We start from the raw sequence: 288,358 nt of genomic DNA on the forward strand, positions 1-288,358 counted from the left end.
TAACAAAGCCGGGAGTTGAGTAACAGGCTGCAGATGCTGTTCCCCGAGCTCCGCGTCCGCCGCTACAGCTGTGACAACCCAAACAGTTTTTACTTCCCTGTCTCTCTTATTATATCTTTACCGTCGCTTTACACCGACGCTTTCAATGACTCGCCCCGGGGCAGATGTTGAGTCTCTCCATCCGCTGGAGTTTGAAGAGACGGTTACATAAGACGCTTGAGCGCCCAAAGAGAGAAAACATATAAACCTACTAAACTCCAAAGAAGGGGAACATTGGCACATTTTGCAGGTACAGATTGAAAATTCAACGTAATATATCCTATTTCGGAAATGATTCATGAATCACAAATATGTTTGCAGATTTGCTCCTTATTCTTTTAGATTCAATCTTCTAACGTAAATGATTCTGCTCACAACTTAAAAAGCCTTCACAAAAAAATGAAAATTGTGGCTTATCTGCACCTACAACTGCCAACACTTAACCATGTTGTGATTAAATCTTCTTTTTTGTTTTCTTTCTTAATTGAAAGTAAGTTTTGCATATGATTTTGCATCATATTGTACATGTATTTAAATGTAATTTCATTGCTTTTTAACATCATTGCCAAGGGACTGCAGATGGAAACTAGCTTTTTGGCTAATTCTGGCTTTTTTTTAACCATGTGTAATTGTTTGTTTTATGAATATTGCACTGCATAGAAAAATGCTAGGCAAAATTTATTTAAGATAGTTCTCACATGAAGCCAAGCAAAAAGTTGGGCAGCATCTAAAAATGATTATCTAACTTTCTGTTAACTGAGACCAGCTTCCATCTTTATATTATATTCCATCTGTTTTTTTATCCAGTAGATTTTTGTGGCTTTCCCAAGATGAACACAATCTCTCCATCATAAACCAGGTCTGGTCGAGAGTCTCCTACCAAGTGGAAAAACCTTGTAGATGCAAAAACTCCCTTCATCTGTCAACAATCTCAATAATTTGATCTCTTGATGAAGGTCAATCAGTAATTCTGTTACGTTTCTTCAGCAGAACAGAAAGTCGAAAGTTATTTGCACTTTTTATACCTCTGTTTTCTTGAATTTCTTCTCCCACCAAGCGAAGGCATTCCAGCGTCTTCCAAATAAGTACAAAGGTTTTGGAACCAATCTTTGACATTTGCTGCAAAACGTTTAAGAATTCAGTGTAAAATCTAACAGGAGTTGAATTGGTTAAATATCCAAAGCGTAATACTTACAATATGGCATCACTTATGGCATAAATATTAGCAAACAGACCAAAAAGTAACCCGTATGCATGTCTTTTTTTGGTTTAATTCTCTGTAATGCTTCAAAAAGATTAATTGAAACAAAAAAAAAGTCATTCTTACAAACATGGTTGATAAATTATTAAGATAAGTCTAGGTTGAAAGCCCCTCAAAAAACTCCATCAGATGCAAACACAATTCATTACAGTTCCTGAAATCTTCACAGCTTTGAAGCCCATTTTTAGAAACCATTTCAGAAGTGTTGTTGAGCCACACGTACCCTAATAAAACCTAAATTATACCCTATTACCAAGGAACCAATTAAATCAGTTGTTATGAAAGTGGACAGTGAGTCACGCCAAGTATTTTTAAGAGAAAATAAACAAAGAAATCAGTTAGTCAAAAACTTCTTTGTGAAGAAACACAATAGCTCATATGCACGTAAAGTTAGAATGCTGTCTCTTTCACTGTGTCCTTCAACACTCATCGATGGCACCTTCTAAAACTGGTTTCTATTTTGGTACCTTCTGGCACTCTGGTGTTCAACAAGCTGATGGTGATCCCCTGATCTTCTCCCACCACACCACCTTATTTATGGACTATAGCGTCTCTTGAACAATAACAACTCGCACAAGTTTAACCACATATCGTTGGGAACGTACGCTAGTAAATGGTTACACATTTTTTCTTATAATTGCTTCTTCATGTTACGTAATATTTAATGTCGTATTTTCCATTTATCGCAATTCAGCAGGAGAGAAAAAAATCTCAACACCAGATTCTAAACACACGATAGATTTCATTGTTGTTGGCTCATTCCGTTGCCTCGGGTTTCCCACAGGAGTGGACTATAGTATTAAATGTTCCCGGACCAGCACAGAGCATACATTGTACAGATACATATATTAACTGTCCGCATGATGACAGGCGCTGCTATCCCACCAGAGACGCCCTCACAGATCTGTCTTGTCAGAGCCAAGTCTCCGGCCCCTTTCCTACGTCCACAGCTGGGTTTCTGCATTCTCAGCTTCTGGGCCGGATGGCGGTATTCCATCTAACGTGGATCAGCTGTCTCGGTCCGGGGCCACCAGAGAGAGAGCAGGGGACACACATGCCACCCCCCCCCCCACCCTACATCCGAGGCATGATCGTCACAAAGGCCATTACATCAACCTCCCCAAACTGCTGAACAAGCGATATTTATCATGATAGCCAACTTGATGCTCATCGGTGCCAAACATATGCGCTTCGTTTATCCTAAAGCAGTTCAAGATGTGACTGGACCTGGACCCTGGACCGTTTTAAGATGACGCCAGGACAGTGTTCTGATGTTAAGAGAGTGATGACAGCGAAGAACCCAGGGACTGTAAGGATAACATAAGGAGGTTTGGGTGGAGTAAGAGGCGTAGCCGAGTGGATAAAGATCGAGCCGATGATGCACTTGGCGTGTAATAAGCTTGTCTCGTCCATATCTTAGATCAGAGATTAAAACTTTCAATTTAATAAAACACTTTAAAGAGGGGTCAACGAAAGTGTGCAACTGTCGGGTCTCAAGACTGGAGTGAGTCAGCAGGCATTTGAATCTCAGCATTCATGAAAGCAAACAAAGCACAATTAAGTCAATGAACCTGAGGTTGTGTTAAGGTTAGTATCAGTGGACATTTCAATGTTTCTATCTCGAGATTTAGGAGCTTGGAATGACTGGACTCGTGAAAAAAGACGACCCGGATCCCATTCATGTTGATTCCTAACAAGTACAGATGAACATCGGATGATATGAATTTGTGTTATTAAATATATCACACAATTTTCCAATAGTACAATGCTTGGACGTATATAATAAACTTATTTCCACACAGAGCTTGATACACAGCCAAGTACAATTCATTTAAAAAATAAAACTTTCTATATAAAAGTCAAAGTAAAACACCAAAGTGAAGGTGTCTATGCTAACTATACATGTTAATGTTAATTACTGGAATATTCTAATGTCTGTAAATTTCCGAATTAGACAACTGGGGTCATGGTAGTGCAAGAGGGTTGTTGGTTTGTTTAAAGCGACGGGTGGAAGCCAACTTGTGACCTTTCTGTGTGAAGTTCGTATGTTCTCCCCGTGTTGCGTGGGTTTACTCCGGGCACTCCAGTTTCCTCCCACAGTCTAAAAACATACCGAATTGATTGGAAACTTGGGGAGATTGTCCATAGGAGTGTGTGAGTGAATGGTTGTGTGTATTTGTGTGTCTTGCCTCAGACTGGCGTCCTGTCCAGGGTGTCCCCAGCCTCTCACCCAAAGAAACTGGGATAGGTTCCAGACCCTGCTAACTGTCCATGCTAACTGTCCGTGCTAACTGTCTAATGCGAAAACATTCTCTGTGAAGTTCTCAATTTCGTGTTTTACTAAATGACAATATAGGAGCATTTATTTTTGAAATCACAATAACATTTGGCCCCCACTTATATTCACGTCATCAAATGTGGCCCCCTTCTCTAAAAAGATTAGGATACCCCTGGTTTAAACTTTACACCAGCTGGACTGTTTTCATCAAATTTACAAACACTTTATCTACAATCTTAAACAAGACCAAAGTGTTTAAGAGAATTTAAATCAGAACAAATCAGATATAAAAAAACAACAACCCAAAGCCACACTGCTCTACAACATACAGCTAAAAATTGATATCTTTCACAATGCTCGATTCACGTAACAAAATACTGTGTTATTCTTTAGAATCATGTGTTAGGTATAAAAGTTAAATGTCACTCAATAATTTATCCTCATTGTAACTTATATCACTGGGACAAAAAGTTCACAGACATGAAATAGTCCAAGCGTGCAACAGACAAACTGTTCAGCACCTCATCTATGAAAAAAACAAGCATTTATGTTAATTATGCTATGTTCATGAATTATGCTCATGGAATATAGAAACTTTCTTTGATCTTTACATGATAAATAAAAACACAATTTCTATGAGATAGAACTTGATTAGTCAAATAAAAGGTAATAATATATTAATAAGCATTTTTCTATTAAAAAACAAAACATTTTAATTTAAATAATTCGAAATATACTTGCATTATTTATTTAAATATTTGTATTTTATCGTCTTCTCATGTTACATGTTCTTGTGAGTTGACGAACCCGATGCACTCAGATATACCCTGGTGTCTCGTGTCGGCCGTCAAGAGAGGGAAGGGGAGATAAAGTTATTTATGCAGTGGACGGTCAAGAGACACTAACGTATCCCAAGTGGATGTACTCTTCTTTCAGCCTGCTTAATTAAATGATCACACATACACAATTTTTGCCTTCACAAGACACAGACGCTTGTGTTGAGAGAAAGAAAATAGATCAAATATTTCTGTTGAGAAAGGATTGGCATGAAAACCCACCAGTGTTTGAATTTACAGTAAGGCGTGCTTGCAGCGGCTTTAATAGTCTTACTCACGGGTTTGGCACACAACATGCGCCTTAGCAGGACATGAGTCAGAGCTACACATTTCTGAGTCATCTTGTTAAATAAATAGTCCACGACTCTACCCGTACATGTTGATGGAGGACCAGCAACTCTGGGCAGGATTTAAGTTCTAAAGTCCCCAAAGATGATCTAACACGTTCTTGGTAGCCATAACACAGAGAGTAAACCGTGTAGATTTCCATGGTAAAGCTTAAGAGAAGAAACACAAATATATACATTGAGTGTGAGTCACACCCTGGAGGCCAGCAAGGGGGAAAATAAGTGAAGTGTGTGACGTTGTGTTCATTAAGGATTGATGGTTAATGTTCTTCTCGCATCAGCCCGAGTGAATAAGTCTTAAATAAAATGATGATGATGGATATTTTGCGATATGTTTTTTATTTGGTTCAGTGATCACTGTGGAGTGAAGGCAGTTAAATTGTTTTAGTAGGGATTTGTACCTTCTATAAAAAGTTGTTAAAGATTGACCTGCTCATAAACCTCGCAATTCCAGCATCGTGTAAGTCTTGTTGACCTCTCATCCTGTTGCTTAAGCTTTTCTGTGTTATTGGGAACCTCCATGTGGTTTCTGTTTATCCTATATTCGTTCCCTATTTTCGTACGCGTGTGTTGACCGCTGTGTTTTTTTCATTTGTATTATTTGACTGTGATTATTGCTGTGTGTTCTGTTCTTACTAAACCATGGGAAGAAATTGGAGTGCCATTGCGTAGTTTATCAATGTAATACATATATATACAGTATATTTATATATTTTAATCGTAATCGTCTTCAGTTTATGTAGTTATTTAATTATCTAACCTATAACACTTTAGCCTAATGTGTGTAACAAAGTCCAGAAAAAAGGCCAACTGACCCATAAACATGTATCACATTAACGATGTCATTTTCTCAAGGTGGACGTTTCCTATTCAGAAATTGCACACTGACTTCTGCTGCTTGCTGCTCAATAAAACCTTGAGGGGAAAAGGATTTTTTTTTTCCATTCACGGAAGGTAACCTTGTCTTTAACCGCCAAGTGATGCGCTCAAAAAAAGTAGGTTGACAAAGAATGTCACTATTGCCACTGTACACAATGAGAGTTAAACATTTAACTGAACCTTTTTTCCATCAGTGCAGTTCCACATCATTTTCTTAACAATATCAACCATTGTTTGATCTAAAACTGACAAACTGCAAAATCTGCGATCCATTAAAAGCAGGCTTCAAAATAAAACATCGCTGCTCATAATCAAGCTATGACCTCTGGAACTATTACAACAGAAGAAAACATTTTTATATGCAGATGTTCAGGGGTGTATCGTTGCCTCTGCCAAGGAGGTTATGTGACCAATAGAACTAAAGAATGGACAGGTTTAATGACATGTTGATAATGGGGCGAATAACAATAATAAATTACTATTAAATCTATTCCTATTAAGAATATTTAAAATGCTTACAAATATACGAAATCATACAAATAAAGTAAACTTTTGATGATATAAGAAGCACAACTTGATTGTCATTAAAAAAGGTTTGGTAGAGGTCTACACAAAGACATAAGAATAAAATACAGTACAAACTCCATCATAATGACAAATGAACAACTACAAAAACAAAAGGTATATTAATTAACCAATTGATCAATCTTAAGTTTCATTGTTGCCAAAATGGAATATGTGAAACATCCATAGATAAGGGACAGTGTTACGTGAACATGAAATAAAGCAGCTCATCATTTTAATATGCTAACAAGAATTGAAAAAAAACCAACACACAATCGTGTATTAAAGTCATGAACAATCTTCAAATATTATCACTGCACAGCACTGTTGAGCAACTGTAAACGGTTGGACTCCATCATAATGACAATTTAATTACACTTGTTAAATACACATTTCTTTAGGTTAGCTGTGGTCTTCTACGACCACACGGGCGCGGTGAGAGAGTTTACAGCCTTCGATGTAATGACCATGGAGAATAAATTACGGTAAACCAGACGGGGTTTTGTGTTTACGCCTCGTGCAAGTGTAAAGGGATCTACTCACAGACTTGTGGTGGTTTGTATAACAATCTGATATTTGACTCAAAGTTCAACATTTTTTAAATAATAATAATAATTTTGGTGAACATTTGGCTTTAACCTTTTTTTAATTTTTGAAGATACTGCCTATTAATTCATTTATATTTGTGAGTTCCATCGTAAAACTGTTGGCACCAAGAAGGTATTGTTTTATACACAGGTCCTGTGTCTTCATGAAAACAATGTCATTATTTAGTTTCCTTATATGTCAAATTCGCTCAAGAAAGAGTCTAAAACACCTTCCCATCTGTCGTCGGATTTAACTTCCAAAGAGATTTCTAATGAATTCCGAACCCGTTTGCTCATGAAGTGTCATAGAGGGAACAATTTTGACTTTTTGTGTCATGATATGAGCATTTTAGCTTCACTTAATGGTTATTTAGGATCAACTTTACTTATTATAAGTCCTTCTACACCATCAAAAATTACCCAGAAGGCTTGGTTTAGGCCTCCGGGGGCTCAAGTTTGAGACATTTGCTTTGGTCCCTCTTGTACGTGTTGATGCTCTTCTGTCAGTTTTTGCAAAAGCATTTCCACGCCACATAAAGATTTTACACATTGGAGTTTCAGATAGCCTTAGTAAAAGATGATTCTGTAATGACAAGGGTTAAAAAACCATATAAATTCTCGCTTTAGCAAATTGAAGCAGGGCGTCTGTTAGAAGACCATACTTTCTACATATATACTGTAAACAGTAATACTTATTTTGAATTCAATGCAAGAAGCTATTCGTGCCATTCCAGATCACGATACACCCACCACAAGAGTGCAAGTGTAAGTCAATAATACCGAGGATGAAGGGCAAACTGTCAAAAGTTACATAACCAGATCTTGGACTTGACCAGAATTGAAGTCAGATGTGACTTCAGATGTGACATTGATTGAAAGATCCGAAAACGTTTGTGTCTCGACGGCGGAATCAAACCAGGATACAGACGCCGGGATTTTGGATGAAAGAAAGACGAGATATTTACCTTTTCCTGTGAAAGTCAAAGCATTTCTAACCTTTTTTTATTAAAGTAAATCTTTTCGGTTGTGAGAAACGGGAGGACTAAGCAGCTGTTGAATGGAACCAGATGATGTTAGAACAGTAGAACGCTTCAACACTTGAAAGCGGCCAAACTACTTTAACTCTCGGTGGGATTTACTCACTCAAGTTTTATCTTTAATAAAATTGATGCCACACCTTACCACATGGCGGATATTGAGGGAGGAGAAAAGTAAAACTTGTCCGGACAAGACTTGTGAAATGTGAACGATATTTTCATCTACATCTGTCAAACTCAAGGCCTAAAGGGCTGATGCTTGCCCCACCAATTATTGTATCTGGCCAAATGGATAGATGCCTTAAAATAGCATGTAAATTAGTAATACCGTATTTCTCAAAAAACGACGTTTTATAATCCGGAGCGCCTAATATATGAACATAATCTGGTGGGTGACTTGTTTACAAACATTTTCCTGACTCTGCGCCGACACGCCGTGGGTGGAATTATATCATCGCGACATCACAGGGTAGCATTAACAGCAGTAACACACGTGACATCATGGCGGACGTCTATGGAGTGAGATTACTGTCACCGTTTTCAGCGAGTATGTCTTGGTTCTTGTACACTGTCAACATTTTTTATGCGCAAAATCACTCTGCTAAATGCTCAACCAGTCCTACAAGTGCGTTCAACATGCTGTCATACATGCGTTTCCCTTTCGCACAGCTTTATCTAGTGGATGCATAAACACAGTCAAACGTTTGACTGTATCTTTTATTGTATGTGCCTTATATCCGGTGCACCCTATTTATGAAAACAGTTCTAAAATAGGCCATTCATTGAAGGTGCGCCTTATAATCTGGGGCACCTAATATTGCGGAAAATACGGTAATTGAATATTGTTTCCTCTAAAAATGACCAGATAAAGAACACTTTGATAAAGTTTTTTAAGGTAAAACAAACATGATAACACTTTATTCATCCAAGAATAAAATTTCCCAGACAGGGTTTGGTTAAGATCTGTCCAAAATTCAATGTCCAAATAAAATTTCGCAAAAGGAAGAATCCAAAACGAAACAAAGGAGACAGGTGGCACAGCTGGAGACAGGACTCACACTGGCAAACCAAAAGGAGTAAAGAAGGAAACCAAGTGATCTTGCCGGAAAAAACCTGTGAGAAAACAGTTAATATCATCCGGAGCAAACAAGGAAGGAATGTTAAACTCGTGATACTGGGCCAGTACTTGTTCAAGAGACTCAACCATCTGGCAGTTTCTTCCTCATTGGGAGATTCGTAGGAGGAAGAGAAAACTGCCAAAGAACCGGTTGGAGACTCACAAAAAATAAGGTCCAACACACAGGAAACATGACAGTCGGAATCATACTTGTACCACCTGGTAAACAAACTAAATCAATATAAAAAGGAAAGCACTGAAATTAAAATTCTTGGCCATCACTTTCTAACAGATGCCTTAGAGGAGCCATCATTGTAGTGTGTTGCTCAAAAAAGGACAAAAAGAGAAAAAATAGTCTCTATTAAAAACCACTGTAAAAGCAAATGTCACATGGAGATTCTGCTTTTGCTTTAAAATCTTTAAATCCTCTCTTTCTTTGGCTGAAAATATTTGTTGGCGTAGTTCTTTTTTGCATCCTCTGTGAATATACATTTCGTTTAGCCCACGACCTTGACTTCCTTAAAGATGTTTGGCCGCATTGGAGATAAAGTTCGACACCACTGATATAGTATCGTTAAAGAAATTTAAAAAAAGAAAACACAATTGTAAATCTATTTTCTCGGAGACTCAAGACCTACCCAATAAAAACTAGCCCAGGGTCTGTCGCATAACTTAGGATAGTCTAATTGTATCTTTGATTTGTCATGAGGACCCATTGAAAGGGATCACTATGATCAAGTTAAATTTATTAAAATAAGTTTTTACCATCATCCCTGCAGGTGGTACCGATTACCCTCAACCGTGGATAAGGTCAACCATTTATAGGAAACGTTAAAAGTAAACGGCCTATAAAGCCACTATTAATACGTTTTGGCAAATGGCAGCCGATTATTACCTAGAGTACCATGACTTACGCAAACACCACCAAACATTGTTCTTCTTGGCGTTTCTTAGAGGTTCTCTCAATTAGATTAATGGAGAAAAACAACATACCGAAAAGGGGCAGATCCGGAAGACCACCCCAGTTTGCTCCTGAATTGACTTAAAGACCACCTCTTAATACCCAAATAAATTCAGTGCCATTCATCAGCTGCTCCTTTTTTTTTCCACTGAGGTCTCCAACATTAACACCAACTGGATAAACATGTGTTGTGCTGCTGGAACTTCAAAGTTTTCACTGAGTTTCGTGTGGTTTTTAAAGCACCTTTACGATCCTAGCAAGAATAACTGAGGGCGGTTGAAGAAGTTTGTTGTTGTAATGTGTTGTTCAGGATTCAACTAATCACTTTACATTTCCAGGATTAATCGAGTGTACCAAAGCAAGCAATGGGTTTCCTAAATATACAGTGATTTTCGTAAGTAATTGAGGCATCAATCATTTAAATTGGGTATATCCTTGTTTCCCATTTTAAACAGTATTATTCAACCAGTTTTATTTACACATTTGTATGAGGGGAACACATGACTGAAATGTAAGCAATACAAAACAAAGCTGCTAAATGTTCAATTCCAAATACTACATTTTTTTCTCCTTTTATATTGTTTGTTGAGGTTTTTATACTTCAAAGTTTTGAATGAGATCCCTGTTGGTTTGATTCGCTTTTCACATTCTCAAGTAGTCGCTTGTTTTCGGTTCCTCAAATTTGTCCGTCTTCCAAAAATGTGTGGACAAAAATATTATTTTCCCGCAAAAATGTAATTGTATCTAAAATGCTTTTCAGGATGTGACTTATTGAAACAATGCCACAAATATTTCCAAGTACCAATTGATGCCCTTTGAAAAATAACACAATACTTAGTAAAATTAAATCAATAGATAAATATTATTTCATGTATTACATTCAAATAGGAAAACTAAACAAATAGGAACAAATAGTTGCATTCATTGTTATACAGATAATCAAACAGATGAATAGGTTTTGACTCAGCATGACTAGCATACAGTATATTCTATTGCAGTTTGTTACATGACTGCACGAGTACATGAACTGTTCTTGGGTGAATCGAAGCAACATTTGGGACGAACAATGGATGATGAAATGTTGCGGTAATTTGGCCGCTGTTGAGAACATCTAATGCCTTCAATCTGAGGCCATTTCTTTCGCTTCGTTGAGCACAGGAATCAGTGTTTGGACCAGTTGGAGGAAGGGAAGTGGGATTGAGACTCAATTAAAGGGTTCAGGGGATTAACTGTTGTGTGATGAGGGCAGCGTCAGGTCAACACTCACTTTGAGGTAATAAAAAGTGAGCAGAAGAGTTTCGGAAGAGGTTTCTAGCTCAAAAGCTTTATCCAAATAAATTAAAGCATATCACCAAACACGTCGAGGATAACCATCCAGAATTTCAATGTAATTATATCGTCTGACACCCGCTTTGCTTGCAAGTTTCATCTTCAGCCAACAGTTCATTGGGTGTGACGACGTCGTTTTAGAGAGCTGTAAAAAAAAAAAAAAAAAAACCATAAAAAAATAACTGTTGTGTGGATTTATTATATGTAAATAATTATTGAAGTGAAGGTGAATGAATCAATGTTTAATTGTAGTTTCTGGATGAGCTTTTTTTTAACAAGGATGAACTTCTATAAAAACATCCAAGATGGTCAAGTCTTTTGAAAAACCTTTCTTTTAAATAACAATAGAACATTTGCTTATTTGTCACATCAATCAAAGTAACTTTGCCGCCCAATGTCATTGTTTTATTTAGAAAAACTTCCCCATATTTACTGTAAAACATCACATTTCTCGCATCTCTGTACATCTACCAAACCCAGAGTGTGTTCTGGATTTGGAGATGAATGAATGATTATCCGTCTATTGTCTGGATCATGAAGTTTATTTAATTAAACGTAACGTGTATTATTTTATTTGTATTTATTAGTTTTTACTTATTTGTCGTTTTACGTTAATATCTATTGTTTCATTTATTTTTTAATTATGTAAACATTCCTGTTTTGTCCTAACAACATTCGCGAATAAGTTCTTGATTCTGATTCATAATTGTTCAGTGAAATTCTCAATAAAATTGTTGCCTAAAAGTTGATCTCAACTGCAAGAACATCTGCCGAGCTGTGAAGATTGACTCTTTAATGATCCGTTAACTGCTCCAGAGGGGTTTGAGTGTGAGAGTCGACTTCCTGTTTAAGTCAACAAGAACGTTCACCAACTGGGTAATAAATTGACGGCCTGTCATCCCTTCAATCAAAGGAATTCATGGACATTAAGGAGATTAGAAATATTTATCTTGTGCAGCTGTAACCCTCCACGAAGAGGCAGAAATGGAAGGTCCGTCAGTCGTGTTCATTAACATGGACATTTGTTTTTTATTTGTGAGGAGGGGTGGAGGCTTGTTTAGAGTGGAGGGAGGTTCATTCATCTGTGTTTAATAATATTCCAGATGCTGGAGTACGTGTTCGAAACGTGGTACGACTCGTATAAAAAGAGACATAATAGTGAAGGGGATTTTGAGCAACTTTTAAATTACATTTTAAAACCTTTTGTTAATCTGTGATGTCTGAATTTGTGCTTATGACTTCTTGATAAATTACCTGCAGCACATACTGACGGTAAGAATGTCGTGTTATCATTCAATAAGAAAATAATGAGGGAAGTCACTCAGGTGTGAAGATCAACAAACGTAAAGTCACAGTGGGAAAGATCCGTCTCTCCAGAGCGGCTCTGAAATATAGAATATATATTGATTGTTGCTTCGAGTTAAAAGGGCCAGAGGGAGATTGTTTCACCGTTAAAAACACCCAAAAAACGTTCTAACCAAAAACATATCAGATACTCAGATTTATAATCTTTGGTTTCCTTTACTAATATTGTACTTTCTTTTTTTTTAATATGCTGAAGTTTAAGCTTTGAGGGTGTTTAAATGAGAGAGAACTGTGAGAAAATGGTAATGAATGTCTGAGAAAAGTGTATAAAAAATGTTTCCCGAAGGATACCTCCAGAGGGATCAATTAAGTTTTATCTATGTATCTTAAAGTGTGTGTTTAGGGGTTTTAAAAAATAAAGCCGATTACTTACCTGGATTTCGTCTATTGTGGGTTATTTGTAGAACGTATTTAGTTTACCATGTATGTCTCCTCCTATATTAAAAGCCTGAATTATGTTAATCATTAGTAATAGCAATAATAATAATAATGGTAATAATATAGTAATGGTAATAAATCCCTATATGTTTAAGTATTTGAATTGTTTCATTTCCTCTTATGATGCAAAGATATTTATTTCAAAATATTGAATCTATTATTTTCATAAAACTGTCCTCAGCTTGAAATAAGATTCAGCGTTACAAGGATGGCAAGACTGCAGCTTTTATGAGCTAACTAGGCTAAAAAATGTACCAATCACTTTTAACTTAATTCACTTTACATTGCAGTTATTTCAATCTTTCAATAGAAAATGTGTCTTACGATGACATCAATGAAGTAACATGTTGTTTTTTTTAAACATGTTTTTATTTTATTTTATTTTATTTTTATAAACATGCTCAGTATTTGTATTTGTTGAATATGACATGCTCTTAAAATGTTTTCTTGATAAAAATACAAAATATAAACTGAAGTAGTTCAAGCCTCAACTGAAAGAATGAAGACTTGGACCTAAAACGTTGTTTGAAAGTGTGTCCTGGCACTTTGGTAAACAACTAGAGAGACTCTGGTTGGTTAAATCAACATGGTCAAACAAGCACCGGGTGTCCGTTTCCTGTTCCGGGATTGCTGGGTGACCTTTTGGTTGATGGATACTTTGTTTATTTGTGGTGTCACTTCCTTGAGAACAAAAAAATAACCAACCTTCTACCCACATTGACTTAATGATGTGATACTGAAACGACACAACTTGTCGTTTTGGAAAAAAATGGTGAAATAACCCATGGTATCCAATATTTGCCTTTAACTCCAAAAAGGAACATATTCAAAAAAAATACCAACACTTAGTCGACATGAGGGTGAGTAGAAAATTAGTGAAGTTTGAATTTTTGGTGAACTATCACTTTAATCTTGTCAATTTGGTGAATTGCTTGTTTGACATGTAATCACGAGTCTCAAACTAAGCTGAGGTCAACCACAGTCCAGTTTTTTCAAGACTAGGCATTAGGTTCAGGGGCTTGTGACTTTCAAATTCTTGAGGGGTTTTCTCAAAATGTCTTGCAGCTATTTTTCAACAAGCCTTTGATCAAAAGTTAGTTTTGTGTTTTGTTTCTTAAAGTTTTGTGGATTTTTGTATCGTCTCACTTTGACTATCGGTCCACGGAATCTTTTCTTTTTTTTTTGTTTTTGTTTTCAATCACAATAGTTCTAGGATTCTGTTTTATTGGGTGAAATTGTTTCTTTTTGGAGCTAAATTAGTTTTCATCTGGCAATCTTTTTATTTATTTGCCACTTTCAACAAAGCAAACGTGTGAAAGCTGTTCATTTGCCAACAACCACTTCAAGACTGAAGGAGACGCATCACACTCACGGATGAGTCACTGTTTGGATTTGTGTTGCTAGCCTGTTAAAAGCGGTGTGAGAGTAGATTTAATTTCTGCTACTAAGTCAATAAACTGTATAGGTATTATTTTCAATTCTGGCTGGGCTGATTTTCTTGCAACACGAAGTTTCTCCTCAGAACGAATAACAGTCCGTGGACCAAATCCATCCAACCAAGTCATTTAAAGTTTATATCGGATGGTTGAACAGAGAATATGGTTTGTATTGATACGGTAAGTAAGCAAGTAAGTCATTATTTTTTAAGCGCCTTTTCTCAGACCAGGGTCACAAAGCGCTTTAACAATTCAAAACAATGCACAGTTAAAATATATACTTTAAAAGATCAAGATAACATAGAGACAAACTCAGCAGCCGCAATACAATTTAGAGACAGTCTTCACAAATAAAAGCATCTTAAGATGTTTCTTGAAGGAGTCAGTGGATCATCAAACACAGAGGGAGAGGAAGATCGTTCCAAAATTTAGGAGCAACAGTCTGGAAGGATTTCTCTCCTCTGGTCCTGAAGCGTGTTCAGGAACCATCAGTAGATTCTGATCCACAGACCTCAGAGCCCGAGCTGGGGTGTAAGGCTGGATCAGATCACTGATGTAAGGAAGAGTCTGACCATGAATAGATGTAAAAGTAAGAACCATCATTTTAAAATTTATCCTGAAAGAAACTGGCAGCCAGTGAAGACTTTTAAGGATATGAGAAATGTGAGTTCTTCTACTAGAGCAGGTCAGAATTCTTGCTGAGTTTTGTATTAACTGCAGGCGACACAGCTCCTTATGTTTAGACAGGAAAATAAACTATTACAATAGTATAAACAAGAAGATACAAACGCATGGTGAAGTATGATAAGGGAAGAGTTTAAGGTAAGATCAGTCAGAGATGATGGGTGTCAAATATACCAGTGGAATTTTTTTGGTGACAGAGAACAAACACAAAGGTAATTAAAATAAATTGAGCTTCAAACAATGAAAAAAATTTGACTCATACTTCCTGCTACATTTCGTTTGACCCCCGGTTTAGACTATGTATGATTTAAATTGACGCCATGAGAACATCAACCATTTCATGCAGCGCATAGATATGAAATCTAAGCAAACTTTTTTCATCTTAAAACCGTGGATGTGTACATGAAGGTCGAGACTCTACAACGTGACGTCTAAAATATTTGCTGAGTTTGCTCTCATTCCAAAGTAAGCACGTTTCCATATGATGTCCATTAAGCAATATAGAAGGTGATGGAGCAACAATCCACGAGGGGAATAAAGCGCCTCAAACTATTATGGGAGCTGAAATGATGTCAAATCTAATTGCTTTTATTCCTCAACACATCTAACTGATTCATTTCGGTGTTTAAACCAATTTCCTCTTCATTAAATCTCAGCAGGAATCTTCCAGGTCGGACTAAGTAACAAGGCCTTAAATCTTCCTTCATGTTTGTATCAGCCATATGTCTCACGAAGAAGCCTCCTGCCGTCTTCTACCATTCAAAGCAACTCTTTCTGATGACTTGTCACAGGGAATCTAAAGAGCAACAGCGTCTTCTCGGCTTTATTTCCCCTCCTAGAGCCCTATATGTGCACGTAAATCACTGGGACGTGTGATAGATGACGTCTTAAACTCAACAAGAAGGCTCTCTGGCTGGAAAGTCTCAAGGTTAGGGAGGATCCAGCTCTTTTCTGTGTCCTGAGAGGACGATCCTCGCGGAGATCAACGGGTTTATGATAGCGGCGCTCGTCTTCTCATGCGTTCTGTCGGATGAGACGCTTATGACTTTCATATGGTGGGGGAATAAATGCAAACGCATCAGAAATTTGAACGATCAATACAGAGGAACGACGAACGCTTTGTCTCTTCCGACTTGATGCTTTCATGTTTTGGGGGGAAAAACAGTCAACAAACACATGCATTGTTTTAGCAAGTCGGACATGTGTTTTCAACCACTTTAACGGGTCTTTTCGAGGGTTGTGTGGGCACGCTTTTGTTTTCTTTTAATATTCATTGGCTTCAAGACAACCATGACACGGCTGAAGAGCTGTGAAGGATTTAGACACTGACCGATTGTTTCTAAAAGGGAAAAAAAAACAGGGTAAACATTTGGAAGCACTTATTCTGAGGAGTTCCACATGGTTGCCCAGGCGTCTCAGGCCGTGCAGACGACCTTAGATTTGCCTTTATTAGGAATATTTGAGCTGAATTGTCTGGACGTCCAAAAAAGTAAAAGCAAAATAAATGGGAGAAAAAAAAAGCTAGTTAGTTCTAGAAAACTCCAGCAAGAAAAGAAACATCTGCTTATAAATGCAATTGTTTTGGATGCAGATCCAGTTCACAGGGTTCCTTATAAAACATCATGCCGACCGAAACAACTGGAAACTTTCGAGGTAAACAGAAAACAAAACAACAAAGCAGTGGATACCCTTGAGGTCCTTAAACTCACCTTGAAAAAAGAAAAAGGCAAATTCATGTTCTTCTCCGTCGTTCTGGTAGAAAATAGGTTCAAATTGTTTTTTCCCCTTAAAAGTAATTTAAATGCTCTGGCGTCAAAATGAAAGGCATTTGACTAAAGGTGTCTCGTATCAATATCGACTTGCCAAAGTGCTCAAACTATTATAGAGAGAAAGAAGCAAGAACTCACTGCTGGACAGATGTTGGTGTTGATCTCAAGCCACCGTTGCCAGGCCAAGCCACTTAAGAACGAGGAAAAAACGTTTAACCAGGTCCCAGATGTAAACCAGGCTTGATCAAGAATGATCTCAAAACTACAAATTCATCAGTTACTCAGCCATATTTCTAAATAAATTTGATTAATATATGACTTTAAATGTGTCTTTAGGGAGAGTGGTTGTCCCACTGGTGCTATATCAGTATAAATGATAATCATTTTATTTATTTCTGTGAAATCTCTGTTGCGTTGCTGTTGGATCCAGCTTGTACTTTTCTTTACAAAGCGAGATAAAGGTCATCGTTTGCGGTTTCGTCTTCTTAGCAACTTCAAAAAGTATTTTTCTATTTTAGACCATTGCGAGAAAGGTTAGTTTTATCCGACTGACGCTGAAAACACTGTCTCTGACCCACTGCTGTATAGCACTTTGGTGGTCACATGACACTCAGACTCTATGGGCGGGTTATTCAGACCAAATTGGCCTTTAAGGGCAACTAATGTGTTGAGTGTGTCTTAAATATATCTTAAACATCTATTGTACTCATCAGTATGTGTGTGTTTGTAAAAAAACTCTTTTCATTTAAATATTTAGATTAGAAAATGGGATTAAGCCCTGCCAACTGAAAAAATGTTTTTTCCGGAGATGAAATTGTGTTTACCATAACCACACCCACTCTGCTGTGATTGGTCAAGAATCTAGGTTTCTCACCGCACATCATCAATCTTGGAAGTCTCCACCTCCAAGGGACTCGTTTTAAAAACAAAGCTGGGCGTGATAACTACTGGCTGGAGGAGGAGTGAAGCCATTATTAGGTCATAATGGACTAAACAATCGTAACCTTTCTTTCGCTGGGATTTCAGATGGGAAAGAACTTTATAAACTACTAACTTCAAAACATGGTCATGATGAAGGATTTACTGCATCTTGTGAGCGATTTAGGAGAGTTGAAGTTTGATAGATAGATAAATAAAACTTTATTGATCCCTCTGGAGGTTTCCTTTGTGAAATTGTTTGAAAGTATACGAAAAAAAAAGTTTGATTACGAAAGTTTGCCTTTATAAACAGGCCAAAACCATTTTTCTGAGCCTCCATTGTGAAGAGCAGCAGGAGTCAAACCTATTCAAATGACATCTCAATGTGTTGCAATCTGATATTAACAATGTTCTTTCCCAGCACATCCACCGCTTAAGGAACTGCTGAGATAAACGTCTTCTTAATGTGAAAATTACTGACCGTATAGGAACATTTGGGTTATTTGGGTTTTCATGCAGCTCCAATTTTCAGCTGTTTGACATATTCCATGTGTTCGCCTGTTCAACGCAGCTTCAACTGAAACGACCTCTACAGAAAAAAAAAGTACGGATCAGTCAGTTGACTGAGTAACGGCGACAAGGAATGATAAACGATAAAATGTCGGCATTATTAAAGTACTTGATCCCTTTAATTGTCAACTAATACCTGTCATGACAGTAAATTATTCATTGAATTCGGTCATTGAAGATGCTTCTTCTTCTTGAGATGAACATATTAATGTGTCCGGGGCCGCGGCTGGTCCTAAAATAGGTGGGCGTTTAATTCGTTTACCCAAATCCCCACTTGAATTAACACGATCGCCATCATCCACAGATAATAAATTATCTTCACACCGAGGATGACATTTGAGCTCAACTTCATTACGGCCTGGAGGAGATGACTTTTATTAATTTCCCAGCATTAGCGGCGAGTTGATGGATTATTTGGCGGGGAGCGTAAAAAAAAAAAAAGTTGCCTCCCCCCCCCAGCTCTCTACGTATTGCGGGTTGTAATAATGAGAATTCCAAGAATTATAAAAGCATTCCCGGGCGCACGTAAAACTTGAAAAAGTGGGCTCGTTCGTTAACTCCTGGAGAAAGGGCGAGAAAGAATAATGCTGGTAATAAAACCTCTCAGCTAGCTTAGCGGGAGTTATTAGCTAGTTTTATTTGATGACATTAAGAATCCGGAAGAGAATCGGGTAAAAAAGTAAGGCTGGATTAACGTTCACAGATAAAGTGTTGCTAGGATTATACGAAGGGAAATTCAGTCTACACTGTATAATCTTTTGTCGCATGGTACAGGGCTATTTTTATTTCACGGCTCTGTCACTCACCTCATGCAGTAAACCTGCCCTGAATGTGCAGCAAATGGGCTCTAAAATGACACGCAGAAGAGCGTCTGGCTCGGCAGAGATCGGGTGTTGCGACGCCGTCAAGGAGACTCCTCGGAGGGTTTTCTCATGCATAGTTCAGAGCCTCTGGTGGGTAATTGTCTTCTGAATATTTTATCGCGCATCATGACTGTATATACCGCGAGTCCTCTAAATGGATGATTTCTGGTTCCATCTGGAGGTCGAATAAAGAGTCCCCACACGGTCCTCGTAGTTCATCAATCATGAGGCTAAACAATCCGGTGGAAACTCGACAGACTGCTGGCTTTTAATTAAAAATTAAAGGAAATGTCATTTATTGATCAAATAAATCAAATAAAAAATGACAAAATCAACTAAGAAAACGTGTTTTTGCATTTAAACTAATTATTGTTGCAGATTACAAGATTGATAAATAATGACAATTAAAAAAAATCATAAACTTATTAATTGTATTATAAAGAATTTTATTCAGATGCTTTTGTATTTGAGTCTCAAAGGTTGCCTGCAGTCTTTTGTTCCACCAGCAGGGGTGAATATTGCTATTTTCTATTGTTAAAATTATAGGTGCAAGCACAGCACAGCACCAGATGCTTCTTAATCCTGCAACGCTGTGTTTTTGGTGTCTGCGTGTATATTAATGTATTGCTTTTTTTAAAATATATTTTTGCAAAAATTTTACACACTTTAGATTAGATTAGATTGACTTTATTAATCCTTCTGGAGATCTACTTTGGGAAATTAGGTTTCCAATTCACAGGAGACAATAGAAGATACAGAAATTTAATAAACAAACAAACAAGTACAAGGCGCAAATAAAAAGAACAAAGTGCAAAGAGATAACAAAGTGCAAAGAGCAAAGGAGAAAAACACAAAGATTTGAAAAGGATTCAAAGATTAACTTAGAATAGAATAACATCATCCTTTCACTCCACTCCTGCCCACAAACTCAGAATTAAACAATCTAATAGCACAAGGAATGAATGAGTCCCTGAGTCTATTAGTGTTGCATCATGGGAGGAGCATTGGTGCACTTCATCTGCTTCTCTGCTCACTGATGACAGTGTTCAGATGACTGTCATCATCCATGATGGACAGTAGTTTGTCAAGTGATTTCCTCTCAGCAACTGTCACCAGTTCTCAATTTCAATTTTGCAAACTCACACGAGATTGTGACAATAAAATTAATTAAATACTTAAATAATACAACAAAAATAACACCAAACATATTGTATTTTTCATTAATATAGATGAGAAAATATTTGGAAAAAGTTTATTGATGCTCTCTAGTTGCGCCCCTGGTGGTGGAAGGGGCTCTAAGTGGTCATTTAGTAGGCAGCTCTGAGGAGGGGCCACATACGATAGTTAATCCCAAATCAGAAACTTTTATTGCCATTGTTGTAAACACAGCATATGATTTTTTTTTGTGGTAGCAGTACAGAATAAAATAATGAAATAGGGTGATGCACAAAATAAGCCATAGAAAATGAGCAGGGGAACAATAGTTATTTAACTCAGATGTGCAATGATCAGTAAGAGCTCCAATATCTTAATCCACAATATAAAAAACTTCTCTATAAATATACAATAATAATATTTTCAGTGATAAGGAAAAAATCATATAATTTTTTAGCTTCAAGCTTTGGTGTTTTTATATAACGCATGTGATCTTTTCGGGAAGAAAAAAAAAAAAGTATTATTACTTTTTTAAATGAAATATAATGTGTACTGTTAATTCACTGCTGAAATAATACAGTTTTTAACAGATACTATGGGCCACATTGGATCTGCTTAAGGGCAACAAATGGCTGCACTTTGGACATGTCTGGTCTTAATAATTAAGTACATAATAAAACAAATAATAATAAAAACAATAAATACAACTCAAATCAAACCAAACACCAGGTCTATATGAAGTACTGTAAGAAAATAAAAGGGTTTTCTATGATTCAACAAACCGATGAATATCCACTTCAGGGTGTGACTTTCCACAACTTAATAAGATCAACAGCAATTAATAAAGAACTTGTCATGACTGAATTAACATTAATCACGTAATTTGGTCAGCATTTATTATGACCCAGCTGTTCGGTGAGAGTTCTTGAAACGTAGTAATTGGTGTATCCATTGACTCTTCACATTATCACCGCTGATAAGAAAAACGCCCTCATTACCACTTTAAAATGTACATTACACACTCATGCTGCTGCGCTGTGTAATTACCAACTTTTATTCAGTCTAGCGAGATAACAGCGCGAGCGAGAGCACCGACGACGACATTAAAACCTCAACTCCTCACAAAAAAAGAAGAAAAAGAAAAGATTTACAGCACACAATGTTCTATGTCAGTGTAATGCAGTGTATAATGGAAGAGTGGGGCTCTTGCATAATCCCACAGTGAATAAGCATCATATAGTTGGCAGCATTGTACTCGCAGCTGTGCTCTGTATAAGAGTCTGTGTCGGTGCCAGCGCCGTAACTCACACAGTGGCTTTTCTCTACGTTTCCTCTCCTGCAGAACAAATGTAAATTAAATAAACATCGGTGACAGGACGCTTGTGTGAATCACTCGTTAACCTGGAATCGTCATTTTATTGGAGGGACACAAAGTTATTGATAAACCACAAGAAACGTTGGTGCAATACTAAAACTGATCACAATGTTCTGTGTGGCATGAGTGTTGTCATTGATGTTTCCTTACATTTCCAATGATGGTACCGCTCAATACTAAAGGACCAAATCTGGCATGCAAAGTCATTTTAATGAAGGCCGCCAGATATTTTGCTCAAAATCAAAGTACTGTATTTTCCGCACTATTAGGCGCATCGGATAATAAAGCGCACCTTCAATAAATGGCCTATTTTAGAACTGTTTTCATACATAGGGCGCACTGGATTATAAGGCGCATAGAATAAAAGATACACTTCCATGGTAACGATGTTCAAATGATGTTTAAAAGGCTTAAAGGAGCTGCACGTGACCCTGGTGTGAGAACACAACTGTTGAGCAAGCAGCTGTGATGTTGAGCGCGTGTATGACAGCTAGAGCTCGCGTGTATGACATGTTAAACATGTCTGATTGGTTGAGCGCGCAGCAGAGTGATTTTGAGTGTACAACAACCAAGACACACTCGCTCAAAACGGTGGCAGTAATATGACTCCATAGACATCCGCCATGATGTGACGTGCGTCGTTAAACCCACCCCGTGATGACACATGACAAGATTCCACCCACGCTGTGTCGGCTCAGTCGGCCAAGAGTCATGAAAGTGTTTGTGGATTATAAAGCGCACTGTCATTTTTTGAGAAATTTAAAGGCTTTTAAGTGCGTCTTATAGTGTGGGAAATACGGTAGATAAATGCTGATATGGTCACCTATAAATTTAATTTAATTTAATTTAAAGTGTCAAAACATTACAAAGTTGTCTTAAGATACTTTACGTATTAAGTAAGACTATATTTGACAAAAGAAAAACAGACCCCAGCGAAACAACAGTGAGTGAATCACAGTGTGAAAGTGCAGAAGGAAAACTTCCTTTAACCTCGATCAGAACCAGACTCGGTGTTAACTGCCTCCTGCTGTGATCGGCTGGGAAGGCGCCATTGGTGAATGTACATATTGTTCCGTCCGCAACCAGGAGAGCTAAAAGATTTTTGCCCCCTTGTGTGATCGGTTTTGACTCCCCTGCAGTAGAACATGCGTCACCAACTATTTTGAAAGCTACACCAGGGTTCACCGAGTGATCCGAAAGCATTACTACAAGTTTGATATATATTCCAGAGGAAAAAATTGTCGCTTTCAAATATATTACTAATGCTAGTTCAAATAAATCAAAGAATTAATTGGTTCTTTACAATTAACAATCATTTAATTAAAGAAGAAAACATGAAATCATAGACTAGGTTGGATTCAAAATATTGTATTAACGAAAGAGGCACAGGTGTTACTAGTTTGATGACCTGTCAAACTGAAGTACAATTTAACATATAGAACTCATGTGTGTAGATGCAGTGTGGTCCCTCAACCCCCACCTTTCTAGAAGCAAAGAAGCCTAGATTTCCCTCTTTGGTGCCACTTCCTTCAGCTCTTCCAAGGGGATCCAGAAGGCATCACCGTTTCTTCCACCATCACCAGTGAGGTATCCTGATAACAAGACTAATTGACCTGAGATGGGCTTATACTACAGTGACAAATATTGTAGTGAGGATGGGTTACATTTTTATTATTTTTTACTTGATGATGATCAATAATTTTCTAAAGTGTTGACTTTAAACATATAGAAATACTGTATATGGACTGACATAAGGGTTTAGGAAGGACAATAAGAATAAAATTCACTCTATTTTGAGAATTCCTGACGTGGTGAAAATTGACTGTGACTTAAACGATTTGAATCTTCCCCACAGACAAAAAAACCCACTCATATCGGATTTAGATTAATCATAATATTGTTTTTCTAAACTAATCCAATTTTAATTCATGAGACATGCATGCAGAGAGCACACATCACATGTGGATTCAGCTGTGCAGCCCCACTGAGGTGCACTGAGTTCACTTTTATTAGGCAATGAGGGGATCCCCCTGAACATGTGTACATCCCGGACCAGATGAAGATCCAAGTACAATCAAAGGTGATGAGAACCTAACCTTTGTTGCATGGGTTTACTCCGGGCACTTCGATTTACTCTCACGGTCCAAAAACATGCAGAGGTTGATTTGGAACTTGGGGGAATTGTCTGTAGGTATGAGTGTGTGTGTGAATGGTTGTGTCTTTGTGTGTCCTGCGACAGACTGGCGTCCTGCCCAGGGTGTCCCCCGCCTCTCGCCCCAAAGAAACTGAGATAGGCTCCAGCCCTCCTGTGACCCTCATAAGGAAATAAGCTGCTCAGAAAATTAATGAATGAATATATGAATGAACCTAACCTTAATGTAACGTAATGTAAATGTAGATACATTTCATTAACCATTTCAGGTCCTCTAAATCTGAGACCATGGTCATCGGGAGGAGAAGTGTGGGTAATGATGATTGACCCAGGACCATTTGGAGATACTTTATCTACCCCTACGTCTTGGCATCTTTGCCTTGCTGTGAAGAAACCTTGTTTAAGCAGTGACATCACTTAAGTTATATATTAGTTTTAAATGATCTCACTCTTTAGCTTTCTAAAGGAAATATTGATTTTTGCGATGAGCTGTTGAAGTGTTAATAGACCATTCAAACACACAAAGTGAGAAAATTAAGCATGTTACAAAAGCGAATGATAACTTCCAAATTGTAATGCGTTATTAATATATTATAAACATTTTAAACATGTTGTTCGTTTTATATCTTCTTTTATTTTTCACCATTTAACGATATAGATCTTTTATACTTATATTTAAATAATTGTTAAAATAATACATTCATTTATTACATATTTATGATTTAAATCATTATTATTAGAAGATTTATACCTTTTTTTTTTACATTATTTATTAAACAAAATCAAACTATTTTTAATTCTCTCCTTTAGTTCAAGGGTCCCCAGCCTTTTTTTTTGGACAATTTTATTCATTTTATTCTTGGACTGACGTTAAAAACTGTAAAAATAAATCATATAGAGTTTCTGTTCATCAAATTTGTACTAGTTTACAGATCACATTTTCCATTAATGTGACTTCAGAGAAAAAAATTCTGGTATAGCTTCAAAAATAAAGATATTAATAATCATAACAACAGAGATTAGATTTAACTTTTTTTTCTGGACTGGAGGTTGGAACCACTGCTTAGGTTGGCTTGAACTTGTGTTGATAATAAAGGCAAAAACATGTTTCTGCTGATGTTAACAGCCTAAAGAGCTTGTTTATATTCTATAGGAGGAGACGTTCTGCTCTTGGAGGTCTGTTCCAAGTTAAGTCCTGCGATTACAGTGAATTAAAGTACAGTTGGGGACACATATCTTAATCCTATTGTTTGCAAAGAAGACACCAATTGATGCAGGGATTTCAACCCACAACTTCAACCGCTGCTTCAGTACGTCACTGTTTCATAATGTTCTCCACGGTGGAGCAAACAGATGCAGGGAACAAACGGCCTTGAAAGGAGTGTGTGACATGTTCGCATTATAAACCAAATGTTCCCCCGAGGAAGTGACTTGGCCATGATAATTGGAAGCAAACTTCAAAACAAATGCACAGAGTTCAAACCAGACCCTCCCTCCGCTTCCTCTGTGGCAGTAATGACCTTCCCCAACACTGGCGGGCACACAGTCACATCCCTGTGAGTGTGTGGACACACAGAGCTGCTTTCTGTTTCAAATTATATAGAATTAGTTTGTTAATGATGATGGCGGTTCAATCAAAGTGCGGCGAGTCGTCAATGAGTCGTAAAAAAACGGTCGGTAAATGAGATCAAACTTTCTATTTAGTCGCTGCCTTGCCCTTGTTTTCGCACCGACATTTTTGTTTGGTTTCAACTGGGTTGTGCAAGCGAGTTACCGGAACGGTGCTGCCACCTGCTGGCCTTTTGACAGAGATATTTTAAATATATATAACAAATGTAAGATATGTGCTGGAATGAGCTGCTTGGCAGAGGTCTGCACTTGTAACTTTTTTCTTATTATAAAACATTTAAACACAGAGTAGCAATCCAGAGAAATGTTAGAAAAAATGATGCATACATTTCTAATTGTTTTGCATTATTTATATATAATATATGAATTCAACAGGTTGTTAATTTTATCCATTCTTTGGTTGTTTGTTATTTTGCTATATTAAGATATTTTATATATATTTATGATTTACTAATTATACTGTTTAAATTATACATTAACTTTCATATCTATACTTTTCATTTTTTGACAGAGATATTTTAAATATATACAACATTAATGTAGGATATAGGTTATATGGCTGCTTGGCAGAGGTCTGCACTCATTAAGGTAAGGTAAAACTTTATTGAAATTGTTTTTTTCCAATAGCCACAGAAAGTACAGGAATTTTTCATAAAAAATAAATCAAAATAACATAAGAACAAGAACATAAAGAGGAATAACAAGATGACTCAATCTAAGTCTAAAGATAAAGATAAGGAACATAGATCAAAGAAAATCAACAAAGATAAAGTATACAAAGACTAACATAGAGCAGAACATCCAGATACTTTCACTCCACTCCTGCCCCGGAACTCAGAATTGTACCATCTAATAGCCCGAGGAATGAATGAGTCCTTGAGTCTATTTGTTTTGCACCTGGGTAGGAGCATTCGTGCACTCATTCTGCTTCTCTGCTCACTGATGACAGTGTTCAGAGGATGACTGTCATCATCCATGATGGACATTAGTTTGTTCAATGATCTCCTCTCAGCAACTGTCACCAGTGAGTCCAGCTTCATTCCAACCACAGAGCCAGCCCTCCTGATCAACCTGTCCAACCTGTTGACACTCCTCTTGGACACATTTCCACCCCAACACACCACAGCATAGAACAGGACATTGGCCACCACAGACTGGTAGAACATGCAGAGGAGCTTCCTGCAGATGTTAAATGATAAGACTGTGAATTGTGAATAACTTTCCAATTGCAATGCATTATTTATATATAATATATATTTTTAAAAAGTCGTTCATTAAATCCAATTTTTTTGTATGCTGTTATTTTGCTATATTTAGAGATTTTTTTATACTTGTGTTTTAATAATCATACTTCTTTTTCTTTTTTTATTTAAATATATTTAGATATGATATTATTTTTTTAATAATGATACCATTTTAATGCTTTACAGTATTAAATATTTATTATTCAAATCTTTTGACAGTGATATTTTAGATATATATGACAGAAATATAGGATACAGGCTGTATGAGCTGCTTGGCAGAGGTCTGCATTCACTACTGTTATTCTTACAAAAAAAATGCTTTTGTAATGTGCCAAAGATTTATCAGTGAATAAAAAAAATAAAGTGTCTAAATCTCTGTATTGTTTTTCTACTCAAAACACCTCATTCTTCTCAACTCCTTCTATTGCTCCGTTGTTGACGCACGACTCGATATATTGTATTTCCTCTCCAGTTAAAAAACACTTGAATTTAAAAACTGTCCGTGGTTCATCCCCGAAATAAAAAGAATCACCTGGAAGAGAAGTAAAAGTCTCTGAGATTCTTACTCAGCGTGACAGCCCCAAAAAACTCAATACCAAGTTTACAGCGCCGCACAAAACATCTCCGGGAAGTGGTGTGTGCGGCGCTGAGTGGAGTCATGACAAATGAGCGGACACAGAGTGGAATCCAGGTGACACTCCTTGGCTGAATGCCTTTTCTCTGCCCACCCAGGGGAGTAATTTCACAGCGTTCAGACACTCCTGCACACATTTTTCAGCCCGAGTGAGGAAGCAGTCAGGATGGATGGGGGTATTTGATTTCCCATGTGTGGCTCTGATGATAGGTCCGCTTTAAGGAGCTTCATGGATTATAGAACTCTGGAGCTTTCTACGATGACTGTGTGGTTGCGTTATCGCATGTTAAGTAAAAAAAAAATTGGACATTCACAAGTGTTGAGCCAGAGGTTTCCTCAAGACTTGCACCAGGTTGCTGTATTTGCTTAAGCCGGATCATGTGTTTATATTTAGATGGTCTTGGGTGGTGCGGAAGGCGGTTTAATATCTTTATGTTCAACTATTTATTTAACCTTTAAAGATGTTTTTGGAAATGAATGATTTTCAAATTCAACACAATCATGAAAACATTGTGAATGTTTCAAGCTCAACATGTTGCAGAGGTGGACAAATCAAGCTAACCATCTGTCTCTTTGAGACGTGTGGAAAGTAAATAGTTTTAAATTCGACACAATTATAGGAAAGAGTGGATTATTCAGGCTCAACATGTTGCTGAGTTGGACAAATGAAGCTCACTATCTGTCTTTTTAAGATGTGTAGAAAATAAATGGTTTTAATTCCACACAATTGTGGGAAAAAAAATCGATTATTCAAGATCAACATGTTGCTGTGGTGGACAAATCAAGCTCCCCATCAGTCTTTTTAAGATCTGTGGTAAATAAATGTTTTTTAATCGAACACAATTGTGAAAAAGAGTGGATTATTCAAGCTCAACATGCTGCTGTGGTGGACAAATCAAGCTCACCCCTGTGTCCGTTAAAGATGTTTGGAAAATAAATGATTTTAAATTCAACACAACTGTGAAAACCATGTGAAATATCCAAGCTCAACATGTTGCTGTGTTGGACAAATCAAGGTCTCCCCTCTGTCTTTTGAGGATGTTTAGAAAAAAAAGATTTTAAATTCAATGCAATTGAATCAGTCTCAAGGAGAGTGGATGACTCAAGCTCAAAATGCTAACACAGTGCTGCGCTAAACTCAGCAACGTAAAAGTAAAGTGAATAAATTAAAAGAGCCGTTATTTTCTAAAGTTTCTTGATAGAAATTCAAATGTAAAATCAATGCTGTATGCAAGTACGGTGACATCTCCTTGTCAGATGGTCGTCACTAAGGAGTTAAATGCCAACATTAAAACACGACTTTCATGAAGTGCTAATGTTTCCCACATTCAGGAATTTTCATTGAGTTTCACTGTTGTGTAGATATAGCTTTATTTCTAGTTCATTTAACACGTAGCAATCACTTTACCTCACCAACCTCCCCATATTTTTATTATTATTATTATCATTATTAGAATATACCTCCTCACACAGATGCAACACAAACTCCAAATATAGATTTCTGAAAATAACCTACTTGGGTTTCTCTCTTGTTTAGGATAATAGTGGAAACTGGAAACCACTATGATAAAATTGAAAAAGCCTTTATTTTGGCAGAGAAATTATATATATTGTGTTTTATTTATTAGATTTAATGGTTATTTAAAACGTAATATTGATTCTTTTTTGTCATGTTATTTGGCACTCGACACACAATCCTTTAAAATGTATTAAGAATTGTAACAGGAATATTCCATTTTATTTTTTTAAATAATGATTGTGGTTTCAAAACTTAACTTGTCTTAAACCATGTAAGTTAGAAAACTTTTTTTTTAATAAGACTAATGCAAATAAAATCATTTTTATGTTTAAAAAAGTATATAAGAATAAGCTTATATGATTAAACTATTACAATTTTAAAACAAATGAACATTATAACGAGTATATTTTTAGAGCCAAGAGGTATTTATAGTTAAAAAGCCTAAAATGTTTTGTTGGACATCGATGTATTCTTCAAAAATAATGACTGAGATAAGTCTTAGTCAAGCAGGAATAATCCTTATTTACTGAAAATAATCAGAATTGAATGCGAGAAAAATGAAAGTATGAATTGAACCCGAAAACCACACGTTTGAAATGACTCTAAGAAATCAACAAACGTTAAAGTTTCGTGCTACCACACCGGTTCTGACAACAGGAAAAAAAAAGTGGGGCAGAAATGTGTCGACAAAGGTCAGAAATCTCTGGCTAAAAAGAAATCATCTCCGAGACGCTGGACTGCTGTTTGCAGCTCTTTGTTTCTCGCTCTCTCAGAAGAGCCTGTGAAGTTGACAGAAAGCTCCACAGATTCCCGAGACTGTGATGTCAGGACAACACTAACTCCATCTGTTTTCTGGGCGAATCCTCCAAAGGATTATCTATGGCTTGGGTTTTTTTTGACAGGTGGATTGAAACACACTACCTTGTTTCCCCGCTTAAGATAGGAGGAGCCAGCAGAGTAGAAACTTGTTCCACTATCATCAAAGGCCACAGTAATCCCCGGTGCAGTAATACATGGAAGTATTGTCTGTCGGAAGAAACGAGCGAGTGGGCACCGGAGGAAAACAAGGAAAACATTGAAAACTCTCCAACTCCAGGTGCAAATAACAACGGGAGAAAAATTCCAGTAGGACTCCGTGTTGGCGCTTGATCGCGTTGGCAAATATGTTTCCTTTTACACAATACAGCTGCTTTGTTGAGCAATTAATTGATGAAGCTGATGCATCGATTAATAAAGAATTGCTCAAAATTGCTCAAATTAGCAGAAATATTGAGACTAAATTATCAAAGTAAAACTTACAGTTTAAAAAATAAATGAATTTACAAAATTACATATTTATCATTTACATCTTTTCATAGTAAATGTAAATATGTATAAATGTTGGATACAAGCTGTAATGAGCTGCTTGGCAGAGGTCTGCACTCATTTCTTTTTGGCTTATAACAATGCTTTTGTGATGTGTCAATAGACATTTTTTTTCTCGTAAAAATGTTCTTGTGATGGATATTTTATTTATCAGTTCATAAAAAAAAGAAAGTTTTTGTATCTCTGTACAGTATTTCTTTGCCACTCAAAATACCTAATATTTCTCAACTCCTTCTATTGCTCTGTTGTTGACGCACAACTTAATATATACAATACAATATATTTAATATGTGCTCAATACGACTCAATATATGGGGGAGGTCACAAGTTTTTACACTTTTTATTTAAAATAATCTGATCTATTCAATGTAATATATAAACTAATACCACATGAACATAGGGAGACAAAATTACACTGTAATGCTTAGGCATGTTTTTAGTAATACTCCTGGAAGAAGATTCTCTGGGCAACAAGACCAAGGATACATTAAAATATCTCAGTATCCCCGACAATGGTTCATGAGGGGAGGAAAGTCTGGGCCTCTTTTCCTCGACTGCTGCCCCCTAGCACGACTCCAGATAAACATTTGAAAATTGATGGATAGAAGGATGGATTGATGGATTGATACTGTAACTTTAACTCAGCTGTACGATGGATGCATGGGTGGAGGGGTATAGGATGGATGGACAGATGAAGAGATTTATAGATGGACATGTGCAAAGATTGATGGATGAACGGATGGTTGGATTGCTTGATTGATAGATGGTCGGATGAATGGATAGAAGGACGTTGGAAAGAGGGTTGGAGAGACAGGGAATGGATTTGATGGTTGGATGGATGGACAGATGGATAGTTTAACTGATAGATAGACATGTGGATAAATGGATGGATGGATTGCTTGAGTGATAGATGGATATATTGCTTGATTGATCGATGGTCGGATGGATGGTCGGATGGTCGGATGGATGGATGGATGGATGGAAGTTGGTCAGAGGGTTGGGCAGACAGGTGATGGATTTGATGGTTGGATGGATGGAAGGATGGATGTTGTAAATTAAATTCAGATGTTAGAACATCCATGAATGGTTGGAGGGATATAGGGATATCTAATGGATGGATGGGTGGATGGATTGACAGATGAATGTGGGGTGATGGATAAAAGGAAGGTTAGAAAAAGGGTGATGATGGATAGATGCATACATGATTTGGATGGATGAATGGGTGGATTTATAGATGGCCGAATGTCTGAATGGATGAGTGGATACAGGAATGTATTGATGGAGAGACGGAAGGTCTAATGGAAATTTTAAAAATCAAAAAATGTTTTCCAAATACCAGAGTCAGTCAAAAGAAAGTATTTTAATCAAAGAAAATGTGACAGAGAGGAAGAACTGACCAGAAATAATTCAATCACATGGAGGACAAGATTAACGAACACTTCCCTGTAATTCAGCATTTAAGACCATCCATAAATGTGTAAGGAAAGGTCACAGCGGGAGTGTTTGTGGAAGGTGACAAAGAGGATGCTGGTTCAAATATTGACTCTATCTGTGTGTGTGTGTGTGTGACCCCAACATTCCTGTGGCCTGGGAAGCGAGGGGTCGGACAATAAAACAGAGGATTATGGGATTAAGACGAACTATTGAAGGAAGTAAAAAAAAAACGTTATCTTCAAGATTTTTTTTTTTTGTTCAAGAGACAAAAATGTCAACCGAGGGGAAGATGCTCCTCTCAGCAAACATTAGCTTTCTCTCTTCCCCGCCGGCTGTGATTGGTGTGTTTGAACAGACAATTGACAGCAACAAATGACAGCGAGAGGAAATCACAGACACCCCGAGGGTTGCAAGACACACAGCAGCAGGAAACAAACAGCGGAATAGAGAAAAGTGTTTCATCCTTTTTTTTTCTTTTTTTTCTTTCTTTCTACAGGGATTACAACTCAACGTCGACTCAGAAAAAAAAAGAAAGGTGGGAGAAACATGGACGGTTCAAAGAGCGGAGAATCAAACCCGAGACGGTGTCTGCCCGTCGTGGCGTTATTGAGTTATGATTGGCTGCTCACGCTGACCTCATAACATCATCCATCATGGCCGCCTCCAGGTGCCAGCGTTCATCCAGGCCCTGATTAGTCTCTGATGGCCCGACGCCGCGATACGTCGCCGCCGTCGAGACGTCGTTTATCTCTTTAGGAGGCTGATGAACGGGGGGAGCCCACATCGTGTTGGGGTTTGACTCATCGCGGGCGCCCGTCGTGGGGGAAACGGCATCCATCACCAGAGGAACAGGAACCATATCTACATCATCCAGCAGAGAGATGTCAGCGCCGTCTTGACTCTGACGCCATTAATGTGGCCCCCGACACTTTCAAATGGACTATCAAACTGACCTTGTAGAACAGGGGTGTCCAGACTTTTTAAGATGAGGGGCCACATTTGATTATGGGGGCCAAATGTTTACAGTGACTTCTTGGAAGTTCAAAATAAAGCTTTGTATCCTAATTCATTTTGACACAAAATTGAGAACTCAGCATGGACATTTAGCATGAACAATAAGCCCGGACAGTTAGCATGAATAATTAGCACGGACAGTTAGCATGAATAATTAGCACGGACAGTTAGCATGAACAATTAGCCTGGACATTTAGCATGAACAATTAGCATGAACAATTAGCATGGACAGTTAGCATGAACAATTAGCATGGGAAGTAGGCATGAAAAATTAGCCCGTACAGTTAGAGCGGACAGTTAGACCGGACATTTAGCATGAATAATTAGCCCGGACAGTTAGCATGGATAATTAGCAAGGACAGTTAACATGAACAATTAGCATGAACAGTTAGTATGAACAGTTAGCAAGGACAGTTAGCACGAACAATTAGCATAGACAGTTACCGTAGAAATTTAGCACCGACACCGCACTCAGGACATGCTTGATGTAGAATATACCAACTATTGCTGATTAAAACAACAAAACAACAAAAACAAGTTATATGTAGAGTTAAAAACCTATTTGTAGTCTTTTCTTTCTCTTTTCTTTGGATTATACTTTTAATTTTTTGTTATAAAAATTGCTTTTTCATCACAATTTAAAGTGGAATTAATATTAAATTAATTATTATACAACTTACTTTATGGCAATTATATCACTTCAATCCAATGTATATTTTTATATTGATATATTCTATATGGAATATGCATATTTTCCCTGTACAATACATTTAAAAAAAAGTGAAATTAAATATAAAATGTACACACTTTAACCACAACATCAAATAAAATAAAATCTTAAAACCTAATAATTAAATTTTATAACCAAACAAAAAGCTATTTAAGAAAAACATATGCTGTTTAAAACAAGTATATGTGAGCAAACATGTAAGAAAATTCCAATGCATATTTATTCATTTGTTTTCAGGAAAAATAACACATTCAAAATTAATAAAATATCGAATTATTAAGTAGCATGATGAAATTTTAATTAAAGCAGAAGCAAAAACATCGTATTTAGTGCACTATTCAAAGTACTGTAGATGAACATGTAAAATAGGAATGTAGTGTTCTAGTCTGACCACTAGATGGGCTCATTGCACACAAGAATCCCCCCCACGCTCTTCCCGTGTTGCATAAATCCTGGCTGAGGTGGGCTGACGAGTAGGTGGTTCTTCTCTTTGCACGAACAGTAAAAGCAATCGCATCTCATGACCTTCGTTCCACATCCACATTAAACCATCGCTTGGAATGTTAGCGTTTATAAATATTGACACAAACCTCCAGCTTCACCTCAAAACACTAAATAAATCATTATTATTCACTTTTTTTTTTACTTCTAACAATTGTTAAAGAAATGTTTGCTTTAAGTATTTTCTTTACCCGTTTTGAATGGTATGTATATTCTATTGAATTGAGTTCATTTTTCATTAATTCTATCTGAACCTAAACATAACTATGACCTGAACCCTAACCTGAACTGTAACCATAACAAAGATTTCTCTCTTTTGTTGCATTTAACTTTTTCAAGAACTTTATATTTAAGTGACTTATATTTTTATATTTGTTTTTAATTGAATTGAATTTGACCTTATCATAAGCCTGATCTATACCCTAACAAATTGAATTATATTTTATTGCTTTATATATTTTTTAATAACCTTAGATCCTGGTATCTTTTTTAAATAAAAAACAACATTTATTTAAATAATTTATATCAAATTACCCACAAAACAAACCCTTATCCTAACTAGAACAAAACATATTTCGAACTTATGTTATATTTAAAGTTAAGGCTAAAATAAAAAGTATCAAAAGATAATTATTGAATTGAAAAAATTGAATATTTAAAAAATAATTAAAATAAATAAATGAAATACAGGGTACATCTTAAATTGTTAGCAATAAAAAAAGAAATAACTTAATTTCATATGAATTAGGGTTAGAGGTTAGGGTTATGAAAAAATGAATAAAAAAATATTTCAAACGTACATATTAAAAAAAAGAAGAAACAAACTTAAAACGTTCTTGAAATATTGTTAAGCAAAAAACTGGAAAATAGTTGAATTCGTTGTGATTTGGGGTTAGAGCTAGGTTCGTGTTAGTAGGCGAATACGCCCCCTGCTGGCGGGACTTAGTCATAACAACAAATGATTCACAGACAAATTCAAGAATCGTGTGCATGAAACGTGTGTTAATAATAATATTCTAATACTACAGTCCTTCCACACCACAACAGGGAAAACTTCGAAAAATAAATATTAATTATTATATTTTTATTGTTTTTAATATTATCCTTTTTAGTTTGCCATCACTTTTGAGACATCGTACAAACAACTTATACAAAATGTCCTTCTTTCTTTTACTCCTGTAAGCAGGTGAATATTTAAAATGTTCTGGCTATTACAAAGACACTGTTTCTTAACGCTTGAGACTTTGAATGTAACAGGTTGGTATGTAAATTCATATTTTTCACTTTGTAAGAAAATAGTATCATCATTTTAATCATCATTTTAAAGGATACGTGGTTAAAAGGAGATTTAATTTCTTGTGTGTCTTTGTGTACATGGGGGAAATTGTTTGTGCTTTGTGTTGTGACAAAAAAGTACAGTATAATAAACATAATACAGCATCAGGATTTTGAAATGGATTTCAATGAACGGTTTTGAGCTTTTTTTTTGTTTGTTTAAAGGTCTGCTCTTTGCTCACTGATGCTCCTCATTAGACAACATGTTCTTTTGTTTGAGCCCATTTAATCAAATACTGTCCCTGAACATCTTCGCCAAATCAAACCGTCCATCTGTGCTTCAACAAGCTCCGCATCCCATAATTGGCGGGATCAGGCTTTCCTTATTAGTCGGGTACCTGCAGCCGCGTGACCCCGAGCCGAGCCCAGGATTATTAGTAAACACACAAGCTGACCCGAGCAGCGACGCGTCGGTCTCATCACATTACATTCTCTTGCCAAGCCACCTCCAGCACCTCCTCTTTAGCGCTGCCAGCGTCCATTATCTCCTTCTTAACGTTGTACAAATCTAATTATTTCTGGCTCTCGGCCCGTTTCAATCTTCAGAGAGAACAGTGGAAACTAATATGAGCATCAAACACAAATAATGTGCAACTGAGATCTTTTTTTATTTATGTTTCTTGATCAGGATAATGCCAAGTGTTTTTGTACTTTAAGTAGCAGTACGTAACTTTTTTTTTTTTACATTTTCTGCAATGAAAAATTCTATTTTATTTAATTAACTAACTTAAAAATACTGTCATTGTGTGAATTCTGAAGGAACCTTTGCTCTTCTGACCTAACTTTTGTGTAGCACCTCATTCAAATTTTATCTGATCCCGATGTTCTAGCTTTCTTTTATCCCTTTTACACTTTCTTATTAATCCTACTACTGCTTTTACTAATTATGCTTAAACTACTACTTCTACTAGGTACTACTACTTATTCTACTTCTGCTCCCATTACGAGTTCTACTACTATTTATTCTACTTCAACTACTATTTCTACTACTTATTCTACTTCTACTCCGACTACTACTTCTACTACCATTTCTTCTACTTCTAATACAAATTTTTCTACTACTAATTGTACTACTTATTCTACTAGGTACTACTAATTCTACTTATTATTCTACTACTACTCCCACTACAACTTCTACAACTAATTCTTCTGCTACTACTTCTACTACTTATTCTACTTCTACTCCCACTACTACTTCTACTACTATTTCTTCTACTTCCAATACGACTTCCACTATTTATTCTACTTCTACTACTTATTATACTCCAACTACTACTTCTACTACTAATTATATGAATACTTCTACTGCATTTTATACTTCTACTACTTCTAAAACTACTTATACTTTTACTACGTTTACTACTTGTCAGTCACTACTTCTACTACTAACAATACTACTACTTTTTCTAATATCTCTACTACGTTTTTACATTAGTCTTTCAACTGTTTCCGCAGACTTTTTTATTTTAAATACTAATACTTTCTAGCATTTCAGTTTACAGGTTCAGTTTACAGATTCAGCATACATTTCATGCTGCATTTTCTTCTGGAAATGCACATTTTCTGGTCATTTTAATAATTCTCTATTCTCTATGTAACTGGTTGACCCGTGAGCATATACGTGACCAGCAATCTTTTAAGAAAGTGGGTCAGAGACGGTGGTTTCATATGAAGTACTGAGAGATTTATGAAGTTACCAGGAAATTAAAAAAGAGATACTGAAACAACAAGAGCCTTTATCTCGTTTCATAAAAATGAAATACGTGGCACCAGAGGATCCACAACACTATACATTGTACGGCTACTGGAACTTATACATTTCCTTTTACTTATTGCCGATTCAAGCAATATCTTTAGAATAGAATGGATATTATTATTTTCCATTATGACTCAATATGTATTGTATACTTTAGACACACACTTATTGGATCAGTGCACTCGAAAAATAAGAACTGCTCTTCGTTCGACTTCTTTTTGCTCTCTAATAAAATATGATTGACAGGTTGGAGAGATCGAGACAAATTTGACACTAGTTAGTTCAACTTTTCAATTAGTTTGGTTAATAACTTTATTTTAGTTAAGAACATACAGTAATATGTGGTATAATATTACTTAAATGGTAGTAAAATAAGTCGAAAAACAACACCTGCCACAAGAACTTTAAAACCATAGAGTTAAAGCTCAAAATTAACAATCACTTAAAGTGCATCAAAAACTAGTTGTAGATGCTTCAAGAAGAAAACAAGACTGAGGTACTTCATGCTAACATTAGCCTCCATTAGTCAACATGGGAGACTGATACTGATTCATGAAATTAATTTAAAAGCACTGTTCATTTATCAAGACGGAGAATATGAAAGCACTTACCCTTCATGAACGGTCGTAAGCTGCGTTATTATTTAAGACATTCCTCAAACTGTTGAAAAGTAGTTTAATAATTGATGAGAATTAATAGAAAAAAATGACATAAAATGTCAGTCAAATGTCCTAATAAATGCTCAATATTTCTAATCATCCGCTTCAATACATCCTCCTGAAAGTGTTGATCACTACTTGCTGCAGTGATACATGAAAAATAAAATACACGGTAAATAAAATACATTCCTGCCTAATGGTAGTGACGATGAAGCTTCGTGAAAATGTGTTTTCTTACTGACGGTCAGCAGGTGGTGCCCAAGTTTAAAAATTATGGGAGTAACTTTACTAAGTAAGAAACTATAGAGAAAAGAGTGCCATCTAGTGGGTTTTAGATTAAATTTGGACAATAATAATGAACCACAAAAAACGGCATCAGAATACCAGGCGATTATATATTCCATTAGCGCAGGGTTGACGGTGCAAATCTGGACTAATAGCAGTGATTAAAAGCGGTGGGTCTGGATTAAAAAAAACAACCATGGGCTTCAACAGAGAAGAGGTCAGTGAGCTCCGGCTTCACCTCACACGGGATCCTGACAGGAAATTACATTTCCCCCGAGGACGAGGTTATAGACGGTAGAGAGTTTGACGTTTTTTTTTTTAAAAGACAGATACCGCACATGTACTCCTGCTCGTACTCCCGTTGTTTCTGGGTGTACGCCTCGATAAGATGTTGAACCTGACCCCCCCATACCTACTCCGCCACCACCACCACCTCTCATTCTGTTTGCTGAGATAGAAAGTGATATTGAGGAGCAGCCTTTACTCCCGCCCTGCGCTGCATTATTGAAGATGCTGCCGCTGTGGCCGGAAGGCAAGACACCGGGTCAGATACTCGGAGAAGACGGATCAGATATAGCGGACAAGACGAATCGGGATGAGGGTCAGCCCTTTTTTCTTTCTTTTTTCCCTATGCTGGAATCCTGCACATTAACATTTGTTAATGCCCTTTAAATGGATCTGGCTCGAGTTGAAACGTATCGATGCAGAGTTCGGGCGGGGGGGCTAATTCCCGTGAAGAAATGTTAATAGGGAAGTGAACACGGCACAACGGGATTTAATCATGACCTCTTTGCATTAGGAATACAGTGGAGGGTTTTTTTTTTTTTATCCGCCTCGTCTGCTGCGGTACTTATTGAAAGTTTCACACAAAAAAAGCTATAATTGAAGCCTTTTGTACCATCAAATGGTTTCTCAGAGGGACACAATCGATCAAGGGGTCCAGGTTTAAAAGGACCTTATGGACTTCTAAAGATTGACCACAAAAAGTACTGATATATGCCTAAACTATGGGTGATAGAAAATAGCAATATGACGATATATCGATAGTAACAATTTCCCGAAGGAGACCTCCAGAGGGATCAATAAAGTTGTATCTATATCGCGATATCATTTTTCAAGATACTGTATTGATACTCAACAGCAATGTATTGATTTCTTTTTTTTAATATCCGTTTTTGGTCTATTTTATACGTAATCATAACAACTAAATAACAACCAAAAAAATAAAGCGTGTGTAGAATATATATATATTTTTTTATTTTTAATTAACATTCGAATATTCACGCTGTGTTCATTTTTGTGTCACTTCTGGCCCCTAGATGGCAGTACTTATTACGTCCTTTTGCAGCTAAAGCAACATTGAAACCCTGCAAGATCCCAGCGATGACTGAGGACTAGAGGATACAGTCGACTCCAGCAGCTTTTAAAGCTGATGTTTGGTGTTTTTTGGTTTAGAAATAAACAAAAGTAGTTAAACTACAACGTTGTGCGGACTGTAAAGTACTCAGGCAATAGTACAAATATGTTATTGTTCCTACAGTATCCGTATTTATCGCAATACATCAAAATATATATTGTAATAAATCAGAATATATCGTATTCATTTTGAACAAGGCGGACAGTCAAAAAGCTTTTGAGACTCTAATAAAATCATTAATGATCAATCCGCACTAGTACTCATGACGTTCTTGTGAAGGACAGGTTTTCAAGTAGAATGTTCATTTATGAAAACAGTGTTTCAGCATCTCTGTGAAGGTGAAAATCGACTTTTACGACCTGAAGCAATTCAAACACTTTTCTTTTTTTTTTAGTTGAAGATCTTCTCTGGATCCTTTTTTAAGAATTTGCCAAATTTTGTCAGTTGAAGTTTTGTGAACAAAACACATGCTTCAATGTCATTTTAAATATTAATTTACACTTATTTTTGTCATTCTAACAAGTTAATTGACAATTTCCTCATGTCTGAAAAGTCCCATCTAAAATTCAATCCTTCTATTTGAGGTGTGTTTTGGAAAGAATCTGGTGTCACACGAATATAACGATAATGGGGTAACAACAGTATATATTAAGATACCGTAGTAACCAGGATATTTTTGAAGTATTGTCGAGAACTTGACTGCATTTACAGACCATGTGACTCTTTACAAAGTCGTAACTGCTTTAATTTGTCTTGTCCAGACAGCAAAAGCTGCCGATGTCGAAAGTATCCTCTCGTCCTTAGTCATTGCCGAGATCTTGCTGAATGAACTTAATGAAGTTGAATTACGACACGTAAAAACGAATTATTTTATGAGATACACACTCTATTGAGATAGAACTAAATGATGCTAATATAAAATATGATTTGAAGCCTCGAAAAATAAAATAAATAATCTTATTTAAAAAACAACATTCAGTGCTGTTGAATATCTGTACGGTATTTTGACAAAACAAAAGCAATATTTTAGTGTAATGATAGATTAGTAGTGTATACTAAATGGTCAAAGCTGTATGTTTTTTTACTGTTATTCAATTGAATTATCTTCTGTACTGAGCCGGCCAAGCTAATAAACAGGAACCATATTTTCAGTTGGGAAAATATTTATTTTCACGTGTCCTACATACTGATTTATCTAAACTGATGTTTTTACACAAAATGGTGTTATTCAGGCAAAACCACGTTCAAAGTACCTTTCGATCGAACCAGCTTCTACTCACACATTTCTTTTTATTTCCCTCCAGGCATCATGTTTCTGGCTTCTACCATTGACTTCCACGGATCCACAGCAAAGTGTTTATTTATTGTTTCCTGTTCTTCGTGCTGTGCCAATATCATTTGACCCCCGAGAAGACACACTCGGCTACAGTGTTCTGCCGAGCCAACCCGTCCGACTGAGACTCTGTGGATCATTGAGCATTTCCCCCCCCACCCCCCTTTAGGGGGCAAAGCCTCACTTTCACACACCGACGTTCAAACCCTTCCTCGACTCTCTTCTCCACGGGTCACCCCGGTGTCACACTTCAACCTTCCTGTTGTCTAATTTCTCTCGGATCCACCCTCAGTTGTGTGACGCCCTATACTTAAAGATCCTGGAGGTGAGGGAGGGATCGGGGGGCGACCCCCCCTCACCAGTGAGAGGTCACAAGGGACGAAAAGAAAGGAAGTGAAGCGATTTAACTTTCTCCACCAGAAGTCATACGAGCTCATCCCAGGGTTATTTTTTCATGAGTAAAAATATCCATTTTGGGTTCATTTCCATACGCGTCATTATCCAATTGCTGACCCACATGAATGAACAAGATGATGAGGAGCTTAAAGTGACGAAGACGCCAGATAAGTGTCCGATCATGTGTGCGTGAGAGCGAACCTCTCAGTCTCAAGCGTTCGGGTTTGATTTCTCTTTCAGCTCTTAATTGCAGCTGCGCTAATGAGAGCACTCTGGCATAAGAAGTGCTTCCAGATTGACAGGAAAAAAATAAAACAATATCATTTTTTTTTTTAGACAACAGTGGTTTTAATTACCTTTATTCTTTAGAGCGAGTTTTCGACTTTGCAAGAAGTCACAAAGTACACCGAGACACCGATTGTGTTCTTTGTTTTTTTGGCAGAGTACTTTTATTTTTTCTCCACAAAAAGAATTAATGGCTGGAAGAGTTTTTATCCAAGTGACTGTGGGAGGACAACGCTGTACACTTGGACCGCATTCACCACTTGGCTTCACTACAAAGAGCCCAAATCCAAAGACTGGCCGAGCCGGGGTCTGTCGGGGGTCCTAGCTAGAGGGCCAAAGTTCCCCGCAGGAGATCCGGCAACACCGACTCTGATGCAAAAATCAACCTTCGTCCATGTAGAAAATAGAACATTTCCCATAATTAATGCTTTAATTCTTTCTTAATTCAAATGTGTTAATTAATTGATCATTTTTGTATATATATTTGGTAATCTAAGACCAATTTATGGTAAATATAAAGAAATAAATGCATTTAGAGCAGTTATACAAGTGTTTACAACAAATTAAAGAAAATATGTACTAATATATATAAACTTTATGTATATCCGTGTCAATTAATATAGATTTTTACCCTGGAGCTTTAACAATTAATTTAGAATTGTATACACAGTAAGGTCAAGAAAGCTTAATTTTTACGATTTTTAGTAAGATATAACGATGTACTATTATTTCATTTTGTTTTTTTTGTTCATTCCTTCTCCATCCGTCGTTAGAATTACTAGACAAACTTTTCGGACAGAATTAAAACAATTGAAAAACCAAACCCTGATGAAAATCCTTTTTTTTAATGCAGGATGTATAAGATGCGATTTAATTTTTTTCTGAGATAACTTTTACGTTCTCTTTTCCTCAACACAGATTTTCTTTTTTAATCATTAAAAGTTTATTTTCTCTTAAAACAATAAATATTAATGTAAACATGTATATTATTATATATTTGGTGATTAAAAAACCTTAACAAAATAATTATGTAGTGTAATGACATGAAATCCATGTAAAAAAAAAAACATATATAATTTTTAAATGATGAGGGAAAATTACTTAATTTTCCATGATTTTACCACAAATATTTCAAGATAAAACGTTTTAATCGCCATCAGTGTCAGAGAGAAACTAATGTATATATGTCACGGTGGATACACGTGCGTGGTGGTCGTCACTGTGAACTCACAAGAGAGAAAAAAAAGGTTGAATCACAGATAAAAATCTTGAGGGATCCGACGTCTCTCCTTTAAGAAAAAGCATTTTATTGCCTCATTTACATCTTAACGACGTCTGCTGAACTGAATCTGATGGTTTTCTCTGAAAGAAGATTTTTTTTTTTTCTCCTCTTCTTTTTGTCACAGTCAGTTTACTTATCTCATTGCCCGTCTGTCCTTTTAATTTTGCCCGTTTAATTGCCTGCTTTCTATTTTCCTTTCCCATAACAAATCATTAAATATGCCGCTAAACTGGAGCCGCTCATAATTCACGGACGGACGAGGTTTTTTCCTGTGTGTCTCATTTTTAAAGTGCAGCCCTGGACGATGGAGTCTTTCAGGAGGCGAGTGATGGATGCTCGGAATAGTGACAGATATTGTGTTATGCATAATGCAGGTGAAAGGATGGAAAGGTTTGAGGGGCAGTTAAACAAATAGCTTCACAGGCAGGCTTTTTATGAATCAATAGACACTTGATGCATGATCCAGGAAAAACAGTGTTGCGATAAAACCTCTTTGAACGTATGTTTAGTGAAAGCAGGTCGTTAAACCCTTGTGTTTTTGCGCAAAAATGTGTTATTCAGGCACACCTGCGGGTCACCTTGACCCAGAGATAACCGGGTTAATGCATTGAAAACACAATTTAAAGCCTTATGTGAACAAATAGTGAAACAAATATCTGGTTCAATCAGTTTTTTTGTTTGAATAAATTATTATTCAATAACTAATAATTGTTTGTTTTTTTAAAAAACAAGTGGCTTGACATCAATTCAAGCAAATACATTCATTTCATATTAAAAAATAACCAACTATACTCATGTTTTACTTTGTGCTTGCTTGCCATCTCAAAGAAGGTGACAGGTGAAAAACAGGTTCCAAAATAGAATGTAGTATAAACACCTTCCGGTTTCAAACTGAATCACAAAAGTGGCCAAAATGTTTTACCAGTAAGTGTCACAGCAGAACAAAATATATATACCGTCTTATACAAAAATGTCTCTGTATAATTGTTGACTTTGAAATTCTGTGTTTACCTTAAACAGCTTAGTTAAATATTTCAACATTGAAATTAATCTTCTTTCATTTTGAGCCATCCATCCATCGGGCCTCATAAAATGACTGGGTGGGCTAGATTTGGCCCCCAAGCCTTGTGTTCTAGAGTCAATGACGACAAACGTTTCAATTTTGTACAAATTAAACTTGACAAGATCCTTTTGTCTTTGAACGTTGAAAACTTGAAACTCCTTATGCCTCAAACAGTGTCATATTTGAATCCCTAAAATACATATTTCAGATCCTCAATGTCACTCTTCATGTTTATAAATGTTTTCAAAGTTCTCTTCATCAAAAAACGTTTACTTCAGATGGATTAATGGAAGAGAAACATAATAAAAATGACCCTCATTTCAGAGTCTTTTGAGTCCCCAGGGATAAATCATTGGAGTATAGTTAATTATGTTTTACTTCTGGATACTTTCATTGTCCAAAATGTGAAATTTGAGAAAAAAAACTTTCTCTCCCTCAAACTATTTATTTCACATTAAAAGTATGAAAATTGCTTTAAACTTTTTTTCCTTTTAAGATTTCAATAAGGCTTTGAAGGTTGAATTTTCTATTATTTTCCTGGAAAGAATAGCCTGGTTGTCAACCGCTCACTCAATACATTGGTCTAAATTCAGAAGTTTTCAAACCGCCGTACAGAGTCATCCTCCTCCCTCGTCTCCCTCGCCTCCCTCGCCTCCCTCTGGCACTGAGGCTGCACTTTGGATCACTGTTCTCGGGCCAGTCGGCAACAGCCGCAGTAAAAACCGCTTCACTGATCAAAAATTAAAAACTCGGTGTCAGCAGCCCAGTCAGTACATTCAGCAGCTTCATGGCGGAGACTCTCCCAGAGAGCAGAGTCACTTTCGTCCCCCGTTCTCCCTCCACGACTGGAGACTTAATATATCCAAGAGCTGGTGTAGACGCTGCAATTTGGAGAGTTTATCCACGACGACTTCATTCGAGTTAGAAGGTTCTTATCGCGATTTTTTTTAAGTTGAGCTCATGCTATTGACATTAATGACATAAAAATCAAGTAAAACAGAAGCAAGATTCCAGTTGAGCAACAATAAAAGTGAATTTCTAACCAAGTTTTTCCATCTTTCTTTCTTCAATTCTGAGAATTCTGGGGTCAGGAGTTGAATTTATCCCTGTGAGCCTACATAAGACCAGCCTGCTGTGTCATTATAGGGATGCTAAAGATTCCCGATGAGAAAAAGCCACGTTAATGTTCCGGTTAAAGCGTCGTCCTTCCTTTGACGTCAAGCCTGCTGCTGGTTTTTTTTGTGCGTCTGTAAATGCAGTAGATCAGACTCTGCCACAGTGATGTATAACAGAATAACAGAATGAGCCGCTGCAAATCACCAGAGAACCAAAAACACGACCGGCTCCATTCTCTTTGATGTTAAACCATTTTTCAGTGTCACATTCAGTGTCCCTCTTTGACAAAGATCATTTCACTTGTGCACTCAGATGTGTCCGTGCTGAAGCTGTAGCAGGAAGCAATTACAAGTGGTTTGATGTCACTCGTCCCAATACATTTGATTTTTGAAAAGTTCTGTACGAGATCTTCCGTGGAACTTTCTCTGTCTGCCCCAAGGACAGTTTTTTTTAAGGCAAATTTCATGATCATTAAAGTTAAATGTAAAAACTCATTTTCACTGTGCTATTGGTTTACGATTACACAATTTAAATGTGTTAATTTGTAAAGACAAGTTGTCATCATCGTCATCAATGTTTGACGTCATGATGATGAGGTTGATGAAGATGTTGATGATGGCGAATTTTATGATGAGGGCAACGATGATGAAGATGCTGATGATGGCGATGAGGATGACGATGATGGTGACAATTATAATGAGGGCAACATTGATGATGACGTTGATGATGGCGATAACGATGATGAAGACTTTGATGATGGCGATGAAGATGATGAAGATGATGAAGATGTTGATGATGGCAATGATGATGATGAAGACGTTGAAGACGGCGATGATGCAGACGGTAATGAAGATGATGAAGACGCCGATAATGGCAATGATGATGATGCTGATGATGGCGATGAAGATGATGTTAATGATGGTGATAATGATGAAGACGTTGAAGACGGCGATGATGAAGATGGCGATGAAGATGATAAAGATGTTGATAATGGCAATGATGATGATGCTGATGATGGCAATGATGATGTTAATGATGATGAAGACGTTGAAGACGGCGATGATGAAGATGGCGATGAAGATGATGAAGAGGCTGATAATGGAAATGATGATGATGATGATGATGGCGATGAAGATGATGATGAAGATGTTGAAGACGGAGATGATGAAGACAGCGATGAAGATGATGTTAATGATGGTGATGATGATGAAGACGTTGAAGATGGCGATGAAGATGATGTTAATCATGGTGATGATGATTAAGACGTTGAAGACGGCGATGATGAAGACGGCGATGATGAAGATGGCGATGAAGATGATGAAGATGCTGATAATGCCAATGATGATGATGGCGATGAAGATGATGTTAATCATGGCGATGATGATTAAGACGTTGAAGACGGCGATGATGATGATGGCGATGAAGATGATGAAGATGCTGATAATGGCAATGATGATGATGCTGATGATGGCGATGAGGATGATGAAGATGCAGATAATGGCAATGATGTTGATGCTGATGATGGCGATGAAGATGATGATTAAGACGTTGAAGACGGCGATGATGAAGACGGCGATGATGAAGATGGCGATGAAGATGATGAAGATGCTGATAATGGCAATGATGATGATGCTGATGATGGCGATGAAGATGATGTTAATCATGGTGATGATGATTAAGACGTTGAAGACGGCGATGATGATGATGGCGATGATGATGATGGCGATGAAGATGATGAAGATGCTGATAATGGCAATGATGATGATGCTGATGATGGCGATGAGGATGATGAAGATGCAGATAATGGCAATGATGATGATGCTGATGATGGTGATGAAGATATTGTTAATGATGGTGAGGATGAAGACGTTGAAGACGGCGATGATGAAGATGGCGATGAAGATCAAGAAGATGATGTTAATGATGGTGATGATGATGAAGACGTTGAAGACGGCGATGATGAAGACGGTGATGATGAAGATGGCGATGAAGATGATGAAGATGTTGATAATGGCAATGATGATGATGCTGATGATGTCGATGAAGATGATGAAGATGCAGATAATGGCAATGATGATGATGCCGATGATGGCGATGAAGATGATGAAGATGCAGATAATGGCAATGATGATGATGCTGATGATGGTGATGAAGATATTGTTAATGATGGTGATGATGAAGACGTTGAAGACGGCGATGATGAAGATGGCGATGAAGATGTTGATAATGGCAATGATAATGATGCTGATGATGGCGATGAAGATGATGAAGATGCAGATAATGGCAATGATGATGATGCTGATGAAGATATTGTTAATGATGGTGATGATGAAGACGTTGAAGACGGCGATGATGAAGATGGCGATGAAGATGATGAAGATGCTGATAATGGCAATGATGATGATGCTGATGATGGCGATGAAGATGATGTTAATGATGGTGATGATGATGATGAAGATGAAGATGCTGATGATGGCAATGATGATGATGAAGATGATGATGAGGGCGACAATTATGATAACGGAAATGTTGATGGTGGTGGTGACATTGAAGAAATGTTGATGAAGATATTGATGAGGGCAATGTTGATGATGGCGATGAAGATGATGTTAATGATGGTGATGATGATGATGAAGATGCTGATGGTGGCAATGATGATGATGAAGATGTTGATGATGATGAGGGCGACAATTATGATAACGGAAATATTGATGGTGGTGGTGACATTGAAGAAATGTTGATGAAGATATTGATGAGGGCAATGTTGATGATGGCGATGAAGATGATGTTAATGATGGTGATGATGATGATGAAGATGCTGATGGTGGCAATGATGATGATGAAGATGTTGATGATGATGAGGGCGACAATTATGATAACGGAAATATTGATGGTGGTGGTGACATTGAAGAAATGTTGATGAAGATATTGATGAGGGCAATGTTGATGATGGCGATGAAGATGATGTTAATGATGGTGATGATGATGATGAAGATGCTGATGGTGGCAATGATGATGATGAAGATGTTGATGATGATGAGGGCGACAATTATGATAACGGAAATGTTGATGGTGGTGGTGACATTGAAGAAAATGTTGATGAAGATATTGATGAGGGCAATGTTGATGATGACGTTGATGATGGCGATGATGATGATGATGATGATGATGATGATGGCTGGGATGTGATGGGAAAATACTAAGTTAGCGTGTTTAGTCTTATCAAATTTGTTGAATCACAGGAAACTAAAAGTTAATCAGTGCTCTTGTTTCAATCACTGCTTGGTTCGTATCCGTTTGAAGGATGTCGTAAAAGACACATGACCGATTCAATCAGATGAGGAAACAGGAAGAAACAGTTCAAGCTTCAAAGCCAGAGCATGTTTTGGATTTCAACGACTCTCAATGGCGAAGCGTTAAGGGATTTATTTACCGTGTTTATGTGCCTCAGTGTGAGCTCCATCTCCTGTTTACTGTGTCGTAGGACTTTACGGTCAGAATAGGTGATTAAAGCATATGGCAATATTTAACGGTTTACTGCTCCATTCAAGCCCAGCAACTGAGCATTAGCATGATCGTTGATGGCAAACCACAGTTTCATATTTTTGTATCTATTACTGACAAAATGTTTTAATCGTAGTGTTTTTTATAGTCGTTTCAAAAGTGTTGCGTTTTTGGTCATTCATTCACCATTTTTCAAACATGATTTAATTTAATTTTGATGGATTTTGTGTTTGTATGGCCGCGTCTCGTACGATGATCACTGGTAACGTTTCCTCATATTAGATCAAACGCCGCCTCTGAAAGCTGACGTCTTGACAAGAGAACATCTCGGAGATGATGATGACTGGGAGCTAATAAGTCGTCCACTGCCGGCATTAGAGGATGAGAGGAGCTGAGCTGAGGAGGGGGGAAGAGCTGACACTTAAAACTTTTGAAGAAAAAAAAAGGGGGCTTAGCAATGACTCCAAACACTCAGCAGAAGAAGAAGAAGGAAAAATACAAACCAAGAAGGAGGGGTGGATGGATGGAGGGATTAACTGGTACAAACACAAATGGATCTGCTCCGGACTGCTCTGATGATTCTACGTTGGAGAAAGTTAACAGCTGTGCCTCATAATTAGTCTCTCGACTGGCTGGACATTGTTCACCCAAATCTTTCTCTTATCTTTGGTTCCAGATGAAGAATTGCTCGCCTTCACACTTCGCACTTTTCTCTTTCGTTCATTTCTGCTCATTACGATGGCAAATTGCTGCAGAGCTCAATTTGGCCACAATAAGACTGTTTGTCTTTTCTTTATAATTAGAGTCCCGCCGTTAACTCTGACACCAACATTTGGATCTCTGATCCATTCTGGACTCATGCAACAAGAAAGTATACATGGAAACACTTCAGTTATATTATATATATATGGACGGATTAATGCAGTGGAAAAATAGACTGACAGATGGTTGATTGAGATATAGATGCATTAGTGGGCGGATGGTGGGATAGATGGATAGATGGAAGGATAAATGGATGCGTAGTGGTTGTATGGATAGATGTACTGAAAAAATGATGGAGCTATAGATACATAAGTTGGAAGATGTTCCGGCAGATAGATGGATGAATGGATGGATGGATAGAGGGATCGATGAATGCATGATTAAAAAGATGGATGGATGTACAAATGCATTGATGGATGAATAGAAGGATGCACCAATAGAAAGGTGGATAGAGAGATAGAGGGCTGATGGATGGATGGGTGGATGGATAGATGTATGGATAGAATGATGGATGGAAGGAGGGGTGGATGTATGAATGTATGGATAGAATGAATGGGGAGAGACATGGAGGGAAATAAGGGGGATGAATAGAGGGATAGATGGATGCATGGAGAGAAAAGGGGATGGACAGATTAATTGATATAAGGATGGATAGAGAAGGGGGCGGATGGATAGATAGAAGCATGGTAAAAGAGAGGGATGGATAGATGGATGTATCGAAATAAGGAGGAAAGGAGAGAGGGGAGTATGGATAGAATGATAGATGGTTAGGAGGACAGATGGAGAGAAGGGTGGATGGATCAGAAGAGAGATGGATGGATAGAAAGAAGGATGGAGAGAGGGAAGAATGGATGAATTGTGGGATGGATGGAGAGAAGGTTGTACGGACAGAAGTAAGGATAAAGAGAGAGTTGGATGAGAGAAGAATGTATTAATAGAAGAATGGATTGACAGAAGGATGTTTGGATAGAAGAAAGGATGGACAGAAGGATGTATGGATAGAAGGTATTATGTAGAGAGCAAATGGTGGACAGAAGGATGTATGGATAGAAGGAAGGACGGATAGAAGTAAGGATGGATAGAGAAGTGGATAGGAAGAAAGATATATGGATAGAAGGAAGGATGGACAGAAGGATGTATAGATATAAGGGAGGGTAGGAAGGATGGAGAGAGGAATAGGCGGATGAAAGCCACCTCCACAGACGGGTGTGTAGATACACTGCAAACATACTGCAGTCTGAGCCAAAAACAAAGTGCTAAATAAGTCATGAAAAGTGAGTGCAGAGAAAACAGCTGCATTGAAAGAAGACAATGCACAAAGAAAAAAAAAAACAAGTTGTCGAGCGCTGCTGTATTTTATCCTCCCAACTGAAGACACAATCTGTCCTCCTCAAAGACGCATCTCTTCTCGACCGACGCCATCTGATTGTAATTCAGTTAATGCACGTTTTATGCAAATGGGCTTCTTTCTTTTTTTTTCAAGTCTTCATGCTCGAGAGTCGACACATTCGTCGTTCATGGCGTGAAGATGGAGGGAGAAAAAAAAGAGGTCAGGCGGTTGATAAAGTGGCAATTTCCTCTCGGCCCCGGATCAGGACATGAGAAGACTTTTTCATTTTTATTATTCAGGCGACTGATCTTGTGGGAGACGGATTAGAATTCTGATGTTTTTTTTTAAGAGGATAAACATTTAAAAACACACATTTTCCTTCAGGTTTTCTCGAACGATCGCTTGGTTAAACATAAAGTCCATCACTGGGTCACGAGCACAGCCTTTTTTTTTTTTATGATACTTTCACTCTCAACTATCTATTTGCTCATGTTATCTTGTAACTTCCACCGTCTACCTCTCCTCACCCACACATGAGCCGCCGACTAATTGAAGACTGTAGGACTTTGTTGCTCCCGTTATCTACGGCCATGAACTCCCGCAGCATTTGATCATAGTCGCGGCTCGGTTACGCTCCGCGAGCGCGTTAGATGTAGCGACGCCGCTTCCTCCGTGTTCGCCCGGGTTATCACCCCGAGAGTTTGCATGAGCTCGCGTGTGGAATATGTTCTCGCCGCGTGTGTTCGAAACTGATAAAAACACAAGTTATCTACGGAAGTGTGACTTTGAATTCGAAAAAAAAACCTAAACAATTATTAAATTTCAAGCTCCGGTAATTTTGTATTGCATGATTCAGTGTATTATTCAATGGGATAAAAGTTTCAATTAAAAATAATATTCAGTGTAAAAAAATTCAAGCTAAAATAATTAATCGCAAACGATTTTAATATGAATAAATTGGGTGCAAAACAAGTTTTTTCATCCCAAAAACAAAATGTTAATGATTAACAAGATTCCTGCCCTCATGTTACGCAAAGGACGACGTAACAGGAAGTAGGAGCGAGTCATCGACATCAGTGATTGATCAGTGAGGTTCATGGTTGGTGAGGCACCGACTCCTTTAGTGTCAGATTTACAAGTTTATTTACCCAAAAGTGAAGCTTATTCAATCATACATATGAAGTTTAAAAAATATGATTTGATTAATAATTACTCAACAAGTCTATATTGAATTGTTGTGATATTTTGTGGGATGTTAGTCTACATCCGCCAGATCTATGGCATTAATCGATTGTGGATAAATATTGATTTATAGCTTCATAATCGTCATCTTTGAGAGTCATATCTGAAATATTATGTTTTAGTAATCAATTATTAAAAGTTATGTATTCAAAATATTTAACCTGCTATATTAAATGATCTGAGACCTTTAATTTGGCTGAAAATCTAAATTTGTTTTAAACAATCAATGGATAGAATATGACCGTGATAGGAAAGGATTACAAGGAAGACGAAATTCATTCAATGCTTAATTTGAAAGCTGAGCATTTATTTCCTCCTAGTAAATGGCATTTTGGGAATTTACTGTAAAGTTTAGCGGGAACTCTCCAGATTTAAGTTTAGCTCAAGAGTGAAGAATCCCGAGCGACGGTGTTAAACAAGTGGTGCTGTAATGACAGATAGACCCGCTTTTTGTTGCTTCTGATTGGTTAATACTGCGTCAGCCCTTCTGTGATTGGCTAGATTTACACAAACCGGAACAATGTTTCTTATCGTGAAAAGGTAAGTATTGAATATTTAACGGACATAAGTGTGAGAAAAAACAATTAATATTTTATTTAAGGCCAAAATGTAATTTTTATATATTCAATTGTATTTTTTTTAAGTATTATCTCTTATTTATACGACCATTTCTAGTCTTAATTTTATCTGTCAATAAAGTCAATGCGCTTTTCCTTTCGCCACACAAACCTCCCTTACTTTGTCATAAAAGTCCACCTTATTTCCTTTAGTTTTAAAAGTCTGTGAGCATTATATTGGCGACATTAAGATATACGGCAACTGGCGCGAGTCAATTGCATGTATCAACGCAGTTTGTGATGGATTGCGCATTGAGAGGTGAGGCACTGCTTCACCTGCCTCCCCTGACTGCACGTCCCTGAGTCCCATAGATTAATCTTTTTTTTTTTTTTTTCGAGATTATCGTATCTCGTAATAGTATCTCTATCTCATGCAATTCATGTCTGCCGTTATTTTGATGTGCAAGTTCATGATACTTATCCTAAGAAGGACTAGAAATGTGTTGAAGTAGTTCTATTCAGTGACTTCGAAAAAAAAGTTAGTTTATTTTGGTAAAACAAAGAATTATTGAACGATGAACAAGAATGAGTTGTAGAACTGACTCAGTATCACAGGATACTTACAGGATCGAGCTGTGAAACTTACATTCTCCACACATGTACCTATAGTCAAAGCCTGTTCGCTACTCGTCAATAAAGATGACATTTATTGACTCAATTGACTTCTCCACTCTAGTGGCTAAAGTAAAGAACTACAGTTATAAACATTTACTACGCGATTAGAAAAAAAACCTTGTTTATTTTGGTAAAACGAAGTCACTAAACAGAACTACTTCGCCGTCATTACTGGAGAATATTTCTGGTCCTTTTAGTATCAAGTATCGTGAACTAGTGAGTTGAAAATCACACTTGACCTGATTTAACCAGTATCTCGAGATAAAAAACAAATATTCACCTCCGAGGGCTTTGGTGCAAATAAAGTAAACAGACTCACTGAATCCCTTTACTATTTTTTTTTTAGATTTAAGTTTACACTGAATTAATGTCCTTTTTTTTCTACATTTAATTTACACCTACTTTATTACACTGAATTTATTTACACTTTTTTAGATTTAACAAACAATGTTTTTACAATGAATTGTTTCAATGTAAATATTATACTGAATTTATCCATTTAAGAAGAAATTGAAAAAAAACAACAAATTGAATCCCAAATTCAATTTCTTCTTCTGATTTTGATGCTGTAAAATTGTGTTAAAAGTGTTAAAAAACTGATTGAAAGTGCAATGACGCACATTTACTATTATCGTAATCATGCGATAATAAAAGCACATGTTAACAACACCTCTTGTCAACACTGCTGCCACCGATAGATCCCGACAACAATGCTTTAGCTGACACGACACCCCCACGTCGTCGTCTGTCAGGAGGCAGCGCGGCTGTGAAGATAGGGAAGGGTCACTCTACGCTTCCGTCACTTTCACGGCCCCTCATTTGGAAACAAAGGTGGTGGATCTAAACGGGCCTGGTAATTAAAACGTCATTAGTTGTGAGGCGTGTTATCAGACGGCGCAGACAGCTCTTCATGCGCCTCTGTGGGGAAGATAGACGCATGTGGTCAGAGAGCAACGCATGCTGCAGCTGGAGCTCCTGCAATAATTAGATGTACAGTACGAGCGAGACAATTAGCCTGCGACGCTACGTCCCGGCTGATATTGGAATATTGGTTTGCAGAGATTTGTCCGACTGTATTACTATCCAATTAAAGGATGACATTTTTATTATTGATTTCAATCTTTAATGCGTTAAGTCTTCACATCTATGATTTTCTACAAACTCAGAGAGGTATCAGCATCTATTTTAACAGTTAAATCTTTTTGATAATAACTTGTTTTAAATGGGTTTTGTTGAGATTTGTCTCTAAACGCATTGTTAAGATCGTTTTCGTCTTTTACTTTCTTTATGAATGTAGCACACTCGTGTATCGGCAAGAATTTAGCGACGCGATACAGGGACAACGATTCCATATATTGCAATATAACACGATACTATAGTAACGAGGAAATATTCGTAGTATTGTCGACTCTGGTGTTGCAGAATTTAGAGACCACATGACTTTGGATTAAGTCTTAATTGCTTTCATTTGCTTTGATTTTCAACATCAGCTGTAAGAGCTGCTAGAGTTGACTGTATCCTCTTGTCCTCAGTCATCGCTCGGATCTCGTGGAAAAAGTAATGACTGCCACCATCTAGCGGCCATAAGTTTAATTGTACCAAAAAAACAAACAGTGCACATTATATTTAATGTTTATTGTTAATGTAAAAAAAAAAATATTGAAGTCTAAACCATTAAATAACAAAAATTTTAAAGTTGTGAAAAGAAAATGCAATATATCACTGTATCGTTATTTTCTAACACCCCCAGTAGGTAGCTAGCCACAAAGCTAGCTTTCTTTTCTCAAATGGCCACTTGAAATGAGATTGTAAGATTATTTTTTTGCAACAATAATAATAATAATAATAATAAATAAATAAATAATAAAACATGTACCTTTCTAAAAAATGTCTTAAACCAAAATGTAAAACCTATTGGAAAATAAAATATGTATTTTATTATTATTATTATATTTAACCATGTTATTACTTAGGGAATTGAGTTTCATATACTGTTAATGTAGGACCTTATTTACCACAAACAATTTTGATCTGAAAGTAATTTCGTCCACTGGGAGAAAAGGAGCGGCTCCTGATACGGCAGCATCGTAACTGTGATGAAAATGCGTTGTTGTTCTCGTTTAAACTGGGCGGGCCTGGGGCCCTAATCCAGTCAGGCAAGTAGTTTTATATGGCTCGGCCAGATCAATTTTTTTTAAGTAGATTATTGAGAATTTTGTGAGCTCTTAACTTAATCTGTAAGGTTGGGCATACTTATATACTATTACATAACATTTTTCGTCAACTGAATTGAGACAACTGCGATAGAAAATCCTTTGTGTATCTGGTTACGCGACAGTTAACAGATTCGGTTACACATTACCACAGCTTGCTCTACATATGCAATCAAAAATTCCCAAGTGTATTAATTATGAAGGAAACAAAAAAACATTATGTTTATGTATATTCAACAAGTCGGACAAACAACGCTATTTTTGTATCGCCCACATCCGCACCTTCGCCACTTTGTCTCGGCTTATTGGCGCTAATGAGGCCCGATCTGCTGCTCTCCAAACCAGACAGGTAGTTAAGACCTACAGATGGAACGGTGAGGTTTGAGCCTGGAGCCAACCCCGAGCAGGTCACTCTAGCCCTGACCCGAGCAGACGAGAGCAACACGACGACAGATGTGGGACTCTAGTTGATTACAGTCGTCTGCTTTCAACAGATGTTTGAGGACAATCCGCCAAAGGAACTCCAGGGGCCCGGCTGCTTTTGAGAGATACCGGTGCATCGCCTCTTCGCGGGAGGACGGATTTCAAGAAATATCGCATGAATAAATATTAACAGCAAGAAAGAACGAGAAATCTTGTCAAGGTGTGGAAACTAGACCGAGTATCCTGGTTTCATGAGGACAGATCGAGGGAGAAATGACAGACGTAAATATATGTTTCATGAATGTTCTGCAGGCAGCAGCAATTACATGCAATTGTAGATCTCTTTCTCGATATAAATATACCATTTTAATGCATGTTATTAACCCCTTGACGCCTGTTCAGCTGTTTCAAAGATGCAATTAAAAAAAAAGAAGATTTAATCGAATGCATCATTGAGGAAATACTTTCTCATCTTGGCCTGATTTGACGTAGAATTCTGTATCTTTTAAGACTCAATTATCTGCGTGACTGATGGATGAAGTGTTGAAAAAAATACTGTTGTAATGACACAACATAGTCGTCAATAGAGTTTGTTACCTTTAGATTTCCCACATTTAATCACACATCAGAGTCTTTTTAAGGAGATGTTGGTTTGTGAAACGCTACACATCCAGCTCACGCCGCACTGCATTAAAGTGTCATATCGCATCGGCGTCTGCGGCAGACGGACTGGATTCCTGCGCCGAAGCCGCTCATTAGAGCTCCGCCGCGCTTTGATTGCTGATTGACCACATTGAAATTGCAGGCATCAAAGCCGTTTCCTCTTGCCAGTCACATCTCGCCCTACATTTCCTTCTTCGCCGTCGAGAGAGCTTGAAACTTAAAAAAAAAGAAAATCAGCCTTGATTTCTCCTTTTTTTTTTTTTGCTTGGGGGTCAAAAGAAAGTTGAAAACTCTCTTCAAAAACTGAATATATACTTGTCTGTGTTTACAGAATTTTATTTACCATCCCAGTTGACATTTTTGATGCCCTTGAATGATTCTTCTGCTTCCCCTTAATAAATCCGCTCTCAATTTGAGGAGTGAATATATTTCCTGTAATAAAACATGTATAACTGCACTGATGAGATCAATGGATATTCCTTTTCATGTCTTTTTTTTTTTTCTCCTTCTTGCTGCCGGATTTTATGTCTCAGTTTTCCAACCGTTGACTTGCTTCTCAAGTTTTTATGACATGCGGTGTTCATTGAGGGGTATTTTGAAAGTCCTTTTAAAGTGGAAAACAGCGTGAAATGGATTTGAATTCCTTTAAAAAAAATCAGACTCACCGTGGTTAGCAGCAGCAGTTTCTGATAGCAGATTGTACGTTAGAAAAATGAAAACGAGCCGGGAGCAAAAGTAAATGCGTGTTTTAAAGTCGCTTTTAAAAAAAATTATTCACCGGAAATCCCAGTTTTAATAGTTTTCTACTCACTTTTATCTCGACTAAATATAGCAAAAGCTTCTAGTCTATGCTGGGAACTCTTGTGATATTTACCCGGAGTGTTTCCTGTCTGTATAGCATGTTAGCCTTTTAGCTTCTGCTACAAATTATCTTAAAATATTTAAACAATAAACAATTTCGCTTGTTGACGCTTCAATACAAAATGGATGTCGCAGACGAGCAGTATGGAGGTATTTGGATGTTTTTAAGTTTGTCTTTTGGACAAAGAAAGGTGAGCTCAAATCGCTAAGCTAAAATAGACATTTTTACCAAAATTGACGGATTATTCTGAAAATAATCCCAACCTTTAGTCGACATAAGGGTGAGTAGAAGATGAGTGAAGTTTACTTTTGATGCCAAATGTATGATAAGGATTTCTACACGTCATGAACAGCTAAAGTGGAAAACAAATTGTCAACTGCAAATGTTTCATACACACACACACACACACACACACACAAACACACACACACACATACAGTTTCATTTGTGCTACTATTCTAAATGCATTTTAGGGATCATTTAAAAACAATTCTCTGTTAAAATACTGGAACAGCAAAACCACGACTAATTATTTGTCGTGTTCGTATCTACCTTTGTAGGTCAGTGACACAGCAACTAATGTATTTGCTGCACAGATGTAAGAGTCAAATGTTAACCATATTAATTGTGATCTGGATTTGTCTGGTCATCAGGAACTTAATAAGGGTTGCTTCACTTTTAGTGTCGACAACTATTATTTTTTACTGACCTTAAGGGGTGGGGGGTGGGGGGGGCTATAGTCTATCCCAACTACTTAGGGTGAGAGGTGAGGGACACCCTAAATGTTTCACCGCCCAATCCCAGGGCACACACACAACAAAAAAAAAACACACCTAAGAATAAATAGTATTACATTTTTGGTCTGTGGGAGGAAAACCTGAGTGGCCAGGACTAAGCCCATGGAAGCACACAAGTCCCCTCATACTGGAACCAGCAACCTTCAAGCTATTACACATTATTTGTAATTTGATCCGCATTTGAAATGGGGGGGGTTACCAAAGCAATTCAGCCTCCATCACAGCCTTAGCCTTCTTTTTTTTTTGCCTCTTCTTCTTACCATCTTCATTAACATCTACATAACTCGTCATTCAACGTGTCCTCCGCCTCTCCTTTCAAACACATCTGGCCTTCAACACTCTCTTCACCTTCGCATCAAGAGGTGGAAAGGGTTGCATAAATGGTTGCTGAAAATAACTTGTGAATCTGCTGTGAAGATAAGTTTGATTGAAAGTACACTTGAGGTATTGATGTATTACATGGGTCGACTCATTGGCTGCATCATATCTGTGACATAACATTACATCACTGACGAAAAAAGAGAAAAAGCCACAGGAAATCTACATCATTGAACACAAATAATTCATCCTGCTTCAATTGGGAATAAATCTTTTGAATTGTACCGTTTGCACACACCGCGCCGATTATCGGGCGTCTGGCGCTCAAAGGTCAATCTGATTGGTCGAGTGCTAGGTTTAGCTAGCGAATCGGCGCAGGACAATGAGACGGAAGTGAGTAATGTTAACACTAGATAACTGCGATGGATTAAACTACACTTTTATCGAAAACTTCACACCAATATCATCATGTGAATGAAGCAGATCAATGCAGTCTAGACATGGTAATCTGGTTCTTTCACAGGCATCCAGCGAACATTATCATAACATTGGAACACATCTCATCACCTCCTGCCCCATGAACTCATTTATTTACATTAATAGCTTGACTTATTGTCCTATTCACATACAACCTTTCATGAGAGTCACATTCATCTCAACATTTGTACATTATGCTAATAATGATACAGAAGGACAATATCGTTAACATGTCTTGAATGATCATTCTAGATCATCACAATTATTTCCCTATATCTTGCTCGACACAAACGGAAAAGCCCTTGGAGCTGTCGCTGTGAGATCTAGGAGCTCTTTCTGCGACGTTTTTCTTCCACAACAAGAAGACCAAGGGCTGACAATGCCAGTCGCTTCATTTTCGTATTCGTATTTTAATTTTACCCTACGTTCAATGGGGGAGAACACCGACCGTTCTTGACTAGTGTCAGAGTACTTCCGGTTTTTACTTCTCACTGACGTCACATGCTGTAGGCCCAGGCCTTAACAGTTTTCAGCAACCTTTAGTCAACCATTGGTAACAGTGGGTGTGTTGCAGACGACCGAGGCGGACATGCATCTTCACCGCCGATACGGTCCAAATTACGAGAGAGCCCACGGAGCATAGCGGTATGCCAGCCTGGATCCAAGGGAATGCTGGTGGGGGAGGAGTGGACAGCAGGACCGAATTAACCTGGTCTGTCAAGGTTAAAATATTTGGATGAATAAGGGGAATTATCCATTGTATTGTGATTCATGTTTATTGGTCAGTTGGGTGAACCTCAGAAATCCCTACATCCATCCATCCATCCATCTAAATAATAACACATTTTTAATTGCAAAGTGACAAATGAGAACGAATGTCCTCCTATATCATAGTACCACAGCTTGTAGACCACACTAAGGAGCACCCTAGTCCCCTAAGCTCTTGCAAATCTTCAAGGCGTACCCAGGAGTAGGAGGGGGGCGACGTACCACTCAAGCCCACCAAGAACAATTAGGGGTTGGATGTTTTCGAAAACCAGAACACAACAACTCATGCACACCTGGAATCAACAGTCTGACCACTCTACCATCTGAGCTATGCTGCCTACAGGTCTTCTTTCCTTTATTGATTCCTGGATTATGAAAGCAAGAAAACCGTCTGGAGGTCATTAATGTGTCTCTTAACCCCACTGACCCCTGAAGATAAAACGTCCCGTCGGATCTTTTGAAATCCAAGTGCTTTATCTCACAAAACTATTTATCAGCCGATGTGGATCTATAGAGAATATTCACCGTGTTTTGGTCTTTGACCACTGAAAGCTCTGGTAGATCAGAAAGGTCATTGAGCAGCAGAGGAAAAAAAAAGACTTGTTAGTCCATGAACCAGCCTCAAGTCAGAGACGGTTAATGCATCTTTTAATTCATTGAGAGAGTTCACCGACTTCAGCTCAAGCAAAGGGCTTACAAAGATGAGGCCGAAACTAAAGCGCGTTCAAGGGGGCAACCCGTATTATCGGGCGGATTGGAAAACAACATAGAGCCACAATTACAATGAGATTCAATTTCTGTCCGGTTAAAATGTCCTTGAGGTTCTGATCCCGGATCAGATAGCAAGTTTACCCTTGAGATAACAATCTCACACATCAGATATCGCCCTCCGAGTGGCACCGGATTGTGTTGTTGGAGGACATCACACGACGCTCAGATTTTTGTGTTATCTGCCATATTTCTATGGGCCGACCAACACATCGCCACAAACAATATGAAAGCGTTTGAGTTTGTTTGGTGTCTAAAAAAGCCTTTATATCTTAATTTAGAGAGAGCCACTATTAAAAATCGGTACTAAGTACTAAGGAGTCATTACTGAAGTTATGTTTTTCGTTTAGATCAAGAGCTTATCTTACCCAAGGCAGGTCCAGCTGCTTCAATAACTGATTTGTTTTTTTTTTCAGAATCAGCCCTTTGACTCCAGGGATGAAAGGTCCAAATACATAATGGATGGAAAGAAAATCTAGCAAGTGGGGAAGAAGACTTATGGAGAAGTCCTCTCATTTCGATCCTGACCTACGGTGAAGCACTCTCGGTCAAGGATGCGAGCAAATTAAACTGTTTCCTTCAAAGTGCGTTTTACTTACCCTTAGCTAAAGGGCAACTGCCACCCGCTAGGAAATCGGTGAACTTCTGCCTCTCGGTGGAGACGAGGGTGTTAGCTAAAGGATAGCTCGGGAACACTCCCGGAGGGTTGTGGGTTTTGATGAGGTAACAAGTGTAGGCCTTTAGAAAAGGTCTGTGGCTCTGACTCTTTAGAAATGGCTTCTGATGAAGTCATTAGTGAAAGTAACCTTTTCTCAGACAGGGTGAGTGAACACCTTCTTCAGCACACACACATATTCATCTAAACAAATATAGATACACATATATAGATATGGAAAGATGGTACTTTAGTATTTCGCTGTAGAAGTAGTCTACTGCTTACGAAGTCTACTGACTCCTTCAAGAAACATCTTAAGACTTTCTTATTCGTGCAGGCTTTTCCCTGATTTTCTGGGACTCTTGTGTTGTTCTTAGTCTTATCTTGATCTTTTTAGTATATTGTTTTGATTGTTTAAGTGCTTTGTGACCCTGGTCTACAAAAGCACTCTATAAATATAGATTACTTTCTTACTTACTTACTGGGAAGTTTCCTTTTGGAAATCAAAACTACTTAGGCAACTGGTACTAAAGTGGTTTCGATTGATGAGAATCTAAAATGAGGTTTCAGATAAATTTGCTCGGATACACAAACCTCTATAAGCACCACCCAAAGGGATCTATTAAACACAATTAACAACAATTTGATGTGTATTCTTCAACAATTTTACATTTAGTTTCAGTGAGCACCTCCTATTCAATATTTTAGGACATTTTTGCATTTGCATTTAGCAAAATACACAACTTTTTAGGTAAGTTTATTTCATTGTTTAATTGCAGTGCTTAAAGTATTTAGCGGTTCGTTTGCCCTCGAAACTCGCCAGTTCCTAAACCTGTCAATGTTGTTTATGCTCTTCTTTAAGGCTACACTTGCCTTGACCTTAAAAAGTTTAAATTCAAAGCCTGAAGAAGTAGTTTTAAACTTGCGGGCGGGGGAAAAAAAAAGTTCTTACATATACCAATAGATCTTATTGATGCAAGTCTGACATATTGTTTCAGAATGTGTTCAGTGAAACGCATTAGTCTTTGACGGCTACAGATACAAAATTTATAAACCTCAGTCGTACCTAAAGGGACTTTTGTTTGTAAGTTTGGAATTTAATTGGGCCCACAGAGGCTTTAAAAAAAACCGGCATGAATATTTATAGTCACAGTTAGACGGGTAATTTACGCATGTTGGCTTCTATTTTACAAGCCGGGTCGTCAAAACAAAAGAGACATGATGGATTTAAAAAGAGAGAAGCTGGAACAAACCAGTGATTGCGTAAGAAAAAAAAGACACATGGTGTGTGTGTTTGTTTGTGTGGCTGTATGGAGTGCTGTTTTAGAAGGACACCTTTGTTCTTTTATCCAGTTGAACTCGATCAGATATTTTAATTGGTGACTAAACAAGAATGGATTGTATCCAATTTCCCTCCGAGACGAATAACTGGAAAATTCCCCAGACAGCGCAGATCTCCACAAAGCTGAGTATGTTCACTTAACTTCATTTAATATATGATCAGATAACAGTTTTTACCATTTCACATGTTTTTACCGTCATTAAGAGTTAAATTTAAATATTCTCAATGTGACCTGCAGGTGGCAGTGTTCCGGGAAACCCTCTCTTGACGAAACAGAAGAAATTCTAGTGTCGAGTCTAAAGGATCCAGACTCCAGTATAGATAAGGAGATTGTCCCATGTATTGTGTCAGTACACGATCTGAGAAATCTGCGTGATCCGGGGAACGTATGGGCAATGGTCTGTTTTGAGTCGCCATGTTTTTATGGCAAATTGATTCGGACAAAAAAAGTGGTTCTGTATCATATTGTCATCAATCGGCATCAGCAATCGATTTTTAAGCATGTGTGTTGCATTCAAAAACATAGTTTGTTTATATAAAAAAAAGTCTTAAAACAACAATAATGGATTGTGTGTTTACATTTAATCCAAAAAATCATCATGTTTTCTACGAGTGAACAATCAGTTGAAACATGACACAATTATTTAGCCTGTGATAAACTGGGAGCTTTATCTAGTTATCTTTATTTTAACCAATACATAATATAGACATGATGAATGATTTACCTATTATCTTTAATAAAAATCAATGCTTTGAGACTCGAAGAGACACTCTGTCAACGGCTATATAAATAAAGTTGTGTATTTTGAATGCAACACACATGTGCAAATGGATTATTGATTTCCCAGGTCGTCCAAATTTATCTGCCGTAAAAACATGGAGGATCGAAATATGTCTCTGCGCATGCGTTCCCGGATCGCGCAGATTTCCCCGGATCGTGTACCGACATATGGAAAGGGTCTGTGATGTCACATCCCAAAGTCACAATTAGATTTTTTTAAAGCTTCTTTAAGTTTTAATTATACTTCAAATAAAGTACATATGATTTTAGACTTTCTACCACACGCTTATATTTGTCACTTCCTGCTTAATATGACAATCCATAATGAGCAGGATCACTAAGACACCCTTCGTACCTTCATAAGGGTGGTTGATAAATTGATTCATTTTATTCACAATGAATACGTTAAAAAAAATGCTTTTTTATAAAACCAAAACTTGACAAACTTGCGCTTAAGCTGTAAAAGATCAATTAAGAAGTGCGACAAATGTGTTTGTGTGTCTACAAAAGACAAGAAGATAAATAACTAAGAAAAGTATCTGTGTGCCTTTTACTATAGCATTTTTTTCAGGGAAATTTATAAAACGAAAACAAAAGCATCATCAGAAAAAATACAGCTCAAAAAAAAATATACGTCGAAAAACCTTACCTACTTAGCATAGGTAGTAATGGTTTTTTCTAGAGAGTTTAAAACGCTTTCCTCTTGTGATGTTCTTACTCTAAATTGGTTGCCAAACCAACTGAAACATCTCATACGTGCTTGTGTGTCTAATAAGCCTCAAACGCCTGATAACATTACGAATCTGCCTGAAATTTCACCATAATTCTGCCTAAAAACAGAAAACGAGCAGACATGAGAAGGACTGTCCTCATAGTTGCATCATAATCTGTCAACGATCATACAAAAGAGGCACAAAAGGCAGGAATATTATCCGATATTGTCCCCGCGTTTCTGACAGCCTTTTATATTTTGAAGATCATTTGAACAAATGAGAATCGTGATGAACTCATGACATCTCCCAAACGTTGTACCGATTTATACTTCTGTAGAAATCCAGAAAAATATGTAAAAAACATAATTTTTTTAAGTGGTGCACTGTATTTGTCCCCATAGAGGCGCTACTGCGACGAGGTGTCCCTCACGCCCAACCTGAACGATAAAAGAAACTAATGAGAGTCATACGAATCAGAAAAAGTCAATTCTAATTCATCCCAGTTGACCGTTTCTCTGATATGATCGAGCCCAGAATAATATTTGTATGGTTTTCATTAGAGACGCTCGCGGCCCACTCGAGGCTGGCCCCGTTCTGCCAAACGCTCCCCGGAGACTGTGCAAACAAGATAATCAGGATGATATCCCCGGGCACTAGAATCTTATTTGCCCTCAATACTCTCGCAAAGAACAACCGGGGGAAGCAAATGTAGTCCAGCTGCTGCATCCCCATGAATTTACTTCACATATTGGGTGGCGCTCTAATGCTTTCGGATTTAGTGACTTTCCAGCCGAGAAACGGTGATATATGGAAAAAAACACTATGACTAACTAGCGATACGAATGGACGGGGAAAAAAAGTAAAGTTGAGCTGAAAGTCCAGGAATCTGGGTCTATAGGGTGTTAAATTTTTAGCGATGTGGAGCATGTTTTAGTAGCACTCAAGCTGTACACTACAAACACACAAATAAAAACCGGTTCTCTTGTCTATTTTCTTATCTCTAAAATGCTTCATGCAAGGGGATAAAATAACTGTTCTTTTTTTTTTACTTTAACTATCAACATGGATTCAGCAAATTATATTTTTGCACCATTCATACTTACATAATAAACTCAGTGAATATTGTGTGAGTTAAAGAAAGTATAGAAAATAAAGTCCCAATTTATGTGGACATAAACCTAACTTACTCATAAGCACACAATAGGTTATTCTGTCCAGTAGTATTTAGTCAGAGCAGAATAGCATAACAACAATTAGCGTGTTAGCATTCAAATGACAGTCTTGCGTATAGTGGCATTTTAGCGGTTAAAACACAAAATACGCTAACATTTGACAAATAAAAACATTATTTTTTAATGTAAGGTTCAAACTTACACAATTGTTGTCTGTCATTTTCTTCAAATTGGCTCCTCCCACCTAATCACTTCCTGTTCCTTTCAAACACTATCACTTCCTCTTCCTTTTAAACACTTCCGGAGTGGAAACATCCTGTTTTTGGTTAAATTTTAACCCTTCAAAGTAAAAGCTCCTTCTTCAGACATGTATCAATAATGAGAGGGATTTTTTTAAATATTTTTTTTTAGAAATAGTTGTTTTGAAGCATGTGGTGTTTGTTGTTTGTAACCAAGAAGAAATGACGTAAATATACTTTGTTTTGCTTTATTTTTTTGATGCAAAAGTTATTTACTTTTTAACCTCACAACACCCAAAATATTTTTAACTTTACTGATGCTACAGTAGAGAACACATGTTTTCATCCTACACATCTTAAAATAAAATGAACCCACCCTAAAAATACAAAGATCCATGTAAGAAGTTCCTCTTCTTGATTAGCGATATTACAAATGTGCATAAAAATATAACACAAAAATACAATAAAATAGATCCTATGGTTTATTTCTTAAATTAAACAAAAAAAGTGTGAAAATAAATGCGGAAAACCTATGTATCTTTCTGGTGGCGTTTATTTTAAACCTCTTTATCTACAACCCGAAGAAAAAAGTTCATTATATTTTGTTTGAGATTTTCTTATGCATCTTCCATGCATCTTTACTCAATAACAATTTACATTCAAAATTATTTTTCCATCAAAAATGTTTGCTTCTCACTAGTAAAAGCTCCACCACCCATCATTATTGGTTCACGACCCACCATTTCAATAAGTAAAGGTAAAAGTCTGTGACCATTTTTTTCCCACTCATCAGTTTTAAAATCAACCCACGAATCGCAATTTCAATCAGCGTAACACACAGTGTCCACCGCAGTCTGAACACTGCCTCACTATTTTCACGGTAATCGTTCAAGACCCCCTGCTGTGAACAAAGTCTCTAATCATTCTGATGACAGCTGCTCCGAGAGACCACGGACGCTATGGGTTCTTTGAGTTCTTTCTTTTCATGATATGTCTGCATCGTTCCAGGTACTTTTGTCGGAGTCAGTAACTGCACGGCTTCTATAGAAATGTCACATAAGATTGTTTTTCAGTCCCAATAATCGTTTATGAAAATATACTCAAACGTTAGCGAAAGTAAAATCATGTCTATTATCTTGTGAGATTTGACTCTCATCGGCTCCTTTTTTCTCTTAATCAAACTGTTCATGGGGAAAATAGTGGTGTGTGCCGTTAAATATATAGTTTTACGGTCAGGGGAAGGGTAAAAAGTAAACATGAAGCAACTGGCAGGTGGTGCTTAGTTTGCACTCAGGGACGAGTAACTTCACGGACTTGAAGCCGGTTGCCTGGCAACTGGTCCCAGCTGCCACATTTTCCTTCTGGAAGATTATGGATTGTCATTTTTCCATTTTAATCTTTTCCATTGATTAACTGTGCAACACGTTTTACCATAGTTCGGCACCTTCTGCCAGCAGGGTCTGCTCTTTCTTCGGCTTCGGAGTTCAGCCCGAAGTAGCAACAGATGACCAAGTCTTGGCAAATAATTGGTTAGTGGGCATTTTAGGGCCTAGAAAATAATAACTTGGTCCACAACTGAGCTTTATATCGTTGATGGCTCAAAGTAAGAGCTGGTTTAATGTCAGCATTATGCTCAAGAATCAACCTTCAGATCAATAAAGTGTTAAGTGCGCCAAAGAATACAACTTACTTTAATGCTGAGTCAGCGAAACCCTGGGCTGGTTTCTCTGCAACAATATGGTACTATTTAGAGTTTGGGGTTCACTCACTCTCGCTAGTTCACTGGTTAATTTTGGAAGTAAATGCGACCGAAACAAGCGTCTTATTGTATTATTATTTTGGACACTGAAATAACTAAAATTAGACACACTTTATTTTCTGTTGAGCCCGGTAAAAATTCCTCAGGGACCGGTACCGGCCTTCCCGGGCCAAGTGTTTGGGAACAACATAGAGTTCACCCAAAATAAAGAACTTCCCCAATTTTCTACTCACACTCATGTCGACTAAGGGTTGGGATTATTTTCAGAGTAATGTGCATTTTTTATTTAAGAATTACAGGTTGGAACTCCCTGCCCAATTTTCTTCACCCTCTTCATCCAAAAAGACAAACTTAAAAACATCAAATTACCTCCATGGTGCTCGTCTGTAACGTCCCTTTTGTATTAAAGCCTAGACGTTAGGAAGTGTTCCATAAAAAATTAATATATATAGGCCAATATTTAAAGCTTGTTTGTAGCAGAAGCTAAAAAGCTAACATGCTACACAAACAGGAAACACGCCGGGTAAATATCACACACTGTTTTAATCTCAACCAGCATCACTCGTGAGAAAATACACAACACTGAAACACATGCACACACGAAAAAAACAAAACAAATCAAGCATTTGATTTTCACAGACATGTTTTTATTTGTCAAAGAGAAATAGCTGTAGAAGCATCATTCTTTTCCGTCTGTACACAGTTCGTCTTAGAACCACAACCAGCGTTAGCATCTGTACTATTTCCATGAATCTGATTGGCCGAGCGCTTTGACTGTGACGCAGAAATACAGGACGAGGTGGCTTGTTTTTCTCCCCTTTATATCCGTTACACATGACGAGATGAACTTTTACAAAGCACGAGACAAACGAGGACAAAGTTTTGGATTTTTTGTGAAGTGGAAAAATAAAAAGTGCCTTCGGACATTTGTTTTTCTTTTTTTTTTTACATTTTAAACTCATACATCATGCAAACGTTCTTTAAGTGTTCAGGCCGACCACACATCAGGCCGCAAGCTGCAGCCGGAAAACTGATATTTGAAATAAACCATTGAATTATGACCATGATCCATATTCTAGCTGTTCTGATCAGTGGCAACAGATTTAGCTTTAGCTCACTGTAGCACAGTTTAATACAACATACATTATTATTCTACATAGAGATCAACTTATCTTTGTGTGTATTGCTAGTTCAATTATTTCTGTGAAAAAAGCACAACTTTAGGGTTTAAATGTACTGATAAGCATATTAGTTTTCCTTTTGTTACATCATAAGAAGGATTTAATCTTTAATATAAATATTTTGAAATATAAGATTCAAAGAAAAATATAGAAAATATTATTATCATAGGCATCGCTCTTCAGCAAACATCCCATTTATGTCATTATAATAAACATGTTTATTTATTCATTTAACTATATATATTTGATTTATGTTTTTTTATTCACTCATTCAATAATCATTGTATAATTATTAATAATTATGAATTCTACCTGACGCTCAAATATTGTTGTCATCATGCCGCTCCTTATAAAAGACCAAACATAAACTTTAAAATGTATTGTTAGAAAATTAGATCATTCAGGTCATCAGATCATTTTATCGCTATATATTTTCAGTTGCTTTCGTAGTCTGATGCTTTATGAATGTTTATTGAATTAATAAAGAGAGATTCAATTAATTGAACTCCTCCCCGATTTTAAAGGATAAAAGACACTTTCTTGATTTTACATGCAATTTATTATAAACAAAAATAAAATGCAAGTGAAGGTAAGCTCATATTTTGAAGATTTTTTTCTAGTGGACTGAAGCACTCATTTATCTACTTTGGTGTTGAGCTGGGTTTTCAATCTGCAGTTGTATAAGAACTCACTGATGTGTTCCATTTATCCTACTGTACTTGCACTAAAAATAGAATTGAGCTGTTGCCAAAAACATTTTTTTTGATAAGTGATTCAAACCATGTAACACTATTGTTATTAAAAGCCTTAAAATATTCATAAAGGCATGAAAATAGTTTCAATGTTTTCGGCTGATGAAGCTTCATGTTTTTTTAATTTTAGATCAGTAGGTGGCGCCCTAAGTTTAAAAATTAGAATTTTAATCGCAATACATTGTAGAGTAGAGAGTGCCATCTAGTGGCTCCAAAAAGAAAGACACCGCTTCATGAAGCTTCCTCAAAACGTCACTGCTTTTTTATAGGTTGTCTTTCTTCTTCGAATCGATCCACTGACGTCCCAAACTTGTTAACATTTGTCTTCTTAAATACACACTCATTGTACATATACTTCAAATCATAGTGACACACACAGTGCACGTCTTGGAAAGGTGGTCGACAATAAATGATCTATCCTGAGCTTCTTAGTTGGTTCAACTTTTCTAGACAACATAGACTTTTCACGTGTCGACAATAAATAAACACACAAAAGAATGAGCAATATATTGCCTATAAAAAAGGTGGACCATTAGTTAAGACTCCAAAAAAGACATTTTAAACATCTGACAGCCTGTGCGAGCGCAGCAGAACCACAGTTGTGTTTGTCCACCGCCTCACTCTTCTTTTTCCTTTTTTTTTGCAGAGTGTTGCTGTGTTTCAGAACGAATTAAAAATGCAGATAAAAATAGGCCTCGTCTAACTCAAAGCTGTTGCCCAGGGCTGGAGAATTTTAAATCGATTTGTTATAATATACACTAATAAATCACGCACCATGCAGTTTGTCGTCTTTTACATATTATACACAACATTTTCATCGATGCTGAGACCTGGTCGGAACAAAAGCTGGAGGAAGTGCATGTTTGATAACTGGATGAGGAGTGATCACGACGTGGTATCACCGATGGATTATTCATGTCTGGATGGTAGTTAGTTAATGGTGTTCAATGACGCACATCTGACAGACTTCACATTTTCGTTCAAAAGTGACGTTGTACAATAGCTCCCATGGCAACAAGTGACACCCGAGGCCCCGCCCTTATACGGTTCTATGTTACAGTTCATTCCGAACAGGATGATAAAATCGTTGAATAGAAAGACAAGAGAACACGCTTAAATTAGGAGAAAAAAAAAGAAAAGTGAAGGAGGTGTTCAAATGATTGTACAAAAACAAAAACGCAACCCACTAAAACTAAAAACACAAATTCTTGAAAAATCCACTGGAAATTTCTTTTTACAGGTTGCACAGTTTCTTTTTCGGGATACCAGGGCAAGATACTCCAGTATGGAGGGGAAAAGGGATTGAAGGAGGGAAAATAGATGAAGGGTTTTTTTTTTAATCGTGCTCTGTGCATCCCAGTATTTCTGCACGCAAAGTGATCCTGCCGTACCATGACCACGGAAGAATCCGCACGAATCTGGCGAGGATGGGGGGATCTATTACGTTCTTTCTGTGCGTGTCGTTGTCGAAGTTCCCCTGGAACACCTGAGAAGACATAAAAAAAATGGAAGGTTTAGTTCATGAATATAATGCTCTTCTTATACGATGGCTGTATCAGCAGGATAAGTAGGTAACCGCGGTGATTTTGTGTAGGACAAACACACTTGCAATTGTCATGAGGATGTGTTAGAATCGGTTGTTGAACCCTCCTTCGTCACCATCCAGTGACTAATTTTGATTGCAAAAGCTACCACAATAAAAAAGTAAGTACGTAAGTAAGTAGGTAAGTAAGTAGTTAGGTAGGTAGGTAAGTAGGTAGGTAAGTAAGTAGGTAAGTAAGTAGGTAGGTAGGTAGGTAGCTAGGTAGGTAGGTAGGTAGGTAGGTAGGTAGGTAGGTAGGTAGGTAGATAGGTAAGTGGGTAGGTAAGTAGGTAGGTAAGTAGGTAAGTAAGTAGGTAAGTAAGTAGGTAGGTATTTGGTATGTAGGTAGGTAGGTAAGTAGGTAAGTAAGTAAGTAGGTAAGTAAGTAGGTAGGTAGCTAGGTAGGTAGGTAGGTAGGTAGGTAGGTAGGTAGGTAGGTAGGTAGGTAGGTAGGTAAGTAGGTAGGTAAGTAGGTAAGTAAGTAGTTAGATAGATAGGTAAGTGGGTAGGTAAGTAGGTAGGTAAGTAGGTAAGTAAGTAGTTAGGTAGATAGGTGTGTGGGTAGGTAAGTAGGTAGGTAAGTAGGTAAGTAAGTAGGTAAGTAAGTAGGTAGGTATTTGGTAGGTAGGTAGGTAAGTAGGTAAGTAAGTAGGTAGGTAGATAGGTAGGTAGGTAAGTAAGTACGTAAGTAAGTAAGTAACTAAGTACTTAAGTAAGTAAGTAAGTAATAGTTACTTGTAAAGCGCCTTTGTAGACAAGGGTCACAAAGTGCCTGAACAAACAAAAGCAATAGACATTTAAAGAAACTACACATTTAAAAACTGTTAAATGCCAAGATACATTAGACAAACAAAGGAGTTCCAGAAGATTAGGAATATGTCTACACAAATGAAAGGTCTTGAGATGTTTGTTGAAGGAGTCAGTAGATCCATCAAACACCGAGGAAGATCGTTCCAAAGCTTAGGAGCAACAGCCTGGAGGGTTCTCCTACTAGAGCGGGTCAGAATTCTCGCTGCAGAGTTTTGTATCAACTGCAGGCGAGACAGCTCCTTCATGTTTAGACACCAAAATAAACTATTACAATAGTCTAAACGCATGGATTATAAACTCCTGATCGTGTTGTGACACCATTTTCAACTGCAAAAAGCGACCACAATAACTGGGAGGTTCAGGAGGTTGCCAGCTGCTCGCCCGCCATCCCAAAAAGTTGTGCACCAGATCCCGGGAACTGTGCGGGACATGGTAATATATTGGAACATCGCCCTGGATGCAGTGGAGTATCCAATGGATAGTGAGTCAGATAATTTATACGCTGCTGTTCCAAGATATGTTTGGCTGAAGCAGAATGGGCCGAATCAACCGACTGTTTAATGGACGGTGCCATTCTGCCAAACCTGGTCGGCATAATGTGTGGTTTGAGAATGAATAAGGAGCGGGAAAAGTGGAGTAGGTAGCCGTACCGACTGTACCAAAATTAGGGATTCGACCATTTGGTTTCAATGTAAATGCGGCAATAATGAGAACATCTAAAGAAAGAAAGTACAGAAGATGACATTTAACTTCAGGGTATTCACTTTTTCTCTCTTCGACACCATCTGACATACCTTCATCTTCAAACCCTTGCTATAAAACTGAACAACAAAGCCCAAAATGACCGGCGCTAATGCGCTCCTTCGAGCACTTGTAAGTGTATTTTACTGGTGACCTTTGAAACTAACGACAGAAGTAGGCGAAAGTCAAGGAAAGGTTAATGGAACTGCTCTTTGGGTATGAAGCCAAAAAAAGTATGCTATGGATTATGCTTTCAAGACCTTGTAAGTACCTTTTTGAAGATCGCATAAAAGGGTAAAAAATTTCCCAAAATCGAGGCAGAGGAAAACAAAATAAAACGGAGTTGCTCCTCAAAGACTCGCAGCATGAAAATGTTTTTGAAAGAAGTGCAGCCAATCTGAGCTTCCATTAAATGCCTGCCAGCATTGTCCAATTCTTGTCTTCTATTATCAAGGGTCTTACATGCGAGCAACAAAAGCCCTCGCCTGTTTCGACAGCAGGATGTTTTGCTTTTACTGTGAGTGTTGCAACGTGTAGGCCGCCACAGTCGTGTAATTACGAAGTGAATTATAGTCCAAGTTTAGAATTTCTTGTTTTTGTCAATTAAACTTTGCTTTCAGGGAAATTGGTTTGGGTAAAAAAAACAGTTGCCGATCCACGACTGTAGCTAGCATAGAGCTTTGAAAAGAAATTCCAGTTGTTCCAATTTCGAGGTCAAATCCTGGCGAGAAGAAAAATGTTCTCCTTGGTGTCGCTCTAACGTGGTAGGTCACACCAGAGCCACAGTTAAAGAGCAGCTGATTCGAAGGGTTCACAACAGGGTGAGATTAAGGTGCGTAATTGTCTCTTGATCATGCGAGGCTCGGGGTTTCGCGCCGCAGCTAATAGACCAGAGAATTGTGTTTATTAGGATGAAACGAGCCCGCCGGGACACTTTACGTACGGGAATGACCACTTCACTAAAGATACATGTGTCTGGCTAATTGAGGGTGTGATGGCGGCTCTGTCGAGGAGATAGTTAAAGCACAAGCCTCATCTAACCACGGCGGTTTAATTGAACATGACTCTATTTATAAACAGAAAATGATCATTGAGAGTGAGCCACGAGACCATGAAAATGTATTGAATTCATGTTTTATTGATTCTAAAAAGGGGTTTATTTTGATTTGCTTTTCACTATTTGCATTTTTAACTTGATGCATGTACACTTAGTCAAGTGATATTTTACTCAAAAAAGAGCCAGAAAACCAGCAAAAAACCAACAATAGCCGAAGCCAAGCTGAGTCTGTGTTGTGGCGAGTTGTTTGTGCATTTAATTTTGATTTTCATGCTTTTTTTTTCCTATATTCATTTGCCAAAATGTAGCGAAAACAACGCCTAAAAAAACATTTAGAAGCAAAACAATATTACTGATGTTTGGGGTGAACTTTCATGGAGATCAAATGTTCTCTAAGTTTTTTTTATTTATATTTTCACGTTTATACATAGAAAAAGTTGTTTTTAGCTTAAAGGATTATAAGGATTGTTCCCAATTTTCCAGCTGCTCAACAAAAACTATAGTTATATTTAGTTAACTCAATCTAAAGTGATATAGTTGTATTCTACTATTGTACTACTACTGTACTTAGCTTACACTTATGTAGCTTAGATGGTAGAGAGGTTGGCTTGTAGCCTTGAGAAGTTGCGGGTTCAATCCCAACTCTGGATGAGATTGTAGCGATGTGTTCCTGAGCTGCGTCACAGCCTACTCCCATCAGTGTGTTATTGTGTGAATGCGTAACTCAAGTGTGAATCGCTTTGGTTGTTAAATCCTGTGTTGTATCTGGGTCAAAGTGACCCAGAGGCCCGAAAACAAACCTCGCCTTGACCCAAAAGCAACACAAGGTAAACCACAAACACATTTGTTCTCAGGCCTCCGGGTCACGTTGACCCTGATATACCACACGGGTTAAGAAAAAGCATTAAAAAATGCTTAATAAGTATAAATTCACCATTTACTTGGTAATATTTCTTAAATCTCATCATCAAACTCTTTAAATAACTATGTGTCACTCTTCGTACATTCGATATCCGTCCATCGAGCCACCTACACTGAACTTGATGATTCTTTGCCACCTCAGTGTGACGCCTCATTATCACTTCCTGTTGTGAAACGGAACAGGAGCAGAGTTCGAAGGGGTTAGACATGCCTTATTTTCTGTACGTTTCATCTTTTCATCCTGTATTCTATTTCATCATGTCTCTGCCGCGGTCTCACATGTTTCTCTCATCTCCAGCCCGAACACGGCGCTCAGACTGGATTCAAACTCCATCTCCGTCGACGCTCTGTTTGTTTAATGTTCATTATAAAAATAAAACTTTTTTATGAAGAACCTTCTGGAATTTAATTCAGATTTATTTATGTATATAAACTATTATAATAAAGTATAAAAACCTCTCATTAAGGTTAATCACTTCATTATGACTCGACTAAATCCCCACAGTAAATCTCATAAAACTTAATGAGCAGGTAGTTAATGTTTGAAAATATAAGCTGGTAATGCTAACATGTAATTAAGAATATGCATTAAAATATATTATATCCTAATTTTGTATTAATTTGAGGAAAAATTACAAAGTCCTGGCTCTAATTAGTGAAGTTGTTGAACCTAATACTTCATTTACTTTTTCCCTTTATTTTATTATACTTTTATATTATATTATTGTTGCCTGACACCACAAAAAATAAACATAAACATTTAAGAAAATTCTGAATAACAAGTATACAAATCTTACATATGAATTTGGATGTGTATTGAAAAGAATCTGACCCAAACGATATAGATCACGATACAGGGGCAAAGATATATTGCTTTATATTGTTATACAGTAGAAACAAGGATATATTTGCAGTATTGTGAGGTACTTAAGAATTTACTGCCCACATGACTCTCGACAAAGTCGTAACTGCTTTTCGTTTGTTTTAAAACCAAAATATGTCCAAACATCAACTTTAAAAGCTGCTGGAGTTAAGTGTATCCTCTCATCCTCAGTCATCGCCAGGATCTCGTGAGATTTAATTGCAAGTTTACTTGAAACGCCTTGAATATTTGCATGTTAATAGAAAAAAACGAACTATTTTATTTTAAACACAATGAATGGAAATATAAACCATAAGAGAAGTAGAATAAAAACATACGACATAGTGTCTAATTGTCTCTTCAAAATAGTTTTTGTTTTGCTGTTTAGTTCAATCTTTGTTAAAATAATACTAATACAGATCAATAGGATGAAGTAAAAGTCACACAGATTTTGTCAACATCTACAATAATACATACATTCAACTGACAATTGTGTTTTTTTTTTTACTATTTTTGTCATTTTTTTTGGGACACAGAAGTCCTGTATATGTTTGTCAGCGAGCTACAGTCATTGTTGGAAAAAGGGAAGGCTCATGTTTACCTGTACACGAGTGCTTTTGTATTATTTAAACCCGGAGCACAGGTCGAGCCAGCGGGTCTCGTTGCCTCCTGCTCCGGTGTTGCCCTAGAACTCTGCTGCGAGACCAGGAAAACTGCTCTTTATTGAAAGGTCAAGTCCTGCCAGCTACGGAAAAAAGCTGAATCACAACTTCTGCACGAAGCGGAGATATGGAATGTATTTCTGCCCGTGCTGTTGCTCTGACGCTCGACATTTTCTCGGTAATTGATAGAAGGTTTTATTTATTTTATAAACTCAACTTACAAGAAAGTTCTTAACGGTTGTTGCTGTGTTTTATTAATGTAATTTACAATATGACAGACCTTGCAAAAGAAACTTTAATTAAACTTGAAATTATGTTTTTTGAAAAACACAAGTATATATAAAATAAATATATTATTTACTTATTTATTAAGATCTTTATTTACTTAATTAAATCATTCAATACAAATCAATTGAACCATCTCATATAGAATAATTTAGTTAAATTAATTTTTAAAAATACTTAAAAATGGTAAAAGGTAATTTCAATTAAAAATAAATAAAAGTAACAATATTTTAAGAGGAAAATGTAACCATTTAATATTCTGAAAGCACTGCTATAATTCTATATTATTACTCTCAAACCGCTCAATAAAATGCATTACAATTTCAGCACATAGCTGATCCTATTTCTTATCCTTAATTTATATTTATTTAGTGCTTGAATCTAAACTCATGGTTTACTATGTTCTCACTTATTTTATCTGATCGTAGCTTTCTGTGTGTTGAATTTTTTGTTTCATTCCCAAATTGGTCGGAAACGTACGTTGTTTTTAACAGCTCATAAATAACAAATATATGGTATAAAGACTACTTAACAAATGTTTTAGGTTTGAGGGAAATAAAAAGGTTTTTTATTATATTTATACCATAACCCTCGTGTTATCTCAGGGTCAAGGTGACCCAAAGGTCAGAAAACAAATGTGTTTGACCCACAACAAGGGATAGCATAAACACATTTGTTTTTTGGGACTTCGGTTCACCTTGAGTTAAACCTTAATAATAAGGTCCATAATCTGCCTGAACTTATTCACCCCTCTGTCATTGCTATTCTTTTTCTTCATACCCTCGCCCAAGCAAACATACGTACCCAGGTAACCCCGGGTCAAACAAATAGTTTAAAGGAGTGAGCGATGGTTGTGAACATGTGTTACAAACCACTGGTCCAGATAATACCAAACCATTTCAACGGCTTTCTTTCTCTGCACATGAGCAGTTTGAGTGATTTTCTACGGCTTTGTTTGTTGCCCAGAACAAAAAGAAAAGAAAAAACAAGAGGCTCCTTTTGGCCCCAACTGACCCTACAGTCTGGCTGGCCAATTAACCCTTTCTTGACCCCCAAGTGAGAACCAATCGCAAAAGAAATCGATGACTCGGAGCTTGATTGCTCGGATTGACCGACTGTAAATATCGGAGCGACAACATGTCAGGCCGAGGGAGGAAGTGACCCGCTGCTCGAGGGAGTCAAAATCGAGCGGAAATAATTAAAGCCCCGCGTCGGATTGAAGTTTAAAGATGCGCTCGCGTCGTGTCAGACCGGCGAGGGCGATATATATGTCGCGGCGGCTGAGAAGAAGAAGACGCCGCCGACAAGGTTTGTATTGTGCCTCGGCCCTGACGGCATCTGTATTCTTCCCGGAGGCTCCTCTCTCAATCTCGATCTAACTGCCTGCAGCCTCTGCCACACAGGAGACGAGTGGGGGAGCTGAGGAGAATACTTAGAAGCTTCTACCTGAGCCCGAACCAAACACAAACACAAGCCGAGCATCGTGCCGGGGCAAGGGGAGCCTCGGGAGCCAGATGTGTCCTCTAGCATTAATGGCTGCTTTAGCCGACTGAAGAGGGATGGGTGGAGGAGGAGGGGGAAACACCTTGAAGAGTCGTACATCTGAAAAAGCCCCTCGGCTCCGTCTACAGAGACGCTGATTGACATTCTCCGAAGGATTACCAAACGTGCCCTTCGTTTACGGCGAGTACACGCGACGCCCGAGCCGGCGTTTTAATCAGCAGCTTGCACTGGGAAAGTGATGCCGGCGACACATAATCTGGGCTAGTTACTAATATTATAATAATAACCTGACTTTGTAGACTTTTGGAAGCATTTCCAAAATACTATGCATGACAAAATGAAATGTGTCACCTTCAGACTTTTAAGAGTTGCAGCGTATTTTACTGCTGTGCAGTTTTATAACACGAGTGATCTTTACGTCTGATTACACAAGAAATGATATATCGGCTTGAACCTTCATCTGTTTTCATTTTATGGCTGTAGATTTCCTAGAAGTATATTATGAATAGGGATGGCAACCTATACTAGGTATCAATATAGAACCACCAAGTTTTTTTAAATTATGGAAACCAATTTAAACTCGTTTTATATATAAGTTTTTAAAACACTTTTATTTCAGTTATTCGCTACCCATCTCTAGATATCAATTCTTTTTTTATGTTCCTTTTTCCAAGCAATATTTTCATTTTCTAGAAGTTACTTATAATAACCGTGAGTTTTTTGACTCAATTAACTCAGTTTTTTAGCTTAATGTCCTCGATAAGAACTCGGACAAAGACATGACTGAGGAGATTGAGATGCTAAATTCAAACTTCAAACCATATCAAGTGTGTAACGTAACAAACCTTTCCTCTTGTTATTCAGTTTTCTGATTATTAATGAGTTGTCCTTTGTTCACCCTAATTGAGGGTTTTTCTCTCAGACTCATTAAAGAATTGTGAAAACAACACTGCTTGACTCACTTACTTGCTACAATAAATGACTCTTTTTCCAACTCAATAAACAACAACGTGTGCTACAAATCCCACTGCTTCATCAATCCGTCTCACTCCCTACCAGTGAACTCAGCTCGCAGCTATATGTATCTCTTAAATCTTTTGAACCGATTACTCAGGAGTTGCTACACTCAAAGGCTAGTGTAACACTTGACTCATCAGCAGGTGAACTGGTCTATGTTTATGTGGTCTAGGAGCTACTGTAATGAGAGTTATACAAACATAACCCCTGGTTCTCCGCTTTCAGGGGGAGTTTAAATTCTCAGACTTTCTGATCGCTGGAACCATATCCCAGAGCGCAACCCAGTACAAAATACATCAAAACATTGGACTTGCGCTGCTATTATTCTTTTCACCAGAATATACATTTTTCTGAAAACTGCGATAAATTTCCCGTAAAAAATGAATGGGATTAGGTAAAAAAAAAGTTTTTCAATGTTTTTCAAACAGCTCCTGCTCTGGCATACGTTCACGTAGAAACACGATTCCAGCTTTAAAATGGAGATAAAAGTCCAAATTATCAACCTATTTTATAGCTTTCATAGTTTATTCGTCACGGGAAAAAGCATAGCCCACTCTCGCGGTTTCTCTGCAGGGATCTGTCTAGTTGGTGTTTTGTTTTTTAGTGGTAAAATGTTTGAGTGTGTTGAGAAATTTAAGGCGATATCTGCTCACGTCGTCATTCGCAGCCGCCGCCATTCGAAGGTAGTGACGTATCTTCCGATTAGGAACATTTCGGGCTGTTTGAGTGCGCCAATTGAGTGTGTATAGCGCACTACATTTTCGCACACTGCTCAGTGTGAACACACTTGTTAAGTCAAAATATAAGTGCAGAAAAGCAAGATTTGGGACACACTAACAGTGACTTAACTGTTGGTGGTGCTCTCCGTTTTATAATCTTTGGCTCTAAATTACTGACTAAAAGCAACATGGCATCATTTTCAAACTGTGCCATCTAGTGGCCTTTCAAAATTAGGCACTGTATCATGATACAGTTTCATCACCACAAACCTCTTTCATTATCAACCCATCACTTATAACAGATTCACAGCAGAATTAAATAATGTCTAAGCCTCGGAATGTAGATTTTCCTCCACATAGCCGAAGGCTAGTACGGACTGAAACTCGGAGCGAAGATGCCACAACCCTGCACTTTTCTCTCCCGTCCTACAAAACGGCAAGGACAAGCCTGCTGAAGGACTGTAAACAAGTTGTGAATCAGGTGGACAACTGGGTCTTATCTGATCAGACAAGCGCGGGGGCGCGATGTGAGAGACTGAGCAGGCTTCGTTTCAGCAACCGATACGAGGAAGGAAAGAAGGAAGAGACAGAATCCAAATTTGACATTTTCGCACTATATATTCTGGGCTTTCTCACACTTGCTGGGTTCTATTTCAGTCCGCTTCAGTGTTCACTGGATTTGTCAGTTAATGCACTTTTTTTTTTTCAAACTTTCTGAGCTGGGCAGCTTCTTCTTACCAGAGTTATACATTATTTAGGAACCTCAGTCCACTGCCCAGGAACGCCCTTATGTGTATTTATTTGCTTGTTTGTTTTGTATGTTTTGAACAACTGGCTCCAAGTAGTGTATGCACTCACACTTCCTTCTACACAGCTCGACTCACAAAGCCTTAAGGCTAAGTGTGTTGCAAGCACGACATCAGCTCTGAGCAGATTTAATGATGATAAGATGGTCCAACATTGTAATACAAATGCAACTTGCTGGTCTGATTCAGTTCAGAATGAGGAAAAAAGTTTTTTCTTGGCATTCTTTTGGTGACCCTTTAACGTAAAAACTAGTTTGAAAGTCACTATTTTAACAGAAAATAATGTTATTAATTATCTTCCAATTTCTGATAACAATGATCCATATTACACGTGATATCAATTTCAGCTTTTTTTTTGTTTGTTTTTTATTTATAAAACCACTATGCATCTGATATAAAGTATTGGTTCTTCTCATTCAACAATATAACTACGTTGAAGGAAATCTTTTTTGTGGTTGTTCTTTGTCCTTTATTTTTGTTTAAAGATTGATAAAAAGGCTCTTTTTGGATCTTTTTTTTTGTTTGTTTATCTTCCTGATTCATATCAAAACACCGTTCCTGACCTACTGCTGTAAAAGCAGTTTTGTAAAAGCAGTTTGAGTGTCGTTGAAATAATGGCTACAGTTCTACACTCATAGTCAAAAATAAACCAAAATGATTGCTTGACATTGCAATTTAATCAGGTGTGTTACTGGTGTTATATGTTATGTATTCACCTTTTAAAAAAGGAAATAATTCTAACAATGCTGCACCTAAAGAAGAGCCACTTACTGTATCAGTTATGTGTTTAGAAATCCAAGCTAAAACCAGATTGGAATAGTTTTGTCAAAGGACTAAAGTTAAATAGACAAAAGATTTTAATCCCATCTGTTTACGTCATGCCATGTAATATTTATGTTTTAACTTCTTAGTTAATGGGTTATAGCAAAAAAAAGAAAAAAAAGGTACAGTAATACTTATCCAATAAAAACAGACCATGTGTATTTTTAAAGTATATTTTACAATTTTACAATTTTGAACCAAGACATTGAACTGTATTTGAAACAGGTTTTCACCCACGAACGAAAATGAATCTCAAAGTGAGGTTCCTCCCTGGTCTAATGTTTGGCTTTTTTTCAGCAGCTACTCTTCTTTTATCTCTCTATGACACCATGTTTTTGTTTGGCCGCAATATCAGGTCGAAAACACTTTTAGTAGTTTCACAGATGTTTCTTAACCTGTAAAAATGGGCAATTAAAATGACATCTGGTGGGAAAATGATGTTCCTCAGGTCCCTAGCAAAAATTAAAACCGTTTGAATAGTAGTGCTTCATTTATTGTTCTTCGAAAAACCTGTGGGTGGTTCCTTATCCAGAGTAGGCAAGTGAGTGGCCAGTCTGACTAGCAAAAGGTAAATTCAAAAATATGATGCGTTTGTGGAGTCCCAGAAGTATTCGAAGAACTAGAATGAAGTCAAACTTCTTACCTTGTCCTTCCCCTGTTTCTGATCCTGATACACGTTCCACCGATCTCCGTCATTGCTGTACGCAACTTTGTATGAGCCCACGAACTGGACGTGACCAAAGTCTTTTGCTCCCTGTGTGATTACGCCCGTGATCCTGGTCGGCACCAGCAAGTCCACCTGAGAAGAGGCCACGGGGAAAGAAAAAGAAGATCAGAATACAGATAAAAAAAAAAAAAAACACGTGGGAATAAGGCGACTTAAAAATATCAAAACCCAGTCAGAAGTGATTTTCATTCCTTTTGATGGCATCACAGGATTTACCATATGAAGACGTAAGGAGCAAGAAGTCGGTTTCAATTATTCACACGCTGGTGAACAGAGCGGCTAAGTTAACGGCTTTGCTTCAGCGGAACACAAACTGCATGCAGCAGCAGCTTCTGAGAGTCTGACAGCTCCATTTGAGTTAATTTTTAATAGGATTTCATTTGTTGCAAACAATTTACAGCACACCCAAGCCAGGCAGTAAATATACACACTCTTTTATTGACATTTCCAGGTTTTATTATTGTGCACACAGCCACGCTCGTCTATATTTATATATAAATATATATATATGTAATATAGTCAGAGCTGGAGCTCAGGAAGTGTAAATTGGAGGAGCTTGTACGGAGCCAGCAGTCACCTGGCTCGCTGAATTCCGCAGTACTGTAGGAGCGAAGATGATTATTCACAGGCAAATATATTTTCCCAGCATCGACTCTTAGTTATGCTTAATGAATAATAGATGCAAATAATGAAATGGAAGTTCAGGGAAAGTCCGTGCCTGCTGAGGATTTACGATTTTCGATGTGAAAAAAAAAACTAATATTGTGATTCAGCCGTGATCACACATCAATATCCAGCAAGAAAAAAGTTTGATGTTTATATATCATAAACATCTAAAATTTCAAGTTATCTCTGCAATTCTGGCCAAGTGTGCGAACCGCATCTGACCGCACACAAATCACACTCTGGAGCACAAATAATTGGTCAATTAAACAGCCATTAAATCGTGGAGAGACTTCCACTCCAGTGGACCAACGCTATTTTTCTCCGGATGAATCCCAGTGAAGCACAAACAGAAAAAAATCTCTGCCTAGTTCCCAAAAATTCTGTCCTATGTGAGATATCAGGCTAAATAGGTAAGTGAAGGTCAAGTTAAAACGAAACTCATAATAGCATATCAGTATGTGTGGACGAGAAATATTACTACGGACAAAATACTTCTTGATGTATTCTGTCTAGTTTGGTTAACCCTGGCGGGTATGAAGATTACACTTTAAACACTAGATAAAGGGTAACGAACGAGTCATATGAAGTTCACTGTTCAACAGAATTAATGGAAAAATATTCCAAAATCATCAGACAATATTAAGGTATTTTGAGTCTAGACAGAGAGAAAAAAATGCTATATTAAGTCTTCAGGAATCAACAGGACATGGTGGGTCGATGAGGTTTCACGATACAGTGTCATAATTTTAGAGCTTGGTAGGTGGTACTGCCCGTTTGAAATTATCTAAGGTTTATTTTAAATAGTAGTTCCAGACTAGTGATGGGTTATTGAAGCTTCACGAAACAGTAAACCTCTATTTAGAGCCGACTGGATGGCACTTCTTTACTCTGGGATCTATTGCTTTGATCAGCTATTTACTATTAACCGAGGGCGCCACCTACTGAGTTCTACAAAATTTACACTGCTCCATGAAGCTTAATTATCCCATCACTGGTTCAGAACCACATTATTATAGAGTAGATATTTATTGTTTCGTAAATGAGGACATTGTATCATGAAACCCAACTCATCAGTTGTTTCAGGAAACCTCATCAACAACATCAATTTTAGACACTAATGGTCAAACGATAATTCTAAGAGGGCCACCTAGAATTTAGAATAAAATTAGGCTCTTAAAATATCAACCGCAATCAAGTGTTGCAGTGTGTCATGGGACTTAAAGTATAACCGATGCTAATAATACTTCTTTAGGCAGCCTTTCAGAGCTCATTGGGGGGGGGATCCTCAGTTCAGGGTTCAATATTATATCTGCTCAAAGCAATATATTATAGAGCAGAGAGCGACATCTAGTGAGCTACTGAAGGAAAGGCTACTGCTTCACGAAGCTTCATCAACACATCCCTTCTTGATAGCGCCTCACATACTGTCATTCACTTTGTACATATTGCTTTTCTCTGTAAACATTTTCTTCTGGAGATCAGGTGATGAGATTTTTGATAGCAAAAAAAGTGTTTTGAGTGTGCAACAACCAAGACACACTCGCTCAAAACGGTGGGGGTAATCTCACTCCATAGCCGTCAGCCATGACGTGACGTGCGTCGTTAATCCCACCCCCGACGCAATGACGTAATCCCGCCCACGGCGTGTCGGCTTAGTCGGCGCAGAGTCATGAAAGTGTTTGGAAACAAGTCACCCACCAGGTAATGTTCACTGTCGTTTTTTGAAAACAATTAAAGGCTTTTAAGTGCACCTTATAGTGCGGAAAATACGGAAGTAAATAATTATACTCATTTTCCAAAATAATTGCCTTGTGGGTTGGATATGGCGCTAACTCCAATTTACATTTTTTAAGTATTTCCTCGAGTCAATAATGATGATGACCAGACTTTTTAATCTACAAGACAGCTCTTGTAAGAATCCAGTCCAGACATTCCATAAGAACGCAAACTAAAAAAACAAACAAATTGACTCGATATTTTCAGTTTGTTTTCACTCCACGTTCCTCTGTTCTTAAATAGCGAATATTTATTCTTCAGTAGGCGGTTGTGTGGATTACTTCTGCGAGATGTGAGGACTTAACAGCAGCTCTTTTTCTGTTTACAACAATGTCACAACAAACCTTCCGGATGAAGGCGGCCGAGAGAAACAGAGGCGGGGGGGGGAAAGCTCGGGTGATTTTGAAGGAGCGTGACACCTCACATTGTAAGGCTTTGATTATCCTCCAGCTGCAGAATGTTGAGGTAATCGTCAACCCAAACAGCCGGGTCTGCCACACAAAAAAAAAACAAAAAAAAAAACAAACAGCGGAACGCTTGAAGGAGAACCTGTAATTGCCATGACAGGTAGCGGTCAAAAAACACTCAAGCCCCTAGTGAGGCCGGCGCTCGACACCGTGATAGTCACCAAACTGAATTAGGTGGCAAGATAAGCTTGTTAGAGAGGGGGGGCTGCCTGTCCCACCCGTCTCACTGTCTCTCCCTCCATCAGCCTCGTTTTACCCTCCATGAGCTGGTACCCAGATGAAATGAGAGCGTGAGCAGCAATCTTTGAGTAATTGTTGACAAGAATCAGTTCCCGAAATTTGGCCCAGAAGCTTTAAAAAAAAAAAAACGAGATGTTCCTAAAACATCCGATTGAAAACATGGTCTCCACCTGCACTTTGAGGTCACAGAGAAACAAATCATCCAGCCTCATTAGGGAACATTGTGTCACCTTCAGTTCCACATATGAACGCCCGGGAGAAGCAGCTTCTTCGGCTCTCATTTTATGAATAGAAATCTTGAATATAGAGACGACCCCCCCACTGACTTGTTCCCCCTCCAGCTGTTTTAATTTGAGTATATCCATCTCTCTGCACACAGCCGTGGCGTGTGATGCATATACTTTTCTATAAACCCCTCCGTCAGAGTCCAGGACTGTTTGCACAAACGTCACAGAAGCATGAACGGGACACTGCTACGGACCATAAACCTCACAACAGGGTGTCCATTATTAATGGATGAGACCAGAGGGAAGCCAGAAAAACAACTTCCCGGTCGGAGAATCCAAGTTTGTAAATTGAAAAAAAACGGAAAAGAAAAAGGTGAAAACGGGTCAGTTTTCCACGTAAAAACAACAACCCACCAAAGATAAAAATCACATTTTCACGTTGAAATTATAAAATGAAAATCCACATCATGAAGAGCTTTACTTACACTTAAGTACAATGACGAAAAGTGAGCCCGAAGACAAATTGCTTACACAATGAAGGTGTGACTCCCATCGTGGATCTGTAAAAAATGTTGTTTTGTTAACCGAGGTGAGCATGGAATTATGTGTTCTGGTTGGAAAGCACGCACAGCAGGGTGCCATCTTCTTAAAGGATAATTTGACTTTTTCTTCAACTCAACATCGTGCAAGTAACGTAGCGTTTGTATGACAACAAAAGCGAACGGGAATAAATGTTTTCTTTGACTGAGGGTGGAGGGATATATTCTAATACGCCAGCTAATTTAACTTTTAACATTTAGACTGAGAGCTCTTTCCCGCCTTAAGGCAGATTGAGGCATGACAGAGGCCCAGAGGAAACTACTGATTTCAGAAATGAAGTTTTTTTTCGCTCAGAGTTCATTTCAGAAAATTCCGCTTATGAAATAAAGTTTGACTAATACTAAAATATTCTCTACTAATCCAGTTATGTGGTTTTCTGATTTAAAAGTTCTCAATGTTTTCAAGTTTAAAGCGTCCTTTGATTTAGAGGAAAATGACAAAAACAACAATCCATATTGTATCTGAACACAAAATGGATAATTTGAGCAGCATCATCATTGACTTAAAATTAAATTAGATAAATGTTACATCAACATGAGCTGCTTTACATGTTTGATAAACAGGCTTATAAACAACATGTATTGACTTCTTTCAAGAATCGGTCGATTTAAATAACCTGATTAAAATAGAAAATCAAATTAATCAATTAAACCATGGTAACCCTTTTTTCAATTAAACGTTTTTAAATGTTTTCACTGATTATTGTGAATGTTATGATTAAAAAGTTTATATTTTTGGTTGCATAGATAAAGAATAATTGATTCACAAAGCTCATTGGAAATTATGTGTGTATATACTGTATATTGGGAAGAATTTTGGCGATAGTATATACATTTGGATACAGGGCCGAGGATACCATAAATTGCAAAAATTTAAGAAAAACCGGTGTTTCAGAATTTACAGACCAAATGAATCATGACAGAGTTGTAACTACTTCATTATTTCATTTATGTTCAAACCAAACTGTCAAAACATCAGCTTTAAAATAAGAGTCGACTGTATCCTCTTGTGCCCAGTCATTGCCAGGAGATCAGAGACTAAAACCAAGTAATACGCAGATTGAAAAATAATAATTTAAGAGAATACTATACTGGGTTAAACAAACATTTATTTACAATGTGTACTGTTGTGTTTGTTGGAAGACATTGGGAAAGAAAAGAATCTTAAAGAGTCGTCTGTGGATCTTAGAGTAAAAAATAGTTTAAAACATGGCCAACATCAAGACTACAGCTCTACTGAGCTCTAGGTCATAACTTAGATAGAACTACATTGATCTCTTGTGAAAATTCCTTTGGGAAATTTGAAAGAAATACAAATGTGAAAAAGCAAAACATTCTTTTCTCACAACTGTCCATGAGAAATGAATTGCTTTTTTTTTTTGAAGCACGAGGTGCTGATATCTGGAGCTCATGGTGTAAAAGCCGGAGACACGCATCAAGAGACTAAAATCACAAGTGTTTTCTACGAAGAGGTGGTGAGACGTCACAAGGAATAAATCCCCGCGGTCCCCGGAGCCAGACTTGTGTAGTCCGATGGAATTATTCTCAGCCAAGCGTCATAAAAATATGTTGCTTTACGGCAGCAACTGGTCACCTGCTTCACGGTAGCTTCACTGTGCTACCAAGACGTTCCCTCTCGGTTAATGTGAATCAGGCACATTTTCAATTTGAGTTGGGACGAGAGTGGCTATCTCTCAAGAGTGCGACGCCTCCCCGGCTGACCAGGGCTCATCCCTTAAACAAAATGCAGGAGGATATAAATAAGGAGAAGGTCTGCCCAGCATGGACATTAGTGCAGTGAACACCTCTTTACATCCTTCAATCCTTTTTCATCAATGTATGTTTTGATATCGCTGATATTTCCATAATGACGTGGAATGTTTGTATGAACATTTTCTATAAGATCATAAAAAAAAACTGGACCTACAATTCACTTAATGATATGCAGCAATGGTGCATAACGGGGGGTCGTAAACAGTAATAACTATGCTGGAGACTGTCGTATTTCTTACCGCGCAACCCCTTTAACTATAGGTCTGCTTTGAAGCTTTATATTTGTGGCAAGTTCTGAAACGTGTTTTAAATAAATGTATTTCAATGTGAGCTTTGTAGTGTCCGTTCTGTAAGATCTTAGCAGGAGGCACCCCAAGTTAAAAGAATATGAGGTTTGAATGGAAGATATGTTTAAAGCAATGGTTTATCAGAGAGCGCCATCTATCATCTCTGAAAAGACGGACGGTACTTTATGAAGCTTCATCAACAAGTTGCTAGTTTGTATTACTTGGACAACTACTACTACTTACCCTCATGTCGACTAAGAATTAGGATTATTTTAAGATTATAGACAAAAATGTTTGTTCATTTTAATGTAGCGACTGGAGCTCAAGTGTCGTCGTCTTCATCTTCGTCCAAAATGACACAGTAGAAAACATCTAAATACCTCCATACTGCTCATCTGTGACAACCATCCGGTTATGAAGCCTCGACATGAAGAATTGCTCCAAAGAAAAAAATAAATCTCTACATTTTAAGTTTGTGTAGTGGAAGCTCCCAGTCTCTCAGTTCCTGCTTGAAGTCTTTCCTTATTGAAACACACTGAAAATGTTACTATGCATGTGCAAGGTTAACGTTAACGGCCTAGCAGCTTCCGCTAAAGAAATAGCTTAAAAATATAGACTTATTTAAGTTTTTTGGAACCCATTCCTATTGTCAAGGCATCAACATTATAGACGATCGGTATGGAGGTATTTAGTAATATGTTTCTAATTGCATCATTTTGGACTAAGATGAAGACAAAGTCCACTGACAAGTGTAGCCACAACAATGTAAATGTCCTGAAAACTGAAGTGCCTGGAGCACTGCCACCTTAGTCCGCATGTATCTTTGTTGATAAAGGAATGTTATTTTGCAAGACTCGTGACTTTTTAATATTAAAAAAAGTCAAAATGTTAAGTGGCCACTGAGACGAAAATATGATGTGAATATATAAAGTGAGAAAATTTTTTTTTTTTAAGAATTCAGGAGTTGATTGCTGTTGAGAAAACTTTTGTAGTGACTTTATTGACTTTGAGTTGTAATGTGTTTAGGTGTGATAGCATCTGGTTAGCTCAGTGGGCAACAGGGTGACTTTGAATTAGGTAATTACTAGAGAACACCCTATAGTGCAGAGATTTCTAAAGCCCAAAGTGGACCGCAAAACTATTCAAGTGTGTTTTCTTGGTTGTGGGCCTTTGGTTTGATCTAAGATGTGTCAACTGACGATACTGCCTCAAATACAAAAACTACTCAAAAGCAGTATCTGAGGTTTTTTCCACCACCTACATTTGAGTAGTTCAACTTGATTCACTCGAGATGTTGATCAATCGTCAATGCATCTGTTTTCAAGTACTTGAAATGAATAATTTGATGCATTTTGAAATGGATCAGAATTTCTAAATAAATTAAGAATAAATGATAGAGAAACTTTATTAGCGATTTGTTTCTGCAAGAATCTGGCGATACGATATATATCGTGTTACAGGGGCGAGGACACGACATATTGCGATATATCAATACTCTAGGGATTAGTATATATTTCGAGTACTTGGCTCTGGTGTTGCAGAATTTAAATTTGCCGAAATATGTCCGAACATCATTTGACTTTATCAACTTTAAAAGCAAATAGAGAGTATCCTCTCGTCCTCAGTCATCACCGGTATTTTGCAGAACTTCCTTGTTCCTTTAGCTGCCCGAGGACATAATGACTGCTGCCATCTAGCAGACGGAGGTGTAATTGCAAAAACAAAACTGTAAGTGAATATTTGTGTGTTAATTGTCAATAAAAAGTGTTGTTCTTTTATTTTACACACACTTAATTGAATTATAAACCACACAAGAACTGTGATCAAAATGAAATATTGATAATAATAATAATAATAATAATAATAATAATAATAATAATAATAATAATAATAATAATAAAAATAATAATTGAAAATGTTAAATATTAAAACAGATCCATGGAAATAAAAATATTGCAACGTACACGTGTACCGATATTTTCTCACTTGAAATACTGTAAAAGCCAGCAGTAAACTGAAATCTTATCTTAATATTTGAGCAATTTTTTACTTGAGAAGTCCCACAAATGCTGTTGATTTTCATCACTTCCCCCAAAACATCTACATCTGCCAACAATACAACCACAAAATAAACATTGATTTCCTCTGTTTTTCTCCCTTTCATATTTTTACTTCCAGCTTCCCTGTCTGCTCCTGCATCGGAATATCAAAAATATTCTGAGCCGTCAAAACAAAGTCATCGACTTCACTTCTTTAATCATCACGACTCATTATTCCTTTCCATCTCTGCAATTACTCTTTCAATGTAACACAAATGAAATAGGTTTATGGCAGGAAGTGCACATTTAATGTGATATTCGAAGCCCATTTCACACCAAAGAACAGATGGCTCTTCCTTCCTTAAACCAAATCCGGAGCATTAGAGCACAAACAATTCCACCTGAAAGTCTAATAGACCACTCAGAGACCGGCGCCATAAAACAGATGGAGCCTCTGTTCAGCTTGTCAACGGCGGCTGCAGGAACAGATGAAGGGAATTGTCCATGGCAAAAGGAACAGGAAAAGGAAATCATCCAGAGTGTTGTGGATCATTTCAAGCTTCAGAGTATCACACCGTGTTAGTAGGGAACTGCACATTTGTCTAGACTATCGTGGCACAAATGCTGGATTTCATTTGAAGCACCATTCCTGACTGCGGGTGATTGGCAGACCCCGGGAAAAAAACGACTTAACGACTGAAATATTCAGAAACTCTAATACAATAATTGCGGCATCGACTGATAAATCGAGATCAACTCTGGCTGCACTTTCAGCTCATCATCACACCTCACCTCTTCTCCTGCGTCTCACGTCGGGCCATGAAATATTCATAACGACTCCTGAAAACGTGTGGGAAGCGCCGACACATGCGGGGCGACTCACAACACTGTGATGTGGGATAAACAAACGTGATTTCAAAAATGTTCTGAATCATGCGTGAACGAATCATTAGTTACAGTGTGAAGGTTGACTTGTTATGAAGTGTGGGGAAATTAATATTCAACACCCAATCATGCATTATATGAGTATTTCCTGCAAAGAAACAAAATAAAAGAAACTGAATTAGAAGAAAATATCAGGTTTATTTTTTCACACTTCGCTATCAGCTGCCTTAACTGTTCAAGGGTTAACCAATACATTATTAGAGAGAATACTTTAATCTGTGTTGGCAAAATAAAATTTAGTTCACATTGTGATGCAAATCATTGGGATGTTCTACCAGTTATTTAAAGTCCGGCTAAATACATTGAACTTTCAACTTTCAACTTTCAAGCCAAATGCTTTCTATATAATAGACGTTGTCTCTTGATCTCTAAACTTGATTCATACTTTAAGAACGTGGTGATCTTTTGGGAACAAGACAGGCTTGTACATACATTAAGAATTATTAAAGGATATTTGCATAGTGCAAAACAAAGCTACATTTAATTAAGTAACTAAATATTTTACATTCATTCAATGTCCAGTACCAACTTTATCAATATAAGATCAAATAAAAATAATTAGGACTGTGTATTGGCAAGAATCCAGCGATATGACACGTATCAAAAAACAGGGACAACAATATGTATTGCGATAATGTAGGAAAAATAATGGATTTATAGTATTTCCCGAGTACTTGACTCTGATATTGCTGAATTTACAGACCACATGACTGTTGAGAAAGTCTTTTAAATTGGTTTTGAAACTAAAATATGTCCAAATGCCAGCTTTAAAAGCTTCTGGAGTCACTGTATCCTCTCGTTCTAAGTCATCGCCGGGATCTTGCAGGATTTCAATGTTCATTTAGCTGCATAGGACGTAATGACTGCTGCTGTCTAGCGGTTGGAAGAATAATAATAATGAACAAAATGCGTGAATATTTGCATGTTAATTGTAAAAAATAGAATTATTTAATTTTAGAAGCACAATATTGACCTATAATTAACCATTAAAAACACTAAAATACAGTTTATAGAAAATATCAAAATGTATAACGTACTGCAAAATCAGTCATTTAATTATACTACCAAATTCAAACCTAAAGTCTAAGAACTTTGCCAAAGAAGTATTAAAGTAATGATGGCTTGATGAAGCAGCATCCATATTTTCAGAGCCCACTAGATGGCGCTGGAAGGATACTGTTTCACGAAGCTTCATCAGCCCATCAATACGATTCAGGTGCTCAACACTCCAGTCAAATACACTTTGACTAAGATAACCAGAAAGAACATTTTGATGAACAAATGGATTCAAAAATGTTTTGTCTTAGTCTAAGATTAGTTGGATAAAACAAGATCTCAGAAATTTCAAGGTCTCCAAGATACTGTGAAAGTCATATTTTCAGCTAAGAATTGAACTTTTTCAAAGATCGTCGTACTTCTATTCATCATTTGTTTAATACATGAATATGTTTATATTTGGTTTCCGACACTATGAGACTTTCTGCTGGTTGTGGAGCTGAAGAAAGGAATGTAATCTTGATTTTTGGTACATAGTTTTGTATTTCAATATTATTTCCTGTATCAACATAATTCAAAAATATCCATAATTCCTAGAAACATGTGATATAATACGACATAGTTGAACCCATCTTGGCCTCAGCCTCTGAGATAAGATGGAGCTGACAGCAGCACTTAATCACAGCACAGAGAACGCCTGGAAAGCAGTTTTCTATACCAAAAAAACAACATTCAAGACCAAAAATCCTGCTGTAAATACACCGCCCTTGTCTTGAGCCTGTCGCGGCACGAGGCATACGAACAGTACAGTTAATGTACAGAGCGGCGCCGATGATAACAGGCCTGTCAGAGACGAGTCTTGAGTATGAAACCTCGAGACGTGAAAACAGACTGGAACCAGTCTCTGCCGCACTGATTTCAGCCCGGGCGCCTCCACATCTTACGATTCGTGCAGATCTTGTGATTACAGCTGGTGGTGCTGCAGACTCATGAATCAATCATTCCGAGATAAAACATCCTCCGTTAGATGGTAGGCAGCGAGAGAGAGAGAGAGAGAGTGTGAGAGAGAGAGAAGGAGATGAGGATCAGGGTCGGCGTAGAAAGATAAGATGGCTTCTTTGGGTAATGAAAACAAAGGAGTAGCTACACAGGGTTCCATTCACACACACATGACAAAATAATGTATAAGATACAGGGGGTTGGTGGGGGTGATTGAATCAGAGAAGCAAATGGATTAACCATCTATTCGGAAGCTAATTCAATCAGTGGCTGCAGGGATGGACTCAATCAAGACGAAGGCTTCTGATTGGTGGAACAGGAACGATTGGGATGATGACAATTCCCTTCACGTTACAAGGATTCTGAATTCATTTTAAGCGTTCCAATTAAAGCGACGCGTGACCTGAATGGCATCGAAAGTAAACTTGCAGTTTATAGAATTAGTGTCGGGCGAGGAATCAAACCCATCCGCACGATCAGTCCTGGCTACGTCTGTTGGTGAAACTATCTGGGTCGAATCGAAAGCTGCTTTAATGTATGCGTGTTGACATCATTCACGATTATCTTCAATAGCATGGCTGGCGCCTGATCTTCTCTACTTGTTAAATAAATATATAATCATAGTTGAAAAGAGATTTGCAAGAAGACAGAACTAGTATCTGGTTGGGTTTTGCTATAGTTTGTTTGTTACTACTGACTCCTTTAAGAAACATCTTAAGACGTTTCTATTTGTTCAGGCTTTTCCTTGATTTTCTGGAACTCCTGTTGTGTTATCAGTTTTATCTTGATCTTTAAAATATATACTTTATTGAATATTGTTTTGATTGTTTAAGCGCTTTGTGACCCTGGTCTGGAAAAGCGCTATACAAATAAAAATTACTTACTTACTTACTTATGTTTTTTTTAATGGAATTATCTTTTCTTTGCAGTGTACTGTGCACTGATGTTCTGGTGCAGAGGTCAGGTTGTTCTTAGCTTTCCTTAAGTTTAACTTTTATTTAGTTTACTCTGTATGATGCATGTCAGAGTATAATTAAAATATGTTTTCATTTGTATCCAGAAAAGGAGCATAATAAACATTATTATCCATCATTAGCTTAAAGTGATAATAGTAAAGTTTTGATTTCCACATCTAATATATAGGATAGGCAGGAAAATCTACTGAAAAAGAGCCCCAACTAGAATATTTTTCACCAGCCGCCACAGTCTGGCGTCCTGTCCAGCATGTCCCCACCTCTCACCCCATTAAACTGGGATACGACCCTCATAAGTGGTAGAAAATGGATGAATGGATAAAAAGGTTTCCACCAAAAACAAACTTAAATGAGTTATTATCTTCAGGGTCGGGGTTAGCATTTACTCCTTCAGAAACCTGGCACGAAGATATCTACTCCTACATTCCTTTCTCACATAATCAGCGATGATAACTCAAAATAATATAACTAATAATAATACGTGATTAAGTTAGTTTGATAAAATACTTCAGTTCCAGTTTTCCCTTCAACCAGCAACGTCAAATACCGTATTTTCCGCACTATAAGGCGCACCTAAAAGCCTTTAATTTTCAAAAAACAACAGTGTGCCTTATATATGAACATTACCTGGTGGGTGACATGTTTACAAACACTTTCATGACTTTCCGACTGAGCTGACACGCTGTGGGCGACATTACGTCATTGCGTCATCACAGGGATGGGATTTACGACGCACATCATGGCGGATGCCTATGGAGTGATATTACTGCTACCGGAAGTCCACATTTATTATTAATATTATTTAGGTTAAGGGAGCAGAGTTTCTATTTTGAATCATGAAAAAAAAGGTTCCATCTCTAGGTTGATAAAATTGATTGAAAGTCATAACTGTTTTTTAAAGAAACTCTAACACACGTTTATCTTAATGATTCCATTCAATGCTGTTTTTTAAGTAAATAGTTGCAGTAGAAACCACAGAAGTCAGTGACGAGTCCACCAGATGGCGCTAGAATCTGTCAACATGATAATCTTTTAGTCATTTATTCAGTGAGGGGAATAATTGCGATCAAATACTTATAATAAGAAGAATAAGGAAGCATTTGAAAGGAGGATCGTCCTCAGCCTCGAAGGCTCCACATTAATCAGCGTGCACTGAGATCTTGCAGCTAATTATTCTTACTTCAAACAACTCGCTTGCTGGATTCATCCAAGAGGAAACTGATCTCCCGTTTTTTAACTGCGCCTCTTCAAATAGAAGCATGATGCGAGCACTTCTGCATACGGAGACACTTTGTCTTTCGCTGTACAAACACTGGAGAGATTCAAGGGGACATATTTAAGTCAGTCTTAAACTGTGGCTGAATCTGTTGATTAAAGAACGTCAACTTTGTCGTCAGCAGATTAATAGAAGATTAAACGCTGTAGAACATTATGCAACTATGAAAGTGTTTCTGTAAATATAAGGACTCTGGTAATTTGAGTACCATCATTTTATGCACAAAGAATCCATGCGTTTGTGTTTTCTCGTTTAGATTATTGTAAGTTTATATTCGTGTCTAAACAAAAAGAAGCTGTCTCTCACCTGCAGTTGGTACCAGCTCTAGTAGGAGAACTCACATTTCCTTGATCCTTAAAACTCTGCATTGGCTGCAGTTTTCTTTAAGGATCAATTTTAAAATGCTGGTTCTTACTTTCAGATCTATTCATGTCAGGCTCAGGCTCCTCCTTACATCACTGATCTGATCCAGCCTTACACCCCAGCTCGGTCTCTGAGGTCTGTGGATCAGAATCTACTGATGGAAGCTTTTTACAAATGATAATTACCTACTTACTATTTTCCTTGCTTTAATTTTCCCCATCAGATAAATTATTTAATACTTCTAAATAAATACAAACAAAAACAAACTGATAGCATATTATTTTCATATTTTGAATCAATATTAAATCAAATCTTTGATACAGTTTATATTTTGCACTATTTAGTATTTGTTATTACATCACTGACAGAAAATTCTTTATTTATGTCTTTCTCTTTTGGAAGGATGTCCCCTGACAACAGTCACTGTGTACATTTTAGCCCCTTAGGAATATAAATTGCCCACATGGGATCTACACGCCGTTTATTGTACAAACCAATCATCTTTTAACACCTCTTTATTAAACAGGTTTCATCAGTGTTCGTGAGATAAGTAGAAATGATTTGCACAGTCAAAAGTGTTGCTAAATGTTGAAGTCATTCATTGGTCTTTTCTCAATCATTCTGTTCTTACCCCCTGAATTGCAGCACCAGCGAAAACATGTAATATCATTAGAAATCGTCAGCATCTTCTTCATGGCTCTATTCGTTGTGACACAAGACATGATGGATATCTTATTAAGCTACACACCATAAGTAGAACATGTGTTCAATCATTGATTATATTGACGAACAGATTATGTATCTGCTACCATTTAACTCAATTTGTGTGTTTACCAGACACACACATCCAAGTTATACACACAGAGACTGTCCAGTTACTAACCAAAGGGATGTACAGCTCAATATACTACAATGTTGCACCAAAGGTCACACATTCGTTCAAACATTATGGTTACCCTAAATGTATGTAATTCCTGAAGTTTCCATTTCTGTGTTTTTTTGTCAGTTGGCCTGCTTTCCATTAATGAGAACACAAGTTTCAACTCAATCACACTTTTTGATGCGTAAATGGGATTTGACCTTCGACCTTTTGTGATAAATCGTAACCTTTTTCACCTCAGCTACTGTTGTATCCATTAATCCATGGTGTTTGGACTTTTATGTTTTTCATGTAATTAACTGGTATTGATAATTTCCATTATTACTTTCTTTCTATCTATCTATCTATCTATCTATCTATCTATCTATCTATCTATCTATCTATCTATCTATCTATCTATCTATCTATCTATCTATCTATCTATCTATCTATCTATCTATCTATCTATCTATCTATCTATCTATCTATCTATCTATCTATCTATCTATCTATCTATCTATCTATCTATCTATCTATCTATCTATCTATCTATCTATCTATCTATCTATCTAGCATTATCTAGCATTATGTAGAAACTTAAATGATATAGTACAATATCTTTGTTGTCTTGGATGCAATTCAATTCTTTACACAACTACATAATAGATAAAACCTTCAAATCATCAAAACAACCTCAGTGTTTCCATGAGTAACATATTCTACTATGATAAATCGGTGACATTATACTCCTGCTGTTCTTCTCTATTCTTCTCGTCGCTGGTCGTGTCATTTATGAAGAAGTGAACCCTCAATTTTCCCATCATGGCGCTCATGCACAACACCTGCGTGCTGAGTGAAGTAACACACCACAACATGACACTTCTGATTGGACCAGGCATGGCGGTGAGCAAACAAAAGGAAAAAACGCTCCGTTACTTCCTGAAAGTCCATTTTACCTCATTAGATCCCCTCACATGGTTGCACATCTCCTTCAGTTCCAGCTCTTTCACGCTGTTCCCCGGAAACTATCAAGTGCTCTGTCAAAGATTAGTCAAAGAGGCAACGATCATCTCCACTTAATTAAACACAATTTACTAATCACAACTTACCATGTGTTAATATTAATACGGGAAATGAGACGGAAACAGTCCATCATTGGGCGCGATAAGACATGAGCGAGGAGAAGAGAAGGTGACCCCGGCTGAGCAATTTAGAGATTGATCATTCCAGGCGAATCGTTGGGTCGACTGAAATCTGAAGCTGGACTTGTGGCTCAACCTCACTAACGCTGTGTAAGTCATGGGTTGCAAACTCCAGCAGAACGAAAACAAGAGTGAGAAAATCCACCGTATGTCTATCATCCTAAATAAAAGCCAAATGTATAACAGAGGACGTTTCACCGCAGACACCTTTGCTTCTTTAAGGATTTCTTCAAAAGTCAAGCTGTGTTCAAAAAGAAGGAAAGGAAATCATCTCGATGAGCTTCAAGTCTGTCTTTGCAGGCGTTGTTTCTTTTTTCTGCTGCTGTCAGGGCCGTATTCGACACCTGAGCTGTGAGAATAAAAGCTGCTTTTTCTCCGGGCGACGCGAGTCTTAGTTTGGGGCGTTCAACACTCTTGACACATGCAGAGGGACGGATAGGACGCCTTTTCGACAGGCCGGTAGAGGGAGTTTTAAATTTAAAGATTCATTACATCGAAGCCAGACTTGACTCCTCACAATGCAGAAATCCATTTATAGATCTAGGCAGCTTCAGCAGCCTCATCTGTGCGCCTTTTTTTTTTTTTTCCCGGGACAAGCTGTCTCAGCTGCCAGACTCCCTGTCAGACAGGAAGCAGTGCGTTAACTGGGGAAACAAATCTCTGGCGCACAGGGCAGGTAATAAAGTTCTGGGTGACACAATAACTCATGGATGACTCGCATCCCCCCCAAAAAAAGTTGAGAGGTTTGGGGGGGGGGGGGCATAAGACTCAAGAAACCTGGGAAATAAAAACATGAATCTTTTAATGTGACCACGTTGTTCAATTTGTGGGGATATAAAACGAAAAACTGTATTTTAGGCTAATTATTGCCCCAGTTTTTGCTGACTCTTCAACTTGTGCATGTTATTACCTCTGCCAAGGAGGTACTGTACTTTCCGCACTATAAGGCGCACCTAAATCCTTTAATTTTCTCAAAAAACGACAGTGCGCCTTATAATCCGGAGGACCTCATATATAGAAATTATCTGGTGGGTGACTGGTTCACAAACACTTTCATGACTCTACGCCGACTTAGCCGACACGCCGTGGGTGGGATTATGTCATTGCGTCATCACGGGCTGGGATTTACGACGCATGTCACATCATGGCAGACGGCTAGGGAGTGAGATTACTGCCACTGTTTTTTTAGCGAGTGTGTCTTGGTTGTTGTACACTCAAAACTTTTTTTTTTTTTCGCAAAATCACTCTGCGCTCTAGCCGTCATACACGCGCTCAACTTCACTAGTGCTCGCTCAACATTTGTCATTTGTCATCACTCTAGAGCAACTCTTCTTCGCCTACTATATATTCATCGATACCACTTTTTCGCAGTGTTTTATTTTATAGTTCTATTTCGGCTCCTTGTGTGTTTTTGTTCTCTCTACACAGAGGTTGGGGAGCACCGGCTGCAGGCAATCTCACAATCTGACAATCTGCGCTGCAATGCTCTTAGGACCGAGGGTCCCTGAGCAGCGCGAGTGAATCGTTTCCACTGACCTGGTATGCTCTTGTGCTACTCCTGCTCTGGATAACTCTTGTGGATTACGTATTGCTACTCTTTTTTTGTTGCCAGCGGTGGTGTTTGTAAGTTTTTGCCTTTTTGATTTTTTGTTTTTTCTCTCCTTAGAGCCCCAGTTACTGTCTGCAGCCTGCAACCCACCTCTTTTTACTGTTTTTGCTTCGTTGGTGTTTTGGATTTACCTTTTTTTGAACATGCCGTGCTTGGACTCATGAACTTTATTTAACACTTGAAACTGTGTCAACAGTTATAGACTTAAAAAAAATGCTGAGAATAATCACAAAAAAAACTGGGGTGAAAACGAGCTGCTTGGCGAAGGTCTGCCCTCATTCGTGTGCTTTTGAATTAATCTAAAACTAAACTCATTTGATGGCAGTGACTCGTGGCGAATGCTTCACCGACTCCTTTCGAGTCCAACACTTGTTCATTTTCTCGTCAGGGAAATACGTTTGTCTCGGGCCCACCATCCGAAAACTCCCCGGGGTCCGTAAACAGTTGTTTTTGCTCCACGTGTGACAAATAAACAGAGGCTCACTAAATTGAAAGCAGCTTCTGTTTCTTCGGCAATGTTCTCTTTAATATGTGGACATGTTAATGTGCATAATTAAGTAATCTGCTCACGGCAGATGGAGCGCTCGCTTCAGTCTGACAGCTTCGGCTTCCCACTTGAAAAACATATTGAAGGGTTTTCAGTTTGTTAAAGACACTAAATTTTAATAGAGCGGACACTTATTTCAGCTGGAAATCTGCTCTTTTTCTCACAATATTTGAAGTCTGTTTTAACACTGGATGAAAAGAACAACAACTTAACGATCCGCTTGTTTTTTTATTGGGCGTCATTCAAATATAAAATTGAGGTTTTAATTAGTCTTGTGGAGAGAAAAATAAATAACGGTAAAAGTTGGTGATTAAGAGTCCATTTAATTATTCAGACTTTGGCAACACGAGGCCCTGGAACTTGTTAATGGTTTGTTTGCTGATTAATTACACGTAAAGCAAACTCAGCTAAGGCTGGCTAAAAAATAAAAAAAAAATAAGAAAAAATCAAATTCATAAATCATTACAGGCTAGAGAGGGATATTGATGCCAGATGCAAAAGGGAGTTGGCTCTACATGATATTAGATGCAATTAGATTCAGTGTGTTTTAAACAGTAAGATAACGTGTTCTATGTTAGCAATTTTCTTGTTTTTTGGTGGACGGCCCACTGCGGTCGGACTATTTCATACAAAATAAAATGTTTATTTAGTGTTTTTAACTCTCTTTCAACCTCTTTATTGTATTATATCTATATTATTTAATTTATTAACGTATGTTTTAAATCTTTTCTGAACTTTCTGCTTGGACAATTAAAATTTCCCTCAAAGGAGAATAAAGAAAATTTAAAATCCTTTTTTACTGCCTGTGTATATTAGTAAGTAAGTAATTTATATTTATATAGCGCTTTTCTTGACCAAGGTCAAAAATCGCTTAAACAATACAAATAAAATACTCAAAAAATATATACTAAAAAGATCAAGATAACACAGAGTTATTAATCCCTCTGGAGATCTTGCAGGCAATTGGGTTTCCAGTTTACAGCAGACGATAGTTCCATGAAAACAAGAACAAATTGCAAATACATGAACAAAGCGCAAGGGATGACAAAGCGCAAATAAAAACATAGATGAAAGGAAAAAGGATACAAAGATTAACACAGACCCTGGTCTGAAAAAGCGCTATACAAATAAAAATTACTTACTTACTTACTTTAACTATGAAATGAATGAGTCCCTGAGTCTATTAGAGCTGCATATATAAGATGAGCTCAATGTCTTCATCATACCAGTTCACATAATATCACTCGTCAAAGACCAAGAACACTTTGAACGTGAAAGAAAAGAGTGAATCCATCATTTTCCGTCGACACATCCAGTTTTTAAATGCGAGGAAACCCAGCTGTCTACGAGCAGAATAATTTGTCTTGATTAATAGAATCCGCAATTTGTCATTAAGCCTGATTAATTCCATTAATCTGTAGGGTTTGCACTCATTTAACAATGTCGTTGAAATTCAGTTTATTGCCATGGCAACTGTTGGACGGTAGGATCTTTAAAACTCATTTACGGGCCGTTTAAATTGCCTCATGAATGCAAATGTAAAACAGCTTTTCGCTTTTCATCCATCCTTTTTTCTTCTTCGTCGGAATCTGTCTTTGTCACAAGCTGTCATTACACAATCATTTGCTCACTGGGTGTATGAAGCACTTTTCTTCTTTTTTTTTCTAGAAGGCACAGCATGTAATGTGAGAGCTCCGGGTTTACCTTCACCCACAGCAATCAATTTTGTTTAGCTGAGCGGGCGGGTCTGGATGGAGCCGACCCTGAGTGCCCGTCTCCTCCGACACAGAGCTCGCACCTTTGCCTCAAAGATTTCTGGGAAATAAAATACACACCAGACTCATGTTCCAGTCAAGACACTAACAGACCACCCGTCAGAATTAACTCACACTTTTACAGCGTCAGAAAAGACAAGGTTAGATTCCTCTGAACCGTTTTATGAATTCTAGAATTGTTGGATTTCTTTAAGGAAACGGTGCTCTGCAGAACGTTCTTGTCTCTCCTCAAAGATAACTGACAATTTAAACATTAGTTATTTAAGATTACGAGGAATGTTTGACTGAGTATTAGAGCTGGTAAGGAAAACATTGTAATAAAAAACATCCAATTAAAAAATAATAAATTAAAATCATTGTTATGATTTCGAAATCAAATGAATAATCAGTTTAAACTTTATTTGAACTTAAAATAACAAATCTTCTCTTCTAACGATTATCGTTATTTAATAATTAAATTATTTAATGTCGTTTCTAGCTAGTGTGGTGGGATTTGAAACTGTTCCTGAAGTGAAAATAAATTTTCATTACAGAGCGATATTGGAAAAATAGTAGACTAAGATACTAAAAGTATCTATTTTCCATTGTTTTGAAATACATTGAGCAACTGAATAAACCACTCTCATTGATTTCCTTAACTAGGGATGGGCCAGTGAAGCTTCATGAAACAGTATCAGAGCCCACTAGATGTCACTCTCTGCTCCTTAGTTTATTGCTTTAAACATTTATATTATTGAAACCTCATGATTTTAAACTGAGCTCATAGCAACTGAGCTACTAACAAAAATGGGGGATGCTTCATGAAGCTTCATCAGCTCATCACAAGCCACAGCATTTTTTTAGTGAGACCGAAACCTAAAAATGAGGTGAAACAAACTTGCCAGATTAGCCATAAAATGTAAAATCTTTTAATAACGCAACAAACTCTAATGTGAACAACAAAATCTCACTCCCTCTTAGTGAACTCATTACACGATTACAAACTTCTAGTATCGAAACATACTTTGTCTTTTGGTGCCAAGTTTCTGTGCCCCCGTGTGATCGAACCTTGATAATGTGTGAATTTTTCTGAAGAAAAAACAAAAAACAGGAGTGAACAACATATTAGTTTGTCAGTTTTTAGCAAGTGTTCTCACATGCTAAGTATTTGTTTAGAAGTTTTTCTGTGGGAATACAGCTTGAAATGGAAATTTACCAAAGCTCAAAAAATGAAGCTGAAGATATGTGCTTTGTAATGTATGATAATTTCCTTTTTGTTAGAATTGATCTCACAGAGTCGGTATCGAGAAAAATATTGTTAAGGAACAGGTATTAAAGTGAAGGTATTGGTATCCTTACCGGTATTGAAAGTAAAGGTACCGGGAAAATACGAAGCCCTACTTTTAACCCATGTGAAGGAGAATCTGCGGTGCAAATTCAAAAGTACTGGGGACTCAAGGAGTTTTCGGTCACATCCAGTTGTCGCAGGATATAAAGTGCGAAAACCTGTGAAATTGTAACTAGAAATCAGAGCCAGAAACGAAAGTGGCTTGAATGTCAGTTAGTCTCAGTCATGGCCCTCTCTTCAAAACACACATGGTTGATCCTCTCCGAGGCGAATTACCTCAAAAGTAAATTAAATATGTAAAGACAGGAACAGACGTTTCAAACAATGAACTGGAGAGCGGAAGGACTTTCCTGCTTTGCGTCGCCAAACTGGCGTTTGACTCGTACCGTTGAGCTATGGCATCCAGACTTATCCGAATAATTCAGCCACAGCCACAGAACAACTTCACAGGTGAGTAAACAATGTAACCTGAAAAGTAAAAGTTTGCTGAATGATTAAAACTACTAACTCAAGCTCTTCCAAAAATTGAAGTCCTACTTGAATAGTACAACGGAGCATCGATGCGATAATAGCCAGGAGCGAAAATTATCATTTTGATACACTCTGATTACATCCATTTTTCCAAATGACCTCCATCAATCCATCGCTCACACCGTGGAGCGTAGACGCCGCTATGTAAATCCTCACTTTTGAGACGTATCGTGTCCCTTTTAGGGGAATGTTTTCTGCCATCAGTTCTCTTTTAATGAAAGCAAATGGATTGGCTGGTTTTGATAGAGATAGAAAGTCTGGATTGGGGCCAGAGATAACAGTCGCTGGATTCGTCCAACAAAAGGCACTGTGGGTGTTTGGCTTTCGACAACACTGAAATCGAATAGGCTGTGTCTGCACACAATGGTGAGAACCTGTTAACGGCGGGGAGAGATTTCAGATTGAAATTCATTCACAAACCGGCACTGTTAACGTCAACAGAGTCATTGCATATGAGGTTTAATTAAATCTTTTGTCGTACGGTGTGATCTACACAGGCGGGCGTCAGTATTCCTGGGCGATATACGCACGCGATTACAAAAGCAAATGGAAAGCGATCGACTCATTATGGAGGAATAAATCCATCCTGTTCCTGTAGCAGGTTTTATGGGGGGGTCCTTACCTGTAGCCACTGCGACTGGTCGCTGTGCCCCGCCGTCCAGGCGTTGACCTTCCCTTGCTTGTCCAGACGGGCTTTTCCGGGCTCCCAGGTGAACATGTCCATGTTGAGCGTCCTGAAGATGCTGGAAGCCGTGACCTGGTAATCCTGAACATGACCGGATTTCATCCCGAGGGGTTCGGAGCAGCCTGGAGACGAAAAAGAAACGCACGTTTAAAATGCAAGATGTACTTTCAGGGTAATGAACTCACCCGTAAGTTCACATCCCAGCAGCTCCATGCGAAGGGTGCAGTGCCTCCTGCAGACTTGGGGGTAAATGCGGACGTACTGCGCTTCGATCGGAGGGGTGAAGGAGTTTGCCGATGGAGCGTTGTTATCCATGTTTCCGCGGAAAACCTGTGGGACGGGAATCGCAGTCGGGTGGGGGGGGGTTAAGTGATTGGTTTTTATTGCGTCGCTGATCGTCCGCCAGCGTCTCCAGCGTGTGCTCAACTCTCGACAAATTGCCGTCATTCAAGGTCAATGGGCTAGAATTAGAAGAAAAAATAGACAACTTCTCGGCTCATTGGAGCCGGCGTTATCGTTTAGCGGCCAAATAGGCCAATACAGTGTTTAACTGAAGCGTCTGTAACGGTGCCATCGGAAGCGGCGTTTGAAGTGCTGCACTGATAAAAAACTAACCATTAGCTTGTCGCGCTCAGAGACAACCGTGTCAATACAACAACGGACTGTTTGATCGCTGGCTTGGGATCCTAACAAGCGGCACATTAACACATATTATCTGCGATTATGTTTGAAAATCACTAGACATGGTTTAAAAGACTATGTTTTTTGTCACAGAAACGTTAAAAAAGTCATTACTTTAGGTTATAGATCTGGACAGATGGAGAAGGGTATTACATGTTATCAGTGGGCCTCACTGCGGCTTTTGAGAGGGGCTGTGAAGCCCAAAGACAAATAAAGAAAAAGGGAAAAAGCAAGTTTTCTTAAGGGACACACAACTCAAAAAAAGGAAAAATGACAATAGAAGAAATGTATAAAAGAAAGAAGTCGACATGAGGGTGAGTAGAAAATGAGTGACGTTTAAATTTTGGGAAAACTGTCTCTTTAACTATTAAAATATCCAAAAATTCAAATAAATGATAATGTAGTAATAATCAAGGTCCTCCTGAAAAGGTGTTGAAATGGCTCCAGTGCAAGATTACAGCTACCGACCTCTCCTGCTGATAACCGTTGGTCACTGACTGCAGGAAGTTGATTTACAACGCTGCCACGCAAAGCAATTTCATGAGGCGTTCATTTCCTGGAATTTTTGTTTTTTTCGTCTAGTTATATTCCAGGAAGTATTTGCTCTGGTAACAGGGTCTGAAAACGTTAATCTAAAATGACTTTTTTAAAGAGGTCAGTATAATTATAACACTATGTTTGTGGAATTATATTTTTGAAACATGCGTTTAATTATTTTTCTTACGTAAGTATATCTAATATGTAAGGCGGAAAAACAAACAACAATAACTGAATTCATAAAATAAAAATACATTTAAAATGAATATAAACTACAATATTAATGAGGTCACTCATTTTTTATTGTTATTTCATCTTGACTTTTTTGCTATGTATATTTATATTTATTTTTATTTTTTTGTTACGCCGATATTTGTGGAGGGACGGCAAAGAAAGAATTTCATTGCATAGGGAAACGTGTTTCTCGATGTATATGACAATAAACACTTTGAATCTTGAATCTTGAATGCTATGATATGATCCCAATCCCTCACGGGTAAAAAAAGGTCGCACATTTTTCATCTGAAACTGTCCATTCATTCACCTTCCATTTCCTCCAGACTCTGTGACATATAATTCCCCTCAATATATCTAGAAATGTACTCAATTTTCCTTCAAAGTCTTATCCCTTAAACACATGATTTTTTTCCAATGGTAATAGTTTAGTCACTTTTTCCTGCCATCGAGCATGACTTGGTTCAGCCATACATTTGTAGAATTATTTTAAAAAACAAAAATAGTATTCATCAATAGTATACTAATGTGAACAGTGGCTGGCGATGAAAGTACTCCGACAGTACTCCGGGTAATATCGCGAGCAGTCAACTTTTTACACTTTCACCGCTCGCAATATTACTATGAGTTGTTTATTGTACTGTTTAAACATCCGCCACAAACGTAAAATATAGACTTGTTTATTTTCTTCTGGAACAACTCTTCTCGTCGAGACTTCAATACAAGATGGACGTTGAAGACGAGAGGTATGAAGGCATAAGGATGTTTTTTAAGCGTCTTTTTTGAGGAAGTTTCTTCCTTAAAATAACATTACTATAACTCTAAAAAGGAACATATACTCTGAAAATAATCCCAACCTGAGGATGAGTAAAGAATAAGTGAAGTTTGAATTTTGAGTGAACTACCACTTTAAGGACAGTGTGTTGGTATAGAAACAGTGGCGCTTGATTTATCCACCACAATAGGGTTGGGTTTTTTTGCTTAAATATATAGCAGGTTGGTCACTTTGCTTACATTAACTATCTTAGCTGGAATCATTTCACTTGTGCTTTCAAAGTTGTACTCTGGAACTCATCTTCCAAAAAATGTTGGACTTGGATTGCGACAGTACCAACGTTGAGTACACGAGGGAGTCCCACATCTGATGGAAAACCGTTGCGTCTTATACAGTTTGTATTGACTTAATCTTTCAAAAAGAAAAGTAATATAGGTCCAACTCAATGCTGGGGCACTTGACTCACACTGTAATGGAACTATATTAAACTCCGGCACACGGACCCTCAATTTAAGGTTGACAATGAAGTTTGGAAGTTCAGGGTCAATCCCAGAAGAGACAAACGAAGGACGGCTGTCATATGTGACGGACAACTTTTGTGCCCGTATTGTGGCTGCACCTCCCCAAATAGTATAAAATTCAATCTTGATGTCATAACCGCGGAGGGGGGTTAGGGACTGCACGATAGCCCCGGTGTGCGCCAGCTAATTAAAAAGCCATCTCATCATGTCCTCCAACCTGTCCTTGGCTCAACACACACACACACACTTCACACACACACACACACACACACACTGCCTGGATGGAAATGTGTGTTCTGAGGTAACTTAAAGCATGAAGGTGAAGGCACTGTGACTCACCATATCCTCATCTTTGCCCTTCACTTTATACGTTCTCCAGGTCTTCCCGTCATCGCTGTACGCCACTTTGTATGACTTGACATACTCCGGACTGCCGATTCTCTTTGCACCCTGGGTAATCAACCCGGTGACCCTCATTCTCCGCTGCAGGTTAATCTATGAGAAAAAAAAAGAAAAAAAAGACAAAGTTGAAGAAGAAAAAGCCTCCTGAGGCCACGCATTGTTCCTGTCAGAGCTATCGCTCTTATTCAGAACGAGCGTGATCAAAGCAGACACATAATCCATTCTCGCAGTCGATACATATAAGTAATGGAGGCGATCATTTAGTCGTAACATCTGCGTCGTAACATCACACACCTGTGGACGCTCAACACCACAAATATGTGAGGAGATGAAAGCTGCGATGCTGCAAATGACTTTTTAAAAAATCATTTTGGATTCTCTTTTATTAGTGTTTATCATCCAAATAAATAGCTTTTATAATAACAGGAATTCACAAGGGGCTTAAATCTGAATCCACCCCGGACTGTGTTTGGGTGACTGAGCCACAAGGCAAGATGGGAGATGAGTAGTTCGTTTGTCAACATTATATCATCTGCTTTCAAATACAAACTGGTAGGCACGGTTCACCCCAAACAAAAAAAAAATCACATTCCACTCATTTACTACATACTCTTATGTCAACTAAAGGTAAGTATTATTCATTTTAGTAATTAAAGGCAAAAATGTAAGTCGATGCTAACATAGCTGCTAGCGCTCCGTTGTCTTCGTCTAAAAAGACAAACCTAAAAACATCGAAGTACACTATACTATACTTGCTCCATACTGCTTGTCTATAACCTACTTCTTGTATTGAAGCCTCCACATAAGAATTTATTCTTGAAAAACATCTTTTATATTATATTTTGAAGTTTTTTTTGTAGCAGAAGATCCAAGTCCTAGTCCAAGTATTAAAACTTTGAAACACATAGTGAGTGTCAGTGTCCAAGGTCTGTAGGCTGATAGCCTTGGATCTTACGCTACAAACCAGCTCAAAATATAGACTTTTCAGATATTTTTCGGAACAATTCTTAATGTTATTACAGACGAGCAGTATGGAGGGATTTGGATGTTTTTAAGTGCGTATTTTTGGACAAAGATAAAGACAAAGAAAAGTGACGCTACTCGCTAAATTAGCATGGACATAAATTTAAAACTTAAAAGGAACAGATTATTTGAAAATAATCTCAACCCTTAGTCGGCATGAGCGTGAGTAGAAAATGAGTGAAGTTCGAATTTTGACTGAACTTGAACGACTGAATTCACTTGAAGTTTCTCATGAGAGTCGAAGAATATATCAAGGCTCAGTTTGTGCAGTTTATAGACATTTATAAATCTGTTGAGTCTATGTTATCTGTCCTTTATCAAAACGTTGCACAAAAGCTCTCTACAAATATTGCTAACTTACTTACATATTAAGGTCAATTTCCAGTGAATTTCACAGACGCTAAATAAAAATGCTAAGACGCGTAAAACGCAACAGGGGACGGGGTATCATGTTGAGATTGTTGTGCATCTAAGTAAACATCCAGGGATATCATTTACACAGTGTTCGTTCATCCCAGACTAGTCCAATATACAAAAAGGAAACTCAGCTGTTACATTTTCCATACGGAGCCACAGGGAATATAAGTGAGTTGATAAAAAAAAAAAAGGAAACATTTGGTGGATTTGGACTGAAGTTAAACATCATCGCTTTTTTTTTTTCCCCAGAAATTGAAGCAAACAAACGTCTGGACAATATTGTTGTTGTTGAAACACAATAAAGAGTAAAGAAATTGCACTTTATTGAGGATCATTTGGGACTCACTGCGAAGATGGAACTGTGTTTTGATTGGCACAAGAGAATACTACAGAGACAGTTTTGGTGTTTCAAATAAAAACCACACCAGCGGGGATTTATTTTGACTTTTTTTCTTCCTCCACGAGCAAATAAGCTCCGACGTTTTCAAGACCTGCTACAACAATGATCCACACGTTTTTCGCATCCCGGGCGGAGAGAGATGCTTCCTCACTTAATTAGAAGCGCTGTCACTTAAAGGCCACCAGCTCGGTAATTGGGGTGATCCTTCACATTTTTCTAACAACCACTCGGTGGCAAAACCTCCGTTCTTCCATCGCAACACAATGTGTTGGTTGAAGTGCGACGTACAGAGCGACGTCCTGTGTGTACGCATGACAATGTGTCATTCAACAGAGAGATGTTGCGTGTGAATAGGAAAAAGAAGTGTCACCCTGCGGGGTTAACACAAACACAGCAAAACATAAGAAGGAATCGGTTGGAACGTCGGTCTTGAATGTTGATAATTCTCTATTTTCTTAGCTATCGTGGCTAGTTTAATCTTTTTTTTAAAGGGCACCTAATGTGCATTAGTATATGTATTTAAGCGTCTCTTAAATTGTTCTAGGACCTCTGTTATACTCATCAGTATGATTCTTTTTGCACAAAACTCTCATTTAATCAAGATATTTACATTAGAAAATACGCTTAAGCCCCACCCACTTAAAATGCGCTGTTTTGACTGAGAACAAGTCTCGTCCAAGCAACCACGCCCACTCTGCTCTGATTGGTCAAAAAAACACGAGTTGCATTCAAGGACTCAATTTCAAACTCACCCTAAAACTCCAGTTTTGTACATTAATAACGAATAATAAAAATAAGGTTTGCTGCTTAATGTACACGTTACAAAAACACCTAAAGGCAGAAGTAACTCTCACCATGTTTACCTAAATATTTATTTTGTTTCACGATTAACACTTAGGTACTTAACTGATTTAGGGCTTCTAGGGGAGGACTTTTCACCAGAATGTTTAATTTAAACCTTAATCTCGTTTGGCGAGAGTTCAGATGGGAGAGAACTTTATTAAGTAATAACTTCTAATGACCTACTGCATTTTGAAGAGGACGACTTCAACACTTACAACATGTGAATAAGACGGAAGAGTAGGGTTTTCACATTAGCTGCCCTTTAAGCAGCAGTCTTCCAGTATGTCATCAACATCATGAAGTAGAAACTGTTTAGATTTTACAAAAAAGATGTTCATATGTATCTTAAAAACATCAAGGAAGCAGCACACTTTGGTTTAATTGTTTAGGGGGCAGATGCCACAGAGAAACAGTTCTTAAAAGGATGGAAATAAAAAATGATGTTAATGTTAAAATGATAGTTCACCCTGAATTCTAACTCATATTCTACTCACCCTCATGTCAATTAAGGGTTGGGATTAGGAGCTCAGTTGTCATCTTCAAAAAAAACAACAACTTAAAAACATCCTAATACCTCCATACTGCTCGTCTGTAACGTCCATCTTGTATGTAATCCTTGTCAAGAGGAATTGTTGCAAAAAATCTTAAACAAGTCTATATTTTAAGCTCGTTTTTAGCAGAAGTTGAAACAATAACATGCTACACAGACAGGAAGTACTCCGGGTAAATATGGCAGGAGTTCCCAGTAGGCAGTCGACTATATTTACCCAGTACTTCCTGTTTGTGTAGCATGTTAGTCTTTAAGCTTCCACCACAAACAATCTTAAAAAAAAGACTTGTTAATGAAAAAAATACTCTTGCAGAGGCTTTAATACAAGATGGGCCTTATACAGGAAAGCACCATGTAGGTATTTCGGAGGGGATGAACCTGAGCTCCAGTCGCCTTATTAAAATTAAATATTCATTTTTGCCTATAACTGCAAAAAGGAAAAGATTACTCTAAAATAATACCAACCCTTATTTGATATTAGGGTGAGTACAAAATTAGTGAAATTTGAATTTTAGGAAAAAGAAGAAGAGGAAGACAGGTGCTGCCTTTCAAATGCTATTTTTTAAATATCTCTTTTAGTAGAAAAGTCATTCAAATTCTCAGTCTAAAAAACATTTGAAGTGCATACTGTAACTGGAGGTCAACAGGGAGTAATATTTATCTATTTTGGAAAATGATGTGAAAAAACCATCACTATTGTTCACTGTCTTGGACCACATGGTAGTTGGAGTGCAAAGTACACAGTTGATTAGAAAAATAAATAGTCTTAAACGGAGTTTAAAGCCCTAAAAGGTAAGATATAAAGCATTGTTTCTGACCCCCCCCTAGTGTCGGAAGAGTATAATTGCCAATGTTGTGTCAGTTTCTCGTTTTATCCTTCTGGTCAATTCAAAAAGTATCTCAGCTCTCATAACAGTTCCGGTTCTACGACATGAGCCATGACTGTCAATGCAGTAGGTAAGAGGGAAAAATAAAAACATTTTTAATGTAGTTTAGGAATGTATCATGATTCCCGTTGCACCTATTTAAAGTAACTGCTGATGAGGAACTTGAGGATAATATGCCAAGTCATTTAATTACTGTACACACTCATATGTATTAATTCATAGACAACGTCAAGACGCATTATCCGACATTAGAGTGTAAACAGAAAATTAAAACCTAAACAATTGAGAGCTGCAACAATTTTCATAATCTACATAAATATTCTCCAGAGCTTTTTTAAAGCTCATTTACACAAGCATGAATATGTTTAACAACTTCCTGTGGGTGTAAAAAGGAAGAAGGGATTTTCGCTGTCGGACGAGTCTATTGTTCAGAGCAGCGGCGTTTATCTGAAAATAATTATAGAAGCAAGCAAACTGTTGATATATGTGTAAAGATGCCCGCAGGGCGAAGCAAACAAAGAGAGGTCAAGTGCATATCGCATGAAGCGACGATAACCGAGGGTGGCCGAGGAACTGTAGCAGGAGCCAGTTTTCAACCTCCGTCGTCCTTGGATTCATGTACGGAGCCTCGGGCGCTTTTGTGAGACACGAACCCTGAGTGATCTTTGACTTTATTCTGCAACATTGTCTGGAAATGAGCTCAATTTATTTGTCTCGTGGAAGAAATATTTGCAGTTGATGGAATATATACATTTTAAATAAATAAAAAATAATAATGTTTTAAGTATAGTTTCATTTTTCTTTTTTTTTTAAGTAGGTCGAGTCCGGCAATTGGGGTCCTTCAAAATTATAGGAAAGGGAAAAATGGAATTAATTATACAACTGATTAATTTCTGTCTCATTGGTCCTGAACATAAATTAAAAAATCTATAACAATTGTTATTGGAAAGTGAATAAAAGTAAGGAAATACACTCTGTGGTGGACAATTTTATACAGCGACTTGTAAAGGGGCCACCAAGCACAAAATAAAAGTAACTTTAATGAGAAAATCAAGCAATAAAATCAGGCTAAATATCCTATATTTTTTACTAATTTATCTTTATTATTACTTAAATTCCCAGAGGGATTAATAAAGCCTGTCCGTCCGTCCGTCCGTCCGACCGACCATCCATCCATCCATCCATCCATCCATCCATCCATCCATCCATCCATCCATCCATCCATCCATCCATCCATCCATCCATCCATCCATCCATCCATCCATCCATCCATCCATCCATCCATCCATCCCTTCCCCTTTATCCATCTATCTATCTATTATTTAATTGTATTTATTTAAGGACATTAAAGTACCTTTTTCACTTTTTGAGAGGCAATAAATGCTCGCAAAAATGACAAAAGCAGAAGACAAAGTCCTACAACGAAAACCCTATAATCATTTTGAGAGACTTGTAATGGATGAAAGAACTAATATTGTTAGTTTGTAATTGTACATTTTCCCAGCTAATGGTGTTTCAGGGGCCTTGGCAAACCTTGTTATAAGCCATATCAAATTAAATTATTTATCAAAATAGCTTTGTTAAGATGTGTGTTTAGGGAACTAGTTAGTTGTGACGTTACGATCTGGTCAATCTCTATTCCATTATGCATGGAGCCCATTGAGCCCCTCACACAATTTGAATTGTTTTATTTCCCCAACAACGCTGGCAGGAGGAATTTCTCTTTCTGGTACTGGCCTGACCTGCCGCATATATTTCCCCGGAGTGTTCAAATGCAATTTCATGTGTAAGCAAGTATTGGGTGTGAAATAAAAAATAAATAACATCTTCTCACAACATCAGTGTGTGAACAGAGGCAAAGACCAAAAATAAACTCCTGAGTTCGGTACATGCACATTCCACTGCTGTGATGTATTATTCACAGCATTATTATTCAATAGCAGGCACATGAAATAAGACGAAAAGTACATGTTATGTCATGTCAGTCTTCACAACAACGACTCCACATACGTCCCAATTACACTGTAGAAGCACACAATGCCTCCAGCCGCCGCCTCCCACGTGGCGTCATTAATCTCAACCAATACAACATGAATGTTTAATGTCCAACATTTCTACTTTCTTTATCTCCCTGGCGTCTGCTGACTTTGACTTTTGTACGATTGAATTTTTTTGGCCACATTTTTCCTCTAATTTGCTGAGAGTCGGATTGATATTTCACCGCATGCTAACAAAAAAAAACACTTATTCAGTTTTAATTACCGAGATTTGAGTCGAAGAAAAACGACTGAGTTTCTGTTTCTGTCAAATCTTTTCACAGACATTTTAATGGGAGCCGCTTAGGAGGAGGTGGGTTCTAAGCCCAAAGCAAAATGAGGAGAAATATGTGGAGTTTAAATGTTAATTATCGCATCTCGGCTTGACCAGTAAATCCAACAGCGAATCAATGAGAGAATAAGCTGATTTAATAAATGGGGGGAAAAAATCCAGCTTGTTTACAATACATTCATCACATGGTGAAAATGGGTTCATTTAAATGTGAACTAATGTAATAAAAATCTATCGGATTATTGTTGCAGTAAAAGTGCTGCTCATTCAAAGTCAGAGATAAAGAGCTGTTTGTCTGAATGAGACTCTGGCTGGAGAAAGTCGTCGCTGACATTTTACGAAGGACATGGATATCCCTGGGAATAAAGGTCCCGATACCATTTCAAAGAGCTGATCATCACTAAAACCAATCATTTATTCTTTAAACTGAAAGTTGCTTTAATTTCTTAAACTCATACCATGTAAATAATGAACAGGTTGAACTGAAAACCTTATCTATTCATTTTAACAACTATATTAACCCTTGTGTTATCTTTGGGTCAAGATAACAAATGTGTTTTTGGTATCCCTTGTCTTGTCTCTGGGTCAAGGCCATTCAGTCACCTTGACCCAGAGACATCGACGCAACAAAAGCTGGAGATGTAACAATTAACTACACAGGTGCCCTTGGGCAAATGACAAAAGCAGTTTGCTGAAAGGGCCGAAGGTAAACATCTCTTCTGAAATTAAGTCATTGCATAAAAATAACAATACAAATAAAAATATTTATTTCTCTGAAGATTACCTGGATCCAGGGCCATCTATCGTTCTCAGCGGCGGTCCAGGCGTTGACCAAACCCTTCCTGTTGAGCCGTGCGAAGTACGGGTACCACTTCTGAAGTCCAAACAGAGCGCGGTGGGTTGAGGAGGCGGTTATCTGTTGGTTGGAGATGATACCGCCCTCCATGCCCAACGGTCCGGAGCATTCTGACGGAAGAAGGAGAGAGAGATATTAAGATACCTATGAACTTTGTTTAATTTTGAACAAACTAGTCATGTGGAGCGAAGTCCATAGATGAAAACCAGAAAGACATATTGTTTCAGATCAGTCTTCTTGACGAATGGTTTTTCATGTTTCCTGCACGGTGTCATGTATTTTGCACTGATTAAAGCAAGAACATGAGGCCACTGGAAAGCCAAAGTAACTTGTTAATTTCCAATTGTTTTAATTTCTGCCGGTAATAAAACAAAGATTAGAATGGTTCAAGAAAAATACATATAAAATATGATTTGGAATATGTAATAGTGATACAGTATCATGAAAAAGGTATATTCTTATTTCAAAATCAACTAAGATGTGTGAAGGAGATGCTTATGTGAAAGTGTATAAAGCCGCAGTTCTCCAAGTGTCCACTTGAGGCTTGGTGTAGAAAGCAAGAGCTTGTGTCAACTGGCGTCAACTTTTAGGCCATTAGAAAACACATTAACAGCATATTTAAATAGTTTACAGTCTCTGTCCATGGGCAAATTGTTGTCTGTTTATTGTTTTTCATGAATTACCATAAGGGGGCGTGGTTAATTGAGAAGTGAGCAAGTATTATTCACTATAGCTTCGACTAAGTGGGCATGGTTTCATTCCCCAATAATAATTCCTCACCCACACATAACTCCGCCTCCCGTCCACGACGCCCGTGACCACTGATCAGCTTAAAAACCATGGTTTGGTAAAAGACAGATGACGTACACTACGTTTACACATAATGGTGAGGAAAATTAATAAAAAATAATAATAATTACACAGTGACTTGCTGTGCGGCTTCATAGTAAACCCACATTTTGCCCGATTTTTAAGTGTTGTGTACCACATCAAATCGGTTTGTGGTCAGTTAGCAATAATATAATAATTATAATTAATGTATAGGGTGTATCATGGTCTTTTGAGAAAAAATGTGTAATTTAAGTTTGCCTTATCGCCAGAAAAATACAGTAATGAGTTCTGTGATTTATTAGTTAAGTTATGCTGGCTACAATTGAGTAGGTCTAGAAAAAAAAACGTGTCTGATAACTACAGGAAGGGCTTTGTTGTGATGGGATTAGGAGCTGATTGAATGGAGACAAAACTCTCTAGTGCAACAGAGACATGGCAAAGTCATGTTTTTTTAAATGTTTGGTTTATTATGACAGTTCTATCGCAGACACATTTCCGATTTCAAAATAAAATGAAAAAAGCTCAAATGAATTGAAACTTTATCGACATGAGAAAACAACGACGTAGCTGTCGCGAGGTCGCCTGCGGGGGAAGCCCGAAGCGATGGTCACCTGCAGCCTGTCAAGCCGTCGCCATCATTTACGACAAAGACTTTTTTTCTAAATCGTCCGCCGACACGTGCGCTTTCACATATACACACACACACATTCCAGGGAGACAATAAATCCTGAGGAATGCTGAGGAGACTTTCACCGCGGAAGAAGAATGCCGAGAGTCAGCGAAGAAGGAAAACAATGAAATCATCTCCAGCAGGACTTAAGCAGCTGCTGAAACAGTGAGTTCTGAGTCTGGGTAATATCTAAGGACAATCCCGCCGCCCGGGGATCGACTCAAAGAACGCACACACAAAGCTCCCTGTATGTATTTGAACGCTCCCTGTGCTAATATGTTGTCTCTGGCTTGGGCAGGTGATTGTTTTGTGTGATTCAGGCTTCCTGAGAAATGATGCGATAACGTGGGAGGACCTGGTTTTCAGCTCCTGGAGCGTCTTTTTTTTCCCCTCATATAACAGTCATCGACGTTGTGTGTGCTTTTTGAGTTTTGTGAAGGATAAATGACTAGAATGTGAGACCGCTGCCTCAGGGTCTGGAATATACTTTCAGACGGAAGACAATGAGAAATGAATGTTTAAGTGGAGTGTGTGTGTGTGTGTGTGTGAACTCTGAAATCATATTCCAAGAAGTGGAATTAGATCTAACCAAACGTTAACTTAATTAATAATCTTATTATTTTCATAGCTTTCCTTTGATACACGGACCAACTTATCACTGTTTGTTTCAGAAAATCTTGATGACTTCTTTGCTCATTCAAAATCTGTTCTTGAATCACAAGGAGAATTTAAATCTTAAAAAGTGACGTTTTAATTCCTCGAGAGCTCGCCAAAAATCAATGGCACGAGAAGCTGAAATGAAAAATGATTTGGGGTTAAAAAAGGGATAAAAGTTCATCGAGGAACATGCATTTTATTAAACCGAGTCAGACACTACGATTTTTAGTTGACTTCTTTAAAAGTGGAAATAATGTCTGATTTACAGGCTGACAGACACATTTTTAAACACGTCTGTGACCTTTTCTAATGATAGTTTTGAAATATCAGATGTGAATATTGGATTTTAGTAGAATTCAGATTGGATTAGGAAATGATTAAAAAGGTTAAGAGAATTAGTTTCTGTTCTAAAGTTTCATACGTTTAATATCTTTTGAATATGGGACAGAAATCAATGAGCATGGGTGACACTTTTAGTTCAGTCTCTTAAATTGTATTAAGCATAGCTGAAAAAAAATGTAGAGATATTTTAAACCCTCTTATCGATGTAAGAGAAAACATTTGCTTTAAGATATCATTTCTGCCTTTTAAAAAAAAAAAGATTTTACTTAATAACTAGTGCAGCACAGATATTAAAGCAAATGTGATCAGAATTCCAATATTCCTTATTTTCTACTCACCCTTGTGTCGACTAAAGTTGGGATTATTATCAGAGTAATCTGTTCATTTGTATTAGAGTTATAGACAAAAATGTTTGTTCATTTTAACGGAGAAACTCAAGCTCAGTTGTGGTCTTCATCTTCCTTTAGAACGACAAACTTCAAAACATTGAAATACCTCCATAAGTCTGTATATTTAAGGGTTGTTTGTAGAGGTAGTTATCAGTCTCTATCAGTTCCTGCCTGACGTCTTTCCTCATTGAAACACATGGCAAGATTTAGGCTGCTAGCTTAGCAACGTCTGCTAAAAACAAGCTTAAATATAGACTTGTTTAACTTTTTTCCAGTACAATTCCTTATGTCGAGGCTTCAATACGAGATGGACGTTAAAGACGAGCAGTATGGAGATATTTGGAAGTTTTTAAGTTGGTCTTTTTGAACGAAGACGCAGATAACTGAGCTACAGTCGCTACATTAATGGATATACATTTTTGTCTATAACGTTAAAAAGGAACATAAACTGAAAATAATCTAACCTCCTCGTCGACATGAAGGTGAGGAGAAAACTCATTGTGAATATTTATTTAATAAACAATACATGAACAGAAAAGTTCCCAAAGAGAAATAAGCCAATTTATCACTTAGCAACATCAGTGCTTCTCAAATGAATTGGCGGGAAAATCCTGCCTTTAGTTTTAAAAAAAAAAAGAGTTTAACCATCATTTTTTTTTAAGTCTACAAGTTTCAGAGTATATCAAGAAGCAATGGATCATTATTCACAAAACAATCCCTTTCCATTCAAGTCTTCAGGCAGTATTTATGACTCGTCATCGATCAGTTTCACTCAGACATGAACGTTTGTAAATCAAGAGTCCGGTCGAGAGATTAAACTGACGGAGTATCTAAAAGTGTGTTGTCTCTCCTCCTCGCTGAGCAATCTTATTACGTAGGACCGAGGGTTAGGACCGTTTACACAAGCCAGCGAGTTAATCATCGCTGGAACTACATAATCCCTTCATCTGCATTCTCTCAATTATATATTTGGTTCACATCAATACTACAGCGTCTCTTGACAGGATTGGACGTCAACAAACCTCTCCCCACGACTCACGAGGCATCATTTCAATTTTTTTTTTTTTTGAGTTTTAATAAACTAGATTAATGTTGCTTTGTTGATTTTAAAGTTTTTAATCAAGGATGCTATATATATAAATCGCGATTTACCTGGAGATCACCAAGGAATTGTGGGTATCGCATGACATTCACAAACGTCAGGTAAAAGCCAATCATCCATCCCGATAACATAGTACTTTTCTGACACTAAAACTGGACTCATACCGAAATTAACCTAATATTTTGAGTAAACAAGTGCGTTTACATGGAGCAGTGTGCGGAAATGTATTGCCCTTTTGCGCACTCGATTGGCACACTAAAACGGCCATAAATATTGAGTGTGGAACGATGGGACACTTTCAACCCTCAATGGCTGAATCCTAGTGACATGGATGATGCTACGTCTAGAGCTACGTCGCTGTCACTGACGACGTGTCTTTTGAGAACATACTGGCATAAATGTCTCGAGAAAAAAATTAATTTTAACTCAAAACAACACAACAACAATAATAAATCGATGAAACACAACTTAAAATAACTTGTTTCAATTGTCGAAAAGCGCTGTCAAGTGTCGGCGATAGTGTTTCAACTGCTGGTGGCGATCAGCGTTAAAAAGTAGTAGAAGAAGAAACTGTTGAGTCATTTCCCTTAAGTGTGTAGTGACATTGTTGGATTTGAGACAGCATTATTTGTCAAAATGTGCACACTGCACAAGTAAGTGCATTACGAGAAGTGTTTAATTTTAGACACAGCAGTAGTTAATTGTGTATTATTGTAAAATTGTCTTATTAGGTTTTGCAAGGAGCATCAACATACATTGTATATACAAAGAATAAGGGCGTCCCAAGATATGAACATACCTTTTCCGCCAATAAATATTTTATTTATTATTATAATTGTTTTTATAGTATATATTAAAATAAAGTGTGTGTAAAAAGCACTATTAGGCGCATGTTGAACGTACGTGTATGACTGGTTGAGCGTGCAGAAGAGTGATTTTGCGCCAAAAAAAAGAAATGTTTTGAGTGTACAACAACCAAGACACACTCGCTCATAACGGTGGCAGTAATCTTACTCCATAGCCGTCCGCCATGACGTGACGTGCGTTGTTAATCCAACCCCTGACACAATGACGCAATCCCGCCCACGTGGCAGCTCAGTCGGCGCAGAGTCATGAAAGTGTTTGTAAACAAGTCACCCACCAGGTAATGTTCATATATTAGGCGCTCCCGATTATAAGGCGTCGTTTTTTTGAGACATTTAAAGGCTTTTGTATGGACTATTATGTTAAAAGCATTTATTATTTTCGTGTTGCAATTAAACCTCCGGACACAAGATGGCAAAAGTCACGGCCTCAGTCAGGAGTCATGTGGTCAGTAAATTCGTCAAGTACTCGGGCAATACTACAAATAAACCCTCATTTCTACAGTATCGCTTTATACCGTATCGTTGCCCCTGTATCGTATTAATGCCAACACACAGACCTCATAAGTAATTATCAATATATTTATAAATAAATATGTTTTCAATTTTTGTAGTAGCGAGTAGCTTACATTCTGTAAAAGTGCGAACACTTCTGTGTTATAAAAAAATCACAGTTTGGTGTGAAAAATACAAGTTGCAATATTCTCCTTTTTTCAGCTTCAACATGATGGTAATGCGACCACTTTGCTACAGGGTAGCCGGAGCGGCTTGGATACATCACACTCGGTGTGAATTTCCATGTCATTTACTGACAAAGTGCCTCTGGTTTGTTGAGACTACAGGGCTGCGAAGTGGCAGCGACATTGAATCATATTTGCGTGTCTGAGTTGTACCTCTCAGGCTGCACTCGGCGTAAGATATTCCGCACGAGTGTCAAGCCTCGGTGGCGGCGCCCGAGTCCCTCTCACCTTCGCGGCGATGATGTGCCCGACTTAACGAGCCGCCTGCCAGTCGTCCGTCAGAGCGGCAGAAGCCGCCGGCCCACAGGCCTTGGCCTGCTGGCCCCTGAGCGTAAATCAACCCTCGCGACAGCGCTCATCACTAACACCAGCACTAGCATGATGTGACAGCTGCATCCATCTTACAGACGCTCTACCTACAGCCCGGGCAAATTAGCAAAGCAATACTAATGAGAGTGGTGGAGAGGAGGTGATGAACACACGTGTGACCATGTGTCTGTGTGTATTCTAGTTGTATAAGCTAGAACAAATATCATGATATGACTGAGAAACATACATCTGATCCTCTTCTATACATGCTTAGAAGATGATGTACTGTACGGGATTATATGTGTAAGATGGCAGCAGGGGGTTGTGTTTGACTAAGTATGACGTCCATAGAAGATTTTCTGCATTCAAGACTGACAACCTTTTAACACATGCTACCCACGAGGGATGTTAATAATTAACTGACAGCCAATTAATTCATCATAAAACACGTCATTATCATGAATGTGGTTAAGCTGATGTGGGTATTTAACGTCTGCATCATGGCAGCTTACACACGTATGCATGTATTACTATTATTGTGTGAATGCTGAAGGCATACAAGTAATCAAGTATACGAGTAATAAAGTATACAAGTAATCAAGTTTAGGAGTAATCAGGTACACAAGAAATCAAGTAATCAAGTATATGAGTAACAAAGTTATAAAGTATACATGTAATCAAGTAATCAAGTATACAATTAATCAAGTTTAGGAGTAATCAAGTATACACGTAATCAAGTATAAGAGTAATCAAGTATACAAGTAATCAAGTTATAAAGTATACAAGTAATCAGGTATACTGTAAAGTATACAAGTAATCAAGTATACAAGTAATCAAGTTTAGGAGTAAGCAAGTACACAAGAAATCAAGTAATCAAGTATATGAGTAACCAAGTTATAAAGTATACATGTAATCAAGTAATCAAGTATACAAGTAATCAAGTTTAGGAGTAATCAAGTACACAAGAAATCAAGTAATCAAGTATGTGGGTAACCAAGTTATAAAGTATACATGTAATCAAGTAATCAAGTATAAAAGTAATCAAGTATAAGAGTTATCAAGTATACAAGTAATCAAGTTATAAAGTATTCAAGTAATCAAGTATAGTGTACAAGTGTAAAAGTGGTCAAACGGTCAAGTAGTAATGTGGTCAAGCATACAAGTAATCAAGTGGTCAAGTGTACAAAAATGTGTAAAAGTGAACAAATATACAAGTATAAAAGTTATTAAGTATACAAGTTCTCAAGTATACCATATAACTATACAAGTAATCAAGTATGCAAGTAATCAAGTATACAAGTAATCAAGTTATGAAGTATAAATGTAATAAAGTATAAAGGTAATCAATTATACTAGTAATCAAGTTATAAAGTCTACAAGTAAACAAGTATATATGTAATCAAGTGTACAAGTAATCAAGTATATAAGTAAACATGTATCAAATAAAATAAAAAAAGGTTTTAACTTGTTTATTACATGATAATAATTGTATTGAACAGACCCAAAACCAGAGTTCTGCTAGTTAGAAAATAAACCTATGGACCAATGAACCCATTGTTGTCATAATTGATCCTCAGAGCTGAAGTACTTCATTAGGTCAGCTGGATGTCAAGTAAAGATACAACTACTGTTACTGGTGTCGAACAAAACAGGAAACCCCAAAATGAACATCTTTTCATTCATGGTGTCAAGTAACATATGAATGGAGAATGTCATGGAATAGGTTATGAAATTTATTTTTCTATTTTCTCTTCCATTCTATGTGTTGGCACTGACTGTAACGCTTCAGCAGTGCTGAGGTTTGAAACAAGCTCCGACTCGTGTCGGCCAAATTGAAACTTGATAATGTGAGGACATTCTGAAGAAAAACCAATAAGTGACGAAGGCAGCAAACATCAGATTGATTTGTTGGCAAATGTTATTTTGTACTGGAAATGATTTGTTATTCAGTTTTTCTTTACAGAAAAAAAAACAGCTTGGAGTGGAAATGAACCATAGCTGGACAATTCAACTCAATATTTCGCATTGTGTTCTGCATCCTGATTGGTTAAGGGAGAACCGCGCATATGCATTCTTTGTCCTGATTGGTTAAGGGAGAACCGCATATGCATTCTTCGTCCTGATTGGTTAAGGGAGAACCGCATATGCATTCTTTGTCCTGATTGGTTAAGGGAGAACTGCATATGCATTCTTTGTCCTGATTGGTTAAGGGAGAACCGCATATGCATTCTTTGTCCTGATTGGTTAAGGGAGAACCGCATATGCATTCTTCGTCCTGATTGGTTAAGGGAGAACCGCATATGCATTCTTTGTCCTGATTGGTTAAGGGAGAACTGCATATGCATTCTTTGTCCTGATTGGTTAAGGGAGAACTGCATATGCATTCTTTGTCCTGATTGGTTAAGGGAGAACCGCATATGCATTCTTTGTCCTGATTGGTTAAGGGAGAACCGCATATGCATTCTTCGTCCTGATTGGTTAAGGGAGAACTGCATATGCATTCTTTGTCCTGATTGGTTAAGGGAGAACTGCATATGTGTTGTGCGGCCTGATTGGACCAGAAGTCCGGTGGTTCTGCTTCCAAAAATAAACCATTCAAGCCAAAAGAAAGAAGTTTTTGTTACTCCGAAGACTCCTGTGACCAGTTTCATATAAAACTATCTGGACGTCGAGTTACAGATGCATAGGAACGAAGTTTGGGAACTTAGTTTTTGAAAACCAGCAGGTCTAACTACCGTCAAGACGCCAGAAAGGCCGAAAACGAGTTTAGATCTTTGGTTACATTTACTAATTTTGTACTAATAAGAGAGGATTGTGAGACAATGTGTAAAAGTGTGTGGTTAGAGGTTTTAAGGTCTCAAAATAAATATAATAATTGTAAAAAAAATAAAGCTAATAACTGATTTTGCGGTCTATTTTTATAACGTAACCCTACTATAGTTTAAATTCATTATAGTTGCTCCTTCTTGATAAAAAAAAAAAAGTACAGTGGTTTGAAAATGATGCCGTCAGGCTGAGAAACGTACAGCAAACAGTGATGCAGCAAGTGTTGTGTGTGCAGGACAAAGATGCAACAAACAGAAGAAAGTATTTGCATCTCAAATGTAGGGCAGGAACTCTTTGTCTCGCTCTCTTTCGCTCTCTCTCTCCATCAATACAGTTGTTTCCATTGAGACGCTCAATTTGGATTTGCTTTTCGCCTCGTTTCTTCCCTCAAACGCTCTCATTAACATGCATTTAATAATGTTTAATGCTCATTTATAAACCTGTATTTCATTAAAAACTATGGTTTTTGCTCCACCACAAGTTTATTGTTGATACCGACACTCAAATCCATCCCTGCTCAAAACTTTTTCTTGGCTTACTTTATTCCTGCGCACCATAATCTCAACTGCAGTCGCCAAAGTCATAACACTCGTCAAGCCAATTTTCTCACAGCTTTAAAAAAAAAAAAAAAAAAGATTTGCAGACTCTCCTCTGTGAGCATTAAGATTTATCTTCCGGTAACTGACTGAACCATCATTGTGTGAACTCATCTGGCAAGAACTAGGAAGAATTTATTGCCGCTCGGCGCCAATATTCATTTTAAAGTAGAAATAGTCACACCTGCCTTGGTTTCTTATTGATTCAGAAATAAAATCTGATGATTCTTTGCAATTATTTGTAAATCGGCAAGAATACCCACGGTTAATCGATCAGGTAATGATTTATATTTGATGTTATTCATATTTAACATGAATATGAATTCCAAGTAACACAATTTAAAACTCGCCTTTTGAATCTAGATTAAACAGTAACACTTGTTTTGTAGTTCTCTTTTAGAAACTTTTGAACTTTCGTATCTTTCTTATCTTTAAAACAGAAGTTTTACAGTCGTCTTCTTTACTATTATGTTATTATCTGTTTGTAGGTGTCCTTGTGTGTCTTGAGAAGCGCCTTGAAAATAAAATGAATTACTATTATAATTATTACAATTAGATTTTTTTATTTTTATTCTTTTATATATTTTATATCTTTTAATATTTCATTAAAGGGCAACTAATGTGAAACTCTCCTGACTTACTCTCATGTTTCAAACATTCAAGTCTTTCTATCCAAGATGCAATAAGTCCCTCATCATGACCATGTTTTGAACGTATTACTTATAAATAATTATATAATTATAATATAAATAATACTTATAATAAAGTTTTCCCTCGTCTGAAATCTTGGCGAACTATAGGTTACGAGAGCAAAGTCCATTATGACATGATAATAGCTTCACTCCTCCTCCAGCCAGCTGTAATCACGCCCCACTTTGTTTATACAACGAGTACCTTGGAGATAGAGAGTCCCGTGATTAATGACGCGATGGTGACAAACCGCAATCTTTGACCAATCACAGCAGAGTAGGTGTGGCTGTGCTAAACAAGGTTACATCCCCAGAAAAAAACAAAGTGTATTTAGTGGGCGGAGCTTAAGCACATTTTCTAATGTAAATATAACTATTACAAAATTATATTAATAAATGTAACAACAAATGCAACACAACATGCTTGTTATTTGAGTTACAGAGGGCTAGACCACAGATTGCGGGTCAGTAACCAAGATTGAGTGTGGCGGATGTCACTCTCTGCTCTATACGCTCTATCGCTTTTGAACAGTTTTTCTATTGAAATCTCACTTCATTTTTAAACTAAAGGGCACCACCTACTGATTAGGTTTGCATTTAAAGACATAACATCAGAATTGGTGTTAGTAAAGGTGCTAAAGTAAGTGATGAAAATAAATAATATAGTAGAAAATCAGACAGCATATTCAGGGAACATAAAATAAAAATCAGTTTCATAAAAATGACTTTTTGAAACCCCAGATTGCATTTTTAACTTCAACAAAAGTACTGTAGAAAGAAGTTGTTTGTAGATACAAACAAACACCTACTCCTTAAACCTCCACTTCATTTAAAGTCAGTGTCAAGACAGAAAAAAAAGAGTGTCGCCCGCACACGTATCTCCTCATCACGAGAGATTAATAAACACCGGCACGTTTCCTTTCCTTCACACTGCTGACTGGCTAATCTAATGAAATAATTTCTAGAGTGCTTGAGTGGCTTCGAGGCTCTGAGTCCATTTACACATTAATCCTAATCTGTTCCTGGAGAGAGCAGAGAAAATCCCCATAACAGCATAATAAACACAGGAAGTCTTTGAGGCGGAGGCGAAAAATAAAAGATGGTAAGAAAGTCGCTTCGCTCACGTCTTCAGCCACTTGGACAATAAACACTGTATGGATGAAATTAAGTAACTGTATTAGTTAAGAGCATCTAATGTGTTACCATAAACCACACCCACTCTGCTGCGATTGGTCAAGCATTGAGCTTTGTCACCTCCCGTCATCAATCCTGGAATTCCCCTCCAAGGGACTCGTGGTATAAACAAAGCGGGACATGATTATAGCTGGCTGGAGGGGGAGTTAAGACCATTATTACGTCATAATAGACTACGCTCTCGTAACCTCTTGTTTGACGAGAATTCAGATGGGGTGACTTTATGAAGTAAAAACTTAAAAACATGGTCATGTTGAGAGACTCACTGCATCTTGGAGAGGAAGATTTCAACATTTGAAACATGTGAGTGAGTCAGGAGAGTTGGGTTATTAGTTGAACTTTAAACTGCAAAAAAAGAAACTAAATCAACTAAATTAACTTTACGAAATGTTCAAGAAGCTTTTACATATAAAGTAAAAAACCTGTTTACTTTGTTTCAGCTCATTTTCATTTCTTCACACTTTAAATTTTAATACTTTAATTGTACACTGACTTGACATTTTTAAAACATTTTCAAGTATAAGTTCAAGTTCATTTGAGAATAAAAAGAACTTGAACTTAAGAAATCAAGGCACCATTCAATCATATGCTATTAAGGAAAGTTAACCGTGAGAAGTTGTTCGAGTGCACCACCAGGAAACACAGGTGAGATCAGGAACTGCAGGAAAATGATGGTAATCACGACGGGAAAGACGGCTAATCCTCGTTGGACAATTGAGGTTTTGAAACAACCGATCCGACAGAGGGTTGGCAAGGTTCCGCGGGTCGGCTATACTTGAGGCCAAAGAGAAGGACCCCTCGGTGTCGACATGGTTTACAGGGACATTCGCATGATACCACTCTATCTTTCCCTTAATAATATAATAATAATATCATTACGCCTAAAATTATTTACGTCTTCTTGCTCAAACACAATAAATAAAGGGTCATTCAGATTCACGCTCAGCTACATTTCTTAGTCATTTATCTAATAATAGGTATTCTTTTAATAGTCGAAAATAAGGCACATACACGATACAGCATTTATTATTGTGAATCGCTAAGATCTTCATCTCTCGGCTCTGATACAGCTATCAATTAAAATTGTTTTGAAGGAAACATAATGTAGTGTGACATTACTGTAGATGATTTACTGATCGATAAATGCATTAAAAACACATTAGACAGAAAGGCGACACCACACGTCGTACTGATTTAACGAACAACGAAGAATAAAATACATTTCCGTCGATACGCAGTATTGAATTTGACAGGAAGCTGGTCTTAAACGAGCAACCTTAAACCAGCAGTGTGACTATCAGAAGCACTTAGTGCGACACCAAATCGATGGGAAGAAAAAAAAAAGGATAATAAGACAGAAGTGCACGATAGGTAAATAATAGAAGAACTTACTGTACTGGCAGTTCCTGCCCATGTACTCTCCCGGGCACTCGCAGGAGTAGTTGGCCACCAGATCAGTGCACACGCCACCGTTCTTGCACGGGTCCCTTTCGCAGTCATTGATATCTGGAATCGACAAAGAATGAGTTTAAGGTATTACAATCTTCACGTATTGAATAGGAAATAGAATGTGCAGGAACTTTTTGTTAAATTCTATGTTGTTGGAAAGGGGGACGTAAAGTACATTTAATCATGATCTAGTTTTTTTGTACTTTCACAGTAGGATGAACTTTTGAAATACAATGGAAAGATTACACAAACTTACTGTAAAATCAACTCATTTTAAGTACTTATTCATTATAATAATATATGTATGTATTTATTATTTATATTATGTTCATATAAAAGGTAGTTCAATCTTCAGGATGTATTGAACAGGAAATAGTACACACAGGAAAAAAGTATTTTCATAGTACACACAGGAGGAACATTATAAATACAATAGAAAGATCATAATCCTTGAAAACAAAATATATATTTTTAGTTTAGACTCCCTGAAACAAACCACAATCATGAATACACAATTAGGAATTAAATTGTAAATGAAGTGAAACATTAGAAGTCCAGTAGTGTTTGTGAGGACAATATATGATAAAAAAAAAAAAAAACCTAAAGAGGACCTAAAGAAGTATAAATTAATTATTAAGTCAAGTTAGTGATTACATTAAAAACTGGATTTACTGTCACTATGAATTACTGTGTAATCAACTCTTTTTTTTTAATGCTTATAAAAAGGTTTAATCTTCAAGTACTTCAAAAGTAATTGAAAATAACAATAACAACTTAGATAAGGTTTTTGATTAAGGACTTGAATTAAATACACATTAGTTGTTTTCCTTGAAAACAAATCCAATAAGTAGAAAATAAAACCTGTTTTTTGGGGGAAACGTGGGGGCCAACGGTGCAATTGAAAATATGAAAACATTAAATGTCAATATTGTTACATTTGGAAGAAAAAAATATCTAAAATTAGATTGAAAACAAATAAAAAAAAACACAAAAACGTGTCAGATTGAATTTAAAGCAAAGTTAGATCAAACAGCAGAGCAACAGAAAGACCCCCCCGGCCTTGCCCCTCAGTCTGCCAATTGAGTTTAAGACCCCTGACAGTCATGAATAAGTCTAAGATAGTCTTCACTGCTGCGGTATAATCGACAAGTCCTGCAACACCTTTCGAGCGTCGATAAACAGAGCAACAAACAGAAAACAACCAAACGGGGATAAATAATTCACACTGTGAAGAAACTACACACGTGTTATTAAGAAAGAAACTGGCTGAGACGAATGAATAATTCATATTTTCTATTTATTCCTTTCAAACATATTCACCTAACGATGAATCACAGTGTTTTGATTTACTGTATAATCAAGTCATTTTATTTATTTTTCAATTATTAAAAAAAAGGGTCTAATCTTCAAGTAGTTCACTGGTAATTAAAAAAACAAAACCCGCGAAACAGTTTTTAATTAAGGACATGAATTAAACACACATTAGTTATTTTCCTTGAAGGGATTATTATGTTTATTATATGGTAATTCATAAAGTATTTGTGGATTAAATTAGCATGTTTTTTTTTTTTTTGATTACTGCAGCAGTTTTAAAAACCTGTTAAACAATAATAAACACTTTGCTTTTATAAATCGTCTTTAAGCATATTCCGTATTATTGCCTCAAAAATGTTAAGGTGAAGGAAAAAATGACAGCCTGGAGACCAAAAGCCCTACTTAAGAGGTTTTGCCTTTTCCGCTGGGCCATCAGTCCCGGAGAGGGAAGCATTAGGAAGGTGAGACTGTAAAGCCTTGTGCTGATGATTCAAGTGGGAGATCGAAAGAAAAAAAATCCAACTGGCTCAGAGAGAAAATCAACGAACACAAGAGGAAAGCAGGAAAGGTAGAGGAAGAGAGATAGGAATATATACCTAATCATACATTTGGTATTTTTTCGGGCAACTCATTTTTTGGATTAAAGTGTGTCTTAAATAGATGTCGGACCTCTATTGTACTCATCAGTATGTTCTACAAAACTCTCTTTTCGTTTAAATATTTTCATCAGAAAACGTGGAATTCATCGCAGACGTGTTCATCCCTTTCCACACCTCTATTTAAAAAAGGCCAATCATATTGAAATGAACCAAAACCAGTGATTCTATTCTGAGCCTTCTGGAAAAAAAAACTCTGTTGTAAGTGAGTTCAGACGTGCTCTGGTGATTTATTTGAAATGTTTTTTTTACATACAAGGTTACTAACATGAATACTGTATAAACACAGACTATCACTGGCTTGTTAGAAATCCAACTATCCAACTATCCATCTATCTATCTATCTATCTATCTATCTATCTATCTATCTATCTATCTATCTATCTATCTATCTATCTATCTATCTATCTATCTATCTATCTATCTATCTATCTATCTATCTATCTATCTATCTATCTATCCATCTATCCATCTATCTATCTATCTATCTATTCATCTATCCATCTATCCAACTATCTATCCATCTATCCAACTATCTATCCATCTATCCAACTATATATCCAACTATCTATCCAACTTTCTATCCAACTATCTATCTATCCAACTATCAATCTATCCAACTATCTATCCAACTATCTATCCATCTATCCAACTATCTATCCAACTATATATCCAACAATCTATCTATCCAACAATTGATCTATCCAACTATTCATCCATCCATCCATCCATCTATCCATCTATCCATCTATCCAACTATCTATCCAACTATCTATATATCCAACTATCTATCCATCTATCCAACTATCTATCCAACTTTCTATCCAACTATCTATTTATCCAACTATCTATCCATCTATCCAACTATCTATCCATCTATCCAACTATCTATCCAACTATATATCCAACAATCGATCTATCCAACTATTCATCCATCCGTCAATTCATCCATCCATCCATCCATCCATCTATCCATCTATCTATCAGTGAGCAGTGATGAAGATAATGACAATTGTCTGATTGTCTGTGAGCTTCATCAGAAATTATAGATATTTTTATTTATTTTTAAAAAACATGTGTATTGTCCACAAATAGTCATTGCAAATGTGCACGCATGTGTTCACGAATAGCGCAGATTTCCCGTATCGTGTACTGACACTAATCATGAGCAAACGTTACACAATGCGCAGCAGTTTTCTCGTGCTTAGCTTCGCTGTATTTTACTTTCAAGCATTCCCGAATGTTGATGGAAACGGCCAACATCGACCTAAACATAACAAATGCTACAAACAAAACCTATCAAAATTAAAAACAAAGTTTCCGAAAATGCAGTTTAGCTTGAAAACTAGCGGAACTCCACTACATATCGGAAATCCCTGGCTCTCGTAACCTCTTATTTGCTGAGATTTTTAACATTAGTTGCCTTTTAAATAGTTTCCTTCAAAAAATAAGTATTTTCGAACTTTAACATTACTGCGATGTTGTTCCTCTCACTGTCCACTGCAATGCTCAGGTGAGAGATAGGAATATATACCTAATCATACATTTGGTATTTTTTTGGGCAACTCATTTTTTGGATTTAAGTGTGTCTTAAATAGATGTCGGACCTCTATTGTACTCATCAGTATGTTCTACAAAACTCTCTTTTCGTTTAAATATTTTCATCAGAAAACGTGGAATTAATCGCAGACGTGTTCATCCCTTTCCACACCTCTATTTAAAAAAGGCTAATCATATTGAAATGAACCAAAACCAGTGATTCTTTGCCTGATTATTCTGAGCCTTCTGGAAAAAAAAACACTGTTGTAAGTGAGTTCAGACGTGCTCTGGTGATTTATTTGAAATGTTTTTTTACATACAAGGTTACTAACATGAATACTGTATAAACACAGACTATCACTGGCTTGTTAGAAACATCTAGAGCTGAAGTTTATCAAGAATACAAATGGATCTATCTATCCAATTATCCATTCATCTAACTATCCAACTATCCATCCATCTATCCAACTATCTATCCAACTATCTATCCAACTATCTATCCATCCATCTATCCATCTATCCATCTATCCATCTATCCATCTATCTATCTATCCATCTATCCATCTATCCAACTATCTATCCATCTATCCAACTATCTATCCATCTATCCAACTATCTATCCGACTATATATCCAACTATCTATCCAACTTTCTATCCAACTATCTATCTATCCAACTATCAATCTATCCAACTATCTATCCATCTATCCAACTATCTATCCATCTATCCAACTATATATCCAACAATCTATCTATCCAACAATTGATCTATCCAACTATTCATCCATCCATCTATCCATCTATCCATCTATCCAACTATCTATCCATCTATCCAACTATCTATCCATCTATCCGACTATCTATCCAACTATCTATCCAACTTTCTATCCAACTATCTATCTATCCAACTATCAATCTATCCAACTATCTATCCATCTATCCAACTATCTATCCATCTATCCAACTATCTATCCAACTTTCTATCCAACTATCTATATATCCAACTATCTATCCATCTATCCAACTATCTATCCATCTATCCAACTATCTATCCAACTATATATCCAACAATCGATCTATCCAACTATTCATCCATCCGTCAATTCATCCATCCATCCATCCATCCATCCATCTATCCATCTATCTATCAGTGAGCAGTGATGAAGATAATGACAATTGTCTGATTGTCTGTGAGCTTCATTAGAAATTATAGATATTTTTATTTATTTTTAAAAAATATGTGTATTGTCCACAAATAGTCATTGCAAATGTGCACGCATGTGTTCACGAATAGCGCAGATTTCCCGTATTGTGTACTGACACTAATCATGAGCAAACGTTACACAATGCGCAGCAGTTTTCTCGTGCTTAGCTTCGCTGTATTTTACTTTCAAGCATTCCCGAATGTTGATGGAAACGGCCAACATCGACCTAAACATAACAAATGCTACAAACAAAACCTACCAAAATTAAAAACAAAGTTTCCGAAAATGCAGTTTAGCTTGAAAACTAGCGGAACTCCACTACATATCGGAAATCCCTGGCTCTCGTAACCTCTTATTTGCTGAGATTTTTAACATTAGTTGCCTTTTAAATAGTTTCCTTCAAAAAATAAGTATTTTCGAACTTTAACATTACTGCGATGTTGTTCCTCTCACTGTCCACTGCAATGCTCGGGTGTTTCATTCGTTGATCAATGATGCTCAGATGTGAGTGTAGAAAAAGAAGGGTAAAAATAACCACCCAAAAAGACAAAATTCAATATATCTCCACCTGCTTCTCTCCTTATTAAAGCTGATGGGAGACTAACGTGATCCACTTGTATCCCCGAAGCTGCAGCGACGACGACTGTGCTACACGCTGTAATACGATCCCGCCGCCTGACAATACCCAACTTTTATTGAACCTATAAATTTTCACTTTATTCGCTGGAGCCGAGCCAAAACAATGCTGATTCAGCACATGCTGTATTTTGCGGGGACGTGATGGACTGTTAGTCTTTACAAGGTGTTCACGCCGTCCTCTTCATGCCGCAGTTCCACATAAAACCAAGCCGACACACCATTAGACATACATATTCAGACTTCCTGCTTGGTTGTGCCGACAATAATGGCCGTAAAATATGATCAGAAAAAGGAACTTTTGCTGAGATGCTGCATCGGACAAGAAGCAAAGGAAATGATTGCCAATGATAATGGGGATTATTATTATGATTGTTGTTCTTGTTATACAAGAAAGATGTTTATTTGCACCGTTTACGTTTCTGTACATTTTGTGTATTTATTGCTGTGTTTGTTTATAACTAGTTTACAACTATTTACCTACCTTGAGGTCAAAATACAAGCAGTAACTCTGTCCTTAAAGCAGAAAAATGTAACTTTTAACTAATTTGTTTCTGGCTCTCCAAATGTGTAAGCAGTGTCACTGACTCGTGTCTCGGAACCTCAAGCGCCATTGCCACATACCACATATGAATTTGTTTACAGAATAAGCGAAATACGTCTTTTATTGTGTCATTTAATCTTTCTTTTAACTCAAAAAAGTCTTTCAGTACTGCATAAAAACTGACCGATGGTGGTCACATGACTCACCAGACTGAGTAAAGAACGTCGTTAAAATAAAAGCTTGAATCAAGGCCGGACAAAATCCAAGACAATATGGAGTTTCAATATTTTATCTCTCAGCTTTAAATAAGCCTTTTTATCTTTATTTAAAGGTACGTACTTCCACAAACCGGTAAATACTGCCATCTGGTGGCAGGAGGCCATCAATTTGCCACCAAAATGTTCATACTTGTGATGCAGAAAAACAACACAAGCTCAGAGTAGCAGAGGTTTTTTTCCTGAAAAGTTTTTGTTCCTGTCACTTCCCTGCTTTCTGCCTTCTAAACAATTCTATATCCTATTATACACTGAAGCCTAAACTAAAGCTCAAGAGGCAGAGCCAGGTCACTGGAGAAAATTGAGGGCAACAGACGGATGGAGTTAACAAACAAGTGCTTTTGGTCAGTATCTTACAAAGATCTCAATGTCACTCTGAACTATTGCCCCGTGCGTTTAAGCTGCTGTTACTTCCCAAAGTGTCTCAGCTGGACATTAATGAGGGCGATGAATAATGCTACGTGTCATAAATTAAAGTCATCTCTGAGGAATAGTCGTGGCCGCAGTGCATCCCGGACGCCGGACCGTCTCGGATGTGGACTCTCCACTGCTCTGACCTCTGGCAGATTCCCTGCTGCTGTATCTGCACAAACACAAGGTCTGCACTTTCTACAGAAGATGGATTTAAAACGCTGCTTTTGGACGACGTTTTAACTCTTAACCTTTTTTTTATTGAAAAGGTTGTTCTTTTTAACGCAGACATTTTAGGTTTTATCTATACCTACTGCTACGAATTCCCCAGACATGACAGGGTGGAAATACGAAATGAAAAATGTGTCCCCAAATTGATTTTAAATTAAATTGTTTAATTTATCTTACAATTTCCTGGCTCCGAAAGAAACCGACTCGGGACTACTTGGTTATTTTAGAAATCTTATAATGTTGCGGCTGCAGTAGAGGACGTGCGCTCCCTGGGCTTTGAAACATTGAAAAATCTTAAAATGTAAACACAATTTGTAACTCAATACATTTGTTTTTAACCATTTTACGTCTAGGGCTCGGTAAAAACTACAGTTGAATGCAGCAAAAATATTTCCGAAATGAAGCGTTCTTCTCAAAATATTTTTATTTTAACTATTTTTCAATAATTATTTTTTTTAATGATAAAGAAGGTAAAACAAATCAGACATTAAATAAACTAATAATACAAATGAATAAATTATATATATATATATATAAAAATGTTATTAAATTGAATTATGCTGTGGATTAATATCTTTTAGGATTGATCAGTGACATATTTACCTAAACAAAAACAAAAAACACAGCAACATAAAAAAAGCATAATATGTTGTAGTGCACGTGTAATAACACCTCGTTCCTGACTTTCCTGCTTCCTGATGAACGTGGGGTTGCGATATATTTCCATAGCATTTGCTCCTCTACTATAGTTAATCATCTCGCAGCATATGTACTCTGGTGTGACCACATATTTATTCATAATAAAGTCGGATGATCCCGAACGCTGCCTGGATGTATAGTGACCTTTTCCATCCGGGCTTGACCTCTGTGCTCTTTGATCGACAGGATGAGGGATGCTACAATTTGATTATGCAACCACATTATTAACATCTGACCCCTAAACACACTTCACTTCCCTGAAATTAATTATTCCATTCTTTAGCTGCAGCAACGTGGTCTATGGATACTATACAGTGAATCCTATTGGGAATAGGAATCGTGGAATATATGGAGAAGCTCCTGCTGCAGTTGGAAGAAGCTTTATAATAAAGCCTAGAAGATAATATTATATTACATCGACCTGTCTCTTATTGTTAATATATAAGGGTCTTAACATACTCTAGGGCAATGGTCCAAAAACCTTGTGACCCAGTACCAGTACATGAGGCCACAAACAGAGACATTCAGTTCTAACTTATATAATATTGAATATAAATAACATCTGGAATGTGTTTTATTTTGAAAAAAGGCTTTTCTTGACAAGTCAAGATGCTTGTTTCCGTCAGGTGCCTGTAAACTGCCAAACATGTGGAATGCAAACTCTATATCCATCTTGTTTCCGAGAAACCATCCATTAAGGTGAGATGTACTATATTCACCATTTTATTTTTAATGTTTTTTTTCGTGTACGAACTTTAAAGCCAGTCCGTTGGGGTGGAAAAGCCAATATTAAACCATTCCCTGGTGCGAAAGAGGTTGAAGACCCCTACCGAAACTAATATTATTTAATCTTACAGCAATACTTGGCAGCCTTAAGGGATGGTTGAAAGTTTGTTTTAGGTTGAAAGTATCCCCTATAAATCCCCCTATAAATTTATATTTTCATTATAGTGTAAGCTTGAAGTGCGTCTGGGAATCTGTGATTTATTTCAAGGAAACCAGACGGTCAGACTGAAGCCTGAGACATATAACAAGGATAAAGAGGCTGTAGTAATGTTGCACAAACGGAAGAAAAATGGTTATATTTGACTGTTTTTTTGCTGCTAAAAAGGTTAATGTTGGGGAGCCCATAAACATGCATTAGCCTCTCAAGTCTGGCTCCTTCAAAAAAAAAAAAAAAAGCCTTCAATGATTCGTCTTTCAATGTACCTGGAAAACTTTGTTTTCTACTTTAGTCGACAGTTTCTATTCTATACGTGTGCAGCAATCCATGAACAATCGTGAGTCGGGAGGCTTCGAGATAATCCCTTTATATACATGCGGGTTTGATTCTGACGTCCAGGCTCGAGCTCGTCGTGTCCAAATGTAGGTCTGACCCACTTGAAGTGTTGCCCATTTCTGATTTACCACCTGAGTCATACATCATGACTCAAGGGAGTAACAATTAAAAACAGGAACAATGAATCATAGAAGACGGATGAGTGGGCGCGCGATGGTTTGCTTTCCAATAAAATAATGAGGTTTAATAATCGAACCTTGAGTCAGTGTTTGTTGCTATATTTAACTGTCCGCCTGATCTTAGTGTCTTATTGTCCCAAAGCACTTGATGAAATTGCTTGAAAATTAGCATGTAGGCTACTGACATAACAGCGGAGGTTTGAGTGAGGAAAACTAGATCAGGTTAAGGGAAAGGGGGCACATAGGGGGCCAAAAGACCCCCCATGAAAATGTATTTATGTCAAAATGTCTCTCCCAGAGCTCCAGAGCTGATGCTGGATCCAGGATCTCCACCATGTCAATGTATCCAGATTTCTCTCCAACACCCTCCACCAACTCTTCTGCCCTACTCTGTACTCTCATCTTTTCTCTCTCTGTATCATCCCTCTTTTCTCCATCCATCTATCTTCCCCCATGAGACACCCATTACGATTGGTCAATTGGTTTTATAGCATATTTAATACATTTTAAATAATGATGTTTTCATAATTTCATCTCCATTTGCGTACTTTAAGACCCACTTTTCTCTGAGCATGTTTCTATTTCAAATATGACATTTATACCTGTATTATTTTTTATTTATTTATTTTATAATTTAAATAATTACATCCTCTGTCATATAAATGTTCGTTTATATCTTTGTAATTTCTATTTAAGTTGATTATATTTTCCTCAGACCCTTAATAAAGCAACAACATACCTGGCTTATCTAGCATTGCCAGGTATTTAAGCATAATATTCTTAAAACGTTTTTATTTGTGCAGGCTTTTCCCTGATTTTCCGGGACTCCTGTGTTTGTCTTACGTGTCTTGGCCTTTAAAAGAACATATTTTAACTGTGTATTGCTTTGGATTGATAAAGCGCTTTGTGACCCTGGTCTAGAAAGGCACTTTAGAAATAATCTTTACTTACTTACTTACTTTGTATGCTTTTTACCAGAAAAGAAATGGGAAGCAAGGGTACAAAAATATGGTAAGATACCTTTTCCGTATTATAATATGAAACACACAACCAGTTGAATGTACAGTATGTAGAAAAGCAGAAGTTATTTATATTTGTTATATATATTACCTGGAGGAAGATGCAGCTTGTTCAGTGCAAAAAAAAGAGCGAGGTCACTTTAAGTCTCATCACAAACAACAGGACTGACAGTCCTTGATCGTACTCTTGAGAGCCAAACACCGAAAATGCAATCACAAAAAAAAGAGAAGATGAGAGATGAACTGTTGTAGTGACAGATCAAGTACTCTCTCAATGACAGGATACAAGAAGACGATCCCTGTTGAAGAAAGCAATTAGATAAAAAACTGTTTCTAAATAACCAAATGCTAAATTGTATGTGAAAGTGACAATAACAGAGTGATCTATTATTTGGCTTTTTTTTTCTTTTTTTTTTTTTAAGGTTTCTCCTAAATCTTCGGCTTGTTTTGTAGCCAAGGTTGTGCCTGACAGGTCTCGTCCCGCTGAAATATATGGAGCCTACACTAAAAGACAAGTCCTGTCTCTCAAAGTTCGGCTGCAGACAGACAATACGACACGGAAGTGCCTGTCTCCATTTTCAATCTATCCTGTCAATCTGTCTTCCAGCCACCGGTGACTCTCACCACATAAGACATGTTTCCTTTCCCGGGCTGTGATGAAGTCAAAAAGATCAGTCAAGGGAGAGAAAACCAGCGAGTCCTTGAGAGGTTCCGCCTCGGCCCTTAGTCAGGCGCATCACGATCGCCCATGAATATTGATCGTATTGATCTACTTATCTGATTGTTTTATTCCGCTCATATGCCGGACAACCATTGAACATGCCGGGTTCTTACAGGGATGTGACAATGCATGAAACTGGGAATCATGGATTAAGAAAATATGGCGATCCAAGGACACGCTATTTGAAGTGGAATTAACTCGCGGAGAAATTATTCACAGCTGCATCTGGAGGCCCTTGAGAAATAGAAAGATATATACGCCGAACAAATTTGAGTATCTCTAAAGTCTTTATCATGAAGATGAGTACGAATAAATCTAAAATGCATAACTGCAAAGGAAGAAAAACAAAATCAGCAGTATTTAGATCAGGAATTTGAAACTTTCTCCATCAGATTAATGTCAGAGGATTAAGGAAAATGTATCATTAAATTAAATGATTTTAGCTTTGATGATATAGATCAAATGGAACAGGTTATAAAAAAACACATTTTAACCGAAACGGTGTAAATTTAGAGCGAAACACACAAAAATTGTTAAAAATAACATGAAACAATAACATATAAATGTAATATGCACCTAACAATTTTTAGTATCTATCTCTAAAGTCTCTCTTTATCATAAAGATAAAGTAAAAGATATAAAATGGAAAATCGCAATGCAAGAAAAGTAAAATCTATGTTAATAAGATCAGTAAATTACAAACATTTCTGGCCAATCATTACTGTACGTCTGTCTATTTGACGTCCAGGTGTTCTATGAGGTCTCAAACTTATGCATCATATCAGATGGTTGAGAGACAACAATCATCACATGAAATCCTTTTTTTTTAACTTTGATTTAAGGAGCAGATACAAATACACGTAAAAAAGCCAAAAAAACATAAAGCAACAAAATAATAATCATATATGCCCCCAATTTGAATCTATCTTTAGCATAACATGTAGTGAAAAATGAATCTAAAATAGCAAAATTCAATGAAAGATAAGCTGCACTATTTAGATCCGGTCTCTCAAACTTGTTATATAGTTTTATATTAGGTCTGAAACTGAAAACGATAATTAAGGGATAACTCTGTGATATAATAATCACATCAAACCAATGTTTTTACTCTACGGATAAGATGGGACAGACAACAAGAATACAATCAAAATGAAATCAAAATGGTCTTGAATTAAAGTGAAATACAAAAAAAATCCCTAAGCATCAAAATATAAATCATATTCAAATTAAATATAAACATAAGAGCAGCTGCTGCTGTGAATATGTTCTCACCATCACACCAACTGCCAAACATCCCAAAAGTGTCTTTAATGTAAGGTAATGAGTGACAGAGACAGACTTTGTTATTTTGCTCGCACCTTTTCCTTCATTAACACCTTTATTTTCTGCTTTAGCAAGAAGAAAAAAAAAAGGAACATTAAAATGTCAAGTCGAAAATTATAGCACTGATCACGAGTTTCTGAAAGGGTTATAAGCTAACCTAAGATCAATGGTAGACACTCACTCTAGCCTCTAGTCCAGGGGTCACCAACCATTTAGATATCGCGAGCTACGCCAAGGCCACCAAGCTACTGAAAAATGTATACTCCTTTTGCAAGAAAAAAGGTTAATATCCAATATATTACTAATACTATAATAAATAGATCACAGACTTGTTTTTGCTTTTTTAATGAGAAACTCTTGAGTTGTTTCTTGGTGAAGGTGACCCTGAGACCCAAAAACAAATGTGTTTGTGGGTCACTGTGAATGACCTCAAAACATATTTGTTCTTGGCCACCGGGTCACCTTGACCCAGAGGTAACAGGTCGACCTCATCTGTTGTAACATGACAAAAAACTGTTTCCTTATAGTTATCATTTGGTCATGGTTCCTAAAAGCAAGTCTGAAACTGATCCGGTAAAAAACTATATTCACCAGCACTTTTTTTCCCTTTCTTTTTTTTTTTTTAAAAAGAAAGCAAGCACAAGCCCGGAGGCTCAGAGTGACTCTTACACATCACCTCGGGTTTTGAAGATGCCTTTATGCTTTGGCCAACAGCCAAAGAGTCCATCCTCACGGCTGTGGTCGCAGGATGACAGCGGAGCTCAAGGGGACCTTAAATAAGCTGCTCTGGAAACAACTGAGAGCACTCAGCAGGGGGCGAACCAAGTGGAGCTTTAAAAGTGAAAAAAAAGGGGAAGAGCTAGCAACGTATAGATTAAAAACCCTTCTGATGTTTCTATGAATATCTTATGAACTCATCAATTATCTTGTCCACGTACAGTACATTTACAATACAGTGGTGGTTTCATAAGTATGGTGTAATTTAAATACAATACATTTAAACACATTTAAATAAGTGTGATTAGGCTAAAATAAAAAGCAATTAAAGGGTTAGGTAATCAAAAATCTGTTCTTTTTTAGAGTTATAGGCAAAAATGTTTGTTCATTTTAATGTAGCGACTGGAGCTCAGTTGTCTTCGTCTTTATCTTCGTCCAAAAGACGTTGACGAAAATAATTGTTCCATACATTTTTTTTAAGTATATATTTAGGCTAGTTTGTAGCAGGAAATGAAAAGAATTGCAAGTGATACAGACAGGTAAATATCACGAGTGCTTCCAGCACGCATACATTTTACTAGAATTGTTGCATTATTTACCCAGAGAACTTCCTGTCTGAATCTTTTGTCGCTTCTTATTCTTAATCATTCTTCAAACTTCTGCTACATACAAGTCTATAATATAGACTCTAGTTGTTTCGAACAATTCCTTAGTCGAGGCTTCAATGAGATGGACGTTACAGGTATTTGAGGTATTTCTATGTTTTTAAGTGTGTAATTCGGACGAAGATGAAGACAAAGACAACAACTTGCTAGGTTCAAATGAAAATACATTTCCGTCTATAACTCTAAAACAGATTAATCTGAAGATAATCCCAAACTTTAATCGACATGAGGATGAGAAGAAAATGAGTGAAGCTTGATTTTGGGGGAACCTACCCTTTAATATAAATAACCAAAGTATTTTAAGAATAATACATTCATGGGTTGCTTTAAGAAACCAAGATTTATGTTTATTTTCGACATTCTAAATACCCATGTTTTCCTTGAATAGCATATTTCAATTACTTGTTTTAATCAGAATCACTACTCGTGGAGAAAGAAAGCATGTTTCGGTTGGACAAACAGACCTTTATGACGACCTGGTTAAACCTCAGTTTGCAGAAGCTGCTCTTCTCTGTTCAACCTTCACCACCCTGAGAAGAGCCATGCAGTGCTCTACAAAATCACAACGCAGTCTCCAATCCCTTTTTTTGTCTGTCCTAGAGTGCCGTCTCTCTCAGAGAAGTGGCCCGAAAGCTATACTTTTCAACTCCAATTTCATCTCAAATGTGACATTAGAGTAGCTTTTAGTAGTGGAGCAGATACAGAAAAAAAAAAGAAAAAAGGTCGGGCAAATTTGCCAGCAAAGCACCACCTTGCAGGAGATAAAGGTCATCTTATGGTTCGGTGCAGCAGTTTCTATTCTAAAGAATCATTGTGCTTACTCAAGGCATGTGGAAAAGGTTATAGATCAATTAAAATTATCAATGACAGGCCAGACTAGCACAAAATACAGATAAAAAATTGATAGAAGGGGAGAGCACATAGCACCTAGTGAATAAATAATGTCAGTAACTGACACACGATGGTTTGAAACCACCACAAGGAAAGGAGCAGTTTATCTTCTGGACGACTTGATGGACGACCTTCTGGCAGTGATTGCCAATGTGGTGATGAAACAATTTGAGCTGCTGGTGTACAACTAGAGAAAGCTATACCTTGTGTGACCAAAATAAGGTCTTTTTGAGATTATGACTTATCCCGCTCACGAATGTGCTGCGCACAGTAGCAAGAATATTAGGGCAACGCTAAAGGGAGTCTGAGAAACACATCTTTCCATTAGCATCAGCAGAAATGAAAGAAAGACAGATGCACTTCTTCATTAGTTGGAGACGGTGGGTTTGGCTGTGTAGCTGTGGTGCCTTCTTAGCTGCCGGTAAAATTCCTTTGGAACATATTCTTCTATGATTTTTCCAGAGCACTTCACTTCCTGCAAATGCGTCTTTCTGGCCACAGAGTGGAAAGAGAGGGGGGAGTTGTTTCGAGTGTTGGTCAGTGTGGTTTATGTCAACTGGATGCTTGCCTGGAATCTGGATGAGGGTAAGGGGCTTACAATTACATCCTGCATCGGATGTAAATTGGATTCAACTTGGTGCTACTTGACAATTTGTTGCAGGGTTGGCATTGGATTTTTATAAAACTGTAGTTTCTTGAACCCCCTAAATATGTTTCAGAAGAACAACATGACTTTTATAAAAAATACCTTTTGAGACTTTTTTTCAGGGATACAGTAACTTTTATTAGAACCAAACCAACCGTTTGTGCCATATACTGTATATATAAATGATGTAAATAGTTGAGGAAGTGTGTATTATTCTTGGGAAAGAAAGAACGGCATATTTCGAGAAAATATTGGTTGGATACACTATTGCAAAATTGCTAAAATGAATGAAAGAGTGAAAAGAGTTATTTTTTTTCAGCTATAATGTGTTGATTAAATACTATCTGAGATGTTCTAAAGAAGTATGGCTAAAGATAAATAGTAGAACAATAAAAGCGCATTGAGTAATTGTTCGAAAATAAATGTGGTCTATAAACGACACTGGAGTCAACTTTGTTACCCTTTCACAGGTGCTACAGAGGTAACTTATTGGGCTCAAAATTACTGCCATGTACTGCTTTGTGTCTGGACCAAGCCTTGTTTTTTTCTTAATTCGTCTGCAAATTCCCAAAAAGGCAGAAAATAGTTGCGTGTTAACTACCCACTTATTATTAGTGCTAAAATAGCGTGGTTATGCTCATTTTTTCCTGCATCTCATTCCAAAGAAGGTTTTGAATTCATTTACATATTTCAACATATTCACAGTTTTTTAGCATCTAAGTTCCTGGGCAATGCCTGGTACCTCAGCAAGTATGACATATGTTCAAGTAGGACGGTTAGTTCATGCCTACATCCAGATTAGCTTATGTAAAATAACTCATCCGGCTGTGTATTGCAGTACAAGCCATTATAAGTTTGAGAAAACTAAAGTTCAAAAAAGAGGAACAATAGGTGGTGCTTGAATCAATGTAAAGGCTGAAACTCATTAGGATCATTTGTCTGGTGAGGACTGTTTTAAAATAAAATATTAATCTTGAACAATATGTGCCCAAAATGTGCCCAAAACACTGCCCTTAATGTGATTTGGGCACATTGTGGCCATCTATGCAATTTGCAGGATAATACGAAAATTGTGCTGTTTTATATTCATAATAAAGCTATTAGAGACTCTCAGACCTGGTTTTGGACGCTCGACTGTCATGGTTTGTGTTTGTAAAAGACAGATTTAAGGTAGAATGTGGAACATCTTTCGAGAAATGAATGGTTACCATCTCAAAACGGAATAACAGTCACTTTTTTAGTTGATCACAAACTAATAGACAAAAGAGGATTTCAATAACAATGATTCGGTGCAACCTGGACACATCGTCAGTGATGGTCCTGGGGGGTCATAGGGTGTTTCCGGTCTTACATCAGACTTGGTCCTAACTTCACAACTCTCAGCAGCTTCCATTATGATCTCGATGGCTCCTCACCTGTGCAGTCCGCGAATCCCCAAGAGTCCTAGGACCCATTAAAGAGACTTGTCTGCGAAGCCCATGCAGCCCACTTCAATAGGCCCCGCAGCGAGCCATCTTTTTCGACACTCAGCCACCAGTTTAGCCTCTTCCTTTCCTGCGCTTCCTCCATTCGATCCTCCCAGGGGACAGTTTCAACACCACCTGCTCGCTCGCCGCGGACATCAAGACCATGTCCAGTCGAAGTGATGCTAATGCGACGACATCAAAGAAAGACCCCTGGGTCTTTCTGGGCATTTCAGTCGGTGCCACAAAAGAAGCAAAGTTTCAAACAAAGCTCCTAAACTTGGGAGCCAACAGTTATTGTGTATCATTTCATGAAAAGAACGTACAAACTCCTAAACCAACCAAAGAAATCCATCCTCCATTTCTTCAAGGTTTGTCCGAAAATGGCTACCTGGTAATGGACACCATAATGTATTTCCTTTCAAAGTGCAAAAGAAAAAAAAAACACTCTAGCACATACAGGACACCAGAATATGAATGCAGTTTGTGTTCAGCTAGTCTACCAGCGCATGTGCTTTTAATGCTTCCTACAGCCTTTCATGCACAACTCATTATTAGCCGCAAAGCACATCCTCTGTGTGTAATGCAGCCTCGAAGATGGCCTGGAAGTGAGCAAAGACTGAGCCATTAAGGAGTTTCTTCTCTCTTTTGCGGATGAAAGCGAAGTCTAAGATGAGCAGCAGGTGCGAGTGACACGTACAAACCATTGTGACGGATGCAATACTCGGACCAAAGCCGTAAACAGAGTGTGATTGCAGTGCGGGCTGAGGCAGGCCGACTAGCAATTATCAATACGTGATCTGTTGCTGAGCCGATGTTCCACGTACAGTGTGAGGCTCTCTACGATCAATCAAGCTGATGGAATATTTCGCAGAGAAACCTGCAGGTATTGATCACACAGCAGAATAAGAAAGCTTTTTTTTTTTTTTTTTAACCAATTCAATTTTTCATGCTGGAGTGAAAAGCATGGATAAAAAGTATATAGGAATACAGCCTATTCCCCACAAACCAGTGATTTCATTAGGTTTTATCAATACACCAATATACTGTGGTGTATTTTTCACGATACTGTATCAATATTCAAGAGCCGTGTTTCAATTTCTTTTTCCTTGGTTTATATTTTCAATAAAGTGTGCGTAAAATAAAATAATTAAATGTTTTAATTCATAAAATAGGTGTTTGTTTATTGTTTACAAACATTATGTCCTCCGCAGTCAAAGGAGCAATGAAATCCTGTGAGATCCCAGCAATCACTGAGGACGAGAGGATACGTACGACTGCAGATGCTTTAAAAGCTGATGTTTGGACCTATTTCTTCGTCGAGAGTCATACAGTTTTTTATTTTTTTAATACCTCAACTCTAGAGTCAACTTATCGGGCAAAGATATCGAAGATATCGTTGTTTGAAATGTATCGTTTCATTGACAATGTATCGTATTGACAATACACATCCTAATTTTCATCCATTTTTAGTTAGCTCACAGCTTTTTTAAGATAGCAAAACCATATTTTACGATATTTCAGAGCTTAAATCCATCTGCTCTGTTTTGAATTTAAACAGTTCATTTAATGTATCAGCAGATGTGATTATAATGAAGGGAAGGACAGAAATGGTTGAAATTACCTTGTGTTAGTTATTTCCTAAAAAGAACCATGGATGTTAATATTTCATTCAACTCAATAATATCTAGTTACCACTATATTAAAGTCTTCTTAAACAGATTTTATCATTTAATTGCATCAGCGTGCTCGATATGAGGATTAATTGCATTTATAGACATGCGTCTGTATCAGTGTTTCCATCTTTGTCACCCACGGTTTTTCCAGGAAACTCTCAGCGTGCATGCATATGAAATTTATTTTCAACAATCACAAAACATAATCATGAACTGAAGCTCATTAATCATTAATGTGTGTTGAACATCCACTTGTCTCTTAATGTTCTGTCAAAACACAAGCAAATCATTGTTATTGAAATCCTCTTTTGTCTTTTATCTTCCTTACAAAACACTTCCCTTGTCTACCTTTCAGCTCCGTAATGATACATCACACCATATAGTTGACATATCCCTCCACTTAGTGCGTTCAAACCTGTGGGGATGAAGACGTATCACGGAAACAAAGCTTTACTGAGCACATAAGACGCTCCATCGCAATGACAAGATTTGGAGATTTTTGATATCAAAGACTCCAAGAAAGAAGTATTTTAAAGAAGACTTTTTTTGTGGGGCTGACAAAAATTCCAATAAAAAAAAAGATTGTGTAGCTTTATTGTGTGGGGGTTTTGTGTCGGCTAGTTGAACATCTAGCTAATGTCTAATGTTATGTTCACCCTCTCTTCACAGAAGCCTTGGACTTGGAGTGACAGAACCAGTCAGTGTGAAGCGATGAAACTTAGAAACCCAGTACCTCTGTGTTCCAACATCGTGTACAACATCAGACCTATTTTTCACTTCTGGAGACAACATCAGCCTGGATGGAGCTTTTTGTTGTCCAGGAAAGCACTAGAAACACTATTCCTGTAAGTTTAGAAATAAAAATGAACTGGAAATGTGCTAAAAATGTGTAAAAAGTGATGTTGATCTTGATGGAATATCATTAAAAAAAAAGGATTGTTCTATATCGAAGTAAAGGTATGGGTACTACCTACTCATAATCTGTCTAATTTAAGCTTGGTTAACATTTCGAGCTAAGTCCTAAATCCGATACAGATTTTAAAAAAAAAGATTGTGATACTTTGACCTCCGATATGTTTCATCGTTTAATATCAATATTATTAATGGTTTAATGTCTTGCTGCCATTCACAGATGCAGTTAACTGTAGAATAAAGCAATACATCATGACAAGCTGAAATACCCAGGTGAAATTAGTAAAATCTCCCCTAACCATGTAATGTAATACATATGGTTTAAGTTTAATCAAAATTAGACATAATATAATTTTATTGTTGTGTTCTGACCCCCTTGTGGAACCTTTACCTTTATCTGAAAAAGTTAAATCCTTAAAAACTTAACATAGTACATGATCTATTTCAATATTAAGTGTCAAGCAGTTTGGGAGTCTATACGACATTGACGTCAGTGGTACACACACACTATCATACTTACTATTTTATATATATATATATATATATATATATATCCCAAGTATCAGGATGTGTAGCGTATAGGTTCTAATAGTAACCCCTAAAGTGATCTAAGAGTAAATGTATCAAGTTGGACAAGGTCTTACCAGGAGAACACAAACCTCTCCAATGGTTGTATTTTACTTTTCTAGTCTCTTCCAAACTCTCAGTCACTTCCTTGAACTCCTACTTTCAAAAGTGATTTACTTCCTGTCAGCTGATGGACATTTATTCACTGCTCAAGGACAGTATTTGTGTTTGAGACGCTGCCAGATCAAACAGATAAATCATCCTCCAGGGAAATGTGTAAAAAGTAGGGGTGCAGAGGTTTTACGCTCTGACTAATTCATTATTCTGGGCTCTCGTTTTTTTTTTGTCTTCGGAATATTGATTTCAATATTTCAAGGTTCTTCTTTCAGAGAGTGCTCCGACTTACTGTGCTGACAGTGGACTCCACTGAAGCCTGCAGGACACTTGCAGATGTAACCGATGAAGGTGTCGCCTCTGTAGGACTCACTGATCTCGCATATTCCTTTGTTGTGGCACGGGTTGGGATGGCAGGGACCTGTGTGTAAGGAAAAAAAGAAAGTTGGTGAAAACTGAATGCAAACTACTGAGACACTCTTTTCAAAGACAAAACATGTAAGTAAGTAGGTTTTATTTTTAAAGCGCATTTAACAGACCAGTGTCACAAGGTGCTTTAACAACAAAAGGATACAGTTGAAATACATTTAGAAACGTTGGTTTGAAACAAATCGACAAACATAGCAACCCCAAGAAAATCTATAAAAAGCTTGCACGAATAAATCAGTCTTGTTGATGTTGTCTTGATGTTTCTTGAAGGAGTAGGTACATATGTTTCAATTAAATAGTCTACTTTTTTGGGATAGGGTAAGGATAGGGGTAGGGATAGGGATAAATATAGGGATAAGGGTAGGGATAGGGATAGGGATAGGGATAAAGATAAAGATAAAGATAAAGATAAAGATAAAGATAAAGATAAAGATAGGGATAAGGATAAGGATAAGGATAAAGATAAAGATAAAGATAAAGATAACGATACAGATAAAGATAAAGATAAAGATAAAGATAAAGATAGGGATAAAGATAAAGATAAAGATAAAGATAAAGATAGAGATAGAGATAAAGATAAAGATAGGGATGAAGATAAAGATGGGATGGGGATGGGAATGGGAATGGGAATGGGTATAGGTATAGGTATAGGTATAGGTATAGGTATAGGTATAGGTATAGGTATAGGTATAGGATAAGAAAAAGGATAAAGGATAGGGATAGGGAAAAGGATAGGGATAGGAATAAGGATATGATTAGATAGGGATAAGGATAAGGATAACGGTTAGGGTAAGGATAAGGATAAGGATAGGGTGAGGGTGAGGGTGAGGGTGAGGGTGAGGGTGAGGGTTAGGGTTAGGGTTAGAGATAGGTTTAGAGTTAGAGTATGGGTTACGGTTTAGATAGATAGATAGAACTTTGTTGATACCTCAGGAGGTCTCCTTCGGGAATTAGGGATTAGGCTTATGTACCCACAATTGCAGGTTTAGATGTTATATTATCAATGGTTATCACCATGCACAAGAAAATGAATTACATTTTAATATGAAGACTTTGTGAGTCATGTTTTTTATTTAACTTGAACTTATGTATTATTGGCCTTTTTGTCATAAAATATCTTAATAAACATAGTAAAAAAAAAATGTCTTGCACGTTGTTGTGGGATTTATACTCAACAGATATGAGGTCTTTCAATTTTAAAGTAGATCAGCCCGGTAAAAGTAATGTGCTACTGTAATAGTTTTTTGTTTAATGTGTTTATGTTGACCACAAGAAAGCAATGTATTTGTTTTTTCGATCACTGCGGGGGCCTCATTTATCATGTCCATTGTTATCCATTCAATATTCTGGTTTACAAAACACAGGGTGGATTTGCCTCCATTTGGGAATTCACCCTCCAGTGTGTTAGAGAATTTCATAAATAAAAGAAGGAGGTGATTAATTATAGTTGGACCTGTGCCGTGCTGGCTCCTTTGTTTCTTAATGTTACTGTAGCCGGACACTTGTTTGCAACCGGGGCCTTTTGGAAGCATTACAAGTTATTAAAGGCAAATAAACCTGACACGGTCATTTATTAGTTCAGAGGCAGCAGCGCCCATGGAGAGGTGCCATCCAACACCTCCAGCAGTATCTGAGCTAACCAGCAGCCTGAGTGTGTAACTGGGCCTTGAGGCAGTTATTGTTTTCATAACTCAGAGAGCTGCCAATAGGCGCCTCATCTTTAAAACATCACGTTTCACAAGTATGTGCATGTTGTCAAAAATTTTAAATTGGATGGGAAAAGCCTTTTTTTGTGATGTTAATGTAAATCTGTTCAGCTTACAGGATGATAAGAGACAAATTCAATTATAGCAGCATATGCATTGAAATTGCAGAAGGCAGTTTTAAGTGTAATATTGAAGTAGAGATTTATCATCACAAATAATCATTGATGAAGTTGGACGATTATTTATTCATTATTAAAAAATGTTTTATTAGATGGGGAAACTAACAAACAAACATTGGATGTTGGTTTAAAAAGTATTTTGAAGACGCATTTGATGACGACTGGTTGAAGTGCTCGGTTAGATTGCAGCAGAAACACATTTTAAATCTAATAATCACAGACAAATTCACAGATATCATTGTGTAAGTCAAAATCGGGATCAGGATTGAAACAATTTCACACTTTGTTATACTATACAAGTCATTGTGTAGTCAGACCAACAAAAAATTTGATTAAATTGAACAACACTCCTTCCCTGTAGGTCGGGCCTGCAGTTTATAATGACATTACATGAATTGATTAATACATAAAATTATTTGAATAATACATCTTTATTTAATTTTTGAACTGTAAAAAATTCAAACCAACAATGACATTATGGACAATAAAACGAATACTTGTTAAAATGACACAAAGTAAGTGTAAAAATATTAGGCCATACGAAATAAAGTGCAAAGAAACTGGAAAGTTTTATATACACCAATTGAATATTTAAACATATATCTTCTAATATAAAAATAAAACACTGTGAAAAGCGATTAATCTCCAATTTTCCAGTAATATTCATTCATTATTTTTTGACATTATTCTTTTCTCAAATATTAGCTGTATTGGTTTTAGCTGTATCCAAGTCAATTGGCTCACCAAATTGAGACCCGGACTCAACCCCATTGTTTTTTTTTTTTATTTAAATTTTGTAAATGACCTTTTTTACCTATTCTCTCTCAGCATGTTCCCTCCTGTGGTGCGACAATGATTGCATGGTTTACTTAACAAAATGAATGTCCACAGGGGGTTTCCAGCCAATCGGCTGCCATGTGAGAAATGTGGTCGAAAAACCAAATGGCTGCTCTCTGGGACTTCTAGTGTTAAAATCAATATTGCATTCTACTAAATCGCAATGTCAATTTGAGTTGGGAAAAATGTTTTCCGTCTTAGTAGGAGATCTTTTTGTGTGTGGATTATTTCAGTATTGTTTTGTGTAACCCTAGTTCAAAGTTTGAGACTTTAACATATTTAAGTAACAAAATTGCTATTATTTAACTTTATTTCTCTTTAAGATCTTAAGAAATAACCTTAGGTAGAAACACAAAAAGCTTTGTCAAAACATTTCAACATTCATGTACACAAGTGAACGTGATTGTCTTGAGCTATTGTTGTAAGAGGGACATGGCGAGTGAGCCCGACATGGACGGATCAGGAGAACAGAGGGAAAACTTAAAAGCGAGAGCCACGCTGACAGGGAGATGGAGGAGAATAATCCAGGGATGCTTGTTCCAAAAATGATGGAATCTTACAGTGGAAAAGAAGGCATCAACTATAAGAGCTACATCGACTGAAAACCTCAGCTTTTTCCAGCTTTAAAATGAGATTTTATTCATAGTCATACTCCTTCACAGTTTGTCTTTAAATAAAGTGTCTATAAAATAAAATAATTTGACTATTATTATTATTTTGTTTTATTTGATTTACAATTAACATGCAATTATTGACGGCGTTCATTTTTGTGTTGCAATTAAGATTCCGGACACTAGATGGCAGCAGTTATTAAGTTGTGTTTAGCTAAAGGAAAAAAAAATTTCGGCAATGACTGAGGACGAGAGGAAACAACCACCTTTAACTGCTTTTAAAGCCGATTTTTGGGCATATTTTGGCTTTCAGTTATATCACTTTAACCAAAAGAGAGTGCAACAATTGCAAGACGTGAATAAAATTTGGTGTCCCCTAAAATCCTTCTGAAAATTATGCAAGTGTGTCAAAATATCTTGCACTGAATATATCTAATCTTATCTCATATATGTATCTTGCTCTAGTGACTACACTTAGAGCTGGTAAAAAAGGAGCTCCTGATTGTATATGCCGACTGCATGGCCAGCAACTAAAGGCAAAAAGAAAATATATAATGAACTCCGACAAGCAGGTTCACGGTGGAATTACTTTGCCTCTGGATATAAATGACAAACAAGGCAGTGCTGTCCAAGTCATGTTATTTCAATGCAAAGACTGGGATCAGTAATAGCAGTACATTGGCTAATCAGCTGAGCAGAGGAATGTATAATAGCTTTCACTAGGACTCTCTCTCTCTCTCTCTTTCTCTGAGGGAGAACCGGTGACACGATTCAGGGTTGTTTTGACGTGACAATCTATAGTCGCTCCAAGTCCTGACAGCCTCCCTAATGGAGAGTGCACAAGGCAAAATAAGCCAGGGGAGGAAGAGGTGGGAAGAGAGAACCACAGCGGTTTGAAAGTGAATTCAGAGACAGATATCAAAAGGAGCTCTATGACAGCTACATTAAAGAGGCTTTTTTTTCTATTATATTAAAGATCGAAAAACAACGATATTTTCTCACAAGAGCAGTGATTTATGAGCCTGCATGACAATCCGGGAATGAGAAGCTTGAGTTGCACATTGTTTCACGCTGAAAAAAGACAACGCCCACTAACAACATTAGAGATTCATTGAATCCCGGTGACATTACCTCATTAGCCAGTATGGGAAATATTCCGACTCAGCACATTCCATCAGAAAAAAATGAAACAGGTAATGATGCAAACTCAGTTGGCTAATAAGAAAACACGGTGGGAATATTTACCCAGACTGAGACAAGACATTATCATGCACGACGTTACCTCAGGTGTTTAAAAGATTGTTTGAAACATTTGAGTGCTTCACAGTAGATCACACGAATTAAAATCTGAATTTGTACAATGTATTTTTTGATACCAAGACAGTCAGTGGCCATGAACCAAATCAAAAGAAGGGGAGAATAATAAAGAACCTTTTTAATGAAAGATAAAAGAAAGAAAATAGGTCACTTATTTACTTATATAAGTGTGTTACACAAGAAAAAAATGTTGTATTGATGGAAAATAGCTTGAGTTTCAAAGGGTTGCTTGCTTTGAGTTGACAACTTAATGTATGGAAAAGTCTGAAAAGGACGCATACCAGGTTTACTTGGACAGGCGATCAGGAAAATCCTAACCTTTGTATACTTCTTTCAAGAAATTTGTTCTTGTATCTCGGATCATCAATAACTTACGATGGAGTATAAAGATGCAACAGCAACAGACTTGCTTTAGAGTGAAATCAGTTTATTATTTGAATCTCTCCTTGTAGAAGTAAGAGTTCTAAGAATTACATTTCCTAACCTGACTCTATATAAATATATAAAAGCTCAAACATCACTCATGCAATGAGTGAAAGACATGTTCCAGGCCACGGTGACATGGATAAAAACAGATCACCACTCGAAAGTCAAGCGTCTGTCAGTTATTCTCATTTATGTGAGAGTGTGAAACATGTCTGCAGGCAAACACCAGAACCTTTTTTTAATGTGTGTGACTGTCATCTGCTACTCTGGCAGACAGGCCAGCAGGCAACCCGACAGCGGGACTGTGCTGAGTCAATTATGAGAAAATTATAGAGAAAAATAATGACACTCAACGTTGTTAGCCAGCCGCTAGCTTAAACGCTCGCTGTATCGCCTGACTCCTTCAAACATCACTTCTTTTTCCTTCTTTGTTTTAGGAGTATTACATTTCACAATGTGTTGTTGAAGCAGATAAGAATGAGGTATTAACACACACTTGACTTCTTAAGAGGAATATAATTAAGAACTGAGCCTCTCAAAGAAAACAATCCCACTGTAATGTCTACGATCCGAGAGAAAGGTCTCACAGAGTCGATTCAAATGTGGGGCACTGTGTCCCTACACTAGAGCTCATTTACCGCTTTACATCACCGGGGTCATCAAGGGTTCACGACCCATTAGACCCTTGAGATGTTTCATGGTGAAGGTTTGTGTGGATCCAAGAGAAATGGGTCATTAACCTTTAACCGTGGACTATATGGACGAGGAGTGCGAGAAGAAATACATACACTGATACACTATATGATGATATCAACAGTGATCATTTTGTTTATATATATATATATAGTGCAGTGTATAATGTCAGTACTTCCTACACATCATAAGGAACAACTTAATTCCACGAGATATCAGCGATAACTGAGGACGAGCGGATAGTATACAGCCGGCACCAGCAACCGTAAAAGGATAGAGCAATCACAGAATGCTACTAAAATTGTGTGTCTCCTAAAACAATTGCAAAAATTATGTTTTTTTTAATCGAAATTTATTTCGTATCAAATAGTAATGTGGGCTAAATATATCGTATCATAACATATTCTGAGTTAAATATATCCAATTGTATCATAAGCGGAATATATTTCAATGTATTGTGAGTTGAATATATTGTATCGTAACATATTGTGAGCTGAATATATCGTATTTTAACCAATTGTGAGCTGAATATATCGTATTTTAACGTATTGTGAGCTGAATATATCGTATTGTAACGTATTGTGAGCTGAATATATCATATTGTAACATACTGTGAGCTGAATATATCGCATTTTAACGTATTGTGAGCTGAATATATCGTATTGTAACGTATTGTGAGCTGAATATATCATATTGTAACGTATTGTGAGCTGAATATATCGCATTTTAACGTATTGTGAGCTGAATATATCGTATCATAACATATCTTGAGCTGGATATTTATTGTATCGTAATATATCGTGAGCTGAATATATCGTATTATAACGTATCATGAGCTGAATATATAGTATCGTAACATATAGTGAGCTGAATAAAACCAATATTATCATGAGTTAAATATATCATATTGTATCGTATTTCGAGCTGAATATATCGTAACGTAACATGTAGTGAGCTGAATAAAACCAATAGTATCATGAGCTGAATATACTTTATCATAACATATTTTGAGCTGAATATATTGTATAGTAAGATATTTTGAGCTGAATATACTGTATCATAACATATTTTGAGCTGAATATATTGTATCGTAAGATATTTTGAGCCGAATATATTGTATCGTAAGATATTGTGAGCTGAATATATCGAGAGATTAGTCTATCGCTAAAGCCTTTGTAAGGATTACATCAGATTGAATACATATACTGTATGTGTAAATATATGGTAAACCTAGATTAACAAGGAGATTTAATCCATTTTAAGACATTAGATATTTTAAGTTAAGGTCCCAGTTCTCTAACCAACTTGTTTAACATTTGTTGAATGCAAAAAACTGAAATCTAAGTAGGTGTTTTACTTTAAGCAAACATTGACTTAAAGGTGGACTAGAAAAAGTTCTTGTTTTAAGACATCAAGACAAAATGAAGCCTGGCTTACTTGTTTTAAGTTTAAAAGTCTGTGAATGTAGTTAGAATGATTTTCTTACATAACAAGACTATTGTTTTAATTCAAGGAACGAAACAAGTGTATATTTTCCTCATCCTAATGGTATTATTTTAACTCTAAGAGCAATTTCTGTCTTCAAATATCTTGAAACAAGAGTTTTCTCTAAACTTGTCAGGTGTTATACGGCTCAAATAAAGTCTAATCAGACAGTTTTTACTGGAAACAAGATTTAAACACCGGCTTAGATTTCTGTTTTTGCAGCGTAGAATCCCCAAAAGAACATATTTCACAAGTCAGAGGAGTGTGAAATTTACATGGAAGCTGTGCAGCTCTGAGAGTGCAGTCAGCCAGACCACAAAGAAATCTGACATGGCCTAATTATGTCGAATCTATTTTAAAACATGTTTTTTTTTTGGTTTTTTTTCTACATGATAGCTTCAGTGGTTCAGGGGCTCATGGTCACTGCACCCATTCTTCAACCCCTTGGTATGATGAAGGTTGGCACCGTGGCACCCGTATTACATCAGTGATCCCAGCAGGAGGCTAAGAACAGTGGAGCTTTTAGAGAGTTCCTGGTCTCCTGTGCCCTTGCTCCTCTGCCATTTCAGCACATCCCCGTCCGACGGTCGGACAAATGCACTTAGACTCCAAAGTAGCAAGAACAAAATGACTTACAATATGTCAAATAAATATCCAAATTGTGGCGGTCACATTGAGGATCAGCATTAGTCTAGCTCAGGGAAAGACAGGAGGGATGGAAAAGGAGACTTGTCAGAGGCAAATGCCAAGGAAATGTCAGAGCTGCATTCACGCTTCACTTAACTACCCTCCAAAGTTATCTGACGTCTGATTCCACTGGATAAATGAGAGACTCCAGTATATGGTAATTTATTTTTTTTGGGGGGGAAGCAATTATTCTTTTTGAGAGGATGCAAACCTCTCAAGATGTCCAGAGTTTTCTGATGGGCTCAGCAGGGGTGTTGTTTCATCAAGTACGACTTTGTGATCATTTTGTCAGGAGTCAACACATCATTATCATATATTTTGTTAAATGTCACATTTTGGCAGCTACTGTGGTAGGAACGAAGTTTAAATGCTGAACTTTAGCTTCACTTCAACTGTGAGAGAAGAAATTTAAAAAAAAATGTTTCCATTGGATTTTATGATTTGAAAAGTAATTAATAAGTCATTTTTTCTAGCCCTTTCGGATCTTCCCAATAATCAGACCATTTCAAATGCTTAAAAAAGTTATTAAGATGAACAGTCATCAGTCAGTGATACATTTCAATGTTGAGGAATGCGTGATTGAAGCGGCAACGTACCACAATCGTCAATAAAGTTGCGAGGTTTTGATGTAATGTTCATACATGTGATAATCACGTAGATTTAAACATCAGTTGATGGTGGGCAGACAAACGTCGCCGCCATCTTGTTAACTCACAGTGCTAACGCTGGGTCCTTCCAGGTAATATATTATCGAGGAATGTGAAGTGCTTTAAATAGTTAATAGCATCATAAAGTCTTGATCATGGGATTAGCCCCTGGTTACGACAACTTGGCACCGCATGTTTTAATACCCGGTACGACCGATGCAGTTCCTCTAAAGAACAAGGGTTTGGTACTCAGCACTACACATACCAGCCAATACAATCTTGTCATTAACTGACTGCTTTTATTACCTCATGACTGATGAAAAATGTGCCTTGTTGTGTGCAATAGAATCTAGATTCTAAAGCATGGTAGTATTCAATCGAACCTTTATCGAAGGAATCGTAAGCGAAATCGAATTGTGAGGGAATTGCCAATGCACACCCCTGCTATTTGTTTTTATTATATTAATATTTATATACCTGATAGTTTCCCTCTTATGATACCTTTGTTAACCTATATGTCAACATTTTAACTTAATTAATTTAATTAATTTAGATCAGTCAAAGTACAAACAAAATCTTTATTATAGTGGGTATCATGAGTAACTTGGTATGTCCCTGTCCGTCTCTGGTTACCGTATTTTTCCCACTATATGGCGGACCGGATTATAAGGCGCACCCTCAATGAATGGCCTATTTTAGAACTGTTCTCATAAATCGGGCGCACCGGATTATAAGGCGCATAGAATTAAAAGATACACTCAAATGTTTGACTCGGGTTGCGTGTACAACAATCAAGACACACTCGCTCAAAGCGGTGGCAGTAATCTTACTCCATAGCCCTCCGCCATGATATGACATGAGTTGTTAATCCCACCACGTGATGACGCAATGGCGTAATTCCGCCCACGGCGTGTTGGCTCAGTCGGCGCAGAGTCATGAAAGTGTTTGTAAACAAGTCACCCACCATTATATATATATATATAAAAGGCGCTCCGGATTATAAGGTGCCCTGTCGTTTTTTTGAGAGATTTAAAGGCTTTTAAGTTTGCCTTATAGTGCAGAAAATACGGTAAGTCTGTTTCGATTGTCAAACCAGTGAAGTACTCTAATCTCATTTCTAGTTCTGAACCTGCTCAAGCAAACAAATAAAGTTGAAAAGTAAAAAGTAAAAGTAAAAACAACAGACTCTTCAATTTACTTCAGATACCAAACGGTCTGTTCGCACACATGGATGCATACTTTGAAAGTGATCTATGAAATCAGACGGAAGAAAGCAGTGATGCAACCCACAGATCTGCAAAATTCACTCTAATTTACATTCTTTCGCCAGAATACCTGACCTTTAAGGCATTCCAAGTATTACCCAACCTGTGTGCACAACATCATGAACAGCTTTTCATTTTAGATAAAACAAGAAGTTTAAGTCACTTTCTCACTTTGATGAAAGACGTTTTGTCTGCCAGTATAGAGTAAGAAGTTATACAACTCAAAAAAGCGTCAGCGTCGGAGAAACAAAGCCTCTGGGTATTTTCTATATTTTAGCAGGGGAAAGATTAGGGATCGTTGAAGGGCTGATGGTGTAAACACCGACTCATTAAAATGTATACTGTTAGCAGCAAGCACCGGCTGTGACAGGTAAGTAGACTGCCTGACACTAAGCAAAGAAATATGTTTTACTTTCTACACTTTCCACATCAACATGGATAGAAGTGAGAGTTAAAGTGTAGCACAAAGTGATCTGATTATGTGTCGAAAACATTGTTGTGTTGCGTTCCTCACGTTGAAAACATGATACATGTGATTTAAAAATAGACTCAAAACATGACATATAGAGAGTGTGGACATTGAAGAGATGATGTTTCCAAGATAGAAAAAGACACGATCCCATATCAAAGCACACGCTGCACAGAACACTTTCTAAATGGATGACAGGTTTTATGAGACATCCCTGTGAGCTCTCAGGCGGATAAGCAAGAAGAAGATGAAAGTGAAAACGGCTGACTATCTTCTAAATAAGAGTACACTCAGTTACTCATTATACCGGATTGAATTTTCCAGTTAAAACACTTCTCTGCACACGATGAGTTGGATCAGCAGCGTTGAAACCTGCGAGCAATGTTGCAGTCGTCCAGGACTAATGTCTCCGATTTGGTTTTGGATAATGTGACACGGGGTAACGCGGAAGGAAAAATAGTTTTTTATCAGGCGAGAAGCAACATATACACTCCACGACTCCACGAACGGACTACAAAAGAATCACAGTAAACCTCTTCAGAAGCATTTTCTTTTCATTTGCAGCCATACCCGAGACACAAAGTCACTTTAAACACTTTTGTGCGCGATAAGAAGATCCATTATAACTCTGGAAATAAAAGTATTAACAATGGTTTTATCGGCTTTTAAGCAATAAAGGGAAAACAAAATCCAATATGTGTCACATTTGTAGAAGTAAGTGTTGTTCTCCAATCTCTTACATTCAATTTTCCTTAGAAGTTTTTAAAAGCAGTGGAATCTCGAAAAAGGCACCAAGTAGATTATTGCCATGTAAAACTAGGGGTGTTTAATGGCAATAATCTAGTGATATGATACATACTGTATCACGAAACAGGGGTAACAATACGATATATTGCGATATATAGCAATACTATTGGAACACGGATATATTTGTAGTTTTGTCAAATACTTGACTTTGGTGTTGCAGAATTTACGGACCACAAGGCTGATATCATTTGGTTTTAAACCAAAATATTCAAGAGCATCAGCTAGAGTCAACTGTATCCTCTCGTCCTCAGTCATCACTGGGATATGCTTCCCTTTGCTTTGGAATAATAATGGACCTAATAACTGCTTCTATTTATTGCCTGAAAGTTTAATTGAAACACAAAAATGCAGTGAATATTTGCATGCTAATTGAAAATATAAACAAATACCTTCAATAAAAAAACTATATGTTAAAAATCAAAACTGATTTGAAAGCTAAAAAAAAGTATACAGTGCTAAAGAATATCAATACAGTATTGTGACAAAAAGCAAAATAAAGTGATATATTGGTGTATCTATATTTTCTCATACCTCTTTACATTTTTATTTTTACATTTAAAATTCTATCTTCATCCTTTTTTTTCTTCAAAAAGATTGTTAGCTTAATCATTAAAGTAATGCAATGACACCCATAGTTCCTGAGCATCTTTTTTAGCAATAAATGACAACAAATGTTGGCGCCAGAGCAACGTGGAGATTATTTTATTCATTTAATTTTTAGCTGTTAATTTTAAATTGTCTTTGAATGCATCACGACACTTCTAGAACCCAAAACAAATCCGTCAAATCCGTTTGATTCAAATGCTAATCCACCAAAACGTCGTTGTCTGGTTCTTGTCCCATTGTCATGAAAATCGTATTGAAATGCAAAATTAATTGTGGAGGTTATTTTGCAAACAGACGGACGGACAGATGTTGGAAAAATGTAATAATTGTTTGAGACTGGAAAGTTTTTGAAAATGTATCAAGAAAAATAGACACCGGCTGTGGAAACAATAGCTGGAAGTCTTTCGTGACTAATGACCGGTTGTGTGGTCTAATGTGCCGCTTTCCACATCATTGTGTCCTATTTTCTCTCCCGGTCCAGTTCCAGGTCAATAGTCGCCAGTCACACCTAATTTAGGTCCATTTCTTATCTCACAATAACTTCGCCTCCATGATTCTGCTGACATTAACACAGATAGAGGCTGAAAAAAACACAATATTAGATGTTTTAACAGCAGGAATTCAAACAATGGTTCATAATTAAGACCTATTTAAATCTTTTCAGAAAGTGGTTAACACTTTACTCAACGCCGTGGTGCCAGAATCTCAGTAGCCAGTCAAACAATGACCTTGAGTCGGAACCGGAGATACAATGAAAAATCAATTACAATACCGTGACACGTGAACACAGCGTTTCAACCATCAGATCCAGCGAACTCAGACAAGTGAAACCCCCACAAAGTGACCCAGAAAAACACAGACACAGACGTATTCACACACATATTCACACAATACAGATTAAAGTCAAATCCTTCGAAGCTGAAGCAAAAGGACAGGGTATCTTAACGTCTTAACGTAAGACAACAACAAAGTGTTAAAACAGGCGAAGGGGAAAGTGTTTCGCAGAAAGTAGGGTTCATATTTCAAACAAACGTTAGAATCAAAGGGTAGAAAAAAAACAGCTCTGTGGTGGAACATCATGTGCTGCTCAAGGCAAACTCCTTTGTGGAGTCGGTACATTCTCGTTCTGACTGCATGGGGTTTCTCCTCGCACGCATTCCGAAAATACATATTTGGGTCAATAGTTATCTCTTAACTAATCTAATCAAATCTCCTTTGTGCCGTCTGTGTTTTTGTCTTATCTCGGAGTTCTCTTTTTTATCTTGTCCTTTACAGAGGTTTACAGTATATTTTCAAGTTTTATACGATCATACGTTTGGAAACATTCACCAGTTTGTTTTCTTTACATCATATTTTCAACAGAAATCAAACAATTACTTCCTTTTTTTATTTTACGGAACAGATTATTTACTTGTTATTGTGTTTATGTATTATTGATGTTATAGAATGTCAACTCTATCTATGTTTTTTGATTACATGTGTCATGTGAACATTATGTTTGTCATGTGAACATTGTTTCCAGTGTCAACACTGCGTGTTGTGTGATCATTTATTTAAGCCGTGTGAACATTGCGTTTTTCATTTGATCATTTGTGGGTCATGTTCTCCTTTATTAACATCATGTGAAAACGTTGTGTGCCATGTGAACATTGTGCATTATGTGAATATTATGATATTATGTGTGACATTATCTGTGACCATAAATGATGTGTGCCATGTGAAAATTGTTTGTCATGTGATAATTTTTGTGTGTCTCTCAACATTATGTCTGTCATGTCATCATTTATTTTATCATGTGAACATAGTCTTTGTCATTTGACCATTAATCTGTGTCATGTTATCAATATCATGTAAACATGTTGTGTGTCATATGATCATTCATTTTATTGTTTATCTATTCCATCTAAATATTGTGTTTTTCATGTGATAATTTCTGGGTCATGTTATTATTTATTTACGTCAAACTTGTGAATACTTTGTGTCATGATAACATCATGTATGTAGTGAGTCATGATAATTGATTTGATAATGTATGTATGCCATGTGAACAGTTTTTTGTCATGTGATCATACTTGTGTCATGTGAACGTTATGTTTGTCATGGTAACATCATGTATGTAGTGCAAATATGTGTGTCATAGGATCATTTATTTGATAATGTATGTATGCCATGTGAACAGTTTTTGTCATGTGATCATTATTGTGTCATGTGAACATTATCTGTGTCATCTTAACATCATGTATGTAGTGCAAATATGTGTGTCATAGGATCATTTATTTGATAATGTATGTATGCCATGTGAACAGTTTTTGTCATGTGATCATTATTGTGTCATGTGAACATTATTTGTGTCATGTTAACATCATGTATGTAGTACAAATATGTGTGTCATAGGATCATTTATTTGATAATATATGTATGCCATGTGAACGTTTTTTGTCATGTGATCATACTTGTGTCATGTGAACACTACGTGTGTCATGTGATCGTTTATTTGATTATTTTGACTACGCCATATGAAAATTATCTTTGTCGCGTAATCATTCACTTGTATCAGTTGACGATTATTTCTTATATCATCTTATTTATATTACCTTCGTCACGTGACCATTTATGCGTGTCATGTGTTTGAACTTGGTGTTACTTATTTAACTGCATTCATGTTATTATTAATGACGCTCCAGCTAATTGCTGTATATTTTATTGTTGACCATGTAAATGTAAATTGTTTGTACATTGCTTAGTTCTTTGAAGTCTTTTTATATTCTTCGCTGGAGTAATTTCTTCACGTTTTCAAAATGAGACCACCTGTAACGAGGCGCGCCGCTGCCATGATCAGCGGAACAATTCAGAAAATTGAGTTCCAATGTTTTTTGTTTTTTTCTCTTCCCAAACACACATGGAGACGGAAATGAATGTACAATCAGTTTACGAAGCATAAAGATTCCCCACCTGCTGCCGTTGGATGCTCACCATCTGCCGCTGTTGACGATCACAAGGAAAAAAAGAGGAGGGGGAAAAAAAAAAGAAAAGAAAAAACCACGTTAGCTTGACCTCAACTCGCACACGTGTTCCGTGACGATGAACACCATTCAACACTTAATTGGGCTGCCACATCTGCTACCTGTAGATCACAGAATCCTCACTTCTGAAACACCCCTTTTTTTTTACTACGCTGATACATGGCACTGTCCTGGTCGGTGGCCTTTGACTAATACGTGTTCATCGTTCTGGACCAGAGTAGGATTAGTCCCAGTGGCAAACACGCGTGCAGAATCCCAGACTCCTCGGCTGGAATCCAGCCGTGATTTGGCCTGTCCACCTTCATTACGGCACCTCTCCATCTCCATCATGGCTCATGAATTTGCTCTCTGCAAAAAAATTAAGCCAAGAAGTTGGATGCAGAGGAGCAAGCAAGGGCGTCGGATGGACACGGACGGTCGTCGTTGACTGCGTTAATCCTCGTCTGGCACGAGGACCATTAGAATAAATGATCCAATGTTCGGTGTGGATAAACAACAGTCGCTCATACAAGCCTAATTAAAAAAAAAAAGAAAAAATAAACAAGCCTATTACTCATCAAAAGCTAATGATACAGCCCAATAATGAGCACGAGCGTCTAATGAACGCATGATTCAATGTCATCTCCATGTTTACAACACTTGAATACTAATCGCGAATGCAGAACGCAAGTTTCGGTTACAGACACAGACATGAAATGAAGCGATAAATCCATCGCCCCGAAACTAATCAACTTAAAATTCTAATCTTAACTCTCGACCACTGCAGGATGGATTTTCTGACATTTTTTCTCTTCCGTCCTTGAAAGTGAAGGACAAAGAAGGAGGGATAGACGTTGTGCAAGTGGGGTTCGGCTCTAAAAATAAAAAAAAGAGGATAAAATGAAAATGATTTTCTAAAATAGGGTTTTATAACAATGTGTTTAAACTGCTGCATAGTTCCATTGAGCAAGACTATAACTATTAAAAACACTTGAAAAAACATGTTAAAACTGCTATTTTAATAAAAAATAATGCTATCAAATGATCACAAATTGAGTTAAAAAGGTAAAAACCTTTCTTTATATGCTCTGTTATTTATTGCTTTTCAGTTTAGTTTCTAAGTATGACTCATTATATCACAGCTTGTATTGTTTTTTTTTTTTTTTTAAACCTCTCATAGGTGCACGTTTGATGTCCAACACTGAGTAAATGTTGTTTAAAGTTAGAATTGTTTGCAAAGTTTAGTTAAAAAAGAGAAAAATAGTTGCTGTGATGACTGAGATCTATTTGTTTTAATTTATTATTATTTGTTTGTTACTTTGTTTCAATTTTATGCAATTCACAATTGATTTTTTTTTTAGCTTTTTTTTACACTTAAGGATAAAATCATATTTAGACTTAAGTAAAACATTGTGAACTTTTACTTAATTTCCAACACATATTGGTTGTGATGTGAACTTGGCGTGTGTCTCACATGTCAACTAATCTGGATCTTTACATATTAAATATTCTCATCGTCATAACAATGATGTTTAATATAATAACGCTTAAGGAAATATTAATGTGTTCGATGACACCAAAAAGGCAGGAATAAAAGTACAAATAGAACGCAGTGATGTTCTTGATGAAATTTCAAATAATGAATACAATAATACGACTTAAATGATAATTTACTTACATTAATTTTGAATGTACCAGAACAACAACTAAGAGCTTGAACTTAGTATTGATGAAAAACTGTTGTTAGACAATAGATTGTATTTATTTCTGTCTCTTTGTCACTGGTGAAGCTTAATAATAATACAATAAATACATAAAAAAAACACCGTGTTGAACGTTTAAATTAAAAGGTAACTTGATCTGAACTGGAAAAAAAAAACATGTTTAACATTAGATGCTTTCTTTGCATTTTCCCATGAGAAAGAATAACAAGACGTTCTTCACTGAACTAACTGTGGTTTTACTCTCTTTGTAATTGTATGTTTTGTGATACTGTTGTTGTCAAAAAACAGGTGTGACACCACTGGTGTGTAAAGCTAAACTTCAATGACAGTTGGTGACGAAATAATAGACTAAAGCGTGATTCAACATGTCATAATCAAACACAGCTGGAACAGGTTTGTAACCTAAATCTAAAGCAGTCGGGATGAGGATCAGTACAATTTTTTAGTTTTGACGACATGGCGAAAAACCAAGTAGCTATAAAATAGAAAAAGCACTTCAGTCTTAAGGCCTCACTGCTTTCTTCGACTCTGGATGCCCCAACTGTCAAACATGATCGTGTCCTAGCCAAGAAAAACAAGTCACAGATTCAAGAGACTGAAATCCGTTAGTGTAGCATACTAAGTGAGACATTTACACACACCTTTGGCAAAAACTGACTTAAAAAAAACGGCAGTTTTTGTGCAACCAATTCCTTGAATACTTTTCAAACGTGTTGCTAATAGGCACAGCTTGGTGACGATGTTTTGAAGTTATTACTCTCGTATATAAATCTCAGCGAACAAGAGGTTACGAGAGCTGACTCCATTATGACGTAAAAATGGTCTTCACTCCTCTTCCAGCCAGCTGTAATCACGCCCGCTTTGTTTATACAACGAGTCCTTTGGAGATGGAGACTTCAAGATGAATGACAACGTCATGAAAAAGCTCAATGTTTGACCAATCACAGCGGAGTGGGCGTGGTTAGCGTAAACAAGATTTGATCTTCAGAAAGACTAAGCATTTTCAGTGGACGTGGCTAAAGCACATTTTCTAATGTAAATATTTCAATAAAAAGATAGTTTTGTACAACAAAAACTTGCTGATGAATACAATAGAGGTCAAAGACCTACTTAAGAAACACTTGCAAGTTGCACTTAAAAGAAAAAAATTCTCAGAAGAAAGAAAAAAGATGTTCACACAACCGGCGTGGGTTGAAACACCGAATCTTCAGTCACACAGTTGTGTGCATCTGCGAGTAAATGAACGCACAAGTAGCTGTTTTCACTTTCACCTAAGTGTCATTACAGTAGCTGCAAGTGTTTTGCTCCATATCTCGTAATGGTATAAACAAGTACATCAAACAAGGACAGTAAACAAGTGGTGTAGCAACAATTCATGTTTCCATGGACAGTAATATAAGTTCCTAAGGACAGTTTAATGAATTTCCAGAAGTGCATAAATCAAACTGGACCGCATGACAGGTTGAGTGCTGACCTAAGTAATATAGTGGTTATACTTAGAAAACACTGACTGTACAAATATAAACATAAGTAAATCCATGAATAAAGTGAGGAGCAAAGGAAAAAAGGCGAGCACGAGGACGGAGAAGGAGTCAACAGCGGTAGCAAATAATGTCTTTTAATGTCTATCATCAACCGGTGGCAGAGCAACCGTTTGTGTTGTTTGTTTTAAAGCCCGGAGCTGCAGCAAATCAAAGAACTTCAAAGGCCCAACTTAATCTGCATTATTTAGCAACACGAGTACTTCAGATGTGAAGCCAACAAGCTACAAATGAGCTTATGTAAGACATTAGTCAAGTTTCAAGCCCACTCACGTGTACCTGGAGAGACTAGTAAGTAAACCGGGAAACAAACATAAGCTAAATGGGAGAAATCTGTAATATGGACTTATTTAAAGTCCAAACTAATAAAGTTGTAAAACATGGAAGGCTTTGGATGACTTATTAAAATGGCCTCTCTTCTTCCGGAGGAGAAGGTCCTCTCCAGCATGATAAGCCATCCCCGGACATATTGGTTTAATCTGACTGACAGCCAAGGGCAGTAATAACCGGCCATAATCTAAATGGGAAGCAGCCAACCTGTCCAGCAGCAGGCTGATAGAACCCCAAGGTGCTGGGAGCAGATAGAGCTGCCGCCGCCGCCGACGACTCAGAGCCGCGGTCACCTGGCTAGCTGTCTCTCCGAAATGGGGGCAGGAATGTGTAAGAGATACACGAACTGGTGGAGGTTCTTGATGTGATTAAAATACATTTAGACTCGAGCTAACCCCGGGTACTAGAAGTTTGTAAAGCAAGTTTGAAAATTGCTTAATGCCTCATGAAATCTGGCCCTTAGTAGATACACCAATATGTATATATATGTATATATATATGTATATATATATGTATATATATATATATATATATATATATATATATATATATATATATATATATATATATATATGTATATATATATATGTATATATATATATATATGTATATATATATATATATATATGTATATATGTATATATATGTATATATATATATATATATATATATATATATATATATATGTATATATATATGTATATATATATATATATATATATATATATATATATATATATATATATAAATAAATTGTTCACTTTATCAATATTTAACAGCACTATACATTTTTAATTCACAGATAACAGGAAAATATTCACAGTGTTTGTTCATTTTGGTGTTGTCCCGCAAAAACCCGGGCGATGACTGAGGACCAGAGGACACAGTTGACTCCAGCTGCTTTTAAAGCTGTTATTGGCTTTCAGTTTTATTAAATCAACCAAAAGAGAGTGGAACAATCAATAAAATCCATTGTACCCTAAAATGGTTCAGAGAATTATGTGTGTATTGAAATGTGTTGGAATGGTTGTCTGTCTTTGTGTGCCCTGCAACAGACTGGCGTCCTGTCCAGGGTGTCCACTAGCTCTCGCCCTATGATACTGGGATAGCAATTGAATGAATGAAATATGTCGTATGGAATCGTACCGTGAGTTCAATATATTGTATTGAATTGTATTGTAAGCTAACTAAACCTTTTGAATCGTATTGTAAGTTAAATAAACCATTTTGAATCGTTTGTAAGCTAAATATACTGTATTGAATCTTTTCGTAAGCTAAATATACAGTTTTGAATAGTTTGTAAGCTAAATAAAACGTTTTTTATCTTTTCGTAAGCTAAATATACAGTATTGAATCGTTTCGTAAGCTAAATAAATTGTGTGGAACATCTCGTAAGCTAAATATACCCTATTGAATCTTATTATAGGTTAAATATACCATATTGAATAGTTTGTAAGCTAAATAAACCGTTTTTTATCTTTTCGTAAGCTAAATATACAGTATTGAATCGTTTCTTAAGCTAAATAAATTGTTTTGAAACATCTCGTAAGCTAAATATACCCTATTGAATCTTATTATAAGTTAAATTTACCATATTGAATCGTTTCGTTAGTTAAATAAACCGTTTTTAATCGTTTCGTAAGCTAAATAAATTGTTTTGAAAAATCTTGTAGGCTAAATATACCATATTGAATCGTATTATAAGTTCAATATACCATATTGAATCGTTTTGTAAGCTAAATAAACCGTGTTTAATCTTTTCGTAAGCTAAATATACTGTATTGAATCCTTTCGTAAGCTAAATATACAGTACTGAATTGTTTTGTAAGCTAAACATACAGCGTTTTGAATCATTTCATAAACTGAATATACTGTATTGAATCGTGAGCTGAATATACATCATGCAATCATATCGAAAGTTGAATATACCGTATCAAATCGAATTGTAAGCCTAATAAACCAGATCGAATCGTATCATTAGCTGAATAAGACGTATTGAATCATGAGCTGAATACACATTATCGAATTGTATCGTGAGCTGAATATAACGTATTGAATCATATCATGAATATCATTAATATACTTTCCTGACTCATATTGTGAGTTTAACATACAACATCAAATCATATCTTAGGATGAAAATACCGTGTGATATCATATTGTGGGCTGAATAAATGGTACCGAATCATACCTGGAGCTGAATAAACTGTTTGGAATCGTATCGTGAGCTGAATACATCATATTAATGATGAGTATATCGGTACAGCCATAACCCTTAGAGCAGGGGTAGGCAACCTGGTCCAGAAAGAGCCGCAGTGGGTGCAGGTTTTCGTTCCAACCATTCAAGAGGACACATTTTGACCAATCAGGTGTCTTAAGAGTATAATCAGTTGATTTCAGTCTGGTGTTGCTTGTTCAGCTGAAACCTCATTGGTTAAAATGTATATGCTTGATCGGTTGGAACAAAAACCTGCAGCCACTGCGGCTCTTTCTGGACCAGGTTGCCTACCCCTGCCTTAGAGGGACTACTAAGAAGCACTAATCGATCTCCGTCATAGACTTAGTGGAACCGAATAGACATCACTAATCAAACACCCCGAGTCCGAGCATAATCCAGTTAGCATCTGCAGTGCACCACTGATTCTAAAGCTGTCAGGCACAGCGGTTTCAAATTGACGGTCTCACAACCTAGACTACTCATTACCTGCTTGAGTCATAACGTACTTTATCCGAGCCCAGAGCCTGTTCTCCACCTCCATCTGTCCAAATTGTATCAATGGAACAGCAGCTAATGAGGAGACACCCACACATTACTGTCAAAAAATACATAAAAAAAGGCAGTAAACTTGAACCCTGGATTCAAAAAGAATGGCAGCTAGTTAGCACAGTATATCAAAATATAGCCGATAAATCAAAATATGTAGACCATGATTACAGGCTGATGGATGTTTTGTCAGCTAGATTTATGTTGGGAGTTTCTTTGGTCTCTCCTGACACATCGGGCTTTCATGTGTGATGGGAGGCATTTGTGCAGAGAAATAAACAAATGAGGTAGAAAACTAGAATTGCTTACATTAGACATTAGCAAAGGAGGCCTGTATCTTACCCGTCACAGGCCTTTGACGTGTAAGATACAGTTTGTTGAGACTCTAATGAGGTCAAAGTAGAGCATGTAGAGAATGTTTCTGACAAATAACGATTGTATTTCATATGTATTACTTTATTAACTCTAAATAAACTTTCTTAAGTTCTTTGTTTAGGATTTTATTTTCCTTTATTACTTCATTTGTCTTTGGTGTGAATATTTCTTTCCCCTAAAACAATTTGAGTGAATATTGAGATTATATTTAAAAGAGAATATACTTTTTTTCAATTTCCTTTTTTATAAATGGGTTTATAAATGTTTTATTGGCTTGTGTTGGTTTATTTTATGTGGACTTTTATGTTTTCTTTTCTTAATTGTTTTTTTTTTTACTTCAAATCATGCCAGCCAAGAAATAAAACATATTAAAATACAAACCAACAAATTAAACACCATTTTTTATAGTTTTGTTACAAAGATAACAAGACTTTAAAAGGTACTCAAAAATCATTAAGCGTTGCATTATGGTCCGCCAATTATCTCAAACTCTAAACTTCAAATTGGCGTCTCTTCCCACCACTAACCAGTCAACAAACACATTTAAACAGGCGCTATCGTTTTTCTTTACAACAACCTTCTTCCAAATTGTTTTCTCTTTTTTTTTTGACAGCATCCCAGATGGTTCACTGACAAAAACCATCTGGTGCATCACTCTAGGGCCATGAAGGTTAATTCAACATAATCTAGGATTTAACTGTTTGTTGTGCTGTGCACTTCACTTCAATGATGAAAATTTAGCTCAATTATCCATCACTTTTATGCAGTTTCACTCCAAAAAAAAGAAATTATGCTGCAGATGTGACTAGAAAATTACTGCAATGCCTGCTCTTTCTTAACTAAATTTGGTTTAGTTTTCACAGCTTCCATTTTCAAAAGGATATTTAACATAATGTTGATATGCTATCTATACAATCTTTAATCACACTTGTTTCTTTTCTAACTCATATTTTGGCTGTAGGGTAATGTTACCTTGTTAGTTTAATCTTAACCCTTGTGTAATCTCCGGGTCAAGGTGACCCGCTGGCCTGACCTCACATTGACCAAAAGGCAACACCAAGGGATACCACAAATGCATTTGTTTCGCGGCTCCGGTTCACCTTGACCCTGAGATAACACAAGGGATAACCCTCATTTTAATCATCCGTAAAAATATTCTGTATATAAGGGATGATACAACTTTGAAATGACACTAAAAACTCCAAATAGATCCTTAGATATTTGAACGTTTCGAAGATAAGTTCTTTAGTTTCATTTGGACTTACAGATGACACAAACTTTTTGCTCAAAACTAAACTAAAATGGTAAAACTCGACTTGAAAAAACAAAGAATTTGCCGTCAGTTTTATCGTAAGGTAAAGTGGTAGAATGGTGATAGCTTTGATGAACTCCTCTGCAGAGGTATGTTGTGTGTTAGTGCTCTTGTAGTTGAATTCTTTACCTTCTCCAGGTTATAAGGAAAGAATTATACTTGGGACCAGTCCACCACAACACAAACCGTAGAAATAAAGACAACACCTCAAACGCACTCCCTGACCAACCTGACAACTTCAATTAACCTTTGTTGGTTTTTAGGAGGTGGGAGGAAACAGGAGTGTCTGGTAGAAAGCCATCCCTGGAAGAACAAACAAACTCCTCACATGAAGGCTTCACCACAGTCTTTTTTGTCAGCCACCAACAAACTCGATGGTTATTATCACACATTGCGGGTCCCGTCACTCAAAGAGTCGTGCGGTCTGTTTCTTCCTATACTTAATAAATTGTCGGAAACTGATAAAGCCATCAATGATCGCAAAGCAAGGATGACACTGAGCTTCTTCTGTCTCAGTATCTGTTAATCTCATCACTTCCTCCCATTTATAAAAAAAAAAAAAAAAGGAAGTCCAGTAATGGAATGTATTCCCGTTTAGCAGCGCTGCACCGCGAGTGACAGTCAGCTGTCACTGCTAATGCTCCAGACCAGACGCCACTCTCTGGGGCTGACAAATCCGGTTTGCGTCTTGTCAGCTGTCTCTTGTCGTGAATCTCAAGCAGAAAAACTTTTGTTGCAGAGTTCATGTTCCCTTTGCTTTTGTCGCTTGATATGAAGGTAGAGGAGAAGAGAAGTGCATTTTTTAAGAGGAAAAACAAAAAACAATCCAGCCCGGATTTTTTTATATTCTCACTTTTATGTTATGATTCTTATTTCATATATTTTTATTTCATTCTTTTTATTATAAACTGTCGTCAGCACAAACCTCACAAAAAAGAATAAATGTAGATTATGGGGCTTCGTCATATTACTTTGGGGGCCTGGTAGTACTACATGCACACTATGCATGGCTACCTAGTATCTCTCTGCAAGTTTTTTTTAGTATTTCTCTGCAAGGATTTCTAGTATTACTATGTAAGACTTTGTATTATTACTCGCAGGGCTTCGTGGTGTAACTCTGTGGGGTGTCATAGTATTACTCTGTGAGGATTCATAGTATAACTTTACTAGGATTTGTAGTATTACTTTGGGGGCCTCATAGTACTACTCTACATGACTTCCTAGTATTACCCTGCAAGGCTTTGCAATTTTACTCTTCCAGGCTTTTATAGTATTACTCTGGTGGCGTTGTATCATTACTCCACTAGGCCCTGTAAAACTCTTCCAGGATCCTTCGTAGTATTACTCCGAGAGGCTCCACAGTCAGTTGTCTCACGTAGTAATATTAAGTAGGCCCCAGAGTAATAATACACAGCCTCCAGAGTAATACTATGAAACCCACAGAGTAATACTACGAAGCCTCCAGAGTAATACTACAAAGCCCCGAGAGTAATACTATGAAGCCTCAGGAGTAATACTACAAAGCCCCCAGATTAATACTATGAAGCCTCAAGAGTATTAGTACGAAGCCTCCAGAGTATTACTACAAAGCCCCAAGAGTAATACCAAGAAGCATCCAGAGTAATACTATGAATCCTCCAGAGAAATACTACAAAGGCTCCATAATAATACTATGAAGCCTGCAGAGTAATACTACGAAGCCCCCAGAATAATATTGTAATAAAATAATAAACAATATAAATGCAATTAATTAACATCAAGGTGTTGATGAAAGTGTAATCAATATAAATAAAAAGGTAACATTGTTTATATACTGTAGTTTTCCAAGTATAATATACACACAACCTCTTAATCACTATAATCAGAGAAGGATCCGACCAATTGTGGAACTTCACGACTACAGTCACAACATGGATTCTCACCAGAAAGTGTCGACAGAGTTAATATTAATATGTAAGGCTTTATCTCTAGTGAATTCAGTCAGTGAACGAGCGTCAGTGTTGAGCCCAGAGACTAACCTTCTTTTCTATGATATTACACAACACTGACCAGACAAGCCGGCACTCGGAGCCATTATCGAGAGTAGAAGCTGAAGTAGAATATTGAGTACAATATTTAGTCGGAGATAAACTCATCTTTTTTTTTTTTTTGCGCAGCCATAGAAAGTGGATTAACTGCAAATTAATCTGGACTATGCAGTCGAACACGGGGCTCGATAACAGATGCTCACACCTCCCACCTGCACTGGAAACTGTACGCGTGCTTCATTAAATCCTTCTTGTGTGGGAGGAAGGCAACGTTCAAATGACTCACACGTATGAAGATACAAAAGTCACAATAGCTGCCCGTTGATGGTCGGATTAATGAGAATGTTAGAGACGAAACGGTGCAGAAATGTTGTGCACTTTAAAACAAATAAATCTCCGGTAATGTATTTATTTTGGCAGCTCAGTGTTAGATCCGCGAGTGAATTATTACACTGTGGAAATATAAATGTTCTTTCCAGCGTTTATGTGTCTGCATATCTGTTGCCGAAATAACAGGAAAAGTATTACAGCTATTCCAATAAAACTATAGGTAACATTAGAAATTATTGGTGATAAGATTACCATCTGGAATCATGCATCTTTTGAAGGATTACAATACATAACTTGACTCACTTAAACGATTTCCATGTGAGGTTTAGAGTTGTTACAAGGTCAACTATTGAATGCTGTCTAGGGACCAAATACATTATTACATAAATAGAATATCAAGAAAAAGGTGTATATGCAGGAGATTGACTTTGTGAAAAAAAATCCTAATGTGAGCTGCTTGGTAGCTGTCTGCACTCTTTTAGTGCTTTTCTAATAAGAGTATAGTAAACTTCAGACGGTCCAATTAGATATACAACTTTTTTTATTTTATTTATATGCAAATTTTAATTCTGAATATTTATTATTTTGGAGAGAATCACAATATTTTTTATATATATATATAAACATATATAATTGTTAATTGTCAAAGTTATGTAATTATAACAACATTTTAATGTGTTTTAGACATTTACGTTCAAGTATTGGCATTGTTTGAAAAATACCAGTTTGGCAGCTGTATCGAATAAAACCCAAAGTATACCAAAATCATCTTAAGCATATGTAATTGTTTTGATGCAAAAATAAGCTCAATTTAATTTCATCAAATTTCATTGATTTTTGTCACTTTTTACTATCCCTTTGGACAATGTAAATGTAACATTTAATTGTTGAAGATAATGTTTAAAATTTGCACAATTGTGGCGAAACAAAACTATTAGTTGTTTGATTCCTTTACTGGCTATTGCAATGAAAATAATTATGAATCTGGTCGACAAATTTGATACCGCAACTAGGGCTTAGCAGCAAACCTTTTTGGCACCAATCAAAATTCTTGGGTAGTATCGATTGTCTATTATCTACTTCATCTTTCGGTGACAATTTTTCATGCCCAAGCGTGATAAAAAACTTTCAGAAGAAAAACTGAGGCAGTTAACATCAGATTAATTTGTTATTCTTTAGCAAGTGGTGCTGAAAAATGTGTCACAAGTGTTGTACTATGTGTAATGTTATATTCTTAAAATAAAGGTATACAAAAAAAGTATTGTTCAGTACCCGGTATTAACATGTACTGGTATCAATGAAGTACTCTATAAAGTATTTTCAACATCCATTCTTAATCTAAATCATCTGAGGCGTTAAAAAACATTTTTGGTTTCTGTTCCTGGACCATTTACTTCAATGCAGTTCAAGTGATTTTTGATGTAATTTATTTGGACAACGTTATTCCCAGGCTGTTAAATTTAGGACAAAGAATGAACTTTTCTTCACAAGCTTGTAAAGTTTACAGGAGACTCGAGCTCTAGTTGGATTCTAACGAGATTAAACAACCATTAAACACGATGATTAACACGCTCACGGTAAAATAAGCGATGTTGTTGTCACGAGTGCGTTTCATTAACATAAAAATGCATCATAAATGTCGCAGGATGTGTTCGGAGACTCATCACGAGCAGCGGGAACGATCAATCAGAGGAATTGCTATTCCAAACATCCAAGTAGAAACATCTTCCAGCTTGTGTGAAGAAAAAAAGAGGGCTTTAGTTAAATGGTCAATAAACATCCCAGAGGCTGGTTCAGACGCTTTTTGAAGCAGAATTGATTTCGTTTTTTTTTTTGTCTGTTCTATGGCGTATTACGACGTGTCCGCAAATATATGTTTCCACTGGTGCATGGCCAGCATTGATCATAAATGTCAGATACAACAGTCTCAAGAGCAACATGGCAGATGCAACCGACTGAAAAGATTCATTAAAATTAATTTTTCCCTACCATGTATACATCGGTTTAACTTAAACCTAGACAACGTGTTTGTTTTTTTGATATACTTCTCAAGTTCACTTGTTAAGTATTTGAATTGTAAGAATAGCTTTATGTATTATTATTATTTTATATCTTACTTTGTCTTACTGTTATTTATTTAGAAGTTATTGGCAATTGTCTGGCAATACCATACGCATCAGGATACAGGGACAACAATACAATATATAAGTAACATTTTATAGTATTTTCCGAGTTCTTGACTCTGGTGTCATAGACCACGTGACTTTTGACCAAGTCGTTACTGCTTTCATTGGTTTTGAAACCAAAATATGTCCGAACATCAGCTTTAAGAGCTGCTGAAATCGACTGTATCCTCTAGTCCTCAGTCATTGCCGGGCTCTCGCAGGATTTCATTGTTTCTCTAGCTGCGGAGGACGTAATGACTGCTGCCATCCAGCGTTGTGAATTTAAATTGCAGTACAAAAATGAACAAATTCGTGATTAAAATAATTAAACGTTTTAATTGATAAACACTTTAATCAATAGTAAAAAAAAAATAATCTGAGGAAAAACATCAGAAAACTGATGAGAAAAATTATTGATATTTGCCCACACCCTATGTTTACTTATTTTATTTTAGCTTATTTATGTTTGTTTATCAACTTCCCAGAAGCTATACAACATTCGATTTAATTTAATAGTTTTATTTTATTATATCAGACTTACTGAACAATATTTTTTTGTGATAAACTTACTATGTTTGTAACCACTAGGGCTCAATTCTTGTCTAGACAGGGCTGCACGCTGGGAAGGTCTTTTTAAGGTTTTTTAGTTTTCCTTCATTCAAATATGATTTTGATCATATTGCTTAAGGTTTTTATGAAATATTTATCAGTTTCATTGCTTGATGTTTCACTTCTGTGTAGTGCCACTGTGGACAAATCTTATTTTAAGTATTTTCTTTTAAATCTGATCAATCTTTACTATATATAGTATGTAAAAAAAAACATTTGATGTGATGATATTGTTAACCTAACCAGCTGTCACTCATAATACAACAAAAAGACGGCGAAATATCGTCATTGCCGCAGCAATTTTACCATAATCTGCAAGTTTGAGATGCCTGTTCCAGAATGCAGGAAATATGTGAAATAGATATCATTGTTTCAATAAGTTTACGTAAAATGAATAGATTATTAGATACGACAAACATTAAGGCATAGTTATGTGGTTTAACTTCTTCAAAAGCAAACACTGTGTGGAAAAAAACAAACAAACAGCTGGTTACACTAGTTTAAAAAAAAAACAACAACAACTCATTACTCTTGTCATCATAAAACGTTGATTCCAGAAACAGGCTTGCCATCTGTTGTTGAGTGAGTTGATTCACACTTCCATACTTGGCTCACGACACCTCTACAACATTCATCTACGATCTGGCGTAGGAAGGTGCAGGAAGTCTACACTTCTGATTCTGAACTAAAAAGAAGAAAAAAAAAAAAGAAGTGCAGACGCGGCTGAAAGCTAATTCCCCGGAGCATCATATCTGAAGTGTCCTTGAAGCTGATTGAAGATTTAAGAAATACAGGACGTTCAGTGAACTAGGTCGAATTAAACACGTCTTTCGCAAAACTCCTGCTTTATATTCAAGCGAAAGGACCTGTGAAAGTAACCCAGTTGTTCAGGGCTCACGCAGATATTCTGCCGACGACGCTCCAACATTACTGACCTAAATAGATGATGAGCCACATGCTGGGGATTCAGAGATCAGCATAATGCAATTAATTGGACGGGATTGTCGACAGTAAACATTTATACGTGTTAAAACAAAGAGATTAACAGGGAGCAAATAAAGTGTGACATGATTTCACTGCTGCTCCACAAATGATGGCTTGAAAAAAAAAATGCATAGTCGAGTTTTTTTTTTTTTCATGCCATGTGCGGATTTGAAGTGTAATTTGCTCACGTCAAAGAGTAGCTGCAGAAAAGCCTGACTCATTCAACTGTATTGCACATTGTTATGGTGGAATGGGAAGTGGCCTCGGCTCGTCCTAATTGGATGTAATAGCTGGAGGGAATATGCCAGCTCCGGCCTGAGGGAGGGGAAAACAAGGGAAGGGATGTTTAAAGAGGGCTGGAAAAAAAAAATGGTAAACATTCACTAAGATGAGAGATACTTAGCAAGTCCAGATGAAGTCATATAGTAGAAGAGGAGAGAGAGATGGTGTGATGCATTATTTATACCAGAGTTAAAAAGGGATCGTCTGTGTCAAACATTAGTTACTTTTTTCATTACATGCAACCTTTCTCACTTTCACACCCAGTCAATAAACCGTTCCATGAACTTCATAATATTGACACATGATTGACGCCTTAACATGAGTTTCCTCTTTTAACAAAACATTATTTATTCATGATACTGTATCGATATTCAACAGCACGGCAATTATTATTATAGTTCATAGTTATACTCATTTGGTTTATCTTTCAAATAAGTGTGTTTGAAATCATAAAAAATAAATCATTCATTTATAATTATTATTAATATTTTGGTGTACTAGTTAAACATCCTCCTCCGTAGCTTAACAACGAATCCTGCGTGATCTCAGAAATGACTGAGCACGAGAGGATACAAAACAGCCAGCAGCCGCTTTTAAAGCTAATCTTACAGTAAGTATGTAAATAAGTAAGTAATGTGTTATTTCTAAAGTACCTTTCTAGACCAGGATCACGAAGCGCTTAAACAATCAAAAACAATACACAGTTAAAATATATACTTTAAAAGGTCAAGACACATAAGACAAACACAGGAGTCCCAGAAAGTAAAAGCCTGCACAAATAGAAAAGACTCAAGATGCTTCTTAAGACTGGGAAAGATCGTTCCAAAGCTTAGGAGCAACAGTCTGAAAGGATTTCTCTCCTCTGGTCCTGAAGCGTGTTCAGGAACCATAAGTAGATTCTGATCCACAGACCTCAGAGCCCGAGCTGGGGTGTAAGGCTGGATCAGATCACTGATGTAAGGAGGAGTCTGACCATGAATAGATCTGAAAGTAAGAACCAGAATTTTAAAAATTGATCCTGAAAGAAACTGGCAGCCAATGCAGAGTTTTAAGGATCGGAGAAATGTGAGTTCTTCTACTAGAGCGGGTCAGAATTATCGCTACAGAGTTTTGTATTAACTTGCAGGTGAGACAGCTCCTTCTTGTTTATACAAATGTACATGACCCATTTAAAACTAAAACATACTGCCTGAAGATAATCATCTTTTTCTTGACTCGTCCAAATCCTTAAAATTGACAAAAGAAAAGTTTATATGGGGAGAAAATGATTCATTATTCATTAAAATGAATAAATCATACACTATTAAATATTGTTTTATGCTGATATGAGTCATGGAAATGTCTATAATCTATAAAAAAAAAGTAAATCCAATTTGGACTTTTCTACTGAATCTCAACTAAGATGAGCTCAAACACAAAAGAGGCTGAAAAGTACCACTAACACACTGTCAGAAATCAGAAACGCTGATGGTGCATAAAATACATAGTGTGGAAACTTTTTTTCATCAGGAAATCGCCAATTCATTCCATCCTCCTACGCATTTATTTAAATGAACACTCAATTTCAGAAGTGGAAAGGTAATCTTTAAATAGTAGTAAATCTCTGTCACCGTAAGAAGAAGATGTTGAAAAGAGCAAGAATCCACAAGAGTAAAAGAGAAGCGGGCGTTGAAAAAGAAAGAACAAACAAATCTAAAATCGTCTCGACTTATTTAGTTTCTTTGTTCTAAAGGTCTTCACTCAAGAAACAACCAAGACCCCAATTCTGCCCTCCGTCTCCCTCATTACTGGGAGTCTTGTCTTGGTTAACACAGAGGTGCACGGAGGGGTTCGGTCTCGGGGTAGGATCGATACTTCTGCTCATCATGGGCCAAAAGCAGCCATAATACACTCCAGACCAGGGCTTAGATGATCCTTCACCCTTACGCCGTGATTTTTCTGAGGTGAAATGAAACATAAATCAATGGAAACTATACATATTGATCGCATGATATGGTTTTTTATTCAGCATATAATTATAGTCAAGATTAAATGTCTCAGTTTTTTAATTATATTTTCACTTCCCATTCGAAGATCCAACCACAAAAGCACTTGAGGTTCAGAAGTCAATAGTACAATCTTCCTCGCGCTGACCGCAACACCTACAATCCTAACCACAGATGGGACTTAGCGCTTCCTCCAGTATAACATGATTTATATTTCTGTCGAGGTCTGTAGGTTTCTGGCTCAGATGCATGTTGTTTTTTCAACCGAGAATTCCGCCCAAAATGTAGTCAAATAATAGGTAAAAAACATACTGATACGCTGTAGGTTGATACGGTCATGAAGTTTACTTTTTCATCCAATATAGCTGCTAGAAAATCAATCTCTAGACCTGTTTTCGCCGCTGAAAGTGGAAGCACATCGCGCTTTACCTGAAGCGCCGCACCGTGCCAATCAATGAGAGTGTTTCTAGAAGACGAGCTGTGCAGGAAATACACTATTTTTTGTCGCCGACCGCTTTCGCCCTTGTCGATCCAGAGTGGAGTGGAAGCAGTGATATTTTTTAAAGTGCAAAACTTTAGACGGTTACCATTTTTGAGCTGAAACAAACAATACTTTCTTTTAAAAGTGAACAAGACAACGAAGACATTGGAATGGACGAGTCAGACTTGTTGTCCTCGATATAAATGGAGCGGGATGTTGCAATTCTTGCGGGATCAAGTGATTACTGGAGAAACTGCGGCCCAAGTGTGCTACGGCTTAGCGCTTTCGTTTTCGTGGCGCTTCTTGCTCTCAATGGTAACTCAGACTTTGGTTACCATCATGGATAAAAAGTGACACATCACTTGTAATAATATCAATTTATGTGACTAATCTAACTAAAAGAAAACAGCGCTTTAGTAGATGTTTGAGACATATCCGGCTCATTTACACTCTTATTTTTTTCGTATTCCCAACAGGGGCCACCACAACAAATCAGCCTCCTCCTCCTCCTATAACCTATTTTGTGCATCCTCCTCCCGTCACACCCGTCTCCTTCCGTCAAGGTTATGCCTATTAGCAATGTCTCTTTCCCTCGAGCGAAAGCGTTAGAATACCGTAGCAATCCCGACAGTCGCAAATATCACAAAAATACTTCCTTTTTTTTGGGCTTCTCTGTAAAACAAATCCATAATCAGACAAGATAAACGTGTCATAAAACTTCCATGTCGAGTGTGTGGCAGCTTATTTTCCCCCCCCCGAATAACAAAGTTGTAGCTTATGTTTGAGTTCAGACTGCGTAGCATGTGCATTTATCTTCTTCTTTTTTTTTTTCTCGGCCCCCATCCCCATCGACTCCGTGCAAGCTCATTACAGTTGCCCTAGTTTGCTGGTGAGCCAGACGAGCGTTGCTGTCTCGCAACAAACTTGGACATGTATTTGTACCTTTCAACCCCCCCTCACACTCTCGAACACACACACACACTTCACGACAAGATCTTTCAATGCTCAAAAACACTCGAACAAGATCATCTCGATCATCACTGAGCTCGGGTCTTTCCTTCAGAGCAGATTAACATGAACAGATGGAAAAAGAAAAAAAGAAAAAGTGGGGGGAAAAGTACATTAGCACTTGAAAAATGTGTCATGAATTTATTCGCTTGATACATATTCATCGGCACATGAAGACATCCCAGTGACCCTGTTTGTTAAATGTTTACCTCGTTAGATCTCGGGCTTGTTGTGATAGTTGCCAATGAAAAGCGGGGATTATTCCAGCTAAACACACACAGTCTGATTCCAAATTCACGCATAAAGCAAGGGAGGCGGACGGGATGGCGTTCGTGCTCCTCCACTGTGTTTGCACGGGGGACGCCGATGCACAGAAACGGAATTTTAAAAAAACAATAAAGGACCTTCTTGAATCCAGATGGAGGGATTGTATTGATGCTGGGCATTTCTATGTTTCTAAAGCATCTACTGATTTATGAAAGATGCATCGACAAGTTAACCCTGTGACAAAAACAAAGAGGAAATTCCTCCCATCAGGGAGTTGTGATATGTTTTAACATAAAGTATCATGGTCCTTCTCTGTGCAGGGGGCCTGCAGTTCATAAAATTCTGGTTCTTACTTTCAGATCTATTCATGGTCAGGCTCCTCCTTACATCAGTGATCTGATCCAGCCTTACACCCCAGCTCGGGCTCTGAGGTCTGTGTATCAGAATCTACTGATGGTTCCTGAACACGCTTCAGGACCAGAGGAGAGAAATCCTTCTAGGCTGTTGCTCCTAAGCTTTGGAACGATCTTCCTCTCCCTCTGTGTTTGATGATCTATTGCTACTCAAGAAACATCTTAAGACATTTTTATTTGTGCTTTTCCTTGATTCTCTGAGACCCCTCTGTTGTTCTCGGTGTTATCTTAACCTTTTAAGCATATATTTTATTGGGTATTGTTTTGATTGTTTAAGCGTTTGTGACCCTGGTCTAGAAAAGCACTCTACAAATACTCATTACTTACTTACTTACTTACTATGGTTATTACAGTATATGGAATCAAATTATTTCTTTTTCAATCACAAGCTTTCTTTAACTTGACCGCGCTGGAATCAACACAACTTGAAAGTAATAATTAACAAAAAAGAAAGCTATGACCTTTTGGTCTGAGTATATCGTTGTATTTGAAGGAATGAGCGATGGATGATGAACGTCAAAAAAATGTGGGGATTTTAATTGGCATTCCATTAAATAAAAATGGAGCAGTTAGTTTGTGAGGACTGGGAGTTACAGCAACACAAAAACAGATACAACATAAGCAACATCAGAATGGAAGTAGTTGCACGGAAGAACTGTACACAAAAACTGTAGACAACTGAAGCTTAATGTCTATAATCTCTTTCCCATTTTGATAGTTGGTGCTTTCGGTAATAATAATAATAGTAAAAGCAATAATTATAGTAAAAACATGAGTGTGAAAATCAGAAGATGCTTCACCTGTTCATCATGTATGAATACAAAGGAAAAATTTCAGGCTGACCCATTGTTTCTATTTAAATCTACATCATGATTAAGTGGAAATGCAAATTGAAAATCGCAGACACAAAAGCGGACATAGACCATTTTTTACATTTTATTCTGAATCGCTGAATTTGGAGTATTCGGCAATCAAGCAGAAATACAGGGCGAGGCATCCGAGAGCTGCGCCTCATATCTGGGCGATACTAAATAAACTGGGTCACATGACGTGTGTCTTCCTCAGCATGTCAGCAAAATAAACTTTAGAGAAATAGTTGGTATACAGCCTGACTCTCTACAATATGTCTTAAAGAGTGTGTGAGAGTATGGTTGTTGCCGACTGTTTAATGAATTTTTATTTTCTTTTTGCCAAACAATAAGTTCATATATTTTAATGATGAGTCATTGTTTTTATATGTATTATATTGTCCATACAAGGAGGGTTGTAGTATTTAAGTTGTTTTTTTTGTTGTGTCCAAAAGTTAAAATATCTTATTCAAATCAATTTCGCCATCAATGAATTCAAATAATACCATCATAAAATACAAGCCTGGAAGATAGAGAAGGAGTTGCTTTTGTGTTATTTGTGTAAATGTTGTGTCGATAAAAAAGATTGGACACTGGATCGCAATCGCAAAATCTTTGTTCAGCCCTAGAAAAAAACCTTTTTGAACATCTAAAGTATAAAAAGGTTGAGAGAGTGAGATGAAGAAGAGAGTGACAGGGTGGAATAATGGAGGTGATTGACAGGAGGGGGGGGTTGTAACAGCAGGGATCTAAAAGTAACTACAAAGGATATAAGTTAGACCTGCCATAAGGAAGTATACGAAAAACACATGACAACATAACAATAGCGGAGAAACGGCGAGCAAAACGTTATTCATTACATTACATAACATCACCGCGACTTAACAGCATTAGAGCGTCAGATCAAACCAAGAATAGCAGGTGTGAGAAGAAGCTGAAGCACGAGTGGGTTCACTATTATTCTGCTTATAAAATAAACCTACTTTCGATCGGGAGATGACGCAAGAGTTATGAAACGGTAAAAAGTTGTAATCTACTACTTCTCTTCAGATACTAAGCACGTACAATTTAAATATTTATACGCAGGCAGCAAGTCGGTGTATTCCTGGGCAGGTCAGCGGAAAGTAGTGCAGAATGATTATCCCGCTTTAGTGGAGCAGGTGCTGACCAGGAGACGCCTGTAAACAGTGGTTTTTACCAAAATTGCTGACAGTCTAAGAAGATTACAGTATTTAGAATATTAAAGAGGCGCGAGCCAAAAAAAAAAGAAAAACGACACACTTCTCTCGACAACAATACTCTTGATGCTCGCTCGTGCTCACCCGGACTATTTTTGAGCGCTTCAAGTCCAGCACGCAGCAGGCACGCGCCGCCTAATTGATAACGCGTTTGCGAGATCAAACCACAGCTTTGGCCAGTCACGAGCAGGAGTGGCATTGATGTGTTACAATAATAACACTTTTTTTGTTTCCCCTGTTGTGCAAAGTGTTTAAAAAAAGACGATCCGTTCATCCCGGTTAAAAATAAACTCCTGGCTTTTCATGTGTTGATGCCGCTCGTAAGAGTTAATATTTTCCATTCCAAGAGTCCATTTGGAAATTAAACATCCTTTTTTTTTTTTTGGTTGTATTTTATTTGAAATCCGATCTGTTGAGCACACCTTGATCCACAGATGCAGAAGAGCACGGCCACAGTTATTAAACTTTTTAAATGCTGAATAATGTGGACACTCAGCATTAAAAGACAGTCGCAGTATAGATGCTTCGCCCCCTTTCTCTTCCATTGACACCTAAATAAAAGCTGAGCAATGACTTCTCCAAGAGCTGATCCATTAAAATGAGCTTGAGAGTTTGGGAGGAAGACGGGGGCCAAGTTAGATATAAGCGATGCCAACTATCCATCCTTCCATTTCTCCTCGGGTACTAAATAGAGTTTTCTACTCCTGCTAATTGGTATCGATCCGGGAAGAGACGAGCTAACTTTCACACATGGACGATCATTACCAACGAGCACCTTAAAGACTCGATAAATGTCATAAACCTCAAAATCATGAGGTTAATAAAAACCCCAAATTGGTGATGTTGTATCTTCAGCTGTTGACTTATGGTATATTATTTACTCTTGCGAAATTAATATGAACATAAATAGAAATGCTGAACAAACAAGTCATGGGCGGATAAAGCTTCTTGAAGCACCTACTAAATAAAGAAAGTTGGCGCTACAGTTTTAAAATGACGGTTTGAAGCATTCGATTATGGAGCAGAAAGTAGGTTCTGGAAAGAAGTATACAAAACTCTGCTGCGAGAATTCTGACCTGCTCTAGTAGAAGAACTCACATTTCTCCAAACTTGAAATCTATTCACTGGCTGCCAGTTTCATTCAGGATCAGCTTTAAAATTCTGGTTCTTACTTTCAGCGTTCCAGACTGTTGCTCCTAAACTTTGGAACGATCTTCCTCTCTCTTTGCGCTTGATGGAGTCTACTGACTCCTTCAAGAAACATCTTAAGACATTTTTATTTGTGCAGGCTTTTCCTTTATTTGACTGTAACTCCTGCGTTGTTCTTGGTGTTGTCTTTACCTTTTAAGTATATATTTTGTTGAGTACTGTTTTGATTGTTTAAGCGCTTTGTGACCCTGGTCTAGAAATTTTTAGGAGTTCTTTGCAGTAGATTTTAGGTAGGTTTACTAGGTTTTTCTTACTTTATTTCTGTTTATCTCTCCAAGACATATGTACCTTAATACTATTAATAATAAATTCCAAAAATCTGTGTATCAGTGAAAACATAACTGTCCATTTATTTAAATATCTTTAATTTCTGCACAAATTTTCATTCAAGTTCAAAGTTTCACAAATCTGCTACTGCTCATTTAAACCATAATAATAATATGTGTTGGTTATGGACAGCGGCACAAAAATGACAGAAATATAATTATAATTATTAATATTAATATAATAATATTCTCCAATATTAGAAAATTGATGTCTGCGATTTACGCTTTAATCCTTGTGTCCTCTCAGGGTCAAGGTGACCCGAAGGCGGTGGTTCACCTTGACCCAGAGTCCACACAAAGAGATTCAACAAACACATTTGTTTTCGGTCCCCCGGGTCACCTTGACCCAGAGACAACACAAGGGTTAAGAAATACAAAAACACCAGAGCAAAGAAGGACAATTCTTGGAATATTTTCCAACAATCAGTTTTTTTTCACGGACATCGGAGCGCGTTCGTGGATGTTTAATTCAGCTCGAAGAAAACTGCCGTACTGGCTCTTCCATCTCCCTCTATTCACGGTTAATCACATTTGGACTTTCTCTCACGCTCGGCGAGCCAGGGGAACAGAAGGCAACAACTGCATGTTGTGTTTACAAAGAGCCTCATACAAATGCTGCCCAGTAGACCTTTAAAAAATTGAAGGTGAGTGGTTAATATACAATACTCTTCACATTTAAGGGACATTTTTATTCACGCCGTTCATCCATTCCTCCTGCTACCCTTCAGCAGAAAACTCCCCGCGGGGGAATCTTCAACATCTGCACTCTGAGATATTTAGAAAGTTGTTCTGTTTACTCTTGAGCGAGTGGATAACATACTTGGAATGTCCTTCGCTGAAATAATCGGGCTGGCATATGGAGTGGTGCACCATGAATAAGTTAGAACGGCTTTAATGGATTAATTCCGACCAAACCAGGGTCAACAAAATCATTCGTGCAATAAACCATTCGTCATTGAGGAGAGTTTGGAACTGTTTTTTCTCTCTTTTGGGATTCTGGTTGAAGTCTGGATGTGCATCACAATTGTTAGAGAAAAAGGCAGTCAATGACATTTCTGGGTTATTTTCTCAAGAAGCGAGAACACCATCCCACACAACTGTACCCAAAAAGCAGACAGCGACACAATACAGGAACTTACAGGGAAAATCAAATCACTGAGCTGCAGATTTACAATACAATAACACATCGGCAAACTTCTCTTGTCACAAACTTGGGGAACGGTGTTGGAAATAATATTTACTCTTGGGCAGAACGCTGAGTGGGGGTGAGTGCTGCGGCTTCAGGACAGAACCGTGTAGAGATTTGTCCTTGTTTTCAAGTGAGTGTCCTTGTTGGTTTTTGAAGTTATTTTCTCTATTTGACATTCTCCAAACACCTCATAAATCCATTACAGTAAGGCTCTTCCAGTAGTTATCAGACAAAAAAAAACCATTATTGAGGACCCATTTCAAATAATTACCAATTTATAGCCAGTGTCACAAAACGTCAACTTTATTTGTTTTATATTTTGAATAAGGTGCACTAAAATTCCTTTTATTTTCTTTAAAAATAATATCAAAAGTGCACCTTATGCACCTTATGTAGCCTTATGTATTAGTTCTGCTTTTACTTGTGGACCTCGATTCTATTCTACGTGGTTCATGGTGTTCTAAAATCTGTCAAAATCATGGTAAACTAGTATTACTGTGCAAGGCTCCATAGGCTCCATACCAAAGTATTACTCCATCTGTCAACGGTGTATTACTCAGCAAGACTCTGTTGGTTAACTCCGCAAGTTACCGTATATATTACTTTGCTGAGGCACCGTAGTATGACTCTGCAAGACTCAGTAATATTACTCTGCGAATCAAACTAGTATTACTTCACGAGGCTCGAATTTGGCTCCAAAGAATTACTCTGCAAGGCTAAGTAGTATTACTCTGCTAGTCAATGTAGTATTACTTTGCGAGGCTCTATAGTATTACTTCGCAAGGCTCAGTAAAATTACTCTGCGAGTCAATGTAGTATTACTTTGCAGGGCTCCATAGTATAACTCCGCAAGGCTCAGTAGTATTACTCTGCGAGTCAATCTAGTATTGCATTACGAGTCTCCAAAGAATTACTCTGCAAGGCTCAGAGGTATTACTCTGCGAATCAATGTAGTATTACTTCACAAGGCTCCAAAGAATTACTCTGCAAGGCTCAGTAGTATTACTCTGCAAATCAATGTAGTATTACTTTGTGAGGCTCTATAGTATTACTTCGCAAGGCTCAGTAATATTACTCTGCGAGTCAATGTAGTATTACTTTGCGAGGCTCTATAGTATTACTTTGCAAGGCTCAGTAATATTACTCTGCGCGTCAATGTAGTATTACTTTGCGAGGCTCCATAGTATTACTTTGCAAAGCTCAGTAGTATTACTCTGCATGTCAATGAGGTATTACTCTGCGAGGTTCTATAGTAATAAGCCAGGCAGAGTAGTACTACTTATTCACACTTTATTAATTTACGAAACAGTCTAAACCCTGTACAACAATAACTTATGTATCTTGTAACAATATGTTATTAAAGCTTGAAAGTCGTGACCAAAACATACACCTATGTATCGGTGTAAAATAAATGAAAAAAAAACCCAGTAAATTATTTTTTACTGTATTTGTTATCCATGTAACTGTATGAACGTTGACCCTTATATATACAATATAATATTATAATATGTATGTTGTCATGAGTCTCTCTCTGAATTACAGTATCCACAGATATGTTCATTAATAGGCAAACAACCTGTCTCTGTCAGAGTGGAAAGCTTGTTTTTCTACATATGGTCAGATTTTTTTCAGATTCTTCAAATTCCTAACTGGCTGTCGAGCCAGTGGAACTCCCAAAAGGCAGCCGCCGCCTAATGAAAGACATCTCCGCCGCTTGTTTACTCCCCCAGACTTGAGTGATTACATAGTTAATCGCTTATTTTAGTGACATTCAATTGCATCTTAACGTACATTGAATACGACAAGGCGTCCTTGCTTTATTTACAAATGTGTCTCAAGCTCAAAACACATTTGTCATTGTAAAGATATACATTTCTTTGAAGAATGAACGCATGAGAAATCCCTATTGTGGTGTTTGGAACAGCTACAGCTACATCGCCTCACCAAAAATGATTTCTTCTTCCCGGTGTTATTGATCCGCTGGGTAAAGACGGACTCCCTCACTCATGACTGACACTGATAATAGATGGCGGATTCTGCTCTGACACCTCGCTGACAATTTAAAACCGAGCCTCAGCCGAGAGACAAATATCTTCAGGCTCTCGCAACCATGTTCATCGGCCCACCTTTCAACTCCCCGAAGATGTTACCATGACCGAGGCTCTCAACAAGCTTCTCACGAACAAAGGAAAGGGTGGATCCACAGTGTTCTGGATCCAAACCTGTTAAAATACAAACATTTTGCTTGGCTTACAGAAAGAATGTTATGAAAATCCACCCTGAAGCTGGACTCCTTCCTCCCTCTTCACTCCCATCAACACACACAGCACCCGCAAAATCTTCAACACACACTGTGAATAAGATCCGATTTCACACCAGATATTAGCTCTTTCAACTGAATAGCCAACACTTCTTTGAAATACGTTTCTGGAGAGATTAAAACAAGATGCTGTTCCTGCTCCACCACTGAGTTCTAATGACAAAAAAGTACATGTTGGTAATAAAAATGGCATAGAGATGACACTGTTTTATATATGAGGCCCAGGGGAACCCTCAGGGCAACTCCATTAAGACCATATGAATCCATGGCAAAGTCGATGCTAAGGGTCAGAGGCACTTTGACCTAAAAAATGGCAGCCTTTTTGGATGATGACTAAGGTCAGTTATCTCAGCATAGTGGTTAGAGGGGAGGATTTAAATGGCCGCGAACGACGTTGACTTAATAGCTTGGTAACATCTCCTTTTTTAAGGCGCCTGTTCGCCCAAAAAGTACTTATTGTAAAAAAGACAAACTTAAAAACACAATTATATTTCAAAGAATATTCCAAGAAATTGAAGACATTTAAAGGGCAACTAATGGGAAATCTTGGCGAATGAGAGGTTACAAGAGTGGAGTCCATTAAGATGTAATAATGGTCTTCAAATCTATATCCGGCCAGTTGTAACAACGCTTTGTTAATACAATGAGTCCCTTGACCTCAGGGATTAATGGCCCGTGGTGACGAACCCCAATATTTGACCAATCACAGCAGAGTGGGTGTGGTTATGTTAAATGAGAGTTTAAGGAAAAAGATGCTCATTTCATTGGGAGTGGGTAAATATCTTTATTAAAAGTGAGTTTTGTGCAAACAGATGTATCCAGTCTTTTTTCAAAGATAAAAAACAACTTTCTGACGATAATAATAATGAATCAGAAATAAGATAAATTGCCTTTTCTTACTGGAACAAATACTTTACTGACCTGTACTGGGTTCCACCCGGTGGTTCGGGGAAAATACTCCTTTATTATCTAAAGTTTTCTGAACGTTAACTATTTTCTAGCGGAAAGTTATGTTTACGTTTCTATCTGCCAGTCCTAGTTGAGAGCTCAGCCACGGAAGCTCATAGATCACCACTGACGTTAGATAACCTCTCTGCCGTCGCCACCCACATTACACAACATTTAGATGCATCATTTACTTTTTTAATGAATTCCAACTGGCGACACAGTATATTCCCAACTAAATATCAACAACGACTTGCGGTCGCCTCCCACATACGAGTCTCTGCGAGGAGCTCCAATTGTGAGTCATCAATCGTGACTCAGTGGGATGACTTAGAACCAGCATGACTCTCTGTGTCTCAATTTCCAGACGGTTAAGGCACCATGTGCTGTACAGTGAGTCTCTTGGATCATAGTTGACCAATTTATTCGATTTTTTCCACACTTTAAGAGGAATTAGTCAGTTAAAACATAGATAAATGTGGAATTATTATTGTATTTATACAGATAAACAGAATTTGGGACTGTATTGATGATAACACATTGATTAAACTGGAAGGTTACTCGTATGACTCAGGGGTAGCTGAGGAGATGATGGGTTGTGAGTTACTTCGGCTGCAGGGGGGGGAGACAGCTTTACTATCTGCCAACATAGTAATCAGGGAATGGATCATAAGAGAAATGTGCTGATGTGTGCGGTTTATCGCTTCTCTGGATTAGTTGGATACTACATTTAAGATCGCGAGAAGGCTCAACGAAAGATTTTTTTTTTCCACAACCTTCATGGCGACTTGAGCAAAATATTCTCCTTTATGTCTTCATCAACTTATTTGAGGGTGAATCACTTCACATCACACTGTCCTGAAAGGCTCCTCTTCTTCCCCGTGTCCTTGCTAAACCTCCATAAATGTCCCTCCGGTGGCCTCCCAATAAGTCAAGCTTGAAATGTGGCCTGCGGAACAACAGACGTCTGGGCCGCGAGCTCAGATGAATGGCACAATTTCCATTAACCTGCCAGCACCGGGACAACAAATAATCTCCCCGGAATATATCGCCGGGATTAAGGAATCTATCCAGTAAAGGAAAAAAAAAACAAGAAGAACGCCAGAAGCCGATGTTGTATCTATTGTCAAAGATAAATCCCAGCCTTTCCCATTTCTGATGCGCTGGGGGTTTGTTATCCCGGGGCTTCCTTTGACTCCGCTAATCTGACAGCGGCTTGACCTCTTCGCTGATTGAAGACGGTGACATTTAAAAGCAGCGGGGGCAGCGTGGAAGTCATTGTTAGTAAAAGTCACCTGTACGTCAACTACAACCTTCCATGGCCACTAAACGTAATGAGCTTTTAGACGGATCACCCCTTGATTCTTTTCGCCATCTCCCTTTTCCCCCGGTAACGTCAATAGAACGGGACACTTTTTCCCGTAACGAGCGGAAGATTTTCTTTCAATAAAAACGAGTCTAATCTTATCACGGATCACAGTTCAGCACCGGAGGATATTCTTCATCAATAGCGACAACAGGTTTGTTTTTTCTACTTAGCTCGACTTCAAGCATCTACTCGGTGTCACCGTTTCTAAATTGAAAATAAATAGTTGGTGAATCCTGCTTAATGGACTCTTTCAAATCCAATCTCAAACCAGCGAGTGATTGAACCCTGAGATAAAACATGAGGACGGAGTAAAAAGAAATGTTCAACAACTGCAGAAATTGGAAGCCACTTTAGATCTGATTCTGAAGAAGGTTAAGTTGTTTTTATATCCCATCGTTTATTTGCTTAGGCATAAATTACCAGAGAAACATTACAAAAATTGTATGAAAAATGACGGAAAATGAGCTAGAATGTACTCCAAAGCTTAGCCACACTTATACATAGAAAGTACAGGAACACACAACACATCTTTCCAACAACAAATTGTACATTGAGAATATAATCATGTATAACATTTGATCAGGTGGAATTTATAGTCGATCTCAATTATTGCCAACCCCGACTCAGGGTACTCCGGTGTCCCCCGTCTCACGCCCAAAGAGACCGATGGACTCCAGCCCCCCCGCGGCAAATAAAATGAATGGATGAATATTCTGTTTTGGCAGTATTGAGATCTCCCTGGTATCCAACAACTCTCAACAGGTCGACTCAAGGATCCTGACCAGACATCTGAAGGTAAAGACGGCTGCATATTAGAGAGAGATTTACTTCTAACTTCCACATTTGCTTTCTTGTTTTTCTCTTAAAACGCTTCTTGATAATATAATTCTGATCTAGTTTTGTTGTTAGAGAAGACTATTTGTATTTTCTACGTTTGTTTAGTTGAGATTTTTCTTACTTTCTTGCTTTGTTTTTCGTTTAATTTCAATTAAATATCAAAATAATTGCACCTTCTATTGTTTTCCTTATGCATTCTTTAATAAGTGGCTTTTGAAAACGACATGAGGTGATATATATATCGTGATATTTTCGGGGGGATTATCGCCCCCCTGTTCTATTCCTCAATCTTTGCATTTTATGATCAAATTAAATGGTTGAAGTCAGGGGCGGGAACAAGTAGGATCACCACCCGAGAAACTTTTTTTTAGTCCTGGAAACATTACCTTCTTTCTAAAGTTTTTAAATTGTGACGAAATTTCCAAACATTGCTAAAGGTTTTGTTAACTCATTTTGTCACTCATGAATACTAAAGTGATTAAAAAAGGAGAACTTGTCATTGAATCAACGCCAATATCTTTCATTTCAGAACAGAAACCTGAAACAAATCCACTGTTTTAATGGCTTCCAGATCACCTTCCCCCTCGATGACTTTAACGCTCTAGTATTTACAGCCATTGCATCAAGAGTCTGCGATTAAGACAAGAAAAAAAAAAAAGCGAGCACAAAAGCACCGGCGAGAGGAGCTACAGTTGCAGTCATGTGCTTTGTTCGGCACTGACAGGCGGCATCCCTAACAATGTGTGAGAGTCGGCACCAGCAGCAGCCCGAGCTGAGGAAGTGATGTATTGCACGCTCACTTGAAACAATGCAGCTCTGTTTCTTACCTTAAGGTAACGGCTCCAACTCATCAATTTGTCTCGGTATAAATAGCGCGAGAGGGACGTAGGACGTCTTCACCGGTGGGTTTTTTGTTTTGTTGGCAACAATGGGAAGTGGTGAGGCGGGGGGGGGAGAAAAAAAAACAAAACAACTGTAGTCTTCAAGGAATCATATTCTCTAATGATGTATTTCCCAGAGCAACAGCTGGAGGACCATTAGAACCATCAGTGAAAACCCATTACATCCTCCCGCTCAGAGCCAGATGGGCTGGTAAAGCTATCTCGCGAATTTACCTGGGACATGATTAATTGAGTTCAAGGGTGTATTTTTAACTCGCGCAGCCTTGAAGGCGACACCACGGATCCCCAGCTTTTCCCCCTTATCAGACGAGCCCACCGCGACAGGACTCGGGGAGCCCTCGGTGGGGTCCGGCGTCGGAGACCGCAGTGTGCGTCTGACATGTGCGACTCCTTAAGCGTGGATGTTGCTAAGAGAGTGTAGACAAAGAGGACGGGCATGACCCACTTCACTTGCTCCATGTTACACTAATCCCACAGGTACTGCCGAGGAAGATACAGACGTCAAGAGCTCGACTAGAAAACTGCCAGGGAGTTGAAATCCTAAGGACGGAGTGGATTGGTCGCTCACTTTTATCCGAGTCAAGCGCTTCATAAATGGACTTTAACTGTGAAATAATAGCCGTTCTACCACTTCCAGGGGTAATGTGCGGACGGGGGGCCACATGCGGCCACCTGGCTGTATTTAAGTGGCCCTCATGAGATCACAGTAGGACTTCCAAAATGGTAAATGTTTCTGATAGTAAACTATTTTATTATTAATATTATTGCGGTCATTAAAGATCTTTAAGCACTTTTTTTCTGTCATTTTTTGAGAAGAATTATGTTAAGAAGAAAATTTTAAGATGAAATATTACATAATACAACGACTTGGGCTTAAGATTTATTTTATGATCTCACTACATTTTGTTTAAATACGTTACATTTTCATATTTAAGGACCTTTTCCCTCTTCTCTCTTTTTTATGACGTAATTAGGTTTTTAGTTTGTTGTTATTGTCACAAAAACTATTAAATATATATCAAATTTTTCCATCATGTTGAAGGATTTTTCCCCCCTTTTTTCTGTCTTCTATCCATCTTTTTTGGATATCTTTTTTTTTTTTTCTGTTTTTTCATTAAATGTTTTTCAAATGAAATAATACAACGACTTGGGATTTAGAATTTTTTTTGTTTGTTGTTGTCAATAAAACTACTAAAAAAATATTAAAAAATGTCCCCATCATGTTCAAGGACTTTTTTTGTCTCCTATCCATCTTTTTTTGGGAGAATATTTAAAAAAATCGCGTTTTTGTTTCATATTTTTCAATTAAAATCCATTTAAAAATGAAATATTACATGTTGAAAACGACTTAAGATTTATTTTAATGATGTCAATTCAATATTTTTGTTTGTCGTTTTTGTCACAAAAACTATGAAATACATGAAGTTTCCCCATAATACTAAAGGACTTTCTTTCTTCTTTTATCTCTCCCTTTCGGGGAGACACTTTGAAGCATAGTCTTTTACATATTTTTAAATTAAATGTATTCAAAATTAAAGTTAAATTAATATTTAATGATGTCATGGTGTAACTACATTTCACATTCGCATTATATTTTACATATATATGTAGTTATAGATAATAATAAAAATGAATAAATCTACATTTTATAGTTGTCCCTTCTTTAGTTTTAACTTGATGGCCCCATGCAGTATATAACGTGGCCCCCCTGGGGGGGTGGGAAACGAACTGCCCACCCCTGATCTAGCAGCGAGTCGGTGCGAGGACCCGGAGGGAGCGGGGGGACACCCTGGACAGGAGTCCACTCGTTAAAAAAAAAAAGAAGAAAACGCGTCAAATTGAATAAACATCATCGCTGTCAATACGCAGCACCTGCAACACTCACCTCTCACATGCTCCGGGACAGCGGTGCCCAAACACAGCGCCAGGGAAAGCAGCAGCAGCATCAACGGTCCCATCCTCAATCCTCGTCCCGACTTCCAAGGTGATGAAGACTCAAAAAAAAAAAAAGAAAATCTCGGATCTTTTAAAAAAAAAAAAAGGCAAAAGTTCCCCCTTTTCTTTTTCGGAGGCGCCGCGAGATGTGAGCCGGTTGGTGTCCAAGTCCTTGTGGGATAAACTCCTCGTCCGTGTTGGAGAGAGTCCTCCGCGCGCGTGAGAAGAGCGAGTCCGCCGGTGCTGCGCGACACTGACTGCCGCCTCTGCGCTCCTACCGCAGTGCTTGAGACCCGGGGAGGTGAAGCGTCAGCGTCAAGCTAGGTGACTTCACAGGGTGAGCGGTTCCTGTTGGTTTCGTCAAAATAAAAGTCAAGTCGCGCGTCAACCGCGGAACTACAACCTTAAAAATCCCTAATATAGTGATATATCATTGTTTTCGATATCAAAATATTTTCTTTAAACACCTCTGGTTGCCCTTCTTTCTTTTTCTTTTTTGCTCAATGGACTGACTCGAGTTTTCTTATTCGCCCGCGACTTATTTTTAAAGTGCATCCGGGCTCCTTCGCAGACGTCAAGGAATCTTTGACAGATCGTCTGCCTGAGTGTATTTGAACGTACAGGTTGTGACAGTCTGTTATTAGTAAATAGATTTTATTACATTTTTTATTTTTTGTTTATTTTAACAAATAGGGGTTTTGTTAAAAACTGAATTTTTTACCAAAAAATAATTGTAATGGTTTCATAGCGTGAGAGGTGGGAGACATCCTGGATAAGTTGAGTTCATAAGAGTGAGACCCTATAGTATGAAGGACGATAAATGACTTATTTATAAATAAATGTATAAATAAATGTATAAATAAATGTATAAATAAATTTAGAAATAAGTGTATCAATAAATGTATCAATAAATATGTCAATAAACAGGGCCGGGTCTAGACAGGCATGTATGAGGGGGCAGCCACAAATCTTGAGGGGGCATTGTGCTCCAGCACCTTTTACCTTGTCTAATTGACAGTTTAGTTTGAGGGGGCACAACATTTATTTGAGGGGGCCAGGCCCCCTTTTGCCCCTGCCTAGACCCGGCCCTGTTGATAAATATCAATGTCAAAATAAATAAATAAATAAATTACTTCTAATTTAATTTTTGTCAAAGAATGGAGCTATTTTACATATAAATATACATTTTTTCATTTATACATTTTGACTTTTATTTATGTATGTATATATTTTTTTCTTCTATTTATTTAGGTATTTATACATTTTGACATTTTGTCATTTTGACATTTCGTTGTCAGTATGCAAATTAAGTGGGTGGAACATCAGTCTAAGGCAGTGATTGGTTAAACAGGCGAAACAAACTAAAGCAATCGATTTCGATCTCAAAACTATCGCTCCTGCAGCAACTGGTCCAAAGCATCGACGCTCCTCGAAGAGTGGAAGAATCTTTTCTGAAATCTTAGCAAACAAACTTGATAAGTTGCCCGTGTTGTTCATGTGCATGAGACTGATTTGAGACCAGATCCACACACCTCACAACCGTAGAAAAACCTTAGGCAAAACACTACTCCGCGGTCAATGAAATCACAATGAAAATGACTTCAATATACAGGTAAATGTAGAATGAGCTTAAAAAATGCAAGTTGCACTTCATGGGATGAATATCAGATATGTATCTGTTGTCTGTTGTCAAATACTGTGCGGTGTGCAGAAAAAAAAAATCTTTGACTAACTTAAACGGTTACCGAAATTATTTATATATGGATTTGTGGTTACAAAACAAATTATAAACTAAATAAAATGGAAGAAATTACTTCTTTTTTTTTTAATGTAATGCTATTTTTTTTAATTAAAAGGACTTTCCAAAACAACTTAAGTCAAAATATTAAATTTCCAGTAAAGTTTAAGTTAATAAAGATTCATAATCTCAAAATAAATTTTTAAATAAAGTCTGACAAAAAAAACCTGTAAGAAAATCAATGGCTATTTAAGTTAAACGGTTAACGTTTAATTGCCTTAACACAGGGGTATGAATAAAATACCCTTTAACATACCATAAAAACAGGTTCAACATTTATTTTAGTTGTTTACACAAGAAGATTTTAATTGCAATCCTTCAGAGAACAATTATAAAATATCAGGGGTGTCATTATTTGAAGATAGATAAGATCAAATTTATTGAAATTCATTCAAATGCAACCAAATGTATGCACTTTATTTAGTATATTTTTCTGTATTTAATTCCACTTTCACCGTCTAAAAAAATGTTTGATAGGAGGCGAAATAATACGACATTGATATTGCCAAATATTTTTACAACTTCTCTTCTAATCCAGTGGGAGAAAGAAAAGAAAAGGCCTCTGCCACTGGGGGTGATGTCATCATTCAACATCCCATTGTTATCTGTCTGACCTTGAAGTGTTCGGAAGCTCCTTGTCATGAATCATGAAAGATATCAAATGTCCTATGGCTTAATGTCGACAGAGACCTATAACTTTGTGCATTTGGTCAAGAATAATAAATCATCCCCAGTAGGCTTCGGCGAAGTTTGCTCTCCTCTCTAATGAGATGCCGTCCTCTACCACGACACACACACACACACACACACACACACACACACCATATCAGGTTACCGGGGCTTTTGTCTCCACAAGAAGATGATTCTTCATGATCCAATTCAAAGTTATTATCACTCAGTGAGTTTGTAAGCGAGAGGAAAACAAAAGGACATTTCAAGTGCCTCAATGGGATTTTTTTCAGTTAATTTATGATGGAAAAAATATGGGAAAAATATCAATACTATTTATGTTCCTGTGCTTTTCATCATCTCTGACGGCAAACGATCTTGTACAGAGACAAGGTTACGCTTGAAACTACCTTTGTGTGCCCGGTGTTTTGCCACAAGATATTCTAGGTTGTCAGCGAGGGCTCAAAGGGAACAGATTGATGGCGCAGGTTGTCAGAAGGTGCTAAACGAGAGACGATGGAGTCGGACTATTTGCAGAATGGAAGCAAAACGAGGGGGGCCAAATGGCAAGAGATGAATCTGCTCCCAATTTTGTTTCCAATCTGGGAGATGTATCTTCTTCGCGACTCCGTGGTGGTTCAAGGGAGGCACATAGATTGCTAGAGGAGTTACTTCGGCACTATATTTTAAGGGTTAAAACTCCACTTGGGTCCAGAATCTCTGGGTTGATAGTGCTGTGGCTGGCTTTATTTTTATGTTATACCTTAAAAGAAGGGTGTCATGAGTGTAAGTGTGCAAGTCATTTTTACTTAGATACATACGTACTTACTTACTTAATAAAATACTTTCACACTTACTTACTAGTACCAGTGTGTAAGTCATTGTGTAAGTAAGTATGTACGTAAGTAAGGCAGTGTGTAAGTCAGTGTGTAAGTAAGTATGTGAGTAAGTAAGTGTGTAAGTAAGTACGTGTGTAAGTTAGTAAATATTTAAGTAAGTACGTAAGTAAATACGTAAGTATGTAAGAAAGTACATAAGTAAGTAAGTGTGTCAGTAAGTTAGTGTGTAAGCCAGTGTGTAAGTAAGTAAGTATGTACGTAAGTAAGTGTGTAAGTAAGAAAGTGTGTATGTAAGTATGTAAGTGTTTAAGTAAGTGTATAAGTAAGAAAGTACGTAAGTAAGTTAGTGTGTAAATAAGTGTGTAAGAAGGTAGATAGGTAGGTCGGTCGGTCGGTAGGTAAGTGTGTAAGTAAGTAAGTAAGTACTGTATGTAAGTAAGTACGTTTTGAAGTGTGTACGGTAGTGTGTGTATAAGTGTGTAAGTGTCTAAGTAAGTAAGTAAGTTACAGTTATTTGTAAAGCTCCTTTCTAGATCAGGGTCACAAAGCGCTTGAACAATCAAAATTAAAACACATTTAAAAATACCTACAAATTTAAAAACTCTAATAGGCCAAGACATAAGACAAACACAGAAGTGCCAGAAAATCAGGAAAAAGCCTGCACAAATAAGAATGTCTTAAGATATTCTTGAAGGAGTCAGTAGATCATCAAACACAGAGGGAGAGGAAGATCGTTCCAAAGCTTAGGAGCAACAGTCTGGAAGGATTTTGTTCCTCTGGTACGGAAGCGTGTTCAGGAACCATCAGTAGATTCTGATCCACAGACCTCAGAGCCCAAGCTGGGGTGTAAGGCTGGATCAGATCACTGATGTAAGGAGGAGCCTGACCATGAATAGATCTGAAAGTAAGAACCAGAATTTTAAAATTGGTCCTGAAAGAAACTGGCAGCCAGTGAAGAGTTTTAAGGATCGGTGGAAATGTGAGTTCTCCTACTAGAGCCGCTCAGAATCGTTCACCCAAAATGTTAATTTCATTAAAACATATAACAATTCAGGAATGGTACTGGAACAAAGACAGAATAAATCGCACCAAAAAGGACAAAAGATCGATTGTGATTTCCATTTGTATGCAAAAGTTTGAAGAAACAAATCTCCTGGAGTGCTCACAGAAGACGAGCTGACGAGTTCACCCGCTGCATCTGCCATCAAGGTTGAAGTGTCTTTGAGCGGCGCCGCAGCTGCGTTTTCAAAACCAAAAAAATAAAAATCAAACATAAATTCTCATTTAGGTTCCATCTTTGGAATGACAGCGGGTGAACTTTGACCTTGACCGTCTCCGCGATCACTGTATACAGTCGTTAAAAACCGTGCGCCTGTAAATCAAAAACAGATTTACTCGGGCGAAAGTCCGCGGTACGATCTCATCTCCTGTTGTCTTTTTTGCCCTTGCCTTGGCTTGCTTTGCTAATAGAGCGCGCTCAGTCCTCAGTCCTCGCTCGCACACATCCATCCTCATCGAGCCCACACTGACCCATTCAGGAAGAGCAACAGACTGGAAAACACTCCCAGGATTCCTCTCTCCTTCTAGTTCGTCTCTCTTTAGGAACTATAGTCGATATTTCAAGTTCATATAAGGCTGCGCATCGAAGCTATATATGTGTGTGTGTGATATTTACTCTTTAAATGTAGTAGATAAATGTGTAACAATATATCAATAGTGACATTATGGAATTTACCAGAACATAGATCGAAAAAAATGTCTTTTTTATTCTTAAAATGTGTGAGGAGTCATAGCTCAAACCAGACTCCTCTTGAATCTCTCTGACATGTCAAAGTGAAACTTCACTTAATATTCTTAAAGAGAAACTCATGTCAAATTCCAAATCTCCAGACTCACTCACATGTTTCAAATGTTGAAGTCTACATTTTCAAGATCCTTCATCTTGACCATGTTTTGAGCCTATTACTTCATCTTTACCCGTCTGAAATCTGGGCGAACGAGAGGTTACGAGAGCGGAGTCCATTATGACGTAATCGTCTTCATGAACGGGATTGATGACGCGAGGTGACAAACGTTGATGTTTGACCAATCGTAGCAGAGTGTACGTGGTAATGGTGTATAAGATTTCATCTACAGAAAAAAACAGTGTTTTCAGTGGGCGGGGCTTAAGCACATTTTCTAAGGTAAATATTTAAATGAAAAGAGAGTTTTGTACAAACAGACACATACCGATAAAAAAAAGGTGTCTCAGCAAATAAAAAAGAGCGACAGTGGCGCAAAGATGTCCTTTAAGCGGTGCAGAAACCTTGAGCAGAACTGGACTCTGCATTTAATACAGGAAAAAAAAAATGATCCTGTGATATTTGGGTATAAGGACGTTGATAAATATGATTGGAGATGTTTTAGGTTCTATTCAATCGCTCACTTAAATAAAACAACAGTGTTTTTTAGTGTTGTAGACATCTTTTTATTTCAGTATCACGGTATCCATCCATCCATCCACTGTATCCATCCATCCATCCACTGTATCCATCCATCCATCCATCCACTGTATCTATCCATCCATCCATCCATCTACTGTATCTACTGTACCTATCCATCCATCTACTGTATCTATCCATCCATCCATCCATCCATCCACTGTATCCATCCATCCATCTACTGTATCTATCCATCCATCCATCCATCCATCCATCCATCCATCCATCCATCCATCCATTGTATCCATCCATCCATCTACTGTATCCATCCATCCATCCATCCATCCATCCATCCATCCATCCATCCATCCATCCATCCATCCACCCATCTACTGTATGTATCCATCCATCCATCCATCCATCCACCCATCCACCCATCTACTGTATCTATCCATCCATCCATCCATCCATCCATCCACCCATCTACTGTATCTATCCATCCATCCATTTATCTACTGTATCCATCCATCCATCAACTGTATCTATCTATCAATCGATCCATCTCTCCATCCATCCATCCATCCATCTACTGTATCCATCCATCCATCCATCCATCCATCGTATCTATCTATCCATCCTATCAATCCATCCATCCATGAAACATTTGCCAATAAACCCCAGTTATGACAAGATCAAGGTCCAAGTATCTCTAAAATAATAAAACAAATAGGTTTAAACAGCAGGTGGACAGTTTATGAGGCAATTATAAGTGCAGATTCATTTCACTGGTATTTTGTGGGTTTGGGCAGGTTTGGTACCACTTTTCTTTTCTGCCATGAGAAATATGAAGTTGAATACTCACTGCCTGTCTTCAGCTCTTCTCACTCACGGCTTTCAAATCAGATTTTTTTTTCCAGTATAATTCGAGGACATTTTCTGGCTTTGCCAAAGAAGTGCAGTCCAATAATATCCCGAGGCAGCGAGAGAGGGAGTGAGAAAAGAAGGGTGCAAGGAGGGGGCAGAGTTCAGGATTACCACTGTGATACTCCAGCAGACTGATGAAGAAAGCAGGGAAGTCCACTTTCAGAGGGAGAACAGCACTGAATTAGTCACTCTCGGGGAGGAGACAGTGGATTTATTCCAAAGAGAATATTGCATTGTGTCTTCTTTTACCTTCCACTCTGAGCACTGGGACACTGAGCAGAGTTATGTTTCCCCAGAAGCCTTCTCTATTTCTCTCCTCCTTCAGTCCCAGGCCATTCATCTCTCCGGCATCTTCTCCAGCGCTCCATCTCCCTGTCATCCTGCTGGTTATTATACATTCTGGGCAGCAGACACGCCAGATACTAACAGCGCCGCGCCGCTACAATGAGGTTTTGATGACGGCGCGTTTGCCATGTTAAATGTTTAAAAAAAACAAACTGAAAACTTGACAACAGATGCCAAAGTTAGACACACTCGTGACACTGCTAAGGGTGAGCACAGGGGTCTCAGAGTCAACGGACCACCAGCCGGTCAAATGTTGTAGAGACTGGGATCCATTCAGCTTTTTTCTACGCATCTTTAATCGCAATTTAATTAATGTTTTATTGCTTATTGTGGTGTAGATTTCTACATTTCTTTTAACAAATCTATTCCATCATAAAGTTCAACTAATGTGTTTATTTAAGTATGTCTTAATTAGACCTTTGACCTCTACTGTATCATCAGTATGTGTCTGTTGGTACAAAACTCTTTTCATTGAAAAGTTTACATTAGAAAATGTGATTAAGCCTCGCCCATGGAGATTAAACATTGTTTACCATAACCACACCCACTCTGCTGTGATTGGTCAAACATCAATGTTTGTCACCGCGGGTCATCAATCCTGGAATTCTCGACCTCCAATGGACATGTTGTATAAACAAAGCGGGGCGTGATTACAGCTGGCCGGAGGAGGATCGATGATATTACTACCTCATAATGGACTCTGCTCTTGTAACCTCTCGTTCGCTGAGATAGTGGTTTCGGCCCAAACATTTTTAAATTAGGGTAACAAGAGTTGGAAAAAAGATGGGTTCAGGCAAAGAAGTTGTTGCCTGAAATACATTATAAAATCAACATTTAAAGTCTTTGCATTAAGCTTCATGTTAATATTTACAGGTTTAACATTTATTCATTTTTGGTTCTATCAAAAAATCATGGACACATATCTTGATGATGATCTTAATTTTAATTGTTGATTTAAAGACCGTAACCTGTCACTTTTGTTGACCAAATGTAAAGTGCAATACAAATAAAACAATTATTATCATTATTATTAATGAAAATGGAATACCTTGAATGTCACCTTTATAGTTCCGACAATGTGTGCTTTTTAAAAGTCTCACAGATATTCAGAGATTGATGTACAAGTATTTATGGTTTTGTTGTTTTCGGTGTCAACATGGATAACAAATCGCGCCTGGATTCAAACAACACCAGTCAATCATTTGTCCGGCTTTATCGTCGCCGGCTAACCTCGGTCCTCGCGTCCATGTTAAAACATCCCAGATAAGTGCCGGAGAATATCTGAAGAGAAAGTGAGTTTACAACGATTATTTAGCCTTTGTTTTGAACTCGGAGACAAGAGCGATATTTCACGTCCAAACTCTGACTTAAGGGTGGAGACAAAAGTATGAGTTTTCTTTTGAAGGAGAGCCGGGGCAAACGTATCAATCAACACAATCACCGGTCGGCGCCATCGGTGCCTGAAAATACATTTTTTATCAGCCGTAATCTTTGAAGAATAGTGGTTAGAGGTGTCAAGTGAGGAGGAATAAACCTGTGGTGGACCACTCACAAATATTGGAGCTTTATAGATGTTGTAGATATCAAGTCAGGTTAAGCAATTTCAAATATGTTGTTGTGAGAATCTACAATGTCAAGAAAAGGGAAGATAGTTGATGTCATTTCTGGATGACTGATGTGGCAGAGGGCAGATTTTAACAGGCGATTATCATCACTCCATCTTCCAAACAGAGAGCTACATCCTTGAATACATTTCGTCAACACATGCTGCCGGAAAATAACTGAATATCATGTGACCTTTGACAAGCATTTTTTACAGTAGATCATTATATCTTGATGGAAAAAGCTTTCCTGTAAAATCTGTATAACTACGAAAGTGCAGCACTTCTAGAGAAATTGGATTTCTTTTTACTGTTTCAAATGTATTACCAAATATATTTATTGTATTTAAAATGCATTTTAACGTTTCTAAAACACGTTTAAATGCGCACAGAAATGTATGGCTGCCCCACCCCAAAAGGTTTTTCTTTATTTTAAATAATTTACTTTATTTGTTCATTAAAACACCGACATCTGTGTACGGTGGAAAAGCAGGGTTTGTGGAAAGCTGATGACATTTTTGAACAGGCAATAGACGGGGCATCTCATAAACTTGAGGGCGGGCTTCTGGTTGGGCAGCTTTGTTGGGGTCCAAGTCGGTTTAAAGACCAGTGTTATTCGTCGGAGAGTGAGAACGAATGATTATGAGAATGTTCAAAATAAGAAATGAACATACATATCATTAAATCTACACTTTTATTTTTAATGACAGCACGAGAAAACATTTAAACGTGTTCGGAAATATGTTGAAAAATATTTGGAATTATGTAAAAACATGTTTGGAAACACGTTTAAACGTGTTAAAAAATATTTCACAAATATTGGCAGTACTCGGCTTCCGCAATATAGATATAATTTAATATATAAATAGAATATAAACAGATTTTATTGACATTTTGGTAACATATTCGCCTCAGATGATGTGCGACACGGCATTTCTAAAATGAGACTAAAGGGAAGTCATTATTTTGGGGAGTTTCAAGTCCTCTTTTATTTGTGGCATGATTTTTTTTTGTCGACCCAGACAAAACATTAGCATCAGACAGTAGTTTTCTCCACAATGAGAGGAAAGTAGACGATAAATCACACCAATGACCATGACATACATGCACTAGATCATCCCTTTACAAGTCATTCTCTAAATTTAGATCCAAATACACAATAGGTGGAAACTGGTTCAGGTCATTTTCTACATTTGCAACTGTTGTGTTATATTTAAATCCGTGTGACTCACTTTTGGAAAAGCTTGTTTCATTGCCTCCGAGTACTCATTACACCTCTGTGTCACAGTGTGGTAATGTACTTAAAAAAAGATTTGCTTTAAGTTTCCCAGGCTCTCTGGGGTTCAACTTCGCAAGATTAAACAGACAGAAAGAGAGTTGACACTTTTCCATTTTTAGCAGACAAACAACCTTGACACTGTTGTTGTTTATGCTCTGAATTATTAAACAACACTAGGAAGGTGTTAGGAGATGGTTGTGAAAGCAAACATCAGTGTTAGTAAATGTCCACCAAGTTTTTTCTTGTGTATATTCCTGTTATCAAACCAGTTTAAAAATGTGAAATAGACATTTTTAGGACATTGATAAAATAATAGTTTGTAACTTTTTGTGTCACATGGCCGCTGGCTTTCTTACTTGGCTATCACATTTTGGTTTAAAATCATGCAATTAATCTGCTGTAATTAGCTTTAATCTCAGACTTTACAAGTTCGTTTTTTGCAAGTTACATTTTTTTCAGTGTGTGCGGCGTTGGGGTGAAAACAATGGTCGGTTAAACCATGATGTGGCCATTGATTGATCCGATGAATCGAATACAGTGTTTTTTTGGTGGGTTAATGTACAGTACTTTTACAGATGTTGTATTTTCTTATTGTTAGACAAAGAAACAGAGCAATATTTACCCCTGCTGGTGGAAACTAAATATTGCAGGCAACACTCAATTAGAGCAGAATGTAAATAACTGGAACTACATCCATTTAAAATATAATCAATACGTAAATAAATGACTTTAAAGAGGACATTTTCTTTTCTTTTATATGGATATATTATGTTATTATTTGAATCCCAATTATTTCCATCTGTTGACATCTGGAAATAAAGTGCTTTTCTTACTACAGGTTACTTAACAAAACAAAAAAGAATACGTTTGACATTCCTTTAAATCTTATAGTGTTTGAAGGAAATAAGTACTATAGACTTTTCAATCAACAATTTCCTGAACATGCGAGATAATTAATTTATGACCCGTCATCGATTATATTACTATTTCTTTTTTTTTTGCGAGACAATATATTAGGAGCTTAATCTAATCTGGCTTCACCTAAAACCCATCAGGAACGGACGAGTGGCCATTAAAACTATCATTAAAGATCATAGCTGACCTTGAAAGCGTGCAGATGCATTTGAAAGGATCTTCTGTAACAATACCACCGGTGAGAGTGTATTTATAGAAACGGAGGAGGAATGGCATTTATTGATGGATCCCTTTGAGCTCCCGGGGCTGAAAACTATTAAACAATCAATAGGTTAAGCAGAGTCAGGACGGTGACCGACATGACAGTTTCATTGCCCCCCCCCCCCCACCCCCCACCAGGATCGGAATCAATAGATCGACATCCTATGTGGATTTCTTCCATACATCCTCCCATCCTGTCCGTGTGCACGACTGAGGAAAAAATAAACATGTTAAAAGTGTTCCCTTCCTACGATATCAAGCTCAATTTTAACATAATCCTCATTCGATTCAGGGGCGTGTGGTGGTTGTGCCTCTGTTTCACCAAAAAGACAAATTTCCCTGCCCTTGCTTTATAAAAAGGGAAGTACTTGACTTTATTTTTAGTCTAATTTATGACAGTTTTTAAGCTGCATAAGCCTCCAAAATGTGTTGCTTTTGTCCCTGGAGATTCTCAAAGCAGCTGTGGAAACAAGATTTTTTTTTTCTCTTCAGGATAATAAAAACACCGCCAGAGGATGAGGAGCTGATGATTTAAAATCCACACTTACTCATGGATCTCTTGTCAATCCTAGTATTTGGGTTGTATATACTGTATGGATAATAGCGTTCATCAACTGAGCCCAGGGTTTCTACCCTTGCTTGAGACAAGTATGGCACTTCAGAAAATCACCATCAGACACTTGAGATACTTCAGTTAACTTCTCCTGATGGGAAAAGATTGTTCTCGTAGTTCATCCTCAAGTATGGCAGGATTTCTTCCTTTGTTTTGAAGGAACGCTTCAGAGTCGTGCTGAATGAGAAAGCCACCGTCAATCACTTCGTCATGACAATGGATGCTGAAATTGCTATGGAGATACAAACGAGGGATAAACTAAAAATAAACGTAGCTTTTGTCTGTGCACACAACTCCAAATGCGGTGAAACTCTGTATCCAGTATGTGGTGGAGATGCCACCCACCGCTGGTCACTCCAGAGACCACTCCATCAACCAAATTGGTTTGAAATTCTTTGGAAACTTTCATTTATTAGCGGATTCCTTGATCTTATAAACTTTTATTACATAACGGACATCAAGACACTAATAGAGGAATACAGACTATAACTACTCCAAGTATGAACTGAAAGGGTAAATGTTCCAAAACAAATGGAAAGAGAAATAACGTGGTTTTAATGAAAAAAAGTTAAACTGAAGAAAAGAAAAAGCTTTATTGCTTTCTATGATTTCATAAACCCTGTATTATGGGGACGTGGACAAAATAAGTGTAATTGTGGCCACATAATAGCTATAACGACATACTACTTCATAGTCAAATCATACTACTTCGTGACCAAGAAATTATAATGTGCGCCTTGTGTACCTTTTCTTCAACGACCTTCACTAAAACCCGAAATTGAAGCCTGCCCTGTGTGATGTCCTTACAATGTAGGTAAGTTTAATGTTTAAAGTGTTAAATTCATTCATTGATATATTCATTTTCTTCCATTTTTTCCCCTTTGTTGGTTGCTGGGTTGGGGGCTGGAGCCTATCCCAGTTTGTTCAGGTGAGAGGCGGGGGACACCCTGGACAGGATGCCAGTCTGTCGCAGAGCACACAACAGAACACACAACAATTCACACACACACACACAGATGGAAATTTTCCCAAGTTCTCAATCAACCTCTGTATGTTTTTGGACTGTGGGAGGAAACCGGAGTGCCCGGGTTAAACCAACACAATGGAGAACATATAAACCCCTGAAAAGAAAGGTCACAGGTGGCCTCCCCACAAACTGGGAAGCGAACCAGCAACCTCCTTGTTATGAGGCGATAACACTAACCACTGCAACACCATGCGACCTCAGTGGTAAATACCACTTTTAATAAACATTTTTGGGGGAATTGAATACACCCCGGTTGTATATATGTGTCAATGCCACTCATTGTCAATCGTTTAGCAAACTCTTAGCAAAGACTTTATACGGCTGTCACTGACGTCTTTTTATTGTAATCACAATTATGAAATATGGACGGATAAAAATGTTGTCAAAAGAATGTGTTATTTGTTAATAAAGAGAATAAAAAAAACTCAAAAGAAGAAACAATAGCAGTTGGTGGACTGTATTGGATGTAATGTTCTGTCGAGGGAGTTAGTGAAGGTGCGCTCGCACAATATACTTGTTTTCTGGCCACAAGTTATTATTATTATGTCATGCAGATGTTTTATTGTGGCCATAAATGATTTTATTTGTTATTTTACAACGTCATGTCCAGGGCTCAGTACTGAATAACAATCAGGCTGTAGGTTTTGTAGAAAATGTGAATAAAATGCTGATACTGGATGATACGAGTGTAAAATCTTGATAATTAACTTTATTTGTTTGAGCAATAAATAACGAAAAAAAAAGCATAAAATGAGAAAATACCGCCACATTCGCTCAAGTAATCTCCCTGGTGTATCAAAGAAACCTTAATTTTTTAAAGACAATTTATTCAAATTTTATTCGAGACCCTAATATTGGACGTTTAACCTTTTGTGATTACACGCTCATCCATCAGCGGAACAGAAGGTACCCAGGGTCTCTCAGCACCACCCACGTTTGGTTGCCATAGAAACCAGCCTTCACCCGTGGGGTGTGGGGGGGTGTACGATATAAACAGATAAACAAAATATGTTGTAATGTTTGTTTGTATCTCAATTGCACACATGCATCCTAACATTTTAAGCAGGATCAACAGAGTCTGTCAAAATAGCTTTCTGCTTAAAGCCATCAGCCCATTGCTAGAAAAGAAATAAAGACCATAATAACCATATATAGGTAGACATCAAGGGACACTTTGGATTCATCACTATCAAAAATATACAATGGTTGAAGTTGACGCCACGAACACTCGCACGCGTATCAACTTATACTTTGATATAAAGTTACTAAATGTTGGCAAGACTAAAAAGATAAACAGTTTGTTGTTTTTCCTCCAACATGGATCGCAAAAAAAGAAATGGATGTGTGTTTAGGCGTCGTATTTGAGAGTGCATCACCGAGAGTGTTTTCACGCCATGGCCGAGACCCAATCCAATTACTGGATTTTCCATGCTTAGAAAAAAGTCCACTGCTTGTTAAAAATGTCATCAGCGTAATAGCTTGATTTTAATCATCTGCATATCTGGCATATCCCTGTCAACAGATGAACATCGAATCAAACAAAAAAAACGAAATCATGTCATGTTTTTTGTTGCCAACCCACGACAAAGCTGTGCCACGTGCCAACTATTGATTCATTCATTTATCTAACAGGGTTTTGTCGCAGGAGAGCTGAAGCGTATCCCAGCTAATTAGGGCGACAGACAGGGAGAACCCTGAACAGGTCGCCGGCATCAGAGGGAACACAAAGACCAACAACCATTCATTATCACAGGAGTCCAAGCCGGGGTAACACCTATTGACGAATTAACTTGTAAAAAGGCCGTAGTTTGCCTTAAGCTAAAAGCAAACCCGCAACCATTTCACTGTGAAACGCCAACTGTTTTATCTATATTCTCACTAGTTTGAGTCTCAATGGCTCTTCAGAAATTCATGATCATATTCACATTTATAGTATTAGCTAAAGAAGAGTTCAAGCTGCAAGACACTATTAAGGTTATTACAAATAGATTCTTTGACCACTCGCAATTAGAACATTTTGTTTTAATATGTGTGAGCATCTCTTTCCAATATATGTTAGTCTGCAGAGGACAAACCATGTGGTCGAAGAAAAAAACGAGTAAAGGAAGATAATTTCCTGCTTTTGTCACCTGGATAAAGGAAGGTCGTTTGGCGGATGTAGAATATGAGGCACTGTAGAATGTATATGGTTTTGATATATTATCATGTATTTAGACCACATAGAGAGAAGATGTTTTTGTATTCTGACAGTGATGGAGAGAAGATACATGGTATAAAAGATGACTGTTCTGTCCTGTAGTTTGGTTCAGTAGAGGTGGATACCCAGCGGGAATAAAAAGGACATATTTTTGTTTTATTCCTGCTTGAATCACAGCATCTCGGTGGAACTTTTTTTGGCAAAAATAATCTTTTGAATAATTTAACATGGTTTGTCAGGAAAACCTACACCCTAGCCCGGTCAATAATTATTATTTCAACTCTTCATCGTTCATATTAAGAGTCTAATTCAACATTTAAATAAATAACATAATACATAAGAACAAACTCAAACTGAAGAAGCTTTTCTTTTTTGTCGGTTAAAATTTTTACTTTGTTCATTTTCAAGCGCAGGAGTGAGACATGTACAGTTGGCCTAGAAAGTAGCCCAAAGAAGAGTGAACAATAACAACGCATAATTGAGAGGCACTCATGGGTGTTTAAAGAGTGCACCGTGACTAACAAAGGGAACCACTGAAGTGAGACAAAGACGGTTCACATGTGAGAACGAAACTTAACTGAACATGTGTGCGTGAAACAATTGTCTTCTGGATTAACCGAAACGAAATAATATTAAAAAAAAAAAGATAATATAGTACATTTTTCACTATTTAAACTGAGCACAAAAGACTCAACTTACTCAATATTCACTATAGAATAAAATGAAAGAAGAATTACAGGAATAAACGATAATATACCTCTTTTGTTCTAAAGTAAATTCGCCTTTCAGTTGCCTTTCATTTGATTGATGTCCTCCCTTGATACCGTGTGACGCACATACATGACAGACACAACAATGCGGACAATCAAACCCCCTCCACCATTTATGTCAGTAAACCTGTCGCCGTTTTCTTTTTGTTCCCCTTTCATGAAATCTTTTCATTTTCCGTGACACCCGTCACCCCAGGAGAGATGCCCGAGAGTCACTCACAGGTACAAAAGAAAACCCCCACCCCCCCAACCTCTTCCCACTTTAAGTCGAGATGGAGTCACGGATCGACCACTCACCCTCGAATTCTGTGTAATTTAAAAACTCTCGGGGTCGAAAGGCAAAGTTCACGTGAGGACAAACCAAATGTATTCCTCCGAAAGAGAGCCTTGACAGTTCACTCTCTCTCTTTTGTTTGACTTTGTCCTCCCTGTGGCTTTTGAAGGGGAAGAATGAATAATGGATGGATCTTTTCACAGATTATTCCCACCAGGAGAAACATTTGATTTTTTTTTTTTTTTTCCGAACACAGTTATAAAAACAGACTCCTTTAAGTGGACGCCGACGTATAAATTGGAATCAAACAAAGCGTCCAATGATGGCTTCTATAAGAAAAACACGCTGCCAAGAGTCGTTTCATGACGTGACAATCACCGAGGATCTGTGTTTTCAAGCGTCATCGGTCGTTATCGTGATTGACGGCTGGGACGACGGGATGTTTAGCCAGCAAAATGTGACGTAGATATTCTTCCAGGAACTGTCTTCATATGTAGAACCGTTGCTGTTGTCGTTTTGTTATGTCGTTAAGTTTATTAATTTAACACGTTGCATATGTCCAACCATTTTTAAAGCAAGACCATGTTTCAAAGCTGAAAATGTAAAAGAAAAGAATGAAAATCATCTGTTGAATAGAAATCGACAATTTTAAGCGACTAATCATTTCCAAGAGTTGTCAAAATTATTTTTAAATATCTGAAGGTCATATAGCACAGGATAGAAAAAAAGCTAAGAGATGTAATAGAAGCAAAGAAAAATATCCAAATTTGTTTTGAAAATCCAAAATTAGAACTGTAGTTCCTAGGACTCACTATTTTATATAAAAAATTTTATTGGGTTGATAAAGCACTTTCCTTCTAGATGGTGCTCTCAGCCCTATAATCTCAACAAATCATTATGTAGAACGGACTTTCTCAGACATTTTCTAGAATAAATGAGGATAAAAGCTCATGTTTTCTTAACACCAAGGTCAGAGATAGCCTTTTTTAGAACCAAGTACTGAGAAACGTTATGAAGTTACCAGGAAGATTAAAACAAGTCTCTTAATCTTGCTTTGCAAATATATGTAAAAAGAATTGGCAATGGTGATATTGAGAATTTAGAGCATTTCAGTAACACTAAACGGACACAAGGGGAGCTCTAAACACTATTTAAAATACTGAAGATTGGGCCTTTAATATCGGCTTTATCTAAATCAAATTACAGACAAGTCCATATTCAAAGGAAAGGCTGCAAAACTTTTTAACCTGCTTATATTTGACACGTCTTGTTTGTGGTTCAAGTGCAATTTCTTTACTTCTTCCCTCGACACAGTTGGCCCAGTGGGAGGCACAAAGCAAGTAAAAGCAATCTTTAAAGTTGTGAAGACATAAACAAGCACATAATGCGAGGAGCTCTCCTTTTCAAAAGACCTGAAGCGATTGTATTCGAAAAGGGTTTTGACCAATGCAAAAATCTGCAAACCCTCGCTTCTTCAAAACATACAAAGAGACGGATACTGTCGGGTTTAGAAACCAAAATGTTTGGCTTTTTACATCATAGGTTCTACTCATTATCGCTTAAATAGTTCAATGATGAAATAGCAGTGGATGGTTACAGCCATCAAAAAAAATAGTAGAAGCAAGCCTGAGGAAGATTATATATCAGCACACACTATCCAAACAGCTTTACCTCTGATAAATGAGATTTGACATTCAAAGTTATCTTCTCTTTTTGATACAATAAATCTCCCGAAGTCTCTATCGTAATGTATTTCGAGTGAGGCTATGGAGGTCTTAGAATATGAAAGATATAAACACTTTTATTGAGTTTAAAAAACAGTCGTCACTGTGCATTATTTTCCCCACATCTGTACCACGTAAGCTCCGAGGGCTGCAAGCAAAGACTGTGAAGCTAAAAGGAGACGAGGGATTGTGGCGCATCTCCCGTGAGTATATCTTCAAACCCTTTGACTGGAGTGTTTTCTTTCGCTCTTCATCTTCAAGCTTCGATGCTTCATCCACATTGAGCGAGCGCAAACAATGCAAATAATGTACAGTCAGCGATGCAGCATTTGAAGAACAAACAAAAATACACTTGTATGTACTAATGTAATAACAATTGTTGGGCTAAAACTCTGTCACAATCTTAAAAAGAGATGTGTTTTTATACACATGCACATTCTGTATCTATCTCTGCCCATGTGACTAATACACATCACATTGTAGCTATAAAGAACAAATTTACAAAAATATCCCTTCAGGTCACCTTGATCCAGAGATAACACAAGGGATACCTCAAACCTATTTGTTTTCAGGCCTTCAGGTCACCTTGACCCAGAGACAACACAAGGAATACCTAAAACACATTTGTTTTCGGGCCATCAGGTTACCTTGACCCAGAGACAACACAAGGGATACCTCAAACGTATTAGTTTTGGGGCGTTCAGGTCACCTTAACCCAGAGACAACACAAGGGATACCTCAAACACATTCGTTTTTCGGCCTTCAGGTCACTTTGACCCAGAAACAATACAAGGGAAACCTCAAACACATTCGTTTTTTCGGGCTTCAGGTCACCTTGATCCAGAGACAACACAAGGGATACCACAAATATATTTGTTATCGGGCCTTCAGGTTACTTAGACCCAGAGACAACACAAGGGTTAAGGAATAGGAGAGAACGTTTTGTTGGTGTTCTGTAATTTCATTAGAATTTCTGAACATTTTCCTGCAAATGTTATTCTCTTTTACTGCTTCCAAATGCTCCTAAGAACTAGAACCTTAGCTTTAAAAAACACAGGATACATTTGAGTAACTGAGATAAATTGACTTGTATATCACTGCCTTGAAATAAAAAAACAAAAACTATAGTCATTGTTCATTCAACTCGTGGTCCTGTGGATATGACACAGCAGTTGTTAACTAATGTGTTGATTTAAGTGTGTCTTAAATAGATGTTGGACTCTATTGTATCATCAGTATGTGTCTGTTTGAACAAAACTCTCTATTGAAATATTTACATTAGAAAATGATCTTGAGCCATGCCCACTGAAAACACTGTTGGTCAAGCATTGAGGTTTATCAGCAAGTCTCCACCTCCAAATGGACTCGTATTAACAAAGCAGGTGTGATCACAGCTGGCTGGAGGAGGTGTGAAGACATTATTAAGTTAATATGGAATTCACTCTCGTAACCTCTCCTTCGATGTGACTTCAGACGGGGTAGAACTTTATAAAACTTCAAATATGGTCATGATGAGGGACTTACTGCATCTTGGAGAGGAAGACTTCAACATTTGAAACATGCGAGTAAGTCAGGAGAGTTGAACTTTGACATTAGTTGTACTTTTATGCACATGTCATGCGAAATGAACTCAAATGAGGTACGCACTTTCTTAGTGCTTTTTCAGTTTATCCCATCACAATCCATTACGTCCTAGGTCCATGGTCTCTGGCTCGGTGAGGGAGAAGTCAGGTTCTGTATCTCATCAACACCATAATGCTGCAGCAGTCTGTCACCTTTGCACAGAAATATTCCGGGTCATGGACAAACACACCAGCCAACACGGAGCCATCTGTTTGTGAAAGGGAATAAATTCCGACTGCAGAGTTGCTCAATGGTCACACTCGGTACATTTCATTTCAGAAGCTCGGATAATCCTTATTCTGCAGTGAGCGGGAAGAATGAGCAAACACCAACTTCACATATGGTTTGGTTCCATTGTGGGATTTGCAGGATTATTTGAGAATTGGTCTTTTTCCTCTGTGTTTGTCAAAATTAGTTAAAGCTGTTGTATTGTCTAATTCTTAGGAGTAAAAGCGGTTGCATGGAGAAAACAATAATGATGGAAACATACTTGTTACTTGCCAGGATCTTAATAGTTGAAGTCAGGATTACCAAACAAGATTTTCTCTTCATTTCAATAGGAAAAAACTTAATAACAATGTTCCACAAAATCTCCCATAATTCAATATTTCTAAAGGCTCATTGTAAGAGACAAAATCTCGACCATCTCTAGCATTTCAAAATAATTTGTCACCACAGTTAAATGTTTAGGTTAAAATCCTTCTTCATACATCCTTTGAGCAAAACTTTGTAATCTGCAAATCATTTATAGCTGTTGCCGACTGCCGTATACAACATAATGAACTGTGAAAAACATCACAGCCGCAGTAAAAACTGTTTTATCACATTGAACTACACATAAATAGAGCTATTCGCCACTCTGCTATTTTACAACACTCACGAAAATTCATGAAAATGAAAATAACCTTGTTATTGATGCTTATACATAACTTCGCACACAACCATTTTTCTCTCGCACAACCTTCCAACTCACATAGTACCAGATAGTTTAAGTGCATGGGCAGTCAATATGTGTCGGCGTGTAGATGTAGACCGCTTGAGCTGCTGTAGAGTGTCAGACCAAGATCGAGACCAAGCCTAAGATTGATGGGCCGACTTGTAGTCTCAGCAGAGAACAAGACAGGAGAAGAACATTAGCATCACATCGAAGTCAATTTTGATGACATCCTGCTCTGTCAATTGATTCCTGTGGAATATAAGGAGGTGCAAGATGTGTGTAATTTGTATTCTTCAATGCTACTAATTTAGCACCAAGACTGAGCAAGACAAGAAGAACTCAAAACCATAGACCTTTGGGATTGAGACAAGACCATCAGAGTACCAAGACAAAAGACTAAAATGATCAAACATGGCGTCACTTCCGTCTCAAGTCTTATACTTCGTTTTTTGGTGAAAGATGAACAATCCAGAGTACGTACGGGTCGCTTTATTCACCGCTTCAAGTCAAAGATAATACAAGTTTCTTCATAACGTTCGGACCGGACCCTTCTTCTGGCGACTTCACAGATTGACAGTCCCGGACAGAATGGTCCCGAGCTGTAGAAGGCTCGCTGTATTTAAGTCGAATTTCCCGCCCAGGAGGTCGTCTTTTCCGGCCAAATTTTACTTTCAAGTTCCCTGTGCCATCGGTCCCCTGCTGAGAGAGTTCCTATTAGTTTCCTGTAAATCTAATTATTCAAATGTTCTTGGGCGGGGGTCACATGTTGTGGGCGTTGTTTTTCCGTCTTTCCGTCCCGCCGACTTTGTTCTTTGATATACATGTTAAGGTGTGATTTGCAGGCAAGCAATGTTCCAATCTACCGGTGCCATGACCCTAACTCTGATCCGAGCTTGTCTCAAACCAGTAATCAGTGTGAGAGAAATGTGGATTGTGAATGTGTGTGGACAAAATGTTTCCCGCTCTTAGATCAAACGAGTAAATTGTACTTTAAATTTGATTATCTTTTAGCATGAATTTAAGTATGGCGTATACGTATATAACAATTTTAATCTAACAAGACAAAGACAAGTCCAAGTCACTACAATATCGAGATACAGACCCAGTCAAGACCAACCCTCTTCCTGTTTGAGATCAAGCCAAGATAATGTACAGACATAATATACACAATAACTGAAGTCGATGAACATTAGCATCATACTGGAATAGATTTTGACAGAATTCAGGGCTGCCAATTGATCTCTGTGGATCGGAAAAATAATTAATGTCCATTATGCTTCCAGACCACAATAATGGCCCGGAACCAGACGGACAAAAAGTACACAGACAAAACCGGACAGTGGCGAGACAAATTGGTCCCAAGATCGAGACCCTACCAAGACCACTGAGACAAAACGAGACCAAGACTATTTTAGGCAAAAGACCAAGACCATGATTGGGACAACAACAAAAAAAAGGTACAAGCTAAGCATGATATACTGTAAACAAGAATATAAAAGAACGTTTGCATCAAATTGGGATAGATTTTGCCAACATTATGCCTCAAAATCACTATCACAAGACCAAGACAAGACCACTGATATATAAAATGTTCTCAATAGCTGTTTTGAGAAATACAAGACTAGCTGTGTGGTAAACTCTATGTCCATGCTATATATATTTGAATCTCTTGAGTAACCAACTTTTCAAAGTTATTTTGGAGTTGTTAAAACAAACCCTGACAGTGTAGGAGAAGACAGAAAGGTTCGACTTAAAGCCCTTGTCTAACACGTTCTATTTGCTGCCTGTAAGTGTTGATGTTATCAGGTCTCTGTTGCATAAAAATGAAAGCCGGGCCACACTCAAACCACCCCATACTGTATAATCCAGCACACTAGGAGCAGCCAAACTGCTGAGTCTTGTAAACCTGCCTTCTTCACTGTCTCCCTTTACCTATTTTCTGCTTACTGCTGCACTTTATCTGCATGCGATATTTACCCGAGACATGGGTGTTCACCGCAGAGACATTGGCCTCTGGCTTTTCGATGGTTCTGATTTTTTCGTGTTTGAATCGCGGGGCTTGATTACCATCGCTCTCCCTTTTTTTTTTATCCAGATCCATCCTCAAAGTTGTCTCTCATGATAAATGGGAGCGTTGTAAACAGGAGATGTGGGATATGCAGATTTCATCTTCAGAGCGTTGAAACGGTCCCAAGTCAGGGATCACATGGGAGGATTTCGGCACGTCTCAGATACGGGAGGAAGGGAGGAGGATGTGGAAGCAGGTTCCTCGGGGCTCGTGCTCATGCAGGCATGTCATACTGGGAATAAGATTTCCCACTAATGTAGGCAGTTGTTCCATGGAACTAACAGATGATACAAGCATGTGTGTGTGTGTGAACGTCTGTATGACTGTGTGTGTTCATTTTTTTATTTTAATGTGACTCTCGCTTTAATGACTGGAAAGATTTATAGTTTTATCTTTTACACATTATGGTACTGACAGTATAGCTGTATTTATTGCCTTTCTTTTCAATCAGTCAGTACTTTTAATTAAACAAATAGACGCAAGAGATATTTGTTTCTGGAAAATACTTTGATTTGTGGTGATAAATATATCTATTTGTATATCATTCATTATTTTAATTAATTATACACTTCCATTTCAGGTTTTAGGAATTAAAAAATCATTAATTAAATGTCTAATATTTGTCTCACATATTAAAAGTATTAGGAGATTTGATGCCACTTCATTTATGGTTTCGTTAATCCTTGTGTCATCTCTGGGTCAAGGTGACCCGAAGGCCGGGGAAACAAATGCATTTATGCTATCCTTTGTCTTGTCCCTGGGTCGAGATCGATGACCTCCCTGGCTCACAATGACCCAGAGATTACACAAGGGTTAATATCTTGGAAGCTTTTTAGGATGTGCTAAAAATCACATTATCTTTTGTACAGCAGAATCAGTCCCCTTTTGTTGTGAATATACAGAAAACAGTTATCTTTTCTCATATTAATTTTAGATACCATTTATCAAAAACAACATGTGGACAAGGCAGGTTTTTAAGCAAAATAAAACGACCAAAATTTACTAAAACCTTTAACCAGGCCAGACTATTAGCCGGACCAATTTTGTCTGCAATTTGCTGATTCATGTGTGGGCTCTTGATAAAGAGGTTTTAGTACACAAAGCACCTCAATGCAACACATCCAGGCGTAGGACAGAACTGCCAAAAAAAAACAAGATAAAGAATGCATCCAGTAACATCATTGACTAGAGAACAACTGATGAAGCTTCGTGAAACAGTGGCCTTTTTTAGATCCCAGCAGATGCCCTCAGTTGAAAAACAATGTGAGGTTTCAATAGAATCGCTGTTCAAAGCAAACCCATCAAACGTTTTTGTTCCCGAAAGCTCTTTATGTCTCATTCGCTTCTAAGAATGGTGGTGAGTTCAATGAAACCACCAAAGTCATCTTTCATTTTTGTGCCAAGATATTTGGGCACAATTTAAAGACAGAAAATTGCTTTTTAAAAACCTGAAATTTCATTTTAAAGGGCAACTAATGTGAAAACCCAAATCCTCCTGACTTACTCAGATGTTTCAAATGTTAAAGTCTTCCTCTCCAAGATGCAGTAAGTCTCTCAGCATGATGCTGTTTTGAAGTTATTATTTTACAAAGATTGGCTTCACTCTTACTCCAGCCAGCTGTAATCATGAACCACTTTGTTTATACAACAAGTCCGTTGGAGGTGGAGACTTTCTGGATTGATGACACGCTGTGGCAAACCCAGATGCTTGACCAATCACATCAGAGTGGGCGTGGTTATGGTATCCAAGACTTTAGCTAAAAAAAACCAAGTGTTTTCAGTGGGCGGGGATTAAGCACATTTTCTAATGTAAATGTTTCAATGAAAATAGTTTTGTACAAACAAACACATACTGATGAGTACAATAGAGGTCCAATGTCTACGACTAAAATCACTTAAATCAAAACGAAAGTTGACCTTTGAACCTCTATATGACATTACTTTAAAACCAGTATATCAGTGTTACAAATAGACAATTCTAGTAACTATACAAAGCAGTTTTTTCCAGCTTGCTGCACAGATTACTTTTTCTCAGGTTATGCAAAAAAAGAAGGCTTTCATTAACACATTGAGTGCGTTCACACCTGCACCTAAACATGTAAACACACATCTCAACACCAGGTGTAACTAGAGTCAGCGTTAACTATTCTGCACCTTAATAATTGCTTCACAGTTCATACTTGATTATTTTTGTTTTGCACTCTTCATCAACACCTTTAAAGAACATAAACCCTTTTTTTTTTTTAAACAGCATAATGAGGGAAGAGTTTGAACCCCACGGCCTTACAAGGCGCGAACATCAATTTTGCGGTAAACAAAGCATAGCCACTTAAAAAGCTATTTGAAGGCAGCCACTCAGATCAGCTCTCTTTAATGTCCAGCCCGAAGGGTGCGAGAGATTGGCTCAGCTGTTTAGCTGCTCACTCATATCTGCAGGACAGATATTAATATTTATACAACAAGGCTCATGTGATCAAACCCCGTTCCAAACAACGTGAGATAGGAATCCACCTTCACCGGAGATAGATGAAGTCATCTGTGGGCTGCTAGGAAACTCGCTCTGATGAGCGAAAGAGTCACCTCTAGAAACTTATTATACTTCATCTTTGTGGTTTTTTTTGCACTTGGAAGTTGTGTTTGGCTGTTTTTACGAAGCCGACACCGAGCAATACTTGGAGAGTAATGTTGTTTTCACCGAGCTATATAAGAAAACATCCTAAACGAGGAAGATAACACACAGTGACACAGTTTTGAGCGCACACTAGCTGGACACGCACACTGCTATGCTAAATATATGATGTTCCTGTCAGTTCGTGCATAATGCAGGACACACTTCACACATGTGCTGCATTAAGGTCAACATTTTCAGCTACGCTTTTATTCAAAACAGATGGACTGAACCATTTTTAATCAGTCCTTTCCTCTGCACCTGCTGTCCATGCATTTCAGTAATGGTGCCGGTGGGTACAAGTCACTTCTACCGCTGGTGACTTACGTCTGTAAGGGTACACTTGAGATATTTATATTTTGCAACTTTGAGTTTAATGCTTAAAAAATAAAACACATTTTATAGGCAAAACAAGGACACAAATCATAATTGAACGGTTAACCACGTAGAATCAATCCGGCTAACCTATTTAAAACAAAAGGAAAACAAATTATATCTTTATTCCGTTATTCATCGATTGTCTTCCATATATTCCATTTTGCCAGAGCCTATCCCAGCTTCTTTGGGAATAAGGCAGGTCACACCTTGAACAGGTATGAGGGCTTTGGACTGGCAAGGATCTAGCGGACGTTTCTTCGAACATATGTGACAATATGATATATGGCGATACTGTAGGAAAGAAGATATTTTGTTTATTTTAAAGAAACAACAAAGATACTTGCAAATACTTTTTTAAATCAAACGTGAAAGTGATTGTAGGAAAGTGCTTCTCAAAATATTAACAAAAAATGTAAACTTATATTGACAACAATGAAGTGCATTCACAGTCTAAAACAAATCAAAGCAACATGCAATATCCAGAATCAGTCAGTGTTTGATTTTTCATATTTAAAACTTTGTTTAAAAACCAAATTGAGTCCACACATAAACATTAAAAGCTGCTGGACTCTGGTTTGTTTGTTACTTTGGCATGGAGGAAATGACGAACTAGTGGCCAGAGGTTGAATTGCACCACACAAATAATTAAAATAAATGATGAATAAATAAAATAATTGAACACAGTGAATATTTAAATGTTAATTGTGAAAAAAATAAAAATGTTACTTCAAAGTAAGTAAGTAAGTAGTTTATATTTATATCACAAAGCGCTTAAACAATCAAAACAATACTCAATAAAATATAAACTTAAAAGGTCAAGATAACAATGGTTTAATATATTTTATATATACTGTATATATATTATTATTAATTTTTTTTTAAATATCGATACAGTGAATATACAGTATCGGGAATAAAAAATATCCCGATATATCGTTATATCGATATTTTCTCACCTCTAGTTTTTATATTGTGGAATTGATGATGGTTGAAACACTTTAAGTTGCATAGTTTATTGAGTCTCGTCAAGTAAGAATGAACGTAAATTTGTTTCAGAAATGTAGTTCCTAGTTTAGCCACCAGGTGAATTTATTTTTTTAAGACTACATTGGAAATCCGAACTTTTATTAATCTCCTTGTCTTTTTGTTACTATAGATGCTATGTTTGTGGTACACAGTTCCCTCCAATCCTTCAGTTGAACTTTCATAAAACGCATACAAAATCCACCCAGAGAGCACGAAGGTCTCCTCAAACTGGAAGCGAACCCACAACCCTGTTGAAATGAGACGAGCAGTTAACACAGACACTTACCGAGTGATCGAGACTAAACCATGAAACTCACGAGGTGAAGAACGACCGCAAACATTTCAACTTCTTCGGTGTCTTCATTCGTCAGTGGACTCTCGTGTGGTCACATTAACTCACATTTAATAGCGGCGCTCGCTCCTGCTATTTCACCAAGTTCATTGCAGATTTCATCATTTGTTGCTCAAATATTTGCGAGTCTCAAAAGTAATGTTTTAAAAAAACATCACAAGTGGGAATTAAGTAGCCTTTATTTTGTTAGGAGGGGGGGTCTGGGAGAAACTGCCACGGGCACGACAGTGAAGTATGCGAGCGCCGTGTGATTGAGTTATATATTGGCTCATGATGTCGACCCTCTTATCATGTCTGAGCAGATTTTCGGGGGGAAAACTTCTGCCACCAAACACAGCATCAGAATCCAAAGCCAACCGCTCATTGTTTCATCGACGAAAACAAATTACGCTGCGGAGACGAACTCAATCATTCGTTTAGTTATCCGGCCAAAATAAGTCTGAGTGAAAGTCTGAGATTAATTAGGAAATTATTATTGTGGGATGTTCGACAGAAGCTCAAACCAATTAAGAAAACTATGAGGAAAAAGAAAAAGAATGGGTGTGTCCCATCAGTCACACTTGACACTATTATCTAGAAGAGTGAAGACATTAATGACTACATTTGGAAAGCCTCATGTCAACTAAGGGTTAGGATTAATTCCAGATTAATCCATTCCTTTTTAGAGCTATAGACGAAAATGTACGTTCATTTTAACGTAGTGGCTACTGCTCAGTCTTTGACGACTTTATCTAGATCTCAAGCTATCGGCGTAAATCTTGCACAGTGCCACTAAAACTTTCAATGTGTTTAAATGAGGAAACTATTTTAGGTATTTTTGTATTTTAAGTGCACAAGCGCGTCCCAATAAGCAGTGTGTGAAAATGTTGCGTGCAATGCACACTCAATTGGCACACTCAAATAGCCAGAAAATTGAGTGTGGATCGATGGACACTTCCCACCCTCAACGACCACCATCTTAGCTACCTAGATGTCGCTAAATCGAAGCTACGTCGCTGATGCGTCTCCGGGGCAGATATCGGCGTAAATTTCTCGAGAGGACAATCATTTTCACCACAAAACAACACAACAACAGTAAACACAAAATGGAAACACAAATTAATAACTTGTTTGTATTAGCAAAGTGTTTTCAAGTATTAGCGATCGGGTTCCAACGTCAAGTTGCGATCAGCGTTAAAAAGTAGTAGAAAAAGTAACTGTCGAGTCAATTGATTTGAGACAGTACTACCCTGTTGAAATTTGAGCACTGTCTTAATGTGTACTATAAACCGGTGCAATCGGAGAATTGTGCAATTTGGGACATAGCCTAGTTGTGTGTCCCAAATTGCGCGCTCGAACACCGTAAAATTGAGTTTGCATCGATGGACATTTTCCGTCCTCAACAGCCGCAATCTTAGTGTCGTAAATTACGTCATGTTTAGAGCTACGTCTCTAAACTAAAGATAGGTCACTGATGACATGTCTTTGGAGCAGATACCCGCTTTAATGTCTTGGAACACTCATTTTACAACCAATCAAAACAACAGTAAAAACACAATGAAACACAACTTAATAACTTGTTCGATTGGCGTTAGTGTCGGAGATAGAGTTCCAGAGGCAGGTTGCAATCAACGTTAAAAAGTAGTAGAAGAAGAAGCTGTCGAGTCAATTCCCGTGCGTCAGTGTTTGATTTCAGACAATACTACACTGTTCAAATTTGTTTACTGCGCAAGTAAGTGTCTTAAAGAAGTGCGCGATTTAATATTTAGAGACTTATATACGTTTCTTTTAAACAATCCTTATTTTGAAGCTTCGATATAAGATGGACGCCACAGACAAACAGTATGGAGGTATTTGGATGTTTTTACATTTGTCTTTTTGGACGAAAACGACGATAACCGAGCTGCAGCCGCTAAATTTAAAATGAACATACATTTTTGTCTAAAATTTTAAAAAGAAGGAGTGAAATCTTGGTGAACTATCACTTTAAAGAAGGATAAGGACACGATTTCTGCATGTGTAAGTTCCTCTAAATTTTAGCTGAAGTAAGCATACTTCTGAACAAAAAGAAAAATACACAGGCCACAAACGAGAATAAATAAAAGCCCATGTGGTCTTCCTTGTATGTGTTCTGCATCTGAGCAAACCCATGACTATGAATCATCCTGTGGTGAAGGCCTCCTTCCTGCGATTAATGCTACATGTCAGACGGTTACAGGAGGTTATTTGTAACGTGTCAGGGAAGTGCAGACGTTCACATTTATAATTTTGGTAATGCCACGCCAGCACATGACAAAAGGAAAGATGGCGTCAACGTCATTTGTTGGCATCTGTCCGTGTGGTTGAGTCCATAAATCAGAACACACTTTAAATGGAGGCTCATGAACTGAAGGTTAGAGTTGATTTTAATTGAAGATTTCTTCTTGAATATATTCATAAAGTTGACTAGTTATACATATGTGGCAGTCTACACTGCATTAATAGCTATAAACCCTGCTAAAAATGTACATAATCTTCCAGCAAATGGAATAAATTGCATAAAATTGCAAATTAATAAAAAAGGGAAGGCAGACACCAGCAGAATGAAAAAAAAAACATTACAAACATTTTCCATTTATTATTGTCGTACAAGGATAATATTGTCAGTCTCGTAGGTTTCTAATGTTATGTTGCTTTCTAAAGCTTCATACATCTTTTATAATGACGATAATCGGATAAAAATATATATCTTTTTGTACTATGAAGACAATTATTCTGACAAAAGCTGACACAAACACAGCACTTTTAATGGCCTTCACACAAAAAAATAGATGTTTTAAGATGCTTTCAGCCACAAGACATTCATTGAAGTTGTCTTGTTCTTCATTCTCTTCATTCTAGTATTGTTGACAGAAAATATTAGTTGGATGACGATCAGCTTTATTTTATATTTGATCTTCTTTTCCTTCCGACTGCTCCCTTCAAGGGTCACAACAGTGAATCAACTCCTCCATCTAACCCTGCTGTCTGTATCCCCCTCTTTCACACCAACCAACTCCATGTCCTCTTTCATTACATCCATGAACCTTCACTTTGGTCCTCCTTTAGATCTCCTGCCTGGCAGTTCCAACCCCAGCATCCTTCTATCAATATATTCACTATCCCTCCTCTGTACATGACCAAACCATCTCATTCTGGCCTCTCTGACCTCATCTCCAAAACATCTAACGTGCTGTTCCTCTGATTGACTCATTCCTGATCCTATCCATCTTCATCACTCCCAAAGAGAACCTCAACATCTTCATCTCTGCAACCTCTAGCTCTGTTTGCTGCCTTTTCCTCAATCGATAATATTTGAAAAAATAAATACTTAACTATATCTTTAACTGTAAATATAACTTTTCTTTTAAGGTTGAAAGACTTTTCAAAGTGGAATGTAAGATACATTTAAATAAAGTTAATAAAAATGTTTTTTCTTTCATTATGATTGTATCATTTACAGTCTCTTTAAATTAAATATACTTATATATTGAATAATTATTATAATTATATAAAATCTCTAAACTTAGGAAAATTATGTCTAAACAAAATCTGAAGATCATAATCTATTCTTTTGTGTCTTCTTGTTTAGATTATTATAACGGTTTACAACTGACCAGCTCCAGTAGAAGAACTCACATTTCCCCGATCCTTAAAACTCTTCACTGGCTGCCAGTTTCTTTCAGGATCAATTTTAGAATTCTGACTCCTTCAAGACACCTTGAGACATCCTTATTTATGCAGGCTTTTCCCGGATTTTCTGGGACTGCTGTGTTTATCTCATGTGTCTTGGCCTTTTAAAGTACATATTTTAACTGTGTATTGTTTTTTGTTATTGATTTAAGTTTTAGGGCAATTTCTCTTTGACTTATTTTGAGTTATTAAAGGACTTATTTATATGTAGAGTTGATGCAAGTATTTAGTTTACATATTTGTATTAAAACAGTGTTGCACATTAAAATCAGTTGTCGATTGAGCCGTTAAGTGTTTTCAAAACATACATGCGCTTCTGTAACAAAGCATCTCAAGCTACGAGCCAGTCCGCTAAACTAACAACCGGAGTATCTGTATTCCCGACACATCTCACCATAAGTCACACAAGATGGCATCATCGCTGTCAACGTAATGGTTGTTTAGTGGAATCCGTGAGTAAAATGGTTTCCAGTGTGATGCACTTTACTACATTATACCGCTGATGGTGTGCTTCCTAAAGTTATGATATGGATTAAAGATGCATGAGCTCCGACTTAATCTCGCCACAAAACCCAACCATCATTCATCACCGCACCTGAGGACTAATCTGAATATCTGCTCCACATCTATCCGAGACAAGGACGGTTCAGCACTTTAGATGGGGCTCGGAAATGTTTGGAGATTTAAGGTGGTAGAGTTCATAGCTCAAGATTATCTTTGTTTCATGCCAAGTTTAAAGAATATATTTAGAATCCAGTTACCAGGCAGATTTTTAAATTGATCTTAACCTCTTACAAAATGTAGGGGGTTATTTTAAGGCAGGATATTTTCTGAGAAGCTGAATAACTTGAATAAGTTGAAGGTCACACAAACCTGAACATTTAGGTTCCATTTGAATCCTTATTGAATTCATGTCTTCTATTCTGTCATTAAAGTGATAGTTCACCCAAAATTCAAACTTTGATTTTTCTACCAACCTTTAGTCGAGTAAGGGTTGTTTTTTTTACTAGAGTAAATTGTTCCTTTTTAGAGTTATAGAAAAAAATATATGTTCATTTTAATGTAATCTTCTTCCAAAAAAGCCATCTGAATACCTCCATACAGCTCCTCTGCAACCTCCATCTTGTATTGAAGCCTCATCGAGAGTAATGGTCCCAAACTTAAAAACTTAAATAAAACTATATAGAGCGCATATAGCTAACAGTTGTTTAATCAGGAAGTTCTCGCAATATTTACACAAAGTACTTTCGGTCTCCAACGCTTGTTATTCTTTAAACTTCTTCTATAATATATAACAATAATATAATATATATATATACATATAGCTGGACACACCACCTCCCTGGTGAAGAAAGCCCAGCAGCTTCTGCACTTCCTGAGATGGATGAGGAAGGTGTCTCTCCCCTCACCCATCCTCTACACCTTCTACAGAGGGACCATCGAGAGCCTACTGACCAGCAGCATCTCCATCTGTTCGGGGAGCTGCAAGGCCTCCGACTGGAGGTCTCTGCAGAGAGTGGCGAGGACCGATCATCGGGACAGCACTCCCCCCCCACCATCCAGGTCGTTGCAAAAAAAACACGCCCACATCTGAACAGAGCCCACAGAATTCTGTCTGACCCCACCCACCCCCTCTATGGACCGTTCTCTCGCCTGGGGTCTTGCAGAAGGTTCCGCAGCATCCGATTCAAAACAGAACGATTTAGAAACAGCTTCTTTCCTCTGGCCATCAGACTGTTGAATGAAATATGTCTTGAGCCATGCACTATTCAAAATATTATGTATTTATACTATTTATAACATACAAGCTCTATTTTTAACTTATTTATATTTATACTTTTATATACATTAATTATTATATGCAATATTTAAATATCATGTGTTTATTCTATTAATACCATATTGCACTATTTCTAACTTATTAATATTTATACTTTTATATACATTAATTCTATGCAAAATTAAAAAAATATATATTTATTTATTCTGTTAATACTATATTGCAATATTTTTAACTTGTTAATATTTATACTTTTATATACTGTATACATTCACTCTGCTGTGTTTTTTAACGGTTACCAACCAACGAAATTTCGTTGCCAGTTTCACTGTTGTGTTTTCTGTGCAATGACAATAAAAGAAAGTCTAAAGTCTAAAAGTCTATAGACAAGCTTAAACTATAGACTTATTTTAGTTTTATCTAAAACAATTCCTTATGTTAAGGCTTCAACGTTACAGACAAGTATTTTTTTTGGAGGAAGACTAAGACAAAGACAACTGAGCTCCAGTCGATTTATTTAAATGGATGAACATTTTTTTTCTATAACTTTAAAAAGCAACAGATTACTCTGAAAAGAATCCCAGCCCTTAGTCGACATGAGGGTTAGTAGAAAATGAGTGGATTGTTATTGTAGAAGTTAATAAATCAAAATGTAATTTCGGTTCGCTAAACTTATTCCAAGGTGCCGATAAATCCAATGATGAGATTGCAAAAAACATTCTTTTTGGATAATATTTAAAATATATGACTCAACTCACTTTAAAATCTGTGTGAACACTGATCAAAAATGCTATTTTTTACAGGAGAGAATATTGAATCCATTTATTTCTACAAGTTTAACAAAAAAACAAAGTACACTTTAAAGTAAGTACTATAAAGTAAGAAGACTTGTTACTAGGTTGTGTTTATAATGTAAAATAATGTCCATATTTAAATAGGTATCTTAACCAAACAGCTTACTAGAAGTAGAGGGTAAGATGTGTAACTTTAACCGTAAATAGTACAAATCACATTTTTTAAATCTCAATTAGAAAACACAGTTGACTTTAAACCCAACTGCACAACACCCTCAGTGACAAGTTGGAAAATTGTTCAAGTCTAATGACGCAATCAAATCCACCTAACAGACACATTGGCATCCTGGATGGATCTCGAGTCTCAAATGGAAGATTTAAAAAATGCGTTATCGAAAACTCTGTGTCTCTTTGCCAAGTCTGTGACGAATCACAAAAAAGTGTGGTCGTTTGTGTATTGCCGGCTTTGCACTGCCATTTGTCTTTTCAAGGGCGAAACTGCAGGTAGTAGAGCAGAGTGATAGTGCGCCATCATTTTTGGCATCCGTCTTCTATAATTGCTTTTTTCTTTTTTCATAATGTCTTACAGTTTGTCGGCTATTTTTTTCTTCTTTTCCTGGTCGCTGATGAGATACTAGGACGTCTCTCTCAAGCGTTTCAAACGAAAGCCCTGGAAAAAAAAAGGACACCGTCATCTTGAAAAAGAGCATTTCCATCAGGACACGGATTCATCTTCATCTCCAAGGAAAACATTTCATCCTGTCAGAGCCACCGGCTTCTCATTGTTTGGAAACATTTGCACTCCCTGCACAGTGACTTCATAGCATGTGAATCTTAGCAATCATTTCCACGGTAATAGAATTGTTTGTGAGCCATTTTTAATAGTTGACCTTGTGGGTTAGAAATAAAAAAACTGAGGGATTAGTTTAAAATATAATTACCTAATGGATTGTTGGTCAACTTTAAAGTAGTTTCATTGAACCTTTTATAGCGCACTCATGAACAACTGTTGTTAAGGAGCAGCACAGTGGAGTTGCTCCTTTTTTTTTAAACAGCTTTTTTAACCCTTGTGTCATCTCTGGGTCAAGGTGACCCGAAGGCCCTGAAAACAAATGTTTACCATGTACATCTTGACCCAGAGACAACACAAGGGTTATTTTATGACAATATGTTCAACCTTCCACTAAACTTTGGCCAATTTTTTGAGGAAGCACATGCATCTATAGCAACTTTCCTTTGTTGGTTACCACTTTTAAGAGACTCATTACTTTGCTTTATTGTAATTAAGATAAGATAAGCTGGAATTTTTGAAAGATACAAAAATCGCAAACACATATTTTGCATTAAAAAATGCAAAGGCCATGTGATTTATTATAATAATAATAATAATAATAATAATAATAATAATAATAATCTCTATTTATATAGCGCCTTTCTAGACCAGGGTCACAAAGCGCTTTCACAGCCATTCACACATATTACTATTTTATAATCTACCCATCATCCCTAGAAGGACTAGCGTTTTTCTGTCGACCATGTAAGAATCTGAAGCTACTTATGGCTAAAAGCAGGTGTTGGAGGACTTTTAAAAGGCTATAACTTGCTTGAATATTGAGCTACAGAGCTTTAGTTATTACATTTCCTTGGAATAAGATGAAGAAAATTACCCTCCATGCTATTGAAGTACTAATATTAACGGTAGAAGTTGGCTCACAACTTTTTCAACCTTTTTGGACTTTGGACTATGTGGGATTTTTGGACTTATTAGTCCGCAGACACAGAGCAGTTCATAATGGTCATTAAGAAGAGCGCTGTATGACTGTGTAGCACCCGTGAGAGGGTAACCAGGCTGACTCAAGTGCCCTTTATAGATATACAGTAGATAAGTGCTTAAACCAAAGATTATGAACAAAACCTACAACATTCATGTCACTGTGAACTTGGTTATGGACTGCAGTTTTAACCCAACAGATAAGCTTTGTTTAAATCAATGTTGGAGGGAGAAAAATACAATTTCTTAGTTCAGATTTTGTGAATGTAAGTTTTTGTTAACGGTGACAATGGTTTCGGGATTCTACCAACCCAACGAAATATGTTATTTTTGGTTAAGTTTCTTTCATGATTTTCCACTCGAATCACAAGTGCCTTATCTGAATGAAAATGATAAATGAAAACACCACTTTGGTCATGAAATGGTTTGGCAAGATCGGAGTGAAATGTCTTTCAGAAATTCTAAAAATCCTTTTCAGATGTTCAGAGCATCATTTTGTTGAGGTGCGCATGTTTATATTAAATGTATTCCCAGTGGCTTAAGTAGCAACATGCTAACAAACATGGCGGCGATAAAGCTCAAGATAGAATGTCATTTTCAAAATATTTCTTATACTTATCAGGAGGTGCTACTATGGTAGCGGTTTGTTCATAAATATCCGATCCTTCTCATCTGAACATAAATGATTTAATCTTGAATCAGAATAGATTAAATCCGGGGACCAGAGTAAGTAAGTAAGTAAGTAATATTTATTTATATAGCGCTTTTCTAGACCAGGGTCACAAAGCGCTTAAACAATCAAAACAATACTCAAAAAAGTATATACTTTAAAGATCAAGATAATACTGAGAACAACACAGGAGTTCCAGAAAATCAAGGAAAAGCCTGAACAAATAGAAACGTCTTAAGATGTTTCTTAAAGAGTCAGTAGACTCCATCAAGCGCAAAGAGAGAGGAAGATTGTTCCAAAGCTTAGGAGCAACAGCCTGAAAAGATTTCTCTCCTCTGGTCCTGAGCCGTGTGCGTGGAACCATAAGTAGATTCTGATCCACAGACCTCAGAGCCCGAGCTGGGGTGTAAGGCTGGATCAGATCAGTGATGTAAGGAGGAGCCTGACAATGACTAGCTCTGAAAGTAAGAACCAGAATTTTAAAGTTGATCCTGAAAGAAACTGGAAGCCAGTGAAGAGTTTTAAGGATCGGAGAAATGTGAGTTCTTCTACTAGAGCGGGTCAGAATTCTTGCTGTAGAGTTCTGAATCAACTGCAGGCGAGACAGCTCCTTCTTGTTAAGACGTGAAAACAAACTGTTAAAATAGTCCAGACGAGAAGAAACAAACACATGGATTACAAGCTCCAGATCATGTTCCGACAACATTTTCCTAAGTTTAGATATTTTTCTCAGTTGAAGGAAACAGTTTCTGGTCAGTTTTCTGCAGTGTTTAACAAGAGACATGTCTTTATCAAATACAACACCCAGGTTTCTCAGGCTCAGTTTGACAGACTGACCTAAGTCACCCAAGTACTGACTCAACCCTGGAACCTTATCATCAGGAGCAATCAGCAGTGTTTCAGTTTTGTCCACATTTAGCTGTAGAGAGTTTTCACTCAGCCATTGTTTGATTTCTAGCAAACAATAGACTAAGCTGTTCAGCCTCTGGGGCTCAGTTGGGTCAAAAGAGCAGTAGAGCTGGATGTCATCAGCAAAAATGTGATAAGAAACATCTGGAAATCTCTGAATGATTTTACCATTGTGGTCGTTTACAGTCGTAACAGGGTAGATGTGGTCCTGGGTCAGGTCACATTTGTCCTGAAATAATTTCAAATTAATGAAGATATATTACAGAAACTTACTGAAGTGTTCTTATATCTTTGATGTTGTCCTGGTGCCTCTTTAAATTCCCTTAATATTAATATGTTTATACAAGTTTTTCTTCAAGCACCATATACACACTACAATACACATATGGAAATCACTGCCTGGTAATGATTGAGAATATTGATTATTTTTACAGCGTAAATCAAACAAAACCAAAAGTGCCATGAAAAAAAATAAACATGAATCTTTTGCCTATGAAGTCTTATAAAAAAAAAAAAATGCAAGAACAGAAAGAAACAATACAAACACACAGCAGGAGGTTAAGCGAATCAATTAATATTTATAAGTATAAATGTTCTACGCAGGTTATTTCAGTTCATGTAAACATCGCAACTGTTTAAACAGCAATTACAAACGGCGCTGCATCCACAACACAGTGCCACTCAATTTGTCATTTAAATTCATATTTCTTCCTTTTTAACCTTTCACGCTTTAATAGGGAATGTCAACACGATAATGAGTGAGAAAAACACATTTGGCTCTATGGGCCGCTTCCAGCGACGAGCGAGTGGAGAAATGATTCCTTATACAAAAACTGTCCCGTCCTTGAGCGGCTTAAAGTGTGCACTTTATATGTAAATGCTCAAAGTGACGGCTATGTTTTGCTAATCAAAATAGGACGTTCATATTTAAGAAGTTGGTCGGTGGCGCTGCAGCTTCTTTCTGCTCCCGTGACATGAAGGTATGCGAGACCTTTTTTCAAGGCACTTTTGACTTTCTATCAATTCATTGAAAAATATTTATTTTTTATCATAATTGAGGTGATATTTCACCCAAACTTTACTTCTACTCATCCTCATGTCTTCTAAGAGTGGGGATTATTAGAGTAATCTATTCGTTTTTTAGAGTTATAAGAAAAAATGTAACGCTATCTTAAGTAGCGACTGGAGCTCAGTTGTCTTTGTCTTTATCCTTAATGAAAAAAGACACTTAAAAATATCCAAATACCTCCGTAATGCTCGCCTGTAACGTCCATCTTGGGTTGAAGCATTAACAAGATGAATTGTTCTCAAATAAATCTTTATATTTTAAGTTTGTTTATAGCCAAAGTTACAGGTCCATCACGTCCTTCCTCATTGAAAAACATTACAAGTGTCAGTGGGAATGTAAGTGTTAGGCTAGAACTCTGCAGCGAGAATTCTGGCCCGCTCTAGTAGAAGAACTCACATTTCTCGGATCCTTAAAACTCTTCACTTGGCTTCCAGTTTCTTTCAGGATCAACTGGTTCTTACTATTCATGGTCAGACTCCTCCTTACATCAGTGATCTGATCCCGCCTTACACCCCCCGATTGGGCTCTGAGATCATTTTTGTCTACAACTCTACTCTATAATAATAATTCCAACCACATGTGGACAGGAGTGTGAGTAGAAAATGAGTGACTTGAATGAATTATTACATAGTGGATACTCAAAACACTTTGAAAAATTTGAAATATAAACATAAAAATATAAATCACTCATATAATAACAGGCAAGGATTTGAAAGATCTTTAACCTTTTGTTTGAAATGTCAATGTATAACAGTTTCTGTCTGACAATTATAACTTCTCACCCTGCTGTGCTCAGTATATTTCCACTGTACGAGTGTTGAAATCTCAGAGTGTGGAGAAGTATAAGATGCTTCTGGATCCCTTAGGTACAAGAAATTAGGTCATGCGGAGGAATGAGAGACTTGTGTGTACACTATACTCTGGAAATTTATGCAGGTTTTCCACGTTTCCCCCAGACCTCCGTTCTATCTGCAGATCTTTTTTTTTTTTTTCTCTTTCCTCCCCATTCCGCTGCGCTTAAATCAGTCGTTGGATTTATTTCAGGCATTGCTGTGATACGGTAATTAGGCCACGTGTAAAATGCTGAGACGTTCTTTGTCTACAGATCAAAGGTCAATTGGCAAATCATTTATTAAAGTAGAAAAAAAAAAGAGACAGTACATGCATCTGCCTAGGAGCTGATTTTACTCAACGTTTTGGACACAGTGTAGAATAAAATACATACCACTTCCATTCTAGAACAATTGTTTTTGCAGCACACAATGTTGACGAAACAATAATTTGTTAATGTTGTGTTTGCTGTGTTTAACCATACAAGTTAATAACAAAAACTTTAAAAACAATTACCTGAAATCCTGGAGATTAATTTTTCAAGTTCAAGTTCAAGTTATTTTATTTGTCAAATATACATTTTGCTGTGATCTACTAATTCAATAAAACCTATGGAATATTTCTAAAACATATAGTACCATCTAGTGGCCTTTCAATATAACCACACTGTATCATGATACAGTGTCGTCAAAGCTTTCTCATCAGGGCCTCATCACCCCATCCCTACTGCCTGGTATATTTAACCATGTGTGCTTCCTGTTTTTCTTCTGGTTTCACCTTTCTTTTCTGCAGAAACAGGGTGGTCCATTATCCTGTCTGGCAGACTCAACTGGATTCATGGCTGGTGGGAATCTATTCAATCCGTCTATAAAGTCAGTTTGTCGATCAGAGTTGCCGTCGCTGCATTGGTATGACCTTTTCCTCGTGTTTCTTGTGTATCTTCCAAGTAGTGTGTTGTGTGGCGATTGATTTCTTACCATTCAATTTGTCATTATCTGAAGTTCCCTTGTTGTTGGGTTTATTTTGCTCCTTATTTTTCTCTCCTCTTAAGCATCTGGCTCGTCACTCCCCCGTTTGCCTGTTGAACTCTGCTCCCTTTGTTATTTGTAAACATTAAATTGACTTTCTCTTATCCTACTTTATTATTGAATTATCTTGGGTCACCTAGAACTGAAGTCCTTAACACACATACACTGTTACAACCAGAGCCTTTATCATTATCTCTACCAGTGTTTCCCGGCCTGTGAGCCGCGGCTCCCTGGTGGGCCGCGAATGTATTGCAAGTGGCCGCAAAATCTTTTCCAAAATGGTATCATTTTTTTGTGGGACGGTGGATGTAATCATATAAAAATAAATATACACATAATAATGTAAGAACTCGTTAAGTTTAAAAGGATAAACATTTTCAAATATTATTTTCATTATATTGTTTTTCCTTGGAGTATGTGATGTTGCAACATGTTACAGATGCTGTGTTAGTGACTGTGGAGCTTCCAATATGTTTCTCATTTATTGATTTCAGTCCTTTATGTTCAATATTCAATTAAAAAAAGGGCTCTGAGAACGCATTATAATGCTTTCGTATTTATGGGGTCGGAGGTGGGTTGAAAATTTGAAAATCCCACTGAGATAGATATTTTGCTCTGGGTCCATAATCATGCAAATTGTTTTGCCTGACTTTGCATATTTCACTGAAATAGTATTTCACCCTAAACCCATTTCTGTGTCTGTGTCCTTCATTGGTTCAACAGAACAACTCTTAGGTCACCTTGAACTCAATTGGTTAAAAGGAAACTAATGTCGAAACCAAACTTTTCTGACTGACTTTCAGGTTTCAAACGTTGAAGTCTTCCTCTCCAAGATGCAGTAAGTCCATCATCATGATGATGTTTTTAATTTAAGACTTTATGAAGTCCTCCCCCGTCTGAAATTTCAGCAAACAAGAGGTTACGAGAGAATATTCCATTATGATGTAATAATGGCTTCACTCCTCCTCCGGCAGGATATAATCACACCCTGCTTTGGAGATTTCCAGGATTGATGAAATGCGGAGAAAAACCTTGATGCTTACCAATCACAGCAGAGTGGGCGTGGTTATGGTAAACAAGATTGAATCTCCATAAAAAGTGTTTCAGTGGGAGTTGCTTGAGCACATTTTCTAATGTAAATATTTAATTGAAAAGAGAGTTTTGTACAAACACTCACATACTGATGAGTACAATAGAGGTCTTAGAGACACTTAAATCAACACATCGGTTGCCCTTTAACAAAACAGACAAAACTAGAGGCGTTATCTTGTTTTGTCAACAAATGAATTCGCAGCGAATCTGGATAACTTGAAACCTATTGGAACCTCTTTCCAATACTATGGGAGAGCCATAAGAAATTCTAACATTTGCGCTTACAAGATTGAAATTGATTTGATGACAACTAACCCCATTCAAAAATGTTTTAATAAAATTGATTTCCATCTAAACCTTCTCGCAAATAGTCTTAAAATGCATTAAACCCAACAGGATCAGGTAAACGTCCTCAGAAGTGACATTCAAACCCTTTCAGAAACGGTGATGACGACAGAATTCACAATTATCTGATCACGGAAATAGTCTGTCCTCTTTGTCCGAGGACATTTTCGAAAACCGCAAATTGGAGTCAAACCACCGCAGAGATGGAATGATCCGGTCTCAGGTGTCATATTGGACATCCTGGTCGTCTCTCACATAACATATACCTGCCATGTTAATGTCGAAGCGCTACTCTCTTTGGTTAAAATCAACTTGGTATTGCAGTCCTGTCTGGAGGTCTCTGACCCATAATGATACCTCGGTGAATCATAAGTCACATCAGAGCACTTCAATGATGAATGCTGTCTGGGATCTTATGAACCCTGATGTAGGATCACGGCGCGGCAGAACTATGCATTTAAAACGCTGATAAGCAAGCCACTGCATACAAATCCACGGCACCATACAACGAGTTCTGGCGGAGAGCGGAGAGGAAGAAAAAAGGCATCAACATAATGCTGACTGAACCTGTCTGGAGGAGTTTATACCAAGATTGTCCTGATTTGATCCTGTCGTTTCTCCTCTACCTGGCTGTCAGCCATCCGCTCCGACACCTCCGGTAGGTTATCGGGCTCCGACGATTGCGAAATGACTGTGTAACACATAAATCACTCTTTGAGCAAGTAATACGGCAGTCGGACAAAAGTGCTAATTTGCTCTACATCTAATTATAATTAGAAAAAGAGCAATGGGATTCTACGCAGGTAACAACCTCTCAGCTGGCAGTGGCGGCCGCCTTCATCAGGCGAAGTGAAACAGCTTATTTAAGTTGTCACTGATAGCGAGACTGAAATTAGGCTTGTCAGATGTCATTTTGTTGGACCCGCTAGTTCTTTTAGGCGTTTGTAAAATGTTTTTCTTTCCCTAATCAACGGCTAGTCTTGAGTTTTTCCAGTGAAGTCTGTGGAGCATGATTGAGGTATTTGGAAAGTTGTGTTGTTTTATAGAAAATAAAATTATCCTCTTGATTAATTAATAATTATTACCTAGTTTTTTTTTTTAAAGCTATGCCTCTGTATATCTACAAAACATCCATTTCCTGCAAAATTTAAAAAACAAATGATTCTCAAAGGTTTCTAGTTTTTTTCCACATTTTTATTTAACTTTTTTATTAAAACATAAAAATGACGGGCGTCACATAATAACATTTTGTTGTTTTTCTGTAGTCTATTTCTTTTGTATGGCTTTTAATTCTTGCGCTTCTGTATTCAGAGGTAAATATGCAGGATCCAGGATGTACTAAGAGTGCACGTGCATGTTTTTTTTCTACAGTAAAATTGAATCAAGAATGAAAAGAACGTGAAAAAGTGCGGACTTCCCTACGAATTCGAAGGTGTCTTTACTTACCTCTCAGATCCACATCAACACTCACTAGTCATGTTGTTGTTCATCAGAGACATAACATTCAATATTGATCAAAAATGTATGTTTACGTTTAAGTGGATATTAAATTATTGGCAAACTTCTTTGAGTGTGCCTCCATCTTTGTACAGGCCCATGTATTCTATATTTGTTGATCCAACATTTTTTAAACAAGCTAAGGACTTCAGAATTCAGTAGTGATATCTTCATTTCAGGCTCAGTGATTTAGACCATTGGACTATAAATCTTCAAGGCCTGGGGTTGATTCCCGGTGATTGATTTTTTTTCCCCCAACTAAGTCCCTAATCATTGAAGGTTTTTTTTCCTATTGATTTGATTTTTTTTAATTTTTTTAAATGACGTGGAAAGACGTTCTTGTTGGAGGTACGCACTGTCTCAGGGCCTTTCCTAGTTTGCTATCATTTTAACAAGAATAAATGTTAGCTAAAATGCTATACATTATCAAACGCTCACACTGCATGGACAGCTGGTTAATTGTTTCTGGACTGGTAGAGGGGTGATGGCTCCCCTGTTCGAAAAGAGGAACTGGTGGGTTGTTTACAACTACAGAAATCACACGTATAGGCCCCCCTGGTAAGATTAATTTCAGGGGCACTACAAAGGAGGAGGATAGGTTAAGGATTTAACCTCCGCTGATGGAGGATTGTCTGATTTACTTCCTGGTTGTGGATGTGTGGAATCCCCCCAATGGCACTGAATAAATGGTACTGAGAACATTTACATGATACTTTCAGTCACTATGTCAGTGTTGTCCGCATTGATGTTATAAATGCAAAACAATTGCATTTGCCAGAGGCGACTCATCGTCCCAAGTCCTATTCATAACGTGCATGATAGGCTCCGAACACTGTTAAACATTAAGCATTTAACCAGGTAGCGAAAGAGCTGAAATCACTTCTTGAGAGAGACCAGTTGAGGTGACTATGGCATAATTTGAAAATGATTCCCTGGCACAGTACAAATGTCCAGCTGGTAAGTCACACACCCATGACCAGCGGAAGAGAAAATGGCTTTTAGCTAATGGTAGGAGCACCTAAAGGCTAATGTGGAAAAGGAAGAGCCTCTTATCATAGAATACAAAAGATTGACAAGGGGTAGTAAAGGGTTGGTTGAGAAGATGACATCAAATCCTGATAATAGACAAGTCATCAAGTCCCGAAAGTAATCTGGCTAATATTCTTGGCAGAAGAAAGTGCTAGGAAAAAGCAAATTGTTAACCATTGCTGGAGACAATAATGAAGATTTTGGGGTAAACAAAAAAAAGGAAGGATGGTAAAGTGTAGCAGGAGAGGGCAAGAGTAGTTTCATACAGAGATGTTCAGGTCCAGGTCAGATCCAGAACTCACTCAATAACAGTTGGTTATCTGGGGACGAGGTGTTGAGCAAGGTAGTTCAGCAAGAAAAATACTAGGAAGAGGAGTCAAGCAGGAAACAGGAACAACCTTGGGCATTAACAAAAGTGCTCAAAGTCACTGCACAGACTGCTCATGACAATCGATGAGGTCTTTAGCCGCAGATGGAAGTAATCACATCAATTTGTGAGACCCAAGAGGCAGGAAACCAGGTGAGGATTTTGTGAAACATACACAGATACTTTTCTACTAACTGATAAGGTTATATGTCCTGAGTATCCACCTGTCCCAGCAGAACATATAATCATATAAAATGATACCAGTGCCAAACAGGTAGTTTATAAACACCTTAAGTGCTTAAACCATGCCCTTATTGATACTTAAATAATTTAATACATGACAAAAACCTCCTGTTATCTTATATATACTTTATATATTTTGCATTCAGATACAGTTTCCTAACTGGGAATGAGTCTTAGAAAATAAATGAATGGTTATGGTGAGTTTAAAAGTTGTTTTTCTATTATGGAGGCTGATGTAGATTTCAAAGTAGATTTAAAAAGTCGGTCCTCCGAGTCATCCTCCATCTGGCGAATGAAGCCTGATCGCTTTCTGAGGGAAATTCTTACCAGCCGTTATCAACCCAGCGAGTCTCCCTCCTCCCGGGCTCTCCACCCTTACAGTCAGCAAAGTGGCTTACACTCGGTGACAGGGAATGATTTCTCACTGAAGCTTCACAGATGCAAGAACAGCTCAAAGGAGCTTATGCACATTTTTGCCAAAAATATTTAAACAGCAGGACGGGGCGCCTGGGCTCGGAACGCTGCTTGATAAGACCATGAATACCTCCGTGGAGATACAAAAAAGTCTGGTGCTGCTGTTAAAAATAAATAGATAAAACCTGTCGTACACTTGGTTTTGGATCGTGAGAGCTTGAAATGAGAGTGAAAGTACATGTAAACAGAAAAGAATTGTACAGAGATAAGTGACTTTTTGTTGGTTTTGTGTGTCACTGTTCGACCGAAGCCAGAGTTAAACACTACCAATGCAAGACAGTTGCAAACTTTAATGCTTTTACTCTACATTAGCAGCATCTAGGATTCATAAAGCTTGATTTGAAGTAGTTCATAAATGGCTTTTACATCAACCAACATCCCTACCATCAGTATATGTAAATGGATATATACTGCTGCTGTATGAGCATGTTTTAATTCAGTTTCTCTTTTTTTTTTATCTAGTGTTAATGCGACAATACCTTAACACTAGAGTTTATTTGAGTGCGAGTATAAGGTCTATTTTATTGCCCTGAAAAACAATAGAAAGAATCATCTCTTCATTAGTTGCACAGGCAAATGCATTCTTATGCTTTAAAATTAATTAAAACCCTTTGAGAACATCTTTCTAAATAAAGCTTTTTCTTTTGTTGCTCATCACTTTCATTTATAATTGATAGTGAATCCTACATAATATCTGCTTATTATTATTATTATTATTTCTGCAAACCAAGTTTTTTTGTATTGTGTTTTGTGTTTTTTTTCTTTCTTCCCTGTTTAATGAGAGTTGTGCGAGTGAGTTCTGAAGTATTGCTTCTCCTCATTGTTGCATGAGCTGGTTTCACTATTTCACACATTTTGGACGATAATCTTTGCTACTAAAATGCTACTAAATGAGCAACTTGGTGGTAGTCTTTGTGCTTCTCCTGTATAAGATCGTGTGTGTTGAGTAAGATTTAAAGGACAGGTGTCTGTCCAAACAGAATTTAAGAATAACTTGAAGTCCCAATCACAACATATTAGCTGCGCCCTTGTACGACTTAGACTTTAAACAGACCCTGCACTTTACATTTAATACCCCATTAGATCCTCAAATGAAAGAACAAGGATGGATAATCCCTAAATGTATCAGTTATTTGGTCAGTAAAGTGATATCCCTCTTCAAAAAAGGTTCCACATAATCATGAAACTTGTGTACTGACCAAAGTTACAATATTGTCATAGTACAGATTGGAATCCAGTAGGATCTGGAATCCTACTAGTACAGATTAGAATTCCAATCTCTACTAGCAGGATCTCCAATCTCTACTAGTAGGATCTGGAATCCTACTAGTACGGATTAGAATTCCAATCTCTACTAGTAGGATCTGGAATCCTACTAGTACAGATTATAATTCCAATCTCTACTAGCAGGATCTCCAATCTCTACTAGTAGGATCTGGAATCCTACTAGTACAGATTAGAATTCCAATCTCTACTAGCAGGATCTCCAATCTCTACTAGTAGGAGCTGGAATCCTACTAGTACAGATTGGTAGATTCAAATTCAAATGTGTATTGACAGAAGGGTTATTTGATATCTAAAATATAAAGTAACTCACATGGAATAGTAATGGTGAATTTTGGCTTGCCTATGCTGAAATTTTAGGTGTTAAATGATTCAGTCTAATTTCCAAAACATTTTGATGTAATCCGAATTTCTCCTATTAAAATTGGAGATTGTCCTAGTAGAATTCCAATCTGTACTAGTACAGATTAGAATTCAAATCTGTACTAGTTGGATTCCAGATCCTACTAGCAGAGATTGGAATATGTACTAGTAGGATCTGGAATCTGGAATCCTACTGGACTCCAATCTGTACTGTGACATACATACTTTGTACATTATATATACATTTGTTTGCGATAAAAGGTTCTTATATCCAAGGCTCTTATATCCAAAGAAATTTTATGATTCAATGACTGATTAAATACACTCCGCCTAAACCTCTTGAGCATAAATAAGTGAATAGAAAGGGAAAAGATTGAAGCTCACAACTGCTGGCGCCATTGTCGTCGTGATGAATCTGGCCGTACGACATCTGTGAAGTGGAAAAGTGGGAACTCAACAGTACCAATTGGAGTGTTAGCGAAACGTTGGCGAAGCCACTAAACTCTCCCGCTTTGGAACCCGATATCAAAAGGGTATTGTATATATAGAAAGAATTAGCACCACCTATGGAAGCTCTTAGAGTACAAATCAGGTGAGATGTGAACATTTCCCATGGAACACCTGTTGATTTCTAATAGCGCACTTATGTTATCCAGCAGAGTGGTTGAGAATCAGTGGTCCATAAGGGTCAATAAGTGGTACTGCTAGTAAGGATGTTACTTAAAGGCCGGAAGCAGACTTGAAGTGGAAGATGATGGATTGAAGGCTGCTTTGTGATCCGAGAGAACAGATGGATTTACAGTAAGTGCAGAACTCAAACACAGTCAGAAAGTTGAACTCCGAATACCTAGCCAGGATAGCAAGAAGATAATCATATGGTGATTTAGGTGATGCGTGAACTGAGGTTAAAGAAGAAGGTTGTGGCAAAGCGATGAGCCTAACTGACAGATAAAAGGCTAAAATCAGGGAATAACTTTTCTCTGCCATGGTCAGAATAAAAGAGAATTAAAACAAAAACAAGTTTTTAACCTTTTATTTGTCCGCTGCGAAGTGCTGCCCCTTCCTTCTCCTTCTTTTACACCTCTTCTGAGGACTCACTTATTCCCGATTCACTTCTTCTAAAACATCATTATTCAATCCCCTCAGGCAAAACATGTGTTCCAGGCCACCCAGCCTGGAAATTGCTCAAAGTCCTCCTGCACAGAGAAGAAAATCCACAACTGGATGACTTATTTCCAGAGATTTGGCATATGATAAATCGCTGTACTCGCACTGGTTTGCATCAGAAACAGCTGCATCTTTTTCTGTTCGCTGCGTAAATCATGTTGAGATTATGCTCTCCCTACTACTATCACCATCCTTATTTTATTTTTTTAATATGATAACACACTTATCGGACTATCGATCCTTAACATCCACATGACAGGTTCTTACCTTCTGACTGAATCATGCGAACATTTAAACCTTGAAAGAAAATAAACGCCTCATCTGATACAGCAAAGACATTTGGACTCGAAAATTCTCAGGGGCCAGAAGAGAGATTTTTATCACTTAATCTATCACCGCAGGACTTCCTGGAATGTATGTAAATACATGCTTTGGGAGTCCGATGTGAGGAAATGTGATTTTAACCAAATCATGGGAGAAATACCCCACAGCCCATAATCCTTCTTTTCTCCCCAGCGTATAACAAGATCTCATTTTTCTGCAAATGCATATAAACAGAAGGCAGAAGGAGGTTCCACAGAGGGAAACAATATATGGAAATTATAAGAGGAGCATTGTTTTGCATCTTTCTCTTTGTTCACAGCTAACATCATCAATATGAATTACAACGACTGCAAGTGAAATGAAGCGTGGCGGCCATTTGTAACTAATTGAATGATAGGAATTAAAAATGGTAATTTCTAAATAGAAAGGGAGTTTAGATGAGGCAATTAGGATTTGCGGTTCTGGGAAAAAGCATTCGTTGCGTTGTTAGCATTACGAGTCTGAGCTTATTTGCACCAGTATCCCACAATAGAGATTTAATCCTAATAATAAAATGATCACTTTTTTTGTAAACGTCATTAGTTAAAAGGTTTCATTATTGACTACTCTAAGGTTTAATCTGTATAAAGGAAGGCTTTGAATATATATTACTATCATAGACACTACACTTAAAACATCTTTATAAAGTTGTTTTGAAAGACCAGAATGCATCTGAGCGTATGCGACTTGTGACTATGAAAACATTCTATCAGCTAGAATACAAAATCTTTTATTGCCAGTGTTGTAAACACAACATAAGAATTGTTTGTGGTGTAAGACCACAGAATAAAAGACTGAAAAAATAAAACACACAAAATTAGCAATAGAAAAACAGAACCAGGTACCAATTGGGGAGCCATTCTGCGGCGCCTGGATCAAATCCCTAATGGCGATATGAATAAAGACAATTTGATACTTTGTAAAACAGCAAAGTTATTTCAATGGTATGCTACATTTTAGTGAAATCATCTCTTTAAGGGAGGTACGCTCTGTCCCTGTGCGACATATAGCTCTCCAACTGTTGAGGGAACTGAACATTTTCATTCAGCATCTTCATATTTTGTACGACATCCATATTTCACAGAAACTATTTCAATAACAATTGCAACATTTTTGGGTGACCCCAGTTACACTCTTGTTCCAGACGAATCGATAACTACATTGTAAAAATAAACTTAATTTATTTTCCAGACAGAATTGTGCTCAGAGCTGCGTGTATAAAATAAAAATAAGGACAAGTTGATGACCCCCCCCCCCGTTGGAGTAAAAAAAAAAATAAAATGTGAAAAGGATGTGATAAAAAATATTTTACTGGCCGACTATAAACGGTTGGCATACACAAATCAGCATACAGATCGTCTTGAGAAGCCGATGTCTGCTGACAGCGCCTTTAAATCAGGCCAGCTATCAGCCTGAAGAGGAGCACAGAATGATTATTCCATATATCTGATGCTTGGAAAGAACGTCAGATATTCAGCTGACACGTTAGGCCTTCACTTTAACTTGCAAAGAGAAGCACTTATAAATACTATTTAACCATTGGACAGAAACTATGAATTATATATATAAAACCCAGCTACCCACCCAACTACAGCTTATATTGATTTTTTTTAATTTTTTTACAAGAGCTTTTTTCACCATTATTAAAAAGTATAGCTTTTAAATATTTTAATTCAACCTCAACAGTTGAGTTCTCTTCTTCATCTGTCATTGTTCATCATACATATCTTGATTTCACACAGAACTTGAAAAAAAAAAATATATAGCTTGTTTTTTTCTGTGTACAAACTTCATTCTTTACCACAGATATTTCTATGATTGTATAAAATGTGCCGATAAATGGAAGAATAAAAACCGCACACGATAGAAAAAGGAAATGGAATTCCTATTAGCTGTAATTACTTCTCTCATCTATCTTCTGGAATGGCATGAAGATTGATAAAGCTCGGCACTATTTTTAGCGCGTCTATTTAAATGACTGATTTTATTCTCCTTATATCACAGCATTAATCTCGCAAATCCATTTCCCTTTTTTTCCCCTCTCATTCCTGCTCATTCTGCAAAACCCTCTTTTTTACAGTGCAAATTTCAGAATACAGTTTAAACAATTGGAATAGTAATATTCATTTTAATTTGTGTACTTTCGGCAATTAAAAAATGTAGATGGGTTTTGTGTTTTAAAGATGTTAAATACATAACATAACTCCCAGACTAACTAAATAACATAAGAACAAATATAAAGCAAGTACTTAGTTTGTCTTGTGAAGAGACTTTCATACAAGATATTGCAGGAAATTAGGAATGAAACGAGACAATAAATACCATTTAAGTGTTTTAAAAAGTAGTTAATGCTCATAAGAGAGAAAACAAACTGATATTTTTGGTGTATATTCTCAGAATTATAAAAGTTTGACATTTAAAGTGGGATCATTTTCACACTAATTGACTTAATTGCAATTAAAAGAAACGTTCCAACCATGTCAAAACAACCAAATAATTCCAAGGTTAGTAGTCCAAAGAAAGTATTTAAGCAACAGAAATACTCAGGGTTTAGTTAAGCTAGATGGCTAGGATGGCAATATGATTACCTGGTAGAACATTTTGGCAAATGTAAGTATGGTTAGTGTGCGGTGTAGGTATGGAAATTGTACATTGTAGGGAAAGTGTTCTTATAGCTCTGTAAACTAGAGTTCACCAATCAGCATTGTAGTGGAAGTATCCAGATAGTATTGATGAAAAAGTATGACAAAATCTAGTTTACTGACGTTTTTATTTTTAATTTTTGTGACAAAGTGGGTGAGACCACATACATCCCATAAACTTGTTGGCAATGTACATGGAATGAAGATGATTTACTCACCATGTGGTCCAGGGGCAAAAGGTTACAGACAAGTTTAGTTCCTGCTTTTAGCAGCTGACCTCATAGGTGAGGTCATTGGGCACTACCATCTCTGGGGTGGGGTGAGGGGGGGGGGGGGGGGAATATTGAGTGACAGTTTCAAATGTCTAATTTGATATCAAATCTTTGATTTCTAATTGCAGATGTGTGAAATGAACGTGGTTTACACAAAAAAATTGGATGAAACATCCTATGAATAGTATGTATTCTAATATTTTAAGGGAAGAAATTGGAGTTCCCCTACAGGTTGGTGTAGTCTAGGTGGATTCTTGTCCTGGTCTCCCAGCATCATACAAATAGTAAGTAAAGTTAAAAGTTCAGTTTTGTAAACACTTTTTGTAAACAATGTTTTTTTTTAATTCACAATTCAATTTTCAACTTTTTAAAACAAAAAACTTCCTTTTTTAAGAACATGACCTTTCCACTCAGGCGAGCCCTACACCACCTGTATACTATTATACTGAGAAGTATATGTTATAAAATAATATACTAAGAAGCTAATGCTTAGTTATGTTTGGTGAAAAAAAATAATATGTTTTACAAATTAATTTAATTAGGTATTTGAAGTTTCGCTTAGTACCTTCAGTGGCACATAGTGATGACATCACTTACTTTTGAACGTGTTTTCATGAATGAATGAAACTAAAGGACTTTATTCAACCACACATGAAACATTTATATATATTTCTAAAAGTAATTATTGTAAATTTTATCATTTCCTTGTCGCTTCCTGGTCTGATGAACAGCTTCATTTTCTCTTGTTTTTATGTTGTCTCACATAAATCTCTTTCAACCTCTCAATGGTATTAGCCAAAATCATTGTTTAATAAAAGATTTGAATTTGTCAACTTGGTTCTCAACATTAATGATTAATGAATCTGTCTACTTCAACAATGCAGCTGATTGGCTGAAACATAGTTGACTTTCCACGTAGTTTGTTGTAACTAAGAAGCCTCACTAATAACTAGTCAGTGATGGGTATCTATCAATCTATCTGTCAGTCTATCAACCCGACTATCACTGCCATGATCAGTGGTTACATTGACAGTTAAAAAAACTGTTTATGAATTTTCTCCAGACCAGGAAGTGTATGGCTGGGTATCGATCGAAAACTTTAGATACCAGTACCGACACAGATACCTCAGGTACCTGAATGATCCTTTTCCAATACCATCGTTTTAAAGATCAATGCTAACAAAAAGAAAATGAAACTACACGTAGTAGAAATCTTTTAAATATAAATAAAAATAGATAAGAAATAATTCCAGTGCAAAAAAACACTATCTAACAAGTAGTAAATTAATCAGATTTTTCATTTTTTTGGTCACTTATTTGTTTAACTTAAGAAAAATCAGCTCATAAAGTTTAGATCACACTTGTTTATCAAAACTTGGCATCAAAAGACAAAGCATGTTTCGATACCTGATACTACAGAAGTATCAGTCGGAGCCAAAAAAGTTCAATACCCAGCCCTAAGTGTCAGATTCCCTTGTTTATCAAAGATATAAATGTTTCACGTGTGGTATGTCATATTTCTATTTATTTTTTTAACTGCATGATGTGCCGTCATCACTAGGCTGACCAAATTCCTTACCTAGGATGGGTTAAAAAAAAAGAAGAAAAACAAGCAAAAAAAGTTGTAGAGAGAGACAAGTTTGACTTCAATCGACTTCTAACAATTTGTCTAGGATGTTTTGAAATGATGCACTAATTTAAAAAGTCAGGGAAAAAAAGAAGACTTTTCCACAAGTCTATCTCTGTCGCCACAAAGAGAACAATATTTGTTTTGTATTTAGTAATAAACCAGAGATGAATGGAGCCGAGACGGCAGGAAAACTGCCAACTGTGCCCTTCCACGTGATAACATTGTCATGTTAGATTACCCATCAGCCTCTTGGCACTGTCCCTGATCTCCTTGAACCCGCAACCCCCGTTGAAGCGCAGCCAACTGCTAATGGTGTTTATCCTCCACGAAGCTGTTGTCTGCCTTCTACTGTTCCACACAATGAAAACCCTTTCGTTGTTCATTTTCTTGAAAAAAACATCACCTTTTCTCTTGCGTTGCTAGCTGGGCTACAAATGCCAATGTGCATATTTGATTAGCAAGCAGCCACTTTGCCGAGCTCCTGGAGCTGCTTCGAGGGTCAGGTGTCATTCTCAAGAGTGCTCGGAACATGTAATACCTGCAATCATCTGATTGAAACTATAAAAAACTGCAATTATTTCAGTGCGCCCACGCTGGGGTTTGATAGGAATGTGCAGCTCGACGACTAGAACGGAAGGCAACTGAAATCCAATATCACGTTGGAAATAAAACACTTCTAAAGATTCTTGATTGTCGTAGATATTTTGTATTATTTCCGCTGAAGTTGAAGGTGCTTCAGTGGCACAGATGGATCGCGACTCTCACACAACAAAGCTCATTTAGGACGAACAGATTACAGGGTTTAGTGTAATCTTCACGTAATGTGTTTTATTCCCTCCTTCATTTCGGCCGTGATCCACAAAAAGCACCCTCTTTTTTTTAACGATTAAACGTCTTCTTCGATTGTAATTATCTGCACTTCAGTTTTCCCTAAACAAACAAAGGAATCAACATGTTTGTGAAGTAATAAAAGTTCTCCTTCTGCCCGACTCAAACTCTTTCATTTAATTGAATCAGTCGCGTATTAAGAAGCGATCGTGAACCGTGACAGAACCTCGATTAAGTTGAAGATCCACAGTGTCAGCGTATCCTCTTCGACACCTCATCGTTCCGTGGTCAGGTCCAGGTGCGAAAGTGCCGCAGTTATTGTTTTAGTTCTTCACGATCACAGCTCACTCTCGGTGTGATTAATGAACGGAGTTCAGTGGCACAGGACAGAAAATCATCAATACAAAAAAAAAGTCTACTTCCATTATTGAAGTTTCTTAAATACAACCTTGTCTGTATTTATTTAACAACAATAGTACTGACTCACGATGATTCCAATGTAAAATGTGTTGGACATTTTTGGTCATAAATTGAGAATTTATTTTATTTTACTTGAATAAATTGAAAAAAAATACAAAAACATAAACATGAACAAAGAATTTTGAATACTTTTTGCACATTCATGTGTAATTTAAAGGGTCCAAATAAATGAATTTATGATCATGTTTGCATTGCTCGATAGTGTCATTTAAAACCATTTCAAATTAGATTTATGTGAGAATTCTGTTGATTATAGAGAATTACATTTTATAATGCACCTACTGTACATATGAAAAAGTATGATAAATTAAACCACTAATGCAACATGTAAAAATCCGCTATTGGTCTAGATGGAAAAAGTACGTCAATGATATTAATGTTTTTAAACATAGCCACAATAAGCAACTTTGACAACTACTAATACTTTAATTGAATAACAAAAGTCACGGGACTCCCAATTTCTTTTTCGATGTCTTCTATAAATTAATATTTGTGTTTTTAGCATTTTCCGATTAATCAGTTGTTTAGGTGTCAACGAAGATAATCAACCAATGATTTTAGTCCTAACTTTATCTTTAGGTTGATATTTATCTAACCTTTGCTACATGCAGGGCTTGTAAATGAATAAATCACAAGTTTAACGCATATTTTCTGAAAGATGGAGAAACATAAAGCGTACATAATGACAACATGTTTAAGACTAAGAATATCAAAATAATATGTGATGTTTTTTTTATTTTTAAAAAGGAAGAAAAAGACGTAGTGTTTTCACTCAGCCTGTTTCAAAACGACACCTATTTCCTTCTCTACTTTTTGATGAAGTTTGAAGACAAATAATGTCAAAACATGTTGGATAAAAATTCGCGCCTAATTGAATTGAATTAAATTGTTGTTTTTTGCCTAACCCTTTGAATCGATTTTTGAAATAACTGTATCGAATCTTTGCCTTGCTGTCACAAGTGTTGGTGCGAGTTACTGTAATGCCTCATTCACTAACTAAAACAAATAAACAGACAATAAATTATAGTTTATAAACTTGTTCAGAAAGTTAAAACAAATTAGACCCGTGTCTATATTTATGTAACATTTACTCCATTACAGGAGTTTGAACTGTTTCTGGGCATATGTTCTGATTGATAGATTTATTTTTTTAAAGTCACAAGTGTAAAGACATAAACTGCAGGATGGTTAAACTCTTCAGCTGCTGAGTTGTGCTTAAACATAGACATCTATTCAATATATCTGTCGGTCTTACCATTACTTACTGACTTACTTACTTACATAGACTTTTTCCTTCAGAATTTGGGAAAGTTTTCTACCTTTTATCATCTAATTCATCCAGCAGTCAATCGATAAATCAATCATACCATCAAGATTTCTGTAATCTTGTGAGGCAACTACAGGTCAATCCAGTCCTTCCTTCTCCATCTGAACGTAAACTGGCATAAACCAAACCATTTTAACAACTCTAGCAGCGAGTTCCGACTGAATACGACAAGTTTACGTCAATCTGCGCGCGAACGATTATGGCCGCCTTCGACGTGACTCATTATCTTTGCACAACGGACGCTTACGTTTATCATCAGACGCCATTATCAAGTCCAATTCATGTTTTGTCGACGCACTGAACAGCCAGACATCATTAATCAATCAACCCCCGGATGTGCCAATTAACCACTAACAATAGTAAACGATGCTCAAGTTTTATTTGACCTTATTTCTAAGTGAAGTCAATTCATCACGCATTAATAAGGTCATTAACAAAAAAAAAAAAAAAAAAAAAAAAATCTTGTAAATGTCATCATTGCCTCTTTTCGTTTGTCAGGTGCAGGGTGAGTCATTTTTCATCGTCCAAATATGTAAAAGTGTGTCAATCCCTCTCAAAACAAATGATTCTGACCTTCATAAAAATGAGCTTTTAAATGCAAATCAACTTGGCAGCTGTGCGGAAACTCCATCAATATCTCCATGATTAATTTGTCTGCCAGGGAATCAATATGACCCTGCGTTGAAAAATACTCTCTCTCATGGCTTCCATACCTCCGCGCTATGAAATGAAATCTATTCATCCCTCCTCGCCGTCCCCCCGGTTGGATCTGCTAAATGGTGCACATTCGTCTGGCGGAAGACGGGGCCGATTCACTTCAGAACGTACGGCCCCTCTTTCTCTTCCAGTCCCAGACATACGGTATCATCAAGTCCCGGAGACTCCGAATCCATCACGGTTTGGGAAATGCCCGGCGAAGACAACTGTAGCAGCTTATCATCAACGCCGAGATAAGCTCGCTGGAGATTGGCTGGTCACTACAGGCCAACAGAGGCTCATCGGAATCTCCCGGAATCCCGCTGGATAATCAGTTTGCACAAAAGATTTATCACAATCGCTTTACCACACAAACACCAGACATATAGAAGAGAGTATATCGACGGACGTTGTCGGGTCTTAGAAAAGCTGGTCTAAGATGTTCATACAGATGGAAAAATACTGTACATATCCACACTATTTATATGTAATATATTATTATTGTCTTTTAGAATCCCAAATTGCATTATAAAAAGATCAGGTTGACTGCTGACCTCTCCGTGAAGGGCAACTCTATAAGATCAAGGTAAAGGAGGAACAAGAGAACCAAAAATCAAATAGAGGCTGTACCCTTCATTTTAATCATTTTAAAGTAGGGTTTTTTTTTCATAATGTAATAGAATTTAAAAACCGCAACTGATGCTGGTTCTACTAACAAGAAGGAGCTGTCTCGCCTGCAGTTAATACAGAACTCTACAGCGAGAATTCTGACCCGCTCTGGTAGAAGAACTCACATTTCCCCGATCCTTAAATCAATCTCTTTCACTGGCTGCCAGTTTCTTTCAGGATCCTTTTTTAAATTCTGTGGTGTGTGGTCTGGTTAACGTGAAGGGTTTTTAAATGCAAAACTTGCATTTGCACTTGATTTAACAAAATCTTTTATTCCACCTGTTTGGAAAGATATTGCTGAGGCACCACCACAAGTCATTGAGTTATCAGCGGCTATGAAAAACATACTTAGTTTTAATCACTTTAATGTTTTTTTTTTCATAAGAATCAATAATTTTGTTAAAAACATACAAACATATAGTATAGCAGCAATGGCTTGCTTGTAGTAATGATACGTTTCCCCCTATTTTTCTTTTAATATAACAGCCATAAAATGCCAGAAGCTAGTTCTATGGAACACTTCCCAGTCACATATGCAAGAACTAACGCATATTCTTGTGTTGAAAATAGGCTTTAAAACTCTTTCAAATCCAAATTGTCTTGTCAAACTGGTAGCTACGAGGATTTCGTCATCCAAAGTTAAAAGGCCAATAACAATTGGTATACCATTTAAATCTATTGTGTTTTCCTGAACAAACATAGACAATAGTTTATTTATATCAAGCAAATTAGGGAAAGATTTTGAGTTTTTTGGGAGAACAGGTCTTGGTTGAAGGGATTTTAACAGAAGGAAAAGTCGTTTAAACATAGTCGTTTACAGAGATTGTATCACATGGTGAACATATTAAGCAGACAGGAAGTGACAAATATTTGCTGCTAAATATCTTTTGCCAAAGTATATATATATATATATATATATATATATATATATATATATATATATATAGATATATTTGTAGCATAGCCTGTACCACGGTGGCCGATTATTCAGTGACGAAAGCTGAAGAACCATCACCTCTGTCGTTCTTTTTGAGTTTCATTCCCACATATAAATCATTGAAGTCTGATCTTATGATTATACCTTCAACGCTTCATTATGTGATCTGACACTTTCTGCTTAGGCAGCAAAGATGTTCCCTCTTCCGACCAATTACACCAGGAACTGGAAAAAAGTCTGAGCAGTGTCGACAGGTAATCGTCATCTACCATGTTTCTGAACAGATTCATTCTCTCTGCAAATTAAAGCAACAAAAAAAACCACGGCCTAATTAAAAACATCTCTTCTGTGTTACAAATCTCAACTTTCTCTGTAATTAAGTTACTTTCCAACAAAGAGAACTATTGTCTGAATCATTATCGTTGATAATGAGCTTTTAAATTGCATTTTCAATCATTTAAATGCCAGCGGACACCTTGGTCTACCTCCGGCTCGTTCACTAAATAAATGAAAAGGTATTTATGCTGACCTTTAAAAACTTTTATTCTAATCATAAATTGGAGAAAATGTAGACTTCTGCTCAGAAAGAGGAGGCTTTGCAGAAATATGTGCTCTGGAAAAAAGCACTTACAAAAGTTGTTTCTTCTCTTTCAAAAGGGCAACTAAAGTGAACAAAGTGATTGAAGCTGTAAAAAAAAAAGGTTGTTGAAGCCTCATGAAGCGGTATCTCTCTCATCAGAGCTCTCTAGACGGCATTATTTGCTCTACAATTTACAGCTTTAAAATATATATTTTCTTAGAAATCTAACATTTTTAAAGCGAAGGTCTCACCAACGGAACTTTAAAAAGCAAATGACTGTTTCATGAAGCTTCATTGACACATCATTAGATAACATTGGGAGGAGGGAGCGAAGACATTTTGGACATAGGGGTGTTAGTAATTGAGGTTCCAGGTAGAATACACAATAATATGAGTTTTCCAAGTTTTACTCATTTAAAAATGCATGAACTGATTTTGGCAACTGTCATTGATTTGGTTCCCCTTTTACTTTTTTTGTAAAGTTTTTTTTCCACTTAAATAATTCATCAACAGTGCATCACTTATTATACACTTGTTTATGCATGAGTTGGTGCCAAAGGGTGTTTTTTTCTGGCCTGTTTGGAACGTCAGTGTTACTTGTTAAACCTAAAATAGACCTGGGGTTGTTTAATGCTCGCTTTCAGTCACTGGTTTAATTATATTTGAAGGGGAAAAAATACCCTATTGTTTAACATATTAACTTGCAAACGTTCATTCTCTTGTGAATAACAGCAGTAGACATTCTACTCAACCAGTGAATTACATTTTAAACAAATAAAGAGAAGAAATCTATTTTTTTTGTAACATAATGGAAAGAAAACATTGTCCAAATATCGCTGTTGATTATGCTGTACAAGACAGAGAAGGATTTTCTAGCATTAACTCCAACCAGAACAAGTTTTAAACATTTAAAAATTAAAAAAAATCATTACGAATTCATATTCCGACATTAAATCAGCGAGAGAATTAGCCACGTTTTTAAATCCATCAAGGCTACAAGGACTTTGTGACAACTTGTGAATTAAAAATGTGAACATGCTTTTTTTTTTTTTCCTTTTTTTCCATACGAGGCTGGAATATCGCAACAAGTCTCCTGGCAGATCCACCCTCGGGCAACTCCATCTCATTCAGAGCTGCTGCTGCTGCTGCTGGAGTTTTAACAAAAGGACATATTATTTGAACATTTAACCTCGACTTAAAGCCCTTACACGGCTCGCCGCCTGTCGGAGAGTTGATCTCAGAATCCTGCCTCTCACCTCTACATCGCTACTGCGGTAAATACAAACACAGGAGAGCACTTTTCTCCGGAATTCTGAAGACTTTGAACTCAGGATAAAAATAGAAATAATTACGCTTCCATGTCTGCTTGTCTGTTTTTGACTTTTAATCTTATTTTAGATTTTTATTTTCTGCAATTTAGACACTTTGAGTTAAACATAACTTATATTATATTAAGACATATAATCTAAAGGGAGTTAAAACAATACATTTTGTTGATTCAGTGAGTTTAAAGAATTCTGAAAAATACATTTTCTTCATAGAAGGTTGCTTTTTAGAAACTTTTTTCATGGATACACCCCTTTAATTTATTTTTCAGCCTCCCTTCATTGCTATCATTTATAAAAAACGGTAGGCCACTGTGGGGTCAATGGGTAAAAACCGACTGGATGCATAAAATGAAAAATTCACTGTATTTTTATTGTACAAACTGTTTATTTTTTTTAATTTTTAAAATCTGACCTGGATTACAGATATCTTGAACTAATAATTTGGGAAATAAACAAAGTCTATGGGTATCAAAAGTTGACATATTCAATGTATTAGTACAGTAGGATTCTGAGAAAATATAAATACAACGATAAATGTGAAAATACTCGATATTCAGCAACACTGTATCGTTTTTTGTATACTTAGTTTTTTTCTTTCAAATATTTTAATCTTGGTTCCATTATGATTCAAATTTCAACTAAGTGTGTATACAATTAAACAATGTAACTTTTTTTCCCCCCCATGACCTGCTAAATAATCAATGAGATTCTGATGCTAACTGAGAACAGGGGGATACAGTAGACTCCAGCAACTTTTAAAGCTGATGTATGTAAATACTGCAACACCAGAGTCAAGTACTCAGACATCACTACAAATATATCCTTGTTCCTATAGAAATATATAGGAAAAATATTGTATCGTCTGCCCCTGTATCGTGATACGTATCGTGTCGCCACATTCTTGCCAGAACACACAGTAGGTCTAAAATATGTAATTGAGTTCACAGTGCTGCTCTCATGCGAGTTGAATTAAGGGCAAATGATGTTGTGGTTCACTTTGACAAGGATGTGATCCTAATGTGATGATAATGTTTTATTCATTTAATCTTGTTCTTTCCCGAGAACGGCTGAGCGAGTAGCTCGTCCTGAGACGTTTTTTAAACTTGATGATGTGGAGTTGTTTAGTGAGCAAAACTTTCCGCAGTGAAGCAGAGCGTCAGTATTCATGGGAGTGGAGATTTAAAAAACTCTCAATCCTGATGTTTTGATTCTATCTTGTTGGGTCTCTTTACGCAACCATTGTTTGTGTCCAGTTTGTTTCAAGACAAATGTTAAACTTGTGTCAACATTTCTACTGTCAAGAGATAAATACTGAGAGATGAATTAATTGTAATTCAATCATTTCATGAAATGTAATGCATTTAAATTTCAATAATTAATCATTATTTTCAATCATTTTATCAATTAACTTGAGATTGTTTATTTAAATAAATGATTGTTAGGGATCAACGGGTTGATAAATAAGAAACTGCTGTATTCATAGAGTCATATATAGACTCTGACTACAGCAGGGTTGAATATTGCTCTTTTGTTTCATCTAAATAATTACAAATATTTATAATAAAGTAAAAGGTTGATATAAAGTGTTGTAAGTATTATTTAGTTATATAATTCTCCAGACCAATCAATGCCAACTCAGAGTGGGCTATTTTAAAAGAAAAACACATTTAAAACAAAAAGCTAGAAAAGGCTGGCTACAAAGAGATACACAACACTAATAGACTCAGGGACTCATTCTTTCCTTTGGGCTGTTTAATTCTGAGTTGAGGGGGCAGGAGTGGAGTGAAAAGATGATTCTATTCCAACTTAATCTTTGTAAAAAAAAAAATTTGATCCATGTTCTTTATCTTTAAATTTAGATTGTGTCATCTTGAACTTTCTTTTTATTGCACTTTGTTCTTGTTTTAGGAATATATCGTCTGTGTTGCTGAGGGATCAATAAAATCCATTGATCCATCGATCTATCCATCTACCAAAAGCTACGTATGAAAAATAGAGTAATGTGAAACATAAGCACTAATTATGATGATTATGATGAATTAATTAATCGCAATTAATCGCACAAGTTTGCATCCCTATTAACAAGACCCAGGATTACTGCCAGAATGTGTTGTTCTAGCTGGATTTTAACCAGGGACTTTCCTGGTGAATGCTACACAACTCTGCTGCCCACTTGGAAACAACATTTTTCAACAAAACAAAAGTGCTTTCTAGCTCAGGTTGGAAAAAAAAAAGAAAAAGCTCACTGCAGGGCCTTACTGTTGTAGCGACAAACAGTGTTATATTGGTATAATTTTACACAAATATAAGATGTGAGATTGAATTATTGAAGAAGAAATGAAGATTACAATGAATTAAATACTCACTCAAGTCACATTTTATCAGTTAATTTAAGGTCATGCATTTAACAATTTAACACTGTTATATTCATTATATGTTTTAAACATGGACTAGAGAGAATTAAATAAGATGAGCAAGGCTGGTGGAAAACCGATAATAGCTCCTGATAAAACAGCATCATGTACTTAACAAGAAGAGTATTTTGTTATCTTGTTTTTTTTATTCTTTTATCGGCCACAAGGCCACAGTCAGTACCAGGTTTAGTGGATTAAAGAGCTTTCACAGTTAAAAAGCAGAGTACTTGCTGCTCAGGGCAATTTGGACTCAACACCGTTCTGACCTTGGTTTTTTCCTTGTTTTTTTTTCTTTTTTAAAGGAGGAGCCGGTCTGAGTCAGGAAATTGCAGAAAGAGAGAGAATAACTCCAGCAAGTGAAGGTTAGATCGATGCCATGGATCACAATTCAAACAATCAGATCAGTGATAAAAAATGTCCTTGTGTTCAGTGTGTGAATTTTTCCCTTCATCAAACTCAAACTTCAACCTATTAAATAAAGTGAAAGCAATAACTTTCTTTTAAAAAAAACATTGCTATTATCATTTGTTCATCTACTCCTTAACCCTTGGTTTCAATTTCTAATTTCCTCTTCAGTTTTTACATGAAGTACTGGGATTTTTTTTAAGTTACTCGATGTCAACGCCTGAAACAACAAATCAAGATGTTGTGTTCTGTCCAACACATGTTCGTGTGGTATCTTGCAACCATGCAACACAGGTTCCGTGACACTGTTCTGACACTGGGGGACACTATACTTTTAATCATATACAATGGGTTCGGTAGTAAAAGTAATCAGACCTCCTTTTTTTTCACCCTTTGTTTGAAGAATGGTCACAGAGTTGTTCCGAAGCCACTCCTTTGTTATTTTATCTGTGGGCTTAGGGTCATTGTCTTGTTAGAAGGTGAAAGTTCGGGCCCAGTCTGAGGTCCTGAGCACTCTGGAAAAGGTTTTCTTCCAGGATATCTCTGTTCTTGGCCGCGTTCATCTTTTCTTCAATTGCAACCTGTCGTCCTCGTCCCTGCAGCTGAAAAACACCCCCGTACCATGATGCTGCCACCACCAACTGTTGGGATAGTATTGTGCAGGTGATGAGAAATGCTTGCTTTTCTCCACACATACCTCTTAGAATTGAGGCCAAAGAGTTGAATTTTGGTCTCATCAGACCAGATAATCTTATTTCTCATTGTCTGGGAGTCCTTCACGTGCTTTTTGGAAAACTCTATGCAGACTTTCTTGTGTCTTCCACTCAGGAGAGGCTTCCGTCGGGTCACTCATTGACATTAAACCTAGATTGGTGGAGGCCTGCAGTGATAGTTGACTTTCGGGAACTTTCTCCCATCTCCCCACTGCATCTCTGGAGCTCAGCCACAGTGTTCTTTGGTTCTTCTTCGCCTCTCTCAGCAAGGCTCTTTTCCCACGATTGCTCAGTTTGGCTGGACAGCCAGGTCTAGGAATAGTTCTGGTCGTCCCAAACTTCTTCCTGCTGCAGATATTCTTCTGTAACCTTGACCCATCTGTGCCACAATTCTGTCTCTGAACTCTTCGGGGACTTCCGCATGATTCTTATTTGCTCTGGCATGCATTGTGACCTGTAGGCTCTTATCTAGAGAAGGTGTGTGTCTTTCCTTATCAAGTCCAATCCGTTCAATCAAACACAGCTGGACTTCAATGAAGGTGTAGAACAAGGAGGATCAGAAGAAATGGACAACACGCGAGTTTAATGTGTCACAGCAAAGGGTCTGAATACTTATGACCATGTGATATTTCAGCTTTCCTTTTTTAATACATTTCCAAAACTTTCTTCATTTCTGTTTTTTTTTCTGTCAAGTATTTAACAAAAATTAAAATAATATATACATTTTATTTAAAAGGTTACACATTTTACAATGTATACAATTTTAATGTAAAAATGTACACAATAAGTTTGGAAATATACATAAATAAAGTTTAATCCAATTATTTCAAAGAAAGAATTTAATTCTTTAAAAAATAACTATTTTAAAAATATAATCATTTCAAAATATTTAAATGCTAAATTCTATCATTTAATATTACGATAACACTGATATATTTCCATATCTACTTCCCAATAGTGGGAAAAAAAGAAGCAGTTTCTGGCTGAACAGCCTAAAATAAACATAAATTAAAATGAACATTTTCAGGGCTAGATCTAACAAGTGAGTTATTTAGAAGTGTGTAGCATTTTTCTCCTAAGGAGGTCAAGACATGAACATGTGTACCTGAGAAAGAAAAAAGGAGCGAACAATGCTTCTTCTTGAATACGAGCCACAGTTATACTTCATATAAATGAGACAATAATGTAATATATATAGAAACCATGAATTGTGACCAGCGTTCCTCTCTGCACGAAAAAAAAAAAACAAGTACAAAAATAAACAAGCTGAGGGGAAACACTGGCAGCAGTCAATTCATCATGAAAACAGTGAGCGTTGAGGGAAGTATCCATCTCTCCTCACCTGTATTTGTAAAAATGCCACGCCGGCGGAGCCGTGATCAATCTGCTCTGGGCTGCAGCCGGCGCCTCGGCGGTGTCAGTCATTGTTCAAGTCTCAGCTCAGGGTCCTGCTCTTTGCTGGCGCGCCTGCCCTCGGCCTGACAACATGTGCCATTTAAAATATGAAGCAGGGATGATGGGGGTGCGGGGGGGGGGGGGGGGGGGGCGCTTGGCTTTGGTTCATTCATGCTAAATGCTGTGAATGTAGTGGAACAGTGCCACAGACCCGTCATCTGACCCTTTCTGTGGCGCTTAGTTCTCCAAAGCTTGTCGGACAAAAGGACTTGTTGTACCCACAGTTCTGTACACGACAACAGCTGCTGCTGAAACTCAAATAAAAATCAACCTTTACAAATTGTTTATTACCGTATTTTCCACAATATTAGGCGCACCGGATTATAAGGCGCATAGAATAAAAGATACAGTTAAACGTTTGACTGGGGTTGTGTTATGTATCCACTAGATTAAGCTGTGCTAAAGGGAATGTAAAAAAAAACAGTCAGATAAAGTCAAACTTTATTAAGCCTTCTGACAACTCTGTTAACTCCCATGGTAATGATGGTCAAATGATGTTTAAAAGGCAGACAAATGTTGAGCAGAGAAGTTGAGCGCGTGTATGACAGCTAGAGCTCGCATGTATGACATGTTGAACGCACATGTATGATTGGTTGAGCGTGCAGCAGAGTGAATTTCAGAAAAGAAAAATGTCTTGAGTGTACAAAAACCAATACACACTCGCTCAAAACAGTGGCATTAATCTTACTCCATAAACGTCTGCCATGTTGTGACGTGCGTCGTTAATCCCACCCCATGATGATGCAATGACGTAATCCCGCCCACGGCATGTTGGCTCAGTCGGTGCAGGGTCATGAAAGTGTTTGTAAAGAAGTCACCCATTAGGTAATGTTCATATATAATGTGCTCCGGATTATAAAGCGCACTTTTTTTAGAGAAATTGAAAGTCTTTTAAGTGCGCCTTATATTGCGGAAAATACGGTACTTGTGGTTTATTTACTTATTTATGTTTTCTTAAATAATTGTTGTTTTGTTTTAAATAGTTTCAAAGTGAATTTAATTGAATCTCTTAATACTATCTTTTAAGGTTTTTAATGACCAATATTTGTATATGAACGTTTTTTTCGGCGAAGCATCTTCATGATCTTTTCCTTAAAATACTTTCTACCAAACAGCTCAAACATCTGCGTATGTGGATGACAATACTTCATTTGATGGATCTTCTTATAATTTATGAGATAAATCATTTTTAAAAAATGCATTTTGTCTATATGGATGCAAACCAGGGTTTTATTGTCCGTAAATTGGACAATAGTATCTTTATATATTAACTTTTATTTTTATTTTATAACACGTTTTTTTCTGATTTGATTTTCTATGAGGATTTTTCTTTTATCTCAAAATATTTTCCACCAAACAGCTTCAGAAATCAATCTAAAGATATACAAATTCGGCTTAAAAAAGAGATTCTCTGTCTGTCCCTGTATTTTTACCTTCTACGGTCCAGGTTGATGTACACATAGATCCAGTTTCCTTTCATGAGACGAACTATCAAGGGGCAAATCTATAGCTACATTGGTTGTTTAAGCGCTTTGTGACCCTGGTCTAGAAAAGCGCTCTACAAATATTGCTTACTTACATTATAATTCAAATGATTGATCCAGCAGTTTGATAAGACAAAGCTTTTTATCCGTAAAATAACCTCACCAGGGTCGACCAATCGAAGATGTTCACATCTGGGTTTAATGCATGATGTTATGTTGACAGGTTCATCAACGTGACAATGGTTGAAAAATGAATTATTAAGAGAAAGAAGTGGTTCTTGCTTTACAAATGTTCAACTTGACCTTATTTAATCAGGCGTGTGGTAGAGATGTGCTAGCGAGGCACGCCGACCTCGAGCTTCCGCTACAGTAAACTGTGAAACTTTCCACCGGCTCAAAAGAGAACCTGTTAACAACGGTGAATATATTTTCTTCCGCTTAACCTGGTGCAAACAAGGGATCAAAGTCTGTCAGTATATATTATAAGTAAGTGATAGTTATTTGTAAAGTGACTTTCTAGAACAGGGTCACAAAGCGCTTGAACAATCAAAACACATTTAAAAGTACCTACAGATTTAAATATTCTAAAAGGCCAAGACATAAGACAAACACAGAAGCCCTGAGAAAGTTAAGAAAAAAACCTGCACAATGAAAAGGTCTTAAGATGTTTCTTGAAGGAGTAAGAACCTGATTTTAAAATGAAACCTGAAAGAAACTGGCAGACAATGCAGAGTTTAAGGGATCGGGCCAATGTGAGTTCTTCTACTAGAGCAGCTCAGAGTTTTGTATTAACTTCAGGCGAGACATCTCCTTCTTGTAAGCCGACCAGTGCGCAACTATACTAAGAGTACGTCGAGAGAAAGAACTCAGACATCGTACTCATAACAAGTGAAACGTTTTAGTGAATTACTAGGATTTAGTTTAGACAGAAAATTGAAGGCCACATAAAAACTTAGACTTTTTACAGCAGTAAAACATTTTGAGTGAAAAGTGAATGAAAAACCAAGTGTTTAGAAATGTATTTGTCACTAGAAAAATAATTATCTAATGAGGTGTACATTCATTTAAAGATCGTGAATTTGGAAATATACATAAAGGAGAAGATGAATTCACAGATTGGTCAAATGGGAAATCAAATTATTTAAAAAAATTGAATTAGTTACAATGTATGCAAAAAATACTATACAAGAATATAGGAAACACATACTGCTACACCACACAATACATAATATAAATAAATGATTACATGACATGCTTAACCCTTGTGTTATCTCAGGGTCAAGGTGACACGAAGGCCTGAAAACAAATGTGTTTGTGGTATCCCTTGAGACAGAGAACAACAGACCCTTAAGATATTTGTTTTCTGGGCCTTGGGGTGACCTTGACCCTGAGATAACACAATATCTCACACATATGATCACACGACATACAAAACGTTCACATGATACACATAAATAATAATAAGACAAAGAAAGCGGCAGCGTCAAGTAGCACCAATAATACATCAACAAAATAACATTTTTATTTAATTATAAAGTCAATTATATGTTTAGTGAAATTAAAAAGTTTGAATAAGGGGCTCAAATAATATTAGTGATTCACTCTGCACTTTTAAAACAAAATAAAAATAAAAATCCTCTCTGATCGTCAGAAAAGTGTTTGAATACAGTTAAAAGTAATTTGAACACTGATAATAAAAAAACTCATTTAGTTTAATATTTGGTTGAATTCAGTTAAAATGTTACGATTGCACCAAGTTTGATTGAAACTATATATTTTTTTTTTATTTAACATTTCCAATTTTGATTATATTCTCTGATAATTACATTCATTCTAATAATGTTTTAAATTCAACATCATAAAAAAAATTATTAAACTGCATGACACAGTTGCAAAAGCCATCCGGCGGCGATGCAGTGAATCTCAACACGTGGACTGAGGCACTCGGTGCACGGTTCGCACGTCTCCACTGTCTGGGAAAATCAGAGCTATGACATAGAAAAATAGCTTAGCAAATTGTTCCCAGGTCAGCCTCAAGGGAGCGAGCAGGATGAGACAGACTATGAGAGGATCTCCGGCGAATTGGCCCCCGCCTGCAGAGCCGAGTGTGACTGCTCTATTTTTATTCTCCCTTTGTTTCATTTTCTTTTTTTTCGCGGCAAGTGGTTTGCACTTTGGTTCATCAGAGACTGAACAGACTCTATTGCCTCGTTGAAATATGGCAGGAACAGATGAAGTGAGGAGATAGTGGAGAATTAAAAAAAATGAAAATATAAAAAAGACTGAAATCTAGAAAGATAGTTAATCATTGATTTTATTACAATTATGAAATTATATACAGATATTCACTTACAGATATTCACTATCAACTTGTAAATATAAGGTTTTTGGATTTGGACTTGACCTCTCTCTTTGCGCTTGATGGATCTACTGACTCCTTTAAGAAACATCTTAAGACGTTTCTATTTGTTCAGGCTTTTCCTTGATTTTCTGGAACTCCTGTTGTGTTATCAGTTTTATCTTGATCTTTAAAGTATATACTTTTTTGAGTATTGTTTTGTTTGTTTAAGCGCTTTGTGACCCTGGTCTAGAAAAGCGCTATATAAATAAATATTACTTACTAACTTACTTACTAACCTTGTATCATTACATTCGAAATAACTGTTGTAAAATTTGTACATAAAACTGTCGACACTGAAACTGTAAAATTGCTATAAAAAAAAGAAAGAAAAGAAAGTGAAAAAAGGCACTCAGACAGCACGTTCATCTGCCAAAGTGACTATTTCACAGGATTTTCTGGAACTCCTGTTGTGTTATCAGTTTTATCTTGACCTTTAAAGTATATACTTTACTGAATTTTGTTTTGATTGTTTAAGCTCTTTGTGACCCTGGTCTAGAAAAGCGCTATACAAATAAAAATTACTTACTTACTTACTTACTTACACAATAATATCCAATTAAATCAATAAACTAACTTCCGAGTTTCAGGAATTGAATTTTATTGCTTGAAAAAAAGGGGAAATATTCCTGTAATGACCAACCATTTGGATTCACAGTAGAACGTGTGATGAAGCAACCAGCTCACTGGGCGAGAGTATCTCCGAAAATTGACACACACTTTTATTGTGTATAAGCGCATGAAACAAATCTTAATCATATTCATAGACGCAGCTGCGCGCTGACATTTACAGACAATTTCCAGACAGTGTTGTTTCTTCTGCATTTATATTTATCATTTTCTCTCACAGCATATCATCTCTCCATGACGAGAGCAACCTTTAAACAGAGACTCTGCGAAAAGGTTGAAAATGATTCACAATCTTTTGGCTGATAAAGAAAGTGAACCAGTAATGACTTTAGTCTTCAATTGAAAAAAAAAACATGATTTGACAATACATTGTCATTACAACTTTATTTACACCCGGATACGTTTCTTCTCTTAACTATAATTTTAACGCCTCCCGTAACACATTTAAAGTTTATTTTCTGATGACTTTTAGATGGATTATAAAGTTGGTCTATGATCAGCAGCAAATGAAACAACCTTGTCTGTTCTTTGCTAGTTTAAAGTGCACATGACATTTGAAAATGTAGGTAAAATAGATATAAACGCCAAAAATATACCAACTGTGAAGTAAGTTGAAAGTTTTTGTAATCGCTTTAACTGAGTAATAAAGTTTATACAGCTTCTCAAAGTTGTCGTCAGAGAGAGCAGTGAAGATCTTGATACCTTTTCAGAATCCTAGTCCATCGTGGACTGGGTCTGTTAGGAGGTCTGACTCTGAAGACCTATGAAATGTTCACTACTGTCCCACTAAAGATTTACCGTACAGAATGGCATCACGTACTACCAAACTTGCATTTCAGTTCAAGTGCTCTTGAGGAAAACATCTTAAAAACCGACCTCCTGTCTTGCGCTCTTTCTCCATCACCTCAGATTTCCTATGCTTGGCGGGCGGTTTTGCTGTGCTCGCCACTTTGCCTCGGGGGAAGACGGTTGGAACGGCCCCGGGCAACGGAACCTTCTGGAGGCGCAATTTGAGCCCAAACGTTGTTGATGGGTCAAAACAATCCTCTTCAAAAATGTGCACAACACAAAAGTCAACTGTCGGGTAAGGGTTCCACAGCGTCCCATTCGGTCCGGATCGCTAACAACGAATTTGCTGAATCCACTTTGTTCGCAGATTTTTGTGTCTGTTGGAAGCTTGAAAAGGCTAAAAAACGCGCGTCCTCTTGTTCGCGCAATATGTTGCACAACAGTAGCTGGGCACGTCTGTGGAAGTTATTTCCGTAAGGATAAAAGGTCGCTGAGTTTCTCGGATGATGTTGTCTATTCGAACACACTCTTCGCACAACTTCCCTCTTCCTTCATGTCTCCATACATGTCAAAACATACCCAGGATCCCCCACACTCATTTGCATATACTGTTGGCTAACTACAAACTTTAGACTTTCTTTTATCGTCATTGCACAGAAGAACACAGCAGTGAAAATGTATATATAAAAGTATACGTATAAATATACTTGAGTGAACACTTATACGACAATTACACGGCAAGGCGTTCAAATTTTGTATTTAGTGGGAAAACCTTGTCTCTATTCCGTAAACGTACAGGTGTTTTTAAATAATAATACTATTTGTAGATGATGTACTATTGGTGTATCATGATACAGTGTCTTCGTTTTTAAAAGGCCACTAGATGGCACTATACGTTTGAAAATGATGCCAGGTTACATTGAATCAATAGATAAAAGCCAAATATTATAAATCACAGTGAAGACAAAATGAAGACACTGTATCATGATACAGTGTCTTAAGTACGCGGATGTTTCATGAGGCCTCATCATCCCATCACTAGCCCTCACCAACGCAATGGTCCAGTCCGTCCCGGTTGGCAGGAGTGTGTCTGAACCAGTTCATTTACAATAGTTCATTAATTAGTTTGTATTTTGGATGAAAGTGAACTGAACGTAGTGTATTTTACCTGATGAACATTACTTTGAACGCGTTTATTCATATCTGGGCTCCGTCAAACTGTCAACCACTAGGTTGCCTACAGGGCCTTACAGAATTACTATGAACTAGTTCATTGTAAGTGCATTTATTTTTTATTTATAAGCTAGTATAAGTTGTTTTTTGGAATTGGTGAAGAAACATAGCAAGTGAAACTTTCCCAAAACTACTGGTGGGACACGATGAATTTGGTCAAACCAACCAACCAAACCAAATTCTTGCAGTTCGTCCACCGCAGGCCATTATGGTCTTTAATCGCTTGGTGTTCGCATTTTTATTTATTTTTTTTAGCTTCCCCCAAGTCTGCTGAGAAGTTCGCTCATACTTGTGGTCTTCGAGCAACGTTGCAATCTGCTGGTAAACCTTTTTTTTATTATGGGTTGCTCAGTCCAACTCCCCCTGGATGCGTTCATCAGCCACAAAAAGTTCACCTCGTCCACTGACCGTAGAACAACTTTTCCGTCTGAAAACTCTTAAGTATTCTTTCTCGCAGCCATTTCTTAAAAAATGTTGCGTTTGTTTTTTGTGTTGGTAGACGGGCTGAATACTCAGCTGCTGGCAGTCGGCCTGTACCACCTTTTCAGTAGCGGCCTCGGCTTGCTCGGGACCAGAACTGAGCAGATACTAAAAATAGCCGTGCTGGTGGATGTATAGAGTCGAGACAAACCGGTGAAAAAAAGGACATAGGATGAGGAGTGTTTGTACGACTGTCAGGATATCACGACAATATTTATCATCTGCAAACAAACCGCATCCTCATCAATATTAATACAGATGTGATGGTGATTCATGTTTGTTGTGTTAATACATAGGTCTCCAGATGGACCCCGGGGATAGTTGGGGAAACAACTTCTCACGCCAGCCCGCAACCTTTCCGACTGCACGACATGATCGGTGGTCTGGATCTCGCCGCAATCGACCATTTGACATTTTGGTTGGGAGGTTTGCTAATTAGGTGAGCGCTCGTGGAACAACGAGGCAACGGTGAGGTTAGTGAGAACAGATTTTTAATAAAGAAATCTATGTTCATAAATACAATCTCAGCTCCTGCTACATTCCAGTCTCTAGACTAATAATCAAGTCTTTTGTTCGTAAACAGTGTTGAAATATTTTTGTTGAGTTTCCGATTGTGGAGTTTATGTCGTCACAAGGGCAAGTAAGAGCATTATTTCCCAGGACTGTCACATGTAATCACAGTTTTATCTTCCTCTTTTGCAAGAGAGAGAGAGAGAATGAACGACGAAGAAAAATGAATAATCATCCAACAATTGTAAAAACCTGAATGTGCCAAAACTGAAACTTACCTAAAAGCCTCAAGGCTGTTTTGTTTTTTTAGTGTCTGAGTATATGCTACTTGAACAATAAACCTAAACTACAAATGTTCCTGTTAGAGGAACATATTTCCAATCACAACACATATCAAAAGTTTTTAAAAGATTCTTGACACAACATCAAATAATTAAAACATTAAAATGGACGAGCTAGATCGCAGCTATTCAGCAATAACGTGTTGATTCATGAAACAGTAAACTTCCTCTAACGCCCACTAGATGTCACTTTTTGCTATCATGTATTCCAATGGAACCTCACTTCATTTTTAAACTAAGAGCTTCATGAAGCTTCATCAGCACAATGTTGAAATCTATGAGAAAATAAAAAATGTATGCACACTCAAAATATTTTTTATTTAAATAGTTGGTGATTTTGGAATCTTTTTAATGACGAAGAAAGGGATTCCCCCCCCCCCCCCCGTGGTATATTAAGTGGTAAATTAGAGAGCATGTCGACGTTTTCAACTTTTTCCTATTGTTTCATAAATATTAAAAATACTTTCTCACAAACGGATAAATAGAAAAATAGAAGCTTTTCATTTATTTTTTATTTTATTAGAAGTATTAAGGACCTTTCAATTTTGTACCTGGATATTTATTTTATATTATAATCAGATTGTAATGATTATTCTGAAGATTTTTTCTTCTTAAATACATATTTTTATGCCTTATATACTTATTGTTTTGTGATGACAATCTATTTCGTTGCCATTTCAGATTGTGTTACATTCACTCGTGTCTCTATTCTTTGTTCGTTTCAACCTAAAACAACTTTTTTCCCCTTGTAGAGTAGTATGGACATTACTAGGTGCATCCAAGTTTATTTATACAACATGTGTCGAACCAACTTTCTGCATCTTTCTGGGTCATGAGAAGGAGGTGTCGGCGGCTGCCTCTGACACGTTGATGTCTGTGACCTGTGCCTCTATGATTCATTACATGTGGGCTTCTCGTTCGCTTCTCATCTCCTCTCTCTCTGTTGCTTCGTAAACTCTCCAAACTCCTCTGTGATTTGCTGGTGTTACAGACCTGTGATCATAAATCATTCACAGATACAGCGCTTCAACAAGAAAAAAAAAAAGAAGGAACAGTGCAAAGACCATGTTGCGTTTAAAGACAGTTAAAGTTAGAAGCTTGTACTCTATAGCTACTATCTGGCTTTTTTTTTTTTTTTTTTTAAATGTGACCTACTTTTTCTAGGAAAATAAATCAGTTATATTCACTGCTGGATACATCAAACCTTAACACTTATCTTCCATCACCCTCCCACAATCGCTCTCAAAATTCACAAGTTTTTTTCACTTAAAATCTGCCTTTTTTCGCTGACTTTCGATGCACCCAGAAAGATCTCCCCAGATGGCTTTAAAAGGGGTCCCGATGGCTCCGGGGACCCTGACGCCAGCTGAAGTAACATGAAGCCAGCAGGGCGGCTTTACAAGTCACCCGCTTTGTTGATGAAGCAGCAGGCCGGCGTCCCCCAGAGGTGTTTTCTCTTGTGTTCGCCGGGGTCTCCTATGGAGAAGACATGCTAGGGTAAATAAATCGAGTCGCGCCTCGACTGACGACTGACCTCGAGCTGGTACAACGGCGTGCACTGCGAGTGTTTGGTCCGCCGTGGCTTTTTCTCGACAACATTTCTCACGCGTCACACTCAGCGTGATAGTCTTTTTCCTATAGAGCCTCACAGATCTCCAGAAGGGAAAGGAATGCTGTGCTGCAAGAATGTTGCTTTACAAGACCAGAAGAAAACATCTTTACTGAAAGTACTATGAAAATATTGTACATTTTTGAATGAGGATTCTAAAAGAATTGGAGCTCCTGTAGTTAAATTGATAGATCACCCAAAATAAAATAAAAAATCACAAATTTTCTACTCACCCTTATGTCGACTTAGGTTGTAGGGATTAGACCAAGTATTTGCAATATTTACCTTGAGTACTTCCTTTCTATGTAGCATGTTAGCCTTTAAGCATCAGCTAAAAACAATCTTAAAATATGGACTTGTTTGAGTTTTTTCCGGAACAATTACTCTTGTCGAGGCTTCAATACGAGATGGACATTATGGATGAGCAGAATGTTTTTTGGTGTCTTTTTTGACGAAGAAAAACGGTCTCTGGTCGCAACCGTCATATGGACATTTCTGCCTTATTGGTGACTAAACCCAGCAGAATTACCAAAAATCCTAAAAGATACTTTATTTAATGGACCAACATCACTTGATTTCCATTAAATCTATCGTCTTTTCGGACGAAGAAAACTGAGCACCCGTCATTACATTGAAATGAACATACATTTCTGCCTGTGAATCTAAAAAAGAACGGATTACTCTGAAAATAATCCTAACCCTTGGTTGACATGAGGGTGAGTAGAAAATGAGAGAAGTTTGGGTGAACCATCACTTTGAGTCTGATCTCTAGTTCTGCTCTTTTGCAATTAACACAAACTAATAGATGAAATGCAGGAGCCGAGGTCCTAAGTAGGTATGATGAATGTTACCACCCTAGAACGTGTAAAAGGAAACTCTTAATACATTTTTTTTTTTTTTTTTTTTGCAACTGTAAAGTTATTTTAAATTGTTTATTTTAAACCAAAAGTTAGTTGATGGCCATGGTTACATTTGATTAAATCCATAACAAGCTAGTAACAAGCTGAAACATCATTTTTGGTTCCCAATCTTCTTTAAAATAGATAAATATCCAAACAAATGATCAATAATATCAATCAGAGGACATTTTAATATATTTAAGGAATATATTTTATGTTTTTAAAATACAAAGCAGTTCAAATCAATAAAGTATTTCTTTCCACAAGCTTCTCAACTTTCTTTTTTCTCTTCGATTATAAATTATAAGACACAATTTATACTTCATAAAAGATATTGTACAGACAGAATATTAAATGTTCAAAGATCTTTTGTTAAAGTAGTCTGGGTGGACAAGGTTCTTGATGAACCTTGAAAAGTTTTTTTTTTTTTTTAATGCATTTTAGACAGAAAATAGATCGAAGAGTATGATATAATGAGAAAGAAAACTGAAGAAATTATAATAAAAAAGAGACTTATTTATGAGGTGGTCAGATATGTTTCGAAGGCCAAATGCGTTGGAAGGTTATGCTGTTGTTAATAATTAAATTAATCATAATAAAAGATATGAATAAACCCAGTTGTTTGCAGTGGATTCAATCAAATCGTCTTTTATTTTCGTTCTTTTGTTTCTTTAAAGGTTCTGTTTCTGTCCCTGTTACAAGTGAATTTCCTCGCTGTGGGATAAACAGAGTTTGAAGTTCAAAGTTTATACAATATTTGTTTATCTTTTATATATCCAGTTTTAATCTTTGGTTTCTATTGACAAAATAGTTGTTTACACTTGAACACTTTAAACTGCAAGTTAAGGCATGGAAGTATGTTTTTTTTTAGATACACAAAGGGTAAACCGCCACAATGCAGATGCTGGGATTGATATCGAGCCTCGGGAATATGAAAAGCCGGCTGATGATGTCAATCGAGGCCAATTTCAAATGATAACATTTTCGCTCCGACAATGGAGGAATATTGAAAAGTCTTCCTCTCGCAGCCGCGCGCGACTCTCGCTCACTCAGGAAATTGTCGGCGAAAAAGCGGTGAATAAGCGAGAGAGGCTTAAGCTGGATAAGATCTTAATGACATTGTGCCGCAGAGATAGGTTGTCGCTCGTGAACTCCGAATACACAAATGTTAATCATCCAACTAATGATCTGGGTTCTGTGCAAAGAGCTGCCGCTGTTCCTCGCAAACAAAGAAATCAGCCTGATGATTATATATAGTAGCTCGCGTGCTGTTTTCTTCTTTCTGGGGCATTGTTCTGAAGATGAATGCGATCAGAGGGCAATTTAGCGAAGGCATCCGAGTGCAGGGGAGGGCCCATTAGCTCAATTCATATCCGCAGATTATTTTGGGGTTCTCATCTGGCACCCATCTGTCATGTATGGAGGAGCAGGACACGTGCACATGCTTTGGAGTCATGAAACATGAAGGAAGTCATGCTACACATCATTTGTTCTAGAAAAACATCAATTAAAACGGGGGTGGGGGGATGGGGGGGGGGGTTTAATCACAGATCAAAACTCAAGCTGTCACATGTCAGTGAAAAGTCGATCGGAAACATGGAGCATGTAGAGGGTTTTCTGATTGGATTCATGACACATTCATGAAATTGAGTTTGTCTCCAATGTCTGACTCTCATTGTGAATCACACAGTGCAACATATACATGTATATAGTTGTGTATTATAGACTTGTTTTATAATTATTTAATAATGGTTTTCTTTTTTTCTCTTTACAATCTCACTATTAAAATAATACACAATATTAATTATGGTATATCATACACGAACAACGGTAGGATTTTCAAGTACGCTAAAAACATTTTTAACAGTAGTCTAACCATTTTCAGCTTTATTTAAATATTTCTTTAACTATATTTAAATACATTCAACTGTAATCTCAATATTTCTAACTTTAATCTCCCAATTTAAAACCGTTATCTAAACATTTAGAACTGTAATTTGACTGTTTCCGACTGAATTATTAAAATTTTCAACTGTAATTAACAATTTTTAACTTGAATCTAAAATTTTTTAATGGCCTATTTTAGACTGAAATAAAACAGTTTTCAACTGTAATCTAACGTTTTTCCATTTTTATTTAAGGTAAAATAACACCATCTTCCCTCCGCCATCTCAATCTTGAACAGTTAATTCCCACCGTGCCATTTATAGTCCATTCATTGCGTGTTTTTTATTATTTTTATTATTTCTCTTGTATATTTTGTACATATTGTTTATCCCTATTCTAATTTTGTTACCAATTCCGGAGTCGTCCACAACCACGGAAAATGACATGAGTGTATACCAATATGTACTGGCGAATAAAGATGCTCTTGGATCTTGAATTTTCAAATGTAATTGAATTCTTTACAACTGTAATATTTTCATTGTCATCTCTTCAAGAGGTTTTCTCTTATGACATTTTTAAACATTGCTAATATTCATGTACTGTAATGACACAGTTTTCAATCATGAAATTGAGTTTGTCTCCAATGTCTGACTCTCATTGTGAATCACACAGTGCAACATATACATGTATATAGTTGTGTATTATAGACTTGTTTTATAATTATTTAATAATGGTTTTCTTTTTTTTTCTTTACAATCTTACTATTGAAATACTACACAATATTAATTATGGTATATCATACACGAACAACGCTAGGATTTTAAAGTACGCTAAAAACATTTTTAACAGTAGTCTAACCATTTTCAGCTTTATTTAAATATTTATTTAACTATATTTAAATACATTCAACTGTAATCTAAATATTTCTAACTTTAATCTCCCAATTTAAAACCGTTATCTAAACATTTATAACTGTAATTTGACTGTTTCCGACTGAATTATTACAATTTTCAACTGTAATTAACAATTTTTAACTTGAATCTAAAAAAATTTAATGGCCTATTTTAGACTGAAATAAAACAGTTTTCAACTGTAATCTAACATTTTTCCATTTTTATTTAAGGTAAAATAACACCATCTTCCCTCCGCCATCTCAATCTTGAACAGTTAATTCCCACCGTGCCATTTATAGTCCATTCATTGCGTGTTTTTTTATTATTTTTATTATTTCTCTTGTATATTTTGTACATATTGTTTATCCCTATTCTAATTTTGTTACCAATTCCGGAGTCGTCCACAACCACGGAAAATGACATGAGTATATACCAATATGTACTGGCGAATAAAGATGCTCTTGGATCTTGAATTTTCAAATGTAATTGAATTCTTTACAACTGTAATATTTTCATTGTCATCTCTTCAAGAGGTTTTCTCTTATGACATTTTTAAACATTGCTAATATTCATGTACTGTAATGACACATTTTTTAATCATACTAAGACTATTGTGACGTGAAAGGAAGGTTGGTCCATGCTAATGGTGCTGAGGAGGCTACATGTGTGTTGAGGCTTCTGAATGCTACAGTGTAGGAGCTACAGGAAGCTTGGTGATCCCAGGTGGGTGAATGTGAGAGAGGTTTATGTCTTGTTATCGAAGATGGGTGAATAAATATCAGGATAAGAAGAGAGAATGTGTTTTCTACCGACAAGTTCTTTTAAAACAGATCAAAAAGAATAAACGCTCAAGATGGAAATTCCTAATTGCAGAAATGTTCGAACAAAGGCGAGTCCGCTTTGAAATGTGGCTTTGGAGACGAATGAATCTGATCAAAAGACATTTCCTGTTAATGCTCCTTCAGGTTCGAGACGATTACTTTAGTATCTAGAGGGACACTTGAAGTCTGATCCATGTCATCCCCGAGAGCACTACTAAACCATTTCATTCCCTCAAGTTGTTGTTTTAAAATGAACAATCCAACTTTTTGTAGCCAATTATGCAGGTTTTGGACCAGGAACAGTGTTTGACGACTTAATTTTATTTTGTTCTTTTTCTTATCATTTTTGGGGTTTTTTTTGTGAGTTTTTTTTTTTTTATCTCTGTGCTTGTGTGGTGGTTGAAGATTCACTATTTGTAAAGTATGAAAAATATCAAGTAGAAAGAAAAATGCATTTGTGGAGGAAAAAAAGAGTTGGCTGTGATTTTTGGCGATAAGAACACATGCAAGACGTCTTTTTTTGGAAATTGAAATGTCATTTTGAACGTCGCGTGAACCTGTGTGTCTCTGTGTGTTGAACACCTGTTCAGGGTGTCCCCGTCTCTCGCCCCGTTGCAGCCGGGAGAGACTCCAGCCACCCCGTGACCGTGATAAGGAAACGAGCCGTAGAATATGAATGAACGAGTTTGTTATTCGATCCACATCGACTACATCGCTGTGAAAGTTTTCAAGGAATCCCAGCCGAGGTTGAGACCACAGAGAGGACTGCGGGTCGGTCGGATTGAGAGATTATAAATCTGAAAAAAACTCACCATAATGAAACGCTCACCCCGGTGACCCTTAAAATGGTAAGCGGTTTAAATTGATAATGATTATGATTTGCAATTCTGCTGTCTCAAACAGGTCTTTCATTTTGTCTGGGATGACGGTGGAGAGTTTCATGCTACTATATTTTACTTAGGACACAAAGTAGAATAAGTTTCTGGTCAGTTTAAAGTTGATTCAATTGTGAATTAAAAAAGTAAAAGTGAAGTGAAAGGTAGTGGATGAAGTCATGACTAGGTGTCACATTCTTTAGATCTCAGTAGGTGGCGCCCTCAGTTTCAAAATCAACAGCTTTTCAAAGCAATACTTAGTGCCATCTAGTGGACTCTAGGATACTGCTTCATGAAGCTTCATCAACCCGTCACTAGTTGAATGGTCCTGATTATTTAACAACTTTCAATGATGTAAAAATGTTTTCCTTTATTGTAAGTACAAATAATTTAAGAGGCTCAATGTGCTGCCATTGTCTTGTTTGGATTGTTGTTACCTTGTTTTTTTTCTTTCACGATCGGTGACTAAGTGAATATCGAAGTGAATTTCAAAGTTATTTATTAATAATTGCAAGTGTCAGATATCAATTACAATAAACCTTTCGAGGAGTTAATATTTCTTCTTTTTTCTTTAAAAAACATGATTAATGAAAGAGAATAAACTCATGTAAAGCTTTGAAAAAGTCCATTTTTTTTTATTCCACTAACATGACTCTTCTGGTGTCAAACTAGTGATGAATTATCGGGGCGCTGCTTTGCTTTTGCAGGTGTTAAAAGCAGATATCCTATCTGTCCAAGGGCCATTTTAAACTTGTAGGTTATGAATGCATCCAAATAAATCATGTCTTATCAAGGTGCGTCCGGAGTTCAAGTGGGTCTTTTCCAAAGAGTCGCTCTGATCAGTGCAAAGGAATAGGGCTTTTCGTAAACTCCCAGTTCTTTCAGGCTATCAGAACATGCATGATGGGCATGCAGTACCACAAAAATGTTTGATGCCGTCTTCAATTTTCAAAACTGTCATTTTTCTACTGGATGTTTTCTTTCTACAGCGGCTCCTTCAGTGGATGCCATTGATCAATGCATTGAGCTCCCATTTAAATAGTTAGCATCATTTAGCATCACTCAAATTGTTCATTATTTTTAGTGTGTCACGATTCCTTAAAAAAGCTTTAGATTCCTCCAGCAACGGATGATGGGTTCGCGTCCAAAATCTCTGGTTACTTACAGGCTTGTTAGAGGGAAATATCATGGAAGGATTATGGATTAAAATAAGCCCCTCGGCATCAGGGATACGTGGCTAACATAGCAGTTCTGTTGTGGCTTTCTCAACTTTTTTTTGGCTTCATCTTGCAGGATTATCGTGAGTCAGACACTGCTATGTAGAAAGCATGTCTGCATTTCCTCAACAGTTTTTTTTGCCACATAGACTTTCTTTTTTTTGTTGGAGGAGGTTGAAGACTTGAAACATATGAGATTTGATATATACAAAATGTTTAAACAGGGCTACAATCCAAAGTTGACTATATATGTGCGTGCATGCTATATAATACATAAAATACTTTATTTTATCTGGGTTTTTCTTTTGAAAAATTGCACAAATTATACTGTACTAATTCAGAAAATAGTGTTAAATATCAAATGAATATGTAATTTATTAGACATAACCTAAAATTCTATGTATGTTTTCAACTGTCAACTTTCAAAAGTAATTTCTCTGGATTATTTTGGTAATATAACAGCTAACTAAAAAAAAAAAGTTGAATGATTGTAGAGGATGTATGAGAAAGTCCCCAAACTACATGCCTCAATCACCAGAATGAGTCCCTGCCACGACCATCTGCTCCCAGAATGATTTTTTTTTTTGTCACCAGCATCTTTTCATCTGTTCACTGGTAGGATTAATATCCCCAAGGAACAAGCTCATCTTCTCACCCATGCACTGACTTTGACTTACGCAGATGGACTTTGAAAATAGAAGAAAATGGTAATGCATTCCTATTTTACAGACAATCAAAGGTAAATTGCTCCCTTAAGCTGCTGTTAACAACCATGACGTACGATGCATGAAGAAATGAGTCCGATTCCATTCGAAAGAAAAGCCACCACTAAAGATTGATCCATTATACATCGATTCTCTTGAGATTTAATTACATTCAATTAACCCTTTGTTATTAAGGTTATTGTGTCAAGTTAATGTCACGGTATGATGTGATAAAACCCCTTGAAAGAGTTAGCATTGATGCTACAATAATGTCCATGATGTAAACTTTGGCAGCTGATGATGAATGATAAATGTTTAGATACAAATGAAAACACATTTTAATTATACTATGAACTACATGGTACAGAATATACTTAATTATTTTAAAAAAACAACTAAAGGACTATTGACAACCTGCCCTCTGCACCAGGAAATCAAATATATTGTCCTCATACTTACACGAACACACACAAAGAGACAAATACAAAAGACAAAGACATTAAAAATGTCAAGAGTGGGGGTATTGAACTGGCAAAACCCTGCATCTTAGAAGTTAAAAAAGTAGTTTGGGTTACCATGTGAGCTAACCAAGTTTTGACGAAGTGCGAAGGTTACCAATATGTATTTCAACTACCATGATCGCTTTTTCCAGCCCCCCCCCGAAATCATATCCAGGGACGTTGCTTCTCCGAAATTTTGCGGCGTGTATGAGCTACAGAAACGTGAGGTCACTGACGGGCTCTTCAAAAAGCGACCCATAGATAGACCGGATATGAGGAATGATGACACAAACCAAGATTATAATCAGAACGTGAATCAATGCAAATACAGTTGATCGACTTGTACAACAATATCATGAATGTTGATGATTATATTACAACTAAAAAAGGAGACCCTACCAATGGCAGGCAGCACTGATCAACTGAAAGTCTAGTGAACTGAAAGCCCTTCAACACGGTGGGGATTCATATTGCAGATAAAAGTGGCCAAAACCTCTCAACAGGGACGCCGGACTCTCCTGTTGTGGGAGGTTAATGATGGAGGAAACTCAGGATGTCATTGAAAAATTCATGAGTTACGTTAAGTTACTTTTTCTTCACGTTGAGAAGGGTTATGTTTTAGCGAAGGCTTTCCACCTGGAAGAAGACCCCAGTGTTCGGGTTATCACTAGTTCCTCTCTTTTGTCCTTAGTTGACCTCCGTGGCGGAAAATTCAAAGAACCAAGGGGTTTCTGAAAACGGTTCTAAAACCTGAAACTATATAAGGAACAGTAACATATTTGAACTTCGGTAATATCTTTGTTTTTAGGGCAGTTTTTCCTCTGCCCTGTGATTCCAGTCCAAGCACTTCCTATGTGGTGACGTGACACTCCAAACCCCTCTTTTAAAAAAGGTTTTTCATGAGTAAAGGAAACTTCAAGTGAATGATTTCAAGACACTTTGTGCCACAAATGAAACGTTTATATGGACATGAAATGAAAAACATGCTCATGACTTTCACACCAACCAGAATTTCAGCGTCCTTCGTTGGCCGAGGGCTGAAATTCCTTGGAAACAAATGGGAATGTTGTCATGGCGGCTCGTATCTAAAGACAATTTGAAACATAATCGAACACATTTTTTTGCATTTAAGAAGCTTCACCATCATATTGAAGAGTAAAATGAAATTTTGGACAACACCTTATTGCGGCAGATACAATGTCTCCTCATCAAAAACATCACATTCAAGTAAAAATTCAGTAGCTAGTATGGGGGGGGGTCGGGGTGGTTTACAGGTGCACTAGCGCCACCTGATGGTGGAACTAGAATAGCTCCACTATTAGCTGGTTTCTTGAGACGAAATAAACTTCCTACTTCTTTTCCAGCCTAAAGACGTGCCTCCAAAACTTCTTTCGCCACCCCATTCTCTTCATATTAGAAATGCTGATAATCCTTGAAAGCTGCGCCTCTGAATCAGAAACAGCTTTCAGTGAATTGAAATCTTCAAAGGGAAGTGGGAAGCGGAGCACAATTTGCAATCAAAAACAGGAACACGAGTCCGATGTGAAGTGTTTATCAAGCGTCTGCTCAGACGGTTTGACGCACAATCAAGAAACAAACACTTTAAAACAACAAAGATAACAATCACAAGCAGCTCTATCAGCGCGACAGGACGATGCACAGCATGATTTAACAAGTCGAAATGAGACGCATGGGAAAGATCTAAAAACGACTCTCGCAATTTTTTAAGAATCAAATCCAAGTTGAGTCTTAAACCAGGTCCTCACATATGATATTGCCAGATCTGAGACCTCACCTGCTTTTCATTTAGTCATGTTAGTGTAATTTCATCTCACATGGTCTCACAAGGCCCGAGGACATTTCAACTTCCCATAATTTGACAGATGTCCAATAATTTTGCATTTAATCTTCGCCCCGGGGGTGTAAAGTATGTGAGGCAGCAAATTGATGCCACTGTAGTCGGAGAGATTGCTGGCGATTCTGAAATTGGATACTCACTCATCCAAATTCACCGTCCTCATTAGAATGTCAGAATGAAGTCGAGTCGCCCTCCGATGTCGTCCCCCCCCCCACCGTCGAGTCACGTCTTTTCAGGAAGTTAAATAAAGCTGAAGAAACTTTTCTGAGATACACAGATAAATCTGACAGGTGAGGGAGGCTTCCTATAGGAGTTATTTTAATCACCTGTATGTGTCAATAAGAAAGTCCATTCCTCCTTTTTATATCTTAACACATTAAAAATCAACGTGCTGTGAGACATTTGAGCTGCGAAAGAGTGATTAAATTAATAACAAATACAGTGAAGACATTTTATCATTACAGCTACACTTGAAGGATACAGTATTTGTGAATGGCTTCCCCACTGTTATAACTTTGTAAGTGCAACATTGTCACACATAATCACACTAGAGTGCAAGAATCTGATATACTTGATATGTTGATATGGATGAATTAATGCTAAAATATAATCAAATATAAAGTACAATTTACCCGTTTGATCTAAGAGCAGGAAACCTTTGGCTACACACACTCACATTCAATCCACATTTCTCACGCACAGATTACTGGTTTGAGACCAGCTCGAATCAGAATTAGGGCAAAAAAAACCCCGGTAGATTCAAACATTGTTGTCTGCCTGCAAATCACACCTTAATTTGTATATCAAAGACAAAGCCGGCGAGAGCAGAAAACAGGAAAACAACGCCCCTCAACATGTTACCTCCGCTCGAGAACACTTGAATAATTAGATTTAAAGGAGACTAAATAGGAACTCTCAGCAGGGGACCGGTGACACAGGGAACTTGGAAAAATTATTTTGCCGTAAAAGACAACCTCCTGGGCGGGAAATCTGATTTAAATATAGCGAGTTTTCTACAGCTCGGGACCATTCTGTCCGGGCCTTTCAATCTGTCGCTAGAAGAAGGGGTCCGGTCGATCGTTTTAAGAAGCTTGTATTTTCTTTGACTTGAAGCGATGAATAAAGCGACCCGAACGTACTCTGGATTGTTCATCTTTCTCCACAAATCGAAGCATAAGACCTGGGATGGAAGTGACGTCGTGTTTGATCCTTTTAATACATAAAGTGATAGTTCACCCAAAATTCAATTTCTACTCACCCTCAGGTTGAAGAGTTGGGATTATTTTAAGTGTAATCTGTTCCTTTTAAGAGTTATAGCTAGAAATGTATCGGTCGTGAATAGCGCCCATTTTTATTCGTCCTTCTTGCCCAAAAAGACGCATTTATGAACATCCAAATACCATGGTAATCGTCATTAATAAAATCACACCATTGGTCAGGTCAAAAATAATCAAGTCTATAATTTAGACAGGAGACAGTAAACACTGGGAGCTCCCGTGAGATCTGTGTAGCATGTTAGCCTTTTAGCTTCTGTTACAAACAACCTTAAGATATAATACATTTTTGTTTTTTCAGAACAATTTCTTATGTCTATCCTTCAAAACAAGATGGACGTCTCAGACGAACATTATGGAGGTATTTGGATATTTTTAAGTGTCTTTTTGGACATTAAAAAGCGGTGTTCACTATCACTTTAACAGTTTTCAGCTTACTTTAGCAGGAAATTTGATTGCAAAATCGTAATTATTTGAGACTAAACTGAGCAGATTTAGCGAGAATCCTAAAATATACTTTCTTATACTTGAACATGAAGATTATTCTTACTTTAATGTCAAGCAATTAATATGTTTCTTTCCTGCTTAAGTTTTGTAGTGCATCCAGAAAACGTTTCAGTTTTTAAAGTTGAATCAAACTCTTCTTTTTTTTGTCCTTTATGATCAGGAGAAACTTAATCATGTCCCGGCAGTTAAGGCTGGCTGGCTTTGGGAATTACTTTTACAATGAATACATTAGTCTGGTAATGAATTCACCTTTTGACTTGTGCAGGGAAGTGTCTTGATTTGTTCTCATGTTGCAATTAATGCCTGTGGATAAGGGTTGAGAATAAATAATTAGGTTGACCGGAACTTAATCGGAAATTTACAACGGCCGTTACAATCAAGTGATCCGTTACTAAACCTCACCTCAGCAACGTAAACTAAAATCTATCCTGCCATGTTTTACAGGTCTATTCTAAGACTTCAGTGTGACTGTGTGTGTGTCCTCGTTGTGTGGTTTGTATCACTTGCCAAGAGTCATACCTTCCAACCGAACATATTTTTCTTGACCTTGAGCACATCAGTGGCTGCAGAGCCAGACAGAGACTCAATGACACTCAATACAGCACCAGACATATCAATGTTATCATCATTCAGTGATTCAGTCGCTCAGTTCTTCACAACAAAACATCAATACATTAGTCTAGAAGGTAAAGTCATGTCGTTTGAAAAGTACTTTTATTTAAAAAAAATCTTTAGATGTAGCTTGAAAACAGAATCTTCAGTGTGATAAATGCACTGACCTAAAGCTAGACCCCTTAACTCTACGTCGATAAAGCAACTTCACAACATTTCTTTCCATCAATAGCTGTGGTTAAAATGTCGAGAATTCAAATTAAAAGGATGAAATGAACCAAGAAAGAAGAAATCGGAAGAAGGAAAAGAGAGTGAAACCATACATACGAATGCTCCTCCCCAGGTGGAGCACCAATAGACTCAGGGACTCATTCATTCCTCGTGCTATTAGATTGTATAATTCTGATTTTTTGGGCAGGAGCAGAGTGAAAAACCGACGATATTCTTTGTTACTTGTACTTTGTCATCCCTTATACTTACTTATATCTATCAATCCATCAATCCATCGATCCATCTGTATTTTGTCAAAACTAACGGTGGACACATTTATTTACATTAATAATTCAATTCAATTCAATTTTATTTAAAGTGTCTTATCATAAGTTACAAAGTCACAAAATTATCTCAAGACACTATACAGTTGAAGTAAGACTATAGTTAATTAAGGAAAAATAGATCCCAGCAATTCAACAAATACCTAATAATAATAAGTAACCACTGTTCCACGTGCTTTTGTATTAAGTTTTCCTGAAATAATAATAAGCAAATCTACCATTATCAGGAATCTAAACACACCATGCTTTTGAGACTGAACAATATTCAACACCATCCTACCCTGGTTGAGTTTGTAGCATCTTTCATTCCCATGCATGATCACCAACATGTTTTAATGAGAGTCACAGAAGAAAAAACCCTTTTTAGATGATGTTTGCAATCATGGTCCTTGTTACTGCTGCCTTGTTAAGGTGCTGCTCCACAACACAGCGAGCACAGCAGGTAGAGACGCGCAGTATGATTTATTGCTTACAAGTACAATGCACCGTAAAGCGAAGGAGAGTGAACTTTTTAATGGATTCTCTGCCAAAGACAAACCACTGGCAGTGTTCCTCTTCATCTTATCGAATGGTTTCTAGGCCTCTGGCTGAGGCCAGGTGAGCTGTCAAGAGTTTTAACAAGCTCACTGGTTTACAAGACCTTTCCCACAATCCTCCACTTTCATTCTCTACATTTCCTCGACCTGCATCTCGGCAATATCGTGCGGCTCAATTTACGTGCCTTCCACGTCTAGCTGTGGCAGAAAAATTGATGGATCATTATTTGAAGTTGATGATATACAATGATAAATCAATGTCTTATTTGGGAAATATTGTATATGGCCTGTGTGTCTTTAAAAAACATGATGTATGTGTATGTGTACTGTGTACTTAGTCAGTATTACTGGTGACAGTTGCTGAGAGGAGATCTGCTGTGTAACCCAATTTCCCAAAGAAGATATCCAGAGGGATTAGTACAGTAAGTAAGTAAGTCATTTATTTTATAGAGCGCTTTTCCAGACCAGGGTCACAAAGCGCTTAAACAATCAAAACAATACTATATTAAATTTATACTAGAAAGTTCAAGAAAACGCCAAGAACAACACAGGAGTTCCAGAAAATCAAGGAAAAGCCTGCACAATTAAAATTTCTTGAGATGTTTCTTGAAGGAGTCCGAGCTGGGGTGTAAGTCTGGATCAGATCACTGATGTAAGGAGGAGCCTGACCATGAATCACTCTAAAATTAAGAACCAGAATTTTAATGTTGATCCTGAAAGAAACTAGAAGCCAGTGAAGTGTTTTAAGGATCGGAGAAATGTGAGTTGTTCTACTATAGCCGGTCAGAATTCTCGTTGGAGAGTTCTGTATCAACTGCAGGAGAGACAGCTCCTTCTTGTTAAGACATGAAAACAAACTGTTACAATACTCTAAACGAGAAGACACAAACGAATGGATTACAAGCTCCAGATCATGTTATAACAACATTTTCCTAAGTTTAGAGATCTATCTATCTATCTATCTATCTATCTATCTATCTATCTATCTATCTATCTATCTATCTATCTATCTATCTATCTATCTATTCTCCTGTAGAGTATCACCATACAGCACATGATGCTGCTGAGGAGTTCATGACTTTATAGAAACATAGTTTGCAATCAAATCAATGACTGCATAGTTGCTTAGTTTCCACTCGACCACAAGGAACTTCGGTAAGTTGCATTCGTCTAAGATTTCCTTCCAACTCTTAAACCTCTTGTCAACTGAACTGCCAGATCATCTGGGTAAATCAAGACCTGAGTGTAAGAGTGTGTGACTGTATGATTTGATCTAAATTTAAACACCCGTCCTCAGTCTGAAAAGCATGGAATGCCTACTCCGGGTATGAGGTTGGATAAATGTACCTACTTGGATGTAAGGTCACAATCTATAGGGTAGTGACCCAACAATAATCAAAGATTGCCACTGTAAAGAGCAGAAAAGAATCCTCCTCTCCCTTAGAGGTAATGCGAGGAGCTCAGTCATTCAGGAGGGACTCAAAGTAGAACCATATGGATACCTCCGTAAAGTGGCTCAGGCACTTTTTCAGGATGAAAAGATAAAACACCTGATTGTTCTCCCGGAATAGCTGCAAGAGGTTTCTGAGCAGAAGAAAGTCCAGCCCTCTTTGCTAGAAGAATGGTTCATTATAATTATATTATTTCATTTTTTTCTTTTATTATGTTTCTTTTATTGCGTTTGTCGTTTTTTCTCCTTCCTTCGTCTCCTTACATCGCATCAAAACATGCGTCCAACAACATAAGCAGCTCTTGACAGAGTGAATTTGAATTCAAGTGGCGCTCTGCGTGGACACGAGGGATTAGAGCAGCGTTTGTTGCACAAAAGCACGAGTTAAATGACATATAATGCAATGCATTCTGATCCATATTAGCTAATATTTAAAGCTACATTTGGCATCTTGTATAAAAGGATTAAATAGAATAACATTTGTATTTATCAGAGGCACATTAAATTGTCAAAAATGTTTCTTAGATTCTTAGAGAAGAGCCGGTGCTGCCAGATCCGTGATGGCGGGAGGCCAGCGAGTGATGGTTCCTGACTGACAGAACCGAGGCTGTGTTTAAGACAGAAAAAAAAAGGTCTCGGCTCTTTCTCCGTTTATCACCTGATGAGCCAGATATTCTCTCCACCCTGCTCCACTCTGGAATCTCTTCCCCGCTCTGATGTGCAGCCGCCAGATTAAATGTGACTAAATAGACTCTAAAATTAGGCATATTTGTGCTGTTTGAAGCTTAAACAGTGGAGAGTGTGAGCAGGAAAAGTGTAAACAAAGACCCGGGCTGCTGGGAAAAAAAAAAAAAAAAAAAGATCAATCACACATTGAGTGATGACAGTCAACATATCGCTCCAGAACCGGATCTGTTTAATATTCAAATCATTGACAGCTAAAGCAATCATAATTGATTCCACAAACACAATCTGCCTTCTGTTGGTCGCCGTCATTGTACACATTTAAAATTAAGTGACTGTTTTGCAGCTCAGGCGCCAGCGTCGTGGACTGGTAACTGAGATGCGCTCCATTGACATTACTCACACATGCTACCGTGTTGCACATTATGGATTTCCTGCCTCCAGATGAAAATGCTTTCTCCATCATTTCTACGATCAGCTATGGAATATATAATTGATTCGCCTTTTCCCCCCCTAACACCTGACCAGAAAACTGATAAGATTTAAAGAGACACAGCTCATCCTCTGTGTCTTTCTAAATAAACAAATTTTCCCGAAAGAAAATTACCGGAACAATAACATGTTCTGGCTATCGCAAAGAAAGATTACAGACGAACATCACTCAAACCCCTTCCAGGAGCCAAGGTTTGCTCTTAAGTATTTAGTTCTATTTATTTTTTATTTAACCTTTATTTAACCAGATAAAAGACTAATTGAGATCAAGATCTCTTTAATTATACAAAACAAACACTGAAATAGAGGAGTTTTGGTCACGGTAACAATTAAAAACATTGGTAGTGTTTAGTGAATTTCCATTGAAAGCTCCCATTTAAATATAATTTTGCATTTTTAGTTCAGTTTGAAGAGTATTCCTACAAGAAGCGACAAATATAACGAAATAACGGCTTCTGGTGTCGCTGAAGAAAAGTGCGTGAGTAGGTAGGAACCAAGCCAGGAAAAACCTGATAGACCATAGTCATCCAATGAGTGTAGTTTAGGGCAGTGTCCATGGATTTGGGAAAACTTAAAAAAGTTAAGCTTCACTGAAATTTGATGAAATACTACTTTTGTAGCGAAAAATTATGTTTTGTGTCCAAAAATAGGAAAAAGGTTTTTGTGTTGAAATATGTGTAGTGTATATGAGGGTATGAAGGTCTTAAACCAGATAAAATCCCTCTCAGATTCAAGAACGACAAGCAGTTCACGACATAATAGAACAACACAATAAAGGTATTTGATGGTTGCTATTGTTGAACAACATCACACAAATAGTATGTTGTCTACAACACGCTTGTAATTGTTAAACCACAGGTCAGACAATTCAAAGAGGAAAGCTGAGATTCTTGAATAGGTGTTCAGCTGATGCAGAACTGAATACCGTGCTTGTCCCATTAAAAGAAGAAAACGATAAAATGGAAAAAATCCACACTGGCACTAATTTTGTTGTAGTTGGCTTAGCATTAGTAGCATTGCCCAGTTAGGCCAGGATGGATGCATGATTTGGTTCATTCTCCAACAGGTACTAACCCTAACCCCTTTTTTTATATGGCAAGAAGACTGATATTTTCGGGGCCTGACTTCATTTTCTGTAGTGAAAGCTTAAAAAGGAAACACACCTAATGTTTTTGACCGACACATCACATCACCATCGATTCATAATGATAAAAATAATAACAGTAATAGATTGTATTTGTATTGAACTTCACATTATAAACAACAAATCAAGTGATTTTTAAAAACAAGTTAAAGGCATCAAAACAAGACCTTTAAAAAAGGAAAAGAAAAAAGGCCAATAGCTGACATTCATAATGGTACCTCCAAACATACAATAGATACAGAAAATGCTACGGAAAACAAACCCGTAACATATGATCTAAATCCTGTGAATCTTAACATATGAAAGCTATCATTTCTAATATCCTATCGAGGGAACTTATTTGACAAACTATTTTGAAAACATTTTTATATATTATTTATTGAATCACAATAAGATTTAAAATAACAGGGATTAATGCCTAAAGAGAAAAACTAGTTTTTCAGCTGAATACATGTGTAACATCTTTTCTTTAAAATAAAGTATTTGGTTTTTCAACCCATTTAAAACAGAGGCAATCTTCAGTTCTTGCCTCAGCTAAGTGGGCAGGGGAGTCCGGTTTAGAATGAAAAAAAAAAAAAAAAGACAAGAAGAGTTGATTAATAAAGTGAACGAGTAGTGAGATTTTACTGCTCTGACTGTGTTCCAACTCATAACAAACACCCTGTTGGGAGGATTTAACCTTGCTGCCACGTCCATGATGAATATTCAAGGAAATTGGGGTTACTCATTATGATCCTCCATCTGTGCATCCATGTGTCGTTACAGTAACACAACACATCACAAACGCTGGCTCAGGAGGGAGATGCATCTTCAGCATCACACTCTCTCACTCCTTCTGCTTAAGAAAGTCACGACTGCCATCATACCCTCAATGTTTTTATTTCTCTTGACTGCTTAGACACAGACAGGTTTTATTCGAATATTTCCAGAGCCGCCATGTTGTTACTTTCCGCTCCATCCCTTCATCAAAGATTCCAGTTGCTCAGTAACCTCGTCCCACACACTGACCAACTACACATAATGTGCTGTCAGGGTAACTGTATGAAGGACTACAGGGATTACAAACCGTTTCTATTTTTAAATCCATCTGTGCACACAGCTGAGTGTTGATGTTTAGGCCTCGTGTTGTCATAAAACGTTCTCGTGCTGCCGACGCCTACAAGTGGGTGTAGAGAAAACGTGGTAATAAGCACGAGGCACAAGAAGCAGACGCTGGAAAAGTTCTTGAAGCCTTCGATAATAAAAAAAATAAAAATCTCTTTGTTTCAGATGTCAAACTAAATCACACGCTGCCTGCGAGAGGATGTTTTAATGCCTGATAATAATGGCTCTCCTGTTAAAAGATATATTGTCTAAAAGTTTTCTTTAATTTGTTGAGTTTATCACTCTTAACAGCTACGCCAATGATAGCTGTCACGCCAACTATTCTCACAGCAAGTCTGAGTTGTTTTTTTTATTTTATTTGACCACTATGGGCTCAGTGTGGAACTCTTAAACTGACAATGTAATTTTTGGTTTGTATGAAATAAACAATTTTTTTTGTCAAACATTTTCCCTTTTTTATTATTATGAATCGATATTAAAACTCAAATAAACAACATTTATATATATATATATATATATATATATATACACGCCACATCAAGTGTTCTTAATGTGTTTAATATTTTACAATCTGAATAAATAAATAAATCATGTGCCGTGTGTCCCTTATATAAAGTGTTGCTTGTGCTTTAAATTATCACACATTTTTACGAAATAGCCGAATAGATTTCTGTTCAGTTTTCCATTTGTATCAAAAATAATTGACATTTTTAAACCCCACCTCTGGAGATTTACGGTTCATGATGAGGTCCATTTGGATACGAGTTCCCCACCTAAGCTCTCAGGGAACTCCATTTGTAACCTACAAACTCAATATCTACTGTTGTATCGACTGAAAAGCAAAGAAAAATGTGTTCTGGTTCGAGTGTTAGTTTGCTTTACTGATGCTGCTGGAGCTCCACCACACTTGGATTTTGTATGTTTTGTATCTTGTTGATGAATGGTCTCAGACAAGGAGGTGCTGATACTCATCTTTCATGCTGCCCGAAACAAATCAATCTGGTGAACAGCAACAGTCCGAGGTGACGAGGGACGAGACAAGGTTAAAGGTTAAAGACAAGGTTACCTTACAATTAAAAAACGTTTATAGTTTCAATTCTTTACGAAAGATTATTGAAATCCTACCACATTCTAAGAAAATTAATATTGACTATTAACAATTTTTTTTAATTTATTGAACAATTTGGGACCAGAAAATGACCAGGTTAAATTCCTCCCTTACAAACCATAGACTTGCATTTTAATTGTTGTGTTTTCATTAGTTTGTTTTTGCAGTAGAAACATGTAAATAAAAGTAACTTTGAAACGTCATCAGTGTGTAGCCATAGGCAACATTATTTTGTAGTAATTTAGTCATATATATATATTTTCATTTAAGTTTCCAGAAATTTCTGATGTTTAGCAAAACTAAAGCAAAAACAAAACAAACTTAACCAAAGACCTGTGAGCAGCTGCTCATCCTATTCAAACTCGATACAAACATTTAAAACGGTTGAGTATCTGGACTCTCTCCATGGCCCCTGTTTTTCAAGGTGACTCTCTGCAATGGCGCCGATCCAAGCATGCAACTTCTCGACAGCAGCTTTCTGTCCTTTATTAACGTTCAAGGACAAGAAAACGAGGCGAAAAGCTGTGTTTCCGAGATTTACGATGGGAAGTCGGAGAACAAGAGAGGGTTCTTGCTCAGTCATCGGTCCGGATCATTGTTCTGTTCAAGGCCCTTACGAACCGAAACCGTTATTTTCCATTTTAAGGAAACATTTCAAAACTAAAGACTCTGTGGCTGGTCTGTGGTTGAGAAGCTTCCATGCGAGGTGGCAGCTCCATCCTGGCGAGTATTCCCCACTGACGGGATGATCTGGGGGAGACCCCAGCAAATGCTCGAGAGATAACATTTCAATGCTGTCCAGGGAACACGTTTTCTAAGAAGGCCTCTAGGGAGAGAGAAAACCTGCCATTCCCGTTTGAAGTATCTTCTTTAGATTCATGAGCCTCCTTGTCATTTCTCTGCAAACGTCTTCATTGTTATCGCTTAAGGACACTTTGTTAAGTCATTAAAGTAGTGATGCGTTTATGACGCTTCATGAAGCAGCATCCTTCTTTTCAGAGCCCACCAGATGGCACTCTCACTAATTTCACTTGTTTTCTACTCACATGTGAAGCAGGTTAATCTGTTCATTTTTAGAATTGAAGGCATATTAACAGTATATGTCCGTGTAGCGACCAGTCCTCACTTTTTTTAGTCCAAAAACACACACCAAAAAACATTAAAATACCTCCATATTGCTCGTCTTTAATGTCCGTAGTGTCTTGAAGCCCCAGTATAAGATATTTTTTTCAGAAATCATTTTTTAAAGTATTTTGGGCTTTTTTGTAGCCGAAGTTCCCAGTTCCCCTTGTCTGTTATTTGGTATTTCTCTGAGCTTTCTAACTTATATGTGTCCGTTTGTTAGAGTAACAACTTTATCGAACATTTACAGAAGATGTTGATAAAGGTTTGCAAAAACAGTCTCAGGATGTTGGGATCTCCTCTTGGTACCGGGGATGGCAACTACCATCTTGTAACACGGGTTTACCGACCGTCTTGCTCAGTTTAAACATTTTAAATGCGATGACATACCAGATCACTACTGCCACCTGCAGTCCAAGTTAAGCTTCTTTGAATTATCCTTAAGTTAAAATGGTAAGATAGGTGTGTAATTTAATAAGTAAAATAAACTTTTCCGTGAATAAGGCTATGTTTGGCAATGGTTTGGGCTTTCAAAATTTCTAAAATACAAAAATAATAACGTGTCAAAAAAGACTACCGGAGCAAGTTTTCACAAAGAACATTCTTGGAATGATTTTGTTACAGCTTCAGGTATTTATAATTACACTTGAGTGTGTAACTGCTGAAGTGAAGACTCCCGTTGTGAGAAAAGCACAAACGTTTAAAACGTTTTGTTATTAACTGTGCATTCATCAGCCCTGCATGAGTTTAGAAAAACAACAAGACATTCTTTTTTTTTGCCAAACAAGAAAGTGTCAAACATTTATTAAACCGTTGAAATGAAAATGTTTTTTTTCCTTCTTTCTTAACCTGTCATCAGAATTCTTTGAGAAAATACTTTTCTTGTTCATGGATTTTTCCGAAGAATGGAAATGGCCAATTGCTATCACAGTTTGGTTTTATTTGACAAACAAGAAAGTGTCAGAAAATATTCAATGGTTGATAATGACGGATGAGAGAAAAAAAACAGAATGAACTGCACTTAAGCTGCTGAGCGACACATCTATGTTTGTCTTTGGATAAGGTTCACTTTTGCATTAGCACTTTAGAGTAGGTTGTTTTTTTTATTTCTTGATTTTCACATTGCTTATACCGTAGAGAATAAAAAGTGTGGACATCTTAGTCAAAAACTGTAGTTTATCAAAAATTACCGTAAAAGAATGGAAGTCAAATATTGTTGGTTACTGAAAAAAGGCAAATTATTTGAAAAGAAAAAACAAAGTCGTACCAAAGTTTGATGTAACAATGCGCTGGTTAAAAAAAAGTTCAGTTCCGTTTATGTTAGTCATAATACATACTTCAAAGCAAGAGAATATAAAGGGAAAAAAAACTACTGAAACAAGGCTCAGGCTAAAGTTATGAATCCCCGCCTCCTATAAAACAACTATACACATTATAATATATACACATGCATACTCATAATCATACCCACATAATTTCCCTTATTTCAATTTTTAAAAGTACGTTGTTTGATTACGTGATCGGCAATATTCC

The 288,358-nt window shown here is 37.2% G+C and overlaps 1 protein-coding gene across 2 annotated transcripts; it reads right to left on the minus strand.

Annotated features, from left to right (window-relative positions):
• Positions 1 to 67,602: 67,602 nt before the first annotated feature.
• On the minus strand, positions 67,603 to 193,506 carry edil3a (EGF like and discoidin domains 3a). Of its 2 annotated transcripts, XM_087794417.1 has the most exons (10): positions 193,211 to 193,506; positions 161,496 to 161,525; positions 146,672 to 146,800; positions 126,641 to 126,754; positions 113,969 to 114,150; positions 106,674 to 106,829; positions 103,772 to 103,916; positions 103,524 to 103,708; positions 81,341 to 81,496; positions 67,603 to 70,396 (listed from the first exon to the last, which is right to left on the minus strand). In XM_087794417.1, the coding sequence occupies exons 1-10, from the start codon at positions 193,281 to 193,283 to the stop codon at positions 70,247 to 70,249; spliced, it is 1,320 nt and encodes a 439-aa protein (XP_087650543.1). In that variant the 5' UTR covers positions 193,284 to 193,506; the 3' UTR covers positions 67,603 to 70,246. The 2 variants fall into 2 exon arrangements, with proteins under 2 accessions (XP_087650543.1, XP_087650551.1); XM_087794425.1 differs by lacking the exon at positions 161,496 to 161,525 and having other exon boundaries at positions 193,211 to 193,505.
• Between the last annotated feature and the right edge of the window lie 94,852 nt (positions 193,507 to 288,358).

This window comes from Callionymus lyra, chromosome 1 (assembly GCF_982586985.1).
Source record: "Callionymus lyra chromosome 1, fCalLyr1.hap1.1, whole genome shotgun sequence".
Classification (NCBI taxonomy): Eukaryota; Metazoa; Chordata; class Actinopteri; order Syngnathiformes; family Callionymidae; genus Callionymus; species Callionymus lyra.

Bases quoted from the DNA above. Each gene is read 5' to 3' on its own strand.
- edil3a (XM_087794417.1), bottom strand. From the start codon at position 193,283: ATGGGACCGTTGATGCTGCTGCTGCTTTCCCTGGCGCTGTGTTTGGGC. The intron at 161,526-193,210 runs GTGAGTGTTGCA...GATCGTCAACAG, and splicing joins TGTCCCGGAGCATGTGAGAG to CGGCAGATGGTGAGCATCCA. The intron at 70,397-81,340 runs GTAAGAAGTTTG...ATGTCTTCTCAG, and splicing joins AGAAACAGGGGAAGGACAAG to GTGTTCCAGGGGAACTTCGA.